Source organism: Anomaloglossus baeobatrachus, chromosome 9 (genome assembly GCF_048569485.1).
Source record: "Anomaloglossus baeobatrachus isolate aAnoBae1 chromosome 9, aAnoBae1.hap1, whole genome shotgun sequence".
Taxonomy (NCBI): Eukaryota; Metazoa; Chordata; class Amphibia; order Anura; family Aromobatidae; genus Anomaloglossus; species Anomaloglossus baeobatrachus.
Genome location: NC_134361.1, coordinates 212,425,001 through 212,687,261, shown reverse-complemented (window position 1 = coordinate 212,687,261; position 262,261 = coordinate 212,425,001). Strand labels below are relative to the sequence as shown.

Sequence of the window (262,261 nt, the reverse complement as noted above, 5' to 3'; positions counted from 1 at the left end):
TCCATCCCTACATCCCTTTATTTATCTATCCATCCATCCATCCATCCATCCATTCCTCCCTTTATCCCTCCATCCCTCCATCCATCCATCCATCTGTCCCTCCCTCCCTCTATACCTCCCTCCCTCCATCTATCCATCCCTCCATCCATCCATCCATCCATCCATCCCTCCATCATTCCTCCATCCCTTTATCCATCCCTCCACCCCTCCATTATCCATCCATCCATTCCTCCCTTTATCCCTCCATCCATCCATCCATCTGTCCCTCCCTCCCTCTATCCCTCCCTCCATCTATGCCTCCATCCATCCATCCCTCCATCATCCCTCCATTATCCATCCATCCCTCCACCCCTCCATTATCCATTCATCCATCCATCGTCTCATCCAGCCCCATCCCCTCACCACTTCACAGAGGGGTCCCCTGACCTGGCCCCATACTTTTTCTGGGTGTCATTATCGGGCCCCTTGATCCGCACCCTGCTGATGACTGGGCCCCAGAGGGCACAATCCTGGGATCTTGATGTGACACCCGCTCGATGTAATCACTTACAGACGAGTGCGATGATCACAAAGTCGCCCCCTCCTCCCCAGTAATGAGCGCTCGTCAGCCCACACCCGTCACCTCTCGTCTAAACTTCTTATGTCGTTTTTAACACTTTGATTTTCTTCCATTTACACCAAAAAGTAAAATTCTGTTTCCTTTTGTAGCTGCTACCTGTCACATAGCAGCGAGAACCATGTTCCCCTGTCTCCGAGATCACAGGGGCACAGGGGGGCTAGGAGTGTGGCTAATGAGGAGGAATTGGGGGAGGGCAGTCTGCGCTGCGGTGCCAACTCCCATGATGTTACGTGCCATCGTGTGTCACCGGGCACAGGGTTTACTGCCCTAATCCTGTATCTAAATACCCAAGACAAGGCCTATTGGAGCAGCCCCCCCCCTCCGAATGAGGAGTCTGGGCCCAGTTACAGGTGCCACGTACAGTGGCATATTGTGTGGAAAATTGGGCAATTCCCCTGGGCACCAAAATCTTTGGACCTATACATTTTTTGACAACACCGCAAACACTGTCAAGTTATCGGTGCCTTTTAAGAGCCACTTCTAGGAGGAGCAGAGCAAAAACTCTGAGCAAAACAGGCAACATGAGTTTGACATTGCCCGCTGTGCTCTGCATAGGTACAGACAGAATTACAAAGCTCTGCATAACAAAGTGAGCTTTTCCATATCTGTTACTGCCTATGCAGAGCGCAGCAGCTGATGAAAGTTATCTCTGCTGTTGCGCACTGCATAGGTAACAGAAATTACAAAGTTCTAATAATGTGAGTTTTTTTTTCTGCTGCTGCCTATGCAGAGCGCAGCAGCCAATGACTCTTATCTCCGCTGCTGCATTCTGCATAGGTAGCAATAGAAATGACAAAGTTCTAACAATGTGAGCTTTTTTTTCTGCTGCTGCCTATGCAGAGCACAGCAGCTGATGACACTTATCTCCACTGCTCTGCTTGGCATAGGTAGCAACAGAAATAACAAAGTTCTAACATTGTGAGCTCTTTTTTTTCTGTTGCTGACTATGCAGAGCACAGCAGCTGATGACACTTATCTCCATTGCTACTTTCTGCATAGGTAGCAACAGAAATGACAAAGCTCTAAGAATGTGAGCGTTTTTTTTTTTTTTCTTTTGCTGCCTTTGCAGAGCAAAGATGCCAATGACAAACGTATTTCCACTGCTGCACTCTGCATAGGCAACAACAGAAATTACAAAGCTCTAATGATGTGAGCACTGTCATCTCTGTGGCTGCACAGCAGCCAATAACAAACGAATCTCTACTGCTGCGCTCTGCATAGGCAGCAACCGAGATGACAGAAGATGAGCAGTTAACGAGTGAAGACAACACTGATTGTGCAGAGCAATATTGTCTTCATTCACCACTGAGAGCGGCTCTTACATTTTGATCCATCGCTAAGGCCTCATTCACACGGCAGTGATTTTCTCGTACGAGTTTATAACTTTTTGTTATTTTTTAAATTTTAGCAAAAAGTAGAAAAACCCCCCGAGGTCAAAGCTCAAAGTGTAACAGCAGCTGCAATAGTGGAGTGATGGAAGGGACGCGGGGGGCAGAAACTGTCCGGACGCGGGGGGCACAGAGTACCAGCATTGCTGCGGGCCATTGCCGCTGTGCACCCCTAGTGGACACCGCACCCCCCGACAAACTGCACCCCTGCTGGACGCCGCACCCCCCGACAAACTGCACCCCTGATGGATGCCGCACCCCCCGACAAACTGCTCCCATGGTGGACGTTACACCCCCGACACCCTGCACCCATGGGGAATACCGCACCCCCCTACAAACTGCACCCCTAGTGGATGCCACACCCCCCAACAACCTGCATTCATGGGGGATGCTGCACCCCCGACACCTTGCACCCATGGTGGACGCCGCATCCCCCGACACTCTGCACCTATGGTGGATGTCACACCCCCGACACCCTGCACCCATGGGGGATGCCGCACCCCCTGACGCTCTGCACCCATGGTGGACACCGCACCCCCGACACCCTGCACCCATGGGGGATGCCGCACCCCCGACACCCTGCACTGGGCCATGGGGGATGCCGCACCCCCCGACACTCTGCACCCATGGTGGACGTCACCCCCTCGACACCCTGCACCCATGGGGGATGCCGCACCCCCCGACGCTCTGCACCCATGGTGGACACCGCACCCCCGACACTGTGCACCCATGGGGAACGCCGCACCCCCGACACCCTGCACCCATGGGGGATGCCGCACCCCCCGACACCCTGCACCCATGGGGGATGCCGCACCCATGGGGGACGCCGCACCCTCCAACACCCTGCACCCATGGTGGACACTGCACCCCCGACACCCTGCACCCATGGTGGACACCGCACCCCCGACACCGTGCACCCATGGTAGATGCTACACGCCCCGACTCGACCATCCTCGGGACCCCATCCCTCTCAGTGCAGACAGTGTACATTGCAGCAGCAGGGAATGGGTAAACCTTTCAGATTTGTGCAGGGACCCCCCCCCCAGCTTCTCCCAGCAGATTGCAAGCGGTCAGCAGTCTGTGCCAGACCCCTCCAGCCTCCCCCTGAGATCCTGCGAGCGGCTGCAAGCTGTCACTTCAATGGCACAAGACTTAACACCTTTAAGACGGCTGAAAACATTGTCTCGGGTTTCACAATGCGGAGCGGCCCCAGTTTAGAGTTTCCTTCTGTGGGACTGTTCATCTGGAAAAATGGGAAAATGCCGGAATCCATAATTTCCCTCTCACGTCCTTGTCCAAATATGTCGCCATGACTGATCGCTCACCCAGCTTTCCCAGCCCCCGAAGAGTCATTGTGCCTGGGGCTACAGAAGGTGCGGAGGTAGCGGCCCACCCAGCCCTGGCTGTTGCGGCCCCCAGTCTGCAGCCTGGGGCTCTGTAGTAGAAAATTAGAGGATAATGTCTGATCAGTTGCTTTTTCCAGAAATAATATAATCTCCATTGATGAACTTTTTAACACATTTTGGGTTCAGTCTTTCCACAGTTTGTCGCTGAACGTAATGTTTCCCATCAGACCCAAATAATATAAACTTGCTTTCATCACTATAATGACCTGTGGACCCTTCTCCTCTGTCCACCCAACATACTCCTCACCAAAGGTGAGTCCAGCCTTGCGATTCTTTCTGCTAATGAGAGGTTTAGGCTTTCAGTCCAAATGCTTTTATATGTCGTGACACTGTACGACGAGACGGATCCTTATGTAGCACCCACGGGGCAAGGGGTTATCTTTACTTTTCGCCGGGCCTGGTGATGTCGGGTCTGGGGATATCACGGGTGGCTCTTGCCCGGTTTCGTGGCCCCGAGGTGTACAATAAAAAAGGGGAAAGATGATGACGGAGGAGATGATTTGTCTCGTGACACCGCCTGAGGTATGCGGCCAGAGGATTAGCCACCGCTGCTGTCGCTGTCCTCTGGGGTGGATGGTTGTAGCAGCTAAGATGTTCAGGTGGAGCGGGCCCCGGGAAGGATGATGAGGGGAGTAGTGACCGCTGTCGCCGAAGTGCGGGGCGCCGGCAAGGACAGGCGGACACAGTCTCAGTGGTGTCAAGGTTTCTTTACTCACAGTACCGGTCTCCGCCGTGCTGGGCCCCAGTCCATCCCGAGCAATTCGAGGTCACCACCAGTGTTCCCACTGTGAGTCCTTTCTGGTCAGGGTCCCTGCAATCCCGGTGAATGTGGAACGGGCTGCGGGTGTTTCCTGCACTCTCTGCAGAACCTGGAAGCCCTGGTGGCAGTGAGGAACCCGGGATGAGCTACCTGCTCCAATCTGGGTCCTATGGGGCTCCCAGAAGTGTGAAGGTAGAGAGAGAATTTATCTGGACTGAAGTCCCGACTGTGCTCCTCAAAACTGACTATGTGTAGAGATGCTCCTTCCTTTTCTCCAAGTAGTGCCGGGCCCCCAGGTGGTTGTCCTAGTGACCGGGAAAGTCCCAGGCCTCGTGATGGCCACCCCCCTGTCTACCCCAGGGCATATCCCCGGTGGGAAAGCACCTGTTTGTGGTTTGTGAATGTGAGAAACACCAGCAGTTAACCATTCCTTACCCCGGATGAGTACTGCACCTTAAATGAGATGCAGTACCCTGTGGCGACTGAAGCCTCAGGGGTGCCACAAGTACCCTGTTCAGTGCTGAACTGGCGTCAATTCCAGCTACAGTGTGAAACGATTACCCATGGAGAGTCTCCGCATTATCCTGTCCTCTATTGCATTTGTCTTTTGAGGGTGACCAACCTTCTTGGGGGACCTGAAAGAGTTTGTGATGCTGTAAAGATGCAATATTCTCAAAATTACAGACTTGGAACGATCAACTTCCCTTGCTATGGCTGATAGGGTCACCTCTTTGGCCTTCATCTGGACAACCTGCTGCCGGAGGGTTTCAGTCACTTTGGAACAGCAAGCTGGAAAGTTAGGAGCCAGTTACATCGGGTTTGTCAGATAATTAAGGAAATTAGCACCAGGTTCAGATTAACACCAATAATCTGCAGGGATCTGACAGTGTTCTCTAATTGTGGTCCGTGTTCTCTAATTGTGGTCCGTGTTCTCTAATTGTGGTCCGTGTTCTCTAATTGTGGTCTGTGTTCTCTAATTGTGGTCTGTGTTCTCTAATTGTGGTCTGTGTTCTCTAATTGTGGTCTGTGCTCTCTAATTGTGGTCTGTGTTCTCTAATTGTGGTCCGTGTTCTCTAATTGTGGTCCGTGTTCTCTAATTGTGGTCCGTGTTCTCTAATTGTGGTCCGTGTTCTCTAATTGTGGTCTGTGTTCTCTAATTGTGGTCTGTGTTCTCTAATTGTGGTCTGTGTTCTCTAATTGTGGTCTGTGTTCTCTAATTGTGGTCTGTGTTCTCTAATTGTGGTCCGTGTTCTCTAATTGTGGTCCGTGTTCTCTAATTGTGGTCCGTGTTCTCTAATTGTGGTCCGTGTTCTCTAATTGTGGTCCGTGTTCTCTAATTGTGGTCCGTGTTCTCTAATTGTGGTCCGTGTTCTCTAATTGTGGTCTGTGTTCTCTAATTGTGGTCCGTGTTCTCTAATTGTGGTCCGTGCTCTCTAATTGTGGTCCGTGTTCTCTAATTGTGATCCGTGTTCTCTAATTGTGGTCTGTGTTCTCTAATTGTGGTCTGTGTTCTCTAATTGTGATCCGTGTTCTCTAATTGTGGTCCGTGTTCTCTAATTGTGGTCCGTGTTCTCTAATTGTGGTCCGTGTTCTCTAATTGTGGTCCGTGTTCTCTAATTGTGGTCCGTGTTCTCTTACTGTGATCCGTGTTCTCTAACTGTGATCCGTGTTCTCTAACTGTGATCCGTGTTCTCTAACTGTGATCCGTGTTCTCTAAATGTGATCCGTGTTCTCTAATTAAATGTGATCCGTGTTCTCTAACTGTGATCCGTGTTCTCTAATTGTGATCCGTGTTCTCTAATTGTGATCCGTGTTCTCTAATTGTGATCCGTGTTCTCTAATTAAATGTGATCCGTGTTCTCTAATTAAATGTGATCCGTGTTCTCTAACTGTGATCCGTGTTCAATAATTGTGATCCGTGTTCTCTAATTAAATGTGATCCGTGTTCTCTAATTGTGATCTGTGTTCTCTAATTGTGATCCGTGTTCTCTAAATGTGATCCGTGTTCTCTAATTGTGATCCGTGTTCTCTAATTGTGATCCGTGTTCTCTAATTGTGGTCCGTGTTCTCTAATTGTGATCCGTGTTCTCTAATTGTGATCCGTGTTCTCTAAATGTGATCCGTGCTCTCTAATTGTGATCCGTGTTCTCTAAATGTGATCCGTGTTCAATAATTGTGATCCGTGTTCTCTAATTGTGATCCGTGTTCTCTAAATGTGATCCGTGTTCTCTAATTGTGATCTGTGTTCTTCATTTCTCTCATTTATATTTTTATTATTTGCTTTACAATAAATTCAATTTATGAAATAAGCGGAACATCCTGCGAGTTCCCTCCTGTGAGGAGATAATCACATAGGACGACACAACGAGCGCAACATTTAGGAGACTGTGTGTTCTCTAATTCTCATCTCCAGTGTATATAGTATATACCATCTCAGGGGCCCCAATGTAAAATCTCCAACTTGGCCCAGTCTACAATAGACTGGTCTTCTCCTATAACCTCAGGGACCCCCATAAGCTTTGGGGCCCGGGTTCAACTGCAGACCCTGTACATATCCATCGTTATGGTAAATCAGATCATTGCACTGAATATTTCAGGAGAGGAGTTTGCTAATATTGTGTCTATAGGATCCAGCAGCACACAGGGTTTCAGTACCTTGGAGAAGGTGTGAATGCTAGTAATGACCGACACTACCATGCTCGGGTGCTCGGTACTGGTAACTAGTGATGAGCGGGCACTGCCATGCTCGGGTGCTCAGTACTGGTAACTAGTGATGAGCGGGCACTGCCATGCTCGGGTGCTCAGTACTGGTAACTAGTGATGAGCGGGCACTGCCATGCTCGGGTGCTCAGTACTGGTAACTAGTGATGAGTGGGCACTACCATGCTCGGGTGCTCAGTACTGGTAACTAGTGATGAGCGGGCACTACCATGCTTGGGTGCTCTGTACTGGTAACTAGTGATGAGCGGGCACTACCATGCTCAGGTGCTCAGTACTGGTAACTAGTGATGAGTGGGCACTGCCATGCTCGGGTGCTCAGTACTGGTAACTAGTGATGAGCGGGCACTACCATGCTCAGGTGCTCAGTATTGGTAACTAGTGATGAGTGGGCACTACCATGCTCAGGTGCTCAGTACTGGTAACTAGTGATGAGCGGGCACTACCATGCTCGGGTGCTCTGTACTCGTAACTAGTGATGAGCGGGCACTACCATGCTCGGGTGCTCTGTACTCGTAACTAGTGATGAGCGGGCACTACCATGCTCGGGTGCTCAGTACTCGTAACTAGTGATGAGCGGACACTACCATGCTCGGGTGCTCAGTACTCGTAACTAGTGATGAGCGGGCACTACCATGCTCGGGTGCTCAGTACTGGTAACTAGTGATGAGCGGGCACTACCATGCTCGGGTGCTCTGTACTGGTTACAAGTGATGAGCGGGCACTACCATGCTCGGGTGCTCAGTACTCGTAACTAGTGATGAGCGGGCACTACCATGCTCGGGTGCTCAGTACTGGTAACTAGTGATTAGCGGGCACTACCATGTTCAGGTGCTCAGTACTGGTAACTAGTGATGAGCGGGCACTACCATGCTCAGGTGCTCAGTACTGGTAACTAGTGATGAGCGGGCACTACCATGCTCAGGTACTCAGTACTGGTAACTAGTGATGAGTGGACACTACCATGCTCGGGTGCTCAGTACTAGTAAGTAGTGATGAGCGGGCACTACCATGCTCAGGTACTCAGTACTCGTAACTAGTGATGAGTGGGCACTACCATGCTCAGGTGCTCAGTGGTCATAACTAGTGATGAGCGAGCACTACCATGCTCGGGTGCTCAGTACTGGTAACTAGTGATGAGCGGGCACTACCATGCTCGGGTGCTCAGTACTGGTAACTAGTGATGAGCGGGCACTACCATGCTCTGGTGCTCTGTACTGGTAACTAGTGATGAGTGGGCACTACCATGCTCAGGTGCTCAGTACTGGTAACTAGTGATGAGCGGGCACTACCATGCTCAGGTGCTCAGTACTGGTAACTAGTGATGAGTGGGCACTGCCATGCTCGGGTGCTCAGTACTGGTAACTAGTGATGAGTGGGCACTACCATGCTCAGGTGCTCAGTACTGGTAACTAGTGATGAGCGGGCACTACCATGCTCGGGTGTTCAGTACTGGTAACTAGTGATGAGCGGGCACTACCATGCTCAGGTGCTCAGTACTGGTAACTAGTGATGAGCGGGCACTACCATGCTCAGGTGTTCAGTACTGGTAACTAGTGATGAGCGGGCACTACCATGCTCAGGTGCTCAGTACTGGTAACTAGTGATGAGCGGGCACTACCATGCTCGGGTGCTCAGTACTGGTAACTAGTGATGAGCGGGCACTACCATGCTCAGGTGCTCAGTACTGGTAACTAGTGATGAGCGGGCACTACCATGCTCGGGTGCTCAGTACTGGTAACTAGTGATGAGCGGGCACTACCATGCTCAGGTGCTCTGTACTGGTAACTAGTGATGAGTGGGCACTACCATGCTCAGGTGCTCAGTACTGGTAACTAGTGATGAGCGGGCACTACCATGCTCAGGTGCTCAGTACTGGTAACTAGTGATGAGTGGGCACTGCCATGCTCGGGTGCTCAGTACTGGTAACTAGTGATGAGCGGGCACTACCATGCTCAGGTGCTCAGTACTGGTAACTAGTGATGAGCGGGCACTACCATGCTCGGGTGCTCAGTACTGGTAACTAGTGATGAGCGGGCACTACCATGCTCAGGTGCTCAGTACTGGTAACTAGTGATGAGCGGGCACTACCATGCTCAGGTGCTCAGTACTGGTAACTAGTGATGAGCGGGCACTACCATGCTCGTGTAACACCCTGGGATCGAGGGTTTTTTCACCTGACACTTCGCTGGGCCGGGGCTGCAGATCCTCTGCGTTGTCACGGTCTGGCCCGGTTTCCTGACCCCGAGACGTACAGGAGGGAGGGAAGGCGGTGGACGTGAGGAAGGATGGAGGATGGGGGTGGTAGTGACGGTGAGGAAAGTCTTTTTAGATTGTGACGCCACCTGTCGTCCGTGGCCAGAGATGGGCCGCTGCTGGGGGTGCTGCTCTCCGGGGGTGATGGTGAAGAGCACAGCCGGGATGGTGTCGCTCCCCACAGGCGGAGCGGGGTTACCCCGGGGAGGATGATGGAGGACGGATGGGGGTGGTAGTAGTCCCCGTTGGCACCGCAGTGCTGGGCGCCGGTAAAGGAGAGGCAGAGACAGGAGCTGCGGTTCCAGGTCTTTTACTCACTGGTTGTGCAGGCGCTGCCCCAGAGCACCGGTCTCCGCCACGATGTGCTCCAGCCAAACCCGAATCCGTGGAAGGTCCGGTCCGGTGTGTCACCTATGGGCCCTTCCTTCTTTGATGCGCTAAGTATTGGATTCCTGTGGCGTGAAGCCCTTGGGGATCCCGGTGTCAGTAAAGTGTCCCGTCCTTTATGATGATAGCGCGGTTCTGATGTGGGGCAGGTCCAAGACCTCAGCCCCGGAACCTATATGCTATTTGGCTCCATGAATGGTGGGCCAGGTCCGGTGACTTTTCTAGCCTGTTCCCGTGACCCTTGCAGAGTTGGTAGACACCTTGCAGTATGCCTGCCATAGGGTTCTGTATCCCGACAGCACGGGTCCTGTGGAAGCAGCCGCCTGCTTCTCCCCAGCGACCGTGTTGAAACGTCCTGGCCCACAGAGCTGCTCGCGGCACGTGCGCTCTGCGTCTGTAGCTGTTCTCTCTCTAAAGTTGTGTTGTGTGTTCTGAGCTGTTGCCCCCAGTCGCTGCCACCGGCTGGTTCGCTACTCTCACTAGGTCAACCTGCTCTTCCCACTGTGTGCTCTGACTCCCCCTGGTGGATGCTTCTCCCTGACCCTGAGTCCCCGGTTCCAGTAGATCAGGAGCCCGTAGTGCGGTGGCGTCCTGTAAACTCACCGCTGTAGTGACCCCCTACTGTGATCCCACCCTGGCCCAGTCCCCATTGGGGAGGGCAACCCACTGTAATCTGTATGTATGTGTTGGTGAAACCAGTGCCGACCTTCCTTGGACTCGGGATAAGTACTACACCCTAAAGGATGTGCAGTACCCTGTGGAGCCTAAAGCCTCAGGGGTGCCACACTCGGGTGCTCAGTACTCGTAACTAGTGATGAGCGGGCACTATCATGCTCGGGTGCTCAGTACTCGTAACTAGTGATGAGCGGGCACTACCATGCTCGGGTGCTCAGTACTCGTAACTAGTGATGAGCGGGCACTACCATGCTCGGGTGCTCAGTACTCGTAACTACTGATGAGCGGGCACTACCATGCTCGGGTGCTCAGTACTGGTAACTAGTGATGAGCGAGCACTACCATGCATGGGTGCTCAGTACTGGTAACTAGTGATGAGCGGGCACTACCATGCTCGGGTGCTCAGTACTGGTAACTAGTGATGAGCGGGCACTACCATGCTCGGGTGCTCAGTACTCGTAACTAGTGATGAGCGGGCACTACCATGCTCGGGTGCTCAGTACTGGTAACTAGTGATGAGCGAGCACTACCATGCTCGGGTGCTCAGTACTGGTAACTAGTGATGAGCGGGCACTACCATGTGTGGGTGCTCAGTACTGGTAACTAGTGATGAGCGGGCACTACCATGCTCGGGTGCTCGGTACTGGTAACTAGTGATGAGCGAGCACTACCATGCTCGGGTGCTCGGTACTGGTAACTAGTGATGAGTGAGCACTACCATGCGTGGGTGCTCGGTACTGGTAACTAGTGATGAGCGGGCACTACCATGCGTGGGTGCTCAGTACTGGTAACTAGTGATGAGCGGGCACTACCATGCTCGGGTGCTCGGTACTGGTAACTAGTGATGAGCGGGCACTACCATGCTCGGGTGTTCAGTACTGGTAACTAGTGATGAGCGAGCACTACCATGCTCGGGTGCTCAGTACTGGTAACTAGTGATGAGCGAGCACTACCATGCGTGGGTGCTCGGTACTGGTAACTAGTGATGAGTGGGCACTACCATGCTCGGGTGCTCAGTACTCGTAACTAGTGATGAGCGGGCACTACCATGCTCGTGTGGTCTGTACTCGTAACTAGTGATGAGCAGGCACTACTATGCTCGGGTGCTCGGTACTGGTAACTAGTGATGAGCGGGCACTACCATGTTCGGGTGCTCAGTACTGGTAACTAGTGATGAGCGGGCACTACTATGCTCAGGTGCTCTGTACTGGTAACTAGTGATGAGTGGGCACTACCATGCTCGGGTGCTCAGTACTGGTAACTAGTGATGAGCGAGCACTACCATGCGTGGGTGCTCGGTACTGGTAACTAGTGATGAGTGGGCACTACCATGCTCGGGTGCTCAGTACTGGTAACTAGTGATGAGCGGGCACTACCATGCATGGGTGCTCGGTACTGGTAACTAGTGATGAGCGGGCGCTACCATGCTCGGGTGCTCAGTACTGGTAACTAGTGATGAGCGGGCACTACCATGCATGGGTGCTCGGTACTGGTAACTAGTGATGAGCGAGCACTACCACCAATGACTGATGTATAGTTAATAGATGGATAAGAGAGATATATAGACAGAAAAACATATAATTGCATAAGCCCCTGACATGTAATAAAATTGCACCCCGTGGAGCTTATTGGACAACTTTTTATGGTTAAATAAATAAACATAAGTGGGGTCTGCCTTACTTTTGATAACCAGCCAAGGTAAAGCAGACAGCTGGGTGATGATATTATCAGGGTTGGAAGGTCCATGTTTATTTGGCCCTTCCCAGCCTAAAAATAGCAGCACGCAGCCACCCCAGAAGTGACTCATCCAGTAGCTGCTCCAATTATGGCCCTTTCCACCGTGATAATACCAGCTCTCAGCTGGTATTCTCACTATCCCTCCTCCAGCAGCTATCCCTACACTGAACACAGGTAACCGTTTTACTAGAGACATGAAATCAGAATAAACCTTTCCAGCTTTCAGTCAATTAGGAACCAAAATTATTTATATTTGCCAAATGCCAGAATAATGATATAGAGAATGTTTTCAGGCATTGTTCTTCCTTTCTGCACAGTGAGGTTCCCTCCATGTCATTAGTATTTGGTTGCATTGCCCTTACACTGTGTGATTTGGGGGAAACGTTTTGGATCCTTCTAGAAGCTTCTCACAATAGTTGGTGGAATTTGGGCCGGTTCCTCCTGACAAATCTGGTGCAGCTGAGCCATGTTTGGAGGTCACCGCTCGCACCGGCCTTTTCAGCTTTGCCCATACATTTCCAATAATATTGAGATCAGGGCTTTGTGATGGCCACTCCAAAACATTGACTTTGTTCTCCTTAAGCCACTGTGTAACCAGTTTGGCAGTAGTTTCAGGTCATTGTCCATTTGGAAGACCCATTCCCACCCAAGCTTTAAGTTCATTGCTGATGTCTTGAGATATTCTTCAGTGTTGCCACATCATCTTCTTTCCTCATGATAACCTCTATTTTGTGAAGTCACCAGTCCCTCCTGCAGCAAAACCCCCCCAACATGATGCTGCCCCCCGTGTGTCACAGTTGGGATGCTGTTCTTAGGCTTCAAAGCTTCTCTCTTTTTCCTCCAAACGTAACCAGTGTCATTATGGCCAAACAGTTGAATCTTTAGTTTCATCAGACCACAGGACATGTCTCCAAAAATTAAGCTCTTTGTTCCTGTGTGCATTTTCCTGTTTCTTTTGGAGTAATGGCTTCCTCCTGGCAGAGCGGTCTTTCAGCCCACGTTGATACAGTACTTGTGTCACTGTGGATAAAGACACAATCTTACCAGCTTCCGCCGGCATCTTCACAAGGTCTTTTGTTCTTGGGTTGATCTGCACATGTCTGACCAAAGCACGTTCATCTCTGGTGCACAGAACCCGTCTCCTTCCTGAGCGGTATGATGGCTGCACATTCCCAGCTTGTCTGTACTTGTGTAGAATTGTTTGTACAGATGAACGAGGCACCTTCCGATATCTGGAAATTGCCCCCAAGGATGAACCAGACTGTGCAAGTCCACGATTCTCTTCCTGAGATCTTGGCTGATTTCTTTTGACTTTCCCATGATGCTCCACAATGAAGCCGTGTGTCAGGTGTGCATTACAATACATCCACAGGTGTGTCTCTAACTCAGATGTTGCCAATAAACCTATCAGAAGCTTCCAAAGACATCACATCATCATATGGGCGGCCCCATATTGTTTAAAGGCACAGTACTCTTAGTGTATTTAATCTTCTGACTTTGCAGAAAGTAATAAAAATGCCTGAAAACATTCTCTCTCTCTCTCATTATTCTGGCATTTGGCAAATAGAAATAATTTTAGTTCCTAATTGACCAAAAACGGGAGAAAAACCTGCAGATGTGTCTGTATAGAGAGCGGAGGGAAAAACCTGCAGATGTGTCTGTATAGAGAGCGGAGGGAAAAACCTGCAGATGTCTTTATTTAGAGCGGAGGGAAAAACCTGCAGATGTGTCTGTATAGAAAGCAGATGGAAAAACCTGCAGCTGTGTCTTTATAGAGAGCAGAGGGAAAAACCTGCAGATGTGTCTTTATAGAGAGCGGAGGAAAAAAGCGGTAGATGTGTCTATATAGAGCGGAGGGAAAAACCTGCAGATGTGTCTTTTATATAGAGCGTACCCTTATGGAAGGGATTTGGATATCTGGCAGTTGACCTTTTTTTCCTCAGAAGCTTCTCCAGCAGGAGTCCTCAGCAGCACAGAGTATTTTAGAGAAGCATGTTTTTTAATATTGTTGGGCAGGTAAGGGACTTACAGTTTTATAGGGGAAGGGCAGGGTCCACAGCAGCACAGAGTATTTCAGGAGTATTTAGGTTCACTGTATATATGATGCTAATAGTAGGGATCTTCACCCTCCCCAGACCTGAGCCCCCAGTGTAGCGGCTGCAGTACCCTCAGTGGCCAGATGGCGGCAGTGCAGGCCGGTGTGGCCGCCTGGATATAACACTCCGCTTATATCACTCCTGCTGGCACTTATATAATTGGATTTGCTCATTGTTTGGCGCATCCGGCGGAGCTGTAATAAGCTGTATAGCGGCCGGTTATAAATCTCCGCCGTCTGCTGCTGTGCGGCATCTCATCCCCGATTGTCTCCGGAGGAGCTCTAATCTGTTATATTAATGGAATCTGTGGAGTTTATAATCTGTCATGTCACACTAGAAAAAGGGGGACTACAACGCCCATCATGCCCTGCAATTCTACACCTGATCATCATTCCGCAGCGCTGCATAGGGGCGGATATCAGTCACATATGTAATGTCTGGAGGTTATATCAGTACTGGAGCGTTATAAGAGGGGCTGATATCAAGCTGAGAGATTGTGCAGGATGAATAATCCAAATTACAAGGTGTAAGCAACTCGGTCTGCATACTCCACAGCTGCACTCACAATTCTGCCTCAAGCAGTGAGTGCAGCTCTGGAGTATAATACAGGAGGTGACTCAGGATCAGTAATGTATGTACACAGTGACTGCACCAGCAGAATAGTGAGTGCAGCTCTGGAGTATAATACAGGAGATAACTCAGGATCAGTAATGTATGTACACAGTGACTGCACCAGCAGAATAGTGAGTGCAGCTCTGGAGTATAATACAGGAGATAACTCAGGATCAGTAATGTATGTACACAGTGACTGCACCAGCAGAATAGTGAGTGCAGCTGTCTACATACATTACTGATCCTAAGTTACCTCCTGTATGTACACAGTGACTGCACCAGCAGAATAGTGAGTGCAGCTCTGGAGTATAATACAGGTGGTAACTCAGGATGAGTAATGTATTATACTCCAGAGCTGCCCTCACTATTCTGCTGGTGCAGTCATTGTGTACATACAGGAGATAACTCAGGATCAGTAATGTAATGTACACAGTGACTGCACCAGCAGAATAGTGAGTGCAGCTCTGGAGTATAATACAGGAGGTAACTCAGGATCAGTAATGTATGTACACAGTGACTGCACCAGCAGAATAGTGAGTGCAGCTCTAGGGTATAATACAGGAGGTAACTCGGGATCAGTACAGATGTGGTGGTCTGTGATAGTGGCTATATTGGGTGTCCCCAGCTTTTCTCCAGAGCTGTAGTTCACACATGGCTGGCTGTGACTTGTTTGTTGCCTTGGCTTCTTATCTTCAGGTTTCGTACTCCATTCTTGTCCCAGTTTCTCTGCTCTCGGTAAACTCTCCATGATTGAGCTTCCATGCGAGCGTCTCGTCTTTATATAGATGTCTTTGGATTGCTGGCTGCGGTCCCTGGCGTGCGGTGAGTGACTGCTCTGCGCCCCCTTACACTGCTGCCCGGGGCCCCTCAGGCAGGCGGCTCAGGAAAGCGCGGCACAATCAGCAGGTTTAGGAAATCACAAGTTCGGCGGATGAGCCGGGGCTGCGCCTCTGATTCTCTGGTACTCGCTGCTCCGCTTGTGGCAACAATACGGCGTTATTTTGATGTCGGCATCTTGTGTTTATTTCACACTTCACCGCCATAAATACTGTATAAGTGTGACGCCATGATAGCAGCTGGTGTACACATACCGCCCCAATATGAAAGGGTAGAAAGAGGAACATTTATTGTGGAGCGAGCTTTTATTTTACACTATCCTTATCCAGATTATACAGCTCTGGCAAAAATTAAGAGACCGCTGCACAAGGGTCAGTTTTTCCTCTTTCTATTTTTGAGTAAAATATAAAATTGTTCTTTTATTCTATAAACTACTGACAACGTCTCTGAATTTCCAAGCAATAAATTTTGTATTTATTTTACCTTCCAGAGGTTTTCAATGGGGTTCAGGTCTGGAGCTTGGGCTGGCCATGTCAGGGTTTTGATGTGGTGGTCCTTCATCCACACATTGATTGACCAAGCTTTGTAGCATGGCGCATTGTCCTGCTGGAAAAACCAGTCCTCAGAGTTGGGGAACTTTGCCTGAGCAGAAGGAAGCAACTGATTTTCCAGGATAACCTTGTATGCGGCTTGATTCATACGTCCTTTACAAAGTTTAATCTTCCAAATTCCAGCCTTGCTGAAGCATCTGCAGATCATCACCGATCCTCCACCAAATTTCACAGTGGGTGCAAGACACTGGCTTGTACTCCTCTCCAGGTCTCCATCCAACCATTAGATGACCAGGTGTTTGGTAAAGCTGAAAATTAGACTCACCAGAGAAGATTACCTTACTCTAGGAATTGGGCAGATTAAACTTTGTGAAGGACGTATGAATCAAGCCGCATACAAGGTTATCCTGGAAAAACAGTGGCTTCCTTCTGCTGAGGCAATGTTCTCCAACTCTGAGGACTATTGTTCCCAGCAGGACAATGCGCCATGCTACACAGCTATGTCAATCAATGTGTGGATGAAGGACCACCACATCAAAACCCTGTCATGACCAGCCCGATCTCCAGACCTGAACCCCATTGAAGAACCTGGAATGTAATCAAGAGGAAGATGGATAGTCACAATCCATCAAACAAAGAAGACCTGCTTATATTTTTACCCCAGGAGTGGCATAAGGTCACCCAAAAGCAGTGTGACAGACTGGTTGAAAGCAGCCAAGACGCATGAAAGCTTGGATTAATAATCATGGTTATTCCACAAAATATTGATTTCTGAATCTTCCTGAGATAAAACATTATTAGTATTGTTGTTTCTAAATGATTTTGAACTTGTTTTCTTTGCATTATTTGAGGGCTGAAAGCAATGTGCATTGTTCTGCTATTTTCACCACTTCTCATTTTCAGAAAAAAAATACAAAATGTATTGCTTGGAAATTCAGAGGCGTTGTCAGTAGATTATAGAATTAAAGAATAATTTACATTTTACTCAAAAAAATAAAGGGAAAAACCTGACAATTTGGAATTGGCCTCTTAATTTTTGCCAGAGCTGTATCTACCCCAACAGGAATATTCTTTTAGTGTAACTCATAAGTGTTCCCACATTATATGGTACCACTCACATTGACCCTACATTCCCCCACACACAGTATAATGTTCTCACAGTACATTCCCCCCCCCACACACAGTATGATGCCCCCACAGTACATTCCTCCCACACACACAGTATGATGCCCCCACAGTACATTCTCCCCACACACAGTATGATGTCCTCACAGTACATTCCCCCCCCACATACACAGTATGATGTCCTTACAAAACATTCCTCCCACACACAGTATGATGTCCCCACAGTACATTCCCCCCCACAAACACACAGTATGATGTCCTCACAGTACATTCCCCCAACACACACAGTATGATGTCCCCACGGTACATCCCCCCCCTACAGTATGATATCCCCACAGTACATCCCCCCCCTACAGTATGATATCCCCACAGTACATTCCCCCCACAAACACACAGTATGATGTCCTCACAGTACATTCCCCCAACACACACAGTATGATGTCCCCACGGTACATCCCCCCCCTACAGTATGATATCCCCACAGTACATCCCCCCCCTACAGTATGATATCCCCACAGTACATTCCCCCCACACACAAATTGATGTCTTCATAGTACATTCCCCACACACACACACACAGCATGATGTCCCCACAATACATTCCCCCCACACACAGTATATCCCCACACACGGTATGATGTCCTTACAAAACATTCCCCCCCCACACACAGTATGATGTCCCCACAGTACATTCCCCCCACACACAGTATGATGTCCCCACAGTACATTCCCCCCACAAACACACAGTATGATGTCCTCACAGTACATTCCCCCACACACACACACACAGTATGATGTCCTCACAGTACATTTCCCCCCACACACACAGTATGATGTCCTCACAGTACATTTCCCCCCACACACACAGTATGATGTCCTCACAGTACATTTCCCCCCACACACACAGTATGATGTCCCCACAGTACATTTCCCCCCCCACACACACAGTATGATGTCCCCACAGTACATTTCCCCCCACACACACACAGTATGATGTCCCCACAGTACATTTCCCCCCACACACACAGTATGATGTCCCCACAGTACATTTCCCCCCACACACAATCCCTATTGTTTGATTCCTCCTTGTCTCTGCCGACAGTCATGTGAGTTGATGTTCATTAAAGGTTAATTAGTCTGAACGAAAGTAAAAGATGGATCCCGGGTGGGTGTGTGTGTGTGTGTGTGTGTGTGTGTGTGTGTGTGTGTGTGTGTGTGTGTGTGTGTGTGTGTGTGTGTGTGTGTGTGTGTGTGTGTGTCCCCGTGTCCGTGTCCGTGTCCTTTTTATGGCTCCACTCTATCCCAAATCAATTCAGAAAGGTTTTTTTGGGCTCACCCCTTTATTATAGCCTCTTATCCAAAATTAATGTGCCCCCGTTTCCCTGTCTTCTTGGCACAAGGCAATAGCTAAACACCGCATTCAAGTTTTATGCAAAGAGGGAAAGATCCCGAGATCAGACGACCAATTCCAAGATCACCTCCAGATCAAGCGGATCATTGCAAAACATTTGTATCAGAGACTAAAATTAATTCCAGGAAACTAAATCCATGAGATTCGGGAGGATTTATTGCACATGAAGCGTCTGGGGTCTCAGCTAATGTTATAGATTCCCTGACCGTGGAGACCCTGACGAGCCACCGCATCCGACCGGTGGGCACTGAACGCCCGCTGCCGTGCCTCCTCACTGGGGAAGGTGTCAAGATGAGGAGGAACCTGGGAGGAAAAGCCGAAAATTAGCAAATCAGAGTCATATTATATTGTACAGAAGTGATAATATGCAGGATCTATATACTCTGCATTATTCTTTATACATAAATACACTGCACAGTACCACTTCTGTCCTGTATACAGGGTGTAACCCTCAGTATCTGTATTATTCTGTATATATAAAACTGCACATTACCACTTCTCCTGTCCTGTATACTGCGTTTAATCCTCAGTACCTGTATTATTTTGTATATATACACTGCACAGTCCCACTTCTCCTGTCCTGTATACTGGGTGTGATCCTCAGTATCTGTATTATTCTGCATATATACACTGCACAGTACCACTTCTCCTGTCCTGTATACTGGGTGTAATCCTCAGTATCTGTATTATACTGTATATATACACTGCACAGTACCAATTCTCCTGTCCTGTATACTGGGTGTAATCCTGTATATCTACAGAATAATACAGAGATACTGAGGATTACACCCCTTATACAGGACAGAACATGTGGTACTGTGCAGTGTACACTGTGCAGAATTATTAGGCAAATGAGTATTTTGATCACATGATACTTGTTATACATGTCGTCCTACTCCTCGCTGTATAGGCTGAGAGCCAACTACCAATGAAGTAAATCAGGTGATGTGCATCTCTGTAATGAGGAGGGTGCGGTGTAATGACACAACACCCTATATAAGGGGTGCTTAATTATTAGGCAACTTCCCTTCCTTTGGCAAAATGGGTCAGAAGAGAGATTTGACGGGCTCTGAAAAGTCCACAATTGTGCAATGTCTTGCAGAGGGATGCAGCAGTCTTGAAATTGCCAAACTTTTGAAGCGTGATCACCGAACAATCAAGCGTTTCATGGCAAATAGCCAACAGGGTCGCAAGAAGCGTGCTGGGCAAAAAAGGCGCAAAATAACTGCCCATGAATTGAGGAAAATCAAGCGTGAAGCTGCCAAGATGCCATTTGCCACCAGTTTGGCCATATCTCAGAGCTGCAACATTACTGGAGTATCAGAAAGCACAAGGTGTGCCATACTCAGGGACAGGCCAAGGTAAGGAAGGCTGAAAACCAACACCTCTGAACAAGAAACAGGATAAAACGTCAAGACTGGGTCAAGAAATATCTTAAGACTGATTTTTCTCAGGTTTTATGGACTGATGAAATGAGAGTGACTCTTGATGGGCAGATGGATGGGCCAGAGACTGGATCAGTAAAGGGCAGAGAGCTCCACTCCGACTCAGACGCCAGCAAGGTGGAGGTGGGGTACTGGTATGGGCTGGGATCAGCAAAGATCAACTTGTGGGACCTTTTCAGTTTGAGGATGGAGTGAAGCTCAACTCCCAGACCTACTGCAAGTTTCTGGAAGACAACTTCTTCAAGCAGTGATACAGGAAGAAGTCGGTATCGTTCAAGAAAAACATGATTTTCCTGCAGGACAATGCTCCATCACATGCATCCAACTACTCCACAGCGTGGCTGACCAGTAAATGATGAAAAAATAATGACATGGCCCCCTTGTTCACCTGATCTGAACCCCATAGAGAACCTGTGGTCCCTTATAAAATGTGAAATCTACAGGGAGGGAAAACAGTGCACCTCTGGGAGCAGTGGCTGGAGGCTGTGGTGGCTGCTGCACGCAATGTTGAGCGTAAACAGATCAAGCAATGACAGAATCTATGGATGGTCGGCTGCTGAGTGTCATCAGAAAGAAAGGGGGCTATACTGGTCACTAATTTTTTGGGGTTTTGTTTTTGCATATCAGAAATGTTTATTTCTAAATTTTGTGCAGTTATATTGGTTTACCTGGTGACAATAAACAAGTGAGATGGGAATAGATTTGGTATTTACTAAGTTGCCTAATAATTCTGCACAGTAATAGTTACCTGCACAGACAGATCCTCCTAAGATACCAAATCTAAAAACCCCTCCAACTGCCAAAAATATTAAGCTTTGATATTTGAGTCTTTTGGGCTGATTGAGAACATAGTTGTTGATCCATAATAAAAAAAATCCTCTAAAATACAACTTGCCTAATAATTCTGCACACAGTGTATATAGACAGAATAATACAGATACTGAGGATTACATCCAGTATACAGGACAGGAGAAGTGGTACTGTGCAGTGTATATATACAGAATAATACAGATACTGAGGATTACACCCAGTATACAGGACAAGAAGTGGTACCGTGCAGTGTATATATACAGAATAATACAGATACTGAGGATTACATCCAGTATATACAGGACAGGAGAAGTGGTACTGTGCAGTGTATATATACAGTTTAATACAGATACTGAGGATTACACCCAGTATACAGGACAGGAGAAGTGTTACTGTGCAGTGTATATATACAGAATAATACAGATACTGAGGATTACACCCAGTATACAGGACAGGAGAAGTGGTACTGTGCAGTGTATATATACAGAATTATACAGATACTGAGGATTACACCCAGTATACAGGACAAGAAGTGGTACTGTGCAGTGTATATATACAGTATAATACAGATACTGAGGATTACACCCAGTATATAGGACAGGAGAAGTGGTACTGTGCAGTGTATATATACAGAATAATACAGATACTGAGGATTACACCCAGTATACAGGACAGGAGAAGTGGTACTGTGCAGTGTATATATACAGAATAATACAGATACTGAGGATTACACCCAGTATACAGGACAGGAGAAGTGGCACTGTGCAGTGTATATATACAGAATAATACAGATACTGAGGATTACACCCAGTATACAGGACAGGAGAAGTGGTACTGTGCAGTGTATATATACAGAATAATACAGATACTGAGGATTATACCCAGTATACAGGACAGGAGAAGTGGTACTGTGCAGTGTATATATACAGAATAATACAGATACTGAGGATTACACCCAGTATACAGGACAGGAGAAGTGGTACTGTGCAGTGTATATATACAGTATAATACAGATACTGAGGATTACACCCAGTATGCAGGACAGGAGAAGTGGTACTGTGCAGTGTATATATACAGAATAATACAGATACTGAGGATTACACCCAGTATACAGGACAAGAAATGGTACTGTGCAGTGTATATATACAGTATAATACAGATACTGAGGATTACACCCAGTATGCAGGACAGGAGAAGTGGTACTGTGCAGTGTATATATACAGAATAATACAGATACTGAGGATTACACCCAGTATACAGGACAGGAGAAGTGGTACTGTGCAGTGTATATATACAGAATAATACAGATACTGAGGATTACACCCAGTATACAGGACAAGAAGTGGTACCGTGCAGTGTATATATACAGAATAATACAGATACTGAGGATTACATCCAGTATATACAGGACAGGAGAAGTGTTACTGTGCAGTGTATATATACAGAATAATACAGATACTGAGGATTACACCCAGTATACAGGACAGGAGAAGTGGTACTGTGCAGTGTATATGTGGCGCCCCTGAGGCTACCATCACTACAGAGGTACTGCACCTCAGTCAGAGGTGTGGTGCCCCATCCGGGGTAAGACAGAGGCCATCTATCGGTTCACACACTAAAAACCTGCAGACACCCAATTATTAGCTCCCACATTAGATCGGGGCCGGGGCAGGGGCCATTAATGCTGCGACCAGTATCTGGTTATGGCACTTAAGCCCCGTGCACTGTCTCTAGAACCATCCAGGGGGTGGAGCTTAGTGTCTGAGGTAAAATGGGCGGCGCTAAGCTTAAAAGTTGACTGTGGACAGAGTCAGTCAGTCAGAGGGAGGAGACCGACGAGGGGTGAGGGCCCCGGGGTTCTGTTCAACTCTGAGGAGATGGAAGAAAGTATCCCGGTGACTTAGGGGAGGGGTGTCAGACCCCCTATAATCACGTTTCACAGACAGTAGCTCGAAGTGGAGGGATTTGGTCGCAAACAGGGTCCCGGTCCCTAGGCTAGGACGATACTTCAGGACTTCCTAGTAACACCGGAGGCCGGGGTGGCTGTACGCACATTTGGGCCACAAGCAGCACACGAGTCCGCTGGGAGGGGCCACCAGGGAGCCAAACAGGCAGAAGTCCCTTTGAAGGTCCCTGGAAGGAGCCAGGCAGGCAGAAGTCCCATTGCTGGTCTGCGGTCCCTGGCTCAGGGCACTGTGTGTGGAGGCGCAGGACAGGAAGGAAAGAGTCAGCGCAGAGAGACGGCCGGGAAAGGCAAACAAAAATGTATACCGGTACTGGCCTCAGACTTATTCAGGATTGGCGGACGGCCATCACTGGGGATCCCAACATGCCATGGTGGACTAATATGGCTGATAACTGAGAATCGGTGCAGTGAGTAAAAAGACGGTTATTGCAAAGCCCCGGTGTCGTCTCCATTCCTCCTGCGTCACAGCCTGCCCTCATAGACCTTTCAAATCCCAACAGTTGCCCTGGGGTCCGCTCCACCTGTGGGGAGCAAGAACACCTCAGCTGCGCTATCACCACCTGCCCCGGGGAACACGCAGCGCAGCGGCAGCCCACATAGCCGCACAACCACAGGTAGCGTTAAAAAACTTTATTCCACTGCAAACAATCCTCATCACCCTTTATTAAAAAGACACCGCCAGGGTCACGGAGCCGGACCCCCGCTACCGCTGACGTCCCCGGACTAATCCGGCCCGGTTCCGAGTAATACAGATACTGAGGATTACACCCAGTATACAGAACAGGAGAAGTGGTACTGTGCAGTGTATATATACAGAATAATACAGATACTGAGGATCACACACAGTATACAGAACAGGAGAAGTGGTACTGTGAAGTATATATATATACAGAATAATACAGATACTGAGGATCACACTCCGTATACAGGACAGGAGAAGTGGTACTGTGCAGTGTATATACAGTAGACCAAAGGTTTGGACACACCTCATTCAAAGAGTTTTCTTTATTTTCATGACTCTGAAAATTGTAGATTCACATTGAAGGCATCAAAACTATGAAGTAACACATGTGGAATGAAATACTTAACCAAAAAAGTGTGAAACAACTGAAAATATGTCTTATATTCTAGGTTCTTCAAAGTAGCCACCTTTTGCTTTGATTACTGCTTTGCACACTCTTGGCCTTCTCTTGATGAGCTTCAAGAGGTAGTCACCGGAAATGGTTTTCCAACAGTCTTGAAGGAGTTCCCAGAGATGCTTAGCACTTGTTGGCCCTTTTGCCGTCACTCTGAGGTCCAGCTCACCCCAAACCATCTCGACTGGGTTCAGGTCTGGTGACTGTGGAGGCCAGGTCATCTGGCGTAGCACCCCATCACTCTCCGTCTTAGTTAAATAGCCCTTACACAGCCTGGAGGTGTGTTTGGGGTCATTGTCCTGTTGAAAAATAAATGATGGTCCAACTAAACGCAAACCGGATGGAATAGCACGCCGCTGCAAGATGCTGTGGTAGCCATGCTGGTTCAGTATGCCTTCAATTTTGAATAAATCCCCAACAGTGTCACCAGCAAAGCCCCCCCCACACCATCACACCTCCTCCACCATGCTTCACGGTGGGAACCAGCCATGTAGAGTCCATCCGTTTACCTTTTCTACAAAGACACGGTGGTTGGATCCAAAGATCTCAAATTTGGACTCCTCAGACCAAAGCACAGATTTCCCTGGTCTAATGTCCATTCCTTGTGTTCTTTAGCCCAAACAAGTCTCTTCTGCTTGTTCCTGTCCTTAGCAGCGGTTTCCTAGCAGCTATTTTACCATGAAGGCTGCTGCACAAAGTCTCCTCTTAACAGTTGTTCTAGAGCTGTGTCTGCTGCTAGAACTCTGTGTGGCACTGACCTGGTCTCTAATCTGCTTGCTGTTAACCTGAGATTTGAGGCTGGTGACTCCCATAAACCTATCCTCCGCAGCAGAGATGACTCTTGGTCTTCCTTTCCTGGGGCAGTCCTCATGTGAGCCAGTTTCTTTGTAGCGTTTGATGGTTTATGTCACTGCACTTGGGGACACTTTAAAAGTTTTCCCAATTTTTCGGAATGACTGACCTTCATTTCTTAAAGTAATGATGGCCACTTGTTTTTCTTTACTTAGAATTTGTATTATGGCAAGAAAAAAGCAGCTAACAGTCTATTCAGTAGGACTATGAGCTGTGTATCCACCAGACTTCTGCACAACACAACTGATGGTCCCAACCCCATTTATAAGGCAAGAAATCCCACTTATTAAACCTGACAGGGCGCACCTGTGAAGTGAAGACCATTTCCGGTGACCACCTCTTGAAGCTCATCAAGAGAATGTCAAGAGTGTGCAAAGCAGTAATCAAAGCAAAAGGGGGATACTGTGAAGAACCTAGAATATAAGACATATTTTCAGTTGTTTCACTTTTTTGTTAAGTATTTCATTCCACATGTGTTACTTCATAGTTTTGATGCCTTCAATGTGAATCTACAATTTTCAGTCATGAAAATAAAGAAAACTCTTTGAATGAGAAGGTGTGTCCAAACTTTTGGTCTGTACAGTATACAGAATAATACAGATACTGAGGATTACACCCAGTATACAGGACAGGAGAAGTGGTACTGGGCAGTGTACACCGAGTGCAGAATTATTAGGCAAGTTGTATTTTAGAGGATTTTTTTTTTATTATTGATCAACAGCTATGTTCTCAATCACCCAAAAGACTCATAAATATCAAAGCTTAATATTTTTGGCAGTTGGAGGGGTTTTTAGATTTGGTATCTTAGGAGGATCTGTTTGTGCAGGTAACTATTACTGTGCAGAATTATTAGGCAACTTAATAAAAACCAAATCTATTCCCATCTCACTTGTTTATTGTCACCAGGTAAACCAATATAACTGCACAAAATTTAGAAATAAACATTTCTGACATGCAAAAACAAAACCCCCAAAAAATGAGTACCCAATATCGCCCCCTTTCTTTCTGATGACACTCAGCAGCGACCATCCATAGATTCTGTCATTGCTTGATCTGTTTACGATCCACATTGCGTGCAGCAGCCACCACAGCCTCCAGACACTGCTCCCAGAGGTGGACTGTTTTCCCTCCCTGTAGATCTCACATTTTATGAGGGACCACAGGTTCTCTATGGGGTTCAGATCAGGTGAACAAGGGGGCTATGTCATTATTTTTTCATCTTTTAGACCTTTACTGGCCAGCCACGCTGTGGAGTAGTTGGATGCATGTGATGGAGCATTGTCCTGCATGAAAATCATGTGTTTCTTGAACGATAGCGACTTCTTCCTGTACCACAGCTTGAAGAAGTTGTCTTCCAGAAACTGGCAGTAGGTCTGGGAGTTGAGCTTCTCTCCATCCTCAACCTGAAAAGGTCCCACAAGTTGATCTTTGCTGATCCCAGCCCATACCAGTGCCCACCTCCACCTTGCTGGAGTCTGAGTCGGAGTGGAGCTCTCTGCCCTTTACTGATCCAGCCTCTGGCCCATCCATCTGCCCATCAAGAGTCACTCTCATTTCATCAGTCCATAAAACCTGAGAAAAATCAGTCTTAAGATATTTCTTGGCCCAGTCTTGAGGTTTTATCTTATGTTTCTTGGTCAGAGGTGGTGGTTTTCAGCCTTCCTTACCTTGGCCTGTCCCTGAGTATGGCGCACCTTGTGCTTTCTGATACTCCAGTAACGTTGCAGCTCTGAGATATGGCCACACTGGTGGCAAATGGCATCTTGGCAGCTTCAGGCTTGATTTTCCTCAATTCATGGGCGGTTATTTTGTGCCTTTTTTGCCCAGCACGCTTCTTGCGACCCTGTTGGCTATTTGCCATGAAACGCTTGATTGTTCAGTGATCACGCTTCAAAAGTTTGGCAATTTCAAGACAGCTGCATCCCTCTGCAAGACATCTCACAACATGGACTTTTCAGAGCCCGTCAAATCTCTCTTCTGACCCATTTTGCAAAAGGAAAGGAAGTTGCCTAATAATTAAGCACCCCTTATATCGGGTGTTGATGTCATTACACCGCACCCCTCCTCATTACAGAGACGCACATCACCTGAGTTACTTAAGTGGTAGTTGGCTCTCAGCCTATACAGCGAGGAGTAGGACGACATGTATAACAAGTATCATGTGATCACAATACTCATCTGCCTAATAATTCTGCACACAGTGTACACTGCACAGTACCACATGTTCTGTCCTGTATAAGGTGTGTAATCCTCAGTATCTCTGTATTATTCTGTAGATATACAGGATTACACCCAGTATACAGGACAGGAGAATTGGTACTGTGCAGTGTATATATACAGAATAATACAGATACTGAGGATTACACCCAGTATACAGGACAGGAGAAGTGGTACTGTGCAGTGTATATATACAGAATAATACAGCTATTGAGGATTACACCCCATATACAGGACAGGAGAAGTGGTACTGTGCAGTGTATATATACAGAATAATACAGATACTGAGGATTACACCCAGTATACAGGACAGGAGAAGTGGTACTGTGTATATATACAGAATAATACAGATACTGAGGATTACACCCAGTATACAGGACAGGAGAAGTGGTACTGTGCAGTGTATATATACAGAATAATACAGGTACTGATGATTACACCCAGTATACAGGACAGGAGGAGTGGTACTCTGCAGTGTATATATACAGAATAATATAGATACTGAGGATTACACCCAGTATATACAGGACAGGAGAAGTGGTACTGTGCAGTGTATATATACAGACTAATACAGATACTGAGGATTACACCCAGTATATACAGGACAGGAGAAGTGGTACTGTGCAGTGTATATATACAGACTAATACAGATACTGAGGATTACACCCAGTATACAGGACAGGAGAAGTGGTACCGTGCAGTGTATATATACAGTATAATACAGATACTGAGGATTACACCCAGTATACAGGACAGGAGAAGTGGTACTGTGCAGTGTATATATACAGAATAATACAGATACTGAGGATTACACCCAGTATACAGGACAGGAGAAGTGGTACTGTGCAGTGTATATATACAGTATAATACAGATACTGAGGATTACACCCAGTATACAGGACAGGAGAAGTGGTACTGTGCAGTGTATATATACAGACTAATACAGATACTGAGGATTACACCCAGTATATACAGGACAGGAGAAGTGGTACTGTGCAGTGTATATACAGAATAATACAGCTACTGAGGATTACACCCAGTATACAGGACAGGAGAAGTGGTACTGTGCAGTGTATATATACAGACTAATACAGATACTGAGGATTACACCCAGTATACAGGACAGGAGAAGTGGTACCGTGCAGTGTATATATACAGTATAATACAGATACTGAGGATTACACCCAGTATACAGGACAGGAGAAGTGGTACTGTGCAGTGTATATATACAGAATAATACAGATACTGAGGATTACACCCAGTATACAGGACAGGAGAAGTGGTACTGTGCAGTGTATATATACAGTATAATACAGATACTGAGGATTACACCCAGTATACAGGACAGGAGAAGTGGTACCGTGCAGTGTATATATACAGTATAATACAGATACTGAGGATTACACCCAGTATACAGGACAGGAGAAGTGGTACTGTGCAGTGTATATATACAGAATAATACAGATACTGAGGATTACACCCAGTATACAGGACAGGAGAAGTGGTACCGTGCAGTGTATATATACAGAATAATACAGATACTGAGGATTACACCCAGTATACAGGACAGGAGAAGTGGTACTGTGCAGTGTATATATACACAGAATAATACAGATACTGAGGATTACACCCAGTATACAGGACAGGAGAAGTGGTACTGTGCAGTGTATATATACAGAATAATACAGATACTGAGGATTACACCCAGTATACAGGACAGGAGAAGTGGTACTGTGCAGTGTATATATACAGTATAATACAGATACTGAGGATTACACCCAGTATACAGGACAGGAGAAGTGGTACCGTGCAGTGTATATATACAGAATAATACAGATACTGAGGATTACACCCAGTATACAGGACAGGAGAAGTGGTACTGTGCAGTGTATATATACACAGAATAATACAGATACTGAGGATTACACCCAGTATACAGGACAGGAGAAGTGGTACTGTGCAGTGTATATATACAGAATAATACAGATACTGAGGATTACACCCAGTATACAGGACAGGAGAAGTGGTACTGTGCAGTGTATATATACAGTATAATACAGATACTGAGGATTACACCCAGTATACAGGACAGGAGAAGTGGTACCGTGCAGTGTATATATACAGAATAATACAGATACTGAGGATTACACCCAGTATACAGGACAGGAGAAGTGGTACTGTGCAGTGTATATATACACAGAATTATTTCAGATACTGAGGATTACACCCAGTATACAGGACAGGAGAAGTGGTACTGTGCAGTGTATATATACAGAATAATACAGATACTGAGGATTACACCCAGTATACAGGACAGGAGAAGTGGTACTGTGCAGTGTATATATACAGAATAATACAGACACTGAGGATTACACCCAGTATACAGGACAGGAGAAGTGGTACTGTGCTGTGTATATATACAGAATAATATAGATACTGAGGATTACACCCAGTATACAGGACAGGAGAAGTGGTACCGTGCAGTGTATATATACAGAATAATACAGATACTGAGGATTACACCCAGTATACAGGACAGGAGAAGTGGTACTGTGCAGTGTATATATACACAGAATAATACAGATACTGAGGATTACACCCAGTATACAGGACAGGAGAAGTGGTACTGTGCAGTGTATATATACAGAATAATACAGATACTGAGGATTACACCCAGTATACAGGACAGGAGAAGTGGTACTGTGCAGTGTATATATACAGTATAATACAGATACTGAGGATTACACCCAGTATACAGGACAGGAGAAGTGGTACTGTGCAGTGTATATATACAGAATAATACAGACACTGAGGATTACACCCAGTATACAGGACAGGAGAAGTGGTACTGTGCTGTGTATATATACAGAATAATATAGATACTGAGGATTACACCCAGTATACAGGACAGGAGAAGTGGTACTGTGCAGTGTATATATACAGTATAATACAGATACTGAGGATTACACCCAGTATACAGGACAGGAGAAGTGGTACTGTACAGTGTATATATACAGAATATAATATATATATAGACACTGTGCACAGACCCTGTCCTTCCTATAGGACACAGAGGACTGTATAACTTTGGAGGCAGTGTTCCCTTTCCAGGGTGCACCCACCGCCCGGGACCCTCCTGACACCCGCCCCCCCCCCCCCCCCCCCCCACCCCGCTCGCACATTTAGATGCAAATGACTTGGTGAAGCCGTCACTGTGATGCTTGACAGCGAGTAATGAGAATTACTAAATGTTTTATGAGGTCAACATCCAGCAGCTGTCAGACAAGAAAGAACTTAGCAAAGGCAGGAAAACTTCCATCACCTCATTAAAGCCGACAGCTCCGGACCGCGCACATTCGCCATCAATACGCGGCCGTTTTGTGTCAGTAATTTGCGGTGAAGAAGAAGGAGGGAGAGGAAGAAAAAACCTAAAGTGCGGAGCCGCTGGGGCCTGGGGGAGCTGGGGAATAGGATGTGCTCTTGGTGCAGTTCTGCTCCTAATTGGAAGCAATGGGCATTATCAGCGGCGGATCCTCCCGGCTCCTGACAGCTCGCGCTGCCGGAATCATCGCCCACTTGTCAGTGTAAAAGGACCATTAAAAACAAACAATTTTGATTTAATTGGAGGCGTGCGCGGGGGGGCGCGGGTGAGGAGTCTCATCATCCTCCTCTGCTTCCTGCGTCTTGTGCCTTGATGGGTTCAGAAGTATCTGGAGGAAGACGGGAGCGGGAGGAATGTGTCAGCGGCTGCGGTGACAAGTCTGCCATCCGCGGGCGTCTACACCGGGCTCCGCTCTATCATCTCCGCGCCCATCACTGCTAGCTTGAGATGTGCTTGTTAATCTGTTCATCCAGAGCCGCCTGGTCCAGGAAGGCTTCACACCTGCATATAAGGGTTACAGGCTATGTCCAGAAATAGCGCCGCTCCTGTGTGTGGTCGTGGCTGGTATTGCATCTATACACGCCGGATAGGTGCAGGAGGCAGAATGCGGCCCCATCTCCACCTCCCGGTACTCCCACCGATGAGCATGACGCCTACTGCGACTAATAAGCTTTACAGTGGTTCAGGAACCAGGAGGCTCAGGATGAACAGATTGATGGTGGTCTTTAGGGTTATTTTTGCTGCCTCTGTGGCGGCCATCTGAGGGTCCCTGCACCGTATATACAGTCTACACCGCAGGCAGGGTATTGGGGGGCACGTTACTGGCACCACCTATAGGGGGGCGCCACTGCTATACAACTAGAAAGACGGCTGCACGCAGTCAGGATGATTTGGCAGCCGTATAACCATTGGGCGCTGTATCGCTGTACTATTATTAAGCAATATATGGGGGTACTAATATTACTGAGCACTATATGGCTGTATTAATGGCTGGTATATGGCAATACAGCCATATTGTACCCTGTAATATTAGTACCACCATATACCACTCGATAATACAAGCATATAGTGCCCGGTAATTTTAGTATTGCCCTATATGACCTGATAATACAGCCATATAGTGCCTATTAATATTTGTATTATCGGGTGGTATATGGCAGTACTAATATTACTGGACACTATATGACTGCACTAATTACTGGTCACTATATGGCTGTATTATTGGGTTGTATATGGCAGTACTAATATTACTGGGCACTATATGACTGCACTAATTACTGGTCACTATATGGCTGTATTATTCGGTTGTATATGGCAGTACTAATATTACTGGGCACTATATGGCTGTATAATGGGTGGTATATGGAAATACAGCCACATAGTGCCCAGTAATATTAGTGCAGCCATATACCACCCGATAGTACAAATATTATTGGGCACTATATGGCTGTATTATTGAGTGGTATATGGCAGTACTAATATTACTGGGCACTATATGACTGCAATAATATTACTAGGCACTATATGGCTGTATTATTGGGTTGTATATGGCAGTACTAATATTACTGGGCATTATATGGCTGTATAATGGGTGGTATATGGAAATACAGCCATATAGTGCCCAGTAATATTAGTACCACCATATTCCACTCGATAATACAAGCATATAGTGCCCGGTAATTTTAGTACTGCCATATATGACCTGATAATACAAATATTATTGGGCACTAAATGGCTGTATTATCGGGTGGTATATGGCAGTAGTAATGTTACTGGGCACTATATGACTGCACTAATATTACTGGGCACTATATGGCTGTATAATGGGTGGTATATGGAAATACAGCCATATAGTGCCCATTAATATTAGTGCAGCCATATACCACCTGATAGTACAAATATTATTGGGCACTATATGGCTGTATTATTGGGTGGTATATGGCAGTACTAATATTACTGGGCACTATATGGCTGTATAATGGATGATATATGGAAATACGGCCATATAGTGCCTAGTAATATTAGTACTTCTATATACCATCCAATAATACAGCCATATAGTGCCCAATAATATTTGTACTATTGGGTGGTATATGGCAATACTAATATTACTGGGCACTATGGGGCTGTATTATTGGATATTATATGGCGGTACTACTAATACTGGGCACTGTATGGCATCATCCCGCATGCCACAATGTGCAGTATAAATGTACACTGATCATTAGAGGCAGGGCTGTTTCCAGGTGCAGCACGATGCGGAGGGCACCGGGAGCGGATCAGCAGCTGCAGTGGGTTACACCGCCACAGTATACGGTGCCGCATTGTCGCTGGGTCTGGGCAGTTGTGGCTTACAGGACTTTCTCGCCAGGTTTCCTCCAGGAGCAGAATCTCATAGAGACGTCTGGAGGCAGCGAGCGGCGCAGAGGGACAGATAATCACCAGCTCCACATCGGCAGCGCCGTCCTCTCCACCCCCAGAGACCCCGACTCCAGGGAAAGGGGAGACTTAAAGGGCAACTCCACCCAAAACTGAGAGATCAGGTGACGTGTGTACCAGGATCTATGTGATAGTACCAGCGCCCTGAGCCAACGCCGCGCACTGTATGTAAAGGGGATCGTACATGGCGGTGGGTTGAGTGATCAGGGGGCAGATAGAGGGGCCCCTTCCCTGAGTTATGAGACCCCCAGATCCAGTATAAATCCCCCTCTACATTCAGTTGATTGCTGTCAGGGAATAAAAACTTTCCTAAACAAGTTTTCAGTCTTTGACTATAAAGACGATTGTCCCCATTCACTGACAGCAAGCGGAGATTGTGAGAAGCAGCCATCGGCACACAGACTCTGCGGCGGCTGCAGACCTTCTCGCCCTCCTCGGTGGTGTCCGTCTGTGCGCCCACCTGGCAGACACATACATCACAGTGATGCATAGATGTGGGGGTGGCAGGTGAGGATCACTGACATGGGCCCCCCCAGACTCCCGCAATCTGCTCGGCCCTGTCCGCCTCTGTGCGGAGCAGCAGCCTCAGCGGTGGCGGCGTCTCAGGGGCACATAAATGATCGCTGACATATGTTAATGGAGCGGATCAAGGTGGAAGAAGGTTCCCGGGAGCGGAGGCCTCCTTTATCATGACAGCCCCGTCCTGTCAGTGTCAGCCCTGGCAGGAAAACCTGGCGGGATAGATGACAGCTCGAGCTTCTGGGCAGCCGCTCGGAAGGCGTCGTGTCTGTCAGCTTGATCCTGGCCGCTACCGACAAGCAGATATCACTGATGGAGGACGAATGTGACTGACACGAGGGTGGGGAGGCCAAGAGCAGGGTGAGTAGCATGGGAGCGTGAGTGGGGTGAAGAGGCAGAGCGCGGGGGGGAAGGTGAGGTCGCGGAGAACGTGGGGGGGGGGAGTGAGGAGGCAGAGAGCGGGAGGGGTGAGGAGGCAGAGAGCGGGAGGGGTGAAGAGGCAGAGGGCGGGAGCAGGAGGGGGTAAAGAGGAGGCCGATCGCAGGGGGGGTGAGGAAGAGAAGAGCGAGGAGAAGAGCGGGGGGTGAGGAGGAGAAGAGCGGGGGTCGGTGAGGAGGAGAAGAGCGGGGTCGGTGAGGAGGAGAGGAGCGGGGGGTGGGGTGAGGAGGAGAGGAGCGGGGGGTGGGTGAGGAGGAGAAGAGCGGGGGGTGGGTGAGGAGGAGAAGAGCGGGGGGGTGGGTGAGGAGGAGAAGAGCGGGGGGTGGGTGAGGAGTGAGGAGGAGAAGAGAAGAGCGGGGGGTGGGTGAGGAGGAGAGGAGCGGGGGGTGGGTGAGGAGGAGAAGAGCGGGGGGTGGGTGAGGAGGAGAAGAGCGGGGGGTGGGTGAGGAGGAGAAGAGCGGGGGGGTGGGTGAGGAGGAGAAGAGCGGGGGGTGGGTGAGGAGTGAGGAGGAGAAGAGAAGAGCGGGGGGTGGGTGAGGAGGAGAAGAGCGGGGGGTGGGTGAGGAGGAGAAGAGCGGGGGGTGGGTGAGGAGTGAGGAGGAGAAGAGCGGGGGGTGGGTGAGGAGGAGAAGAGCGGGGGGTGGGTGAGGAGGAGAAGAGCGGGGGGGTGGGTGAGGAGGAGAAGAGCGGGGGTTGGGTGAGGAGGAGAAGAGCGGGGGTGGGTGAGGAGGTGAAGAGCGGGGGATGGGAGGTGAAGAGCGGGGGATGAGTGAGGAGGTGAAGAGCGGGGGGGGATGAGGAGGTGAAGAGCAGTGAAGGGTGAGGGGGAGAAGAGGCGGGGGTGGGTGAGGTGAGGAGGAGAAGAGCGGGGGTCGGTGAGGAGGTCAAGAGCGGGGGATGAGGAGGTGAAGAGCGCGGGGGATGAGGAGGTGAAGAGCGGGGGTGGGTGAGGGGGAGAAGAGCAGGGGTGGGTGAGGAGGAGAAGAACGGGGGGTGGGTGAGGAGGTGAAGAGCGGGGGGTGGGTGAGGAGGTGAAGAGCGGGGGATGAGGAGGTGAAGAGCGGGGGATGAGGAGGGGGTGAAGAGCGGGGGTGGGTGAGGAGGAGAAGAGCCGGGGTTGGGTGAGGAGGAGAAGAGCGGGGGCCGGTGAGGAGGAGAAGAGCGGGGGCCGGTGAGGAGGAGAAGAGCGGGGGTGTCTGTGAGGAGGAGAAGAGCGGGGGTCGGTGAGGAGGTGAAGAGCGGGGGTGGGTGAGGGGGAGAAGAGCGGGGGTGGGTGAGGGGGAGAAGAGCGGGGGTGGGTGAGGAGGAGAAGAGCGGGGGTGGGTGAGGAGGAGAAGAGCGGGGGTGGGGGTGGGTGAGGAGGAGAAGAGCGGGGGTGGGTGAGGAGGAGAAGAGCGGGGGTCGGTGAGGAGGAGAAGAGCGGGGGTCGGTGAGGAGGAGAAGAGCGGGGGGTGGTTCCCGACAAGAGCGGGGGGTGGTCGGGAGGACAAGAGCGGGGGGGTGGTCGGGAGGACAAGAGCGAGGGGTGGTCGGGAGGACAGGTGCGGGAGGTGGTCAGGAGGACAAGAGCGGGGGGTGGTCAGGAGGACAAGAGCGGGGGGTGGTCAGGAGGACAGGAGCGGGGGGGTGGTCAGGAGGACAAGAGCGGGGGGTGGTGCGGAGGACAAGAGCGGGGGGTGGTGCGGAGGACAAGAGCGGTGGGTGGTGCGGAGGACAAGAGCGGGGGGTGGTGAGGAGGACAAGAGCGGGGGGTGGTGAGGAGGACAAGAGCGGGGGGGTGGTGAGGAGGACAAGAGCGGGGGGTGAGGGGTGAGGAGGACAAGAGCGGGGGGTGAGGAGGACAAGAGCGGGGGGTGAGGAGGACAAGAGCGGGGGGTGAGGATGAGCAGGCAGAGAACAGGGGGAATAGGGGGGGGAGGGAGGCCAAGATCAGGGGGGGATGGGGGGATGAGGAGGCAGAGACCGGGTCAAGGAGGCCAAGCGCCAAGATTGGGGGGATGTGGATGCCGCGATCGAAGGTGAGGAGGCCGATCGCAAAAGGGGGATGAGGAGGCGAAGAGCAGGGGGGGGATGAGGAGGCGCAGAGCAGGGGGGGATGAGGAAGCGGAGAGCGGGGTGGAGGATAAGCGGACCGAGATTAGGGGTGAGGGGGAATGATAGGAGGGTGGGGGGGGAAGAGGAGATCGGGGGAGGAGGCAGAGATCGGTGGGGGGGGGGAGGAGGCCGAGCGCAGGGGGGGGGGGGGGTGAAGAGGCCGAGCACAGTACAATGTATCAGAGCAGGTTTCCAACCTCTACATGTCATCTAGTGATTTTCTCATTCAGTGACAGCATGCAGAGGTGATGAGGATCCGCACAGGGCTGACTGTTGAAGACCACAAAGTGCTACAAACCTTTTCAAAGCGCGGCAACTTCCAGAGAGGAGCGGGGTCCGCGGGGGGCCGGTACCTCCTGAGCATCGTGGTTCTCGTGTCCTGAACCTTTCGCTGCTGGATCTGAGGAAGAGAAGTCAGAGGTCACTCAGGAAAATCCAGGCACCAAGGCGACCCGCGACCTCAGAGCACAACTCCAACATCAGCCGGGCACCGACTGACTGCAGCGCCGCAGAGAGCAGATAAAGAGCAGAACCAAGTATAGAAGAGACATTACAGCATCTCCTGTATGTCACCAAGACCTGTACATCCAGAGTTATCCTCCAGAGCTGCGCTCACTATTCCCCTGCTGCAGTCTCTGACTACATGGGATCAGTACAGGATCAGTAATGTATGTACACAGTGACTGCACCAGCAGAATAGTGAGTGCCGCTCTGGAGTATAATACAGGAGGTAACTCAGGATCAGTAATGTATGTACACAGTGACTGCACCAGCAGAATAGTGAGTGCAGCTCTGGAGGATAATACAGGAGGTAACTCAGGATCAGTAATGTATGTACACAGGGACTGCACCAGCAGAATAGTGAGTGCAGCTCTGGAGGATAATACAGGAGGTAACTCAGGATCAGTAATGTATGTACACAGTGACTGCACCAGCAGAATAGTGAGTGCAGCTCTGGAGTATAATACAGGAGGTAACTCAGGATCAGTAATGTATGTACACAGGGACTGCACCAGCAGAATAGTGAGTGCAGCTCTGGAGGATAATACAGGAGGTAACTCAGGATCAGTAATGTATGTACACAGGGACTGCACCAGCAGAATAGTGAGTGCAGCTCTGGGGTATACGGTCAGTGCTCTTGGTGGATTGCTATGTCTGCTGCGTCCATTTTTCGGCTCTTCAGTGACTGTTGGTGTTGCTGTCTCCATATTCCCGGTCGGGGGTCTTGCATTAGAGGGTCTGCCCCCTTCCCCCGGTACCTGTCAGTATAAATCTTCTCCCATTCTCGGCTGTATATAATCTCCCGACAGGTCAGCAGTAAACTCTCTTCTAATTACGGGATCCGGAGCGTCCCTGCACTTAAGCCATAAAGCATCATATGCAGATGCCGTAAACTCCTCGGCGATCGCTTATTACCCATTAGTGGCCTCTTATTGCCGCCATTACCATATAAACCAGTCATTGGCCGCTCTTAAGGGCTATTTAAATATTACCAGACACCTCGGACCGGCATAAAACGTCTTTATCCCCCCTAACCGCTCCCCCGTTAATCCCGGTTAACACTTATTACGCCAATTTAGCTAAAATATATCTCTGAAAAGCTATTATGTAATCTGAGGCAGGGCGGGGGAGGGGAGGGGGAGTTTAAAGGGATTGTTCAGCTCATGGCCAGGGTCACACATTCTTCCCAAAAGGCAATGCGGCCCCCCCCCCCCCCCCCCGGACTGGAGGGGAGGAATGCTCTCTCGTCTAAGCCCTGGCCAAATACATTTACTTCTTCATGGGGTCGAGAAGAAATATAGAAAGCCCCTTTAACTGTCGATCAGACGTGTGAAGACGGCTTCTTGATATCTTAATTCTCGGCCGAGATATTTGCAGTTGAATATAGAGGCCGGGGCCTGAGGCTGCACTACCGAGACGCCCGAGGCTGCGCCGCCGAGACGCCCGAGGCTGCGCCGCCGAGACGCCCGAGGCTGCGCTACCGAGACGCCCGAGGCTGCCCTACCGAGACGCCCGAGGCTGCACTGCCGAGACGCACGAGGCTGCACAACTGAGGCCCCTGAGGCTGCACAACTGAGGCCCCTGAGGCTGCAATACTGAGGCACCTGAGGCTGCACTACTGAGGCACCTGAGGCTGCACTACCGAGGCACCTGAGGCTGCACTACCGAGGCACCTGAGGCTGCACTACCGAGGCACCTGAGGCTGCACTACCGAGGCACCTGAGGCTGCACTACCGAGGCACCTGAGGCTGCACTACCGAGGCACCTGAGGCTGCACTACCGAGGCACCTGAGGCTGCACTACCGAGGCACCTGAGGCTGCACTACCGAGGCACCTGAGGCTGCACTACCGAGGCACCTGAGGCTGCACTACCGAGGCACCTGAGGCTGCACTACCGAGACACCTGAGGCTGCACTACCGAGACACCTGAGGCTGCACTACCGAGACACCTGAGGCTGCACTACCGAGACACCTGAGGCTGCACTACCGAGACACCTGAGGCTGCACTACCGAGACACCTGAGGCTGCACTACCGAGGCACCTGAGGCTGCACTACCGAGACACCTGAGGCTGCACTACCGAGACACCTGAGGCTGCACTACCGAGACATGGTATAGATAACCGGGCTGCCCTGTCCTGGGGCTCGCAGTGAGGCCGGATACATCGGGAGGCTAGCAACGGCGGGGAGGCCGGTGACGCCAGACACATGGGCGGTGAGGAGACAGTTTTTGGATAGCTGCGTCTCAGTGGTGCAACCTCAGGCTTTAATCCTGACACTTAGATCTCTGCAAAGAAATAAGATGTTACAAAGCGGTTTTCACATTTGTAACGTTTATTACAGTGCGGTGCGGTGCTGCGCGGGTACATGCTGCGCTGAAACCTCCCCAGCGGCTCCTCCTGGGCCGGCACCCACCTTCTCTCTGGACAGGATGCGCAGGGCCTCACTCGCCTCTTGCTGTTGTTCCAGCCAAAGCCGCTGGTACTTGTGCTCCATCAGGTCATAGATCGGCGTGGACGGCCTGAAACACACAAGGATTTATTCATCATCCAACATTCATAGTCAGATCCAAGGAGCCTGTACAATGGAGGGAAGAGGGGGCAGACGAGAGGAAAGAGGGGGGCAGACGAGAGGAAAGAGGGGGGCAGACGAGAGGAAAGAGGGGGCAGACGAGAGGGGAAGAGGGGGCAGACGAGAGGAAAGAGGGGGAAGACGAGAGGAAAGAGGGGGAAGACGAGAGGAAAGAGGGGGCAGACGAGAGGAGAAGAGGGGGCAGACGAGAGGAAAGAGGGGGCAGACGAGGAAAGAGGGGGCAGACGAGAGGGGAAGAGGGGGCAGACGAGAGGGCAAGCGGGGGGCAGACGAGAGGAAAGGGGGGGCAGACGAGAGGGGAAGAGGGGGCAGACGAGAGGAAAGAGGGGGAAGACGAGAGGAAAGAGGGGGCAGACGAGAGGAGAAGAGGGGGCAGACGAGAGGAAAGAGGGGGCAGACGAGAGGAAAGAGGGGGGCAGACGAGAGGGGAAGAGGGGGCAGACGAGAGGGCAAGCGGGGGGCAGACGAGAGGAAAGGGGGGGCAGACGAGAGGGGAAGAGGGGGCAGACGAGAGGAAAGAGGGGGAAGACGAGAGGAAAGAGGGGGCAGACGAGAGGGAGAAGAGGGGGCAGACGAGAGGAAAGAGGGGGCAGACGAGAGGGGAAGAGGGGGCAGACGAGAGGAAAGAGGGGGCAGACGAGAGGGGAAGAGGGGGCAGACGAGAGGGGAAGAGGGGGCAGACGAGAGGAAAGAGGGGGCAGACGAGAGGAAAGAGGGGGCAGACGAGAGGGGAAGAGGGGGCAGACGAGAGGAAAGAGGGGGCAGACGAGAGGGGAAGAGGGGGCAGACGAGAGGAAAGAGGGGGCAGACGAGAGGAAAGGGGGGGCAGACGAGAGGAGAAGAGGGGGCAGACGAGAGGAAAGAGGGGGCAGACGAGAGGAAAGAGGGGGCAGACGAGAGGAAAGAGGGGGCAGACGAGAGGAAAGAGGGGGCAGACGAGAGGAAAGAGGGGGCAGACGAGAGGAAAGAGGGGGCAGACGAGAGGAAAGAGGGGGCAGACGAGAGGGAAAGAGGGGGCAGACGAGAGGAAAGAGGGGGCAGACGAGAGGGGAAGAGGGGGCAGACGAGAGGAAAGAGGGGGCAGACGAGAGGAAAGGGGGGGCAGACGAGAGGAGAAGAGGGGGCAGACGAGAGGAAAGAGGGGGCAGACGAGAGGAAAGAGGGGGCAGACGAGAGGGAAAGAGGGGGCAGACGAGAGGAAAGAGGGGGCAGACGAGAGGGGAAGAGGGGGCAGACGAGAGGAAAGAGGGGGCAGACGAGAGGAAAGGGGGGGCAGACGAGAGGAGAAGAGGGGGCAGACGAGAGGAAAGAGGGGACAGACGAGAGGAAAGAGGGGGGCAGACGAGAGGAGAAGAGGGGGCAGACGAGAGGAGAAGAGGGGGCAGACGAGAGGAAAGAGGGGGCAGACGAGAGGAAAGAGGGGGCAGACGAGAGGAAAGAGGGGGCAGACGAGAGGAAAGAGGGGGCAGACGAGAGGAAAGAGGGGACAGACGAGAGGAAAGAGGGGGCAGACGAGAGGGAAAGCGGGGGGCAGACGAGAGGGAAAGAGGGGGCAGACGAGAGGGAAAGAGGGGGGCAGACGAGAGGAAAGGGGGGGCAGACGAGAGGAAAGGGGGGGCAGACGAGAGGGGAAGAGGGGGGCAGACGAGAGGGGAAGAGGGGGGCAGACGAGAGGAAAGAGGGGGGCAGACGAGAGGAAAGAGGGGGACAGACGAGAGGAAAGAGGGGGCAGACGAGAGGTAAGAGGGGGCAGACGAGAGGAAAGAGGGGGCAGACGAGAGGAAAGAGGGGGCAGACGAGAGGAAAGAGGGGGGCAGACGAGAGGGAAAGAGGGGGCAGACGAGAGGGAAAGAGGGGGGGCAGACGAGAGGGAAAGAAGGGGGCAGACGAGAGGGAAAGAGGGGGGCAGACGAGAGGGAAAGAGGGGGCAGACGAGAGGGAAAGAGGGGGCAGACGAGAGGGAAAGAGGGGGCAGACGAGAGGGAAGAGGGGGCAGACGAGAGGGAAGAGGGGGCAGACGAGAGGGAAGAGGGGGGCAGACGAGAGGGAAGAGGGGGCAGACGAGAGGGAAAGAGGGGGGCAGACGAGAGGGAAAGAGGGGGCAGACGAGAGGGAAGAGGGGGCAGACGAGAGGGAAAGAGGGGGGCAGACGAGAGGGAAAGAGGGGGGCAGACGAGAGGGAAGAGGGGGCAGACGAGAGGGAAAGAGGGGGCAGACGAGAGGGAAGAGGGGGCAGACGAGAGGGAAAGAGGGGGGCAGACGAGAGGGAAAGAGGGGCAGACGAGAGGGAAGAGGGGGCAGACGAGAGGGAAGAGGGGGCAGACGAGAGGGAAGAGGGGGCAGACGAGAGGAGAAGAGGGGGCAGACGAGAGGAGAAGAGGGGGAAGACGAGAGGGAATGGGGGGGGGCAGACGAGGCATTACATTACTCCCTGCTGTCAGCCATTACTGGGGGAGAAGACTGTAGGACAGGTGAGTACAATCTATTACTCCCTGTTATCAGCCATTACTGGGGGAGAAGACTGTAGGACAGGAGTAAAATCACTCTCTGTTATTAGCCAGTGATAGCATGTAGCTATCATAAGCTGCAGCTCAGTTATATGTTGCGGCTCAGTGATACATTGCTCTCATGTTGCGGCTCAGTGATAAAGTTGCCCTCCCATTGTGGCTCAGTGACATGGTGCGGCTCAGTGATATGTCGCTCTTATGCTGCGGCTCAGTTATACGGTGCGGCTCAGAGACATGTTGCTCTCACATTGCGGCTCAGTGATACGGTGCGGCTCAGCGATACGGTGCTCTCATGTTGAGGCTCAGTGATACGGTGCTCTCACGTTGAGGCTCAGTGATACGGTGCTCTCACGTTGAGGCTCAGTGATACGGTGCTCTCACGTTGAGGCTCAGTGATACGGTGCTCTCACGTTGCGGCTCATTGATACGGTGCTCTCACGTTGAGGCTCAGTGATACGGTGCTCTCACGTTGAGGCTCAGTGATACGGTGCGGCTCAGTGATACGGTGCGACTCAGTGATACGGTGCTCTCACGTTGAGGCTCAGTGATACGTTGCTCTCACGTTGCGGCTCAGTGATACATTGCTCTCACGTTGAGGCTCAGTGATACGGTGCTCTCACGTTGAGGCTCAGTGATACAGTGTGGCTCAGTGATACGGTGCGCCTCAGTGATACGGTGCTCTCAAGTTGCGGCTCAGTGATACGGTGCTCTCACGTTGAGGCTCAGTGATACGGTGCTCTCACGTTGAGGCTCAGTGATACGGTGCTCTCACGTTGTGGCTCAGTGATATGTTGCTCTCACGTTGAGGCTCAATGATACGGTGCGGCTCAGTGATACGGTGCTCTCACGTTGAGGCTCAGTGATACGTTGCGGCTCAGTGATACGTTGCTCTCACGTTGAGGCTCAGTGATACGGTGCGGCTCAGTGATACGGTGCTCTCACGGTGCTGCTCAGTGATACGGTGCTCTCACGTTGAGGCTCAGTGATACGGTGCTCTCACGTTGAGGCTCAGTGATACGGTGCTCTCACGTTGAGGCTCAGTGGTACGGTGCAGCTCAGTGGTACGGTGCTCTCACGTTGCGGCTCAGTGATACGGTGCTCTCACGTTGAGGCTCAGTAATACGTTGCTCTCACGTTGCGGCTCAGTGATATGTTGCTCTCACGATGAGGCTCAGTGATACGATGCGGTTCAGTGATACAGTGCGGCTCAGTGATATGGTGCTCTCACGTTGAGGCTCAGTGATACGGTGCTCTCACGTTGAGGCTCAGTGATACGGTGCTCTCACGTTGAGGCTCAGTGATACGGTGCTCTCACGTTGAGGCTCAGTGATACGGTGCTCTCACGTTGAGGCTCAGTGATACGGTGCTCTCACGTTGAGGCTCAGTGATACGGTGCTCTCACGTTGCGGCTCAGTGACCTCTGCGGTTTGGTTCCGGTGCACTCTGGGGCAGTATTACACTGGTATAATGGCCGTCTCCTCTTCTGCCTTCCATCCTTCGTGGTGTTGGGGCTGCGGTTGGATGTAGCAGAGCTGCGCTCGTCACCCGCAGTGACTGTTATTAGGTAATTATTGCACTCTGCATGTACAGCAGTGAGATAATCTGCAGCCGTGTCGTCCTAATGATGCAGATAAGGGGGGGCCCCGGCTCCTGCACCACAGAGCCCCCCCACATCACCAGAGACCTGCCCGATGCCAGCGCTGCCTGCTAAGCTGCTGGTGACCAGCTGTCATGGTGGATCAGCTGCGGTCTTTGTGCTCGCTGGTGTTTAACCACAGTGGCTGCATTAATCATCCCTGAGCAGCGCTCCATAATCTGTAGAAGCAGATGACGGCCGTGTCCTGTGGAGGAAGGGACCGGCTGCAGTCAGGACTGGACCGCGTGCAGATGTTGGGGCCCGACACCGTCCTGTCTCACAGCCGCCCCCGAGGCTTCTCTACACCAATGTCCTAAGGGCGGATTCCCGCGTATCATCACCCCACACATCAACCACAAGGGTGAGACCCCGGAGACTAATGACCCCACACTGCAGAGCAGCGCGCAACAAGCAACCACGGGGCCCCACTCCACGAGCAACCACAGGCCCCACTCCACGAGCAACAAGTAACCACTGGCCCCACTCCACGAGCAACCACAGGCCTCACTCCACGAGCAACAAGTAACCACTGGCCCCACTCCACGAGCAACCACAGGCCTCACTCCACGAGCAACAAGCAACCACGGGGCCCCACTCCACGAGCAACCACAGACCTCACTCCACGAGCAACAAGTAACCACGGGGCCCCACTCCACGAGCAACAAGCAACCACGGGGCCCCACTCCACGAGCAACCACAGGCCTCACTCCACGAGCAACAAGTAACCACTGGCCCCACTCCACGAGCAACCACAGGGCCCCACTCCACAAGCAACAAGCAACCACGGGGCCCCACTCCACGAGCAACCACAGGCCTCACTCCACGAGCAACAAGCAACCACGGGGCCCCACTCCACGAGCAACCACAGGCCCCACTCCACGAGCAACAAGTAACCACAGGCCTCACTCCACGAGCAACAAGTAACCACAGGCCTCACTCCACGAGCAACAAGTAACCACAGGCCTCACTCCACGAGCAACAAGTAACCACAGGCCTCACTCCACGAGCAACCACAGGCCTCACTCCACGAGCAACAAGCAACCACGAGGCCCCACTCCACGAGCAACCACAGGCCTCACTCCACGAGCAACAAGTAACCACGGGGTCCCACTCCACGAGCAACAAGCAACCACAGGGCCCACTCCACAAGCAACCACAGGCCTCACTCCACGAGCAACAAGCAACCACAGGGTCCCACTCTACGAGCAGCAAGCAACCACAGGGCCCCACTCCACAAGCAACCACAGGCCCCACTCCACGAGCAACAAGCAACCACAGGGCCCACTCCACAAGCAACCACAGGCCTCACTCCACGAGCAACAAGCAACCACAGGGCCCCACTCCACGAGCTACAAGCAACCACGGGGCCCCACTCCACAAGCAACAAGCAACCACGGGGCCCCACTCCACAAGCAACAAGCAACCACGGGGCCCCACTCCACAAGCAACAAGCAACCACGGGGTCCCACTCCACAAGCAACAAGTAACCACGGGGTCCCACTCCACAAGCAACAAGTAACCACGGGGTCCCCACTCCACAAGCAACAAGTAACCACGGGGTCCCACTCCACAAGCAACCACGGGGCCCCACTCCACAAGCAACCACGGGGCCCCACTCCACAAGCAACCACGGGGCCCCACTCCACAAGCAACCACGGGGCCCCGCTCCACCCGGACCAGCCCATCAGTGAGCTCAGGACAAGAAACATGTATCACGTCTCATGACTGCGCAGTGATGATGCATACAGTAATCTCATGACACAGTGATGATGCACACGGTGATATCAAAGCACAAGGCTGAGGCACACAGTAATGTCTGGCACAGGTATGACTCACATGGTGATGCACGGTAATGTTATGATGCAGATATAATGTACACAGGGATGGTGCATGTGGCGCCCCTGAGGCTTCAGTCGCCACAGAGTATTGAAAACAAGAAAGCCTGCGGATACACCATCACATGTTTCTCAACGCTGGCAGGAAACTTGCCAGGTCTTTCACCGGAAAGGAACAACCACGGGAAGGGCAGTCTCCAGTCAAGGAGACCACCTATACCAAACATGGTATCCATCCACAGACAGCTGTTTCGGGGTATTTGCCCCTCATCAGTGTGGAGTAGATTCACTGCGTTGAGAAACACGTGATGGTGTCTCCGCGGTGTTGGATGTTGATCTCCCTAAGGTCAACCATCCTTGCCACAGAATATTGCACCTGTAGTTCTGAACCTGGATCCGGAGGAGGTCGGTACCGGTTTCACCACTTACTCAAATACGCACCAGGTTGCCCTCCACAATGGGGACCGGGCTAGGGTAGGGACTCAAGGTTGCCTTCAAACACGGTGGGGGGGGGCACCACGCATTAATGACAGGAACCTGGGGAGGGGCATCTACCTAGGGGAGAGTTGGGAGCCAAACACAACAGTTAGGAGTTCTCCGGCAGGAGCGGACGTGTCTTACCGGTGCTCTGGTAGGACAGAGTTGTTCTTGCGGTTGCCGAGGGGAGAGCTTCATTGCTCCCTCAGAACCGGCGCCACGCAGGGTGCAGGGCCCTAGGGAAGATCACACTCCAAGTTGGTTTTCCAGAATCTGCAGGGACGGGGAAGTTTCAAGCTTCCCTGGCCACAAAGACCCCGAAAGTACAGTGCCAGATAGGATCCGGGGCCTTGGACAGCACCAGGCCCCTTTGTGGAGCCGTGGTTCCTGCAAATAGTTACAACAGTACAACTCGAGACGGACTTGGGTCCCCAAGTAGTTTTAAGCCACGGGAATCCAACACATAAGGCGCTAGGAGGAAGGGGTCCACCGAACACCACACCGGACTGACCTCTGAAGGGATTCGGGTTCGCCGGAGCCCATCACAGCGGGTGACCAGTACTCCGGGCAAGCGGCATAAAAAGTTAGTAAAGACACCTGGAACCGCAACATTTGTCTAGGACTATTACCGGCACCGCCGCCCCGCGCCTCGGTGCTCGGGCTCCATCACTACTCCCCTTATCATCCCCCCCCCGGGGCCCGCTCCACCTTTGGGGAGCGACACCATCTCTGGCTGCTACCACCATCCGCCCTGGAGGACAGCAACCGCAGCGGCGGCTAATCCCTGGCCGCATACCACAGGTGTCTCGGTACAGGGATGATGCACACAGTGGCGTCTCGGTACAGGGATGATGCACACAGTGGCGTCTCGGTACAGGGATGATGCACACAGTGGTGTCTCGGTACAGGGATGATGCACACAGTGGCGTCTCGGTACAGGGATGATGCACACAGTGGCGTCTCGGTACAGGGATGATGCACACAGTGGCGTCTCGGTACAGGGATGATGCACACAGTGGCGTCTCGGTACAGGGATGATGCACACAGTGGTGTCTCGGTACAGGGATGATGCACACAGTGGTGTCTCGGTACCGGGATGATGCACACAGTGGCGTCTCGGTACCGGGATGATGCACACAGTGGTGTCTCGGTACAGGGATGATGCACACAGTGGCGTCTCGGTACAGGGATGATGCACACAGTGGTGTCTCGGTACAGGGATGATGCATACAGTGGCGTCTTGGTACAGGGATGATGCACACAGTGGTGTCTCGGTACCGGGATGATGCACACAGTGGCGTCTCGGTACCGGGATGATGCACACAGTGGTGTCTCGGTATCTGGATGATGCACACAGTGGTGTCTCGGTACAGGGATGATGCACACAGTGGCGTCTCGGTATCGGGATGATGCACACAGTGGCGTCTCGGTACCGGGATGATGCACACAGTGGCGTCTCGGTACAGGGATGAGGCACACAGTGGCGTCTCGGTACAGGGATGATGCACACAGTGGCGTCTCGGTACAGGGATGATGCACACAGTGGCGTCTCGGTATCGGGATGATGCACACAGTGGCGTCTCGGTACCGGGATGATGCACACAGTGGTGTCTCGGTACACGGATGAGGCACACAGTGGCGTCTCGGTACAGGGATGATGCACACAGTGGCGTCTCGGTACAGGGATGATGCACACAGTGGCGTCTCGGTACAGGGATGATGCACACAGTGGCGTCTCGGTACAGGGATGATGCACACAGTGGCGTCTCGGTACAGGGATGATGCACACAGTGGCGTCTCGGTACAGGGATGATGCACACAGTGGCGTCTCGGTACAGGGATGATGCACACAGTGGCGTCTCGGTACAGGGATGATGCACACAGTGGCGTCTCGGTACAGGGATGATGCACACAGTGGCGTCTCGGTACCGGGGTGATGCACACAGTGGCGTCTCGGTACAGGGATGATATCCATGGTGATGTTACGACAGTCTACAATGGGGTAGAGGTTGGTCAGACCCCACCAAGCCCTCAGCCGTCCGGTTGGGTTTGACACCTGGTGGGTTCCCTTTGGCCCCTAGACCACAAAAAGAGGTCTCCAATGATTCTCCTGGGACCACCAGGGCTGTAAGGATGTATATTGTGGTATTAATTGGCCCCCTATGTGATGGTATATGGGAGCATGACTATTATTTAGCATGGTCTGGCGGTATTACTGCACATCAGGCACGAGCACGGCTTTGTCCTTGTGCAGGTTTAACCCTGCATGTGCCAGGTATCCAGACACGGCAGATACATCGCTCCCCTCGGCGTCTGCGAGCCCCGGTGACCAGAAACACAAGAGCCGGCTCATCGGATCCCATCCATCTGGAGGACGCGGGGACGGGAGCGGCGGGCACTGGGGGGGCCGCCAGAAAGACGAAGACTCCTAATCCGAGGAAGCATTAAACTGACACCTTCCTTACGAGGGTTGTGCGCGCCGCGCCGGTGTGAAAGCTGACACTTCGGATTTGTGTGCTCGCTCGCCTTCCTTGCCAAATAAGGCTCCACCGAGGATAGAAGGGGCCGTTTATGGCAGGTCATCATCATATCCGCCAGCTCATTAAAACTTAGAGATAAAAAAAAAAAAAAAAAAAAAATACAAAAAAAAAAAAGAAAATAAGAAAAAGTTTGGCTCGGCGCGGAGTCATCAGAGGCTCGGGGGGAGGAGGGGAGATACAAGGCGCCTTGAAAGGTGTGTGAGCCGCGAGCCTTGGGTCTGACAAACCGCCGGCTCCTCGGCTCCCGTTCACTCTGGGCAAAAATAATTGGTCATCAGTGACTACTAATTCGGTTCAGTAGCCGGAGGCAAGTTTTTTCTTGCGAGGAAATCAATGACAGCGCTGAGGCCTTTCCAGCGCCATCCGGCTCCTGCGCGGCCCTGATTTAGCTCTGATAAGACGTCCGCGCCAGACAGCGGTTTTGTTAAAATACCATTACAATATCTATATATGCGCGGGGGAGGGGGCGGCAGATCGCCTGATTATCAGGACATGTGGGGGAGGGGGCGGCAGATCGCCTGATTATCATGACACGTGAGGGTTGGGGGGCGGCGGGATCATCTGATTATAAGTCCATGTGGTGGAGGGGGCAGCAGATCGCCTGATTATCAGGACACGTGGGGGAGGGGTGTGGCCAGATCGCCTGATTATCAGGACATGTGGGGGAGGGGGGTGGCGGCCAGATCGTCTGATTATCAGGACACGTGAGGGAGGGGTGTGGCCAGATCGCCTGATTATCAGGACACGTGAGGGAGGGGGGCGGCGGGATCATCTGATTATAAGTCCATGTGGGGGAGGGGGGCGGCAGATCGCCTGATTATCAGGACACGTGGGGGAGGGGTGTGGCGGCCAGATCACCTGATTATCAGGACATGTGGGGGAGGGGGCGGCAGATCGCCTGATTATCAGGACACGTGAGGGAGGGGGGCGGCGGGATCATCTGATTATAAGGCCATGTGGGGGAGGGGGCAGCAGATCGCCTGATTATCAGGACACGTGGGGGAGGGGTGTGGCAGGATCATCTGATTATCAGGACATGTGGGGGGGGGGGGGGGAGGGGGCGGCCGGATCGTCTGATTATCAGGACACGTGGGGGAGGGGTGTGGCAGGATCATCTGATTATCAGGACATGTGGGGGGGGGGGGGGGAGGGGGCGGCCGGATCGTCTGATTATCAGGACACGTGGGGGAGAAGAGTGGCCGGATTGCCTGATTATTAGGACACGTGGGGGTGGGGTCACCTGACAGACCCCACTAAGTGACATTATTTTTCACTTTTTCCCCCGTCTGATTTCAGAGGTCCATGTGACATCCCCCCCGGGGCAGATTCAAGATTTTTTTTTATTGCTATCTATATATGCGTAGTGCACCGTACAGTAAGCCCATAGTGCCACCAAAAGCACCGCATGGTGACCCCATGGGGCCGCCACGTGCACCGTACAGTAAGCCCATAGTGCCACCAAAAGCACCGTATGGTGACCCCATGGGGCCGCCACGTGCACCGTACAGTAAGCCCATAGTGCCACCAAAAGCACCGTATGGTGACCCCATGGGGCCGCCACGTGCACCGTACTGTGACCCCATAGTGTCACCACGTGCATGTACTGTAACCCCATAGTGCTGCCACGTACACCGTACTGTGACCTCATAGTGCCGCCACGTACACCTGTACTGTGACCCCATAGTGCTGCCACGTGCACCGTACTGTGACCCCATAGTGCCACCACGTGCACCGTACTGTGACCCCATAGTGCCGCCACGTGCACCGTACTGTGACCCCATAGTGCCGCCACGTGCACCGTACTGTGACCGCATAGTGCCGCCACGTACACTGGACCACACACACACAGACTTCTCTCATGGGGAGATCGTGGTCAGACCTGATGTATCGGATGGATAAAATGATGATATTTATTAGTGCAGCAAAAAATAAGATTGGGCATGCTGAATTCTCACATGCCCGATCCTTTACTATAAAAGGTATATCCGCCATCTTCCCCCTTAGACCGCTATCCCCATCATTATCACATGGGATAGGGCATTAGGAAGAGCTGCTGGCCAATCCAAAGTGATCAGCGCTGGACAACACCTTAAAAACCCCTGCCATATATATATATATAAAAAAAAAAAAAGCAGGCGGCACACTTTGGTAGTTTCCACCGATATATAACCGCCATAAGGTGCCCATAACCACTCAATTCTGGGTTAGGGTGGCCTCCCACGTTGCATATTTAGTATGGATATTTTGCAGTATTAAGCTTAACCCTTTGATGGACGTCACGGTCAGGGTGCGTGTGTATGGGGCTGTGTGATACAGCCGGCACCTGCCTGTAACAGCAGCGACCGGGGCGAGCTCAGATCGCTGCCGCTTAACCATTTAAAAGCCGCGGTGCTCTGCGGCCCGGAGTTGGCACTCACGTGTCAGCGGTGACCTATAGGGGGCAGTAAGTAATCTTCCTGCCCCCAAATAATTGGCACCTACAGGTAAGAACAGATCTGCGGACTCCACCATCGTTCCCCCTCCCATCACCCCTGAACAATGGAGACACCTGTCCCCGCTCCTGGCGCTCAGCGGGACGTCTGCGCTCCGGTTAATGCAGCTCAGGTAGAGGCGGAGGGAGCCACCTGTGCCGCCGCTCGGCCCGTCCCATAATTGTTCCCCCTTGGCCGAAGGATCTGTCGGCTGCAGCGATCCCCGAGCCGAGGAAGTGAGTGCAGCTGATCCGTATTCACCGCGGCGGCTCCGCTAATTAGTGAAGAGGCCACTGGGCTTTCAAGGGGACGAGCGTCGCTCTGAGGGTTTATTTTTTGTTAATTGTTCCTACATAAAGAAGCCTAATGACGGTGGAGGAGACGACTGAACTTCTGAGGCTGAATCTGTACAGAAAGGTCACCGGCAATTTACCCAGAGTTTCCCCACGCCGCCGCCAATTAGTGTTCTACCCAAATTAGTACAAGACGTGGCGGCTGCCGGAGGAGGGGAAGTGTGCGGATCCCAGGGGTGCGGGATAAGAGCCCAAAACACTGCGGTCACCAACAGATCACCCGTATATGTATGATCACACAGAAACCACGTGAGCGAGTGCAGCTCTGGAGGATAATACAGGAGGTGACTCAGGATCAGTAATGTATGTACACTGTGACTGCACCAGCAGAATAGTGAGTGCAGCTCTGGAGTATAATACAGGAGGTAACTCAGGATCAGTAATGTATGTACACAGTGACTGCACCAGCAGAATAGTGAGTGCCACTCTGGAGAATAATACAGGAGGTAACTCAGGATCAGTAATGTAATGTATGTACACAGTGACTGCACCAACAGAATAGTGAGTGCAGCTCTGGAGGATAATACAGGAGGTGACTCAGGATTAGTAATGTAATGTATACACACAGTGACTGCACCAGCAGAATAGTGAGTGCAGCTCTGGAGTATAATACAGGAGGTAACTCAGGATCAGTAATGTAATGTATGTACACAGTGACTGCACCAGCAGAATAGTGAGTGCAGCTCTGGAGTATAATACAGGAGGTAACTCAGGATCAGTAATGTAATGTATGTACACAGTGACTGCACCAACAGAATAGTGAGTGCAGCTCTGGAGGATAATACAGGAGGTGACTCAGGATTAGTAATGTAATGTATACACACAGTGACTGCACCAGCAGAATAGTGAGTGCAGCTCTGGAGTATAATACAGGAGGTAACTCAGGATCAGTAATGTAGGTACACAGTGACTGCACCAGCAGAATAGTGAGTGCAGCTCTGGAGTGTAATACAGGATCAGTAATGTATGTACACAGTGACTGCACCAGCAGAATAGTGAGTGCAGCTCTGGAGGATAATACAGGATGTAACTCAGGATCAGTAATGCAATGTATGTACACAGTGACTGCACCAGCAGAATAGTGAGTGTAGCTCTGGAGTATAATACAGGATCAGTAACGTAATGTATACAGTGACTGCACCAGCAGAATAGTGAGTGCAGCTCTGGAGTGTAATACAGGATCAGTAACGTAATGTATACAGTGACTGCTCCAGCAGAATAGTGAGTGCAGCTCTGGAGGATAATACAGGATCAGTAATGTAATGCATGTACACAGAAACTGCACCAGCAGAATAGTGAGTGCAGCTCTGGAGTTTGATGGTCAAGTAAACTGGAGAATAATCTTTTTTCTTCCTTTTTCTTTCAGATTCGGCTACATCAGGACAATAAGTGGTGTCGGGGTCCGGTTCGGGGTCTCCCACCATTAGCTTCTCAGTGATATAATTCGCAGTACCGGTGCATGAGGAGACTGGGAGTTGATCCTTTGGAAATGGAGACCTAAGAGGTGACGGATATCAGAAAAGCAGTGCGGCCTCCGCTGATCCCATCTGTGCACTTCCTGGAGAGGAAAACCTGGTGGAATATGAAGGGGATTGGAGCGCGATGCTCCTGATCAGGAATGCGATCATTTACCTGTGCAGCCCCCGTCACTGACTCTACCCTCCATCCCCCCACATGTAAGGATCGCTGGGATCACATCCGATTATGGCCACGTGTAACGCTCCCCTCATACGGCAGAGAGAGACTCAGTAGGTACGTGTGGTGAGCGCAGTGCCGGCTTCTCCAGTGTGGCACTCCACCTGCCGTATCCTCTTCCACCAACCACTTCTTCCATGCTCTGTATCCTTTTGCACCCGCCACATCCTCCACGCGCTGTATCCTTCTCTGCCAACCACATTCTCTACGCACCGTATCCTTCTCCACCCGCCATATCCTCCACACGCCGCATCCTTCTCCACCCGCCACATCCTCCACATGCCGCATCCTTCTCCGCCGGCCGCATCCTCCACCGCTGGCTGCATCCTCCTCCACTGACCACATCCTCCACGCACCGTATCCTTCTCAATCTGCCGCATCCTTCTTCGCCGGCCGCATTCTCCACCAGACAAATCCTCCACCCGCCACATCCTTCTCCACCAGCCACATCCTCCATGCACCGCATCCTTCCTCGCCGGCCGCATCCTCCACGTGCGCATCCTCCTCCACCGACCACATCCTCCACGCGCCATTACCTACGCCACCCGCCATTATCCTTCTCGGCCGGCCGCATCCTCCTCCACCGGCTGCATCCTCCACGCGCCGCATTATCCTCCGCCGGCCGCATCCTCCACGCGCCGTTTCCTCCTCCGCCGGCCGCATCCTCCACGCGCCAGACCTTGTAAGGATCAGCCTTTACAGCGAGAATTCCAGGAAGCTGATTGGAGCTTTCCCCCGGGGCCGGGGACGCTGGCACAGCCTCGTTAGTGCTGACCTTGGCATGGGCTCTGCTGGCTGATGGATAGGGTACCTGGCCGGACAAACCCCCGGGGACCCCCGCAATGTATCCATTATTGTCCCCTGACCCCTCCCTAGTAGTGACTGCCACAGGCATCAGGGAGAGTATAAATCTATGTCTGCCGGTGAGGAGGGGGCGGCGGATGAAAAATGTCCTTTATATGACTGGTACAAGGAAGCGGCTGCTGCAGAGAGAGGAGGACGGAGGGGGGCACCGCGAAAATGGAGTAACCCCTGCCTGCCCGGACCACGGATGGGCCACAAACCGGAGAATCCAGCAAGTGAGAAACCACCACATGACGGATGAGCCGGGACCGGCGCAAAACGGCAGCACCGCAATGGCGGATATGATGGCACGCGGCCCCAGACTGAAGACGAGGGGCGCTGCCAGAAGACGGGGGGCGATGCCAGAGGACGGGCAGAGGGACAATGTCAGAGGACGGGGGTGAAAGCATCGCAGCTATGATAGAAAGGAGTCAGGACACGCAGAGCATCACAGCTATGATAGAAAGAAGTCAGGACACGCAGAGCATCGCAGCTATGATAGAAAGGAGTCAGGACACGCAGAGCATCACAGCTATGATAGAAAGGAGTCAGGACACGCAGAGCATCGCAGCTATGATAGAAAGGAGTCAGGACACGCAGAGCATCACAGCTATGATAGAAAGGAGTCAGGACACGCAGAGCATCGCAGCTATGATAGAAAGGAGTCAGGACCCGCAGAGCATCACAGCTATGATAGAAAGGTGTCAGTACACGCAGAGCATCACAGCTATGATAGAAAGGAGTCAGGACACGCAGAGCATCGCAGCTATGATAGAAAGGTGTCAGTACACGCAGAGCATCACAGCTATGATAGAAAGGAGTCAGGACACGCAGAGCATCGCAGCTATGATAGAAAGGTGTCAGTACACGCAGAGCATCACAGCTATGATAGAAAGGAGTCAGGACACGCAGAGCATCGCAGCTATGATAGAAAGGAGTCAGGACACGCAGAGCATCACAGCTATGATAGAAAGGAGTCAGGACACGCAGAGCATCGCAGCTATGATAGAAAGGAGTCAGGACCCGCAGAGCATCACAGCTATGATAGAAAGGAGTCAGGACACGCAGAGCATCGCAGCTATGATAGAAAGGAGTCAGGACCCGCAGAGCATCACAGCTATGATAGAAAGGAGTCAGGACACGCAGAGCATCACAGCTATGATAGAAAGGAGTCAGGACCTGCAGAGCATCACAGCTATGATAGAAAGGAGTCAGGACACGCAGAGCATCGCAGCTATGATAGAAAGGAGTCAGGACCCGCAGAGCATCACAGCTATGATAGAAAGGAGTCAGGACCTGCAGAGCATCGCAGCTATGATAGAAAGGAGTCAGGACACGCAGAGCATCGCAGCTATGATAGAAAGGAGTCAGGACACGCAGAGCATCGCAGCTATGATAGAAAGGAGTCAGGACACGCAGAGCATCGCAGCTATGATAGAAAGGAGTCAGGACACGCAGAGCATCGCAGCTATGATAGAAAGGAGTCAGGACACGCAGAGCATCGCAGCTATGATAGAAAGGAGTCAGGACACGCAGAGCATCGCAGCTATGATAGAAAGGAGTCAGGACACGCATAGCATCGCAGCTATGATAGAAAGGAGTCAGGACACGCAGAGCATCGCAGCTATGATAGAAAGGAGTCAGGACACGCAGAGCATCGCAGCTATGATAGAAAGGAGTCAGGACACGCAGAGCATCGCAGCTATGATAGAAAGGAGTCAGGACACGCAGAGCATCGCAGCTATGATAGAAAGAAGTCAGGACACGCAGAGCATCGCAGCTATAATAGAAAGGAGTCAGGACACGCAGAGCATCACAGCTATGATAGAAAGGAGTCAGGACACGCAGAGCATCGCAGCTATGATAGAAAGGGGTCAGGACACGCAGAGCATCGCAGCTATGATAGAAAGGAGTCAGGACATGCAGAGCATCACAGCTATGATAGAAAGGAGTCAGGACACACAGAGCATCGCAGCTATGATAGAAAGGAGTCAGGACATGCAGAGCATCACAGCTATGATAGAAAGGAGTCAGGACACGCAGGGCATCGCAGCTATGATAGAAAGGAGTCAGGACACGCAGAGCATCGCAGCTATGATAGAAAGGAGTCAGGACACGCAGGGCATCGCAGCTATGATAGAAAGGGGTCAGGACACGCAGAGCATCGCAGCTATGATAGAAAGGAGTCAGGACATGCAGAGCATCACAGCTATGATAGAAAGGAGTCAGGACACACAGAGCATCGCAGCTATGATAGAAAGGAGTCAGGACATGCAGAGCATCACAGCTATGATAGAAAGGAGTCAGGACACACAGAGCATCGCAGCTATGATAGAAAGGAGTCAGGACATGCAGAGCATCGCAGCTATGATAGAAAGGAGTCAGGACACGCAGGGCATCGCAGCTATGATAGAAAGGAGTCAGGACACACAGAGCATCACAGCTATGATAGAAAGGAGTCAGGACCTGCAGAGCATCACAGCTATGATAGAAAGGAGTCAGGACACGCAGAGCATCACAGCTATGATAGAAAGGAGTCAGGACACACAGAGCATCGCAGCTATGATAGAAAGGAGTCAGGACATGCAGAGCATCGCAGCTATGATAGAAAGGAGTCAGGACCTGCAGAGCATCGCAGCTATGATAGAAAGGAGTCAGGACCTGCAGAGCATCGCAGCTATGATAGAAAGGAGTCAGGACACACAGAGCATCACAGCTATGATAGAAAGGAGTCAGGAGCTGCAGAGCATCGCAGCTATGATAGAAAGGAGTCAGGACACGCAGAGCAGTGCTGCTGTATCTCAGCCTGTGTGATACCATACACGGATTATACCGCGGGTGTATTGTGTATTCCGTGTGGATACTGGCAGCGGATTATCCGGATATGATTACAGTAATGTCTATCAGGTCTGATCCGCTGGAAATTATAATAACCACATAAATGAATATAAAGCTGGATAATTCGGGGACAGATCACCGGCCGTATCCACTGATTATCAGCCTCCCCTAATGATCAGACCCGCTGTACCACAGCCACCATTACAGGGGGCTCCAGAGCCTGAGGACGGGGGCTTCTATATCCAGGAACAGGATTTATACAAAAGGATCAGAGAACGTATCACCGACCCCAACCACTAATCTGCTCCAAGGACAGTGTATCTAATCCCAGATGTGATACTGACTGCTGAGCTGTGTATCTAATCCTATAATATGTGATACTGTCTGCTGAGCTGTGTATCTAATCCTATATGTGATACTGACTGCTGAGCTGTGTATCTAATCCTATAATATGTGAGCAAGGATGGTTGACCTTAGGGAGATCAACATCCACCACTGCGGAGACACCATCACGTGTTTCTCAACGCAGTGATTCTAGAGCAATGCCCCCTGGGAAATATTCAAAGCAAGAAGGCCTGCGGAGACACCATCACATGTTTCTCAACGCTGGCAGGAAACTAGCCAGGTCTTTCACCGGGAAGGAACAACCACATCATCCACACTGATGAGGGGCAAATACCCCGAAACGGCTGTCTGTGGATGGATACCATGTTTGGCATAGGTGGTCTCCTTGACTGGAGACTGCCCTTCCCGTGGTTGTTCCTTCCCGGTGAAAGACCTGGCTAGTTTCCTGCCAGCGTTGAGAAACATGTGATGGTGTCTCCGCAGGCCTTCTTGCTTTTAATCCTATAATATGTGATACTGTCTGCTGAGCTGTGTATCTAATCCTATAATATGTGATACTGTCTGCTGATCTGTGTATCTAATCCTCTCCTGTGTGATACTGTCTGCTGAGCTGGGTATCTAATCCTATCCTGTGTGATACTATCTGCTGAGCCGTGTATCTAATCCTATCCTGTGTGAAACTGTCTGCTGAGCCGTGTATCTAATCCTATCCTGTGTGATACTGTCTGTTGAGCCGTCTATCTAATCCTATCCTGTGTGATACTGTCTGTTGAGCTGGGTATCTAATCCTATCCTGTGTGATACTGTCTGCTGAGCTGTGTATCTAATCCTCTCCTGTGTGATACTGGCTGCTGAGCTGTGTATCTAATCCTATCCTGTGTGATACTGTCTGCTGAGCTGTGCATCTAATCCTCTCCTGTGTGATACTGTCTGCTGAGCTGTGTATCTAATCCTGTCCTGTGTGATACTGTCTGCTGAGCTGTGTATCTAATCCTATCCTGTGTGATACTGTCTGCTGAGCTGTGTATCTAATTCTCTCCTGTGTGATACTGTCTGCTGAGCTGTGTATCTAATTCTCTCCTGTGTGATACTGTCTGCTGAGCTGTGTATCTAATCCTATCTTGTGTGATACTGCCTGCTGAGCTGTGTATCTAATCCCATCCTATGTGATACCATTCATGAAGACGTCATACAGTACAAGGTAAGAATAGATGGCGCACGCTGCGGGATACATCTCTCGGCTCGGATACGTCCGTCACTCAGGATCCTGCGTCTCGCCGTTTCTTTGCAGGATTGACGGCTTCAGATATTTCTGACATGTGAGCACGCAGAATCCTGAGTGACAGCTCCGCAGGATCGTTAACGCTTCCACCTGCACTGACAACAGATTGACGAGACTCTAAAATAAGTGCAGTCACCAAAAGGAGCCTCTGTACGGAAGAGAACTACAAATCCCAGCACTCCGCCATCATGTGCCTCCTCTACATCTCATCCTCTGGCAGAGGAGCGGTACGAGCGGCGTCACTAAGAAAACGGGTCTAGAGAACAATCACCCCCGATGCTCAGAAGACCCCAATACAGGACGTGACGCACAGACGGGGGGCCGGTGCACTGCTCACAGCTGGGGGGGGGGGGGGTGTTACAGTGAAGCAGAAGCACAAATCTCTCCAGTCCTGCAGCCACCACTAGGGGGGGCTCACACACCATGGGTTTACCCCGCGACACCTTCCTACTCCTCTACTGCGAGCGCCCCCTGGTGGTCACATCTTATGAAAGTGATCAAAGAAGGATTTGGGAAACAATGTAGAGAAAAAAATCTCACAAGACGCAAAACCCGGAGGGACGAGAAAGTCAGCATTCCTCCATGTACAAACAATATGGCCGCAGACGAGGCAGATATTGCCAAAAAGTAGTGTTTAATTACGAGCCTGAACCTCGTGGGCGGGATCAGTGGGGGAAAGCTTATGCCACACCCCCAAGCACACACTCCATCTGAGCACACGCCCCCGAGCACACACCCCATCCCCGAGCACACCCCCCCGAGTACACACCCTATCCCCCGAGCACACGCCCCATTCCCTAGCACATGCAGCCAAGCACACACCCCATCTGAGCACATGCCCCTGAGCACACACCCCATCCCCCGAGCACACGCAGCCAAGTACACCCTCCATCTGAGCACACGCCCCCGAGCACATACACCCCATCCCCCGAGCACACGCCCCCATCCCCCGAGCACACGCCCCCATCCCCCGAGCACACGCCCCCAAGCACACACCCCATCCCCGAGCACACGCCCCCAAGCACACACCCCATCCCCGAGCACACGCCCCATACCAGAGCACACACCCCATCCCCGAGCACACGCCCCATACCAGAGCACACACTCCATCCCCGAGTACACGCCCCATACCAGAGCACACGCCCCCAAGCACACATCCCATCCCCGAGCACACGCCCCATACCAGAGCACACGCCCCATACCAGAGCACACACCCCATCCCCGAGCACACGCCCCATACCAGAGCACACACCCCATCCCCGAGCACACGCCCCATCCCCGAGCACACGCCCCATCCCCGAGCACACGCCCCATCCCCGAGCACACGCCCCATCCCAGAGCACACGCTCCATACCAGAGCACACGCCCCATACCAGAGCACACGCCCCATACCAGAGCACACGCCCCATACCAGAGCACACGCCCCATACCAGAGCACACGCCCCATACCAGAGCACACGCCCCATACCAGAGCACACGCCCCATACCAGAGCACACGCCCCATCCCCGAGCACACACCCCATACCCGAGCACACGCCCCATCCCCGAGCACACGCCCCATCCCCGAGCACACGCCCCATCCCCGAGCACACGCCCCATAGTAGAGCACACGCCCCATACCAGAGCACACGCCCCATACCAGAGCACACGCCCCATACCAGAGCACACGCCCCATACCAGAGCACACGCCCCATACCAGAGCACACGCCCCATACCAGAGCACACGCCCCCAAGCACACATCCCATCCCCGAGCACACGCCCCATACCCGAGCACACACCCCTGAGCACATGTCCCCAAGCACAGATCCTTGCGCACACGCTCCTGAGCCCACGCTCCATCCCCGAGTACACTCCCCAAGCACACAGCTTGAGCACATGTCCCATCCCCGAGCCCACGCCCCATCACCTAACACACGCCCCTGAGCACACGCTCCATCCCCGAGCACACGTCTCATCTGCTAGCACACACCCATGAGCACACGCCCCATCTCCTAGCACACGCCCCAGAGCTTTTTCAGTCTGCCCATTTTCGGCGAGCCCTGGTTACTCCTCTTCCGTTGCAATTTGGGTGTCAAGAATCAGGGTCGTGCCATCCTCTGCATAAAAAAAAATAATAGGTGGAAAGGGGGAAACAACCCGCGGCCTGTCTATTCTGCACTGCTTGACTCTACACTGTGCCCCCCATGCATCTTGCCCCGGTTCAACCCCCAGCTGTGGGGACCTCTCTGGGAGGGTAAAGGAACGCCGTCCTCTTATCCTCTCCTACACCACTGATGTTCCTGTGCTGGATGGCCGCCGGGCGCTGACCACTTCTCCTCTGCAGCTGCCGCCGCCGCCGTCTCCCTCCACAATTTAACCTCCATTTGCGGAGGAATAAAGCAGGATTGATGCTGATTGGCGGCCGCTCGGGGGACACTTTGGACCCATAAAAGGCCTCTTTGCGGGCACTTTGCAGCGCGGCGCTGTCACGCGGCGGCGGCTCCCGCCTGATCATGATAAAGCTTTATGGCCGCGCCGTTTGCAGCTAAGTGCCGAGTAATGGAACAGATTCATTTGACTGCAATTAATGTTAATGCCGGCGATGAAAATCGTCATTAAATACCATTTTAAAATCCATTCAATTTGCATGTGCGGAGCCCCATTCCCTCCACACGAGCGGCTCCCTCTGTCCAGACACTTAACCCTGTGCTCAGCTGAAGAGTGCTAACACGGGGTTAATAAATATGGCTACTAGTGTCCAGAAACAGCGCCACCCCCAGGCACAGGTTGCGTCTGGTACTGCAGCACAGCTCAGTGACCGCAGCGATGGCGCTGGACGTGTTTTCCTGATCCTGCGAGGGCGTCTGGACAGTTATTAGATGGTTTCTGAAAGCCAGAACACGACTGCAGCACTTTGCTGCCCCCCCATGGATCTAATGACCTGGTCCAGATCACCATAGGCTTAGATGTTGATTACGGATCAGTCCATTACAACCGCAGGGGTGTGCAGCCTTATTATGGACGTGGCTTGGTGGGAGATGTTTTTGGGTCACCTGTCCTTCCGATCTGCCTAGTAATGCGCTCAGTGGTGCCGCAGGGCCGCGTTGTTCCCGCACGCGCTCCATCCTGACCGCTTGTTAAATTGTTACTATGGTCCATTTACGCCGCTAAGTGTCGTCTCCGGCGCCTTCTTCCCCCGCAGGAATTACAGCCCTCCTTCATGGGCTCTTATCTAAAGTGCAGGACAACAGCTAAAATAGTGTTTGGGGGGGGGGGATCAGACAGGGTTATCGCTGGGAGGCTAGAACCAGATTTGGGGGGGGATCTGTGGGAGGGGAGCACTTTGCTGGATTGGACCCCGGTAACTGCGGTTTTACACTGAAGCTTTTAAAATCCGGATCGGCGGGAGACGAGAGGCGCCACGTCTGCCCCCATAATAAGGAGTGACCGGGCGCTGGACGCAGTCTCCGATGAAGACCGCCGGAGTCACAAACTACAGAAACCTGCTCGCTTTCCACAGTGCACGATAAAAGTAAAGAGGAGCACTGGCCCTTTAAATACTAGCAGATATCAGCCATCACTGGGGTAGGCACCCAGCTTTCCGCAAGCCCTGAATGTACAGTTACCGATACAATATGGCGGCATTTCCCAGCCAGGCTGACGCTCACCTTGTGCTGATGCCGTAGGTGGTGTCCGGGGGGAGGCGCAGGCTGCGCGGCTTCACTCGCCCTTCATTGATGGGGCGCCAGATGTTGTGCGTGCTGCGGAAGGCCTGGTGTTCAGCCGCCGTCACCAGCCCGGACTTCACCGCCTCCCGGTTCAGGGCGATGAAGTTACTCTCCAGCTTCCTCTGATGAGCCCTCGCCTCCACCGACCGCCACTGCCCGATGGCTGATCATAGAGAACACATGAGTGGCGGCATTAATGGTGTATATGTGATTTGTGGCGGCATGACTCGTCTATTCTATGGGACATGTGGCGGCATTACTCGTCTATTCTATGGGATATGTTGCAGCATTACTCGTCTATTCTATGGGACATGTGGCGGCATGACTCGTCTATTCTATGGGACATGTGGCGGCATGACTCGTCTATTCTATGGGACATGTGGCGGCATGACTCGTCTATTCTATGGGACATGTGGCGGCATGACTCGTCTATTCTATGGGACATGTGGCGGCATGACTCGTCTATTCTATGGGACATGTGGCGGCATTACTCGTCTATTCTATGGGATATGTGGCGGCATTACTCGTCTATTCTATGGGACATGTGGCGGCATTACTCGTCTATTCTATGGGACATGTGGCGGCATTACTCGTCTATTCTATGGGACATGTGTCGGCATTATTCGTCTATTCTATGGGATATGTGGCGGCATTACTTCTCTATTCTATGAGATATGTGGCGGCATTACTCGTCTATTCTATGGGATATGTGGCAGCATTACTCGTCTATTCTATGGGATATATGGCGGCATTACTCGTCTATTCTATGGGATATGTGGCGGCATTACTTCTCTATTCTATGAGATATGTGGCAGCATTACTCGTCTATTATATGAGATATGTGGCGGCATTACTCGTCTATTCTATGGGATATATGGCGGCATTACTCGTCTATTCTATGGGATATGTGGTGGCATTACTCGTCTATTCTATGGGACATGTGACGGCATTACTCATCTATTCTATGGGATATGTGGCGGTATTACTCGTCTATTCTATGGGACATGTGTCGGCATTATTCGTCTATTCTATGAAATATGTGGCGGCATTACTTCTCTATTCTATGAGATATGTGGCGGCATTACTCGTCTATTATATGAGATATGTGGCGGCATTACTCGTCTATTCTATGGGATATATGGCGGCATTACTCGTCTATTCTATGGGATATGTGGTGGCATTACTCGTCTATTCTATGGGACATGTGACGGCATTACTCATCTATTCTATGGGATATGTGGCGGTATTACTCGTCTATTCTATGGGATATGTGGTGGCATTACTCGTCTATTCTATGGGATATATGGCGGCATTACTCGTCTATTCTATGGGATATATGGCGGCATTACTCGTCTATTCTATGGGATATGTGGTGGCATTACTCGTCTATTCTATGGGATATGTGGTGGCATTACTCGTCTATTCTATGGGATATGTGGTGGCATTACTCGTCTATTCTATGGGATATGTGGTGGCATTACTCGTCTATTCTATGGGATATGTGGCGGCATTACTCATCTATTGGCATTAATTGTGTATTATAAGTTATATGTGGTGGAATTAATCATCTATTGTAAGGGATATGTGGCGGCATTAATGATGTATTATATGTGATACGTGGCAACATTAATTGTGCATTACATGTGACAAGGGGCGGCAGTGTTTATTTTAGATGATATGTGTATTAATGGTGTATAATATATGATATATGGCGCCATTGCTATTACTCAAGTATTATATGTGGAAGCATTACGTGTGTTATATGAGACCTGTGGCGGCATTAATTGTATTCTATATAAATCATACTATGTTACATATGACATAATACAGTGTCTGATTCCTGAGCGCCCCGCACCATCCTCAGCGCCGGATTACAGAAAACCCCATGATGTATAAGGCGCCAAATCACAGCTTTAAAGAACCTGATCTAATAGTGAGATAAATTAGGAAACAGAACGTCTCCGCGTCACTGTAAGATGTGATGTGTCTTATCTACCGGGATCCCCAAAGTGACCGGTACGGAGCCGGCACCCACCGTCCGCCACGCCACCCTCCCGCAGGTAACTGTTCTGGCCATAGGTGAAGTCTGCTCCCGGCAGAGAGTAACATCTTCTCTTCACTTTTCCCAGTTCTGCCTAAAAAGACAAAAATTAGGAAAAATACGTAAAGAAAAGAGAAAAAAAAAAAGAAGACAATTCATAAATCAGACACCAACAGAAACGTTTCCAAGAAAGTCCCAGATCGGAATAAAAAAAATAAATACATTCACATTCATTTGCCAAGTTTATTTTTATTCTGAATGTTCCTCCATTATCTGGGTTTAAGTTACAGGACAGAAATTATAGATAAAGACGTCAAAGAAAGCGGGGGAAGGGACCGACAACTAACACGGACTACCGACCAAAGGACATGAAAAAGGGGCGAACGAGGCTGAAATATGCAACAATACTACTATAATACCGCCCCTATGTACAGGAATATAACTAATATAATACCGCCCCTATGTACAAGAATATAACTACTATAATACTGCCCCTATATACAAGAATATAACTACTATAATACTGCTCCCTATGTACAAGAATATAACTACTATAATACTGCCCCTATGTACAAGAATATAACTACTATAATACTGCCCCTATGTACAAGACTATAACTACTATAATACCGCCCCTATGTACAAGACTATAACTACTATAATACCGCCCCTATGTACAAGAATATAACTACTATAATACTGCCCCTATGTACAAGAATATAACTACTATAATACTGCCCCTATGTACAAGACTATAACTACTATAATACCGCCCCTATGTACAGGAATATAACTGCTATAATACCGCCCCTATGTACAAGAATATAACTACTATAATACTGCCCCTATGTACAGGAATATAACTACTATAATACTGCCCCTATGTACAAGAATATAACTACTATAATACTGCCCCTATGTACAAGAATATAACTACTATAATACTGCTCCTATGTACAAGAATATAACTACTATAATACTGCCCCTATGTACAAGAATATAACTACTATAATACTGCCCCTATGTACAAGAATATAACTACTATAATACTGCCCATATGTACAAGAATATAACTACTATAATACCGCCCCTATGTACAGGAATATAACTACTATAATACTGCCCCCTATATACAAGAATATAACTACTATAATACTGCCCCTATGTACAAGAATATAACTACTATAATACTGCCCCTATGTACAAGAATATAACTACTATAATACTGCCCCTATGTACAAGAATATAACTACTATAATACTGCCCCCTATGTACAAGAATATAACTACTATAATACTGCCCCCTATGTACAAGAATATAACTACTATAATACTGCCCCTATGTACAAGAATATAACTGCTATAATACTGCCCCTATGTACAAGAATATAACTACTATAATACTGCTCCTATGTACAGGAATATAACTACTATACTACTGCCCCCTATATACAAGAATATAACTACTATAATACTGCCCCTATGTACAAGAATGTAACTACTATAATACTGCCCCTATGTACAGGAATATAACTACTATAATACTGCCCCCTATGTACAAGAATATAACTACTATAATACTGCCCCTATGTACAAGAATATAACTGCTATAATACTGCCCCTATGTACAAGAATATAACTACTATAATACTGCCCCCTATATACAAGAATATAACTACTATAATACTGCCCCTATGTACAAGAATATAACTACTATAATACTGCCCCCTATATACAAAAATATAACTACTATAATACTGCCCCCTATGTACAAGAATATAACTACTATAATACTGCCTCCTATTTACAAGACTATAACTGCTATAATACCGCCCCTATGTATAAGAATATAACTACTATAATACTGCCCCTATGTACAGGAATATAACTACTATAATACTGCTCCTATGTACAAGAATATAACTACTATAATACTGCCCCTATGTACAGGAATATAACTACTATAATACTGCCTCCTATGTACAAGACTATAACTGCTATAATACCGCCCCTATGTATAAGAATATAACTACTATAATACTGCCCCTATGTACAGGAATATAACTAATACTGCCCCCTATGTACAAGAATATAACTACTATAATACTGCTCCTATATACAGGAATATAACTACTATAATACTGCCCCTATGTACAAGAATATAACTACTATAATACTGCTCCTATATACAAGAATATAACTACTATAATACTGCCCCCATGTACAGGAATATAACTACTATAATACTGTTCCCTATGTACAAGACTATAACTACTATAATACTGCCCCCATGTACAGGAATATAACTACTATAATACTGCTTCTATTTACAGGAATATAACTACTATAATACTGCCCCCTATGTACAGGAATACATCCGCTATTTTGCTGCTCACTGCGGTACAGACCTGTCTGTGTATTGTCGGGCATTACAGTTCCTCTGGGGAGCGGTTGCCGGTGATTAGTTACCTGTGGATATTGATGATCGTGAGGTATAATGGTCTTATTTTCTCGTTATTTGGCAGTAATAGAAATTACCCAGAGTCCTCAGAGACAGAAATCTGTAATTAAATTTGCCTTTTCTGATAGATTTCCCTGGAGTCTGATGCAGTTTCCTCTCCCATAGAATATGAATATATGATAAGATGGCGTCATCCGCTGTGTGCACAGGTACACACGAGAGGAAGCTGCAGTATAGTCTATCTGTATATCCCCACCCACAGTGCTATGTGCTACACCAGCGGCCCAGACATTAGGAAACTACAAGTCCCAGGATGCATTGATAATAGCTAATAAGCTACACCCAGTTGAGGAGTGACCACTGAGCTTAAAGTGTTACAGAGTGTCACCAGCAGGTTGTACAGAGACACAGAGAGACTGGGAGAGCCACAGAAAGGCAGAGAAGTGGCCACTGAGCTTAGAGCGTCAGAGTGTCACCAGCAGGTTGTACAGAGATACATTGAGACTAAAAAAACAAAAAAAATATCACAAAAAGGCAGAGAAGTGGCCCTTAGCTTAGAGCATCACAGAGGGTCACCAGCAGGTTGCACAGAGAAACAAAGACTGGAAGAATCACAGAAAGGCAGAGAAGGGGTCACCGAGCTTAAAGTGTCACCAGTAGGTTGTACTGGTATATAGTATCTCTACACAGAGAGACTAAAAACAAAATAAAAATAAAATATAATTTTATATATATATATATATATATATATATATATATATATATATATATATATATATATATATATCACAGAGAGGCAGAGAAGTGTCCCTTAGCTTAGAGCATCACAGAGTGTCAACAGCAGGTTGTACAGAGATACAGAGAGACTAGAGTCACAGAAAGGCGGAGAAGTGGCCACTGAGCTTACAGTGTTACGGAGTGTCACCTGCAGGTTGTACAGAGACACGGAGAGACTGGGAGAGTCACAAAAAGGCAGAGAAGTGGCCACTGAGCTTAGAGCGTCACAGTGTGTCACCAGCAGGTTGTACAGAGACACAGAGAGACTGGGAGAGTCACAAAAAGGCAGAGAAGAGGTCACGGAGCTTAGAGCATCACAGAGTGTCACCAGCAGGTTGTACAGAGACACAGAGAGACTAAAAAAAAAATATCACAGAAAGGCAGAGAAGTGGCCCTTAGCTTAGAGCATCACAGAGTGTCAACAGCAGGTTGTACAGAGATACAGAGAGACTAAAAGAATCACAGAAAGGCAGAGAAGTGGCCACCAAGCTTATAGTGTCTCCAGTAGGTTGTACAGAGATACAGAGAGACTAGAGTCACAGAAAGGCAGAGAAGTGGCCACTGAGTTGAGAGGGTCACAGAGTGTCACCAGCATGCTGTACAGAGACACAGAGAGACTGGAAGAGTCACAGAGAGGCAGAGAAGTGGCCACTGAGCTTAAAGAGTCACAGAGCATCACCAGCCGGTTGTACAGAGATACAGAGAGACTGGAAAAGACTAAGATGAGGATATCCCCATTTTACGCTTTCCTGATAAAAGAACGGTACAATATGATAAATCAAAGTAAAAGCTTTGGAAAAGAAAAAGTATTTTAAAAAAAAAAAAAAAGAAGACAGACAAATTTTTGTTTCCTCCCACGTAATAAAAAACTAAAATTCACTTCTCAAAAAACAAAAAAATAGGTATAAAAATGTAAATAAAAGAGTATAAACTTCCTAAAGAAGAAGCAACAAGCGAAGCCCCACAAGTTACAAAGTGATGAAAAGTGAGTGACCAGGCGCCCGATACAGGCGGCTTCCTCTTCTCTTGCACTTTCGGAGTTTTCCGTCGGTAATTGTGCGGCTGACGCACAATGAGATGAAATGATTTGGACACAAAAGACGCCCAGATTGAGACCGTGTCCAAAACATCTGGGAGGGGGGCATGAAACACGACTGGAGCGACCGCAGAACAATGGCTGCTCGGTGGAGGACAGAGATGAGAGCGTTCCTGTCCCGGCATTTAACACTCTACATTATGTTTTTTTTTAATCTCTAAATCAAACGCAGAGGGTAAGGAGGACGAACAATGATCCGGCTCAGCTCGTTATCTAGTCCTGATGAAGTGCCTTTGTGTGAGGAGGAGATTTGGGGAGGATTAGCAGCAGATCAGTTGGTTGTGGTGTTTGCCGATCATCTCCACGGTGAGGTCTTCGGGGGATCGGCATTGTCCCTCCACCGTACGGGACCCCTCCTCTACGTCGCCGCCCTTTCATGTCCATGGATTGCAGGCTTCGGTGGCCAAATTGCTGGAGATTTGTGGGGCGGAGGATCCAGAGATGAATTAATAATGGATTGTGGTGGGGGAGTAATGAGGGAACCTCCGCAGACTTCCATGTCAACCTTTGATGTTCTCCACCACTCAGTGAGGCTGGCACAAATCTGCAGCCGCCAATCCCCCCGACTCCGGCCCATCCATGGTCGGATGATTCCCTCTGGTCCGATTCATAATGCATACCGTGTCCTGAGATTTCACTCAAAATTCCACCAAGGAGACCATTTATGAGAAGCCACACAACCCCCTCTAAAGAGGTCTCTGCCAAGTGACACGAGACCACCACCCGCCATATACCCATCTAATCCGGCATTGCTTCTGGCGGGAGACATGGTGCCTCACAGGAGCACAACTCCTCATGACTCCATGAGTTCTGGTCTTCATTGGGTTCAATAAGCCTTTGGAAAAAATGGGCGAGAACCGATCTGGTCCCTCGGGGGTTGGCCTTTCTAGGGTCATGAACCGTCCCCAGAGATTCTTCCTGGACTGGACAATTGGCATTTTTGGGCTTTACTTATAGTAAACAAAAAAAAAATAATTGCCCCCGTCCCCCCTTGTGGGTCTTGCCGTATTGTAGATAGTCGGGGGCCCTGGATGGTGTGATCCCCACCAGCTAGAATCCACCGGCCGCCGTCTCTTCCACAGTCTATGGCTTCATTAAACCTCGTTAAAATGTCATCCGCGCACCTCGTGCCTCAGCCTCTAATTAACACCAGCTCCTACTACCTTTCCTGGCCCGTCCCCATCTTCTCCCGCCGCCTTCTGGAAAATTACATCCCTTTTTTTATGACCCTGCTATGTAAATAAATGGCGGCCTACTTATAGCTGTTGTTTATGGCGCCTGTACGGGAAATACAGCGGAGATTCCTTACACTCATTTTTATGCAAATCAGGCGGGAGGATTACGAGCGGCCTGGGACCGCGGGGTTTTATTTAATCATCGCGCATCGGAGCCGCCGACCGTAAAACGCAAAGATTTACTGTAGTCATCGCCCAAATAAAACTTTTAATCTTTCCATCAAATTTGTCCAAGGCTACTTTCACACATCAGTTTTTTGCCATCAGGTTCAATCCGGAAAAAAACGGGTAAAACGGATCCGGTACCGCATCCGTTTTTTCCCCATAGACTTGCATTGGTACCGGATTGTACCGGATGGCTTTGCGTTGCATCCGTTTTTTTCCGGATGCGGCAAAATTAGTTAAAGCGGCGGCCGGAGGCAACGTAGCTTGCAACGTTTTTTTGTCCGGCAAAAAAAACGCATCGCGCCGGATCCGGCGCGATACGGCGTGTTTTACAATAGAAGCCTATGGACGCCGGATCCGGCGTAATGCGGTAAAAAACGGATGCGGCCGCCGGATCCGTTTTTCTAAACTGAGCATGCTCCAATGTAATTAACAAAACGGATCCAGCCAAAAAACGGACGAAAAGGATGCAAAAACGGATGCAAACCGTATCCACCGGATCCGTTTTTTAACGGATCCGGCATAACGGATCCGTTAAAAAACGGATCCGGTGGATACGGTTTTCACTTTTTTTTCAGGATCCGTTGGATCAGGAAAAAAAAGGACTGTGCCTGAATACAGAAAACTGATGTGTGAAAGTAGCCTTATACTAAAAAAAAGGTCACCGCCACCAAAATAGAAAAAATATAAAAAAAAACAACAGTAAAGTGGAGTTGCAAAAAAAAAAAAAAGCCGCTGCCACCAAAAGAGAAAAAAATAATCAGTAAGGAGTTGGAAAAAAAATTAAGTAAAAAATAAAATTCTAAAAAGGTTGCTGCCACTGAAAGAGAAAAATAAATAAGTGATGAGTTAAGAAAAAAAAATTATATATTTATTAATAATAATAATAATAATAAATAATATAATAAATACTACTATAAAGGTCGCTGCCACCGAAAAGGTAACAAAAATTCTCCCCCCCGAAAAAGCAATAAAGAGGAGCTCTAAAAATAAAAAAGAAAAAAAAAAACAAATAAAAAAATGAAAATGCTAAGAAAGAAAAAAAAAAAGAATTTCTAAAATAAATCAGTTAAGAGTTGAAAAAAAAAATAAATAAAAAAAAAGGAAAAAGAAAAAAAGAAAAATCAGGAAAAATCAGTGAAGAGATCCAAAATTAAAAAAAGGAAGGAGGAGTTGCAATTAACAAAAAAAATAAAAAAATAAAATAAAAATATTCTAAAGGGGTTGCTACCAAAAAAAAAAAAAAAAGAAAACCAATATGGCTGCCATAAACAAATCCCAAAGGGTTTGCTGAACTTTTCCCCGAATTTTCTCAGGTTTTTTGGGGCCAATTTTGGGGTGAAGGCCATAAACTAAGTAATGGGGGATAATATATAATGGGTGAAAAAGTAACAGTTGCAGCCCGACCCGGTTTCCAGGGCGCAGTGGTGGGCTCGGACCCGGCGCCCCCTCTCCTGCGGTGGCGGGGATTCATTTGCATTCACATGATCTCCCGGCGTACGAGGAGATGAGATTTATTTCCCACTTAGTCTGAAGTTTGATTACTCTGAGAAAACAATAAGAAACAGACAGGGACGGCACAGGGGGGCAGCAAGGCTTGGGGGGTGTGCGTCACCAATCCACTGCCGGTGGAGCGACGAATACCGCATATCTGCCCATGTTTCTGCTTCCCCATTACGCCCTCTTTCTAGTCATCCTGATTGGTCAGTAATAAGCACATGACCTAATTAAAAGGGGCTGCTTAGTGTGACAGGTGACCTATAAAACAGAAATCTATGACCGCTGGGGTCAGGGTGCCCGGTTTAGTTTGGGAACTGTGCTCATGAGACATTATTTCTCATTTCACATGACAGTGCGCCGCCATTTTTATTATTTCATCCCCATTCGATCCTCTAAGGAGGGTATAAAAACAACATCCTGGAAAAAGCTTGATCCTGATTGGTTATTGGTTACTACACCTCCCCTTATTGGGCCAAATAGGCATTATGCACAGTAAGCAGGAGCGGTGCTTGTTTCAATTAACTTTATTGACAAAATGATGAAAACATTGGATCCCTCTGACAGTGCCCACATCCGGGTACGGATTAGATATGTAAGCCGGGGTTTGTGCCCCCAGTCAGGGGACGTTCTGGGCGCATGGAGAGCGGTACTTTTATTATTTCAAGCTCTCACAACGTCGAATTTTTATTAATAACCGGGGAGATTAAATTAATTTTTTTGCGGGATTCATTAGCTGTGGTTATGAGGATCAGTGCGTGCCGGGCCGGAGAGGACGCTCACTGCTCGTACCTGCAGACATCGCCTCCGTGTATCTGCTCTTGGGAAAGATGGATGATCACCGTGCGATTGTGCTGGTCACAAGAAAGCTGGGTGTGATTTGTGCCGGTCCCTAGAAAGCTGGGTGTGATTTGTGCTGCTCCCAGGAAAGCTGGGTGTGATTTGTGCTGCTCCCAGAAAGCTGGGTATGATTTGTGCTGGTCCCCAGAAAGCTGGGTGTGATTTGTGCTGCTCCCAGGAAAGCTGGGTATGATTTGTGCTGGTCCCAGAAAGCTGGGTATGATTTGTGCTGGTCCCCAGAAAGCTGGGTGTGATTTGTGCTGCTCCCAGGAAAGCTGGGTGTGATTTGTGCTGCTCCCAGGAAATCTGGTTATGATTTGTGCTGGTCCCAGAAAGCTGGGTATGATTTGTGCTGGTCCCCAGAAAGCTGGGTGTGATTTGTGCCGCTCCCAGGAAAGCTGGGTGTGATTTGTGCCGCTCCCAGGAAAGCTGGGTGTGATTTGTGCCGCTCCCAGGAAAGCTGGGTGTGATTTGTGCCTCTCCCAGGAAAGCTGGGTGTGATTTGTGCTGCACCCAGAAAGCTGGGTATGATTTGTGCTGGTCCCCAGAAAGCTGGGTGTGATTTGTGCCGCTCCCAGGAAAGCTGGGTGTGATTTGTGCCTCTCCCAGGAAAGCTGGGTGTGATTTGTGCTGGTCCCAGAAAGCTGGGTATGATTTGTGCTGCTCCCAGAAAGCTGGGTATGATTTGTGCTGGTCCCCAGAAAGCTGGGTGTGATTTGTGCCGCTCCCAGGAAAGCTGGGTGTGATTTGTGCCTCTCCCAGGAAAGCTGGGTGTGATTTGTGCTGGTCCCAGAAAGCTGGGTATGATTTGTGCTGGTCCCCAGAAAGCTGGGTGTGATTTGTGCCGCTCCCAGGAAAGCTGGGTGTGATTTGTGCCTCTCCCAGGAAAGCTGGGTGTGATTTGTGCCGCTCCCAGGAAAGCTGGGTATGATTTGTGCCGCTCCCAGGAAAGCTGGGTGTGATTTGTGCCGCTCCCAGGAAAGCTGGGTGTGATTTGTACTGCTCCCATGAAAGCTGGGTGTGATTTGTACTGCTCCCATGAAAGCTGGGTGTGATTTGTACTGCTCCCATGAAAGCTGGGTGTGATTTGTACTGCTCCCAGGAAAGCTGGGTGTGATTTGTACTGCTCCCAGGAAAGCTGGGTGTGATTTGTACTGCTCCCAGGAAAGCTGGGTGTGATTTGTACCGCTCCCAGGAAAGCTGGGTGTGACTTGTGCCGCTCCCAGGAAAGCTGGGTGTGACTTGTGCCGCTCCCAGGAAAGCTGGGTGCGATCTGTGCTGCTCCCAGGAAAGCTGGGTGTGACTTGTGCTGCTCCCAGGAAAGCTGGGTGTGATTTGTGCTGCTCCCAGGAAAGCTGGGTGTGACTTGTGCCGGTCCCAGGAAAGCTGGGTGCGATCTTTGCTGCTCCCAGGAAAGCTGGGTGCGATTTGTGGAGCAGACGAGACCCCATGACGGGCAGATTACAGAGTGATCAGGCAGACCGCAGCCTCCCCTCCGGCCGGTGCACACAGGTGACAATTAGCCACCTGTCCGGCCGCCCCTTCCCCACATCCTCAGATCCGCTCTCAATTATGGCTGGTTTCCTTTTTGCACGGAGACGGATGCAGATCCGATAAATCGCGGGTCTCGGGGGAGCGCGGCCGCACCTCTGCCGGTCCCCGAAGAAATCAGCTCTAATCCTTTACTAAGAAGCTTTAAATAATTTGGAGCTGCCATATTGGCTGATTAAACCGCAGACGGAAAACCAAGCGCCGCCAGGAAAAAAAAGCGAAACGTTACGCTACGTCCCAGCGGCGATGGGTGACCCTATAATGGCGCCTGGAAGTGCTGCAGAAGGTGGCGCCAATATACCACCTCCGGGGTGTTTAGGTGGGGGCGCCGCCTTCACAGTGTGCAGACGAACCTTTCAGGAGCCTGAGAAAGTGGGGTGACAACAGCCAGGAAAGCGGCAATGGTGGCCATACTGATGTCTGATACCCTGCCCACGGTTTGGCGGTTTTATTTTCCTAATGGTTCCGGATGTGGGCGCTCAGGTATAAAATCGCAGGTTTGTGGAGCGTCGTCCACCGCGGCCGATCATTGTATTGTGAGGGTCTGGTCACCGCACGGGGCCATTGTGTCCCCGGGACAATAGCGCCTCATTAACCTTCTGTCCTCGGCTACGCCCGCTCCCCATTCAGCCGCCGCCGTTCTGTCACTGTCAGTTGTCGGGGCGGGTCCTGCGGTTTTACAAGCTTGTTCCGTCCTGCCCTTTGACACTTCTGGGCGGGGGGGGGGGGGTAACATTATCCAGGATGGCTCCGCAGTTTGGAAACAATTCATAATGTTTAGGCCACTTACATGTTGTCACATCTGTGCCGCCGCCACCGCCCTTCCCCCCCTACCCTCCCCCGAGGGGCCGCCGACGTCTGACGCCATCATTAACTCCACGCATACGATGATGGCTGATCGAAGGATGAAGGACTGCAAGTAGAACGGAACCCAATATGGCCGCTCCAAAATCCGCCTAATGATGCAAAAATAGGCAGAAGAGCTGACAACTCTACCGACAACCGCAGTTTTTGCAGAAAAAAACTCCCCAAAACATAGAAGACTTGTCGTCGTTGCATCTTTTTATTTTGCCCACCATCGTTTTGCCTAAACACCCCGGGACTGAAGACGCCTCCGGTCGGATTGCCGCGGTCCCCGCCCGCCTCAGACGGTAAAGCGCTGTAATTTCCGCCGGCGCGTCTATTTATTTAAATGCTATCTGGCATTATGAAGCGATAATCCTCGTGCACAGGAGATAATTTATGAGGCATTTAAATTAAGAGGAGCAGCTAATTGGGAGCATGTGTCTCGGTAAGCCCTGCGAACGCGCCACCCCTGCAAATGAGGGAAGCGCGGCGCCGGCGGAGGAGGTGGTGGAGGAGCAGGAGGCAGCAGCGGAGGAGCAAGAGGTGGTGGAGGAGCAGGAGGCAGCGGCGGAGGAGCAGGAGGTGGTGGAGGAGCAGGAGGCAGCGGCGGAGGAGCAGGAGGCAGCGGCGGAGGAGCAGGAGGTGGTGGAGGAGCAGGAGGTGGTGGAGGAGCAGGAGGCAGCGGCAGAGGAGCAGGAGGCAGCGGCGGAGGAGCAGGAGGTGGTGGAGGAGCAGGAGGCAGCAGCGGAAGAGCTGGAGGCAGCAGCGGAAGAGCTGGAGGCAGCAGCGGAGGAGCTGGAGGTGGTGGAGGAGCAGGAGGCAGCGGCGGAGGAGCAGGAGGCAGCAGCGGAGGAGCAGGAGGCAGCAGCGGAGGAGCAAGAAGTGGCGGAGGAATAAGAGGCAGCGGCGGCGGAGCAGGAGGTGGTGGGGAGCAAGGGGCAGTAGCGGTGGAGCTGGAGGCATCAGCGGAGGAGCAGGAGGCGGTGGAAGAGCAGGAGGCAGCAGCGGAAGAGCTGGAGGCATCAGCGGAGGAGCAGGAGGTGGTGGAGGAGCAGGAGGCAGCAGCGGAAGAGCAGGAGGCAGCGGCGGAGGAGCAGGAGGTGGTGGAAGAGCAAGAGGCAGCAGCGGAAGAGCAAGAGGCAGCAGCGGAAGAGCAAGAGGCAGCAGCGGAAGAGCAATAGGCAGCAGCGGAAGAGCAAGAGGCAGCAGCGGATGAGCAAGAGGCAGCAGCGGAGGAGCAAGAGGCAGCAGCGGAGGAGCAAGAGGCAGCAGCGGAGGAGCAAGAGGCAGCAGCGGAGGAGCAAGAGGCAGCAGCGGAGGAGCAAGAGGCAGCAGTGGAGGACCAGGAGGTGGTGGAAGAGCAGGAGGCAGCAGTGGAGGAGCAGGAGGTGGTGGAGCAGGGGGCATCAGCGGAGGAGCAGGAGGCATCAGCGGAGGAGCAGGAGGCAGCAGCGGAGAAGTAGGAGGTGGACGTGGAGGAGCAGGAGGCATCGGCGAAGGAGCAAGAAGTGGCGGAGGAGCTGGAGGCATCAGTAGAGTGGCAGGAGGTGGCGGAAGAGCAAGAGGTGGTGGAGAGGCAGGAGGCATCAGCGAAGGAGCAGGAGGCAGTAGGGAGGCAGAAGGCAGCGGCGGAGGGGCAGGAGGCAGTGGGGCAGTGGCGGAGGAGTAGGGGCAGTGGCAGAGGGGCAGGGGCGGAGGAGCAAAGGGCAGCGGTGGATGGGTAGGGACGGAAGAGTAGGTGCAGCGGCGGAGGGGCAGGGGACAGCGGCGGAGGGGCAGGAGGAGCGAGGGCGGCGGCGGAGGAGCAACGGCGGCGGGGCAGGAGGCTGCGGCGGAGGGGCAGGAGGAGTGAGGGCGGTGGCGGAGGAGCAGCGGCGGCGGGGCAGGAGACTGCGGCGGAGGGGCAGGAAGAGCGAGGGCGGCGGCTGAGGAGCAGCGGCGGCGGGGCAGGAGGCTGCGGCGGAGGGGCAGGAGGAGTGAGGGCGGTGGCGGAGGAGCAGCGGCGGCGGGGCAGGAGACTGCGGCGGAGGGGCAGGAAGAGCAAGGGCGGCGGCTGAGGAGCAGCGGCGGCGGGGCGGGAGGCTGCGGCGGAGGGGCAGGAGGAGTGAGGGCGGTGGCGGAGGAGCAGCGGCGGCGGGGCAGGAGGCTGCGGCGGAGGGGCAGGAGGAGCGAGGGCAGCGGCGGAGGAGCAGCGGCGGCGGCGGGGCAGGAGGCTGCGGCGGAGGGGCAGGAGGCTGCGGCGGAGGGGCAGGAGGCTGCGGCGGAGGGGCAGGAGGAGCAGGGGCAGCGGCGGAGGAGCAGCGGCAGCGGGGCAGGGGGCAGCGGCGGAGGGGCAGGAGGCTGCGACGGAGGGGCAGCGGTGTTTTTGCTTTTCTTGTTGTTTTATCTTCAATAATAAAACAGATCTTTCTGTAACCGCTGTGCGTCCCCCCGGCGCGGCATTTGATGTGACACCAGGACGGTGCGTGAATCCTGATGCCGCCATGAGCCGCGCACGTTACCAGACGACGTTTTTCCAGCTGTAAACTTTACTGGGTTTGAAAATGCGATTGTAAGACGCTCAGGTCTCCAGTGGCCGCTACAAAGGAAGGAGCGCGACAGCTCTTACTGCGCCCTGCAAGGCGGGGGAGGGACGACCTGAATGTAGGGGATCTGCAGTCATCCAGCTTTTCCAGAGTCCTGATGGGAACTTAAAGGAGGAGAGGAGCTGTGAATACCACACCCCCAAAAAAGAACCCAATCACTAAACCCCATCCAAAACATGCCCCTTCTGCCCTCGTGGTCGCCCACCCATTGGTTTGGGATCTCAATAACCCATTCATTTGAGGGGTATTTCATATCCTCTTTAAGTCCCCCCCCACCAGTGATTCTACCACATAACAGTCCTTTTTTATAGTCAAAGGGGAGGAGCCTAACTTCTTCACTATCTGATGACTTAAAGGGGCTGCAGAGAAGATTTCCAGGATCCCTTCCTGCTGACTGTTTCCCTTTAAGAAGCAGGCGGTGAGACTCCCTCCGTCTTGACTGTCGTTCGCCTTTATTGCGGTGCAGGTTCCAGTTACATATTTATACGGTACGAGGCGCGGCCCTTCCCTGTATTCGCCTTTGATATCTGGCGGTGTAATTGCAGATAAACGCACATGAATATTCTCTGTCATTTCCTTTTGTTCCTTTCTTCTCTGATTTATACGAACCGGCGGTGAACACAAGAAGGATCAAACGGGGGAGACGGGGCCGGGGGCTGGCTGTCAGTGAATGGAGGCAGAGGGGCCGGCTGTCAGTGAATTGAGGCAGACGGGGCTGGCTGTCAGTGAACGGGGGCAGACGGGGCCGCGGGGCTGGCTGTCAGTGAATGGAGGCAGAGAGGCCGGGGGGCTGGCTGTCAGTGAATTGAGGCAGACGGGGCCGGGGGCTGGCTGTCAGTGAATGGAGGCAGACGGGGCAGGGGGGCTGGCTGTCAGTGAATGGGGGGCTGGCTGTCAGTGAGTGGGGGGCTGGCCGTCAGAGAGTGGGGGGCTGGCCGGGGGGCTGGCCGTCAGAGAGTGGGGGGCTGGCCTTCAGCGAGTGGGGGGCTGGCCTTCAGCGAGTGGGGGGCCAGACAGGGCCAGGAGGCTGGCTGTCAGTGAATGGAGGCAGACGGGGACAGGAGGCTGGCTGTCAGTGAATGGAGGCAGACGGGGACAGGAGGCTGGCTGTCAGTGAGTGGGGGGCTGGCCTGCTGTCAGTGAGTGGGGCCAGGAGACTGGCTGTCCGTGAGTGGGGGGATGGTTGTCTTTCGGTGGGGGGGTCTGGCCGTCATTCAGTGGGGGGGGGCTGGCCGTCATTCATCAGTGGGGGGGGGGGGGCTGGCCGACGGTGAGTGAGGGGGCTGGCCGTCGGTGAGTGAGGGGGCTGGCTGTCAGTGAGTGAGGGGGCTGGCCGTCAGTGAGTGAGGGGGCTGGCCGTCAGTGAATGGGGGTATTCCGGTTTGCATCCTGTCACAGCTGAGTTTTTGTTACAGTGTAATCAGCGACAATACCGACCTCTCAGCGGTCATTAGAATTTGATTGAGGGTCGATCTCCCCAAATGTAAAATCTATTGCAGCCCCCAACTGCCACTGGAGTCACGTGGCCCCGCAGACTCCTCGGCTCGGGTGCAGCCGCCATTTTTGCAGCCCCTTCCTTATCTCAGATTTCTGTAAAGCCATGATCTCTGACCTGTGCTCCTCCAGCCGCTGTATAACTACAACTCCCAGCATGCCCTGGAGTCTTCATAATCATAAAAAAGTCTGATTGTTTGCAGCCCACTTCTCGCCATTTTCTCCATTATAATGGTTGCGGGTCCCGGCGTGCTCGTCTCTCCGGATTTCTGCAGGAGCACGTGTGTTTCCGCATTGCTTTACCTGGCAGCGCAGATCCGTGGTGAGGTTCCCTGGGCAGCTGACACGGCGGTTATTAGCGGGGGCTCCGGGCCGAGCGCTGCAGCATCAGGAGTAAGATCTGCGATGAGGAATCTCCGGAGAACCTCGCGGGTCAAGAGCTCGTGCAGACCTTATCGCGGGGCGGCTGCTCCGGGAAAAAGTGGAGGAAAATTAATGTAGGCGGCTGCCATAGTGCCTGCACCCTCGCCCTCCACCATTACCGAGACAGTGGCCGACGTGCAGACCCTCCAATCACTCCCGACCCCACAGCTGACAATTTAATCTCCCCATCCAATGCAGATCCTCCAATCACTCCGGACCCCAGAGCTGACAATCTAATCCCCTGATCCTCCAATCACTCCTGACCCCAAGAGCTGACAATCTAATCTCCCGATCCGCCAATCACTCCTGACCCCAAGAGCTGACAATCTAATCTCCCCATCCAATGCAGATCCTCCAATCACTCCCGACCCCAGAGCTGACAATCTAATCTCCCCATCCAATGCAGACCCTCCAATCACTCCCGACCCCAGAGCTGACAATCTAATCTCCCCATCCAAATGCAGATCCTCCAATCACTCTCGACCCCAGAGCTGACAATCTAATCCCCCGATCCGCCAATCACTCCCGACCCCAGAGCTGACAATCTAATCTCCCCATCCAATGCAGACCCTCCAATCACTCCCGACCCCAGAGCTGACAATCTAATCTATCCATCCAATGCAGATCCTCCAATCACTCCAGACCCCAAGAGCTGACAATCTAATCTCCCCATCCAATGCAGATCCTCCAATCACTCCAGACCCCAGAGCTGACAATCTAATCTATCTATCCAATGCAGATCCTCCAATCACTCCAGACCCCAGAGCTGACAATCTAATCTATCCATCCAATGCAGATCCTCCAATCACTCCCGACCCCAGAGCTGACAATCTAATCTCCCAAACCTGCAATCACTCCTGACCCCAAGAGCTAACAATCTTATCTCCCCATCCAATACAATCCTTCCAATCACTCCTGAACCCCTAGAGCTAGCAATCGAATCTCTCCCATCCAATACAGTCCTTCCAATCACTCTTGACCCTCAAGAGCTGACAATCTAATCTCCCCATCCAATGCAGATCCTCCAATCGCTCCTGACCCCAGCCCCTGCCTGTAGATCATTGCTGCTCCAGTCATTCACATACAACAAAGTGGGCTCCACACTGCAGTACCAGACACGACCAGTGCACAGGAGTGGCGCTGTGGACCTGTTTTTGGAAGCAGCCTTGTTTTTATCACCGTGGGGTCGCCGACGCGGATCCTGGCGGATTTAGGAGGCCGTATAATACAGAACGGCTGACAGTCTGGCTGCATTTTCCTTGGCCTTGCAGGAGGAAAGTGGTGAAATATTACAGAGGAGGACGATGAAGGAGTCCCCGGAGCGCTGCTCTTGGTGGCACGTGCGCGGAGACATAAAAAAACCCAACAAACACAACATTATCCGTAACCTGTCGCCACCGCAGCCGCCAGCGGCCCGGAGATTTCTTCTCTGCTGGGACCGTTCCTTACAATAGATTCCTCCCGGCTCTAAGCACCGAGGATCCGGCAGCGGCATTACCGTGATTTATACCGCACATTTCTGGTGAGGACCCAATACATCAACGCGGGGAGAGAAGCAGCTGCAGCGGGCGAGACAAAAACCTGCACATGATAAAGTGTCAGCGCCGGCGAGGAGAAAAAAAAAAGGACAAAATTAATACCGCCAGCGCGTCGTACAACCCTGAAAAACACCGCCAAACCCTGCATAGAATCCAAAAAATAAAAAAATAAAAATATCCGAATATATAATTTGTATTTTTCTTTTTAAAGGTTTAATTATATATTTAAATAAGGCTATTTATTTTATTTTTCCATTATTTCGTATTTCATATTTAATTATTTTCATTATTATTTCATTTTTATATTCTATTTTACTTTTGATTACTTTTTTTTGTAAAGGTTTATTTATATATTTAACTAATAAATATATAAATATAAATTATATATATAAATATATATATATTATATATATATATATATATATATATATATATATATATATATATATATACACACACACATACATACATATATACGTACATACATACACACAAATATATAAATATGTATATATAAAATTTATTACATTATTATTATATATTTATTTTTTCAGCTTTTGTTTTTTTTCTATAAAAGGTTATTTTATGTATTTATTATATTTAAACACATTTTTATATTTTTTTTTCTTCTATTTTATATTTGGGCCTTATTCACACGGAGGGGTTTTTGCTGCACTTTTTTCTCCATGCAACAAAAAATAAAAAAAAAAAATCAAATGTCTAAAGTGAGTTAATTTTTTATGCTTTGTGTCAATTCTTTATGCGTTTATGTTTTTTTTTTTAACTATTCAATTGAAGGCATGAAAAATGCATTAAAATTGAGAGCGTTTTCCATGATAAACCGAAAAGCACAGTGTGAACGGACTCTTACATCAGATTCCATTCATTACTATGTTTCAGCATTTAAGAAGTCTGAAGACGCAACGAAGACGAGTCCCAAGTAAAAAAGAGCAGAGTGGTCCCACCAGACCAGTTTGTGAGGGTCTCCGGCCTTGTAAGACTTCTCTGAGGATCGTGGATGTAATGGTGCCACCTTAGAGGGGCTGTCCATTCCTCCAAGACTCTAAAATCAGATCTCAATTAACCTGTAGGTGGAAAAAAAAAATGTATGTGGATGACACGCAGGGAGGTGCGGCCTGTAAAAAGGGTTGTGGCCAATTAGATCTCCACGATCAAGCTCCTCCTCCAAAGTTGCACATTACTGTTTGTATCGTTCCCCGCTAACGGCTTATAAGTAGTGTTGTGTCCAGGAGACCCTTTTGCAGATCATGGACATCCCCTTTAAGAATTTTATATGCTTCCTGACCCGTCGAGGTACATAAGGCGTGAAGGAGTATATATAGAGGATCAGGCGCACAATATGGTCGCAGTCCTGAGGACGGAGATGATAGAGCTACGCGGGAATAAATAAATACAAAATAAAAGAAAAATAATAAAAAAAAATTATATTATATTATATTAATATATATATTTTTCACAACTATAAATATGTATAATGATATATATAATATATAAATATAAAATAAATTAAAAATAAATTAAAAATATCTAGAATATAAATAATAAAAAAATATATATAATAAATTATAAACATGTATAATGAGATATATATATACATACATATATATATATATATATATATTGTATATAATTACACATATTTATATATATATAATATTATATATATTTTCATATTTTTTTATATTTAAATATATATAAAATATATATTTCCATTTTTTTTATATTTAAATATATATATATATCTTTAAATATAAAAAAAAATATGAAAAATCTTAATTACTTACCGGTAATGGGATTTTCAGAAGCCCATGACAGCACAACCTATCTCTCAGGTGGTGCAGTCGTGGGCGAAAGGGAAAATATATAATATATATATATATATATATATATATATATATATATATATATATATCTCTCTCATCAGAACAAAAATTGTAAGCGAAAAATATGAGCGATGAGGTGGCGGAAAGCGGCCATTTAACAGCGACCGCTAACGGCGTTAATAATGCTTCGGGTCAGAGTTGTTAGCATGGTGTGGCGGTTTTTCTCTTTGGCCCCCCTCGCTCTCGGAAGGGCCCGTACTCAGCGTTCCAGAAATACATCCGATTCCCCAGGTGGCCTCATTTGTTATCTCGCCGCTTCTTAAATGCCAGAACAATAAAGCAAAGTCTATTGTTAGCTCCGGAGCGCCGGTGATTTGCATCTGGTCATGGGTTACTGTTCGGCTGCCGCCTTCATTTAGGCTGAGCAAGCGGGATCGTCTGATAATAAAAAAAAAGAAATAAATAAGTAAAAAAAATCTGGAAAAAAAAAATTCCAACCTCCCATGGGTAATTGGGGAGAAGAGACCCCACCTCTCGCTTCCCGGCACGGTGGGTTATTCCTACCCAAACTCATAAAACAGCTGCACTCGGCTAAATTGGTCTCTGGAATAATCCCCCATAATTTATTACACCTCTTAATTCACATAAACTTACACCTATATTATTTGCTTCATTTCTACGGCGGAGGAGGCTGTGCTCGGCGAGGCCGGCGCCCGATAACCTACTTACCACCACTATAATTTATCACTGCACTGGATCCAAAAGCAGGACGACAAGAGGCCCCGAAAAATGGAGGAAGCCGACATCCCGGGCCGATAATAATTAAAAAAAATAATAATAATAATATTTATAATTATATATATATATTATAAATAAATATTATTATTATTTTTTTTTTACATACACATTATATATATATTATATATATATATATATATATATATATATATATAAAATAAAAAATAATACAAATAAAATACATAATTCATTAATTCATAAAAAAGAACCTCTACAATAATAAAATACTTAAAAAAACTAAAATAATAAATAATATCTATAATAAAAAAAGATAAAAGAAACTAAAAATAAAATATATATTATATATCTATCTCTCTAAAAAAGAAAGTAAAAAATTCTATAATGTAAAAAATAAAATTAATCAAGATGAAGAAATCTAACTTTTATAATAAAAATAGAAAAAAAAAAATAAAACTATGTAATACTACTACAACTAAATAGTAATATAAAAAATATAATAACCATAAAAAAAATAAACCTAAAAGTAAAATCTATAATAAAAAAAATATAAAATATAAAAAAATATATACTAAATGAAACTAATAAAAAAACTGAAAAAAATATTTAAAAAAAAAATACAATATCCATGCATGTGCAATAAAATAAAAAAATGCTGTAATTGTATTGTGCAGGTATCTGCCCCAAACCTTGCAGCAGTAATCTGCTTTCATAATTTCCATTTGCATAAATGCATTTTTAAGTGTGTCTACAAAGAGTTGTTTTTGCATGTTTTTATATTTCCAGGGTCCCATATAAGAACCTATACGAAAAAACCCTGCATAAAAAAAAAAAGTAATTAAAATGCACAGTTGGAGGGGGTGGGGGGGGGCAAAAGTTTTCATTAAATTGCAAAACTGTTAAGCACAGCAGATTTTTCGCACAAATGGAAAAAAAAACCTGTAAAAAAAAAAAAATTAAATCCCAAAATGCAGAGGTTACACTATGTGAGACCCTAACATAAAAGGTTACACAAAATATACCAGATTCTACTCATAACCACACCTAAAAGACAATAAAAATAAATAAATAAATAAATCGGTATAATAATAATAAAATAAAAAAAAAATTGAAAGTACTTAAATAATAAATAAAATAACCAAAAATTAAAGAAAGTTGGAAATGAAAGTCCAAAAATAATCAATAAATCTGTAACAGCAGTAAGGTATTGCAAAAAATCCCTTGAACTAATAAAACTGCAAAAAAGTTAAACAGTAAAAAGATAATTAAAAAACAAAAAATAAAAAAAATAGTACAAAGTATCACCAAACCCCCCCCCAAAAAAAAACACATTAAGAAAACATCAGTAAATGGGTGAGTCGCTCTCTGTTGGCCATTTTTGGGAAAGCTGAGTGACAATATGGCAGCCACTACCCTGCCATATTGGGGAGGGGGGGGGGGGGTGTAGGGAAAGTGCCAGAATGACACAACCAGTCTGCAATTCAGGGGTCCAGGAAAGACGTACCCCCAGAACTGCAAAGAACCATTGGAAGAGCAGTGAAAGTGAAGCAGAAGGTGACAAATTTGGGGCAGCAGCGCGACTCTGGGGGCTTCAGCTTATTTTGGGGTAACCGCTCACCGGATTTCACAGTCTGTGACTCATTTGCAGGAATTGCTGGAAGGACACATCACACTCACAGGTAATTAAGCTTTCTGGTATTTTGAAGGACATTAATTTTCATTACTTCTCCAAAAAAAAAAAAAAAAAATCCTAAAACTGATCCAGTGTTATTAATAATCTGCCTAATCCGCAGCCCAGTCCAGAACGAAGGTCCCAGCAGCAAAATACAACCGTAATTACAGGGACTGGAGATGATTAGAAAAGCAGAGAAGACCGAGAAAGTCATCATTACAGAGAACATGAACCTCCGCGAAAAGAGAATATAAAGGGGCAGTATTATAGCATTTATATTCTTGTACATAGGGAGCAGTATTATAGTAGCTATATTCTTGTACATAGGAGGCAGTATTATAGTAGTTATATTCTTGTATATAGGGGGCAGTATTATAGTAGTTATATTCTTGTACATAGGGGCAGTATTATAGCAGTTATATTCTTGTACATAGGGGCAATATTATAGTAGTTATATTCTTGTACATAGGGAGCAGTATTATAGTAGTTATATTCTTGTACATAGGAGGCAGTATTATAGCAGTTATATTCTTGTACATAGGGGGCAGTATTATAGTAGTTATATTCTTGTACATAGGGAGCAGTATTATAGTAGTTATATTCTTGTACATAGGGAGCAGTATTATAGCAGTTATATTCTTGTACATAGGGGCAGTATTATAGTAGTTATATTCTTGCACATAGGGGCAGTATTATAGTAGTTATATTCTTGTACATAGGGGCAGTATTATAGTAGTTATATTCTTGTACATAGGGGGCAGTATTATAGTAGTCATATTCTTGTACATAGGGGGCAGTATTATAGTAGTTATATTCTTGTATATACGGGGCAGTATAATAGTAGTTATATTCTTGTACATAGGGGGCAGTATTGTAGTAGTTATATTCTTGTACATAGGGGCAGTATTATAGTAGTTATATTCTTGTACATAGGGGGCAGTATTATAGTAGTTATATTCTTGTACATAGGAGCAGTATTATAGTAGTTATATTCTTGTACATATGAGCAGTATTATAGTAGTCATATTCTTGTACATATGAGCAGTATTATAGTAGTCATATTCTTGTACATATGAGCAGTATTATAGTAGTCATATTCTTGTACATAGGGGGCAGTATTATAGTAGTTATATTCTTGTACATAGGGGGCAGTATTATAGTAGTTATATTCTTGTACATAGGGGGCAGTATTATAGTAGTTATATTCTTGTACATAGGGGGCAGTATTATAGTAGTTATATTCTTGTACATAGAGGGCAGTATTATAGTAGTTATATTGTTGTACATAGTGGGCAGTATTATAGTAGTTATATTCTTGTACATAGGAGCAGTATTATAGTAGTTATATTCTCGTACATAGGGGCAGTATTATAGTAGTTATATTCTTGTACATAGGGGGTAGTATTATAGTAGTCATATTCTTGTACATAGGGAGCAGTATTATAGTAGTTATATTCTTGTACATAGAGGCAGTATTATAGTAGTTATATTCTTGTACATAGGGGCAGTATTATAGTAGTTATATTCTTGTACATAGGGGCAGCATTATAGTAGTTATATTCTTGTACATAGGGGCAGTATTATAGTAGTTATATTCTTGTACATAGGGGCAGTATTATAGTAGTTATATTCTTGTACATAGGGGCAGTATTATAGTAGTTATATTCTTGTACATAGAGGCAGTATTATAGTAGTTATATTCTTGTACATAGGGGGTAGTATTATAGTAGTTATATTCTTGTACATAGAGGCAGTATTATAGTAGTTATATTCTTGTACATAGAGGGCAGTATTATAGTAGTTCTATTCTTGTACATGGGGCGGTATTATAGTAGTTATATTCTTGTACATGGGGCGGTATTCCATTTTGGCTATCTGATTTCTGGTTGCTCTGTAGCGCACACTGCTGCCGCATGCTGGGAGTTGTAGTGCCTCAGCAGCTGGAGCAGTGCAGGTTGCAGACGCTGGCTGTAGTCTCCTGTTACGTGGACAGTAGAAGAGTAATGATACTTCGCTCTCTCCGCGCTGCTATTAAGTACCAAAAACAAGGTCAGTCCACAGTTATTAATGCAGGTGACCTAATTTCGGTGCATTTCAGTCTCGAGCCGATTGCCGTAAACTAATTACCGTTCTCCCATTAATGCAGACTTACAAGATTGCGGCAAAACTTCAACAAAAAGAGGAAAAAAAAAAAAAAGAAAGTAAAGCTCATTGCTCATATTGAGGGGTCATATGTGGAGTAAAAGCTGCACCATGTGACTGCGGTGACGGCGCGGCTTATTTATGGTGGTCCTGACATCCCGGGGGCTCGGCCGTGACAACTTTCAGGATAAATATCGACTTTTAATAGGCGGCCATCACCTGAGATCGACGGCGGTGACATCACCCAAACGCCGATGATCTATGCCGGAAAGGGACGCGCCGGAGAAAAAAAGTGACATCAAGACAAAACTATTCACGAAAAATGAGCCGTAACTGTAACTCAAATCCTTGTTTCGGGTCCTGCCCCCGGCCCCCCGCACACGACGAGAGACAGATGTGTCAATGGTAAAAAGCACAAGTTTGTTGTCCTGGTGCAGTACCGCTTCTCACCACTATGCCAATTGCAAACATATCCCATTGACTGCTATACAACAGCGCCCCCACCTGTAAAAGTTATTATTTCTGACTTTTGGTAAAAGGATCTAAATCCCAAATATCAGGTATAATCATTGCATCTTTCTAAATTCGGAGGCAAGAAAAGCCCCTTTAAGTGTCCGGCGCCCCCCCTGTACAACGATCGGAGGGGATGAAAAGACGCCATTAAAAAGGACAAGTGGAGAAGATATAAAAGGGATAAACAGCAACAATGTAACGGCCCCTCCTGTCTCATTAGTGGCCGGGGGCGGGGGGCTCGCTTTAATTACTGGACTTGTCAGGCTTTATTTAGGACAATGGTCCCTCCGGCTTAGGACTACAATGGCCGATGCCGCTCATGTACCGCCACGTTTCCACCGCCCCGAATCCATTGTCTCCTTCCATTCAGGCCTAATTGAAGCAGAACATTGGGCTGCGCGGGGCACAATGGCGCGGCCGCGCAGCGGCTTTATTTGGCTCTTTAGGTTTTCGATTCACATTTGTGCTACTTTTGACAAAGAGAGCGAGAAAGTGATCGGAATCCGGCTCCGCAATAAGGGACTCAACGCGCCGGAAAATATATGGATTCAAAAGCTTCCGAGCGTGGAAAATACACTTAGGCTTGTGCGGTGGAGCGCCGGTACAGGCCACACGGCGGAGGACACATTGTCTGCTTCAGTGGAGTAAGAACATTAAAAAAATTAAAGGGGAACTCCACCTTAAAGGGGTTGTCCTACCCGTATGGGCCCTATTCATAAAGTCACTACTGTATAACCCAAGCTCCTCCAGCCCTGACCTCAGCACATCTACTGTATAACCCGAGCCCCTCCAGCCCTGACCTCAGCACATCTACTGTATAACCCGAGCCCCTCCAGCCCTGACCTCGGCCTGTCTACTGTATAACCCGAGCTCCTCCAGCCCTGACCTCGGCCTGTCTACTGTATAACCTGAGCCCCTCCAGCCCTGACCTCGGCACGTCTACTGTATAACCTGAGCCCCTCCAGCCCTGACCTCGGCCTGTCTACTGTATAACCCGAGCTCCTCCAGCCCTGACCTCGGCCTGTCTACTGTATAACCCGAGCCCCTCCAGCCCTGACCTCGGCACGTCTACTGTATAACCTGAGCCCCTCCAGCCCTGACCTCGGCCTGTCTACTGTATAACCCGAGCTCCTCCAACCCTGACCTCGGCCTGTCTACTGTATAACCCGAGCTCCTCCAGCCCTGACCTCGGCACGTCTATTGTATAACCCGAGCTCCTCCAGCCCTGACCTCGGCCCGTCTACTGTATAACCCGAGCTCCTCCAACCCTGACCTCGGCCTGTCTACTGTATAACCCGAGCTCCTCCAGCCCTGACCTCGGCCTGTCTACTGTATAACCCGAGCTCCTCCAGCCCTGACCTCGGCCTGTCTACTGTATAACCCGAGCTCCTCCAGCCCTGACCTCGGCCTGTCTACTGTATAACCCGAGCTCCTCCAGCCCTGACCTCGGCCTGTCTACTGTATAACCCGAGCTCCTCCAGCCCTGACCTCGGCCTGTCTACTGTATAACCCGAGCTCCTCCAACCCTGACCTCGGCCCGTCTACTGTATAACCCGAGCTCCTCCAGCCCTGACCACAGCACATCTACTGTATAACCTGAGCTCCTCCAGCCCTGACCTCGGCACGTCTACGGTATAACTCAAGCTCCTCCAGCCCTGACCTCAGCACATCTACTGTATAACCTGAGCTCCTCCAGCCCTGACCGCGGCACGTCTACGGTATAACCCAAGCTCCTCCAGCCCTGACCTCAGCACATCTACTGTATAACCTGAGCTCCTCCAGCCCTGACCTCGGCCCATCTACTGTATAACCTGAGCTCCTCCAGCCCTGACCGCGGCACGTCTACGGTATAACCCAAGCTCCTCCAGCCCTGACCTCAGCACATCTACTGTATAACCTGAGCTCCTCCAGCCCTGACCTCGGCCCATCTACTGTATAACCCGAGCTCCTCCAACCCTGACCTCGGCCTGTCTACTGTATAACCCGAGCTCCTCCAACCCTGACCTCGGCCTGTCTACTGTATAACCCGAACTCCTCCAGCCCTGACCTCGGCCTGTCTACTGTATAACCCGAGCTCCTCCAGCCCTGACCTCGGCCTGTCTACTGTATAACCCGAGCTCCTCCAGCCCTGACCTCGGCCTGTCTACTGTATAACCCGAGCTCCTCCAGCCCTGACCTCGGCCCGTCTACTGTATAACCCGAGCTCCTCCAGCCCTGACCTCAGCACATCTACTGTATAACCTGAGCTCCTCCAGCCCTGACCTCGGCACGTCTACGGTATAACCCAAGCTCCTCCAGCCCTGACCTCAGCACATCTACTGTATAACCTGAGCTCCTCCAGCCCTGACCTCGGCCCGTCTACTGTATAACCCGAGATCCTCCAGCCCTAACCTCGGCCCATCTACTGTATAACCCGAGCTCCTCCAGCCCTGACCTCACCACGTCTACTGTATAACCCGAGCTCCTCCAGCCCTGACCTCGGCACGTCTACTGTATAACCCGAGCTCCTCCAGCCATGACCTCGGCACGTCTACTGTATAACCCGAGCTCCTCCAGCCCTGACCGCGGCACGTCTACTGTATAACCCGAGCTCCTCCAGCCCTGACCTGACCTCAGCACGTCTACTGTATAACCCGAGCTCCTCCAGCCCTGACCTCGGCCCATCTACTGTATAACCCGAGCTCCTCCAGCCCTGACCTCACCACGTCTACTGTATAACCCGAGCTCCTCCAGCCCTGACCGCGGCACGTCTACTGTATAACCCGAGCTCCTCCAGCCCTGACCTCGGCCTGTCTACTGTGTAACCCGAGCTCCTCCAGCCCTGACCTCGGCCTGTCTACTGTATAACCCGAGCTCCTCCAGCCCTGACCTGACCTCAGCACGTCTACTGTATAACCCGAGCTCCTCCAGCCCTGACCTCGGCCCATCTACTGTATAACCCGAGCTCCTCCAGCCCTGACCTCACCACGTCTACTGTATAACCCGAGCTCCTCCAGCCCTGACCTCACCACGTCTACTGTATAACCCGAGCTCCTCCAGCCCTGACCGCTGCACGTCTACTGTATAACCCGAGCTCCTCCAGCCCTGACCTCGGCCTGTCTACTGTGTAACCCGAGCTCCTCCAGCCCTGACCTCGGCCTATCTACTGTATAACCCGAGCTCCTCCAGCCCTGACCTGACCTCAGCACGTCTACTGTATAACCCGAGCTCCTCCAGCCCTAACCTCGGCCCATCTACTGTATAACCCGAGCTCCTCCAGCCCTGACCTCACCACGTCTACTGTATAACCCGAGCTCCTCCAGCCCTGACCTCGGCACGTCTACTGTATAACCCGAGCTCCTCCAGCCCTGACCGCGGCACGTCTACTGTATAACCCGAGCTCCTCCAGCCCTGACCTCGGCCTGTCTACTGTGTAACCCGAGCTCCTCCAGCCCTGACCTCGGCCTGTCTACTGTATAACCCGAGCTCCTCCAGCCCTGACCTGACCTCAGCACGTCTACTGTCTAACCCGAGCTCCTCCAGCCCTGACCTCGGCCCGTATACTGTATAACCCAAGCTCCTCCAGCCGTGACCTCGGCCCGTATACTGTATAACCCGAGCTCCTCCAGCCCTGACCTCGGCCCGTATACTGTATAACCCGAGCTCCTCCAGCCCTGACCACAGCCCGTCTACTGTATAACCCGAGCTCCTCCAGCCCTGACCTCGGCCCGTATACTGTATAACCCAAGCTCCTCCAGCCGTGACCTCGGCCCGTATACTGTATAACCCGAGCTCCTCCAGCCCTGACCTCGGCACGTCTACTGTATAACCCGAGCTCCTCCAGCCCTGACCTCACCACGTCTACTGTCTAACCCCAGCTCCTCCAGCCCTGACCACGGCATGTCCACTGTATAACCTGAGCTCCTCCAGCCCTAACCTCGGCACGTCTACTGTATAACCCGAGCTCCTCCAGCCCTGACCTTGGCCTGTCTACTGTATAACCTGAGCTCCTCCAGCCCTGACCACGGCATGTCCACTGAATAACCCGAGCTCCTCCAGCCCTGACCTTGGCCTGTCTACTGTATAACCCGAGCTCCTCCAGCCCTGACCTCGGACGTCAACTGTATAATCCGAAGTCTTCCAGCCCTGACCTCAGCCCGTCTACTGTATAACCCGAGCTCTTCCAGCCCTGACCTCGGCACGTCTACTGTATAACCCGAGCTCTTCCAGCCCTGACCACAGCCCATCTACTGTATAACCCGAGCTCTTCCAGCCCTGACCACAGCCCGTCTACTGTATAACCCGAGCTCCTCCAGCCCTGACCTCGGCCTGTCTACTGTATAAGCCGAGCTCCTCCAGCCCTGACCTCGGCCCGTCTACTGTATAACCTGAGGTCCACCAGCCCTGACCTCGGCCTGTCTACTATATAACCCGAGCTCCTCCAGCCCTGACCTCGGCCCGTCTACTGTATAAGCCGAGCTCCTCCAGCTCTGACCTCGGCCCGTTAACTGTATAACCCGACCTCCTCCAGCCCTGACCTCGGCCTGTCTACTGTATAACCCGAGCTCCTCCAGCCCTGACCTCGGCCTGTCTACTGTATAACCTGAGCTCCTCCACCCCTGACCTTGGCCCGTCTACTGTATAACCCGAGCTCCTCCAGCCCTGACCTCGGCCCGTTTACAGTATAACCCGAGCTCCTCCAGCCCTGACCTCGGCCCGTCTACAGTATAACCCGAGCTCCTCCAGCCCTGACCTTGGCCTGTCTACTGTATAACCCGAGCTCCTCCAGCCCTGACCTCGGCCCGTCTACTGTATAACCCGAGCTCCTCCAGCCCTGACCTCGGCACGTCTACTGTATAACCCGAGCTCCTCCAGCCCTGACCTCGGCACGTCTACTGTATAACCTGAGCTCCTCCAACCCTAACCTCGGCCTGTCTACTGTATAACCCGAGCTCCTCCAGCCCTGACCTTGGCCTGTCTACTGTATAACCCGAGCTCCTCCAGCCCTGACCTCAGCACGTCTACTGTATAACCCGAGCTCCTCCAGCCCTAACCTCGGCACGTCTACTGTATAACCCGAGCTCTTCCAGCCCTGACCTCAGCACGTCTACTGTATAACCCGAGCTCTTCCAGCCCTGACCACAGCCCGTCTACTGTATAACCCGAGCTCTTCCAGCCCTGACCACAGCCCGTCTACTGTATAACCCGAGCTCCTCCAGCCCTGACCTCGGCCTGTCTATTGTATAAGCCGAGCTCCTCCAGCCCTGACCGCGGCACGTCTACTGTATAAGCCGAGCTCCTCCAGCCCTGACCTCGGCCCGTCTACTGTATAACCCGACCTCCTCCAGCCCTGACCTCGGCCTGTCTACTGTATAACCCGAGCTCCTTCAGCCCTGACCTTGGCCCGTCTACTGTATAACCCAAGCTCCTCCAGCCCTGACCTCGGCCCGTCTACTGTATAACCCGAGCTCCTCCAGCCCTGACCTCGGCACGTCTACTGTATAACCCGAGCTTCTCCAGCCCTGACCTCACCACGTCTACTGTATAACCCGAGCTCCTCCAGCCCTGACCTCACCACGTCTACTGTATAACCCGAGCTCCTCCAGCCCTGACCTCGGGACGTCTACTGTCTAACCCCAGCTCCTCCAGCCCTGACCACGGCATGTCCACTGTATAACCCGAGCTCCTCCAGCCCTAACCTCGGCACGTCTACTGTATAAGCCGAGCTCCTCCAGCCCTGACCTCGGCCCGTCTACTGTATAACCCGACCTCCTCCAGCCCTGACCTCGGCCTGTCTACTGTGTAACCCGAGCTCCTCCAGCCCTGACCTCGGCCTGTCTACTGTATAACCCGAGCTCCTCCAGCCCTGACCTTGGCCCGTGTACTGTATAACCCAAGCTCCTCCAGCCGTGACCTCGGCCCGTATACTGTATAACCCGAGCTCCTCCAGCCCTGACCTCGGCACGTCTACTGTATAACCCGAGCTCCTCCAGCCCTGACCTCACCACGTCTACTGTCTAACCCCAGCTCCTCCAGCCCTGACCACGGCATGTCCACTGTATAACCTGAGCTCCTCCAGCCCTAACCTCGGCACGTCTACTGTATAACCCGAGCTCCTCCAGCCCTGACCTTGGCCTGTCTACTGTATAACCTGAGCTCCTCCAGCCCTGACCACGGCATGTCCACTGAATAACCCGAGCTCCTCCAGCCCTGACCTTGGCCTGTCTACTGTATAACCCGAGCTCCTCCAGCCCTGACCTCGGCACGTCTACTGTATAACCCGAGCTCCTCCAGCCCTGACCACGGCATGTCCACTGAATAACCCGAGCTCCTCCAGCCCTGACCTCGGCACGTCTACTGTATAACCTGAGCTCCTCCAGCCCTGACCACGGCATGTCCACTGAATAACCCGAGCTCCTCCAGCCCTGACCTTGGCCTGTCTACTGTATAACCCGAGCTCCTCCAGCCCTGACCTCGGCATGTCCACTGAATAACCCGAGCTCCTCCAGCCCTGACCTTGGCCTGTCTACTGTATAACCTGAGCTCCTCCAGCCCTGACCACGGCATGTCCACTGAATAACCCGAGCTCCTCCAGCCCTGACCTTGGCCTGTCTACTGAATAACCCGAGCTCCTCCAGCCCTGACCTTGGCCTGTCTACTGAATAACCCGAGCTCCTCCAGCCCTGACCTCGGCACGTCTACTGTATAACCCGAGCTCCTCCAGCCCTGACCACGGCATGTCCACTGAATAACCCGAGCTCCTCCAGCCCTGACCTCGGCACGTCTACTGTATAACCTGAGCTCCTCCAGCCCTGACCACGGCATGTCCACTGAATAACCCGAGCTCCTCCAGCCCTGACCTTGGCCTGTCTACTGTATAACCCGAGCTCCTCCAGCCCTGACCTCGGCATGTCCACTGAATAACCCGAGCTCCTCCAGCCCTGACCTTGGCCTGTCTACTGTATAACCTGAGCTCCTCCAGCCCTGACCACGGCATGTCCACTGAATAACCCGAGCTCCTCCAGCCCTGACCTTGGCCTGTCTACTGAATAACCCGAGCTCCTCCAGCCCTGACCTTGGCCTGTCTACTGAATAACCCGAGCTCCTCCAGCCCTGACCTTGGCCTGTCTACTGTATAACCCGAGCTCTTCCAGCCCTGACCTCAGCCCGTCTACATATAACCCGAGCTCTTCCAGCCCTGACCTCGGCACGTCTACTGTATAACCCGAGCTCTTCCAGCCCAGACCACAGCCCGTCTACTGTATAACCCGAGCTCCTCCAGCCCTGACCTCGGCCTGTCTACTGTATAACCCGAGCTCCTCCAGCCCTGACCTCGGCCCGTCTATTGTATAACCTGAGGTCCTCCAGCCCTGACCTCGGCCTGTCTACTATATAACCCGAGCTCCTCCAGCCCTGACCTCGGCCCGTCTACTGTATAAGCCGAGCTCCTCCAGCTCTGACCTCGGCCCGTTTACTGTATAACCCGACCTCCTCCAGCCCTGACCTCGGCCTGTCTACTGTATAACCCGAGCTCCTCCAGCCCTGACCTCGGCCTGTCTACTGTATAACCTGAGCTCCTCCACCCCTGACCTTGGCCCGTCTACTGTATAACCCGAGCTCCTCCAGCCCTGACCTCGGCCCCGTCTACAGTATAACCCGAGCTCCTCCAGCCCTGACCTCGGCCCGTCTACTGTATAACCCGAGCTCCTCCAGCCCTCACCATGGCCCGTCTACTGTATAACCCGAGCTCCTTCAGCCCTGACCTCGGCCTGTCTACTGTATAACCCAAGCTCCTCCAGCCCTGACCTCAGCCCGTCTATTGTATGACCTGAGCTCCTCCAGCCCTGACCTCAGCCCGTCTATTGTATGACCTGAGCTCCTCCAGCCCTGACCTCGGCCCGTCTATTGTATAACCGGAGCTCCTTCAGCCCTGACCTCGGCCTGTCTACTGTATAACCCGAGCTTCTCCATCCCTGTCCTCGATCCATTTACCACTGTATAATCCGAGCTTTACTGGTCCAGACTTACAGTGCTCCAATCTCTCTGTAAAAAAAAAAAACAAAAAAAACCCAACTCACAAAACTGACTTTCTGGAGCCACCACTAGAGGGAGGTCCCAAGGTAGCAGTATACAGTGAGCGCCGTCTAGTGGTGGCCGCAGTAGGCAGAATACAGACTGCTGTAGACGTGGCTTACCTTCCTCAGATAATTTACAAGGGCAATGGGAAAAGATTTCATGCCCCGGCTTGTTATTACAACAATGTTATCGTTGGTAAAAGGTGGAAAAAGTCCAAAAATGGAAGCATAAGAATTTCTATAGATGCAGTGACCTACGCTAAACAAGAGTCAGAACGCTTCCACCCCTGCCCTATATGACAATGCTGCCATTGAAACCCCCGAGATAGCCTGGCCTTTCCTTATGATTACCTTACAATATGGCCGCCCACCGCGTGTATGTGACAGGTACGTCTTCGGAGCGGCTGCGGCAGCGGGGCAATATAATATCAGCAAAGCTCAGACGTCTTGTCATCTGATTATTCCGCCGCATCTTGTTAGGAATAAAAAAAATAAAAATTGTCTTTTTTTGCCCATTTCTCAAATCCGAGATGTAAATTTGACATCCCAAAAACAAAGCAGCAAATGACTCGGGTGACAAATCGCGGGCGGCGTCTGCGTCTTGATTATGTCTCCACTTTTCTTGGGTTCCCATGTGAAAATAATAGATTTTTCTCCCTCCCGTCTCCAGATGCAAACAAGCCTGTCCCCACAAATGACGGCTGCTCGTTGCGAGGAGGAATGGTTTCATCTCCCCGTCCCGATACTTTATGAGGGATTGTCCTCGACAAATGAGCGCTGCCTCCCCGTATCATCTCCCTCCATTCTCCTGACAACCCCTGAGATAATTTTCAGGACTCGCATGTTAAACAGAGCGGATGAGAGCGCGAGACTGACAAAAAAAAAAAGAAAAAGAAAAAAAAACAGTAATAAATGTGCCGGGTTTTGTTCTCATTTTCTTCAGAAAACAGGAAAAATCCATCAGTCGGCTCCTTCCATCGCGGATCTTTTCCTCGGAGGCTCTTTATGGAACCCGGTGTCCTACACCGAGAGCCGGACCGGTGACCACGTGACACGTAAAAACCCAACAAATACTGAACGTTTGCACGTGGCCTAAAAGGACATTATCCGGGGTCTGAAAGAACATACGGTGCCAACATGGTAAGGAAAAAAACCCTAATAATTAGTTTATAGTCACCTTCCGATCCCATACCGCTCCTCTGTGTCCCCCGCCGGTCTCTTCCAGCATGGCTGACATGTGACTGCTGTAGCCAATCAGTGGCCTGTAATGTACTGACTGTGAGACGAGACCGGCAGGGGTCACAGCCAACAGGAATAGGGTGAAACACAGGATTGGAGCGCACATGCGGGCTCTTATATTTTAAGCATACTGGGGCCATATCTAAAGTCCAAGAAAAGGAAGATCTGGTTTAGGAACCCCCATCATATACCGTGTTCAAAACATTCAGAGAGAAAGGGCTTTGGCCAGAATAGGGACGGATACAGATTATCTGTCACTTTGGAGGACCGGTACTACACAGGTTGTCCTCCAGGAATAATAGAGTTGGTGAGAACTGATCCTATAATCCTACAGACCAAATATTCAGATGGTCTCACAGTCCTTAATGGGGACTTGTTACTTTGACCCTAAATGAATGCTCATGACCTTGATATTTGGCTTTGATTATGGACCTTTGTGCCTGACGTGTCACTTCTCTCCACCAGAGGTGGTGCCGGATCTTTGACCTGGGAGTCCGACCTATGGATCCGATTATACACCTATGAGCCCAATCGTTGGCTCATCTCTGAAGCCTGAGCCTTCGCCGTCGTCCCTCCCGACGCCTGAGCCTACGCCGCCGTCCCTCCCGACGCCTGAGCCTACGCCGCCGTCCCTCCCGACGCCTGAGCCTTAGCCGCCGTCCCTCCCGACGCCTGAGCCTACGCCGCCGTCCCTCCCGACGCCTGAGCCTACGCCGCCGTCCCTCCCGACGCCTGAGCCTACGCCGCCGTCCCTCCCGACGCCTGAGCCTACGCCGCCGTCCCTCCCGACGCCTGAGCCTACGTCGCCGTCCCTCCCGACGCCTGAGCCTACGTCGCCGTCCCTCCCGATGCCTGAGCCTACGTCGCTGTCTCTCCCGACGCCTGAGCCTACGTCGCTGTCCCTCCCGACGCCTGAGCCTACGTCGCCGTCCCTCCCGACGCCTGAGCCTACGTCGCCGTCCCTCCCGACGCCTGAGCCTTCACGTCAGTCCCCTTCTGAAGTATGACCCTCTTTCCTCAGACCCTTCTCATCGGCACGTTGGGCAGAACTTTGGTTTTTCCTCCAAATGTCCCACCACCAGCTTTAACTTTCCTCTATATGACCCACTGGAGGACCATAACCTACCAAATCCCTGCATCTTACATACGACCTCCTGGGCATGTTTGACTCAACCCCTTGTGCTAGCCTCGGAGGAGGAACCCCAAATCAGTTACCCTTTGACCTGACCCATCACCGACCAGTCCACTGTGGTGTCAACAGAAATTGGGCCACCAATATACCTGGTGGATTTATGGAGATCCTGCAGATTTATGATCTAATTCCTTCATGATCTATGACACTAAAATGGGAGATTGAATCGGTCATAAAAATGGAATAAAAATTGGGAAAATCGTCAGATGAAAATCTAGATCCCTGATGTGAAATTAATTTTTGGTTTTGAGACAGAACCAAAAACTCTCATATCAAGTGACCCCGAAATCTCTCTCTGGGGAAAGAAGGATCCTCACGGCTTCTCCCAAGGATAAATGATGGTGCTGATCCCTCTTCTCCAGTTATTGGTGGAAATGGGAAGAAAAACATTTTCCAACATCCGTCCTATGGCTACGTCCGCCTTGGGCCAGGGGACTGGGGGAAGCTACGGCCGCCCTTGGGCCGGGGGACTGGGGGAAGCTACGGCCGCCCTTGGGCCGGGGGACTGGGGGGAAGCTACGGCCGCCCTTGGGCCGGGGGACTGGGGGAAGCTACGGCCGCCCTTGGGCCAGGGGACTGGGGGAAGCTACGGCCGCCCTTGGGCCGGGGGACTGGGGGAAGCTTACGGCCGCCCTTGGGCTGGGGGGGGGGGGGCTACGGCCGCCCTTGGGCTGGGGGGGGAGGCTACGGCCGACCTTGGGCTGGGGGGGGAGGCTGCGGCCGACCTTGGGCTGGGGGGGAGGCTACAGCCGCCCTTGGGCTGGGGGGGGGGGGGGAGGCTACGGCCGCCCTTGGGCTGGGGGGGAGGCTACGGCCGCCCTTGGGCTGGGGGGGAGGGCTACGGCCGCCCTTGGGCTGGGGGGGAGGCTACGGCCGCCCTTGGGCTGGGGGGGAGGCTACGGCCGCCCTTGGGCTGGGGGGGGGGGGAGGCTACGGCCGCCCTTGGGCTGGGGGGGGGGAGGCTACGGCCGCCCTTGGGCTGGGGGGGGGGGAGGCTACGGCCGCCCTTGGGCTGGGGGGGGGGGAGGCTACGGCCGCCCTTGGGCTGGGGGGGGGGGAGGCTACGGCCGCCCTTGGGCTGGGGGGGGGGAGGCTACGGCCGCCCTTGGGCTGGGGGGTGGGAGGCTACGGCCGCCCTTGGGCTGGGGGGGGGAGGCTAACGGACGCCCTTGGGCTGGGGGGGGGGGGAGGGGCTACGGACGCCCTTGGGCTGGGGGGGGGGGAGGCTACGGACGCCCTTGGGCTGGGGGGGAGGCTACGGACGCCCTTGGGCTGGGGGGGGGAAGGCTACGGCCGCCCTTGGGCTGGGGGGGGGGAAGGCTACGGCCGCCCTTGGGCTGGGGGGGGGGGAGGCTACGGCCGCTCTTGGGCTGGGGGGGAGGCTACGGCCGCCCTTGGGCTGGGTGGAGGCTACGGATGCCCTTGGGCTGGGGGGGGGAGGCTACGGCCGTCCTTGGGCTGGGGGGGGGGGAGGCTACGGCCGCCCTTGGGCTGGGGGGGGAGGCTACGGACGCCCTTGGGCTGGGGGGGGGAGGCTACGGACGCCCTTGGGCTGGGGGGGGAGGCTACGGACGCCCTTGGGCTGGGGGGGGGGGAGGCTACGGACGCCCTTGGGCTGGGGGGGGAGGCTACGGCCGCCCTTGGGCTGGGGGGGGGGAGGCTACGGCCGCCCTTGGGCTGGGGGGGGGAGGCTACGGCCGCCCTTGGGCTGGGGGGGGGAGGCTACGGCCGCCCTTGGGCTGGGGGGGGGAGGCTACGGCCGCCCTTGGGCTGGGGGGGGGGGGAGGCTACGGCCGCCCTTGGGCTGGGGGGGGGGAGGCTACGGCCGCTCTTGGGCTGGGGGGGGGGGAGGCTACGGCCGCCCTTGGGCTGGGGGGGGGGAGGCTACGGCCGCCCTTGGGCTGGGGGGGGGGGGGAGGCTACGGCCGCCCTTGGGCTGGGGGGGGGGGGGGAGGCTACGGCCGCCCTTGGGCTGGGGGGGGGGGAGGCTACGGCCGCCCCTTGGGCTGGGGGGGGGGGGGGAGGCTACGGCCGCCCTTGGGCTGGGGGGGGGGGAGGCTACGGCCGCCCTTGGGCTGGGGGGGGGAGGCTACGGCCGCTCTTGGGCTGGGGGGGGGGGAGGCCCACGGCCGCCCTTGGACTGGGGGGGGGGGGGGAGGCTACGGCCGTCCTTGGACTGGGGGGGGGAGGCTACGGCCGTCCTTGGGCTGGGGGGGGGGAGGCTACGGCCGCCCTTGGGCTGGGGGGGGGGAGGCTACGGCCGCCCTTGGGCTGGGGGGGAGGCTACGGCCGCGCTTGGGCTGAAGGGGGGGGGAGGCTACGGCCGCCCTTGGGCTGGGGGGGGAGGCTACGTCCGCCCTTGGGCTGGGGGGGGGAGGCTACGTCCGCCCTTGGGCTGGGGGGGGGGGGGAGGCTACGGCCGCCCTTGGGCTGGGGGGGGGGAGGCTACGGCCGCCCTTGGGCTGGGGGGGGGGAGGCTACGGCCGCCCTTGGGCTGGGGGGGGAGGCTACGGCCGCCCTTGGGCTGGGGGGGGGAGGCTACGGCCGCCCTTGGGCTGGGAGGGGGGGGGAGGCTACGGGCCGCCCTTGGGCTGGGAGGGGGGGGGAGGCTACGGCCGCCCTTGGGCTGGGAGGGGGGGGAGGCTACGGCCGCCCTTGGGCTGGGGGGGGGGGAGGCTACGGCCGCCCTTGGGCTGGGGGGGGGGGGGGGGGAGGCTACAGCCGCCCTTGGGCTGGGGGGGGGGGAGGCTACGGCTGGCTTTGGGCTGGGGTTAGATGGCAATTCCGGTCATGTGTCCAGAGATTACTCTATGCAGCTGCCACATCGCAGCCCGGTGCTGATATATGGGGTCACCCTGGGACCCCCGGGGTGCCGCAACAAGCAAGTAAAAAAAAAATAAAAAATAAATATAGAAATCCATTTCCCTCGTATAAGTGTAAGTGAAGGCCTACGGGGATCTCGGTGATCAGAGCGCTCCTGGAATAAATTCCGCGGTAATTTCCCCTCCGATTAGACGGAGACTCTTCTAATCCTCGTCATTTGTAAGGATAAAGTGAGATTTGTCAATGGAGTGTGATGTAAAATTCGGGGCTTTAAAGAGCCGCTTTGAAGAACGCTTTGCCGGGAATTTTGCATCCGTCTGCGAAACGATAATGTCAACAAAGACGCGCGGCCGTGACACAGATCTCAGAGCGCCGCGCCGCCTCTTTTGATGTTGACGGAGAATTGACGAGTAAAATGGAAGCTGTGATATTCCGACTAATGTCGTGTTTCGTGGGATCGTTTAGATGTTCGTCGTCAGGTGCGCGAGGTAAACTGACAGGGAGGCTTACAGAGGAATTCCTGGAGGCCCCGCGCATGCGGCACGGCTCAGAGAGAACATACATATCCCTGCAAAGGGTCAGGCTATGCAGCCCTCATGTACTGGGCTCATCCTGATCTGTCTGGTGCATGAGGAGAATGAAGAGTCAGCGTAGCTGAGCAACCAATGAGGCGGTACACGGGATACAGCACAGCTAAGCAGCCAAAGAGGCGGTACACGGGATACAACGCAGCTAACGAGGCGGTACACGGGATAGAGCGCAGCTAACGAGGCAGTACACGGGATACAGCGCAGCTAACGAGGCAGTACACAGGATACAGCGCAGCTAAGCAGCCAAAGAGGCGGTACACGGGATACAACGCAGCTTAACGAGGCGGTACACGGATAGAGCGCAGCTAACGAGGCAGTACACAGGATACAGCGCAGCTAAGCAGCCAAAGAGGTGGTGCACGGGACACAACGCAGCTAACGAGGCGGCACACGGGATACAGCGCAGCTGAGCTTCCAACATGGCGGTACACGGGATACAGTGCTGCTGAGCAGCCAAAGAAGCGGTACATGGGATACAGTGCAGCTAAACAGTTTAAAGTGGCGGGGACACGGGATACAGTGCAGCTAAGCAATCAACATGGCGGTACACGGGATACAGTGCTGCTGAGCAGCCAAAGAAGCGGTACATGGGATACAGTGCAGCTAAACAGCCAAAGTGGCGGGACACGGGATACAGTGCAGCTAAGCAATCAACATGGCGGTACACGGGACAGCAAAGCTGAGCTTCCAACATGGCGGTACAAAGGATACAATGCAGCTGAGCAGCCAAAGTGGTGGTACACAGGATACAGCATAGCTAACGTGGCGGTACACGGGATCCATCGCAGCCAACGTGGCGGAATACAGCGAAGCTGAGCAGCCAACAAGGCGGTACACAAGATACAGCATAGCTAAGCAGCTTACGCAGCAGTACATGAGATACAGGGCAGCTAAGCAGCCAATGTGGTGGTATATAGGATTCTGTGTAGCCTGCGGGGAGATGGCGGCACAGGGCCTGCGGGGGAGATGGCGGCACAGGGCCTGCGGGGGAGATGGCGGCACAGGGCCTGCGGGGGAGATGGCGGCACAGGGCCTGCGGGGGAGATGGCGGCACAGGGCCTGCGGGGGAGATGGCGGCACAGGGCCTGCGGGGGAGATGGCGGCACAGGGCCTGCGGGGGAGATGGCGGCACAGGGCCTGCGGGGAGAGGGCGGCACAGGGCCTGCGGGGAGAGGGCGGCACAGGGCCTGCGGGGAGAGGGCGGCACAGGGCCTGCGGGGAGAGGGCGGCACAGGGCCTGCGGGGAGAGGGCGGCACAGGGCCTGCGGGGGAGAGGGCGGCACAGGGCCTGCGGGGGAGAGGGCGGCACAGGGCCTGCGGGGAGAGGGCGGCACAGGGCCTGCGGGGAGAGGGCGGCACAGGGCCTGCGGGGAGAGGGCGGCACAGGGCCTGCGGGGAGAGGGCGGCACAGGGCCTGTGTAGGGCACACCAGACCGTGTTTATGAATGTTATGTCATGGCCTGTCTTTTATCTGAAGATTTCCAGGTTCACATTTGCTGATTCCCCTATTAATGTGCATTTCCAGCGCCGCTCTTGCCACTTTCTGCCTTATTTTTGCAGAGCGCGCCGCACACCGCGCTGCGCTGACAGCACATTCACTTATCTGTTTTGCTGCACCAAAGCGAGATCATTTTGCTTTTCACCTTAGAGTACAAAACCAATATTAGTCATAATTATTAAGTATATTTTTCTCTTAGGAAACGCAGATTACAGCAAATCTCCCTGACATTTAGCTGCGGAGCGATCTCCGTGCCGGAGACAGATCGGCCCACAACGCTTCAGCTGGAATTTTTCGCACAGGCAGCTTTTTTTTTTGCAGTTAGATAACTAAATAACCGGTCGTCATTAGTGACAGTTAATACCGACTAATTGCCAGAAACAGGAAAAAAAGGGGCAGCGCTGATTACCGTCACTGTCAGGAGAGAAATTAACGGAAAATGATGCAGAGACAGGTGAGAAAAAAACGAGGAATATCACAAACCTGCCGCGGAAAAATGGGGAGTAATGGCGGAAACACCGACAATGGACCAACAGGAGCGCGAGGTTTAGAGGGCGGGAGGGGGCTATATATATGTATATATATATATATATATTATATATATATTATAAATAGATATATATACACATATACACGCACAATAGCACACGTAAATATATATTATATATAAATGGGACTATAAATAATAATAAAAAAAAAATGTTGGATAGAATATTAAAAATGCAGTCACATGGGCAGAAGTCACATGATCTCTGCAGGAAAGTAAACATAAGCCTGTGGATAGTATTCGGGCTATATTATCAGGGAATATTATTATTATTAATAATAATAATAATAATAATAATAATAATGTTCCCTGATAATATAGCCCCAATGCTATCCACGGGCTTCTGTTTACTTTCCTGCAGAGATCATGTGACTTCTGCCCATGTGACTGCCACAGCCAATCATTGGCTTCAGTAGCTTTCTGCCATCTATCCCTACTGAGCCCACTGATTGGCTGCAGTGGTCATTGGCTGCAAAGAAATAGGAAGCATCTGAGAATATATTCGGCAAATAATGGTGGTGGTACTACTACTACCACTACTACTACCCCTACTACTACCACCCCTACCACTACCACTACTACCCATACTACTACCCCTACTACTACCCCTACTACTACCACCACTACTACCACCACTACTACCACCACTACTACCACCACTACTACCACCACTACCACTACTACATTTATGCTCAAATTTGTGGTAAAAAAAATGAAATAAAATAAAGAAAAATGTTGAATACAATAATTACAAAAAAAAAAAAAGCAAAGGGCATTATATATTTATGAACAAGAAGAAAAATAAAATATAAAAAAAAGCTTAAAAATATAAACGGTTAAAAATAAAAAAGCAAAAACAACTTCTAAATGTTCTGTGAACATGTAAAATAAAAGCAAAAGTTAAAACAAAAAAAATATTTAAAATACAATTAAAAAAATACAAAAAAAATGTTGAATACAATAATTACAATAAAAAGCAAAAATAAAAAACAAACTACTAAATGGTTTGAAAATGTAAAATAAAATAAAAATAAAAAACTAAATAAAAATAAAGAAAAAAATGTTGAACACAATTACAAAAATAAATAAAATAAAAATAAGCAAAGGGCTTTATAGTATTATAAACAAGAGGAAAAATAAAATATAAAAAAAAGCTTAAAAATATAAACTGCAAAAACAACTTCTAAATGTTCTGGGAAGATGGAGAAGAAAAGCAAAAATAAAAAAGTAAAAATAAAAATAATAAAATAATAATAAATATAAAAAAAGAAAATAAAAATAGTTAATTTAAAAACGAAAATAAAAAAATATAAATATAAAATAAATAATATATAAAAAATATAATAATAATACAAAATAAATAAAAATATGTCTGTATGTACAGTATATGGAACATTGAAGGAAAACTTGCCGGCTGTTGGATTAGCAGATAGACAAAAAAACCTCTATTAAAAACAGCAATTACAAGAAAGGACAAGAGGGGGGGTGGAGGCATAAAGGAGGCAGTGAAACAAGCATAAAACCCAGATTGAACTTGTAAGCCCTGGTGGGCTGCCGGACGCTTTGTTCTGCTGGGGAGAATTAACCTCGGATTGTGCACCGGGTCCCCTGATTGATTATCATAGATATTTAAATACTGTAATCTCATTTTCAGCATGAGGGGAACGAGAACGTCAAAAAGAAGAAGAAAAAAAAGATTGGAAGGAAATAAAGAGGGGGGCTGGAATAGATTATCTGGCGGCGGCGTCTCACAGACTCGATCTCACATCCTTCCACATCACTGGAAAAGTTGATGAAGTTTAAATGAAGCAGAATTGTGATGGGGCGGTGAGTGCAGCGCCGGCTGCCGGGGGCTCGGCCCAGACTCTACAAAGTCATGGAGAAAAACCTAAATGGTGTAATCTTCAATCACATCTCACCGCGGCGCTGACAAGGGGAAGGTAATGAGATAGACGGGATCATCCCTGTTGGTTAAGGGAATTAATCCCTCTTGTTGCTCTGTGATATCGGCTTTTGGGAGCTTCTGCAGGAAATCCTCCCCCCGTCCAACCTATCTAAATGCTAACTAACTGTGAGTGCGGCCGGGCGCTGCGCCCTTCATGTGGTGCACGCAGCGGCGGAGAGGGGGCGGCCGGGGGGGGGTATTGGCTGGAGTGGACCAAGGGTGAAGAGGCGATTTCAGCATAGAGGACCTTTCACCGCGGAGAAGTGTGCTGGAGGCACGGCCATGGGGTATGGAATGGCTCCTCACCTACCCCAAATAACCACCACTACACCCAAGGGGGCACAATACAAGGGGGGTGGAGGAGTTTAGTAGTCATGGCCTATACTCAATATCAGACTGGTGAAGGTCCGACAGCCCCCAACAATCAGCTCTTGATGTGCCCACTGGGCAGCACTGGGTCCGTACAGGGTGTAGTAGCCATTCTCGGGTACTACTAAAGCGGAGCTGCAGTACCCGGGTACACCGGGGGATACACCAGCCCTGCAGTACCTGGGTACATCGCATCAGGGGAATACACCAGCCCTGCAGTACCCGGGTACACCGGAGGATACACCAGCCCTGCAGTACCCGGGTACACCGGGGGATACAGCAGCCTTGCAGTACCCGGACACTGGGGGATACACCAGCCTTTGAAGTACCTGGGTACACTGGGGGATACACCAGCCCTGCAGTACCCGGGTACACCGCCACATCCGTATTAGTGGTCCTTGACCACTGGTACCACAGATCAGAAGCAGCGCTGGTGATGCCGGCAGTTGGGCGCTTCGACCTCCAGCGCCCCGGATTATCGGCGTGGCGCTGAACCAGGGTCTTGAGAATCTTTCCCCTCCCACTCCTCTAAACTGCTTATAATTAGGGTACAGGGGGTGCAACCCCATCAATCTGATATGGATGATCTACCCTCAGCTCCTTAAAGGGGTGATCTTGGCAAAAATTAAAAAGTTACCCAGAACCTTGTTTCTGTAAACAAATAAATTAAAAGGGGTTTTCCACTGAAAAATACCCTCCCCATAAGCACATCAGACACTGGCCCTCCCCGGGTGCGGTGCAGTCTTCCTACTGCAGCGGGAAAGTGTTTGATACTATTTTACAGCGTTTGGGGGTCTACTTCCCCAAAAGTAGAAACCCCCTTTAATACCGATCACAGGCTGCTCAGATTTCTGCAGCGGCACTGGATGTGGAGACGCCACCGTTCCATTGGCTGCAGCAGTCAGCTGACTTGAGCAGAGTGTCGTCATTGGATGCGTTTCTGCTTAAAGTCACCTGACTGCTGCAGCCAATGGAATCGTGACGTTTCCATACCCAGCGGCGGGGCAGACCATGGAGCACTAGGAACAGGTGGAGGCCGGTGGGGGAGTAATCATTTGCTTTCTTTTTTATTGCTTGCAGGTCCTGGGAACATTCATCTTGAAAGACAGCCGTCCACACTGGGGGTCGCATTCTCAGGATTTCCAGGGGTCTCGATGGTGAGACCCCCAGTGATATGTGACGGGTGGCATCAGGCGGACAAATCTCAGTCTACGGAGGAGATAACTGGACGAGGGTCTTGTAATCCTACACACCCCGCGCAGCCCCCACCATGCACCGCTGCAGATGGTCCTGTGCTCCATATGAGCAGGTGCACGCTTCCCTGCAGCCACTGCGCGGACTCCATGGACCACGAGGGACACGTCCTTTCGGCCAAGGTGGTCCTGCCCTAATCTCCTAACAGGCACATGGCTTTAGAACATATTATACGAAAAATAGAGGTCAACCAAGAAGCTGAATGCGAGGAGAGAGGGGGAAGGGGGGGGGTGTCACATGACTCCTCCAAAGCTACATGAGAAACCGAAAGAGTCAAGTGGGCGGGGCTTCTTCTGGACTCGTAAGTGCAGGACTATGAGCTCGGTGCCGCGCTGCGGGGCTCCCGATCGTCAGACGCTTTCCTCGCCGACTCCGAACAGAATCATCCGCAGGGAAATTATTTATGATTAAAAAAAAGTCTTATATTATCTCCTACTGAGAAGGCGAAGAGCGAAAACATGGAGGGAAGGAGCGACAAAGCGGAGCGCCCGGGCCCATAATTATCACACGGAGTGACCCAAAAACACGCATTAATCACATCAATTATTAACAGGCTTCAAATCCGAAAAATGTAAAACCCACAGACTACAAACGACTCGTACAACTCACCCTCCCTCCAAGAGAACGCCGCAAGCCTATGTTATAGCAGATGTATATTACAGAGAGGGGACCCGGGTTATACCAGACCAAAAGTTTGGACACACCTTCTCATTCATGGAGTTTTCTTTATTTTCAGGACTCTGAAAATTGTAGATTCACGTTGAAGGCATCAAAACTATGAATTACCACATGTGGAATGAAATACTTAATAAAGAAGTGTGAAACAACTGAAAATCTGTCTTATATTCTAGGTTCTTCACAGTAGCCACCATTTGCTTTGATTACTGCTTTGCACACTCTTGGCATTCTCTTGATGAGCTTCAAGAGGTAGTCACCGGAAATGGTTTTCCAACAGTCTTGAAGGAGTTCCCAGAGATGCTTAGCACTTGTTGGCCCTTTTGCCTTCACTCTGCGGTCCAGCTTACCCCAAACCATCTCGATTGGGTTCAGGTCTGGTGACTGTGGAGGTCAGGTCATCTGGCGTAGCACCCATCACTCTCCTTCTTGGTCAAATAGCCCTTACACAGCCTGGAGGTGTGTTTGGGGTCATTGTCCTGTTGAAAAATAAATGATGGTCCAACTAAACGCAAACCGGATGGAATAGCACGCCGCTGCAAGATGCTGTGGTAGCCATGCTGGTTCAGTATGCCTTCAATATTGAATAAATCCCCAACAGTGTCACTAGCAAAGCCCCCCCACACCATCACACTTCCTCCACCATGCTTCACGGTGGGAACCAGCCATGTAGAGTCCATCCATTCACCTTTTCTACAAAGACACGGTGGTTGGATCCAAAGATCTCAAATTTGGACTCATCAGACCAAAGCACAGATTTCCACTGGTCTAATGTCCATTCCTTGTGTTCTTTACCCAAACAAGTCTCTTCTGCTTGTTCCTGTCCTTAGCAGGGGTTTCCTAGCAGCTATTTTTCCATGAAGGCCGCTGCACAAAGTCTCCTCTTAACAGTTGTTCTAGAGATGAGAAGGTGTGTCCAAACTTTTGGTCTGTACTGTATGTGTGTGTAATAATTAATATATATATATATATATATATATATATATATATATATATATATATATATATATATATATATATATATATATATATATATATATTCTCACTATATACATACAGGAGATGCCCAGGTTATACCAGCTGTACATATATAATTATATACAGGGGATGCCCGGGTTATACCGGCTGTACATATATAATTATATACAGGAGATGCCCAGGTTATACCGGCTGTACATATATAATTATATGCAGGAGATGCCCAGGTTATACCAGCTGTACATATATAATTATATACAGGAGATGCCCAGGTTATACCGGCTGTACATATATAATTACGTATATACAGGAGATGCCCAGGTTATACCGGCTGTACATATATAATTACGTATATACAGGAGATGTCCAGGTTATACCGGCTGTACATATATAATTATATACAGGAGATGCCCAGGTTATACCGGCTGTACATATATAATTATATACAGGAGATGCCCAGGTTATACCGGCTGTACATATATAATTATATACAGGAGATGCCCGGGTTATACCAGCTGTACATATATAATTATATACAGGAGATGCCCAGGTTATACCGGCTGTACATATATAATTATATACAGGAGATGCCCGGGTTATACCGGCTGTACATATATAATTATATACAGGAGATGCCCGGGTTATACCGGCTGTACATATATAATTATATACAGGAGATGCCCGGGTTATACCGGCTGTACATATATAATTATATACAGGAGATACCCAGGTTATACCGGCTGTACATATATAATTATATACAGGAGATGCCCGGGTTATACCGGCTGTACATATATAATTATATACAGGAGATACCCAGGTTATACCGGCTGTACATATATAATTATATACAGGAGATGCCCGGGTTATACCGGCTGTACATATATAATTATATACAGGAGATACCCAGGTTATACCAGCTGTACATATATAATTATATACAGGAGATACCCAGGTTATACCGGCTGTACATATATAATTATATACAGGAGATGCCCGGGTTATACCGGCTGTACATATATAATTATATACAGGAGATACCCAGGTTATACCGGCTGTACATATATAATTATATACAGGAGATACCCAGGTTATACCGGCTGTACATATATAATTATATACAGGAGATGCCTGGGTTATACCGGCTGTACATATATAATTATATACAGGAGATGTCCGGGTTATACCGGCTGTACATATATAATTATATACAGGAGATGCCCGGGTTATACCAGCTGTACATATATAATTATATACAGGAGATGCCCGGGTTATACCGGCTGTACATATATAATTTTATACAGGAGATGCCTGGGTTTTACCGGCTGTACATACATTATACATAGAGAATGCCCAGGTTATACCAGCACGTCTGATTTCTCTATACTGTGCTATGTCGGTGAATCGCTCTGTCTTTCCTCTGCTCTCATAAACAAAGTAATCCACTGCTTCCACCAAGTGGCCATCTCATGTAACCACAGGGCAGCAAACTGATGACATTTACAATACACAATATAAAGCCAGGATGACATATGATTAGTGCAGCCTGTGCGGCCGTAGAGGGGCCCCGGGGGTGAAGGGCCCCTTACCACCTCCAGAGCCAGAGGAATTCTGCAGGTATGATGAGCTCTAGGGCTGTAAAGGGCCCGGGTCTTGCCCTCGAAAAGGGGGCTCTTCTGTGCCTGCCAGTGTATGGGACATATGTGATCACTGACAGCTAGCAGAGATTGTGAAGATGACGACAGGTGACAACTGCTTGCAGTATTGTATCTGGGGAGCTTGTGTCCGGTAACCATGCGGCCGGCACTCCCTAACACTGCGGTGAGCACACACTGTCCGCCATTAATTGCTGTCAGTCACTTTCTTCAGAACCTGTTGCTACTTGTCAATGAGCGATCACTGACTAATCCTCCGTCCACTCCCCATCAGTGCTGTATTATTGCTGTGTGCACGTTACCAAGTCCTGTGCCGTGTGTCAACATGGAAAATAATAGAACTCCCGGAGGCAGCGACGCTGGGCGACAAAGCGGAGCGGCAGAGTGCTATGACTACACGGGGCGGCATACACCCATGTGTGCACTACACCAGGGAAAGCATCAGTCCCGCGACTCAATCACTGACACTGAGGCTATGTATCCACGGGACTGTGTGTCTGCGGATTTTTCTGCATCAAAATCCGCAGCTTTCCCGCAAAATCCGCACCTTTTCATAGGTGCGGATTTACCGCGGATTTACCGCGGAATTGCCGCGGATTTTTTCCCCCCGTTTTATAGCCAAAATCCGGACGAAAATCCGCAACAATAATTGACATGTTGCAGATTTTTCCGGACGAAAATCTGCACGATTTCCGCTGTGGAAAAATCCGCAGCGTGGACACAGCATTTCCCAAATGCCATAGAAATGGCTGGGGAGTAGCTGTGCTGCAGATTTTCAGGAAATCCGCGGCTTTTCCACGAGAAATCCGCGGCAAAATCCGCGCATTTTCCGCAGCGTGGGCACATAGCCTGAGTGTGTCCTGCGGCCCCTATAAACCCCCCTGGTATTTAACCTCCTTTCACCCCAAGCCCCCAGTGTCTAACGTCCGGCCCCACCGCCCCCCCGGTGTATAACCTCCGGCCCCTCACCCCCAGTGTATAACCTCCGGCCCCTCACCCCCAGTGTATAACCTCCGGCCCCTCACCCCCAGTGTATAACCTCCGGCCCCTCACCCCCAGTGTATAACCTCCGGCCCCTCACCCCCAGTGTATAACCTCCGGCCCCTCACCCCCAGTGTATAACCTCCGGCCCCTCACCCCCAGTGTATAACCTCCGGCCCCTCACCCCCAGTGTATAACCTCCGGCCCCTCACCCCCAGTGTATAACCTCCGGCCCCTCACCCCCAGTGTATAACCTCCGGCCCCTCACCCCCAGTGTATAACCTCCGGCCCCTCACCCCCAGTGTATAACCTCCGGCCCCTCACCCCCAGTGTATAACCTCCGGCCCTTCACCCCCAGTGTATAACCTCCGGCCCCTCACCCCCAGTGTATAACCTCCGGCCCCTCACCCCCAGTGTATAACCTCCGGCCCCTCACCCCCAGTGTATAACCTCCGGCCCCTCACCCCCAGTGTATAACCTCCGGCCCCTCACCCCCAGTGTATAACCTCCGGCCCCTCACCCCCAGTGTATAACCTCCGGCCCCTCACCCCCAGTGTATAACCTCCGGCCCCTCACCCCCAGTGTATAACCTCAGGCCCCTCACCCCCAGTGTATAACCTCAGGCCCCTCACCCCCAGTGTATAACCTCCGGCCCCTCACCCCCAGTGTATAACCTCCGGCCCCTCACCCCCAGTATATAACCTCCGGCCCTTCACCCCCAGTGTATAACCTCCGGCCCCTCACCCCCAGTGTATAACCTCCGGCCCCATTACCCCCAGTGTATAACCTCCGGCCCCATTACCCCCCCGGTGTATAACCTCCGGCCCCATTACCCCCCCGGTGTATAACCTCCGGCCCCATTACCCCCCCGGTGTATAACCTCCGGCCCCATTACCCCCGGTGTATAACACTGTGCCTGCTGGGAGCTTCATGGTCGACAGCCGTACATCACCAAGCACAATTCCGTGCATCAGCTGGACCAATTTAGGCACCGGCCTTTTCTGTTCCCCATGACTAAGCCCAGTGCACGAGATCCATACAGACATACAGGGGGGGAGAACATGACGGACCCCAGCCCCATCCTATAATGGAGACTGTGAGCCCGGCCCCCCATCACCAGTGTCTGATCTCATACTCTTCTGGATGAAGGGGGATAGCGCTGGAGGATTTGTGTAGACTCCTATAAATGATGTATAACATCTGCTTTTATATGTTCGTGTGCACACACTGCGATTTCTGGTGCAATTGTTACAAATTTGCATTTGTATCCTTGCCATAAAAGCCTATAAAAATCCTGAACTTTTGTTGCTGATTTTTTTGCAGATTTGGTTGCAGAAAAAAAAAAAATCTGCAGCGTCAATTCTTTCAGCGTTTTGCAGCATTTTGCAGCCCTTCACCACCAATTAATTATAAAAAAAACGCATGGAAAAAATGCACCAAAAATGCACCTTGTTTTTGGTGCGTTTTTCTGCCAGAAGATGCAGAAAATTTCTGCTCCAAATACTCAGCATGTGCACATAGCCTAAGAGCGGCCCGAACGAGGGGGCACGTGAGGGGCTCACCAACAACCAGGTGAGCTCATCCCCAGCACTAATGTATATATAGGCCAGATACGGGAAAAACACTGTGCTGTGCTGCCCCCTGGTGCACGTCACCTAAACTACACCACGTAACATCTGCCTGAAAATGTCCAGACAATAAAACGATAGGTTCCCCCCCCCCAGGACTTTTTTCAACTTTAATGTCACCCAGAATCTGTACAAAGCCATTGAGAAACACAAAAAAAAAAAAAAAAAATGTGGTTGCATAAGTGTTCACACCCTCCTAGAACTGGGGATGTGGTTGTGTTAGAATCGGCAGTCGCCATTTACAGTGATTCTGAATAACCCCCAGAGAAAGTGGAGGATTTTCCTGACATTTTCTGGTCAATAAACAGCTGACAACAAAGCAAAGGGATCTCATTGTGGAAAGTTGTCAGTAAGGAGAAGGGGACAAAAACATTTCCCAGGCAATAGATCTACCCTGGACCCTGTGAGGACGTCATCCAGAAGGGGTTAACATTTGTCAGGACAGTGATATTAATGAGAACTGGATGCCCCTCAATACTGAGGAAAAGACAAGGAAATGGGAGGCGACTGGAACATTAAAGGAGCTGCAGGAATTTCTGGCCCATCCTGGTCGTGTCCTGCATGTGACAACAAATCCTTCCGGCTGAAAAGCTGAAGATGAGGAGAAATTTCACCTTTCAGTAGAATGAGTTAAAAAAAAAAAATATATATATTTCAATTCCATGAGAAATTCACAGGAAATGTCACTGATTAGTGTAGGGTGTGCAGATTTATGCAACCACAATATTTAACTTCTTTATTTTTAGATTTTCACTTGAAAATATTTCAGTTTGTATTGGCCTAGGCTACACGGCGAGAAAAACGGAGCGAGTGGTATGCGATAAATAAATCGCATTCCACTCGGACCAATATTACCCTATGTGCCCGCTCCCATGAGCGATTACTTTCTCAGCCCTAATCGGACCGAGAAAACGGTCACAGCATGCTGCGGGGGGGGGGGGGAATGCGAGCCCGCTTCTCTCACACCCATACAAGTGTATGGGGCGAGAGAAACATTGCACTGCACTCGCATTACACCGGCGTACCGCGAGTGCAGGGCGAGAATCGCAATTGCCCGTGTGGCCCCGTGTGGATTTGTACAGATTATGGGAGAAAGTAAAGAGGGAAAAAATTCTGGAATGATCCTCCGGGTAGGATTATTTAAACAACACAAAACTGGGATTGGAACAGAGGTGTGTAGACTTTTATATTCATTGTTTTGCCCCCTCATCTTTCCGTCCTTGTATTTTGCCCTCTCATCCTTCCGTCCCCCTGCGTTTCGCCCTCTCATCCTTCCGCCTTCCTGCGTTTCGCCCTCTCATCCTTCCGTCCCCCTGCGTTTCGCCCTCTCATCCTTCCGTCCCCTGCGTTTCGCCCTCTCATCCTTCCGTCCCCCTGCGTTTCGCCCTCTCATCCTTCCGTTCCCCTGCGTTTCGCCCTCTCATCCTTCCGTTCCCCTGCGTTTCGCCCTCTCATCCTTCCGTCCCCCTGCGTTTCGCCCTCTCATCCTTCCGTCCCCCTGCGTTTCGCCCTCTCATCCTTCCGTCCCCCTGCGTTTCGCCCTCTCATCCTTCCGTCCCCCTGCGTTTCGCCCTCTCATCCTTCCGTCCCCCTGCGTTTCGCCCTCTCATCCTTCCGTCCCCCTGCGTTTCGCCCTCTCATCCTTCCGTCCCCCTGCGTTTCGCCCTCTCATCCTTCCGTCCCCCTGCGTTTCGCCCTCTCATCCTTCCGTTCCCCTGCATTTTGCTCTATCATCCTTCCGTTCCCCTGCGTTTTGCTCTCTCATCCTTCCGTCCCCCTGCGTTTTGCTCTCTCATCCTTCCGTCCCCCTGCGTTTCGCCCTCTCATCCTTCCGTCCCCCTGCGTTTCGCCCTCTCATCCTTCCGTCCCCCTGCGTTTCGCCCTCTCATCCTTCCGTCCCCCTGCGTTTCACCCTCTCACCCTTCCGTCCCCCTGCGTTTCACCCTCTCACCCTTCCGTCCCCCTGCGTTTCGCTCTCTCATCCTTCCGTCCTCTGTGTTTCGCCCTCTCATCCTTCCGTCCCCCTGCGTTTCGCCCTCTCATCTTTCCGTCCCCCTGCGTTTCGCCCTCTCATCTTTCCGTCCCCCTGCGTTTCGCCCTCTCATCCTTCCGTCCCCGTGTTTCGCTCTCTCATCCTTCCGTCCCCCTGTGTTTCGCTCTCTCATCCTACCCCCTGTGTTTCACCCTCTCATCCTTCCGTACCCCCATATTTCGCCCTCTCATCCTTCCGTCCCCCTGCGTTTCGCCCTCTCATCCTTCCGTCCCCGTGTTTCGACCTCTCATCCTTCCGTCCCCCCCGTATTTCGCCCTCTCATCCTTCCATCCCCCCCGTATTTCGCCCCCTCATCCTTCCGTCGCCCTATATTTCACCCCCTCATCCTTCCGTACCCCCATATTTCGCCCCCTCATCCTTCCATCCTCCCGTGTTTCGCCCTCTCATCCTTCCGTCCCCCTGTGTTTCGCCCTCTCATCCTTCCGCCCCCCCGTGTTTCGCCCTCTCATCCTTCCGTCCCCCCCGTGTTTCGCCCTCTCACCCTTCCATGCCCCCGTGTTTCGCCCTCTCACCCTTCCATGCCCCCGTGTTTCGCCCTCTCATCCTTCCGTCCCCCCGTGCTTCGCCCTCTCATCCTTCCGTCCTTCCGTGCTTCGCCCTCTCATCCTTCCGTCCCCCCGTGCTTCGCCCTCTCATCCTTCCGTTCCCCTCGTGTTTTGCCCTCTCATCCTTCCGTCCCCCTGTGCTTTGCCCCCTCATCCTTCCGTCTCCCTGTGCTTTGCCCCCTCATCCTTCCTTCCCCCTGTGCTTTGCCCCCTCATCCTTCCGTCCCCGTGCTTTGCCCCCTCATCCTTCTGTCCCCGTGCTTTGCCCCCTCATCCTTCCGTCCGCCTGTGCTTTGCCCTCTCATCCTTCCGTCCCCTTGTGCTTTACCCTCTCATCCTTCCGTCCCCCTGTGCTTTGCCCTCTCATCCTTCCGTCCCCCTGTGCTTTGCCCTCTCATCCTTCCGTCCCCCTGTGCTTTGCCCTCTCATCCTGCCGTCCCCCTGTGCTTTGCCCTCTCATCCTTCCGTCCCCCTGTGCTTTGCCCTCTCATCCTTCCGTCCCCCTGTGCTTTGCCCTCTCATCCTTCCGTCCCCCTGTGCTTTGCCCTCTCATCCTTCCGTCCCCCTGTGCTTTGCCCTCTCATCCTTCCGTCCCCCTGTGCTTTGCCCTCTCATCCTTCCGTCCCCCTGTGCTTTGCCCTCTCATCCTTCCGTCCCCCTGTGTTTTGCCCTCTCAGCCTTCCGTCCCCCTGTGTTTTGCCCTCTCAGCCTTCCGTCCCCCTGTGTTTCGCCCTCTCATTCTTCTGTACCCCCGTATTTCGCCCCCTCATCCTTCCGTCCTCCCGTGTTTCACCCTCACATCCCCCCCATGTTTCGCTCCTTCTGTCCCCCTCATGTTTCGCCCTCTCACCCCCCTCATGTTTCGCCCTCTCACCCTCCTCATGTTTCGCCCTCTCACCCCCCTCATGTTTCGCCCTCTCACCCCATGTTTCGCCCCTTCTGTCCCCCCATGTTTTGTCCTCTCACCCCCTCATGTTTCGCCCCCTCTGTCCCCCCATGTTTCGCCCCCACTCCTGTCAATGGCGTCTGTCAGATTTTTCGTCTTGGGTCGGACGAGTATTCTCTATTATATCAGCAGGGACCGGTCATGTCTCCGGGAAATCCCCGCTGTACGGTGTGAATGGCCGGTAGCCGGCGCCTCACCCGCTGCAGCAGCTGGTTGCTGGCCATGGACTCCCTCAGCGCTCCGCACCGCGGCTCCTCCATCCTGCCCGGCGGCCCCCGCTCCGCACACTGCACCTGCCCCGGCACAACTGTCCACACCCACCCGGGACCGAACCATTACAGCTCCCGGGGGTGGAGCGTCATACACCTGACACTATATGCCGCCCTTCACACCACGCCTCCCCCAGAGCGGACTCCACAGACACCGCATGACGTCACATACTCAATTCAGGAGTTATATCTCTAGCAGGGAGGAAATAAAACAGTATACCCCTCTTTTTCAGGTTGGTTCATTCCATTGTCATGGCGACAGCACAGTAACAGGAAGCGCCTGAGAATGGCCTCAATGATGAATCTGCGGCAGCGTGAAGTAACCGCCATCCCCCTGCGCGCAGTGCACACTGGGGAGGATTTATCGCAGATTGTAAAGTTATAAGGTTAATTGTAAGGAAAATCCCCGCAGCCGACAGTGTACGACCGTCACCATGGTAACGGCGCCTGAACCCTGACACAGTGATGTCACTTCCGCTTGTGGTGTGAAACGTTAGCCTAGACCCTAGAATATATGGGCTCGTTTCAGGTTAGTGGGCGTGACCAGTCTGGCTGGTGGGCGTAGCGATGTTTCATCCCGCCTACTATAATTATGCAGGCTCTTGTGGTCCCGCCCCCTCCCCGCTTCTATTATAATCGCCCACGTGGACTTAGAAAACATCGGGCTGCATTGTGAACACGCCTCTATCACGTGACAAATTACGTCATACCTGGAAGGAGCCCGTACATTCTAGCATCTACCGTAAAGTAAACACGTGTCCTGGGCGGAAGCAGAAGGTAAAAGTCTGATGTGTCGGGTCTGCCAGGAGCAATGGGGGTGAATCATGGATTCTCTGAGGAGAGAAGAAGAGAGGACAGAGGGGAGGAAACAGGAGAGGAGAGAGAGGACAGGACAGAGGAGGAGGAAACAAGAGAGGGGAAGACATAGGAGGAGAGAGGACATTACAGAGGAGAGGACAGAGGTGGAGGAGAGAGGACATTGCAGAGGAGAGAGGACATTACAGAGGAGAGGAGGGAGAGGACATTACAGAGGAGAGAAGAAGAGAGGACAGAGGGGAGGAAACAGGAGAGAGAGAGAGGACAGAGGAGGCGGAAACAGAAGAGGAGAGAGAGGACAGGACAGAGGAGGCGGAAACAGGAGAGGGGAAGACAGAGGAGGAGAGAGGACATTACAGAGGGGAAGACAGAGGAGGAGAGAGGACATTACAGAGGGGAAGACAGGAGGAGAGAGGACATTACAGAGGGGAAGACAGGAGGAGAGAGGACATTACAGAGGAGAGGACAGGAGGAGAGAGGACATTACAGAGGAGAGGACAGGAGGAGGGAGGACATTAAAGAGGAGAGGACAGAGGTGGAGGAGAGAGGACATTGCAGAGGAGAGGAGGGAGAGGACATTACAGAGGAGAGGAGGAGAGAGGACATTACAGAGGAGAGAGGACATTACAGAGGAGAGAGGACATTACAGAGGAGAGAGGACATTACAGAGGAGAGGAGGAGAGAGGACATTACAGAGGAGAGGAGGAGAGAGGACATTACAGAGGAGAGGAGGAGAGAGGACATTACAGAGGAGAGGAGGAGAGAGGACATTACAGAGGAGAGGAGGAGAGAGGACATTACAGAGGAGAGGAGGAGAGAGGACATTACAGAGGAGAGGAGGAGAGAGGACATTACAGAGGAGAGGAGGAGAGAGGACATTACAGAGGAGAGAGGACATTACAGAGGAGAGGAGGAGAGAGGACATTACAGAGAAGAGGAGGAGGACATTACAGAGGAGAGAAGACATTACAGAGGAGAGGAGGAGAGAGGACATTACAGAGGAGAGAGGACATTACAGAGGAGAGAGGACATTACAGAGGAGAGGAGGAGAGAGGACATTACAGAGGAGAGGAGGAGAGAGGACATTACAGAGGAGAGAGGACATTACAGAGGAGAGGAGGAGAGAGGACATTACAGAGGAGAGGAGGAGGACATTACAGAGGAGAGAGGACATTACAGAGGAGAGGAGGAGAGAGGACATTACAGAGGAGAGAGGACATTACAGAGGAGAGGAGGAGAGAGGACATTACAGAGGAGAGGAGGAGAGAGGACATTACAGAGGAGAGAGGACATTACAGAGGAGAGAGGACATTACAGAGGAGAGGAGGAGAGAGGACATTACAGAGGAGAGGAGGAGAGAGGACATTACAGAGGGGAGGACAGATGAGGAGGAGGAGAGAGGACATTACAGAGGGGAGGCTGGGACAGATGAGGAGAGAGGACATTACATAGGGGAGGACAGAGGAGGAGAGAGGACATTACAGCGGGGAGGAGGAGGAGGAGAAGAGAGGACATTACAGAGGGGAGGACAGAGGAGGAGGAGAGAGGACATTACAGAGGAGGAGGAGAGAGGACATTACAGAAGGGAGGACAGAGGACATTACAGAAGGGAGGACAGAGGAGGAGAGAGGACATTACAGAAAAAAAAATCCGGGTCCATCGTAATCCAATAAAGGGGTCCCACGACGATCCATACCATAGTCACTGTCCCAGTCAATGAAGAACATAACATTCCCCATTGGCTGGGAGAGCCGTGCAGTGACCTGAGCTAACATCAATAGGACAGCCCAGGTCACTGCAGGGCATGACGAGTGCTGCTGTCAGGAGGTTAGATAGGTGCATTACCTGCGGTGATAGAAGCCGCTGCACTCCTGACATCAGCGCTGGTCAATGACTTCTATGCCGCCGCAGTTTTTAGTGTTTTTTTTTATTTATAGTACAGTAAAGCTCGGATTCTGCTCTCAGTATCTGCAGTTTTTCTCTTGCGCTCCACATAGAAACCGCTAGAGAAAAATAAGCACCAAATCCGCAGATTTCAGCGGCATTTTTCCATGTAATCACATCCACTTTGCTTGGACAGTTCAACAGAGCAGAATTTCTGTGCAGAAAAGCAGCAGAAAATCCCGGCATTGATGCTACATGTGAACACGGACTAAATGGCCAAGCAAAGTGGCTATGATTTCATGAATGCTCCTCTCTCGGGGCTTCTGCTGAACTGTGCGGTTTTGGTGTTTTTTTTGTTTTTTTTTTCTTTCTTTGTGGAGCCTGGAAAAAAATGCAAGCGAAAAAATTCAATTTTATTTTTAAATGCAGAATCAAAGCTTTTCTGTAGTATTAAAACCCCATGTTCACATCTGCACCAAACATGGATCAAAACAATAAGAATCAGAATTTTTCCTTCACCTACATAGAGATGCAGTATATATCTATCTATAGCTCTATGTAGCTCAGTAATTTACTTTTGGTTTCTCTGCCTGCAATACAGGTCAAGATTACCAAATCCTCCTCTGCCTTTCAGCACAGGCAGTGGCTCAATGGTACAGCTTCTGCCTATGGACATAAAGTTCATGAGTTCTAGCCCCATCTGGTAAACCAGACAGATGAGAATTTCATTTCTGCGTTAATTTATTCACTGCAGGGGAGGAGCCGGGACAAGAGCTGTGATCTGCGGGACTGCGGGAGGGAGCCTTCAAATCGGGACAGTCCCGCAGAATCAGGGACGGTTGGGAGGTATGGTTATTGTGCCTAGACTCTGCACGTGAACTGTCCCGTACGAATGGCTACACTGATCTGACCTCTAAATAATCCATCTAGACCACATGCCTAAATATTGTCAGCCCCCCACATTTTGGGACTATCAGACCCAAAACAAGGCCCCTTAAACAAAACAAACCTCAGTGCACCCTCTTAAATTGAGACAAAATATAAGACCCCTTAATAATTCTGATCGGAGTAGACCCCTAACTTACTAGGAAACGAGAGAAAATGTGGCACCAAGGAAAATATTATGGCTTACTGGGGTGGCAGTGGTGGAACCAGGTCACAGGACGGGGTGTCTCGACAACGGGTGCCGTTAATCTGACTGCGGACACCGTTGAATTCCCCGGATATGGCTTACCGGGGCTGCACTGGTCATAGGAGGCAGGGTCACAGGACTGGCTCGGCAATATCGCAACGGGCGCCATTGATCTGTGGACGAGCCTGCTGCAGGGGTATCACAGGACGGGGTGTCTCGGTGGCGGGTGCGTGGAGTTGACTGCTGGCTCCATGACGCGATGGACTTGAAGCAAGTGGCCGCGGAGGCGGCGCGTGTGCAGATAGGACTCTGCGGCCATTTTCTTGAAGTCCATCGCGTCAACCACGGTTGATTCAGTGGAACCAGCAGTAAGCTCAATGCACCCCGTCCTGTAACACCCCTACAGGCCGTCTGCAGGTCACTGTCGCCCGCTGCCACACCCCTGAGCCCATCCTGTGACCCTGCCTCCTATGACCTCGCTCAACCACCGACGCCATATCAGTTTTGTACGACGGATCCCCATTTTACCCCCAAAAAATGTGCGTCTTACAATCCGGAAAATACGGTATATGTAGCCCCTAGACCACCAGGACTAATTTGCTACCTCTCCTCTCTCCCTGACGCTTTTTCAGGTTTGGTTCTATGAACATCAGGACGCAACGCAATGTTTCCCTTGATGTGAAGTGGAGCCCATGACCGAGGAGGGTAAGTAACACCGGTGCGGTAGAATAAATGACGCCACTTTGTGAGGTCACGGATTACTTGGGAGCCTAGTCCATGGGACTTTGACTCAGTCTTACTTTTGGGTAGGACTGGCCCCCCCCCTTTGGTTGTCACCCATATTTTCCAGGATCAGATACGACTACGGAAGTGTACTCGCTCACATATGTCCCTGTGCGTATATTGCAGATGAGTCTTGTTTCTCTTCCTCCAGAACATCACTCCTCATCTCTATGAGCCTGGGGAAGAAGCCTAAGCACCGGGCCGGGACCTCGCTCTCGGACGTTTCCACTCATGACTTCTCCGGTCCTCAGAGCCGGGGTGTAACTGAGGATGAATTAAAAAAGAAGAAAAGGAAATTGTCCGATCTCAACGTCATGTCCATGAGCAGCAGCGACGCAGAAGTGACACCGAAGAGGGCGAAGTACGAGCCGCATGGTGACACCGAACCTGTCCAACCCGTCCCTAAGAGAAAAAAGAAGGGTAAGAAATCTGATGGACTGGACCAGCCTTTGGGAAAACTGGGTCAGAACCAGCGTGGCTTCTGTCTGTGTCCCAAGCGCCATAACACCCGTGCTAGTGCCTAATGGGGAGACTCGCCACCGTCCGTTCTGAGAAGTTTGCATATTTTAGCACCAGAATTGACATAAAAATGGAAAAATTTCCAAATCTACTCATTTTGTTTTCTCAGGAAACAGTCACATTGAAGAACAGACAGACCAAGAAATTTCTAGGAAGAAGAAGAAGAAGCAAAAGGAAGACGCCCATCGGGAAGCCGAAGACACGAGAGCGGATGAAAGAAGTAAAAAATCTCATAAGGCCAAAGAGTCCAAGATCTGCTGTAGAGATGAAGGAGCAGCAGATAGTAAAATCGCTGATCTAGACGGTAGATCAAGGATGAAAAAGAAGAAAGAGAAGAAAGATCGTCCATTAGAGGATAGTTTAGTGGAGGAATCGTTGACTGTCAACAAGAAAAAGAGGACAAAGCGGAAACATGGCGGCGAGGAGACCACAGAGAACGTGAACCAAAGTGAAGACTGGGCTGAAGATGGTTCTGTGGAGGAATCGCTAATATCTGAGACCAAACATTCAAGCAAGAAGAAGAAGAAGAAAAAGCGGAAGGACGATGGAGGTCTTCAGGAAGGTGGATTCACAAAGGAACCTTTCATGCAACGGAAGTATCCAAGTGGTTCCGAGACCTTCGATCAAGTAGAAGATCTAGACCAAGAAGAAAAACCGGTCAAGAAGAAAAAGAGGAAGGTTGATCATAATCACCGTGAGGCTGATGATATCACAGTGGATGCCTCGTCCTCCTTTGCTGGCCTTCGCAGAGAGGAACCTTTGTGTAGTGAAATTATTGATCTAGAAGATAGGTCAAGTCGGAAGAAAAAGAAGAAATCTAAGGATCGTGGGAATCATTCTATTGAAAGTTTAGGGGAGGAATTGATGAATACCGACACTACAGATCCAAAGAAGAAGACGAAGTGGAAGGATGGTGGATATGAAAACCAAAGGCAACATGAGCAAGAAGGGGAAAGTGTGGACCAGGCTGGAGGACATCATAAGAAAGAGAAGACGCAGAAGAAAGCTCATGAGGAACATCTCTTACACGATAGATCAATGGCAGACTCGTCTACGTCTGACACTCAACATACAAAGAAGAAGACAAAGCGAAAAGATGGTGGAGATGGAAGTCATAGTCAAGATGAGCAACAAGGAGAAGGTGTGGACCAGGCTGAAGAACATAGAACAAAAAAGAAGAAGCGGAAGAAAGATCTTGAGGAATCAGTGGAGGACTCGTCCACTGATGCTCAACATTCAAAGAAGAAGACAAAGAAAAAAGATGGTGGAGATGGAAGCCAAAGACAACATGAGCAAGCAGGAGAAGGTGTGGACCAGGCTGAAGAACATAGAAAGAAAAAGAAGAAGCAGAAAAAAGATCTTGAGGAACGGGAAGGTGTGGACCAGGCTGAAGAACATAGAAAGAAAAAGAAGAAGCAGAAGAAAGATCTTGAGGAACAGGAAGGTGTGGACCAGGCTGAAGAACATAGAAAGAAAAAGAAGAAGCAGAAGAAAGACCTTGAGGAACGGGAAGGTGTGGACCAGGCTGAAGGACATGGAAAGAAGAAGCAGAAGAAAGATCTTGAGGAACAGGAAGGTGTGGACCAGGCTGAAGGACATGGAAATAAAAACAAGAAGCAGAAGAAAGACCTTGAGGAACGGGAAGTTATGGACCAGGCTGAAGGACATGGAAAGAAAAAGAAGAAGCAGAAGAAAGATCTTGAGGAACAGGAAGGTGTGGACCAGGCTGAAGGACATGGAAAGAAAAAGAACAAGCAGAAGAAAGATTGCAGGGAGCCTCACCAGGAGACTGCCCTGGCAGCAGATGATGTGTCCTCCTTTCTTGGGCTCCACCATGAGGAACCTATATGTGGTGAGCTCACTGATACAGAAGGGACGAGTGAGAAGAAAAAAAAGAAATCTAAGAAGCATCACAGGGGTCATCTGTTGGAAGACTGTTCAGTGGAGGAATCGTGGACTCTCGGTGTCCAACATACAAGTGAGAAGAAGGCAAACCTGAAGGATGGTGGACACAAAACCCACAGGCACCATGGATTCTCTAAAGATCTTGGCACGAGAAGTAAGCAGCAAGACAGTTCTGAGAAAAAAGAGCAACTGGGTGAAACTGAAGACATAACCGAGAAACCTGTGAAGAAGAAGAAAAAGAAGAAACACAAGGGTGAACGTTACCAAGAGGCTGATGACCCGGCAGCGGATGAAGCGTCCTCCATAATTGGCCTACGCGGAGAAGAACCTGCTCGTAGCGAGGATACGTCAGCGCCGATAAAAAAGAAGAAATCTAATAATCCTGATAGAAGACGTCTTTTGGAAAATGGCTTAGTAGAAGAAGACACAGAACAAAGTCACAGACATCCGTCTTCAGCCTCCACAGACGCCGAGCAGCATCCGGCCACACGAGACGAGCGCCGGACCACCCAAGACGTAGGGGAGACAAGGTAAGTGAAAAATCATCCTGACCTGGCGGTACTGGAGATTAGCTCTAGACAGCAGCTGGCGTAAACAAGCAGTGCTGCAGTATAAAGCATGGGCAGCATCAGAGAGAGGAGGCAAAAGCACACCATAATTTCCTATGACCATTTTCACAGGCCGCCCACTTTACGAGCAAAGAGAATAAAAAACGGAAGTAGAAGCAAAGAAGACATACTCACTGGCATCCGGCCACAAGATATCGCCATGATTCAGGAGTACCTGCCGAGATTAAAGGATGCCAATATAATAAGACTGATTTGCTGCCACGAGCTAGAGCGATTCAAAGCTGCGAGAAAAGAAGGTAGGTGGGATTATTACCGTCGATGCTGCAAAAACATGGCGTCCGGGTCATCACCCACGACCATCAGCACTAAGGGGTTAATTAAAATAGAAAATCCCGCATTGGTCCATTGATTATATTGGTCGTCTTGCATCTACTCTGCGGACTGTCGGCGCTGCTAAATGGAAAACCCCTTCAAATAATCACCGCTGACCTCTACTTACATTACATAAATGCCGCCATATGCGTTTCTTTTTATTTTTTATTTATTTTGTAGGAATCACGTTTCGCAGTGGGCAGTTTACTGTCGATGAAGACGAGCAGATCAGGAGGAACGTGCAAGACTTTATTTCAACTTTCGGAATAGAATCTGGAGAGATGCTTTTCCATCCATACTTGTATCCAGAAATGAAAAAGACAGTGCAAAGACTGAAGAAAAGATTCCGATTCCGAACAAGACTTGGTAAAGTAGACCAATATAACTACTATAATACTGCTCCTATATACAAGAATATAACTGCTATAATACTGCCCCTATATACAAGAATATAACTGCTATAATACTGCCCCTATGTACAAGAATATAACTACTATAATACTGCTCCTATATACAAGAATATAACTACTATAATACTGCTCCTATATACAAGAATATAACTGCTATAATACTGCTCCTATGTACAAGAATATAACTACTATAATACTGCCCCTATGTACAAGAATATAACTACTATAATACTGCTCCTATATACAAGAATATAACTACTATAATACTGCTCCTATATACAAGAATATAACTACTATAATACTGCCCCTATGTACAAGAATATAACTACTATAATACTGCCCCCTATATACAAGAATATAACTACTATAATACTGCCCCCTATATACAAGAATATAACTACTATAATACTGCCCCCTATATACAAGAATATAACTACTATAATACTGCCCCCTATGTAGAAGAATATAACTACTATAATACTGCTCCTATATACAAGAATATAACTACTATAATACTGCTCCTATGTACAAGAATATAACTACTATAATACTGCCCCCTATGTACAAGAATATAACTACTATAATACTGCTCCTATATACAAGAATATAACTACTATAATACTGCACCTATGTACAAGAATATAACTACTATAATACTGCCCCCTATGTACAAGAATATAACTACTATAATACTGCTCCTATATACAAGAATATAACTACTATAATACTGCACCTATGTACAAGAATATAACTACTATAATACTGCCCCTATATACAAGAATATAACTACTATAATACTGCCCCTATATACAAGAATATAACTACTATAATACTGCCCCCTATGTACAAGAATATAACTACTATAATACTGCCCCTATGTACAAGAATATAACTACTATAATACTGCTCCTATGTACAAGAATATAACTACTATAATACTGCCCCCCTATGTACAAGAATATAACTACTATAATACTGCCCCTATGTACAAGAATATAACTACTATAATACTGCTCCTATGTACAAGAATATAACTACTATAATACTGCCCCTATGTACAAGAATATAACTACTATAATACTGCTCCTATGTACAAGAATATAACTACTATAATACTGCCCCTATATACAAGAATATATCTACTATAATACTGCCCCCTATATACAAGAATATAAGTACTATAATACTGCCCCCTATATACAAGAATATAACTACTATAATACTGCCCCCTATGTACAAGAATATAACTACTATAATACTGCTCCTATGTACAAGAATATAACTACTATAATACTGCTCCTATGTACAAGAATATAACTACTATAATACTGCCCCCTATGTACAAGAATATAACTACTATAATACTGCTCCTATGTACAAGAATATATCTACTATAATACTGCCCCCTATGTACAAGAATATAACTACTATAATACTGCTCCCTATGTACAAGAATATAACTACTATAATACTGCTCCTATGTACAAGAATATAACTACTATAATACTGCCCCTATGTACAAGAATATAACTACTATAATACTGCTCCTATGTACAAGAATATAACTACTATAATACTGCCCCTATGTACAAGAATATAACTACTATAATACTGCTCCTATGTACAAGAATATAACTACTATAATACTGCCCCTATATACAAGAATATATCTACTATAATACTGCCCCCTATATACAAGAATATAAGTACTATAATACTGCCCCCTATATACAAGAATATAACTACTATAATACTGCCCCCTATGTACAAGAATATAACTACTATAATACTGCTCCTATGTACAAGAATATAACTACTATAATACTGCCCCCTATATACAAGAATATAACTACTATAATACTGCCCCCTATATACAAGAATATAACTACTATAATACTGCCCCTATGTACAAGAATATAACTGCTATAATACTGCTCCCTATGTACAAGAATTTAACTACTATAATACTGCCCCCTATATACAAGAATATAACTACTATAATACTGCCCCTATATACAAGAATATAACTACTATAATACTGCCCCTATGTACAAGAATATAACTACTATAATACTGCCCCCTATGTACAAGAATATAACTACAGTCCCTGACAGAAGTTCTGTCGCTTATCCATGTTATGTAAATAAAAGCTTATAATCTGACTTTAAATTCACCCATTGGTTTTATAAATTACTCTTTTGAAAGCTAAAACCCTCCCAAATTTGGTTTAGGTTATGAAAATAAAGTTGCTGCAAAGCTGAAATATTGATCATTTAATGAACACAGAAAGGTCATATTTTGGCAAGACAAAAGTTTTGTCGCCTTGTCATATAATGCACCAAATGCTAGTTTACATCCTCACCTGTGCTTACTAAATGATCGGTTAATTAGTGGGTGTGTATAAAAAGAAACCCAGAACTACAGACCTTCACTTGAACTGCAACTTGACCTCTGACAACATGCCAAAAATCCACCCTGTGACCAAAGCCTTTGAATATCAAGAGGCTGAAGGGCAGATCCACTGCAGAGGTGGCTGGCACCTTTAATGTGTCTCAGCATCAAGTACAAAGAATTAAAAAAAGATTTGAAGAGACTGGAAATGTTTTTGACAAGCTCAGGTCCGGCAGACTCCGCAAGACAACTGCTCAGGAGGAACGTTTTTTGGCTAGAAAATCCAAAGCGAGACCCTCTTCCACTGCAGCAGAGCTCCAAAAGGCCTGGTCACCTCAAGTCCCTGTGTCAACTAGAACAGTTTGTAGGATTCCGAATCAGTGCCCAGAAGCCAGCACTAAACAAAAGGCAATTAAAAAACCGTGTGGCATTTGCCAAGTCCCACAGCCTGCTAAACAGATGGACGCTGGAAAAGTGGCAGAAGGTGGATTTCTCTTATGAATCTTCAGTTGAATTACACCACAGCCACCGCAAATACTGCAGGAGACCTACTGGAGCCCGTATGGATCCAGAAAACAGTTAAGTTTGGTGGTGGAAAGATCATGGTCTGGGGTTACATTCAGTGTGGGGGTGTGCGAAACATCTGCAAGGTGGAAGGCAATATCAATAGCCTAAAATATCAAGAAGTATTAGCTACCATTTACATTCCCAATCATAAAAGGGGTCAAATTCTGCAGCAGGATGGTGCTGCATCTCCTACATCCATCTCTACAACAAAGTTCCTCCTGGCAAAGAAGATCAAGGTGCTCAAGGACCGGCCAGCCCAGTCACCAGACATGAACATCATTGAGCATGTTTGGGGTAGGATGAAAGAGGAAGCTTGGAAGACAAAACCAAAGAGTCTAGATGAACTCTGGGAGGCATGTAAGATGCATTCTGTGCTATTCCTGATGACTTCATCAATAAATTGTATGAATCGTTGTTGAACCGCATGGATGAGGCCTTCAAGCTCATGGAAGTCACACAAAATATTAAATATGGCTCTAATAGCACCACAACTTCATTCACCAATATTATGCAACATATCTTTGTATTAGAAGTTAATTATTTGTTTGACTTTCACATTACTTTCTGTGGTCGACAAAACTTTTGTCTTGCCAAAATCTGACCTTTCTGTGTTCATTAAATGATCAATATTTCAGCTTTGCAGCAACTTTATTTTCATAACCTAAACCAAATTTGGGAGGGTTTCAGCTTTCAAAAGAGTAATTTATAAAACCAATGGATGAATTTAAAGTCAGGTTATAAGCTTTTATTTACATAACATGGATAAGCCACAGAACTTCTGTCAGGGAGTGTATAATACTGCCCCCTATGTACAAGAATATAACTACTATAATACTGCCCCTATGTACAAGAATATAACTACTATAAAACTGCACCTATGTACAGGAATATTAACTGCTCTAATACTCTGTTGCTTGTTTTATTGCATAGTTGAAGGATTGCATCGGTTCACATTTCATGTCTATATTCGAGCAGTGAAGTTATTTGTGCCTCAAACAATAAGAGGACGGTAAGTTTCCAGTTATGATGTTTTTTCGTCATGTTTTTCTCTCTGCTGACTGCGGTACATAGGAGCATTGGCTTTTGGCTGCGGCTTGCCATGTGGCTGACACCAATGATGGTAACCAAGTCTGTTCCTCCCTTCAGATAAGCCATTTCCAGTTCAGCTCAGTGTCAGTAGGAGGCAGGCACAGGTCTTGTGTACCGTGATCTATCAGCTCAGTGTCAGTAGGAGGCAGGCACAGGTCTGGTATACCGTGATCTATCAGCTCAGTGTCAGTAGGAGGCAGGCACAGGTCTGGTGTACCGTGATCTATCAGCTCAGTGTCAGTAGGAGGCAGGCACAGGTCTGGTATACTGTGATCTATCAGCTCAGTGTCAGTAGGAGGCAGGCACAGGTCTGGTGTACCGTGATCTATCAGCTCAGTGTCAGTAGGAGGCAGGCACAGGTCTGGTATACCGTGATCTATCAGCTAAGTGTCAGTAGGAGGCAGGCACAGGTCTGGTGTACCGTGATCTATCAGCTCAGTGTCAGTAGGAGGCAGGCACAGGTCTGGTATACCGTGATCTATCAGCTCAGTGTCAGGAGGCAGGCACAGGTCTGGTGTAACCGTGATCTATCAGCTCAGTGTCAGTAGGAGGCAGGCACAGGTCTGGTGTACCGTGATCTATCAGCTCAGTGTCAGTAGGAGGCAGGCACAGGTCTGGTATACCGTAATCTATCAGCTCAGTGTCAGTAGGAGGCAGGCACAGGTCTGGTGTACCGTGATCTATCAGCTCAGTGTCAGTAGGAGGCAGGCACAGGTCTGGTATACCGTGATCTATCAGCTCAGTGTCAGTAGGAGGCAGGCACAGGTCTGGTATACCGTGATCTATCAGCTCAGTGTCAGTAGGAGGCAGGCACAGGTCTGGTATACCGTGATCTATCAGCTCAGTGTCAGTAGGAGGCAGGCACAGGTCTGGTATACCGTGATCTATCAGCTCAGTGTCAGTAGGAGGCAGGCACAGGTCTGGTATACCGTAATCTATCAGCTCAGTGTCAGTAGGAGGCAGGCACAGGTCTGGTATACCGTGATCTATGAGCTCAGTGTCAGTAGGAGGCAGGCACAGGTCTGGTGTACCGTGATCTATCAGCTCAGTGTCAGTAGGAGGCAGGCACAGGTCTGGTGTACCGTGATCTATCAGCTAAGTGTCAGTAGGAGGCAGGCACAGGTCTGGTGTACCGTGATCTATCAGCTCAGTGTCAGTAGGAGGCAGGCACAGGTCTGGTGTACCGTGATCTATCAGCTAAGTATCAGTAGGAGGCAGGCACAGGTCTGGTGTACCGTGATCTATCAGCTCAGTGTCAGTAGGAGGCAGGCACAGGTCTGGTATACCGTAATCTATCAGCTCAGTGTCAGTAGGAGGCAGGCACAGGTCTGGTATACCGTGATCTATTTTTACTTTTCATTTAGTACTTTTGTCCTTTATTTTGGGTTAGGAATCGGAGCAGGAAAGGTCACTTGGCCTCCCCCACTATTTTCCCTTCTCAGCTGACCTCTCTAACTGGGCCTCCTCAAGGTTAATACACCTATTCACCACCTTTCCTAGTCCAACACTTTTCCTCTAGTAGATGGAGTGTCCCTCAAGGACCTTCTGGACAGACGCCCTCAGTCCCTAACAGTTTCCGCCTTTGAGGCGGTTGTATCATTCCATGGCGTCCTTTCTGAAGCCCCAGAACTCTGATTCCTCAAACAAGGCCGGTAAGAAGACCAGTTCTACCTCTTTGGAGATCACAAGTTGTTTAGACCAGGTGTCCGGCAACATTGTACCCACCTGTTAAGTTCTTTGGCTGAAAGCTTTGAGCGTCGTCACAGAATCCAAAAATTTCCAAGCAGGGTTGCCCTTCATATGATCTCATTTATTGGCACCAGACTGGATGGAATCTCTAAAGTGTTGGAGGACAAGACCACCTTGTTTCCCTAATTAAGACCTAAACACTGCAGCCAAGTCTCAAGATGCTCCAGTTTTGGTCCTTTCGTTAGTTTTTTTTTTTCCAACTGTCAGGAGAAGGTGCCTCAAGTAAAGAGGGAAAACCTTCTTGAAGCCACCTCCATTCTGGAGTTAACCTGACCAGACCACCAAGTCCAGTTCCAACAATTCAGCTTCTGCTTGACAGGGTCCCCTCACCCAAGTCCCACTTTTGGGTGAGTGGTCATTTACTTTTCTTCCAGGACATATGGCTCCTCACTTTATAAAGGTTAGAATTTGCCACAATTTCCTGAGAATGCTTCCTCTGGTCAAGTTCTCCTCATTCCTTCTCTCCGGCTTCCGGCTACCAGCAGGCATTTTTTTTTATCTCCTTGGAGGGATTATCCCAATTCCTTCTCGTTAAAGAGCCAAAAGGAAATGTGGCCAGACTCCTAGAAATCACATAGCAGCAGCATGCGCTAAGACCTGAATACTCAGGTGGTGGCAGCCACTCGAGCCGGCCTTAGTGTATGTTGTTAGTCCACTCTAGTTTAATGTGGTCAACCACAAGGTGCTAGCCACAGAGAAAGGAAGATGCAGAGCCCGGCACCGAAGCCAGGACAGGTTAACAGTTGTTTATTTTTCATTTTGCTGTTCACAATGACCATTTCCAATCCATTGCTGTCCTCTTCTGGCTGGGCGCAGCTCCCCACGTATTCATGAAAGTAAAGTCCAAAGTCATGGTGAATCTTAGTATAATAAGATCGTGGCGATTCGTTATCTGGATGATACTGTTATTAAGGTCCCATTTGGTGCAAGATGTTAGGCCCGCCTGGTGAAGTGGATTCTCAAAGACACTGGTCAGGGTGAACACACGGACCTAGGCTGGAAGGCACATGGAACAGCGAGGACTTGGACACAGTGAAAGCCTCAAAACCTTAGGTTAGACAATGAGGGAAATGGCAAGTCCAAAGCGAAACACAGTGGGGTAAGGAGGAACCACAAAAGTTTGACAAAGATGAATGTACAATATGAACAGTGTCAAATAACAAATCGTGATTATCACGGGGTCCTTTTCCCATATCACACAATCAACATAGCGAGAGATGGATGAACAATCCAAAGAACATTTATTCCAAGCAAAATCAGTCAGTCCATAAAATAATCCACCACACAGAGGGTAAAGTAGTCCAGAAACACGGATATAGTCCAGTAAGCGATAAATGTTCAGGTTTCTCAGCTTCTCCCACAGAGGATGAATCTTCCTGCCTCTCTCTTGAAGTTCTCAGACAGACTGAATAATCCCCCAGGTAAACGGGGAGGTTGGGTGGATCTCAGGCCCCCCTCCCCCAGATCTAGGGACAGAAGCCCGCCAGGGGGTGATTAACCTGCAGACAGGACAATGTACACAATGAATGGAGCAAGGCTCCTAAAATACGAACCTACACAAAATGATACACAACCCACAATATCACACCATCACAGTGATGTTGACTGCAACCAATGTATTAACCGGGAGTTGGCAAGTGAGGCATTAACCAGCAGTTCTGAGGGTATTCTTGAGGCACAGGAGTTTTACAAAGATGAATCAACAACGTGAAAGGATGATGGAGAACGAGTCTCAATACTAATGCACAGGCGTGTGTCCAGCTGGGCCTTAAGAGTCCTATGGAGGTTGTAATTAAGATGCGCTGAGCAACTTGTAAAACTCAATTTGGAACACAGTAAAGGATGGCCATCATAATGGAAGGGAGCGGAGCTCGCCCTAGTCAAAACAGGTGCAGAACACGAAAACCTGGAATGTCCTGACATCAACATTGATATTCTAATCCTGGGACTTCTTCTCAGTACATTTCGATACTGGGGATTTTGTTCGACAATGTTTTGGCCAAGATACCTCTTCTGGAGGACAAGAAGACTACTCTTAGTTCTGGAATTCGGACCCTAAAATGTCCAGTTCCAGTGTGCCTACGCTTCTGTGTGAGAAGCTTGGGAACTATGGTGGCTGCCGTAGAAGCCATCCTCTATGCTCTGTTTTTTATTTAGGACCTTTCAGCTTGCACTCCTCTCCAGGTGGGACAAGTCTTCCCTACCTCTGTATTGTCCCATCGTCCTGCATCTCCGAGCCCAACAATATGTCCTTTAGTGGCTCTCCTCTACCCTGATCGTTTTTTTCGCTCTTTCCTTCTTTCACAGTAACCGATAAGTCGTGATCACCAGTCTCTTGGGTTGAGGAAGGGTCCTGGGATGGAGGGACCGGCAGGAAGCCCTCCTACCCATAAACATTCTGGAAATTGGGTTCATTCAGTTATCTCTCCTTCACTGACAAGAGGATCTAAAGAACCCTCTAAGTCTAGAACCGCACCAAAGCCGTGCAACGTTCAGCAAGTTGCCATGGCAGACGTCACCTAGATCCTGCTTTCCACCTATGTCCGAAGGGTCCTGCAATCTCGGAGCTTCACATACATGGGGTAGACAATTGGGCCTCAGACTACCTCAGCCCTGCCAGGAGCATGGTCTTTCTTATCTCTAGATCTTCCTCACTCCAGACATCGATCTGAAGGCATCCACAACCAATCACTAAGTGCCGCAATTCATGTCCAAGTCCTACACGATCCTCTAGTATTAGCCTCCGATGTTTTGGTGGCTCTATGATCTCCCTTAGCGCCTCCTTCCGTTTTTTTTCCACCTTTTCCATTGTAATCCAGGTCCTCAATAAGATGAAGGCAGAAGGAGGAGTTCTAGTCATTGATTGGCTCAAGAAGTCGTCAAGATGTTACTAGGCCGTCCATACCTGCCTTCCCATGGTTCCCTTTTTCCTTCCTAAATTTATGGTGTTAGAGATGGGAGATTCTACCGACTCAGGTAGACCTGATACTTTTTATTATCAGCACCGGGCACCGTGTCCTGGAAACACTCAACGGAAAGACACAGAGCCAGGTCTTACCGTAACCATGATCAGAAAACAAGGGAATCAACAGTAATCGTAAAGGTCAAAAGGAGTAAAAGGAAATATCTGTTATTTCTGAGAAAAATTCGGAAAACAGACATTTCCATGAATTCGGTTTTTCCTCTGTATTTGTCTATGGCCCCTATATCCTGCCAATGGAACATCGGTCAAGGAGCTGTGCGAGAATAAAACATGATAACTTTTTAGAAAACAGACACAGATGACAAGACGGTGGAAACTAACAAAATGGGGTCTTTAACAACTCCCCTCTTTTTATCATTGCAAATCAAAAAAGGGTCCGTGGAGCCTCTGTTAGGAGTCTCGACACAGAAAGAATATCCAGATATCCCTCCGGGAAGGACCTAGCCAAGGAGTGGCTCTTTTTAGGAGACCACCATTTTAAGTGGCCCTTTTAGTCGATATCCCACATCTTGATGAGTTTAAAGATATGACAAGGGAAATACCAAGGCCAGGTATCCATCCACAGACCGCTGTTTCGGGGTATTGCCCCTCATCAGTGTGGAGTAGGATTCTGCCTAGGTGGGAGCAATGGCTAATAGACCAACAAGACCCTTGTCATATTTTTAAACTCGTCAAGAGTTGGATATCGACTAAAAGGGCCACTTAATATGATGGTTATGGTAGTCTCCTAAAAAGAGCCACTTGGCTAGGTCCTTCCCGGAGGGGATATCTGGCTGGTTTCCGTGTCGAGGCTCCTAACAGAGGCTCACGGACCCTTTTTGATTTGCATACTTCCTAGGGGGCAGTGCACCTTGGATTTCACTGTGTTGAGTGCCTCCTCTGGCTGCCGGCAGTGTTTTCTCTGGCTGGTCCCCCGAGATTAGTGATTGTTTTTGTCTTGCTGGTCTACTAGGTATTGCTCCCACCTGGCCAGAATCCTACTCCACACCAATGAGGGGTAATACCCCAAAACAGCTGTCTGTGGATGGATACCTGGCCTGGTCAGGCCTGTCCCATTTTCGGAGTACCACCCACAAAAAACTGCATTCTAGGCTGTCGAACGCCTTGGCGGCATCTAAGGACAGATTTGCTCTTTCCCCCCGGACTCTCAGCACTATGTTGCAGTCCTAAATATAGTTCTCATAAGGTTCAGGGATTGTAGCTCTACTTGGAATGAAAACCGGTTTGGTCACTATGCACAATGGATGAGACAACTCGGGACATTCTGTTGGTGAGTTCCTTGGCCAGCAACTTAACGTCTGCTGGTAGAAGGGAATCGGACGGTATGATTCTGGGGTTTCGGGATTCTTCCCCGGTTTCAGAATTAGGACTTTAGTGCTTCTTTCATAGAGGGTGGAAGAACCCTCTGCCTCTTCAAATACTTTAAGCAATTGGGTAGTAACAGAGGAGCATAAGTTACAAAAAAACCCAAAACTCTAGCCCGAAACCCATGCAGGCAAGGGGAGGCCTACAGTTCATCTCTTCAAGGGTGTAGGCCAAAAACCAATAACCCTCTGCCTGGAATCCTAAATAGAACATAGAACAATACTTGTACCAGCATAGCATAGCCTTTCCCTTAACTTTTACTGAGGTCTGTGTGGTGTGTTGGACTTGGTATAGTCCCTCAAATCTAGGATCCAAACTGTCCCTCACGTGTTTCCGGACTGTCACCCAGTCCCCAGGCTTTAAAGAGTGTGTGCCCTCCAATGAGCAGGGATCTACAATGGACCTGAAAACTCGTTTATGAATTTGATGCAATATACTTTGTAACGCTCCTACATATGCTGTCATGTCGGAGTGTAACGCCTGCAATGGTTGACGAAAATATAATCCTGTTTTTGGTGGTCCCCCAAATAATATCTCATAGGGGCTTAATCCAGTCTTTTGCTTGGGGTGACCCCTACAGAATACAGTGCTATCGGAAGACATTCAGTCCATGGCTTTTCCTGTTTCTTCCATGGCTTTTGGAATTCTTACTTTCAGAGTCCCGTTAAATCTTTCAACCTTTCCGCTGCTTGTGGACGATAAGGATCATGGAAGGCCTGCTCTATCCTAGAGCTTGTAAAGTGTCCTCCTCTGTCGCTCTCTATTACCTCTGGTACTCCATATCTGCACACCACCTCAGAGAGTACTTTCTTAGAGACCGTAACGGGCATTTGCTTTGGCTGTAGGCCACGCTTCTGGCCAACAAGAGAACGTCTATGCAGACCATCACATACTCATAGGTGCCTACCTTTGGAAGCTGAATAGTCTATTTGCAGTCGCTGGAATGGATACAATGGCCTTGGTGTACATTTCATCGGTACTTTCACCGTTTTCCCCGCATTGTGACACGCACAAAATCTGCAGGCCTAGATCTCTACTCGGAGGGGAAGCAAGGCAGCTGATTTAGCCGCCACGTCCGCTCGGTTTGTCCCCTTCAGCTTCCTTGGTGCACTCTTTAGTGTGAGCTTGCACCTTTATCACAGCAACTTTTTTAGGTAACTCTAGTGCTCTAAAGAGTTGAGCCACTAAGTCTGGGCTTACCCGAGACACCCACAAACTGTCTGCTTTTTCCATATAGGGCCATAGTCGTGGCAAAATCCAAATGCGTAACGGCTGTCTGAAAAATGTTAACCGATAAGCCTGCTATGATCCAAGCTTCCGCTAAAGCCCCTCAGCTTCCTGGGCAGACATCTCTGACGGCATTTGAGGTTGTGGTCCCGATGCCCTTCGTCTTTTCGATCAAGCCGTGCAGATTATGATCAAGGCAAGGTAGCCAGCTTCTAATCATATCCATCACATTTGGAAAGCCTAATTCTGATGGGTCAAATCCAACACCGGATCACTGTCATTTTTTGTTTTTCTCCACTATTCTTCCTTGAGTCAGGATTAGAGTCTGAAGAGCCCAGTTTTGGCATTGTGCTCATCCTCTTTCAGAACGTAAGCCTCAGATGACAGGTTTAAGTGGAGCTTTCCTCCAAGGAGTCGCTCATTGGTACCTCAGTGGAGACCTTGAAGGTTGGTTCGTTTTATGGCTCCACTTCACCGGTGTCCGGAAAGTGGTCTCTTCATGTAGGTTGTCCTGGAAAGTGGTTCTCTCAACAGTGTCCTGGACAAGGGGTCCTCTATGTGACAGACGCCTATCAAGTGTCTCTTCAGAGTGGTCTGGCCACTTGTGCCCTCGTTTCGTTCCCAGCGTGGTCTCTTTAAACATGAACATAAGCACTTGTCCTCCCTTCCTTTCACATCCCAGAGAGAAGTCACTTCACACATTGAATGCCTATTAGGGCCGTCTGCATTTTCTTATCCAGCATAAGTCGGGCCAACCTCCAAGGTGAGAGCAACAGAGTAAAGATTTTTAAGGTACTTACCCAAAAATCTTTCTCTTGGCCTCCACTGTGGCTCACTAATTTTGGTTTTCCTGTTGCTTCTCTACCTGGTCTTACTTTGATGCGACCTTGCATCCATCATTAGTATCAGCAGCCACCACCCATGGTTTCTTGTGTCCCCCAAGAAAAGGATTTTATGGTGAGTACCAAAAATGCTCTTTTTAGCTTCATATATTTTTATTAGGATGAGGTCCTCTAAGGGGAGTAAAAAGTAAACTTCTCCTTCTTTAATAATCTAAAAAATCAAAAAGCATATTTGCCAACTTTACATTCGTAAGAGTCCGATCTGTCCAAAAAATTGTACAGTGCAGAGAAGAAATTGAAAACTAAAATTGCGCTTCTCTAAAAATATGCAATGAAGGTTTCGTATGTGCCCAAAATGGTATCATTTTTTTTTTTGTTCTTGTTCCTTTCCGTCTTGTTTTTTAGGTTTTCAAGTGAGGAGGAGATGCAGCTGAAGATGTATTGCGAGGAGTTCGGGAAGGATTGGCAGAAGATTGCGTGTGCAATGAAACCGGGAATATTCCTCGATTCGTATGAAGGTCACCCAGTTCCGCGGTGAGAGGCGTCGTTATCACGCAATAGTTTCCATCTTGATACAATTTCTGTGCATAATCAGCAGATTTCTGCGCATGCTGCTTCCCTGCAAACTCTCAGGAGCTCAGCATCGTCTCCGGCGGGGTCCCCGTGTGTATACCGCTCTGTATCGCTTGCAGACAGACACGTCGCATTGATGCAATATATATATTTGCATAATGCACTGCTACAGATACATAAATATATATATATTCTATGATATAGAGGGGAATCGTGGTGACTGGAGCGCAGAAGAAACAAACCGTCTGATCGCAGCTGTGAAGGATTTTGTTGTCTCCACTCTGTGCAATGAGAACAATGGTGAAGAGCCGGTGACTGTACCGAAAAGAAAGCTGTACACCGGGATACCATGGTTCAAGGTAGAAGAGAGGGTCGAGACGAGAGTATGGACGACGTGCAGAACCAGATGGTGATTATATACATTTTTCTGTTTACAGAGTTTTATTGCTGTAATGATGTATTATATTCTTTTGTCTTTCATGCTGTGAAATGAGATGATACAGTGGGTACGGAAAGTATTCACACCCCTTTAAATTTTTCACTCTGTTTCATTGCAGCCAGTTGGTCATTTTTTTCTCATAAATGTACACTCTGCACCCCATCCCCCATCTTGACCAAAACCCCCCCAGAAATATAGGCATTTTTTGCAAAGTTTTTAAACAAGAAAAACTGAAATATTCCATGGTCATAAGTATTCAACCCCTTTGCTCAGACACTCATGTAAGTCCTATGCTGGCCATTTCCTTGTGATCCTCCTTGAGATGGTTCTCCTCCTTCATTGGAGTCCAGCTGTGTGTAATTAAACTGATAGGACGTGATTTGGAAAGGCGCACACCTGTCTATATAAGACCTCACACTGCATGTCACACCCAAATGAGGATCATGAGGTCAAAGGAACTGCTCAAGGAGCTCAGAGACAGAATTGTGGCAAGGCACAGATCTGGCTAAGGTTACAAAAGAATTTCTGCAGTACTGAAGGTTCCTAAGAGCACAGGCCTCCATAATTCTTACATGGAAGAAGTTTGGGACCAGCAGAACTCTTCCTAGACCTGGCCGTCCAGCCAAACTGAGCAATCGTGGGAGAAGAGCCTTGGTGAGAGGTAAAGACGAACCCCAAGATCATTGTGTGCTGAGCTCATTTCTGTTTTATTCCTGTCAAGATGCGGGATGGGGAGCAGAGTGTACATTCATGAGAAAAAATACCAAATGGCTGCAATGAATCAAAGAGTGAGAAATTTAGAGGGGGTCTGAATACTTCTCCGTACCCACTGTATATTCTCCATAACTACTATAATACTGCCTCCTATGTAAAAGAATATAACTACTATAATACTGTCCCCTATATACAGGAATATAACTACTATAATACTGTCCCTATGTACAAGAATATAACTACTATAATACTGTCCCTATGTACAAGAATATAACTACTATAATACTGTCCCCTATATACAGGAATATAACTACTATAATACTGTCCCTATGTACAAGAATATAACTACTATAATACTGCCTCCTATGTACAAGAATATAACTACTATAATACTGCTCCCTATGTACAAGAATATATAACTACTATAATACTGTCCCCTATATACAGGAATATAACTACTATAATACTGTCCCTATGTACAAGAATATAACTACTATAATACTGTCCCTATGTACAAAGAATATAACTACTATAATACTGTCCCCTATATACAGGAATATAACTACTATAATACTGTCCCTATGTACAAGAATATAACTACTATAATACTGCCTCCTATGTACAAGAATATAACTACTATAATACTACCCCTATGTACAAGAATATAACTACTATAATACTGCTCCTATGTACAAGAATATAACTACTATAATACTGTCCCTATGTACAAGAATATAACTACTATAATACTGCCCCTATGTACAAGAATATAACTACTATAATACTGCCCCTATGTACAAGAATATAACTACTATAATACTGCTCCTATGTACAAGAATATAACTACTATAATACTGCTCCTATGTACAAGAATATAACTACTATAATACTGCTCCTATGTACAAGAATATAACTACTATAATACTGCTCCTATGTACAAAGAATATTAACTACTATAATACTGCCCCTATATACAAGAATATAACTGCTATAATACTGCCCCCTATATACAAGAATATAACTGCTATAATACTGCCCCTATATACAAGAATATAACTACTATAATACTGCCCCCTATGTACAAGAATATAACTACTATAATACTGCCCCCATGTACAAGAATATAACTACTATAATACTGCTCCTATGTACAATAATATAACTACTATAATACTGCCCCCTATGTACAAGAATATAACTACTATAATACTGCCCCCTATATGCAGGAATATAACTACTATAATACTGTCCCTATGTACAAGAATATAACTGCTATAATACTGTCCCTATGTACAAGAATATAACTACTATAATACTGTCCCCTATATACAGGAATATAACTCCTATAATACTGTCCCTATGTACAAGGAATATAACTACTATAATACTGCCTCCTATGTACAAGAATATAACTACTATAATACTGCTCCCTATGTACAAGAATATAACTACTATAATACTACCCCTATGTACAAGAATATAACTACTATAATACTGCTCCTATGTACAAGAATATAACTACTATAATACTGCCCCTATGTACAAGAATATAACTACTATAATACTGCTCCTATGTACAAGAATATAACTACTATAATACTGTCCCTATGTACAAGAATATAACTACTATAATACTGCCCCTATGTACAAGAATATAACTACTATAATACTGCCCCTATGTACAAGAATATAACTACTATAATACTGCTCCTATGTACAAGAATATAACTACTATAATACTGCTCCTATGTACAAGAATATAACTACTATAATACTGCTCCTATGTACAAGAATATAACTACTATAATACTGCTCCTATGTACAAGAATATAACTACTATAATACTGCCCCTATATACAAGAATATAACTGCTATAATACTGCCCCTATATACAAGAATATAACTGCTATAATACTGCCCCTATATACAAGAATATAACTACTATAATACTGCCCCCTATGTACAAGAATATAACTACTATAATACTGCCCCCATGTACAAGAATATAACTACTATAATACTGCTCCTATGTACAATAATATAACTACTATAATACTGCCCCCTATGTACAAGAATATAACTACTATAATACTGCCCCCTATATGCAGGAATATAACTACTATAATACTGTCCCTATGTACAAGAATATAACTGCTATAATACTGTCCCTATGTACAAGAATATAACTACTATAATACTGCCCCCTATGTACAAGAATATAACTACTATAATACTGCCCCCTATGTACAAGAATATAACTACTATAATACTGTCCCTATATACAAGAATATAACTACTATAATACTGTCCCTATATACAAGAATATAACTACTATAATACTGTCCCTATATACAAGAATATAACTACTATAATACTGCCCCCTATATACAGGAATATAACTACTATAATACTGCCCCCTATATACAGGAATATAACTACTATAATACTGCCCCTATGTACAAGAATATAACTACTATAATACTGCCCCTATGTACAAGAATATAACTACTATAATACTGCCCCTATATACAGGAATATAACTACTATAATACTGCCCCTATATACAGGAATATAACTACTATAATACTGCCCCCTATGTACAAGAATATAACTACTATAATACTGCCCCTATATACAGGAATATAACTACTATAATACTGTCCCTATATACAGGAATGAAGGGAATTTTGTTTACTTACCGTAAATTCCTTTTCTTCTAGCTCCAATTGGGAGACCCAGACAGTGGGTGTATAGCTACTGCCTCTGGAGGCCGCACAAAGAACTACACTTAAAAGTGTAAGGCCCCTCCCCTTCTGGCTATACACCCTCCCGTAGGAGTACGGGTTCCTCAGTTTTAGTACCAAAGCAAGAAGGAGGAAAGCCAATAACAGTTTCAAAAACAAATTCAATCCGATAACAAGATCGGAGAACTTAAGAAACAACATGAACAACATGTGCACCCGAAAAACGAAACCCTAAGAACAAATAGGGCGGGTGCTGGGTCTCCCAATTGGAGCTAGAAGAAAAGGAATTTACGGTAAGTAAACAAAATTCCCTTCTTCTTTTTCGCTCCTAATTGGGAGACCCAGACAGTGGGACGTCCAAAAGCAGTCCCTGGGTGGGTAAAAAGATACCACATGAACGGGCTGTCAGACAGCCTCTTCCTACAGGTGGGCCACCGCCGCCTGAAGGACCTGTCTACCTAGGCTGGCATCTGCCGAAGCGTAGGTATGCACTTGATAGTGTTTGGTAAACGTGTGCAGACTCGACCAGGTAGCCGCCTGGCACACTTGCTGAGCCGTAGCCTGATGCCGCAATGCCCAGGACGCACCCACGGCTCTGGTAGAATGGGCCTTCAGTCCAGATGGAATCGGAAGCCCAGCAGAACGGTATGTGTGAAGAATTGGTTCCTTGATCCACCGCGCCAGGGTGGATTTGGAAGCTTGCGATCCCTTATGCTGACCAGCGACTAGGACAAAGAGCGCATCAGAACGGCGTAGAGGCGCCGTGCGAGCAATATAAATCCTGAGTGCTCTCACCAGGTCCAACAGATGTAAACCCTTTTCAAATTGGTGAACTGGATGCGGACACAAAGATGGCAAAGTGATATCCTGATTGAGATGAAAGGAAGAAACCACCTTGGGAGAAAACTCTGGAATTGGACGCAGTACTACCTTGTCTTGGTGAAACACCAGGAAGGGAGATTTGCAAGATAACGCCGCTAGCTCGGACACTCTTCGAAGAGACGTGACCGCTACAAGAAAAACTACCTTTTGTGAAAGCCGAGAAAGGGGAACCTCTTTCAAAGGCTCGAAAGGCGGCTTCTGGAGAGCAAGGAGAACCTTGTTCAGATCCCAGGGTTCCAATGGCCGTCTGTAAGGAGGAACGATATGACAAACTCCTTGGAGAAACGTGCGTACTTTAGAAAGCCGTGCCAAGCGCTTCTGAAAGAATACGGATAGTGCGGAGACTTGACCCTTAAGCGAGCTAAGGGACAAACCTTTTTCCAGCCCAGACTGCAGGAATGAAAGAAAAATTGGCAATGCAAATGGCCAGGGAGAAAACCCTTGAGCCAAGCACCACGCTAAGAATATCTTCCACGTCCTGTGATAGATCTTAGCTGAGGATGGTTTTCTAGCTTGTCTCATTGTGGCAACAACTCCCTGAGATAAACCTGAGGCCGCTAGGATCCAGGACTCAATGGCCACACAGTCAGGTTCAGGGCCGCAGAATTCAGATGGAAAAACGGCCCTTGAGACAGCAAATCTGGACGGTTTGGTAGTGTCCACGGTTGGCCTACCGTGAGATGCCACAGATCCGGGTACCACGACCTTCTTGGCCAATCTGGAGCGACGAGTATGGCTCGATGGCAGTCGGACTTGATTTTCCGGAGAACTCTGGGTAACAATGCTAGAGGTGGGAACACATAGGGGAGTCGGAATTGCGACCAATCCTGAACCAAGGCGTCTGCCGCCAGCGCTCGGTGATCGTGAGACCGTGCCATGAAAACTGGGACCTTGTTGTTGTGCCGTGACGCCATCAGATCGACGTCCGGCGTCCCCCAGCGGCAACAGATCTGTTGAAACACGTCCGGGTGAAGGGACCATTCTCCTGCGTCCATGCCCTGGCGACTGAGAAAGTCTGCTTCCCAGTTTTCCACGCCTGGGATGTGAACTGCGGATATGGTGGACGCTCTGCTTTCCACCCACGTCAAAATCCGCTGGACTTCTTGAAAAGCTTGGCGACTGCGTGTTCCCCCTTGGTGGTTGATGTACGCCACCGCCGTTGAATTGTCCGACTGAATCCGAATCTGCTTGCCTTCCAGCCATTGTTGGAAGGCTCGCAGGGCAAGATAGATTGCTCTGATTTCCAGAACATTGATCTGCAGGGTGGACTCTTCCTGAGTCCACGTCCCCTGAGCCCTGTGGTGGAGAAACACCGCTCCCCACCCTGAAAGGCTCGCATCTGTCGTGACCACTGCCCAGGACGGGGGAAGGAACGACTTTCCCTGTGACAATGAGTTGGGGAGAAGCCACCAACGTAGAGAGTCCTTGGCAGTCTGAGAGAGGGAGACAGTCCTGTCGAGGGACGTCGATTTCCCATCCCATTGGCGCAGAATGTCCCATTGGAGAGGGCGCAGATGAAACTGCGCGAACGGGACTGCCTCCATTGCTGCTACCATCTTTCCTAGGAAATGCATGAGGCGCCTCAGTGAGTGCGACTGGCTCTGAAGGAGAGATTGCACTCCAGTCTGTAGCGAGCACTGCTTGTCCAGTGGAAGCCTCACTATCGCTGATAGAGTATGAAACTCCATGCCAAGATAAGTCAGAGATTGGGTCGGGGTTAGATGAGACTTTGGAAAGTTGATAATCCACCCGAAAGTCTGGAGAGTGTCTAGCGCCACCTTCAGACTGTGTTGGCATGCCTCTTGAGAGGGTGCCTTTATAAGCAGGTCGTCTAGATACGGGATGACCGAGTGACCCTGCGAGTGCAGAACAGCTACTACTGCTGCCATGACTTTGGTGAAGACCCGGGGGGCTGTTGCCAGACCGAAAGGTAACGCTACGAACTGTAGGTGCTCGTCGTGTATGACGAAGCGTAGGAAACGCTGATGCTCTGGTGCAATCGGCACGTGGAGATACGCATCTTTGATATCTATTGATGCTAGAAAATCTCCTTGAGACATTGAGGCTATGACGGAGCGTAGGGATTCCATCCGGAACCTCCTGACTTTTACGTGTCTGTTGAGCAACTTTAGATCCAGGACGGGTCGATACGATCCGTCCTTTTTTGGGACCACAAACAGATTGGAGTAAAAACCGTGACCTTGTTCCTGAAGAGGGACGGAGGTCACCACTCCTTCCGCCTTTAGAGCGGCCACCGCCTGCAACAGAGCATCGGCTCGGTCTGGTGGTGGAGAAGTTCTGAAGAAACGAGTTGGCGGACGAGAAATGAACTCTATCCTGTACCCGTGAGACAGAATATCTCTCACCCAACGGTCTTTGACGCTTGCCAGCCAAATGTCGCCAAAGTGGGACAGCCTCCCACCGACCGCGGGGTGTGGGAATCGGAGACCGCAAGTCAGGAGGACGCCGTCTTGGCAACGGTTCCTCCGGCTGGTCTTTTTGGGCGTGACTGAGACCTCCAAGAATCTGAGCGTCTCTGGTCCTTTTGAGTCTTTTTTGACGAGGCGAATTGGGACCTGCCCGGTCCTCGAAAGGACCGATAACCAGACTGACCCCTCCTCTGTTGGGGTTTGTTTTGTCTGTGTTGCGGTAAGGAAGAGTCCTTACCCTTGGAGTGTTTGATGATTTCATCCAAACGCTCTCCAAACAATCGGTCACGAGAAAAAGGCAAATTGGTTAAGCACTTCTTGGAATGAGAATCTGCTTTCCAATGTCTCAACCACAGGGCCCTACGCAAAACAACGGAGTTGGCTGACGCCACTGCCGTGCGGCTTGTAGCGTCAAGAACAGCATTAATCGCGTACGACGCGAATGCCGCCATTTGCGAGGTCAATGGTGCTACCTGCGGGGCAAATGCACGTGTGACTGAGTCGACTCGCGCAAGCCCGGCCGTGATAGCTTGGAGTGCCCATACGGCCGCAAAAGAAGGCGCTAATGACGCTCCAATCGCTTCATAGATGGATTTCAGCCAGAGCTCCATCTGCCTGTCAGTGGCATCTTTAAGTGCCGCTCCATCTTCAACTGCAACCAAGGATCTAGCTGCAAGCCTGGAAATTGGAGGATCCACTTTTGGACACTGGGTCCAACCCTTGACCACTTCAGTGGGAAAAGGGTAGCGTGTATCTTTAAGCCGTTTAGGAAAACGCCTTTCAGGATAAGCGTGGGGTTTCTGGATTGCGTCTCTGAAGTCAGCGTGGTCCAGAAAAGTGCTTAATGTACGCTTAGGGTATCTGAAATGGATTCTCGTCGTGTCTGCGAAGCTGACTCCTCTGCAAGAGGAGCTGGTGGGGAAATATTTAACATCTTATTGATGTTAAATATAAGATCATTAACTATGGCGTCGCCATCTGGTGCATCTAGATTGAGAGCGGTCCCAGGATCAGAATCCTGATCAGTTAACGTCCGCCTCATCACCCATAGATTCATCTCGCTGGGATCCTGACCATTGAGATGAATGTGAAGGCCCGTCATAGCGAGCCCGCTTAGGCTGCCCGGGGCCATCGTCCGAGTCAGAGTCTTCACCCTGAGGTGTAGATGCCCGTCCCGGAGCTTGGAGGTAATTGAGCTGAGGGGGACCAGGGGGCAATGATTGCACAGTGTCCGTGGCCTGAAGTACAGGCCTAGCTCGCAATGTGTCAAGAATTTGTGACATAGTGAGAGACATTCTGTCAGCAAAAGCTGCCAAACTCAGTTCCTGTCACCTGACAGCATTCACAGGTGGTACACCCTGGGTCACGTCCAGCAGAGGTCCCGACTGTGCAAGCGCCGCCGGGGCCGAGCACTGCACACAATGGGGGTCTGTGGAGCCTGCCGGTAGAAAAGTCCCACATGCGGTGCAGGAAGCATATAATGTCTGTGCTTTGGCACCCTTGCGTTTTACGGACGACATGCTGCTGGCTCTCTGCAATGTGAGAGAGTCTATAGCCAAAGGGCGACCAGCGCTATGTAATACCAAGTATTTGTAGTAACAAAATACTAAGACTACTACTGGCACAAGAGGGGGTGAGCCCTGAGGGCTGCTTACCGCCCGCTGAATAGCGGGTAAGAGGCGCAAAATTCCTTGTCTGGGTCTCCCCGGCTCCCCTCTGCAGCCCAGCGTGTTCAGCAGGAATGGCTGCCGGCGTCTGTGGAGAGGGGTCGGTCCGTGGGAGTTACCAAACAAAAGTGCGGGAACAGTGTCCCCTCTGTGCCGACTGTGAGGGCTGGAATATGTAAAAACGACTCCAGCCCTCAGCGCTGATGCCTTGGCCAGCGTCCCGCCCCTCTCCTGACTGGCAGGTCTGGGGGCGGGAACGAACGGAAGCAGGCCGCAAAAGCCGGGGACTCGAGTTATCAGCGCGGCCGCCGTAAAAGCGCGGGCCGCGCCGAAGTCCCCGGCGCACCACAAGTGCCAGCCGCGCCGCTGTCCCAGCGGCCGGCGCGACCGATTCCTAGAAGTGGCCCGCGTCCCGCCCCTCTCCTGACTGGCAGGTCTGGGGGCGGGAACGAACGGAAGCAGGCCGCAAAAGCCGGGGACTCTAGTTATCAGCGCGGCCGCCGTAAAAGCGCAGGCCGCGCTGAAGTCCCCGGCGCACTACAAGTGCCAGCCGCGCCGCAGTCCCAGCGGCCGGCGCGACCGATTCCAATACGTGTGCCTGCTTCAGCGAAGCTGAATGAGGCCATGGCACAAGCGCCGCAGCGCTGATGTCCCCCGGCGCACTGCAACACCCAGCATGCTGCGGTGTGAGCGCCAAATACACGGGGACACAGAGTACCTTGAGGAAGCAGGGCCATGTCCCTGATGTACTCCGCTCCATCCAGCATCTTCTCCAGGGGCTGTAGATGGAGCACGGTCTCAGTGCCTGGAGACCGGTAAATCCCACTTCACCCAGAGCCCTGTAAAAAGGGATGGGGAAGGAATCAGCATGTGGGCTCCTGCCGCCGTACCCGCAATGGGTACCTCAACCTTACAAACACCTCCGACATACAGTGGGGTGAGAAGGGAGCATGCTGGGAGTCTGTATAGACCCTCTTTTCTTCCATCCGACATAGTCAGCAGCTGCTGCTGACTAAAAACAATGGAGCAATGCGTGCGTGTCTGACCTCCTGCGCACAAAGCTAAAACTGAGGAACCCGTACTCCTACGGGAGGGTGTATAGCCAGAAGGGGAGGGGCCTTACACTTTTAAGTGTAGTTCTTTGTGCGGCTTCCAGAGGCAGTAGCTATACACCCACTGTCTGGGTCTCCCAATTAGGAGCGAAAAAGAAATACCTGCTCGCTGTGTGTAATATTGCAGGAGAACCCTCTGCTGCTTTGTCACTGTTTTCTCCTCGCAGATATAAGCTGTAGATATCTCATATTTGCGGTATTTTCTTGCCCTCTTGTCGGTTTCTTATTTCTTCTGTATTCTAGGTTTCACCTGATTATGATGCGAATGAACAATTACGTTCATCCTTTTGGAGCGACGCTGAGGATAAAAGCCTTCATAAAGACGATCCTGTGGTGCGGCTGCTCGTCCCTCATTTATCTCGTTACATTTTCATCTGAAAGAAAATGTTCAGAACGACCCATAACTGAACATTGGAGGCCGCGCCTCACTGCCCCGTGTCCCTCCACAATCAGACCCGATCCCATTTTCACATAACCTATGATATATCCTCCCTGAACGCAGAGAAGCCACATCACGTGGCCGGCAGCTCCATAGACCCATTACTCAGACAGTAGATTCTATGGACCCACTGCTCGTCCCGTAAAGAACTTATTGTCTCACCGCACTTACAGTAAAGTACCCCCGCTGTCATCTGTGATCCCCACTCCCACCTCCACCCCAGTGCTGACCTTCTGGTACCCCACTGCTATCTGTGACACCCCCAGTACTGACCCCACTGGTACCTTACTATCATCTGTGACCTCCCCACCCCCAGTACTGACCCCTCTGGTACACTGCTATCATCTGTGACCCCCAACCCCAGTACTGACCCCTCTGGTACCTTACTATCATCTGTGACCCCCAACCCCAGTACTGACCCCTCTGGTACATTACTGTCATCTGTGACCCCTAACCCCAGTACTGACCCCTCTGGTACATTGCTATCATCTGTGACAACCCCCCCCCCTTCCCCCAACCCCAGTACTGACCCCTCTGGTGCCTTACTATCATCTGTGACCCCCAACCCCAGTACTGACCCCTCTGGTACATTACTATCATCTGTGACCCCTAACCCCAGTACTGACCCCTCTGGTACCTTACTATCATCTGTGACTCCCAACCCCAGTACTGACCCCTCTGGTACATTGCTATCATCTGTGACCCCCCCCCCCCCAACCCCAGTACTGACCCCTCTGGTACATTACTGTCATCTGTGACCCCTAACCCCAGTACTGACCCCTCTGGTACATTACTGTCATCTGTGACCCCTAACCCCAGTACTGACCCCTCTGGTACATTGCTATCATCTGTGACCCCCCCCCCCCCCCACCCCAGTACTGACCCCTCTGATACATTACTGTCACCTGTGACCTTCCAACTCCAGTGCTGACCCCTATGGTACTTTACTGTTAACCCCCCCCCCCGTGGTACTCTACTGCGATCTATGACCCCCACAGTGCTGAGCCCTCTAGTACCCCTTGTTCATCTGTGACCCCCCCCCCCCCCCACTGCAGTACATTCACAGCCTTTCCCCAGCTCCAGTCCATATATATATCTCACATTTACGCCCTCGCCCCCCTTCATCTATATACAGTGTGTCCACCCATATCCTGTCCACCGCCATTAACTTGAGAACGGCGGCAGCTATAGGCATAGAAGTGGTGTCTAGGTATAGTAAAGTAGCCATGCGCTACTCAATGAAACCTACTATAGCGCCACCTGGTGGAAAACAACGGAGTGAGCATTTTTATCGAAAATGGAACGAGATAGAGAAAAAAAGTGAATTACAAAGTTTTGGGCATCATCAATTCAATACGAATCGACACCTTGCATACAGAAATGCTATGATTAGAATGTGTAAATCTCACAAGGCTGCGGACGTGAAGCGACACCTCATGGAGACCTTCCTACAAGTCATTGGGTATGGTGGCTGTGTGGAGTGGCCTCCGCTCACCTGACCTGACCCCATTGGACTTCTTTCTGTGAGGTCACATCAAACAGCCGGTGTATGCGACCCCTCCACCAACACTGCAGGACCTACGACCACGTATCACAGATGCTTGTGCAGACCTGTCACCTACCACATTGCACAGCGTGCAGCAAGATACAGTATGCTGTGCAGAGTCCAGATGTGCATTGCAGCTGACGGGGGACACCAAGAGCATCAACGTTACATGAGCACCATATGCGTGACCAGCATTCAATGTTTTGGGGGGGGTCATGGATTTCATATCATAGCCTTTCTGTATGCAAGGTGTCGATTCGTATTGAATTGATGATGCCCTACAACTTTGTAGTTCACTTTTTTTTCTCTATCTCGTTCCGTTTTCGAGATAAAAATGCTAACTCCATTGTTTTCCACCAGGTGGTGCTATAGGTGATTTCATTGTGTAGCACAGGGCTACTTTACTATACCTAGACACCACTTCTATGTCTATAGCTGCCGCCGTTCTCAAGTTAATGGCGGTGGACAGGATGTATATAGGTGCGGCGTATACAGGATATGGGGGGGGGACACTGTATATAATGTGTGTGTATATATGTGTGCATGTCTTTGACCCGCGGACGTCTCCAATATCGTGGATATAGATGTAACCTCTCGTCTCGCCCCATTTTCAGGCTTCATGACCAGAAGGTGAGGGATTACGGCGACATAAAGTGGGGTGACCTGTGCGACCACATTGGGTAAGAACCATCGCTTTTCGGCACTTGACGCCTCCACATTTCCTTACAGCATATTGTGATTTGTGGCTGGTGGACGGCGCCGTCCTCCCCTTTATAGCTTCAGGTAATCGGGGGGATTATTTGGAGACAGGAAGCTTTGATTTTCGGGGATATTTTGCCTGCCATTATATTCATCTGAGTTTTTGGGACTCACACCCCCCCCGTGACCTGTTTGATTTTTCAGAAACGTTCCGATCCACTACATGCAAAGACAGTTTCACGTCCTGAAGCAAAGAGTCGACGGCTGGAAGAACATGCGGCTGTACGGTACGGGATTTAAAGGGGTCATCCAGCCCGAGCTCGTATTGTCAGTGTGGGGTAGATCCCACCAATATGGGGGGATTGTGCTCCTTTAATCTGTCTCCTGTATTAAGACCTGTCATGTTTCTCCCATTATAGAAATTGTGAGCCACCTGTACCACACCACGCTGCCCAATCTGGTGCAGACAGCGTCCGCCACGGATGGCGACATAGAGGTAAGCAGTGGTACCTGGCCGCCTATGGCAATGTCCATGTCCTTGCCTGTAAAGGTCACCTATGGCAATGTCCATGTCCTTGCCTGTAAAGCTCATCTATGGCAATATCCATGTCCTTGCCTGTAAAGCTCACACTATTTCTCTATCGTTTCATTGGGGGACACAGGACCATGGGTTATGCTGCTGTCACTAGGAGGCTGACACTAAGTAAACATAAAAAAGTTAGCTCCTCCCTAGCAGCATACACCCCGAGCCGGAGGCGGGCTCAGATCAGTTTTTAGCTTAGTGTCGTAGGAGGCTGATGTGGGCCGTCTCGGCCCCCCTCAGCCATGTATGTTTTTGCGCTTTTTTATTTTATTTCGGCGCCGCTCATCGCTCTCATACCTGTCGTCTTCTTCTCTGCAGGTATTCGCTTCACTCATTCTCCGCAGCCCCGTGGGTACCGCTCCCCAGGGTCGCAGGGGCTTGAGACTTCGGGGCCCTCTCCCCCGCCCGTCCCCGTGGTACCACTCCCGGGGGTGCGCGTGTGGGCAGGTTGTTTTGTGGGCACCCCTGATTCGCCCTGAGGTATCACCCCAAAGGGCGTACAGGGGAATACAGCAGGGATGGAACCTCAGCAGCGTTTGTGATAGATGGGGCCCTGTCACGCTGCCTTCTCCTGATAGGGGGCTGTCTACCCCCATCATGATGCCTACTACCCTGCCTTCAGCACGCTCTCCCCCGGAGCCTTCCTGGACGAGCAGCGCTGTTCACAGGCAGGGCCAGGGAGCTCTGCCTGCACCGCATCCATCGCTGAGCCGGCGCCGCCGATTGCAGGTAGGATCCGACTTCCCTGCTCTTTCCCCCGGCCCCCTCCATAAATTTAGTCCCCGGCTTCGGCCTAGTCGCTCCTGCGTCCTAGCCACGCCCCCGCTGCATCGCTATTGGCCGCCGGTCGTCTCCCTCTGTACCTCCCACTGCTCTGCCTCCTGGCAGATGGTGGGGGCTGTGAATCCTCCAGACTTTTCGCGCCGGAATCCTGCTCCTCCCCCAGCCTCCTCCAGCGTCCCCTCTCCATTTTAGCCTGCCTCTGGTCCCCTGAGGCTGCAGCACGCCGGCGTTCTGAGTTTTCTGGCCAGCTCATTCCTGGACTCCACTTCTGGACTGGTGGGCAGCACGCAGGACCTGGGTAAGCTCTGCTCCTAAGGAGTAGCCCTCACTAGGTAGCATTCTCTGAGTTTAGGGACGAGTTAACCCTCTCCTGTCTCCTTCCTAGCAGCCACCAGGGAGAGTACCTGTGTGCACCATGCCTAAGGCTAAGCCCACCCAATCCAAGCAGGCCCCCTTTGCACTATTTTTTGCATGCTCCTCCTGCAGCTCCAAATTTTCCCAGGGTCAGGACGCCCCACTATGCTCCGTCTGTTCTACAGACGCGCAGCCTCCGCAGGACTCCGCGGCCGACGCTTCTGATACCGTAGACGCCACAGCGCCATATGCTGCAGGGCCCTGCGTCCCGCCCCCCCCCCGACTGGCTAGCGTCCCTGTCCCAGTCCGTAGATTCCCTCTCTGAGGCTTCTCGGACCATCGCGCAAGCTCTACGCCTGCTGCCGACGCTCGCCCAGATTCCCGCAGACCCGGCGCAATTGCCCCCGGAGCAGGTGAGCCCCGTTGCAGGGTCCTCCTCTGCTGCTCAGAAACGGACCCGCCGGGTCTCGTCCTCAGACTCTTCCCAGGTTTCACCTTCATCCCCAGGTCCAGACCGTCAGTCCTCCAGGGAGGCTTCTGACTGCTCCGAGGATGATTCCGATGCGGTACCCCTACAGGACTCAGAGCAGGCGGCCGATATTCGGCACATGGTAAATAGCCTGATAGAAGCAGTAAACCAGACCTTGAAGGTACAGGTGGACCCAGTCTCCTCCCAGAGCACCCAGGTCTCCTTTAAGCGGGTGAAGCGGGCCCAGAACACATTCAGCGGACATCCAGAATTCGCTGAGTTACTGCGCAGCCACAGGCAACAGCCGGACAGGGTATTTACCAGCGGTAAGTCCATCGATTTGCATTATCCCTTTCCTGAGGGTCTTCGAAAGGATTGGGCAGGTTCCCCTGTGGTTGACCCCCCAGTCTCCCGCCTGTCTTCTCACACAGTCCTTCCACTCACTAACGGTACGTCTCTCAAAGATCCTACGGACCGTACTATTGACAGGTTGGCCCGTTCCGCCTTCGAGGCAGCGGGCTCATCCCTCTCTCCGGCCTTCGCCTCGGTTTGGGTGGCGAAGGCCCTGATGTCCTGGGCGGACACGCTACGCGGCGGTCTCCGCGCCATTCCTGCCAATCCGGACCTGGTTCCCATCGCCTCGCAGATTTCCCTCGCGGGTGAGTACTTGCTCAATGCAGCCCTGGCGTCTGCAAGTTGCGCGACCCAGGCCGCCAGCAACAATGTGGCCATCCGTCGAGCCCTTTGGCTCCGCTCCTGGAACGCGGATGCGGCCTCTAAGAAGTCACTAACTTCCCTGCCCTTCCTAGGGGAGCGTCTCTTCGGAGATAGGCTGGACCAGCTGATCTCCGATGCAACGGGAGGAAAGAGTACATCTCTCCCCCAATTGCGCCCCAAGCGCTTCCAGAATCGGCGCTCCACCGCTCGTTTCCGGTCCTTTCGCAGCTTCAGCTCCAATCCCCAGCCGCGGAAAAGCCGCTCTCCTCCGAGAGACAGGAAGACCCCGTCATTCAAGACCAATCCCGCCTGGCGTTCACGCCCCCGCCAGTCCACGAGATCCTCTTCTGGTTACCGCCGTCGTTCCTCCAAGTGACTCGCGGTCGGCGCGCAACAGCGCCAGACTTGTGGGAGGGCGCCTGTCTCGTTTTCAGCATGTGTGGATCCCCCTGACCGCCGATGCCTGGGTCAGAGAGATCATCACATCAGGCTACAAAATAGAATTCGAGGCAAAGCCACCGAGACGTTTTTTCCTATCTCGCCCTCCCGAGTCTACCGCGCGGGCTCGCGCGTTCTTTCACTCCATAGACTCCCTCCTCCGAACGGGAGTCGTGGTACCAGTCCCTCCCGCAGAGCGTTTCAAGGGGTTCTATTCCAACCTTTTCGTGGTCCCCAAAAAGGACGGCTCTGTCCGTCCCGTCCTCGACCTAAAGCTTCTGAACAGGTCGGTGAGACCTCGGCCGTTTCGAATGGAGTCACTCCGGTCCGTCATCGCGTCCATGGAGGTAGGCGAATTCCTGGCATCGCTGGATATTCAAGACGCCTATCTTCACGTCCCGATAGCCACCTCTCACCAACAGTTCCTCCGTTTTGCGATAGCGGAAGATCACTTCCAGTTCACAGCTCTTCCCTTCGGCCTCGCATCCGCACCCAGGGTCTTTACGAAGATCATGGCTGCTGCCATGTCCGTCCTGCATGCCAGGGGTGTCATGGTCATCCCGTACTTGGACGATATGTTGATAAAGGGCTCTTCTTTCGAGGACTGTCATCTTGGGGTTCAGGTCACGATCGACACCCTTTCACGGTTAGGGTGGCTGATAAATCGGAAGAAGTCCTCTCTGATCCCGGCCCGTCGGATCACCTTTTTAGGCATGGTATTCGATACCATCCAAGGGCGAGTTTTCCTCACACAGGAGAAGATCTCCTCCCTACAACGAGGACTCCGCGCTCTTCGGCGTCAGCGCCAAGTGTCCATCAGGTTCGGCATGCGAGTCCTCGGTCGTATGGTGGCGGCGATGGAAGCGGTACCCTTTGCACAGTTCCATCTCCGGCCACTCCAGCTGGCCTTGCTGAAGAAGTGGGACAGATCTCCCTTTTCTCTGGACCGCAGGTTTCATCTTTCGCCGGAGACCCGCAACTCCCTCCGTTGGTGGCTCAATCAGCGCAACCTCGCATCAGGGAGGTCTTTCCTCCCGCTCCACTGGAAGATAGTGACCACCGACGCCAGTCTCCAGGGCTGGGGAGCAGTGTTTCGACATCACACAGCGCAGGGCCGATGGTCACCGAGAGAGAGTTGTCTCCAGATCAACATTTTGGAGATAAGAGCCATCCGGCTAGCCTTGCAGCAGTTTCGGCACCTAGTACAGGGTTGCCCGGTCAGGATCCAGTCGGACAATGCGACGGCGGTGGCGTACATCAACCACCAAGGCGGCACAAGAAGTGTCGGGGCGATGCGAGAAGTCAAGAAGATATTGCACTGGGCCGAGTGTCATCACTCCCTGATCTCAGCGGTACACATCCCAGGCGTGGACAATTGGGCGGCGGACTTCCTCAGCAGGGAAGGCCTCGCCTCCGGAGAATGGTCCCTCAACCGGGAAGTCTTCAACCAGATCTGCGACAGATGGGGAGTTCCGGACGTGGACCTAATGGCCTCCCGGTTCAACCGTCAAGTTCCGCACTTTGTAGCGCGGTGCCGCGACCGCTTGGCTTTAGGAGTCGACGCCCTCACCCTGTCATGGAGCCAGTTCAGTCTCCCGTACATCTTCCCTCCGCTCCCTCTAATTCCGAGGGTCCTCAAGAAGATCAAGGCGGAAGGGATACCGGTCATCCTAGTGGCTCCGGACTGGCCCAGGCGAGCATGGTTCGCGGAACTAACTCAGCTCCTCGCAGACGCTCCGTGGCGCCTTCCAGACCGTCCAGATCTCCTGCAGCAGGGGCCTCTCTTCCATCAGAACTCACAGGTCCTAAATTTGACGGCCTGGCCATTGAATCCTGGGTTCTAGCTAAGGCTGGTTTTTCCTCAAGAGTGATTCAGACAATGATTAGGGCCAGGAAGCCATCTTCATCAAAGATTTACCACCGCACGTGGAAGGTTTTCTTCAGGTGGTGTGAAGAGCAGAATATTTCTTCTCCTCTCGCCTTCTCCCTTCCTTCCCTGTTGGCATTCTTGCAGTCAGGCCTAGATGCGGGTCTCTCGCTCGCAACACTAAAGGGCCAGATATCGGCGTTATCAATCCTGTTTCAGAAGCCACTGGCCGCTCGTTCACAGGTTAAGACCTTCATCCAGGGAGTAGCCCACCTGGCACCGCCGTACCGTCGGCCTCTAGAACCGTGGGACCTTAATCTAGTCCTAGGGTCACTTCAGGGCTCCCCATTCGAGCCCTTGCGAGAATCTTCCCTGTCTCACCTGTCTTGGAAGGTGGTGTTTCTTGTTGCCATCACTTCTATTCGCAGGACGTCAGAGCTGGCAGCTCTCTCTTGTCGTTCCCCCTTTTTGATTTTTCACCAGGACAAAGCGGTTCTCCGGCCAGATCCCGCTTTTCTCCCAAAGGTGGTCTCCCCGTTCCATCTTAACGAGGAAATCATCCTTCCATCCTTCTGTCCTGGCCCCTCTCACAGCTTGGAGAGGTCCTTGCACACCCTGGACCTAGTGCGTGCACTTAGAATTTATGTCTCCAGGACCGCGCCGTTCCGTAAGTCAGATGGTCTGTTTGTTCTCCCTTCTGGTCCCAAGAAGGGTGAATCGGCATCCAAGGCCACAATGCCAGATGGATCCGTTCCGCCATATCAGAGGCCTACCGGATTCGGGACAAGTCTCCGCCGCGGGGGGTAAAGGCGCACTCTACCCGCGCAGTGGGCGCCTCTTGGGCGATTAGGCATCAGGCGTCGGCCGACCAGGTCTGCAAGGCCGCCACCTGGTCTAGCCTGCACACCTTTACTAGGTTCTACCACGTTCACACCCAAGCATCGGCAGATGCTATTTTTGGGAGAAAGGTCTTGCAGGCAGCAGTTGCGCACCTGTAATAGGGTGGCAGCATTCAATTATAGTGCAAGCCCGCCGAGGGAGGTTGTTGTTGTCTGCCTCTGCGGGTTTTTCGGTATTCCCACCCAGGGACTGCTTTTGGACGTCCCATGGTCCTGTGTCCCCCAATGAAACGATAGAGAAAGTAGGATTTTTGTGTACTCACCGTAAAATCTCTTTCTCTGAGTCTTCATTGGGGGACACAGCACCCACCCTGCTTGGTTTTTTGGTTGATTCAATTGCATTTGCCTGCTATTTTTTCAGTGGTCTTATGTTCATAGACCTCTTGTTTGCACGGCTGCATTGTTTTAGTTACAACTTGTGTTTATGTATGGTGATTCTGGTACTCCTCCTACTGCTTGTGCACCAACTGATCTGAGCCCGCCTCCGGCTCGGGGTGTATGCTGCTAGGGAGGAGCTAACTTTTTTATGTTTACTTAGTGTCAGCCTCCTAGTGACAGCAGCATAACCCATGGTCCTGTGTCCCCCAATGAAGACTCAGAGAAAGAGATTTTACGGTGAGTACACAAAAATCCTACTTTTTTTCACTTTCCTCTTCACAGCCAGAAACTAAAGACGAGTTCTTGATCAGCGAAATATTTGGGGAATATCATGATTATGAGTTAAGATGTGAAGACTGAAAAGAGACAGGAGGCCTGGAATGATTTAGCCAGGGGCTACGCGTGACATCACAGCTAATGATTTTAACCAGTGTTGTGTATTTTGGACGTGATCCATTTTTTGGGGGGTTTTTTTTTACTTGACTTTTTGCGGTTTTGATGAATAAGAAACGTTGAAGCCGTAATGTACAGAAAACAAAAAACACCCAAACAGTAAATAACAAAAAAGCGCAAACAGTCATCAGTATTAGAATCAGAAAAAAAGGCACAAAGACAACAATGAATTGGGTTCTGTGGGGTCGGAGACATTTTCTGCTCCTTGGTGGCGATTTCTTGAAGACTTCTCAGGTTGCCTGTGACGAGGCCTCTGTTCTTGTTTGAGGCTGAAGGCTTAAATTTTATATCCATTTGTAAATTTATTTATATACTGTTTTATAGATGATATTTTTCGTTGTTTGGTTGTTTGTTTGGTTTTTACGAACCACACAAAAGCAGACGGCAGCAATTTTATTTGAGATTCCTGTAGTGATGTGAGGTGTAAAGTGTCCCGCAAATCCTTCCCGAATCCAAAGCAGGTCTGAGGAAGGCAATATTCCTGGTATCGGGGATTCAAAGGGGTCACCAAAAAATGGGATATGTTCACCCTACCACCTGTTTCATATTATGTACAGATCTATTTTATTAACGCCTTCACAACATCCACTGTCAATCAGTGACGGCTGCTGCTGTGCACATACATTACCGATCTTGAGTTACTTCCTGTATTATACTCCAGAGCTGCATTCACTATTGCTGCTGTAGTCAGGATCAGTACTGTATGTACACACTGAGTTACCTCCTGTATTATACTCCAGAGCCGTGCTCACTATTCTGCTGGTGCAGTCACTGTGTACATACATTACTGATCCTGAGTTACCTCCTGTATTATACTCCAGAGCTGCGCTCATTATTCTGCTGGTGCAGTCACTGTGTACATACATTACTGATCCTGCGTTACCTCCTGTATTATACTCCAGAGCTGCATTCACTATTGCTGCTGTAGTCAGGATCAGTACTGTATGTACACACTGAGTTACCTCCTGTATTATACTCCAGAGCCGTGCTCACTATTCTGCTGGTGCAGTCACTGTGTACATACATTACTGATCCTGAGTTACCTCCTGTATTATACTCCAGAGCTGCAATCACTGTGTACATACATTCACACAATGAGCATGGCACACGCGTTCAGACCAACAGAGGTCTGACGAACAACGAAAAAACACCACAGACAAGGAAGGGGTAATAATAACACCAGTGGGCCTTGCCCTAGTGAGTGGGTATATGGTCACCTCCTAACCTCACCTCAACTGTCCCTGCTCTCCTAACCAGCCCTTATACAGTCTCTGCAACTGTCACCGAGCAGCACCCTGGGTCCCTGTGAATACCCTATAGATGCCCTGACTAGTGAGAGGCAGGTGAGGTTTACTAGACCTACCACTGCACTAAAGAGACAAAAGGGTAAGTAGACAAATAGTGGATAAATACCAACATGGAGAAGCTACAACTTCAGGAGAAGCCACAGCAGCTCTTTCCACCAAGGCGGCTTTTCTACAAATGGTTTGTATAGTCAGCAAAGCTTGCTGGCTACTTAAGCACAAGCTGGTGTGTCTACAAAGCAGCTACAGCTGACCTCAACTGCAGGAGAGCTGCAAACAGGCAAAGGAAACAAAGAAGGGAATTTTGTTTACTTACCGTAAATTCCTTTTCTTCTAGCTCCAATTGGGAGACCCAGACAATTGGGTGTATAGCTTCTGCCTCCGGAGGCCACACAAAGTATTACACTTAAAAGTGTAAAGCCCCTCCCCTTCTGCCTATACACCCCCCTGATCAGAGCACCAGGATAAGAAGATCCTCCACGTCCTGTGGTAGATCTTGGCGGACGTTGGTTTCCTGGCCTGTCTCATAGTGGCAATGACCTCTTGAGATAATCCTGAAGACGCTAGGATCCAGGACTCAATGGCCACACAGTCAGGCTCAGGGCCGCAGAATTCAGATGGAAAAACGGTCCTTGAGACAGCAAGTCTGGTCGGTCTGGTAGTGCCCACGGTTGGCCGACCGTGAGATGCCACAGATCCGGGTACCACGACCTCCTCGGCCAGTCTGGAGCGACGAGGATGGTGCGGCGGCAGTCGGACCTGATCTTGCGTAACACTCTGGGCAGCAGTGCCAGAGGAGGAAACACATAAGGGAGCCGGAACTGCGACCAATCCTGAACTATGCTTGCCTTCCAGCCACGGCTGGAACGCCTTTAGGGCAAGATACACTGCCCTTATCTCCAGAACATTGATCTGAAGGGAGGACTCTGTCGGAGTCCAGGTTCCCTGAGCCCTGTGGTGGAGAAAGACCGCTCCCCACCCTGACAGACTCGCGTCCGTCGTGACCACAGCCCATGATGGGGGAAGGAAGGATTTCCCCTTCGACAGAGAAGTGGGAAGAAGCCACCACTGAAGAGAAGCTTTGGCTGCCCGAGAAAGGGAGACGTTCCTGTCGAGGGACGTCGACTTCCTGTCCCATTTGCGGAGAATGTCCCATTGTAGTGGACGCAGATGAAACTGCGCAAAAGGGACTGCCTCCATTGCTGCTACCATCTTCCCTAGGAAGTGCATGAGGCGCCGCAAGGGGTGCGACTGGCCTTGAAGGAGAGATTGCACCCCTGTCTGTAGTGAACGCTGTTTGTCCAGCGGAAGCTTCACTATCGCTGGCAGAGTATGAAACTCCATGCCAAGATATGTCAGTGATTGGGCCGGTGTCAGATTTGACTTTGGAAAATTGATGATCCACCCGAAACTCTGGAGAGTCTCTATAGCAATGTTCAGGCTGTGTTGGCATGCCACTCGAGAGGGTGCCTTGACCAGCAGATCGTCTAAGTAAGGGATCACCGAGTGTCCCTGAGAGTGCAGGACTGCTACCACTGCTGCCATGACCTTGGTGAAGACCCGTGGGGCTGTCGCCAAGCCGAAAGGCAGTGCCACGAACTGCAGGTGTTCGTCCCCTATGGCGAAACGCAGGAAGCGCTGATGCTCTGCAGCAATCGGTACGTGGAGATAAGCATCTTTGATGTTGATTGATGCTAGGAAATCTCCTTGGGACATTGAGGCGATGACGGAGCGGAGCGATTCCATCCGGAACCGCCTGGTTTTTACATGTTTGTTGAGCAGTTTTAGGTCCAGAACAGGACGGAAGGATCCGTCCTTTTTCGGCACCACGAACAAGTTGGAGTAAAAACAGTGACCCTGTTGCTGAAAAGGAACCGGGACCACCACTCCTTCTGCCTTCAGAGTGCTCACCGCCTGCAGAAGAGCATCGGCTCGCTCGGGGGGCGGAGATGTTCTGAAGAATCGAGTCGGAGGACGAGAGTTGAACTCTATCCTGTAACCGTGAGACAGAATGTCTCTCACCCAACGGTCTTTTACCTGTGGCAGCCAGGCGTCGCAAAAGCGGGAGAGCCTGCCACCGACCGAGGATGCGGTGTGAGGAGGCCGAAAGTCATGAGGAGGCCGCTTTGGGAGCGGTTCCTCCGGCGGTCTTTTTAGGACGTGACTTAGACCGCCATGAATCGGAGTTCCTCTGATCCTTCTGAGGCCTTTTGGACGAGGTGAATTGAGACCTGCCCGCGCCCCGAAAGGACCGAAACCTCGATTTTTAATGATTTCATCCAATCGCTCACCAAACAGACGGTCGCCAGAAAATGGCAAACCGGTTAAGAACTTTTTGGAAGCAGAGTCTACCTTCCATTCACGTAGCCACATGGCCCTGCGAACTGCCACTGAATTGGCGGATGCTACCGCCGTACGGCTCGCAGAGTCCAGGACAGCATTAATGGCGTAGGACGCAAACGCCGACGCCTGAGAGGTTAAGGACACCACTTGCGGAGCAGACGTACGTGTGACTGCATTAATCTGCGCCTGACAAGCTGAGATAGCTTGGAGTGCCCATACAGCTGCGAATGCTGGAGCAAAAGACGCGCCGATAGCTTCATAGATGGATTTCAACCAGAGCTCCATCTGTCTGTCAGTGGCATCTTTGAGTGAAGCCCCATCTTCCACTGCAACTATGGATCTAGCCGCCAGTCTGGAGACTGGAGGATCCACCTTGGGACACTGAGCCCAGCCCTTGACAACGTCAGGGGGGAAGGGATAACGTGTATCCTTAAGGCGCTTGGAAAAACGCTTATCTGGACAAGCTCGGTGTTTCTGGACTGCCTCTCTGAAGTCAGAGTGGTCCAGAAACGTACTCCATGTACGCTTGGGAAACCTGAAACGGAATTTCTCCTGCTGAGAAGCTGACTCCTCAATTGTAGGAGCTGGGGGAGAGATATCCAACACCTGATTGATGGTCGCTATAAGGTCATTTACTATGGCGTCACCTTCAGGTGTATCTAGGTTGAGAGCAGCCTCAGGATCAGAATCCTGATCTGCCACCTCCGCTTCATCATCCAGAGAGTCCACCTGCTGAGACCCCGAACAGTGTGATGAAGTTGAGGGAATTCCCCAGCGACCCCGCTTAAGCGGCCTGGGACTGCGGTCCGTGTCAGAGACCTCACCCTGGGAACTATGGGTCACCCCAGGAGCACTTTGCTGCTCCAACTGAGGGGGGCCTGGGGTCAATGATTCAACAGTGCCCGTGGCCTGAGTCACCGGTCTGGACTGTAAGGCTTCTAGCATCTTAGCAGACCATTTATCCATACTCTCAGACAGTTTGTCAGCAAACACTGCAAACTCCGTCCCTGTCACCTGGACAGTGGTAGCAGGTGGTTCCACCTGGGCCACCAGTAGCAGAGGCTCCGGCTGAGTAAGTGCCACAGGGGCCGAGCATTGCACACAATGAGGATCGGTGGAACCTGCCGGTAGTATAGCCGCACATGAGGTACAGGTTGCAAAGTAAGCCTGTGCTTTGGCACCCTTTCTTTTTGCGGACGACATGCTGTTGTCTCCTCTGAGTACAATCCAGGATGGTATATAGCCAAAAATCAACAGTGCGAAAGTACAGAGTAAATATATAGCATATATATATATATATATATATATATATATATATATATATATATATATATATATATATATATATATATATATATATATATATATATATATATATATATATATGTACACTCCGGCACTCAGTGGGGCCAGCACCTCAGGTGCTGCTTACCGACCGCTCAAAGCGGTTGTGTGATCACCAGCTTCCCTGCCTGGGCCTTCCAGAGCCGTTGTCTCTCCTCTCCAGCGTCAGAAGTGCTGACAGGAATGGCTGCCGGCGTTCTGTGGGGAGGAGGGGGCCGTGGGCGTGCCCTAGAAAGTGCGGGAATCTGATGCCCCACTGTGCTGAGTGAGGGTGGAGGAGGATACAAAGTATGCTCCAGCCCTCAGCGCTGACGTCCTGTGCAGCGTCCCGCCCTTCCCCTGACTGGCAGGCCTGGGGGCGGGGATATGCGATACTAGGCCGCAAAAGCCGGGGACTAAAGTTATAAGCGCGGCCGGCAAATAAGCGCGGCCGGCGCGGTAGTCCCCGGCGCACTAACACACCCAGCAGTGCTGCAGTGTGTATGGCACAAGCGCTCCATGCGCGGTCCCCCAGGGGGACACAGAGTACCTCACAGTAGCAGGGCCTTGTCCCTGACGATACCCGGCTCCTGTCCAGCAGATTCCCCAGGGGCTGCGGAGGGAGCACGGTCCCAGTGCCTGGAGACCGATTAGGATCCCACTTCACCCAGAGCCCATTAAGGGATGGGGAAGGAAAACAGCATGTGGCTCCTGCCTATGTACCCGCAATGGGTACCTCAACCTTAACAGCACCGCCTACCAGAGTGGGGTGAGAAGGGAGCATGCTGGGGGCCCTGTTATGGGCCCTCTTTTCTTCCATCCGATATAATCAGCAGCTGCTGCTGACTAAGCTGTGGAGCTATGCGTGCATGTCTGCCTCCTTCGCACAAAGCATAAAAACTGAGGAGCCCGTGAGGCACGGGGGTGTATAGGCAGAAGGGGAGGGGCTTTACACTTTTAAGTGTAATACTTTGTGTGGCCTCCGGAGGCAGAAGCTATACACCCAATTGTCTGGGTCTCCCAGACAATTGTCTGGGTCTCCCAATGGAGCGACAAAGAAATTACATTTAAAGAAAGCGCCTTAGAGATAAGGGGCGCCAGACCTCAAGCAGCCACTAGTCTCCAAAAACAGGGAGACAATCATGACAGTACCTCCTTCATGAGAGGCCTCTGGACTGTCATGACCAGTCACATTGTCCACCTCCAATGTGAACAGGTCCTTCCAGTTACCAGTAGGACGCAACACACATGTCCGGAGCAAGGACCTGTGGCCTACGTCATGGGTTTTAAATGCTGGGGGAAGCTTCAGCTGTACGGCCATAGGGTTAAGAATGTCAGTCACCCTAACGGAACTGACAAACCTTGAGTCTAAAGCCCCAGACACACAGTTCCACTTGCTGCTCTTGGTGGACACCCACACGCAGTCATTCTTACACAGGTCTGGACCTGGCCAACAGGGTCTTAGAGGGTCTGCAACAGCGGTGGAAATGCCACAGCCTGAGCCATAACCACACAGGAAGAAAGGTATGGTTAACTACAATGTCACACAACACGCATGTTCAGACCAACCAAGATCTGACACACAACGAAAAAACACACCTAAACAACACCACAGACAGGAGGGGGACACAACACCGGTAGGCCCTGGCACGTGTGTGTCTGAGAGGGTAGATGGTCACCTCCTAACCTCACTTGAGCTGTCCCTAGTCTCCTAACCAGTCCCTATAGTGTCTCTGCAGCACCCTGGGTCCCTGCAAACACTCCATAGATGCCCTGACTAGTGAGAGGCAGGTGAGGTTTACTAGACCCACCACTGCATTACAGAGACAAAAAAACGGGATAAACAACCAAAATGGAGAGGCTACAAACTTCAGGAGACTCCACAGCAGCTCCTTCCACCAAGGCAGCTTTTCTACAAAATGATTTGTATAGTCAGCAAAGCTTGCTGGGAGACCTGACTACTTAAACACAAGTGGGTGTGACTACCGAGCAGGTGCAGCTGACCCCAACTGCAGGAGATCTGCCATTAACTTTTTCAGTGGTAAAGGAAACAAAATTACATAATTACATAATTACATTTAAATGCAGGGCCTTAGAGATAACTGAAGCTTCTTATCAAGCTGCCACTAGTCTCCAACAACAAGGAGACGATCATGACACATATATTGCATTACTGATAGATATATATATAGATAATTTAATTTATTTATTTATATTACACACACACACACACACACACTGCAGGGTGTATCGAGGCTGTGTTCCGCACTGTAACATTACACAGATACATCAGATTCCACATCGCCAGCTCTTTTCTCCAGTAATACATATTCTGTGGCAGGGCAGGTGTACGGCTCAGGTGTACAGCACAGCCCCTGCGCACGTTTCTGTGGAGCTATATATATATATATATATTAATGCTTGGCCTCATGCACCATGTAACACAGCTACAACATCAAACACGATCTGTGCAGAGAAGATAACAGGCCGCCCCTGCAGCCCACCGGACCACAGCAGCACAGGTGCGCTGCAGACACCACCAGACAACATTGGCACAGGTACATTCCAACTACCGCCAGACAGAGGCACAGGTGCACTCCAGCCACCACCACACAAAGGCAGAGGTATGCTCCTCCTGGCTCTAGAAACCACCGGACAGCAGAGGCACAAGTGTGCTCCAGCCACCGCCGCACAGCAGAGGCACAGGTGCGCTCCCCCTGGCTCCAGACATCACCGCACAGGTGCACTACAGACACTGCCGGACAGTGGCACAGGTGCACTACAAACACAGTAGACCACTGGACAGAGGCACACCGCCAGACAACAGCAGCACAGGTACACTCCAGCCACCACCAGACAACAGCGGCACAGGTACACTCCAGCCACCACCAGACAACAGCAGCACAGGTACACTCCAGCCACCAGCGGCACAGGTGCACTCCAACTACCGCCAGACAGAGGCACAGGTGTGCTTCAGAAACAACCAGATAGCAGAGGCACAGGTGCGCTCCAGCCACCGCCGCACAGCAGAGGCACAGGTGCGCTCCAGCCACCGCCACACAACAGAGGCACCGCCGCGCAGCAGAGGCACAGGTGCGCTCCAGCCACCGCCACATAGCAGAGGCACAGGTGCGCTCCCCAGGAGCTAAATAGATGCAGATAGAAGGAAACTGAGGGGCGGAGGGTTCAGGCAATAAATATTTTAAATTCAGTTTATTGGCACTTGGCGTTTCAGGGACGGTCGCTCCCGTTCCTAAAGTGCAGGCATGGATTGACAGATGCTGCCATGACCCGCGTGCACGGAGCACCCACATTTACATATGGATCAAAGAATTTTCTACAAAAAAGTCAAAACTAAACTTTGGATTCAGTTTTGGGGCGCCAGCCTCCCTCCGATCCGCGCGTACTCCCTTCTGGTACCTCATACATGCTGGATGGCAAGGAGGGACCAGCCCACCATCTCAGTTGCGCCCGTCCGTGCCGGAATTTTTGCCTTTTCCACTTTAGTGGCGTCACGTTGCGCCGCTCCTCGTCGTCGGGTGCAGGTAAAGGCTAGAAATCATTGGCTGAAAACACGAAGAGGGGTTTGATCTGTTTATAAAAAAAATAAGCGCTCCCCAAACAATTTTTTTGTCCAAACATCCCCCCAGAGTCTGTGAGCGAGAACTCGGGGGGGTGGTCACTCTGGCATAGAAAGGGTTAATCTGAAATCTCAGAACTGTACAAAACAAAGAAACTTAAAAAGGAACAATCTGTGTGTACACGACCCCCCCTCGTCACTACCTCTGGTTACAGGGGCTCCACTCACATCTGCAGCGAGAGATTATCGGGGGCGATGCCATTGTGGCTGCACGATGAGCCGACACACTGTAACAAAGCCCAGCTGTGGAAGGTATAGTGTTAGAAATTTCTGCCTCTGTCCACGTCCTGTAGAAACCAAACATCCGGCCGACACCGCGCAGAATATTCCCATCTACTGACAGCAAGCTGTCGGCGCAGAATATTTTCATCTACTGACAGCAAGCAGACATGTTGAGAAACGAGTGCTTTACTGTACAGCGATACATCCCATTAACTAACGCTGCTCTGGGACTGTAAAGTGCCACCGAATGCAGAATACTGCGCACCAGCGCCTGGTGCAGAAGAGCGAGTCCGGTCCACATGGTAAACTCCGCAGCCGCTAGGAGACTTTCCTCTTCTTGGCGTCCTGGTTACGGTCGAAACGCGCGTTGATATCGTGATAGTCCTGGTCTCTGGAGTAGCTGTGTGCTCCGCTGTGGGCGCTCGGGGGCGGCCGGTCTCTATAGGCGGGATGTGCTGGCCGCTTGAGTCCAGCTCCGGAGGATGAGAAGTGGGTCTGGGGGCGGCTGTGTGGATATGCTGTACCTGAAGAACTGACATCTCTGGACTCTCCTTCCCGCCGTCGCGCTAGTCGGGGATCCTCCAACTTCCCTCTTCTAAAAGAAGGTGTGACCTGAGCCACTGCGCGGTTCTGCAACGGTCTAATGTCCACGGCTGGATGTGCCACGAGCCGCTTCTGGGGGATTGGGACCACCGGTTTTGGAGGTAGGATGTGCTCTCTGGATGGAGAGTCTACGGGAGGCATTTGGGAGGGACTGCCGGACCGTTCCACTGATGATAACCCGCTCACCTGGGCGGCGCAGGTTCTGGGTACCACGAGCTTTAGTTTCAAAATCCGGTTAACATCTTTTTGGTAGAACTCCTCCTTCGTCCTGAAGAGCGCCCCTCGCCTCTTGGCGTCCTGAATCAAGTGGTTCCAATCGTTGTTCTCCTGCAAGACGACATGAGCAGCCGTCAAACCGCAGAACGATACACGCATAGACCTGTCAATCATAACGAGCAGGGCGGGGACATCTCTGCCAGCTCAGCACCTACAGCGGGTACGGAAAGTATTCACACCCTTTACATTTTTCCCTCTTTGTTTCATTGCAGCCATTTGGTATTTTTTTCTCATTAATGTACACTCTGCGCCCCATCCCCCATCTTTATAGAAAAAAAACAACAACCCAGAAATGTAGAAATTTTTGCAAGTTTATTAAACTTGAAAAAGAGAAATCTCACATGGTTATAAGTATTCAGCCCCTTTGCTCAGTATATCACATGGTCATAAGTATTTAGCACCTTTGCTCAGTATATCACATGGTCATAAGTATTCAGCCCCTTTGCCCAGTATTCAGTAGAGGCACCCTCCCTTTTGAGCTAGTACAGCCATGAGTCTTCTTGGGATCCTGGATTTGGGGATCCTCGGCCATTCTTCCTTGCAGATCCTCTCCAGTTCCGTCAGGTTGGATGGTGAACGTTGGTGGACGCCATTTTCAAGTCTCTCCAGAGATGCTCAATTGGGCTTAGGTAAGGGCTCTGGCTGGGCAAGTCACGAATGGTCACAGTTGTTCTGAAGCCGCCCCTTTGTTATTTTAGCTGTGTTCTTAGGGTCATTGTCTTGTTGGAAGGTGAACCTTCGGCCAAGTCTGAGGTCCAGAGAGCTCTGGGAGAGGTTTTCTTCCAGGATATCTCTGTACTTGGCCGCATTCATCTTTCCTTCAATTGCAGCTAGTCGTCCTGTCCCTGCCCCCGTAGCATGATGCTGCTACCACCATGCTTCACTGTGGGGATTGTACTGGGCAGGTGATGAGCAGTGCCTAGTTTTCTCCACACATACCGCTTAGAACTTTCTAGTGATAATTCTATCTTCGTCTCATCAGACCAGAGAATCTTATTTCTCATCATCTGGGAGTCCTTCATGTGTTGTTTTTTTTTTTTTGCAATCTCTATGCGGCTTTCATATGTCTTGCACTGAGGAGAGGCTTCCATCGGTCCACTCTGCCATACAGACTCGACTGGTGGAGGGCTGCAGCGATAGGTGACTTTGTGTAACTTTCTCCCATCTCCCTACTGCATCTCTGGAGCTCAGCCGCAGTGATCTTGGGGATCTTCTTTACCTCTCTCACCAAGGCTCTTCTTCCACGATTGCTCAGTTTGGCTGGACGGCCAGGTCTAGGAAGAGTTCTGGTGGCCCCAAACTTCTTCCATGTAAGGATTATGGAGGCCACTGTGCTCTTAGGAACCTTCAGCACTGCAGAAATTCTTTGGTAACCTTGGCCAGATCTGTGCCTTGCCACAATTCTGTCTCTGAGCTCACATGGGACTCACATATGAGTGTCTGAGCAAAGGGGCTGAATACTTATGACCATGGGATATTTCAGTTTTTCCTGTTTAATAAATTTGCAAAAATGTCTACATTTCTGTTTTCTGACAAGATGGGGGATGGGGGCAGAGTGCACATTAATGAGAAAAAAAAAAATGAACTTTTTCTGCATTTACCAAATGGCTGTAATAAAAGAAAGTGAAAAATTTAAAGGGGTCTGAATACTTTCCATACCCACTGTAACTAGGTGCTCTATTGCTCTCAGTTACCATCCTCCTATGGGATGAGTGATGGGACATACTGAAACCTCCCAGATATCACTCACCATTAGGGTCCGTAGGTTCCCCAGGATGAAGAGACTAAACCGAGCCCTCGTGATGGTCACGTTTAGCCTTTGCCGACTGGCCAGGAAGCTAAACGCAAGGCAAGAAGTCAGTGCATGAATGGTAAAACCACAGAACACCCTCAAAATAAGCCCATGGGGTCTGTACAGGGGGGTTCACAGCACTCACCCGATACCCCCTTGGCCGTAGTTTGCCCGCACACACGTCACGATTATACAGTCCTTCTGCCGCCCCTGGAATCCATCAACCGTATCCACTTCACTGGGCCTGGAAATCACATGAGGGGATGAAACGTGCGTTGAGCGGGGTGGGCTCCGACATCATTGGGGGGGGGGTTCCCTCCCTGCCTCCAATAAATACAGGTTACTCCTCACCTGGAATCTTTCCCAAATTCCTTCTGGAGCTGGTTGATGAGCAGCATCTTCTGGGCGCGGTACGGGGTGATGATCCCGATATTGCGGAAGGAAAACTCCCTCTTGCTCTTGATCAGCTTCACCAGCGCCACCACCATCTTGATCTCTTGTGGGTTGGCGAACGACCTGCAGAAGAAAACCCCCGCCAATGTCAGACGAGGAATTTAGTATGTGATCCATCTTGACCAATCAGAACCCTCCTGGTTCTGCAGGGTCTACAATCCCCCCCCCTCATACTAACGTTATATGAATGCACTATGTTTTTGAGTGTTTGTTACAGTGTATCAGTAACACGACCCCCCTGTACTATCTGTGTATCAGTCTGGGGGTCCCGGCTGTTCGGGCATTACTGCACCGGATGGCGTTCACCGTGTAATTCTGCCCTTACTCCTTCTCCTTCATTTCGTAGCCGTCTGCCACATCGAACACCATGTACGGCTGGAAGGGCCAATCGGAAGAACAGCGCACCTCCTCCGTTGCTCTGCAGAAACATCAGATATGGCGATCACGCGGTGGAAATCCGGCTTATTAGTAAAACTTATCAACTTTCTTCTGTTTCAGAAAGTTCATCCATTTTATTAATAACCCGACGTTGCGATGGGGGGGGTGCACTCACCGGTCCGTCTTCAGCGCGCGCTTGTAGAAATAACAGGATGGGAAGAGGCAGATGTCCGGGTGCATCCGGTACTGCACCGTCAGCTGCAGGACGAGGCCGCCGTGGCCCGAGCTCTCCAGCTGCCGACAGAGCCGCGCCATCAGGGACTGGCCGTAGCCCAAATCCTCGGCTTTCTGACAGGAATGGAGGAAATGAAATAGAAAAATGGAAGGAAAAAAAAAAAAAAAAAAAAAAAAGTCTCCTCCAGTCACATCTAAAGCTGCATCCAGAAATCTGCTGGTCTCCCATTACGAGGGAGCACTGCGTTGTGTGAGGTTAATAACTCCCATAGGGCGTTAGGGCACAGGTCTGATTTTTGATGCAGCTCTGTATGTGACTAGAGATGTAAAATACCGTATTTTTCGGTTTATAAGACGCACTCCAAATTTAGAGGAGGAAAATAGGAAAAAAATACATTTTTAAGTGTTGAAATGAGGGTATGTCTTATAATCCTAGTGTGTCTTATATTAGCTCACCAGGGAAATACGGTGGTGGAGCACCTCAGGAAGGTCTCCGGAGGCAGGGCGATGCTGCGGGCTCGGAGGAGGGGGTGTTGTGGCTCAGGAGGGTCTCTGGAGGCAGGGTTGGCGTGGCTCGGGAGGCTCTCCAGAGGCAGAGCGATGCTGTGGGCTCAGAGGAGGGGGATGCGCGGCTCAGGAGGGTCGGCAATACTGTGGGCTCGGGGGTGTCACAGTGGCAGTAGGCAGCACTGATCTGCCGGCGGGCTGCAAGGGTGTCACTGCAGTGTAGCGACTCGAGGGTCACAGGACGGGCTCTCGGTGCCAGGTGCCATTGACCTGACTGCGGGCTCCATTGAATCGCCTGCTGTTGATGCGATGGACTTTAAGAAAATGGCCGCAGAGGCGGCGCGCACAGATTGACGAAATGGACTTCAAGAAAATGGCCATGGAGTCCTATCTGCGCACGGCCATTTTCTCCAAGTCAATCTCATCAATCCGCGCACACACAGTGTCCACAGCCATTTTCTTGAAGTCCATTGCGTCAACTGCAGGTGATTCAATGGAGCCCGCAGTCAGGTCAATGGCACCTGCCGCCGAGACACCCAGTCCTGTGACCCTCCTGAACTGCTCCTCCGAGCCCTCAGCATCGCCGACCCTGCTCCACCACCACTGCCCCAGTAAGCCATATCTGGATTGTAAGATGCACCCACATTTTACCCCCAGTTTTGGGGGAAATAACGTGCGTCTTAAAATCCGTAAGATACGGTAAGTTGGAAAATCTCAAAAAGCAAAGTCTGGATAATTTAAACATTGCGTGCAGAGAATTCGGCCGTAGTTTATTCCTACCGTGGAGATGACGGTGGACGGGAGCTGCTCGGGGTCTCCTACCAAAACCAGCTTTGTACATCGGTGGAGCAGGGGGATGAGCGTCTCCACCTCGCACGACTGTCCGGCCTGAGGGAAGAGGAGGATGAGGGTGATTAGCCTGGGTGTTACCTGCACACGTCACCTGTTACCACCCACCCCCGGGTGACTGACCTCGTCCACAATGACGCAGCTGAAGGGCTCCTGTCCCAGCTGCCTGAAGGCCGACTCCAGCAGCAGCCCCCCGCTGGTGCTCAGCGTGCAGCAGATGACGTGCGACTCCAGGATGATGTTCCTCTGCAGCTCCTGTGGTCTCCGCCGCAGCTTTTAATAAAGAGGATCATCGCTCTCACAATGCACAGGGTACAGTACAGTTACAGCCGTCAGTCGGGGGGGGGGGGGGGGGGGTACCCCCGTCTTACCTCTCTCAGTGCATTAGCCAAAAGCTGACGCTCCCTTGCCAGATTGTTAATTCTTTGATCGAGCTCTTCACACTGCAAAGAAGGGAATTTTGTTACTTACCGTAAATTCCTTTTCTTCTAGCTCTTATTGGGAGACCCAGACGATTGGGGTATAGCTACTGCCTCCGGAGGCCACACAAAGCACTACACTAAAAAGTGCAAGGCCCCTCCCCTTCTGGCTATACCCCCCCGTGGTGTCACGGGTTCTCCAGTTTTCCAAAGCAAGAAGGAGGAAAGCCAATAACTGGTTTAAACAAATTAACTCCGAGTAACATCGGAGAACTGAAAAACCGTTCAACATGAACAACATGTGTACCCGCAAACAACAAAAAAATCCCGAAGGACAACAGGGCGGGTGCTGGGTCTCCCAATAAGAGCTAGAAGAAAAGGAATTTACGGTAAGTAACAAAATTCCCTTCTTCTTCAGCGCTCTATTGGGAGACCCAGACGATTGGGACGTCCAAAAGCTGTCCCTGGGTGGGTAAATAAATACCTCATGTTAGAGCTGCAAAACAGCCCTCCCCTACGGGGAAATCACTGCCGCCTGCAGGACTCTTCTACCTAAGCTGGCATCCGCCGAAGCATAGGTATGCACCTGAGAATGTTTGGTGAAAGTGTGCAGACTCAACCAGGTAGCTGCCTGGCACACCTGTTGAGCCGAAGCCTGGTGTCGTAGTGCCCAGGACGCACCCACGGCTCTGGTTGAATGGGCTTTCAGCCCTGAAAGAACCGGAAGCCCTGCAGAACGGTAGGTTTCCAGAATTGGTTCTTTGATCCATCGAGCCAGGGTGGCTTTAGAAGCCTGCAACCTCTTGCGCGTACCAGCGACAAGGGCATCGGAACGGCGTATGGGCGCCGTGCGGGAAATGTAGATTCTGAGTGCTCTCACCAGATCTAGCAAACGTAAATCATTCTCATACCGGTGAACCGGATGAGTGCAAAAGGACGGTAAGGAGATATCCTGATTAAGATGAAACGAGGATACGACCTTAGGGAGAAACTCCGGAATGGGGCGCAGCACTACCTTGTCCTGGTGAAACACCAGGAAGGGAGCCTTGGATGACAGAGCTGCCAGCTCAGACACTCGCCGAAGCGATGTGATCGCAACGAGAAACGCCACCCTCTGTGACAGGCGAGAAAAGGAAACTTCCTTCAGAGGCTCGAAAGGCGGCTACTGGAGAGCAACTAGAACCCTGTTCAGATCCCATGGATCTAACGGCCGCTTGTACGGGGGTACGATATGACAAACCCCCTGCGGGAACGTGCGCACCTTAGAAAGACGTGCTATACGCTTCTGAAAAAACACGGATAGTGCTGAGACTTGCCCTTTGAGGGAGTTGAGCGACAAGCCCTTTTCTAACTCCTATTGTAGGAAGGAAAGAAAAGTAGGCAATGCAAATGGCCAGGGAGACACTCCCTGAGTAGAGCACCAGATTAAGAAAATCTTCCACGTTCTGTGGTAGATCTTAGCAGACGTGGGCTTCCTAGCCTGTCTCATGGTGGCAACGACCCCTTGGGATAATCCTGAAGACGCTAGGATCCAGGACACAAAGGCCACACAGTCAGGTTCAGGGCCGCAGAATTCCGATGGAGAAAACGGCCCTTGGGACAATAAGTCTGGTCGGTCTGGTAGTGACCACAGTCGGCCGACCGTGAGATGCCACAGATCCGGGTACCACGATCTCCTCGGCCAGTCTGGTGCGACGAGTATGACGCGGCCGCAATCGGATCTGATTTTTGCGCAGTACTCTGGGCAAGAGTGCCAGAGGTGGAAACACATATGTGAGCCGGAACTGCGACCAATCTTGCACTAAGGCGTCTGCCGCCAGAGCTCTGTGATCGCGCGATCGTGCCATAAATGCCGGGACCTTGTTGGTGTGCCGAGACGCCATTAGGTCGACGTCCGGCATTCCCCAGCGGCGACAGATTTCCTGAAACACGTCCGGGTGAAGTGACCATTCCCCCGCGTCCATACCCTGGCGACTGAGGAAGTCTGCTTCCCAGTTTTCTACGCCCGGGATGTGAACTGCGGATATGGTGGATGCTGTGTCCTCCACCCACATGAGGATTCGCCGGACTTCCTGGAAGGCTTGCTGACTGCGCGTCCCTTCTTGGTGGTTGATGTATGCCACCGCTGTGGAGATGTCCGACTGGATCCGGATCTGCTCTCTTTCTAGCCACTTCTGGAAAGCTAATAGGGTAAGATACCCTGCCCCGATTTCCAGAACATCGATCTGAAAGGTGGACTCCTGCTGAGTCCACGTCCCCTGAGCCATGTGGCGGAGACAAACTGCTCCCCACCCTGACAGACTCGTATCTGTCGTGACCACTGCCCAGGATGGGGGCTATGATAAGCCACTATTGCAGAGAGTCCTCGGCCGTCAGGGAAAGGGAGACTTCCCTGTCCAGGGAGGTTGACTGCCCGTCCCATTGGCGGAGAATGTCCCATTGCCGTTGGCGCAGATGAAACTGCGCAAAGAGAACTGCCTCGATGGCTGCCACCATCTTCCTTAGGAAGTGCATGAGGCGCCTTAAGGGGTGCGACTGGCCTTGAAGGAGAGACTGCACCTCTGTCTGCAGTGAACGCTGCTTGTTCAGCGGAAGCTTCACTATTGCTGAGAGAGTATGAAACTCCATGCCGAGATACGTTAGTGATTGAGTCGGAGACAGATTTGACCTTGCCAAATTGATGATCCACCCGAAAGTCTGGAGAGTCTCCAGCGTAGCATTCAGGCTGTGCTGACATGCCTCGAGGGAGGGTGCTTTGACGAGTAGATCGTCCAAGTACGGGATCACCGGGTGTCCCTGAGAGTGCAAGACTGCTACCACTGCTGCCATGACCTTGGTGAACACCCGTGGGGCTGTCGCCAGACTGAATGGCAGAGCTACGAACTGAAGATGTTCGTCTCCTATCACAAAACGTAGAAAACGTTGGTGCTCCGTAGCAATTGGCACGTGGAGATAGGCATCTTTGATGTCTGTTGAGGCAAGGAAGTCTCCTCGAGACATTGAGGTAATGACGGATCGGAGGGATTCCATCCGGAACCGCCTGGCGTTCGCATGCTCGTTGAGCAGTTTTAGGAAAGAGACCAGGACGGAAGGAACCGTCCTTTTTTGGAGCCACAAAGAGATTGGAGTACAAACCCTCGCCCTCGTTCCTGAGGGGGGACAGGGATCACCACTCCTTCTGCTCTTAGAGCGTCCACCGCCTGCAGCAGGGCATCTGCTCGGTGGGGGGTGGGGCCGTTCTGAAGAATGGAGTCGGAGGACGAGAACAGAACACTGTCCTGTGCACGTGAGCACAATGTCCGTCACCCACCGGTCTGTGACCTGTGGCAGCTAAATGTCGCCAAAGGCGGGGGAGTCTGCCATCAACCGCGGATGCGGAGCGAGAGAGAGAGAGCTGAGAGTCCTGAGGAGACCGCCTTGGTAGCGGTTCCTCCGACTGCCTTCCTTGGGCGTGATTGAGCCCGGCCGGAATCTGAGCCCGTCTGAGGTTTTGTAGTCCTTTTGCACGAGGACAATTGGGACCTGCCGGAGCTTGGGAAGGACCGAAACCTCGACTGTACTTTTAGGACAGTATTAACAGGGTAAATCGCAGTGCAGACATTGCGGGGTTACGGACGCCTCTGCGGTACAGATGTCCCTGTGCTCAAGGCCAGCTGCGCAAGAACAGCTGAAAAGGTTAGGTTGCCTATACGGCTGTGGATGCCGGACCAACCGACACGCCGATAGCTTCCTAGACAGATTTCAACCAGAGTCCATCTGTCTGTGAATGGCATCTTTAAGTGAAGCCCCATCTCCAGTGCAACTATGGCTCTAGATGCAAGCCTGGAGATTGGAGAATCCACCTTTGGACCCTGGGTCCAGCGCTGACCACGTCAGGGGAAAAGGGATAACGTGTATCCTAAAAACGTTTGGAGAAGACGCTTATCTGGTAAGCGTGGTGTTCCTGGACTGCTTCTCTGAAGTCAGCGTGGCCAGAAAAATACTCAATATCTGTGTGAGATACTGCAAAGGGACTTCTCCTGTTCATCTCCTATCTCCACTGAGGGAGCTGAGGGAGAAAGATCCAACCTTCCATTGATGGACGGTATAGGATCATTCCGTATGGCGTTACCACCCGGTGTATCCGGATTGAGAGCGATGTCAGTATCAAAGCCCTGAAGAGCTGCCTTTTGGTCAAGTAGATTGCCCATGGCCTGTCTGGACTGCAAGTCTCTATATTATGACTACTCCGTCCCTGTCCATGGACAGGGTTGACAGGTGGTTTCTTTGGCCACAACTAGTAGAGACCCCGGCAGACGAAGTGCTAGAGACCCCGGCAGACGACGTGCTACAGGGGAGCATGCACACAATGGGACGGTGTCATGAACAGCATCCCATGTAGTAAAAACAGCACTGAAAATCTGTGTTGCTTTTTTGCCGCTGCCGACTAGCTATCTAGAAGTATATAGCCAAGATTGGTGACCGTACAGTGCAAGTATAGCATACAGGCATAAAGTACAAATGACCACTGCAGCACAAGCAATACAAGCAGCATAGAAGCCTGTGCCCTGGCACCCCTGCTCTTCTGCTGCTGTATACTAGTCATCTAGGGGAATATAGCCCAGAAGAGTGACCCTACAGTGCAATGTATAGCATACAAGCACAAGTACAAATGCACACTGCAGCCCATGCAATACAAGCAGCATAGAAGCCTGTGCCCTGGCACCCCAGCTTTTCTGCTGCTGTAGACTAGTCATCTAGGGGAATATGACCCAGAAGAGTGACCATACAGTGCAATGTATAGCATACAAGCACAAGTACAAATGCACACTGCAGCCCATGCAATACAAGCAGCATAGAAAAAAACCTGTGCCCCAGCACCCTTGGTTTTCTGCTGCTGTAGTCTAGCCATTCCAGGAGAATATAGCTAAGACTAGCGACTGTACAGTGCAATGTATAGCATATAAGCATAAACACAAATGAACACCTCAGTCGTGCAATACAAGCAGCCTAGAAAGCCTGTGCCTTAGCACACCTGCTTTCCTGCTGCTGATGTGTCGCTCCCCAAGCGGGCATATAGCGACCTATGCAGTTAAAAACAACACATGTACACACTGCAGTTATATTGTGGTCAGCACTATGTGTGCCGCTTACCGCCCGCCTATAAGCGGGTGTATGATCGCCACCGTCCTGCCTTGGTGCCGAAAGTCCGAGCTCGGACTGCAGTAATGGCTGCCGGCGTCTTCCCCAGCTCATGTGAGGAGGGGCGGGCCGTGGGCGTGCCCCCAAGGCAGAGCGGGAATCCGGCGTCCGACAGTGTGCAGTGAGAGGGCTGGAGCATGTAAAAAGGCTCCAGCCCTCGGCGCTGCTGATTGCTCAGCGCCTGTCCCCTTCCCTGAGTGACAGGGAGGGGGCGGGAACGAAGTGGCACTAGGCCGCAGAAGCCGGGGACTGGATTTATAAGCGCCGCCGCCGTAAAAGCGCGGTCGGCGCCCAGTCCCCGGCGAACTACAAGTCCCAGCCGCGCCGCCGCTCCCGGAGCGTCCGGCGCGGTAGTTCCCAAAACACAAAGTCACTCAGCAAAGCTGCAGTGACTGTAACCCATTACTGTCCCCGGCGCACTAGCACACCCAGCAAGTCTGGAGTGTGCTGTGCCTGTGTGTACGGGGACACAGAGTACCTGTAATGGTGCAGGGCCATGTCCCTGAACGGTACTCCAGCTCCGTATCCAGCAGGTTCAAATGGGTCTGTGGATGGAGCCCGGCGTCAGAGCTTTGAGGCCGGCAGGATCCCACTTCCTCAGAGCCCCTCAGGGGGATGTGGAAGGAAAGCAGCATGTGGGCTCCAGCCTCCGTACCAGCAATAGGTACCTCAACCTTACAACACCATCAACGGGTGAGAAGGGAGCATGCTGGGGGCCCTATATGGGCCCTCTTTTCTTCCATCCGAAATAGTCAGCAGCTACTGCTGACTAAAATCTGTGGAGCTATGCATGGATGTCTGACCTCCTTCGCACAAAGCTTGAAAACTGGAGAACCCGTGACACCACGGGGGGGTATAGCCAGAAGGGGAGGGGCCTTGCACTTTTTAGTGTAGTGCTTTGTGTGGCCTCCGGAGGCAGTAGCTATACCCCAATCGTCTGGGTCTCCCAATAGAGCGCTGAAGAAATTAGAGAAAAAAAAAAAAAAAAAAAAAAAAAAAAGGTAAAATACACCCCAAAATAATAATCAATGAAAACATCAGCTCGAAGCAAAAAAATACTAAACAAAACAAAAAAAACCCAAGTCCTCAGCTCCAGATCACATTACATCATATGATAAAATGGACGGTGTCATTCAAAAGTACTAGTCCTGCAAACAACAAGACCTCACACGGCTAGACCGGAAAAAAAAAAAAAAAAAGTTATGGCTCTTAGAATAAAAGGAGGAAGAAACGAAAGAGCAAAAACGGAAAATTGCCCGGACCTAAAGGGCGTGATAAGAGGCGTTGGACTATTAACTAGGTCTGCAGGCCCCGTGCTCAGCGAGTGACGCCAGGGGCAGCTTCTCCCCCTCACTCCATATTTACAGTCACACTTGGTTGGATGGCACCAAAGCAAACACGGCCCATCAAAGCCACCGCCAGCTCCACAGGGCACGCCACGCCGAGCTCACCGTTTGCTTGTTGCAGCGCTCCATCGCCCTCTGTCGGGAAAGCTGATCCAGCTGCTTGTCCAAGGCTTCCTTCTGCCGGAGAATGCCGCGATCCTGGTTAGCTCTGCCTGAAAAAGGCAAAATTAATCAATCATCCGATCAATCCATTATCCAATCATCCAACCACCACCAATCCAAAATCATCCAATCTTCCCAAAATCAATCTTCCAACCAGTCCGCCCGTCTATCCATCCAATCGTCCGTCCAATCGTCCATCCACCCCGTCCAATCGTCCATCCGCCCCCTCCATCCGCCCCGTCCATCCACCCCGTCCAATCGTCCATCCGCCCCGTCCAATCGTCCATCCGCCCCGTCCAATCGTCCATCCGCCCCGTCCAATCGTCCATCCGCCCCGTCCATCCAATCGTCCATCCGCCCCGTCCATCCAATTGTCCATCCGCCCCGTCCATCCAATTGTCCATCCAATTGTCCATCCGCCCCGTCCATCCATACAATCGTCCATCCATCCAATCATCCATCAGGCCTAAATCAGAGCCAACATGCAGCATGGACCATCCACCAGGGTATGCAGTACGGGGGCCACACTCACTGATTCTATGGTTGACCTGACAATCCAGGCTGAACTTGACGACATCGGAGTCGATGGACTTCTCCGCTCCCAGTCGCACCAGGTTTATGTCACCGCAGTTTCCTATCATGTAATAAGTCCACATTAAAGCAAGTTCACATTATTGATCTCTGCAGTGTCTTAGAAGGCTGCTCATACCGCCTGTTCAGCCCAGACTGGCATGTGACCGCTGCAGGCAGTCACTAGAACCATCAGTCACATGCTTCTCCAGCTGTAACAGGACTGACAGACTGGTGCTCACCTTCCCGTTCAGGTGGACACCACCGTCCTATAATTGTCTAAACCGAAAAGGAAGCAGAGACTGGCGGAGCAGCCTTGGAGAAAGATTGGTGTGGACGACCCCTTTAAGCAGTCATTCTCCTCCTTACCTAGCGTATTCTTCTTGTCGTGACACTTCTCCTTGAACTCCAGGATGATCTTCTTCATCAGGTCGTCCAGCGCTGCGTTGGACGGGGCACAGACGAGGACTCGGTTGCGCTTATTTTTGGCATTGAGGTTCTGATCCGGAATGCTGCTGTTCTTCTTCTGCGGAGAACAAATTGGGTTTACGAAGCATGAAAAGAAGGGAATTTTGTTACTTACCGTAAATTCCTTTTCTTCTAGCTCCTATTGGGAGACCCAGACGATTGGGTGTATAGCTACTGCCTCCGGAGGCCACACAAAGCACTACACTAAAAAGTGTAAGGCCCCTCCCCTTCTGGCTATACACCCCCAGTGGGATCACTGGCTCACCAGTTTTAGTGCAAAAGCAAGAAAGAGGAAAGCCAAGAACTGGTTTAAACAAATTCACTCCGAAGTAACGTCGGAGAACTGAAAACCATTCAACATGAACAACATGTGTACCCGAAAAACAACCAAAAATCCCGAAGGACAACAGGGCGGGTGCTGGGTCTCCCAATAGGAGCTAGAAGAAAAGGAATTTACGGTAAGTAACAAAATTCCCTTCTTCTTCGGTGCTCCATTGGGAGACCCAGACGATTGGGACGTCCAAAAGCTGTCCCTGGGTGGGTAAACAATACCTCATGTAAGAGCTGCGAAGACAGCCCTCCCCTACGGGGAGGCAACTGCCGCCTGCAGGACTTTTCTACCTAGGCTGGCGTCCGCCGAAGCATAGGTATGCACCTGATAATGCTTGGTGAAAGTGTGCAGACTCGACCAGGTAGCTGCCTGGCACACCTGTTGAGCCGTAGCCTGGTGTCGTAATGCCCAGGACGCACCCACGGCTCTGGTAGAATGGGCCTTCAGCCCTGATGGAACCGGAAGCGCAGCAGAACGGTAGGCTTCAAGAATTGGTTCCTTGATCCATCGAGCCAGGGTGGCCTTAGAAGCCTGCGACCCTTTGCGCTTACCAGCGACAAGGACAAAGAGTGCATCCGAACGGCGCAGGGGCGCCGTGCGGGAAATGTAGATTCTGAGTGCTCTCACCAGATCTAACAAATGTAAATCCTTCTCATACCGATGAACTGCATGAGGACAAAAAGAAGGCAAAGAGATATCCTGATTAAGATGAAAAGAGGATACCACCTTCGGGAGAAACTCCTGAATGGGGCGCAGCACTACCTTGTCCTGGTGGAAGACCAGGAAAGGAGCCTTGGATGACAGCGCTGCTAGCTCAGACACTCTCCGAAGAGATGTGATCGCTACCAGAAAAGCCACTTTCTGTGAGAGTCTAGAAAGTGAAACCTCCCTCAGAGGCTCGAAGGGCGGCTTCTGGAGGGCAACTAGTACCCTGTTCAGATCCCATGGATCTAACGGCCGCTTGTACGGGGGTACGATATGACAAACCCCCTGCAGGAACGTGCGCACCTTAGGAAGTCGTGCTAGACGCTTCTGAAAAAAGACGGATAGCGCCGAGACTTGCCCTTTAAGGGAACCGAGCGACAAACCTTTTTCTAACCCAGATTGCAGGAAAGAAAGAAAGGTAGGCAAAGCAAATGGCCAGGGAGACACTCCCTGAGCAGAGCACCAGGATAAGAATATCTTCCACGTTCTGTGGTAGATCTTAGCGGACGTGGGCTTCCTAGCCTGTCTCATGGTGGCAACGACCCCTTGGGATAATCCTGAAGACGCTAGGATCCAGGACTCAATGGCCACACAGTCAGGTTCAGGGCCGCAGAATTCCGATGGAAAAACGGCCCTTGGGACAGTAAGTCTGGTCGGTCTGGTAGTGCCCACGGTTGGCCGACCGTGAGATGCCACAGATCCGGATACCACGCCCTCCTTGGCCAGTCTGGGGCGACGAGTATGACGCGGCTGCAGTCGGATCTGATCTTGCGTAGCACTCTGGGCAAGAGTGCCAGAGGTGGAAACACATAAGGGAGCCGGAACTGCGACCAATCTTGCACTAAGGCGTCTGCCGCCAGAGCTCTGTGATCGCGAGACCGTGTCATGAAGGTTGGGACCTTGTTGTTGTGCCGGGACGCCATTAGGTCGACGTCCGGCACCCCCCAGCGGCGACAGATTTCCTGAAACACGTCCGGGTGAAGGGACCATTCCCCTGCGTCCATGCCCTGGCGACTGAGGAAGTCTGCTTCCCAGTTTTCTACGCCGGGGATGTGAACTGCGGATATGGTGGAGGCCGTGGCTTCCACCCACATCAGAATCCGCCGGACTTCCTGGAAGGCTTGCCGACTGCGTGTCCCCCCTTGGTGGTTGATGTATGCCACCGCTGTGGAGTTGTCCGACTGAATTCGGATCTGCCTCCCTTCCAGCCACTGCTGGAAGGCTAGTAGGGCAAGATACACTGCCCTGATCTCCAGAACATTGATCTGAAGGCTGGACTCCTGCTGAGTCCACGTACCCTGAGCCCTGTGGTGGAGAAAAACTGCTCCCCACCCTGACAGGCTCGCGTCTGTCGTGACCACCGCCCAGGACGGTGGTAGGAAGGATCTTCCCTGTGATAATGAGTTGGGAAGAAGCCACCACTGCAGAGAGTCTTTGGCCGTCTGGGAAAGGGAGACTTTCCTGTCTAGGGATGTTGACTTCCCGTCCCATTGGCGGAGAATGTCCCATTGAAGTGGGCGCAGATGAAACTGCGCAAACGGAACCGCCTCCATTGCCGCCACCATCTTCCCGAGGAAGTGCATGAGGCGTCTTAAGGAGTGCGACTGACCTTGAAGGAGAGTCTGCACCCCAGTCTGTAGTGACCGCTGCTTGTCCAGCGGAAGCTTCACTATCGCTGAGAGAGTATGAAACTCCATGCCAAGATACGTTAGTGATTGTGTCGGTGACAGATTTGACTTTGAGAAGTTGATGATCCACCCGAACGTCTGGAGAGTCTCCAGCGCAACATTCAGGCTGAGTTGGCATGCCTCTTGAGAGGGTGCCTTGACAAGTAGATCGTCCAAGTAAGGGATCACAGAGTGTCCCTGAAAGTGCAAGACTGCTACCACTGCCGCCATGACCTTGGTGAACACCCGTGGGGCTGTCGCCAGACCAAATGGCAGAGCTACGAACTGAAGATGGTCGTCTCCTATCACGAAGCGCAGAAAGCGTTGGTGCTCTGTAGCAATCGGCACGTGGAGATAAGCATCTTTGATGTCTATTGATGCTAGGAAATCTCCTTGAGACATTGAGGCAACGACTGAGCGGAGGGATTCCATCCGGAACCGCCTGGCGTTCACATGCTTGTTGAGCAGTTTTAGGTCCAGAACAGGACGGAATGAGCCGTCCTTTTTTGGCACCACAAAGAGATTGGAGTAAAAACCTTGTCCTTGTTCCCGAAGAGGAACAGGAACCACCACTCCTTCTGCTCTTAGAGAATTCACCGCCTGCAGAAGGGCATCTGCTCGGTCGGGATGTGGGGACGTTCTGAAGAACCGAGGCGGAGGACGAGAACTGAACTCTATCCTGTACCCGTGAGACAAAATGTCTGTTACCCACCGGTCTTTGACCTGTGGCAGCCAAATGTCGCAAAAACGGGAGAGCCTGCCACCGACCGAGGATGCGGAGGGAGGCGGCCGAAAGTCATGAGGCAGCCGGCTTGGAAGCGGTACCTCCGGTTGCTTTCTTGGGGCGTGAGTGAGCCCGCCAGGAATCAGAGCTCCTTTGCTCTGAGTCCCTTTGGACGAGGAGAATTGGGGCTTGCCCGAGCCTCGAAAGGACCGAAACTTTGACTGCCACTTCCTCTGTTGAGGTTTGCTTGATCTGGGCTGGGGTAAGGAAGAGTCCTTACCCTTGGACTGTTTAATGATTTCTGCCAATTGCTCGCCAAACAGTCTGTCTCCAGATAATGGCAAGCTGGTTAAACATTTTTTAGAAGCAGAATCTGCTTTCCATTCTTTTAACCACAAGGCTCTGCGCAAAACTACAGAGTTGGCGGATGCCATTGAGGTACGGCTCGTAGAGTCCAGTACCGCATTGATAGCGTAAGTCGCAAACGCAGTCATTTGCGTAGTTAAGGACGCCACTTGCGGCACTGCTGGACGTATGAGAGAGTCCACCTGCGCCAAACCAGCTGAAATAGCTTGGAGCGCCCACACGGCCGCGAATGCTGGAGCAAAAGACGCGCCAATAGCTTCATAGACAGATTTCAACCAAAGGTCCATCTGTCTGTCATTGGCATCTTTAAGTGAAGCCCCATCCTCCACTGCAACAATGGATCTAGCTGCAAGCCTGGATATTGGAGGGTCCACTTTTGGACACTGGGTCCAGCGTTTGACCACGTCAGGGGGAAAGGGATAACGTGTATCCTTAAGACGTTTGGAAAAACGCTTGTCCGGATAAGCATTGTGTTTCTGGATTGATTCTCTGAAATCAGAGTGGTCCAGAAAAGTACTTGATTTACGCTTGGGATACAGGAAATGGAATTTCTCCTGCTGTGCAGCTGCCTCCTCTGCTGAAGGGGCTGGGGGAGAAATATCCAACAGCCTATTGATGGCCGCTACGAGGTCATTTACCATGGCGTCACCATCTGGCGTATCCAAATTGAGTGCGGTGTCAGGACTAGACTCCTGATCACCCACCTCTGTCTCATCATATAGAGACTCTTCTCGCTGAGACCCTGACCCGCGTGATGACGTGGAGGGTCTCTCCCAGCGAGCTCGCTTAGGCGGCATGGGACTGTCATCGGAGTCCGAGCCCCCAGCCTGTGATGCCTGGGACCCCCTTGAAGTACGGATTAGTTCCAACTGAGGGGGACCGGGGAGCATAGACACAGCAGTGTGCATGGTCTGCGCAACTGGCCTGGACTGCAAGGTCTCCAGGATTTTTGTCATAGTCACAGACATTTTATCAGCAAAGACTGCAAATTCTGTCCCCGTCACCGGGGCAGGGTTCACAGGCGACTCTGCCTGGGCTACCACCACCATAGGCTCTGGCTGACGAAGTGCCACTGGGACTGAACATTGCACACAATGAGAGTCGTTGGAGCCTGCCGGTAGATTAGCCCCACATGCTGTACAAGCAGTGTATACAGCCCGTGCCTTGGCACCCTTGCGTTTTGTGGATGACATGTTGTTGTCTCCTCAGAGCAATATAGGGTATACAGCCAAGAAGCGACCGTCCAGTGTAGTATATATATATATATATATATCTGGTACAGTAAAAAGTACACCAATATAACACTGTGGCACAAGTGGGGCCAGCACTAATGTACTGCTTACCGCCCGCTAAACGCGGGTGTGTGGTCGCCAGAAATCCCTAGTCTGAGTCTCCCAGAGCCTGTGTCCTTCCTCCAGCCAGACTGCATGCAGGAATGGCTGCCGGCGTCCTGTGGAGGGGGGGGCGGGCCCTGGGCGTATACAGACAAAGAGCGGGAAGCCTGCGTCCCACTGTGCCTAGTGAGAGGGCTGGAGCATGTAAATAAGGCTCCAGCCCTCGGCGCTGACGATTGTACAGCGTCTCTCCCTTACCCTGATTGACAGGGAGGGGGCGGGAACGAAGCGGAGCTAGGCCGCAAAAGCCGGGGACTAGAGTTAGAAACGCCGCCGCCGTAAAAGCGCGGTCGGCGCGTCCCCGGCGCACTACAAGTCTCAGCTGCGCCGCCGCTCCAGGGGCGGTCGGCGCGGCAGTCCCCCAACACAACAAAATCCCCCAGTAATCTGTAGGGACTATAACCCCAGCGCGCAGCGCTTCAGTCCCCGGCGCACTAGCACACCCAGCAAGCCTGGAGTGTGCGTGCCTGCCATACGGGGACACAGAGTACCTTAATGTTGCAGGGCCTTGTCCCTGAACGGTACCTCGCTCGTCATCCAGCAGGTTCTATGGGTCTGTGGATGGAGCCCGGCCTCAGGGCTTGGTGGCCGGAAAGATCCCACTTCCTCAGAGCCCCTCAGGGGGATGGGGAAGGAAAACAGCATGTGGGCTCCAGCCTCCGTACCAGCAATAGGTACCTCAACCTTACAAACCGCAAGTGGGGTGAGAAGGGAGCATGCTGGGGGCCCTATATGGGCCCTCTTTTCTTCCATCCGATATAGTCAGCAGCTACTGCTGACTAAACAGTGGAGCTATGCGTGGATGTCTGACCTCCTTCGCACAAAGCAGAAAACTGGTGAGCCAGTGATCCCACTGGGGGTGTATAGCCAGAAGGGGAGGGGCCTTACACTTTTTAGTGTAGTGCTTTGTGTGGCCTCCGGAGGCAGTAGCTATACACCCAATTGTCTGGGTCTCCCAATGGAGCGCCGAAGAAAAGGGTCCCATGACCACGATATTCCTTGAGGTGGACAGTCACCCTCGGCTCTGGAGGACTAGGCGGTTATCAGAATGGCAGCAATGTAATACCAGGCTTCTCCTGAAGTGGCACTGTGCAGTTATCCTCAGAGTCCACAAATAATTAACCGCCACCAACGAGACCACATTTAGGGAAGCCGGGTTATTCGCTTATGCATAACGTACCTCCATGAGAATCCGGTACAGAAGACCGACGATGGTCTTAGATTTTCCTGTTCCCGGGGGGCCGTGTATCAGGCACATCTTGGGCAGTCGGGGGTGTTGGGTCACCATGGTGTGCGCCCGCTCGATGGCCAGTCTCTGGTCGCTGTTATATTCCTTCAAGTTGAGAATCTAAGAAAAGAAAAGAAGAAGACATATTGTAAAATGAGAATCCCCAAAATGTAGACCCTAAAACCAGGAGGTGGCAACCTGCCCTCCGCAGAAGGCGGCAGCCTGCCCAATCGTCCATACACATCACTTACGGGGCTGGTACAGTTATGGTCAGCGCTGTCTTTTGGTAAGAAGTCTGACCCGTTGGGATGGATGATGGGTCGGAAAAGCGGGTTCCTCTGTAGCTGGAGGAGCGCTTTAAATTGCCGCAGGGTCGTTATGAAGCTTCCGATTATGACGCATTGAACCTGTTGGTCGCGGAACGGCGACAGGTTCCCGTACGTGTGGATGCACAAGTCACAAAGAGTGTACTGCTCCTTCTCAACTAAAAAGATAAGGAAAGGGATCAAATCAGACACTTACCGGATATCTAATATTAATAAAGAGTCAGAATGGGGGGGCGCTATTTCATTGGTGGCTATGTAAAAAAACTTTCATTATCTTTAGTGGTGAACGTTGGTATTGCACCCAAAATATCAAGTCCAGCGTTAGCGGACAATTCTAGCGGAAGATCTACCACATAATTAAAGGAGAAAGGCTGGAGCGATCCCGTCCTCCCGACCCCCTACTCACAGCTCTCTGCATTTTGAGAGCGGGTAAATCGGAAGACGTGTCCAAAATGGTGAACCAGTGACGCGGAGGACTCCCTTTCCTCTGGGGAATGGCCGTCTGGTGCGAGCAGAAAAACCAAGTCGTCCTCTTTTGGGTGTTGTTGAAAGTTTAAGTCTTTATCCCGTATCCAGGCTGGTAAAACGGACAAAGTATGAAAACCAAATGTGAAATGTTAAAGGGCTGTCCAGCCAGAGAAACAGCGCCTCACTTATCTATAGGTGGTGTCTGGTATTGCAGCTTATCAGTATCAAAATGGAGCTGCAATACCACGCACGACCTTTGGACACGAGTGGCGCTGTTTCTGGGAAATGGACTTTTACTAAGCTCAAAATGAAAAGCCGACAACATTTTTTTACCTCGAAATTCTCCGCGGTTGACCTGGCTGTCGAGGCAGAAGTTCTGCAGTTGGAGTTTATATGGATGGGAGCTTTGAGGCCTCCGTTTTCCGATCCATTCTTGTGCTAGCTATTAACATACAGGACATTAGGAAAATCAAAACGGGACTACATTAAAAAAAAAACAAAAAAAGAAGGGAATTTTGTTACTTACCGTAAATTCCTTTTCTTCTAGCTCTTATTGGGAGACCCAGACGATTGGGGTATAGCTACTGCCCTCTGGAGGCCACACAAAGCACTACATCAAAAGTGCAAGGCCCCTCCCCCTCTGGCTATACCCCCCCCGTGGTATCACGGGTTCTCCAGTTTTAGTGCCAAAGCAAGAAGGAGGAAGCCAATAACTGGTTTAAACAAATTAACTCCGAATAACATCGGAGAACTGAAAACCGTTCAACATGAACAACATGTGTACCCGCAAACAACAAAAAAACATCCCGAAGGACAACAGGGCGGGTGCTGGGTCTCCCAATAAGAGCTAGAAGAAAAGGAATTTACGGTAAGTAACAAAATTCCCTTCTTCTTCAGCGCTCTATTGGGAGACCCAGACGATTGGGACGTCCAAAAGCTGTCCCTGGGTGGGTAAAGAAATACCTCATGTTAGAGCTGCAAAACAGCCCTCCCCTACGGGGGTGTCACTGCCGCCTGCAGGACTCTTCTACCTAAGCTGGCATCCGCCGAAGCATAGGTATGCACCTGATAATGCTTGGTGAAAGTGTGCAGACTGGACCAGGTAGCTGCCTGGCACACCTGTTGAGCCGAAGCCTGGTGACGAAATGCCCAGGACGCACCCACGGCTCTGGTTGAGTGGGCTTTTAGCCCTGAAGGAACCGGAAGCCCCGCAGAACGGTAGGCCTCTAGAATTGGTTCTTTGATCCATCGAGCCAGGGTGGCTTTAGAAGCCTGCAACCCCTTGCGCGGACCAGCGACAAGGACAAAAAGTGCATCGGCACGGCGCATGGGCGCCGTGCGGGAAATGTAGATTCTGAGTGCTCTCACCAGATCTAGCAAACGTAAGTCCTTTTCATACCGGTGAACCGGGTGAGGACAAAAAGAAGGCAAGGATATATCCTGATTAAGATGAAAAGAGGATACGACCTTAGGGAGAAACTCCGGAATAGGGCGCAGCACTACCTTGTCCTGGTGGAACACCAGGAAGGGAGCCTTGGATGACAGAGCTGCCAGCTCAGACACTCGCCGAAGCGATGTGATCGCAACAAGAAACGCCACTTTCTGTGACAGCCGAGAAAAGGAAACTTCCTTCAGAGGCTCGAAGGGCGGCTTCTGGAGAGCAACTAGTACCCTGTTCAGATCCCATGGATCTAACGGCCGCTTGTACGGGGGCACAATATGACAGACCCCCTGCAGGAACGTGCGCACCTTAGAAAGACGTGCTAGACGCTTCTGAAAAAACACGGATAGTGCCGAAACTTGCCCTTTAAGGGAGCTGAGCGACAAGCCCTTTTCTAACCCCGATTGCAGGAAGGAAAGAAACTTGGGCAATGCAAATGGCCAGGGAGACACTCCCTGAGCAGAGCACCAGGATAAGAAAATCTTCCACGTTCTGTGGTAGATCTTAGCCGAATTCGACTTTCTAGCTTGTCTCATTGTGGCAACGACTCCTTGAGATAATCCTGCAGATGCTAGGATCCAGGACTCAATGGCCACACAGTCAGGTTCAGGGCCGCAGAATTCTGATGGAAAAACGGCCCTTGGGACAGTAAGTCTGGTCGGTCTGGCAGTGACCACGGTCGACCGATCGTGAGATGCCACAGATCCGGATACCACGACCTCCTCGGCCAGTCTGGAGCGACGAGTATGATGCGGCTGCACTCGGATCTGATCTTGCGTAGCACTCTGGGCAAGAGCGCCAGAGGCGGAAACACGTATGGGAGCTGAAACTGCGACCAATCTTGAACCAAGGCGTCTGCCGCCAGAGCTCTTTGATCGCGCGACCTCGCCATGAATGCCGGGACCTTGTTGTTGTGCCGGGATGCCATTAGGTCGACGTCCGGCACTCCCCAGCGGCGACAGATTTCCTGAAACACGTCCGGGTGAAGGGACCATTCCCCTGCGTCCATGCCCTGGCGACTGAGGAAGTCTGCTTCCCAGTTTTCTACGCCTGGGATGTGAACCGCGGATATGGTGGATGCTCTGTCCTCCACCCACATTAGAATGCGCCGGACTTCTTGGAAGGCTTGCCGACTGCGCGTCCCTCCTTGGTGGTTGATGTATGCCACCGCTGTGGAGTTGTCCGATTGGATTCGGATCTGCTTTCCTTCCAGCCACTGTTGGAAGGCCAGTAGAGCAAGATACACTGCCCTGATCTCCAGAACATTGATCTGAAGGGTGGACTCCTGCGGAGTCCACGTCCCCTGAGCCCTGTGGTGGAGAAATACTGCTCCCCACCCTGACAGACTCGCATCTGTCGTGACTACTGCCCAGGATGGGGGCAGGAAGGATCTTCCCTGAGACAATGAGGTGGGAAGGAGCCACCATTGTAGGGAGTCCTTGGCCGTCTGGGAAAGCGAGACTTTCCTGTCCAGGGACGTTGACTTCCCGTCCCATTGGCGGAGAATGTCCCATTGAAGTGGGCGCAGATGAAACTGCGCAAAGGGAACTGCTTCCATGGCTGCCACCATCTTCCCTAGGAAATGCATGAGGCGCCGCAAGGGATGCAACTGGCCCTGCAGGAGAGATTGCACCCCTGTCTGTAGTGACCGCTGCTTGTTCAGCGGAAGCTTCACTATCGCTGCTAGAGTATGAAACTCCATGCCAAGATACGTTAGTGATTGAGTCGGTGATAGGATCGACTTTGGAAAGTTGATGATCCATCCGAAAGACTGTAGGGTCTCCAGCGTAGCATTCAGGCTGTGCTGACATGCCTCTTGAGAGGGAGCTTTGACCAATAAATCGTCTAGGTAAGGGATCACCGAGTGTCCCTGAGAGTGCAAGACTGCTACCACCGCCGCCATGACCTTGGTGAAGACCCGTGGGGCTGTCGCCAGACCAAATGGCAGAGCTACGAACTGAAAATGGTCGTCTCCTATCACAAAACGTAGAAAACGTTGATGTTCTATAGCAATTGGCACGTGGAGATAAGCATCTTTGATGTCTATTGAGGCAAGGAAGTCTCCTCTGGACATTGAGGCAATGACAGAACGCAGGGTTTCCATCCGGAACTTCCTGGCGTGCACATGTTTGTTGAGCCGTTTTAGGTCCAGAACAGGACGGAACGAGCCGTCCTTTTTTGGAACCACAAAGAGATTGGAGTAAAACCCTTGCCCTTGTTCCTGAGGAGGGACTGGGATCACCACTCCTTCCGCTCTTAGGGAGTCCACCGCCTGCAGCAGAGCATCTGCTCGGTCTGGATGTGGGGAGGTTCTGAAGACCCGAGCTGGAGGACGAGAATTGAACTCGATTCTGTACCCGCGAGACAAAATGTCCGTCACCCACCGGTCTTTGACCTGTGACATCCAAATGCCGGAAAAGCGGGAGAGCCTGCCCCCGACCGGCGATGCGGAGGGAGGGGGCTGGAAGTCATGAGGTAGCCGCTTTGGAAGCGGTACCTCCATTTACTTTCTTGGGGCGCGTGTGAGCCCGCCACGAATCTGAGTTTCTTTGCGTCCTCTGAGTCCCTTTGGACGAGGTAAATGGTGTCTTGCCCGAACCTCGAAAGGACTGAAACCTCTGCTGCCACTTTTTCTGCTGAGGTTTGGTTGTTCTGGGTTGTGGTAAAGAGGAGTCTTTACCCTTGGACTGCTTAATGATATCAGCCAATGGCTCGCCAAACAGTCTATCTCTAGATAAAGGCAAACTGGTTAAACATTTTTTGGAACCAGCATCTGCTTTCCAGTCCTTTAACCACAAGGCTCTGCGCAAAACTACCGAATTGGCGGACGCCATTGAGGTGCGACTGGTAGATTCTAGGACCGCATTGATAGCGTAAGACGCAAACGCCGACATCTGCGTGGTAAGGTGCGCCACTTGCGGCACTGCTGGATGTATGATAGCATCCACTTTTGCTAAGCCAGCTGAAATAGCCTGGAGTGCCCATACGGCTGCGAATGCCGGAGCAAACGACGCGCCGATAGCTTCATAGACAGATTTTAACCAAAGGTCCATCTGTCTGTCATTGGCATCTTTAAGTGAAGCGCCATCCTCCACTGCAACTATGGACCTAGCTGCGAGTTTGGAAATCGGGGGGTCTACCTTTGGACACTGTGTCCAGCGCTTGACCACCTCAGGGGGGAAAGGGAAACGCGTATCTTTAGATCGTTTAGAGAAACGCCTTTCTGGGTGAGCGTCGTGCTTCTGGATTGATTCTCTGAAGTCAGCGTGATCCAACAAAGCACTCAATTTACGCTTGGGATAAAGGAAACGAAACTTCTCCTGCTCCGCAGCCGCCTCTTCTGCTGAAGGGGCTGGGGGAGAAATATCCAACAGCCTATTGATGGCTGAGATAAGGTCGTTTACCATGGCATCCCCATCAGGGGTATCCAGGTTGAGAGGGGTTCCAGGAATGGATTCCTGATCACTCTCATCAGACACATCACAGGGAGACTGATTGCGCTGAGACCCTGAGCAGTATGATGACGTCGAGGGTCTTTCCCAGCGAGCTCGCTTAGGGTGGCTGGGGCTATCATCTGAGTCATAATCCTCGGCCTGTGAAGCCGGGGACCCCCCTGTGGGCTGGATTAATTCCAAGTGAGGGGGACCTGAGGACAGAGGCCTCGCCGTGCCCAAAGACTGAGCCCCATGCATAGATTGCAAGGTTTCAAGGATTTTTGCCATAGACACAGACATATTATCAGCAAAAACTGCAAAGTCTGTCCCTGTCACCGGGGCAGAACTTACAAGCGTCTCAGCCTGGGTCACTACCTCTCCTGACTCCGGCTGGCGAAGCAGCACCGGGTCGGAGCATTGCACACAATGGGGGTCATCGGAGCCTGCTGGTAGATTAGCCCCACATGCAGCACACGCAGTATACACACCCCTAGCCTTGGCAGCCTTGCGTTTTGAGGATGGCATGTTGCTGCTTCCACAGAGGGATCTGGGATATGCAGCCAGAAGCGACCTCACAGTGCAAGAAATACAATATCTCTATATCCTACACAGTACACCGATACACCGTGAGGCACTAGAGGGACCAGCACAGAAAAATCGCTTACCGCCCGCTTAAAAAGCGGGTGTGTGGTCGCCAGATAGCCCCTAGTCCAGGTCTCCCAGAGCCTTGCGTCCTTCCTCCAGCCAGACTGCATGTAATGGCTGCCGGCGTCCTGAGAGAGAAGGGGGGCGGGCCCTGGGCGTTCCTGGCTAAGAGCGGGAAGCCTGCTTCCCTCTGTGCCTAGTGTGAGGGCTGGAGCATGTAAATCAGGCTCCAGCCCTCGTCGCTGCTAGCGAACAGCGTCTCTCCCCTACCCTGAATGACAGGGTGGGGGCGGGAACGAAACGGAGCTGCCGGCGTCCTAGGCCCAAAAAGCCGGGGACTCAATTTATAACCGCCGCCGCCGTAAAAGCGCGGACGGCGGATCCCCGGCGCACCACAAGTCACAGCAGCGCCGCCCGGTCCAGAGGGGGTCGGCGCTGCGTTCCCATACACAAAAAATCCCCCAGTAATCTGTAGGGACACTAACTCCAACGTTGCGGTCCCCGGCGCACTACAACACCCAGCCAGCCCGGAGTGTGTCTGTGCCTGCCGGGGACACAGAGTACCTGTATGATGCAGGGCCTGTCCCTGATCGTACTCCTGCTCCGTCTCCATCAGGTTCTAATGGGTCTGTGGATGGAGCCCGGCGTCAGAGCTGAGAGGCCGTCAGGATCCCACTTCCACAGAGCCCTACCAGGGGATGTGGAAGGAAAACAGCATGTCAGGCTCCAGCCCTGTACCAGCAATAGGTACCTCAACCTTACAACACCATCCAGGGGTGAGAAGGGAGCATGCTGGGGACACTATATGTGTCCTCTTTTCTTCCATCCGAAATAGTCAGCAGCTACTGCTGACTAAAATCTGTGGAGCTATGCATGGAATGTCTGACCTCCTTCGCACACAAAGCTAAAACTGGAGAACCCGTGATACCACGGGGGGGGGTATAGCCAGAGGGGGAGGGGCCTTGCACTTTTGATGTAGTGCTTTGTGTGGCCTCCAGAGGGCAGTAGCTATACCCCAATCGTCTGGGTCTCCCAATAGAGCGCTGAAGAAAACAAACCTATCAACGCCCGATGCAAACCTTGGGAAACCACCATGGAGAACCAACGCCCGGCGCAAACCTTGGGCAACCAACGGCCAACGCAAACCTTGGGCAACCAACGCAAACCTTGGATAACCACCATGGGGAACCAACGCATGGCGCAAACCTTGGGCAACCATCATGGGGAACCAACGCCCGATGCAAACCTTGGGAAACCACCATGGAGAACCAACGCCCGGCGCAAACCTTGGGCAACCAACGGCCAACGCAAACCTTGGGCAACCAACGCAAACCTTGGATAACCACCATGGGGAACCAACGCATGGCGCAAACCTTGGGCAACCATCATGGGGAACCAACGCCCGGCGCAAACCTTGGGGAACCACCATGGAGAACCAAACACAAACCTTGGGCAACCAAACCTCCGGCGCAAACCTTGGAAAACCATCATAGAGAACCAACGCTCAACGCAAACCTTGGGCAACCAACGCTCAACGCAAACCTTGGGCAACCAACGCAAACCTTGGTTAACCACCATGGGGAACCAACGCATGGCGCAAATCTTGGGCAACCAACGCAAGCCTTGGGGAACTACCATGGGGAACCAACACCCGACACAAACCTTGGGCAACCAACGCAAACCTTGGGGAACCATCGCATGGTGGAAATCTTGGGCAACCAATGCAAACCTTGGGCAACCGACGCCCGGCGCAAACCTTGGGGAACCAACATGGGGAACCACCATGTGGAACCAACGCCAGACACAAACCTTGGGCAACCAAACACCCGGCGCAAACCTTGGGGAACCACCATGGAGATCCAACGCCCGACGCAAACCTTGGGCAACCAACACAAACCTTGGGGAACCACCATGGGGCACCTACGCCCGACAAACCTTGGGCAACCACCATGGGGAACCAACGCATGGCGCAAATCTTGGGCAACCAACGCAAACCTTGGGTAACCACCATGTGGAACCAACGCCCGGCGCAAACCTTGGGGAACCAACGCCAGACGTAAACCGTGGGCAACCACCATGGGCAACCAACACCCAGCGCAAACCTTGAGCAACCTACGCAAACGTTGGATAACTACCATGGGGAGCCAACACCCGGCGCAAACCTTGGGGAACCTACGCCCGATGCAAGCCTTGGGGACCCAACACTCAAGGCAAACTTTTCGCATAAACACACTGCGCAACTTTTGGGAACAAAAAAATATTCTTACCGATTCAAAGGCGTTCTGGAGCATCAGGGGAAAGAAAACCTTAAAATACTCGTCATAAGAGGAGAACATCAGCGGCACCTTCATCAGCGGTAATGTGCAGAGATTACTGGGGGCTCCGAAATGCTGGAAGTTATCAAACATGTCATATTTCCAGCGCAGGACCTCCTTCATGAGCCATGCCTGGTCCATTGGTGGCAAGCGTCCAGTAAACTTGTCTGTGGTTGTGGCGGGTGGTAGCGGCAGTGGGACATTATTTTGATTAGTTAGTGGCTGTAAAATGCTGCTCGTCAACACGGAGACCGGATACTTCCTCTGTGGCAGCACTATTTTGGGTAGAGGGGGTTTTAGAAGTTGATTTCTAGACTTTGGAAGCATTGGATACTTTGGGATATTTTCCAGGTCCTTGGTGAGGCTGGCCGTTCGGGAAGCAGTCTCGGTGCTGAAAACTTTGGTTGTAGCCACTTTTGTAGGTTTTTGGAGAGATGGCGGCAATCCGGGTCTAACAAACAGGTGATCATCAGTTTTCTCAGTTGGTAGGTGCACAGGACAATGACGACCCGGACCCGGCACAGACTCTGTGCAACCCATAAACTTGCAATTGTAAATTTCTTTAGCCTCCTCTTCGGGTGCAGGTTCTTCTTCCACACCAGACGGGCCAGACCAGGTGTCTTGGATGATGTCAGACTCCACCTGGGAGCACAGGTCCATATCGAGTGGATCAGTTTGGGTTAAGAATAAGTTGTCATCATCTTCGTAATCACTCAGTTCGGTCTCTGTACCCCCCGGACCATGCGGCGGTTGAGCCATCGTGCTCTTCGGACCATCAGAATCCTCTTCCCTGGTTGTTTCAGGGTCGGTAGATGTTGGTGGTGACATCTTCGGAGAATCCATTTTCTTTAAGATATCTAATCTTTCATTTTTATCAAGCCTGCTGTGTACAGAGGAGCCATCATCCTTAGTCGTTCTAATTGACTTTCCGGAGCTTTCTGAAGGTCGGGAGGCGTTCTCCGCGTTGTTACTTGACCTCCTCTTGTCAACATCCTTCGGTCTTGACTGACGGTAAAATTGACGTTCTTGACAAGCCAACATCTTTTTGTTTCCCTTCACCAGAATGGTTTGTGGAGAGATGAGCTTTGCCTTCTGCTTCTTGGTTTCCACAAACCCGGCTGACTTTCCGTAGTTGCGCAGCTCGGTTAAGCTATCGAGAGACCGTTGGGACAAGTCAAAAGCTTTGCGAGGACCCTTCTTCAGGCCTAGTTTTTCGGCAGGGGAACTCGGCTCGGGACACGTGCGTACTTTCTTCGGTGGGATCACAGCGAGTGAGGTTTTGCCCTCCATCCCGGTCTTTTGAGGTTGTCTTTGTGCCTTCAGCGGACTTTTGCCCTTTGTCGTTTTGGTATTCTGCTTTCTGGAAGCCTCCACTTTCACCTTCGCCTCCTTCGAGCTTTCTTTAGCCATCTTGGATGGTTTTCGTTTGGAATTAAATTTAGAATTTTTAGTATCAGTTTCTGATGAACTTTTCCCATAAAACTCAACGGTGCTCATCTTCTCGCGTGGAGATCTATCGCGGCTGCATTCACCGCCCGTTGGAGAATTCGAGGCTTTTACGGACTCTTCGAATTGTTTCTCGGCATCTTCCGCGGCTCTTTCGATGTCGTCATCGCAGATATAATCAGTGTCGTACCCCCACTGATCAAAGTTACTACTCCAATCACAATCTCCCTCGGGGCTTTGTTTGGTTTTCTCGGATTTATTGGGTTTCTCCTCTTCCAGTTGCGAGTCTCCCCACGCCGAATAGATGTCGTCGTCCGTCTCAAACTCGAAGCACTGGGAGTTGTACTCGTCACAGTTGTCCGGCTCTTGTTTTATTTGTGCATCTTTTGGTTGCATAGATTTAGCTGAAGATGAAGATGTCGCATCTTCCCGTTTCTCCGTTTTTATAAACCTAATAAAGTCTTTTGGCTCCTCGTCTGAAGAGTCGGAGATTGTTATGATCGGATCGGAGGACAACTCCGTTTTCGAGTTGTCGGAAGTCAAAAACCTTCTGGCTCCCTTCACTTTCCTCTCTATGGAGCCGAAGTCTTGAGATGGGGCCACCTCTTGAGCGGCCGTTCGATCGGGATCCCCATAGTCTTCAGAATCCGTCTTTTTTTCTGTTTTTAGCAGCAACTTTTTTTTAACTTCGGATAATGGAAGGTCGTCGTCGGTTTCGCTCTCCATCAAGCAGTCGTTACAGGCATCGCTGGGCTCCCTCTTAATTGGCCTGACCTGCTGATCGCTACCCAACGACAGTCTCTTAAGCTGATCACTAACCGGAAGATTGTCAGCAGCGGTGCTTTTAACCCTTTCGCACAAGGACTTCTTGACTTGTGTCAGTGGTATGTCGTCGTCGTCAGTGTCTTCGCTGCCGTCGCTTCTGTTACCACAAGGTTTCGCCTTGTCCCACAGGTCTCGCTCCTTCTTTATGCGCACGTAGCACGGTTTTATAGAATTCAGCGTATCGCTGCTGCGGACGACGTTGTCTTCAGACGCCAAAGCTTCGCTCTTATCCTTCTTACTTGAAGTCTTTGCCATGACTTCGCTCAGTTTTGACTTCCACCCAGTCGGTTTTTGCAACTCCAGACTTTCTTGGGCGGACGTTTCATCTACCTGTTCCTTTTTGATTGAGGTCTTTAAGGCAGACTTATGCATGGAAGAGCTGAGCTCGGATTCTTTGGTTTGGACATCTTGGGGTTCCTTTTTAATTGGGAAAGGACACCACCCAGCCGAAAACTTGCGTTGGATGTCGGGAGAGGTGACGCTGCCGCATCCGGACTCTGAAGACCTGCTCGGAGCAATATCTGGAGACCTGACACTTCGCCCATACCACTCATCGTCCTCCTCCATCCTTTCGGTCTTAATGAAAGGAACGGACATTTTGCTTATGGTCGTTGGCTCCATAACGGAATTAGGAATGGTGGCCGTCCGGTCCTTAATGCTCTTAATAACTTGTGTAAGGCAACTTTGGAGACCGTGAACCTCGGATTTGCTAAAGTCGAGGTTCCACAGAAGGTTTCCCCTGATGACGAGATTGAGTTTATCTAGATATTGCTTACAGCTCGAGTTCGGCCCCAGCTGGTAGCCCTCGCGCAGAAGGCTTCGGATCAGCTGGACACAAGCGGACTGCACTGAGGAAGGTGCCTGAGAGTTTGGTGAAGATGACAAGGGCGAGGTAGAGTTAATTTTGGGGTTTTGCCGAGCCACTGTGTCCTTGATCGGAATCATGGAGCCCTTGACCAGAGCCTCGACCCACTTGTGGGAACTCACCCAGAGCAAGTGGAGGCACTTTTTGCTTCTATGTAGTTCAATAATAGAAACCAAGACCCTGATGAAAAGTTCGGTGACCTTGTCGCACTGACTGCTCCTTTGATTGAGGACGTCCTTTATTTCGGAGTACAGGTGGTGAATCACCTCCATGATGTATGCGACCCCCAGGTCTTTAAGGTCCATCACTGATTGCACGTAGGGTATGAACCACAGGAAGGTGCTATTGTGGACCCGCATATCCTGACCAATGTCCGACTGCAGAATATTAGCCAAGCTTTGCATGTCTTCATACATGTTCGGGCAGTAGTCGGGGCAAATTGCACTTTTCCATCCAGTGTCCTGCAAACAAAGATGGACATATCGTGAAAACATGGCAGAAGAAAAAAATAAAAAAAACCTGTCCACACCAAATACCTCCCCTATTTGTACTGTGGGGTCTGAAATAAAAACGGACAGATCTCTGCAAAAAGCTGGTGCAATCCTGACATATCTACACCTACATCTAGAGCCGCATGTGGCCCCATGTGTGAGAACGGGGAAGACCGGGAGGAAGGTTTAACCAGTTAGAAACAAACGAGGGGAGCAGCGAGGAAACAACCAACGAGCAAAGAACGAGGGGGGGGGGGGGGGGGGAAGACCGTGAGCATAGAACCAACGAGGGGGGACAGTGAGCAAAGAACCAAGGGGGGGACAGCGAGGAAACAACCAACGAGGGGGGGGGGGGGGCAGCGAGGAAACGAGCGAGGAACCAACGAGGGGGGACAGACAGCGAGGAACCAACGAGGGGGGACAGACAGCGAGGAACCAACAGCGAGGAACCAACGAGGGGGGACAGACAGCGAGGAAACAACCAATGAGGGGGGGCAGCGAGGAAAGAAAGAACGAGGAAAGAAAGAACACTTTGATGGAAAATTTCCTGGCTAGATTTGTGCTGAATCAGATGCACATTTACATACAGTTCTCATATGCTCCATCTACGGGTTCATGCACTTTACACGTGTATACAGAGGCTAAAATAAGTATTGAACACGTCACCAATTCGCTAACCAAAAAGATTTCTAAAGCTGTCTGCTTCTGATATGAATTTCTCACCAGATGTCAGTAACAACCCATCCAACCCCAAACAGGCAAAGAAAATCAGACCATAGAAGTCCATAAATTATGTGTAATGAGAAATGACAAATGGAAAAGTATTGAACACGAAGAAACAAGTGTAAAAAGCCCCAGAAAGTCCGGACACTGGCTAAAATCTATCAGTAATTAGAAAGCAATCCTGCCACTGAGTGAATAATAATATCAGCTGGTTCACCTGATGGCTGATAAAAAGGAATCTCATTACCAAGGAGCCACACAAGAAACATCTCATGATAGGCAAAACCAGCGAGCTGTCTCAAGACCTTTATTGTTGTAAAACACGCTTACATAAGAATTTTTAAACTACTGAAGTCTGACTGTTGGGGCAATAATCCAGAAGTGGAAAAAACATAATATCACCATAAACTGGCCACAACCATGTGATCCCTATATGCACGCTCACCACAATGCTGAACAATAAGCAGCTTCAGGAGAGTTTAAAGTTTAACAACATTTAGAGAAGTTTGTGAAATACTGGAGAATACAATCTGGTCAGATGAGACCAAACCTGAATTCGTTGGAGGCCATAATACACAAGATGTTTGGAGGCCAAAAAGGTAAAATCCCCCCAAAGACACCAACAATGAAGTGTGCAGGTGGGAACATCATGCTGTGTGTCTGGTATTCGGCAGAAGGGACTAGAGAACTTCATATAAAAGAAGGAAGGATGAATGGGCAAATGTACAGAGACATTCCTGATAAAGATGAAACGAGGACGGACATTTCAGCAGACAACGATCCCAAACACAAAGCCAAGGAAACTCTCAACTGGTGTCAGAGAAAGAAAATAAATCTGCTTGAATGGCCGAGCCGATCACCGGAGATGAATCCAATAGACAATGTCTGTAAGGAACTAAAGCTCAGAGATTATAGAAGGAGCCAGAACCTGAGTGTTTGTGTGGAAAAATGGGCCAAAATCCACCTGAGCAATGCAGGCGACTAGTGTCTCCATACAGGAGGCGACTAAAAGCTTCATCACCACCAAAAGGTGAATGTGCCAAGTATTAAATCAGATTCAGTAACATGTTCAATAATTTTCTGTCTCATTTCTCATTATTCCACATACGTTTAATTTATGAACATCTACAGTCATGGCCAAAAGTTTTGAGAATGCTACAAATATTAAATTTTTACAAAGTCTACTGCTTAAGTTTTTCTAATGGCAATTTGCATATACTCCAGAATGTCATAAAGAGTGATCAGCTTAACAGCAATTACTTGCAAAGTCAATATTGGCTAAGAAAATGAACTTTAACCCCCAAAGCACATTTCAACATCATTGCATTCCTGCCTTAAAAGGAGCAGCTAACATTGTTTTAGTGATTGTCCCATTAACACAGGTGTGGGTGTTGATGAGGACAGGGCTGGCGATCAATCAGTCATGATTAAGAGAGAATGACACCACTGGACACTTTAAAAAGGAGGCTGGTGCTTGGTATCATTGTTTCTTTAGAGATAACCATGGTTAACAAGAGAAACACGTGCAGCCATCATTGCTCTGCACAAAAATGGCCTAACAGGGAAGAGTATTGCAGCTACAAAGATTGCACCTCAGTCAACAATCTATCGCATCAAGAAGTTCAAGGAGAGAGCTTCCATTGTTGCCAAAAAGGCTCCAGGGCGCCCAAGAAGGACCAGCAAACGCCAGGACCGTATCTTAAAACAGTTTCAGCTGCGGGATGGGACTACCAGCAGTGGCGAGCTAGCTCAGCAATGGCAGCAGGCTGGTGTGAGGGCTTCTGCACGCACTGTGAGGCGGAGACTGCTTGAGCAAGGCCTGGTTTCAAGGAGGGCAGCAAAAAAGCCACTTCTCTCCAGAAAAAACATCAGGGACCGACTGATATTCTGCAGAAGGTACAGGGAGTGGACTGCTGAGGACTGGGGGAAAGTCATTTTCTCAGATGAATCCCCTTTTCGATTGTTTGGGACATCTGGAAAACAGCTTATTAGGAGAAGAAGAGGTGAGCGCTGCCACCAGTCTTGTCTCATGCCAACTGTTAAGCATCCTGAAACCATTCATGTGTGGGGTTGCTTCTCAGCCAAGGGAATCACACCACTCACAGTCTTGCCTAAAAACACAGCCACGAATAAAGAATGGTACCAGAATGTGCTCCAAGAGCAACTTCTCCCAACTGTCCAAGAGCAGTTTGGCACCCAACAATGCCTTTTCCAGCATGATGGAGCACCTTGCCATAAAGCAAAGGTGATCACTAAATGGCTCATGGAACAAAACATCCATGGCCTGGAAACTCCCCAGATCTTAATCCCATTGAGAACTTGTGGGCAATCATCAAGAGACGGGTGGACAAACAAAAACCAACAAATTCTGGCAAAATGCAAGCATTGCTTATGCAAGAATGGACAGCGATCAGTCAGGATTTGCTCCAGAAGTTGATTGAGAGCATGCCAGGGAGAATTGCAGAGGTCCTGAAGAAGAAGGGTCAACACTGCAAATATTCACTTGCTGCATTAACTCATTCTGTCAATAGAACCTTTTGGTCTCATAATATGATTGCAATTATATTTCTGTATGTGATGTAAACATCAGACAAAATTAAAAGCCAGAGGGCAACAGATCATGTGAAGAAATAATTTTGGTGTCATTCTCAAAACGTTTGGCCATGACTGTATGCTTTCCCTTCGAATTCACAGCAGCGTCGCTGGGTTACTGCGGACCCTCAATCCCAGGGACCCTGATCTGCATCCGGGGCAGCACAGTGGAACACATCTAGTGTCAGTCGGCTCATGTGAATGAAGCTCGTGTCAAGAAGAGCTTTTCTCCTACTTTGTATTTTCCTGGTTTTGTTTTTTGGAGCCATTTTTACCTTTTTTGGTTTTTCAGTGTTGAAGTTATAGACCATCTGACTACAGGAGACCAAGTCATCGTCATCAGAGTCGGGTTCATACTTTGTCGGCCTTTAGGAGAAAAACACAGGAAATCTCGTATAAACGCACAGATATATACACCGACAGGAGATCACTGTATACAGGAGATCAGCAGAAAACGATCCCCGCTGATCAACAGAACCATGGAAGAGCTGCCGTGTCCCAGAAGTTTCGGCTCTGACCTTTGACAACTTTTCCGTATGTTCTCGATCTCGTCATTGTAGCTCGGGCTGGCGATGATGGTCTGAAAAGCTTGGATCGGATCGATCAGTTGTCCCCAGACCTTGGATCCCAGGCGATCAAGGATCATCATGAAGCAGTGGAGCGCCGGCCAAAAGGGATTCCTGCTTTCATCTGAAAAAAAAAAAAGCAAAACTGGTGGAAATGATAAATCTATATAAAAGAAGTCACCCCCCCCCCTTAATCCCGACTCTGCACTTGTGGTGCTGCGTACCCTCCATGTGCTTCTCCATGACATGAAGGATGGACTGCATGAAGTCGTTCTGCTTGTCCGGTCCGAGCAGCAGAGAGTCCATGGCCTGTTCCTCCAGGACTGTCAGCAACATGCAGACCCCTGCAATAACCAAACACGGCGAGGAAGGGGTAGGGGGGGGGGAGGGTCATAAACCTTCGATGGGAACCTGAGTGGGCAGCAGAGATTGGGAGGAGCACGCTCACCTAGCCAATAGTTCTTGTAATTGGAGGTGTCGTACAGGTGAGCCGGCAGGAGGATCAGCCGCCCCTCTTCTAGCTCCGTGAAGCTGTAAATGTCTGGATTTTCAAACAGCCCGAGCTCAATGACCTTAAACAAGCAGGTGAACACGGCCTGAAGGTCGTAGTAGTCGTCCCGATCCACCTTCCCCTGAGCCCTGGCTGTCTGAATCGCCCAGCGCCGGATCTGATAGGGGAAAGGAAGGGAGAAGATGGAAAAACGGAAACAGGGAGGTAACTAAAGAGGTTTCCAAGAAAATTCAGGTCAGGTTACATCTACAGTGTAAGGTGGTGGAAATGTATCCTCAGCTCTAGTGAAAGGAAGGACGCGGAACCGGAGGAGGGGGGGGGGGGAGAAAGTGAGGAGGACGGGGGTGTGATACAAATGAGACAAGTATGAGTGTGTGACTGGGATAAGACTGATATCCAGTCTTCAAAATAGGCGATTATGGAGGTCATGCTGTCCATGTGTTACAATCTTAGAGCGTTATGCCATGATCATGAATGAGGAGTTAACTTTGTAAAACACCATACCGGAGAACTTTGAAATGTTAGACTGTAATCAATAGCAAACAAACCTTGGGTTGTTATGTTGTAATTAGTAACAACCTTGATGCACTGTGCGGTGATCATAAAACTTTAACTTTGTAAAAAAAACAACATACTGCGCAGCTGCAAGAAACTGATGATGTGGCTAAAACATACTGCGCAGCTGTGATTGAGGAGGATGTGGGAGCTGTGTATAAAAAGGGGGGCCCTGCTTAGCGAGTTAGGGACATTCTAGAAGGTACAGTGGACGCACCACTTCTGTGATAAGACCAGAGTATTTTCCTTCTCGCTGACACTGAGGTCCCTCCAGTCGAGAAGTGATGTTACAATACTTAGGTAATGTATTGATGCTTAATTTCTCTATATACTATGATTTACATTGATTGTATGATTTACATTAATTGAATCAATAGAACAGGGTAATATTGTTTCTGTCATTCCATAATTGAACATTATCCTGATGCAATCAATAAATTGTTACATTATTGTTTTACCATAAAACTGTATTCAGTGTACCTAATTTGTATATTAGTGAGCGCTACGTAAGTAAGGGCGTATCCGCCCTGTCACTTTGATGTGGTAAAACAGGGGGACCGGTGGAGAAAAAGAGAGGAAGGACGGGGGACCGGAGGAGAAAAAGAAAAAAAGGAAGGACGGGGGACCAGAGGAGCAAAAGAAAAAAGGAAGGACGGGGGACCGGAGGAGAAAAAGAAAAAAGGAAGGACGGGGGACCGGAGGAGAAAAAGAAAAAAGGAAGGACGGGGGACCGGAGGAGAAAAAGAAAAAAGGAAGGACGGGGGACCGGAGGAGAAAAAGAAAAAAGGAAGGACAGGGGACCGGAGGAGAAAAAGAAAAAGGAAGGACGGGGGACCGGAGGAGAAAAAGAAAAAAAGGAAGGACGGGGGACCGGAGGAGAAAAAGAAAAAAGGAAGGACGGGGGACCGGAGGAGAAAAAGAAAAAGGAAGGACGGGGGACCGGAGGAGAAAGAGGTCAGAGGGAAAAGGGAGACGCAAAAATTGAAGATGGACGGGCGAAAAAAAAAAAAAAAAAAAAAAAAAAAGAAGAGGAAGGATGTAGAAGACAAAAAGGGAATGAGGATATATAACAAACTCACACTCTCATTGGGATGTACGAGGAGGAGATAGATTCCCGGCAGTTTCTCGTACACCTGGAAGAGGTTGTTCACCTGCTCCATCTTGCACAAAGCATCAACGCAGAGTTCACCTGATTAATGAAAAGGATACAAGTAAAATATATCTTTGTACCGTGTTAGCCAGTAGAGATAAAAAAAATTGTTTAAAAGAACTGAGAGTCCTCAGTGGTTGATACCTTTTAATGGCTAACTGAAAAGATGGTAATAATTGCAAGCTTTCGAGACTACTCAGGTCTCTTCATCAGGCATGGTATAACACAAAATCTGAAGAGTCACATATTTATACACAACAGGACATTGAAAAGTGCAGTAAAAAAAAAAACCAAAAAAAAACAAGTTATATAAAACAGAACTATCACTATGGCAGGGGGGCAAACTGTTGTGGCCATAAATTTTGCTGCAGCAAAATTTATGGCCACAACAGTTTGCCCCCCTGCCATAGTGATAGTTCTGTTTTATATAACTTGTTTTTTTTTTGTTTTTTTTTTTACTGCACTTTTCAATGTCCTGTTGTGTATAAATATGTGACTCTTCAGATTTTGTGTTATACCATGCCTGATGAAGAGACCTGAGTAGTCTCGAAAGCTTGCAATTATTACCATCTTTTCAGTTAGCCATTAAAAGGTATCAACCACTGAGGACTCTCAGTTCTTTTAAACAATTTTTTTTAATGAAAAGGAGACGTATGACGGGGGTCGCGTCACCTCTTATGCAGATCAGACCACGTTTCGAATGTCAGTCATGTATGACCCTAATAAGTATCACTGTGCCAGGAAGGCTGGCATGTAATGCCACGGGCCATTACTCCACTGCTCCAATCACACAACACTGCAGGATAGAACCCAACATATTCCTATACTAGTGAACTCATCAGACCCGTCCATGACGTACAGCGAGGGCGGGACGACTCCCTGACTGACTGGGTCCTAAATGAGCAGCATTGATAGTGATGTCCATATACTCAGGACACATGGAAAGGAGTTGTCTGATGGATTTTACCCTTGTATGTCCCATAATAGCGCCACAACCGCTCTTTTATGCAGCAATGATTTGAGAACGATCATTAAATGAACCAACCTGGAAAAAAGAGAATTTTGTTTACTTACCGTAAATTCTTTTTCTTATAGTTCCGACATGGGAGACCCAAACCATGGGTGTATAGCTACTGCCTCCGGAGGACACACAAAGTACTACACTAAAAGTGTAGCTCCTCCCTCCGAGCATATACACTCCCCGGATGACAAATCCAACCAGTTTAGTGCCAAAGCTGAAGGAGGACATCCACCCATAAGTAGAGATAGAGTAAAACCCGGAATAACCGGAACTTCTGTCTACAACAACAGCCGGTGAAAACACACGGAACAAGAAAGCTGCCAACAGGCAACAGGGAGGGTGCTGGGTCTCCCATGTCGGAACTATAAGAAAAAGAATTTACGGTAAGTAAACAAAATTCTCTTTTTCTTTATCGTTCCTTATGGGAGACCCAAACCATGGGACGTCTCAAAGCAGTCCATGGGTGGGAAATAAACAGAAACTGAGAAGTAGGCGAAACCTAACTTCACAAATGGGCGACAGCCGTCCGAAGGATGCGTCTGCCCAAGCTCGCATCTGCCGAAGCATGAGCATGCACTTGGTAGTGCTTCGAAAGGGTGTGCAGACTAGACCAAGTGGCAGCCTGACAGACCTGCTGAGCCGTAGCCCACAGCTCTGGTCGAGTGCGCCTTAATCCCCGGCGGGGGAGGCATCTGAGAACATTGGTAGGCATCGGATATGGCCGACCTATCCAATGAGCTAGGGTCGGTTTAGAAGCCGAGAGACCCTTGCGCTGACGTGTGGTCAGCACACAAAGAGAGGTGCACCGCCTAAGAAACAGCGGTGCGTGACACGTAGATCCGGAGCGTCCGCACCAAATCTAAAGCATGCAACGATTTCTCAAAGCGATGCACAGGGGCCGAACAAAGGGAAGACAATGAAATGTCCTGGTTAAGGTGGAAAGGAGACACCACCTTAGGGAGAAGGCCCGGAGTTGGACGGAGAACCACCTTGTCTTGGTGAAAAAAACCAAAAAGGGTGACTCCGAAGAGAGCACAGTCAAATAAGAGACTCTCCTGAAAGAAATTATGGCCACCAGAAAGACCACTTTCTGTGAAAGACTAAACAACGAAACCTCCCTAAGAGGCTCAAAGGGGGGTTTCTGTAAGGCCATGAGGACCAGAGTAAGGTCTCAGGGATCCAGAGACCGCCGGTAAGGCGGAATGATGTGAGATGCGCCCTGCATGAAGGTGCGCACCTGGGCCAGTCGGGCGATATGCCGCTGGAACAACGCTGACAGAGCCGAGACCTGTCCCTTGAGGGAATGAGGGACAGACCTAGCTGCAGGCCGGACTGTAGAAAGGACAGGATGGTCGGCAAGGAAAAAAAAACGGCCAAGGAGCATGGCCGGAAGAACGACACCAGAACAGGAAAATTCTCCAAGTCCTGAGGTAAATCCTGGCCGAGGAAGACTTCCGAGCCTGAGTCATAGTGAAGATGACCTCGGAAGGAATGCCTGAAGCCGTAAGGATTCAGGGCTCAAGAGCCACGCCGTCAATCTGAGAGCCGCAGAATTGTTGTGGAAAACGGACCCTCTGAGAGAACGTCTGGCCGGTCCGGGAGATGCCACAGCACCTCTACGAACAGACGGAGCAGGTTTGGGAACCAAGCTCGCCTGGGCCTGGGGCGATGAGTACGACCCGACGGCCCTCCATTTTGATCTTGCGCAGGACTCTGGGCAAGAGAGCTAGAGGGGGAAACACGTAGGCCAGACGGAACTGGGACCAATCTGGAACCAGCGCGTCCGCTGCCAAGGCCTGAGGATCTTGGGAGCGAGCCACGTAAACCGGGACCTTGTTGTTGTGCCGGGATGCCATTAGATCCACTTCCGGAGTGCCCCGCCTGCTAAATTGACCGGAACACTGCCGGATGCAGGGCTCACCCGCCGCTGTCCACGGTTTGACGGCTGAGATAATCTGCCTCCCAGTTTTCTGCGCCTGGGATGTGGACTGCGGATATGGTGGACTCTGAGTCCTCCGTCCACTGAAGGATATGTTGAACTTCCAACATTGCTAGGCGGCTGCGAGTCCAAGGACTACAGCCCTGATTTCTAGCACATTGATCGAGAGGGCTGATTCGGACGGAGTCCAAGTGCCCTGTGCTCGGTGGTGGAGAAACACTGCTCCCCAGCCGGATAGACCGGCATCCGTGGTGAGAATCACCCATGACGGGGCCAGAAAGGAGCGTCCCTGGTACAGAGAGAGGGGCCGAAGCCACCACTTAAAGAGAGCTCCTGGTCCGTGGCGACAGAGCCACCAGCCCGTGCAAGGAAGAAGTCCCTTGTCCCAACAGCGGAAAATGTCCAGCTGCAGGGGACGCAGATGGAACTGGCAAGGGGAACCGCTTCTATTGACGCCACCATCTGACCCAGCACCTGCATGAGGTGCCTGATGGAATGACGGCGGAGCCTCAGCAGAGAGCGCACCGCCAGATGGAGGGACTGCTGTTTGACTAAGGGTAGCTTCACAAGTGCCAGCAGAGTCTCGAATTGCATCCCTAGGTACGCAAGTTCCTGGGTCGGGGTCAGAGTGGACTTGCAAGCGTGGCGAGAGTGAGCGAGACACTCCGCTGACAGTCTGCACTGGATGAAGCCCTGACTAGAAGGGCGTCCAGGTAAGGAATCACTACCAACCCCTGGAGGAGCAGAACCGCAACTGGTGAATACACGAGGGGCCGTGGCTAACCCAAGGGGAGGGCCACGATTGGAAATGTTCCTCTCCGATTACAAAACGTAGCCAACGCTGGTGTGAAACTGCGAATGGCACATGCAGAGAGACATCTCTGATGTCGATGGATGCTAAGAAATCTCCTTGGGTCATTGACTGATCGCAGAGATTTCATGCAAAATTGCCGCACCTGAACATGCTTGTTGAGAAGCTTGAGATCCAGGTCGGAAAGCACCGTCCTTTTCGGGGACTAGGAAGAGATTTGAGTAGAAATCTCAGAACCGTTCCCAGTCGGGAACTGGTACAATTACTCCATTGGCCTGCAAGAATGCCACGGCCTGTGAGAAGGCGGCGGCCTTGGAGCAGGGGGGAGTTGTCAGAAAAAAATCTGTTTGGCGGCTGGATAGAATTCTGTTCTGTAGCCGTGGGAGAGGGTAACCCACACCCACTGATCGAAGACGTGTTGCAACCACACGTCGCCCAAGAGGGAGAGCCTGCCACCGACCAAGGACGTTACTGGCGCGGCCAGATAATCAAGAGGAGGCTGCCTTGGTGGCAGCAGCTCCTGCCGACTTAGGACGCGGCTTCATGCGCCAGTTATTTTATGGACCTTGGCTGAGTTAGTGGACGAGGCCGAGGGCTTAGAGGACGACCAGTTAGAGGAAACGAAAGGAACGAAACCTCGACTGGTTCCTGCCCTGGAAGGTTTCCTGGGTTGTGGCATGGAAGTACTCTTCCTGCCAAAAGCTTCCTTAATAATTTCATCCAGTTGTTCACCGAATAGACTGGTCCCAGCAAAAGGGAGTCCAGCAAGGAACTTCTTAAGAAGCATCTGCCTTCCACTCTCGAAGCCACAGGAACCTGCGGATAGCGAGGGAAGTAGCCGAGGCCACCGCAGTGCGGTGACAGTCTCCAGCTATAGGATGAAAAGACTGAAGCCTGGAAGTTAAGGCAACCAATTCGGGCATAAAGGCCCTGGTGAGGGAATGCATCTCCTCCCGAGAAGCAGAGATGGCTTTGAGAGCCCGCACTGCTGCAAAAGATGGGGAGAACGAGGCCCCTGCCGCCTCATATATAGATTTGGCCAGAAGGACAACCTGGCGGACAGTGAGATCCTCAGAGAGGTGCCGTCAGCCACTGATACAACTGTCCGGGCTGAAAGTCTAGACCCCGGAGGGTCCACCCTTGGTGAGTGAGCCCACTCCTTGACCACCATTGGTGGAAGGGGGAAACAGTCATCAGAACCACGCTCTGGGAAGCGTCTGTCAGGACAGGCTCTGGGCTTGGTCACAGTGACCTGAATGCTGGAGTGGATAAGGAACACACTCCTTGTTCTCTTAGGCAAGGTATACTGATGCTTTTCTGCCAAAGAGGGGTGCTCCCCTGATACAGGCGGATTGAGGTCCAGCACAAATATAATGGACGCAATCAAATCATTAGCATCTGCGTCACTTTCGGACAGATCAATAGGGTACATGGAGAGCGTCCGAGCCCCCAGTAAGTCAGAAGTACGCTTAAGAAAGCGTTTGTCAGGACAGGCCCTGGGTTTAGTCACAGTGGCCTGAAAGCTGGAGTGGTTAAAAAAAAAAAAAAAAAAAAAAAAAAAAAAAAAAAAAAAAAAAAAAAAGGTACTCCTTGCTCTCTTAGGTGAGATAAACTGGTGTTTTTCTACCAAAGAGGCCTGTTCTTCTGATACTGGAGAGTTAAGGTCCAGAACGGAGATAATGGACGCTATCAAATCGCTAACATCTGCATCACCATCGGTATCAATGGGGTACATAGACGAAGCGTCTGAGCCCACAGTAAGGGCATCCTCCTCGCCTTGTGACTCGGCCCGTGAGGCAGAGCCGTGGGACGAGGAAGGAGAGGAGTCCCTGCGTCTCCGTTTAGGAGGACGGGGTCTGGGATTAGATGAAACAGACTCTGTGAGCTCTGCAGAGCGAGCTGGAGCAGCAGAGGCACCCTGAGAAGGGGGCTGATGCATGCTTAGCAGCGTCCGAGACAACTGTCCAATGGAGACTGCAAAGGACTGGGAAATAGCATTGGAAAAAGATGCTACCCAAGCCGGGGGTTCAGCCTGGGGAGACTCCAGGCTGAGGCACCACCACATTAGAACAGGCATTACAGTGTGGGTCTGTGCTCGGTTCAGGCAATATGAGCTTGCATGCAGTGCATATAGCGTACAGCCTTGGAGCCTTGCTCCTAGTGTGAGACATGCTGCTGAGGAGGAGGTTCTATAATAAAGAATTAACTCCTTCAGAATGCCCTGAGAGTGTATAAAAGTGCACAACCAGAGGTTGTGACTTACCATACCGCTATTATGTGTGCCCTCCGGATTCCAAGCCTGGACCCCCAGCCAGATATTCACTCCTTCTGCAGTTAGCAGCCAGTGCCGACCAGCGTACTAAGAACGCTGAGAAAATGGCGCCAGAGTGAGGGGGGGGCGGGGGTTAAGCCAGGAGCGGGAATCGGAGGGCTAAGGAGATGTACAGGGGAGGGAATCATCTCCTCAAAGAGGAGTGTTCTCCCCTGTGCAGAGCGGCCGGCGGGCGGCGCTGCAGTGTCCCCCTGCATGACTGACATGCAGGGGAACGAAACGAAACTAGGCCGCGGCTGAAGCCGGGGCCTAGAGTTATGCATGCGGCCGACAATCAGGCATCATCGGCGCGGTTCTCAGTAAAAACCGTGGAACCGGTCGGAAACACAGTAAAAAGCAGCATTATTAAAGTAAATCACTGTCCCCCCCAATAAAAGTGCCCCACATTGCAGAAAGACCCTCTGAATAACGTCTCTATAGTTAGCTTTGAGACGCAGGGCCCAGTCCCTGGTGGGGTGGGGGTTCAGTGCTCCGTCCAGCAGGGTCCTGCAAAAGGGCTGCGGATGGAGGCCGGTCTCCTGCAAGGCAGTGAGAACCGTGTTGGCTCTAACTTCAAGCCAGAGCCCCTAAGGGATGGTGAAGGAGCGCGGCATGAAGGGCTCCTGCCCTGAAGTCAACCTTAACAGCACCGCCGCACAGGGGGGTGAGAAGGGACATGCCGGGAGTCCAGTGGACCCGCTTTTCTTCTAAATCTTTAGAAAAAAAGAAAAATCAAAAGAGGATGCATGTGTGTGTGTGACCTCCTGAACACAAAGCATGAAACTGGATGGATTTGTCATCCGGGGAGTGTATATAGCCCGGAGGGAAGAGCTACACTTTTAGTGTAGTACTTTGTGTGTCCTCCGGAGGCAGTAGCTATACACCCATGGTTTGGGTCTCCCATAAGGAACGATAAAGAAATCCAACTCTACAGGGTTTATTCAGTGCAAACAAGAAAAAAAAAAATAAATAAATAAAAACAGGCGCACCATGGTTCTAGTCCAGAAATATTTTCTACTTCTTGGAGGTCATTAAACGACCACTCGTCACTCCTTCCTTTCACTCCTTTCTTCCTGGTCACTTTCTTGCTTCCCATTCTTCCAGAGGATTTTGCTTTTTTTTTTTTTTTTTTCTTCCCACCATTCTTTTTAAAAATTGCAACAAATGCTAAATATCGAGTTATAGCCTCCTGACCCCTCCTCGGATTGAATCCCGGTAAATTGCCACCAAATTCTTAAATGTGTGCAGCTCAAAAACAAGAGAACGTTAAGGCTAAAATACCCGTGTGGTCACTCAACAGCCCGGACGTTAACGACATCCCTCGAAGACTTTGCTCCTGCACTTTACGACCACAAACCAAAAGTTCTGAATATTCAGTCCAAAGTTTCTCATTTTGTTAAAGTTTTCTTCTCCCGCAATCAATGACCTCCAGTAACCCCAAAGTCAACATCTGGCACCGCATTCCTTCACTTACAAAAACCAAGGAATCCATAACTTCTCACCTTTAGCGAATCCGAAATCCATCGTGACATTAGAATTAGATCAACCCAATTCTCCGGCACTTGACATAAACGCCGAGTACTCGCTAAGATGACCGAAAATTGCTCCTTTTTAGGAACCAGCTGTAGGACTTCTGGGACCAAAGTAACTGGTGGCGAGAATGTCCATAGACTTTAATAGGAAGCATCAGCCGTAGGACTTCTAGGATTAAAGTAACTGGGGAGAAAAGTCCATAGATCTCAATAGGAAGCAATCCAAATAATCAAAAGCCAGCTGCTAATTTCTGGGCATGTTGGCTTCACGAGTAAGAATGGCTAATCAATGCATCTTCTCTGAATCAGGCCACCAAACTCAGCATTGAAGGAAACTTTCAATACAATCATTGTCTAAAACCGTCCATAATATTCTTTGTACAAAGCACAACTAAACCGCACTTGGCGTATTTACGAGCATCTATATACTGTATTATATTTCCCCCAAAAATTGAGATGAAAGCGAGGGGTGCGTCTTAAAATCTGAATGTAGCTTACCAGGGGTGTAGGGGAAAGGAGTAGCAGGAGTTAGGGGCAATGCTGCGGCGGCTGTTCAGTCTATGGCGGTGTAGGATCTGCAGCGTCTGGCGGTGCGGGCTTCAAATAACGGCGCCCGGAGCGTGTGCAGATGGAGCTCTCAACTCAGTCTCATCTGTGCACGTGCCGCCTCCGGACTATTGATCTCCCAGCAGGGGACTTAAGGAAAATGGTGCCCGGAGGTGGTGCATGCGCAGATGAGATCTCAGCGTGTCATTGAGCCAAGAGCTCGATCTGTGCACATGACGGCTGCCGGCACCATTATTTGAAGTCCTCACCGCCCGCATTCGCCGCAGACCCTGCACAACCGCCAACAGTTTCTGGGACAGCATCAGGGACACCCGCCTGCTGCACCATCTGCAGCATCACCATGCCCCACCACCGCCCCCGCCTCCTGTGACCACGCTCCACCACCGCCCCCGCCTCCTGTGACCACGCTCCACCACCGCCCCCTGTGATCTTGCTCCACCACCGCCCCCTGTGACCCTGCTCCACCACCGCCCCCGCCTCCTGTGACCCTGCTCCACCACCGCCCCCTGTGGCCCTGCTCCACCACGGCCCCCGCCCCCTGTGACCCTGCTCCACCACCGCCCCCGCCCCCTGTGACCCTGCTCCACCACCGCCCCCTGTGGCCCTGCTCCACCACGGCCCCCGCCCCCTGTGACCCTGCTCCACCACCGCCCCCTGTGGCCCTGCTCCACCACCGCCCCCTGTGACCCTGCTCCACCACCACCCCCGCCTCCTGTGACCCTGCTCCACCACCACCCCAGCCTCCTGTGACCACGCTCCACCACCACCCGCCGCCTCCTGTGACCACGCTCCACCACCACCCGCCGCCTCCTGTGACCACGCTCCACCACCACCCCCCGCCTCCTGTGACCACGCTCCACCACCACCCCCCACCTCCTGTGACCACGCTCCACCACCGCTGCCAGATTATAAGACAGACCCCATTTATTTTCTTTCACTTCCCCCCCCCCCTCTAAACTTGGGGTACGTGTTATAAACCAAAATACAGTAAATCCATGGAGCCTCTCTAGGAGAAGGTCCTGATGAAACATCGCCTGCCCATGTGCTTTATTAGGATGCAGCCATCAGACAGGAGGTCGCCCACTTAGGACCGCCCATTCTTATGAGCCAGAGGGTGTAATACACTGACAAAAATTCATCAGGAAAAAGCACCATCGCAGGCAAAATCAGCCACCTGCTGGGTACTTCAGAACCACACGGTCAACGCCCTTAATTACATCTGGACCAGAATAGTCGTGCTGCATGCACAATTCTCTCTCTCAATGACGGGTCTCATGTATTGTAAAGCCAGCGTCCATCTATAACAATGCAATGTTTTCTCACACAAATGTAAAAACCCCACATGCACACGGAGGCTGCGTCACCACTTAGATGTGTTCTTTCACGCCCCATTTTTCCCTGAGGAAGCGGTCATTAGAGCAGAAACACGCGTTGGGGGGGGGGGGGGTCTAGGTTCCTCCTTAGGTTGGTTATTTTGCTGCACTCCTAGGTCTTGCTCAAGGACCGTCATTTCTTACATCTACATCTGGTCTGTATTGATTTAATCTCACTGCTTTGCAGCGGTTCTGTGCATTTAATCTTCTATGCCTACTCTGATTATGGTATTCGCTGTTTCAGTGTTTCCTCAGCGCAAGTTACAGTATATGCAGCTATAACTGCTGTGTTACATCTCTGTTCATTTACAGGCATTTTTGTATGGTGCTGTGCTTGTTATATCAGTATGCTCCTTTATGGAGTTGGGGGCTTTCCTATGAGCAATACTCACCTCTAAGGCTATGTTCACATTTCCGTTGTTTATGATCAGTCACAATCCGCCGCTCTGATAAACAACGCAATCCGTTTGGCGGATTCCGTTGTTTCCCATAGACTTATATGAGCGGCGGATTGTGACTGATGCTCTTGCGTTGCATTCTCCACCCGACTGATCAGCCGTGGAACGACTGACCGTCAGGCGGCAGGAACGCAGAGAGTAACGTTTTATGAGCAGCGGAATCCTTAGGATTTTGCGGCTCATGCTCTCTCTCGGCGGCCGAGCGATCAGCCCATCACCCGGGGGCCGCGAGCGATCAGCCCATCACCCGGGGGCCGCGAGCGATCAGCCAATCACCCGGGGGCCGCGAGCAATCAGCCAATCACCCGGGGGCCGCGAGCAATCAGCCAATCACCCGGGGGCCGCGAGCAATCAGCCAATCACCCGGGGGCCGCGAGCAATCAGCCAATCACCCGGGGGCCGCGAGCAATCAGCCAATCACCCGGGGGCCGCGAGCAATCAGCCAATCACCCGGGGGCCGCGAGCAATCAGCCAATCACCCGGGGGCCGCGAGCAATCAGCCAATCACCCGGGGGCCGCGAGCAATCAGCCAATCACCCGGGGGCCGCGAGCAATCAGCCAATCACCCGGGGGCCGCGAGCGATCAGCCAATCACCCGGGGGCCGCGAGCGATCAGCCAATCACCCGGGGGCCGCGAGCGATCAGCCAATCACCCGGGGGCCGCGAGCGATCAGCCAATCACCCGGGGGCCGCGAGCGATCAGCCAATCACCCGGGGGCCGCGAGCGATCAGCCAATCACCCGGGGGCCGCGAGCGATCAGCCAATCACCCGGGGGCCGCGAGCAATCAGCCAATCACCCGGGGGCCGCGAGCAATCAGCCAATCACCCGGGGGCCGCGAGCAATCAGCCAATCACCCGGGGGCCGCGAGCAATCAGCCAATCACCCGGGGGCCGCGAGCAATCAGCCAATCACCCGGGGGCCGCGAGCGATCAGCCAATCACCCGGGGGCCGCGAGCGATCAGCCAATCACCCGGGGGCCGCGAGCGATCAGCCAATCACCCGGGGGCCGCGAGCGATCAGCCAATCACCCGGGGGCCGCGAGCGATCAGCCAATCACCCGGGGGCCGCGAGCGATCAGCCCATCACCCGGGGGCCGCGAGCGATCAGCCCATCACCCGGGGGCCGCGAGTGATCAGCCCATCACCCGGGGGCCGCGAGTGATCAGCCAATCACCCGGGGGCCGCGAGCGATCAGCCAACCAACCGGGGGCCGCGAGCGATCAGCCAATTACCCGGGGGCTGGTTGCTGTGAGCGATCAGCTGATCGCTCTCATTAGCCGGCCGCCGGGAGATCATCTGTTCGCTCTCAAAAGCCAGCGGCCGGCTATTGTGAACGATCAGCTGATCGTTCTCTTTAACATTTTACAACGGAGTCCGACAAGGAATTCTTATTCTTGTCATCCGTTCTACAACGCATCAGTCACAAGCGTCAAGCAACACATGTGACTGATGCAAAACAACTGAAATGTGAACCTAGCCTTAGGAGGACCTCTGGGGTTTATTTTGCTTATTATATGCAGACTCCAGTATGTCCACTCTGAGTGTTTTTAATTTTGTATGTTGGTGTTTTTTTGTCAATAAATTATATTTTTTCATTTCACTAAAAGAGCATTTGGTGATCCCATTTGTTACACACCCTCTCTTTTTTCTTGTTTTGAGTTGTATTACAGGTGTGTACTTTTGGCTAGATCCCGTCTATTTAGTCGTGGTGCCCGCATCCCCCTCTTTTTCCGGAGGCTGCATTAGATGCAATGGGAAAGGAAGAAAAAAAAAAAAAAAAACAAAACTAAAGACAATCCAAAACCGTACACAAGGTTCTGAAGACACGGGAACAAAAATGGCACACGGTTCCGAAATCAAGAACAGAAGATTTTCCACATGCGGCACCAAACAAAAAGAGTCGGAGCTCAAAGAACAAAAGCAAACAATGACTCCTGCCGAGACACAAGGTACGACGCCACGCACACGGCACAATGTCAGGAGGCAAACAACAATCCAGCAGAAAAGGTGACAACAAAATGCAACCGGAAGTGGGGAGAAGATACTGAAAACTGACGAGGAATCCACAAGCTCAGACATTTCTGCGTAAAAATCACTTGGAAAAGTCAAGAATCGAATGACTGAGTCGTCGGTAAGTTCTGTGCAGTCAGATCCTCGGGGTAAACGACTCCTCGGAGGGCAATTTCCTTCTGATGATAATGACGGGGCCCTGGGGGCCGCACTGAGGGTCCGGGGATAAAATCGGGCACAGGGTAAGTAACGTGCATGGAGTCTGTATCCTGACTCCCCGCGGGTCAGTTCCACGCTCACGTCAGTGATGGGGTTTGGTATGAAACTGGCATTTACATTGTGAACAGGACTCCAGCAGTGACTTCTGGACTGCGCTGCAGAGTATGTTAGCACTATATCGAAGTGGAGGAACAAAAAAAAAAAATAAATAAATAAAACTGCAAACTTTCTTCTCACATGGTCTTTTTTTGGGAAGTTTTAACAGTAAATCCTCAGGAAACCACATTTTGCTGTTCGGAGACGTCAGTAAGTTGTAGACTCCGAGGATCTCAAAGAAATTTGGGTCCGGATGGAGATTAAAAAAAAAAAAAAAATCCAAGACAGCTGGAATTATGGTAAAAAGAGGGGTGTTTTTGTTACCAATCTCAAAAGATTATTTAGGGTCGGCGTTTCCTCATCTTCCGCACTGATCCGTTCTTTTGGGCTTCATTAGACGGGTGAGGTGGACGGAGCTCCCGCCACGGCGACACATGTACGTCCAGGCCGGAGCTCCAGCCACGGTGACACATGTACGTCCAGGCCGGAGCTCCAGCCACGGTGACACATGTACGTCCAGGCCGGAGCTCCAGCCACGGTGACACCTGTACGTCCAGGCCGGAGCTCCAGCCACGGTGACACCTGTACGTCCAGGCCGGAGCTCCAGCCACGGTGACACCTGTACGTCCAGGCCGGAGCTCCAGCCACGGTGACACCTGTACGTCCAGGCCGGAGCTCCAGCCACGGTGACACATGTACGTCCAGGCCGGAGCTCCAGCCACGGTGACACATGTACGTCCAGGCCGGAGCTCCAGCCACGGTGACACATGTACGTCCAGGCCGGAGCTCCAGCCACGGTGACACATGTACGTCCAGGCCGGAGCTCCAGCCACGGTGACACATGTACGTCCAGGCCGGAGCTCCAGCCACGGTGACACATGTACGTCCAGGCCGGAGCTCCAGCCACGGTGACACATGTACGTCCAGGCCGGAGCTCCAGCCACGGTGACACATGTACGTCCAGGCCGGAGCTCCAGCCACGGTGACACATGTACGTCCAGGCCGGAGCTCCAGCCACGGTGACACATGTACGTCCAGGCCGAAGCTCCAGCCACGGTGACACATGTACGTCCAGGCCGGAGCTCCAGCCACGGTGACACATGTACGTCCAGGCCGGAGCTCCAGCCACGGTGACACATGTACGTCCAGGCCGGAGCTCCCGCCACGGTGACACATCTACATCCAGGCCCGGTAACACATCTACGTCCAGGCCGGAGCTCCCGCCACGGTCACACATCTACATCCAGGCCCGGTAACACATCTACGTCCAGGCCGGAGCTCCCGCCACGGTCACACATCTACATCCAGGCCCGGTAACACATCTACGTCCAGGCCGGAGCTCTCGCCACGGTCACACATTTACGTCCAGGCCCGGTGACACACCTACGTCCAGGCCGGAGCTCCCGCCACAGTGACACACCTACGTCCGGGTCGGCTCACGGATCCTCGCCTGGTACTTACTAACGCGCTCGTCCAGCAGCAGGTACGGAAACTTGAGTATTTCCAGCAGCGGGACGCGCACGCAGCTGTCGAAGTTGGGGCCGGTGTAGCCGAACAGCTGCTTCTCTCCATCTTCTTCCACCAGGAACAGCTCGTCATCCCCGTCTATCTCCTCCCGCATGGACTTCTCCAGCTGAGCGGTGAGCCGCGACGTCTCCATCTGCCATAAAGCCTGAGGGGGGAGGGGGAAGGAATGAGAATCTACAAGAGAAGAAATGGTTACAATATACTGAAGGTCGGCCTCCACCTTGTGCAGCTGCTTCGGCGCCTCTTCCCGGACACGGTGATACTCCAGCACACACTCCATGCAGTAGGAGAGGTCATCGTTGGCTCCGCTGAGTTCATCGCTCCGCAGTTCCCGGGAGGCGTAGCTCTTCAGGAGCTCTGTGGCTACAGGACCCCCCGGAGTGCACCAGCCGCACGTGCTCATTATCCTGCGGAGCAGAGAATACGGACAATAACAAGGCAAAAACGGCGGCGCGGCACTCTGCGCATCCAAAAGCCCGGGGGACCAGTGCAAACCAGTACGACCAGTCCACATCGCAAGTGAGCGCCGTGCCCCGCATCAGTCAGGTGCCGCTTCACAACGGGAGCAATATACACAAAGGGGGGGGATGTGAACCACAGAGACACCGCTGCGGGGAGCACCGGACAGAACCATCGTCATGACGATGTAGACAAGGAGGCGACCCCCTCACCCCCCTCTCCTCCTGCCCCCCTCCTCTCACCCCCTCACCCTCCTCCAGCCCCCTTCCTCTCACCCCCTCACCCTCCTCCAGCCCCCTTCCTCTCACCCCCTCACCCTCCTCCAGCCCCCTCACCCTCCTCCTGCCTCCCTCTCCTTACCCCCTCTCCTCCTGCCCCCCTCCTCTTACCTCCTCTCACCCTCCTCTCCTCCAGCCCCCTCACCCTCCTCTCACCCCTCTCCTCCAGCCCCCTCACCCTCCTCTCACCCCTCTCCTCCAGCCCCCTCACCCTCCTCTCACCCCTCTCCTCCAGCCCCCTCACCCCTCTCCTCCAGCCCCCTCACCCCTCTCCTCCAGCCCCCTCACCCCTCTCCTCCAGCCCCCTCACCCTCCTCTCCCTCCAGCCCCCTCACCCTCCTCTCCCTCCAGCCCCCTCACCCTCCTCTCCCTCCAGCCCCCTCACCCTCCTCTCACCCCTCTCCTCCAGCCCCCTCAGCCTCCTCTCACCCCTCTCCTCCAGCCCCCTCAGCCTCCTCTCACCCCTCTCCTCCAGCCCCCTCAGCCTCCTCTCACCCCTCTCCTCCAGCCCCCTCAGCCTCCTCTCACCCCTCTCCTCCAGCCCCCTCACCCTCCTCTCACCCCTCTCCTCCAGCCCCCTCACCCTCCTCTCACCCCTCTCCTCCAGCCCCCTCACCCTCCTCTCACCCCTCTCCTCCAGCCCCCTCACCCTCCTCTCACCCCTCTCCTCCAGCCCCCTCACCCTCCTCTCACCCCTCTCCTCCAGCCCCCTCACCCTCCTCTCACCCCTCTCCTCCAGCCCCCTCAGCCTCCTCTCACCCCTCTCCTCCAGCCCCCTCACCCTCCTCTCACCCCTCTCCTCCAGCCCCCTCACCCTCCTCTCACCCCTCTCCTCCAGCCCCCTCACCCTCCTCTCACCCCTCTCCTCCAGCCCCCTCACCCTCCTCTCACCCCTCTCCTCCAGCCCCCTCAGCCTCCTCTCACCCCTCTCCTCCTGCCCGCGGTGTCAGCCCTCCTCCGCCATGGCCACAGCTCGGCCTCCGTCCTCCTCTCACACCCCGACTTCTTGTTCCGGCTGATGCCGCCAACTGCTCCTCCCCGCCCAGGAAATGACGTTCTATCGCCTGCTTCTATTTACGTCGTCCGTGGAGACCCCGCCCACAAAATGGCGGCTGATGCTGATTGACTCCGACCGCCCGGAGTCCCGCTGCAAAACGTCCACTCCTCACACACTGTAGCTGCTGCAGAACCTCCTCACACACTGTAGCTGCTGCAGAACCTCTTCACACACTGTAGCTGCTGCAGAACCTCTTCACACACTGTAGCTGCTGCAGAACCTCTTCACACATTGTGGATGCTGCAGAACCTCCTCACACATTGTGGATGCTGCAGAACCTCCTCACACATTGTGGATGCTGCAGAACCTCCTCACACTCCGCAGCTGCTGCAGAACCTCCTCACTCACCATGGCTGCTGCAGAATCTCTTCACACATCATGGCTGCTACAGAACCTCCTCACACACCGTGACTGCTGCAGAACCTCCTCACACACCGTGACTGCTGCAGAACCTCCTCATACACCGCGGCTGCTGCAGAACCTCCTCACACACCCTGACTGCTGCAGAACCTCCTCATACACCGCGGCTGCTGCAGAACCTCCTCACACACCGTGACTGCTGCAGAACCTCCTCATACACCGTGGCTGCTGCAGAACCTCCTCACACACCGTGGCTGCTGTAGAACCTCCTCATACACTGCGGCTGCTGCAGAACCTCCTCATACACCGCGGCTGCTGCAGAACCTCCTCATACACCGTGACTGCTGCAGAACCTCCTCACACACCGTGACTGCTGCAGAACCTCCTCATACACCGCGGCTGCTGCAGAACCTCCTCACACACCGCGGCTGCTGCAGAACCTCCTCATACACCGTGACTGCTGCAGAACCTCCTCACACACCGTGGCTGCTGCAGAACCTCCTCACACACCGTGACTGCTGCAGAACCTCCTCATACACCGCGGCTGCTGCAGAACCTCCTCATACACCGCGGCTGCTGCAGAACCTCCTCATACACCGCGGCTGCTGCAGAACCTCCTCATACACCGCGGCTGCTGCAGAACCTCCTCACACACCGCGGCTGCTGCAGAACCTCCTCACACACCGTGACTGCTGCAGAACCTCCTCATACACCGCGGCTGCTGCAGGCCCTCCTCACACAACATGACTGCTGCAGAACCTCCTCACACAACAAAACTGCTGTAGTACCTCCTCACACACCGCGGCTGCTGCAGGACCTCCTCACACACCGCGGCTGCTGCTGGACCTCCTCACACACCGCAGCTGCTGTAGAACCTCCTCACTCACCATGGCTGCTGCAGAATCTCTTCACACATCATGGCTGCTGCAGAACCTCCTCATACACCGAAGCTGCTGCAGAACCTCCTCACACACCGTGACTGCTGCAGAATCTCTTCACACATCATGGCTGCTGCAGAACCTCCTCACACACCGTGACTGCTGCAGAACCTCCTCACACACCGTGACTGCTGCAGAACCTCCTCACACACCGTGACTGCTGTAGAACCTCCTCACACACAGTGGCTGCTGTAGAACCTCCTCACACACCGCGGCTGCTGCAGAACCTCCTCACACACTGTGACTGCTGCAGAACCTCCTCACACACTGTGACTGCTGCAGAACCTCCTCACACACCGCGGCTGCTGCAGAACCTCCTCACACACCGTGACTGCTGCAGAACCTCCTCATACACCGCGGCTGCTGCAGAACCTCCTCACACACCGCGGCTGCTGCAGAACCTCCTCACACACCGTGACTGCTACAGAACCTCCTCATACACCGCGGCTGCTGCAGAACCTCCTCACACACCGTGACTGCTGCAGAACCTCCTCATACACCGTGGCTGCTGCAGAACCTCCTCACACACCGTGGCTGCTGTAGAACCTCCTCATACACTGCGGCTGCTGCAGAACCTCCTCATACACCGCGGCTGCTGCAGAACCTCCTCATACACCGTGACTGCTGCAGAACCTCCTCACACACCGTGACTGCTGCAGAACCTCCTCATACACCGCGGCTGCTGCAGAACCTCCTCACACACCGCGGCTGCTGCAGAACCTCCTCATACACCGTGACTGCTGCAGAACCTCCTCACACACCGTGGCTGCTGCAGAACCTCCTCACACACCGTGACTGCTGCAGAACCTCCTCATACACCGCGGCTGCTGCAGAACCTCCTCATACACCGCGGCTGCTGCAGAACCTCCTCATACACCGCGGCTGCTGCAGAACCTCCTCATACACCGCGGCTGCTGCAGAACCTCCTCACACACCGCGGCTGCTGCAGAACCTCCTCACACACCGTGACTGCTGCAGAACCTCCTCATACACCGCGGCTGCTGCAGGCCCTCCTCACACAACATGACTGCTGCAGAACCTCCTCACACAACAAAACTGCTGTAGTACCTCCTCACACACCGCGGCTGCTGCAGGACCTCCTCACACACCGCGGCTGCTGCTGGACCTCCTCACACACCGCAGCTGCTGTAGAACCTCCTCACTCACCATGGCTGCTGCAGAATCTCTTCACACATCATGGCTGCTGCAGAACCTCCTCATACACCGAAGCTGCTGCAGAACCTCCTCACACACCGTGACTGCTGCAGAATCTCTTCACACATCATGGCTGCTGCAGAACCTCCTCACACACCGTGACTGCTGCAGAACCTCCTCACACACCGTGACTGCTGCAGAACCTCCTCACACACCGTGACTGCTGTAGAACCTCCTCACACACAGTGGCTGCTGTAGAACCTCCTCACACACCGTGACTGCTGCAGAATCTCTTCACACATCATGGCTGCTGCAGAACCTCCTCACACACCGTGACTGCTGCAGAACCTCCTCACACACCGTGACTGCTGCAGAACCTCCTCACACACCGTGACTGCTGTAGAACCTCCTCACACACAGTGGCTGCTGTAGAACCTCCTCACACACCGCGGCTGCTGCAGAACCTCCTCACACACTGTGACTGCTGCAGAACCTCCTCACACACTGTGACTGCTGCAGAACCTCCTCACACACCGCGGCTGCTGCAGAACCTCCTCACACACCGTGACTGCTGCAGAACCTCCTCATACACCGCGGCTGCTGCAGAACCTCCTCACACACCGCGGCTGCTGCAGAACCTCCTCACACACCGTGACTGCTGCAGAACCTCCTCATACACCGCGGCTGCTGCAGAACCTCCTCACACACCGTGACTGCTGCAGAACCTCCTCATACACCGTGGCTGCTGCAGAACCTCCTCACACACCGTGGCTGCTGTAGAACCTCCTCATACACTGCGGCTGCTGCAGAACCTCCTCATAGACCGCGGCTGCTGCAGAACCTCCTCATACACCGTGACTGCTGCAGAACCTCCTCACACACCGTGACTGCTGCAGAACCTCCTCATACACCGCGGCTGCTGCAGAACCTCCTCACACACCGCGGCTGCTGCAGAACCTCCTCATACACCGTGACTGCTGCAGAACCTCCTCACACACCGTGGCTGCTGCAGAACCTCCTCACACACCGTGACTGCTGCAGAACCTCCTCATACACCGCGGCTGCTGCAGAACCTCCTCATACACCGCGGCTGCTGCAGAACCTCCTCATACACCGCGGCTGCTGCAGAACCTCCTCATACACCGCGGCTGCTGCAGAACCTCCTCACACACCGCGGCTGCTGCAGAACCTCCTCACACACCGTGACTGCTGCAGAACCTCCTCATACACCGCGGCTGCTGCAGGCCCTCCTCACACAACATGACTGCTGCAGAACCTCCTCACACAACAAAACTGCTGTAGTACCTCCTCACACACCGCGGCTGCTGCAGGACCTCCTCACACACCGCGGCTGCTGCTGGACCTCCTCACACACCGCAGCTGCTGTAGAACCTCCTCACTCACCATGGCTGCTGCAGAATCTCTTCACACATCATGGCTGCTGCAGAACCTCCTCATACACCGAAGCTGCTGCAGAACCTCCTCACACACCGTGACTGCTGCAGAATCTCTTCACACATCATGGCTGCTGCAGAACCTCCTCACACACCGTGACTGCTGCAGAACCTCCTCACACACCGTGACTGCTGCAGAACCTCCTCACACACCGTGACTGCTGTAGAACCTCCTCACACACAGTGGCTGCTGTAGAACCTCCTCACACACCGCGGCTGCTGCAGAACCTCCTCACACACTGTGACTGCTGCAGAACCTCCTCACACACTGTGACTGCTGCAGAACCTCCTCACACACCGCGGCTGCTGCAGAACCTCCTCACACACCGTGACTGCTGCAGAACCTCCTCATACACCGCGGCTGCTGTAGAACCTCCTTACACATCGTGGCTGCTGCAGGACCTCCTCACACAACATGACTGCTGCAGAACCTCCTCACACAACATGACTGCTGCAGAACCTCCTCACACACCGTGGCTGCTGCAGGACCTCCTCACACACCGCGGCTGCTGCTGGACCTCCTCACACACCGCGGCTGCTGCTGGACCTCCTCACACACCGCAGCTGCTGCAGAACCTCCTCACGCACCGCGGCTGCTGCAGACTCTCCTCACACATTGTGGATGCTGTAGAACCTCCTCACACTCCGCAGCTGCTGCAGAACCTCCTCACACACCGTGACTGCTGCAGAACCTCCTCATACACCGCGGCTGCTGCAGGCCCTCCTCACATAACATGACTGCTGCAGAACCTCCTCACACACTGTGGCTGCTGCAGGCCCTCCTCACACAACAAAACTGCTGTAGTACCTCCTCACACACCGCGGCTGCTGCAGGACCTCCTCACACACCGCGGCTGCTGCTGGACCTCCTCACACACCGCAGCTGCTGCAGAACCTCCTCACGCACCGCGGCTGCTGCAGAATCTCCTCACACATTGTGGATGCTGCAGAACCTCCTCACACTCCGCAGCTGCTGCAGAACCTCCTCACTCACCATGGCTGCTGCAGAATCTCTTCACACATCATGGCTGCTGCAGAAACTCCTCATACACCGAAGCTGCTGCAGAACCTCCTCAAACACCGCAGCTGCTGTAGAACCTCCACACACTGTGGCTGCTGCAGAACCTCCTCACACACCGTGGCTGCTGTAGAACCTCCTCACACACCGTGACTGCTGCAGAACCTCCTCACACACCGCAGCTGCTGCAGAACCTCCTCACACACCGTGACTGCTGCAGAACCTCCTCATATACCGCGGCTGCTGCAGGCCCTCCTCACACAACATGGCTGCTGCAGAACCTCCTCACACACCGTGGCTGCTGCAGAACCTCCTCATACACCGTGGCTGCTGCAGAACCTCCTCACACACCGTGACTGCTGCAGAATCTCTTCACACATCATGGCTGCTGCAGAACCTCCTCACACACTGTGGCTGCTGCAGAACCTCCTCACACACCGTGGCTGCTGTAGAACCTCCTCACACACCGTGACTGCTGCAGAACCTCCTCACACACCGCGGCTGCTGCAGAACCTCCTCACACACCGTGACTGCTGCAGAACCTCCTCATACACCGCGGCTGCTGCAAGCCCTCCTCACACAACATGACTGCTGCAGAACCTCCTCACACAACAAAACTGCTGCGGAACCTCCTCATACACCGCGGCTGCTGCAGAACCTCCTCACACACCGTGGCTGCTGCAGGCCCTCCTCACACACCGCAGCTGCTGCAGAACCTCCTCACGCACCGCGGCTGCTGCAGAATCTCCTCACACATTGTGGATGCTGCAGAACCTCCTCACACTCCGCAGCTGCTGCAGAACCTCCTCACTCACCATGGCTTCTGCAGAATCTCTTCACACATCATGGCTGCTGCAGAAACTCCTCATACACCGCAGCTGCTGTAGAACCTCCACACACTGTGGCTGCTGCAGAACCTCCTCACACACCGTGGCTGCTGTAGAACCTCCTCACACACCGTGACTGCTGCAGAACCTCCTCACACACCGCGGCTGCTGCAGAACCTCCTCACACACCGTGACTGCTGCAGAACCTCCTCATATACCGCGGCTGCTGCAGGCCCTCCTCACACAACATGGCTGCTGCAGAACCTCCTCACACACCGTGGCTGCTGCAGAACCTCCTCATACACCGTGGCTGCTGCAGAACCTCCTCACACACCGTGACTGCTGCAGAATCTCTTCACACATCATGGCTGCTGCAGAACCTCCTCACACACTGTGGCTGCTGCAGAACCTCCTCACACACCGTGGCTGCTGTAGAACCTCCTCACACACCGTGACTGCTGCAGAACCTCCTCACACACCGCGGCTGCTGCAGAACCTCCTCACACACCGTGACTGCTGCAGAACCTCCTCATACACCGCGGCTGCTGCAAGCCCTCCTCACACAACATGACTGCTGCAGAACCTCCTCACACAACAAAACTGCTGCGGAACCTCCTCATACACCGCGGCTGCTGCAGAACCTCCTCACACACCGTGGCTGCTGCAGGCCCTCCTCACACAACAAAACTGCTGTAGTACCTCCTCACACACCGCGGCTGCTGCTGGACCTCCTCACACACCACAGCTGCTGCAGAACCTCCTCACACATCGTGGCTGCTGCAGAACCTTCTTGCACACTGTGGCTGCTGCAGAACCTCATAATACACTGACATTCTGTCAATACAGCGGCATGTAAAAGTCTGAGCACCGTTGGTCAAAATTACTGTTATTGTGAACAGTTAGGAAAGTTGAAGATGAAACATTCTCTAAAAGGCAGAAAGTTACAGATGACGCATTTCCTTTGCATTTTAGGCAAAAAATAAAATATTTTATAATTTACATTTTAAAAATTGCAAAAAGTAAAAGGGTTTGATGCAAAAGTTTGTGCACCCTTGGAGATTTGTGTGCTCAGACCTTAATTAGCATGTCTGGGTTTATGTTCTCTATCATCAGGTGATGCAAATTTCACAACTTTATATACACACTCCTCTAACCTTGTGCCAAACAGCCTACATGGGTTCTCCTAAGCAGCTGCCTAGCACTCTGAAAATGGTGGAGGCTCAGAAAGCAGGAGACACTATAAGAAGATAGCAAAGCGTCTTCAAGTTGCGTTTTCCTCAGTTCGAAATGTAATTAAGAAATGGCCGTTACCAGAAACAGTGGAGGTCCAGATAAGGTCTGGAAGACCAAGCAACATTTCTGTGAGAGCTAGAGACGAAAATCAGAGCACCTGCATGACTGCAAAAGACCTTCAGGAAGTTTTAGCAGACTCTAGAGTTGTGGAGCATTGTTCAACTGTTCAGAGACTCCTGCACAAATATGGCCTTCATGGAAGAGTGATCAGAAGAAAACTTCTCCTGCGTCCTCACCATAAAATTCAGAGCCAGGAGTCTACGAAAGAACATCTAACCAAGCCTGATGCATTCTGGAAACATGTCCTGTGGACCGATGAGGTTAGAATAGAACTCTGTGGCCACAATAATCAAAGGTATGTGTGGAGAAAAAAGGGCACAGAATTTCAAGAATAGAACATCCGACAACCATTAAGCATGGGGGTGGATCAATCATGTTTTGGGGTTGTGTTGTAGCCAATGGCACTGGGAACATTTTCATGGTGTTAGGGCCAGGTGGACGGGCAGACCCAGGAGGTGGATCCACTGGGCTGAACACCTCACCGAAGGCAAGGTGTCCGGTAGCCGGAGCACTACAGGTAGCAGGACAGTCCGTTCAAAGGGGTGGAGTGTAGAAGTCCCTGGGACCACGGAGTCACTGAAGGTAATCCGGGTGACGGAGCTCAGGTTCGGAGGCCGAGATGTTGTCAGGCAGAGTCCGGAACCGACGGAGCAAGAAGACGGGTCACCACAGGGATCAGAGATGGTATGTACTGACGGGATGGCGGACAGTCACCGTTCGGGGTTCGGGAATCGTCAGGACCGGATGGCGAGGCAGGAGCGGCTCTAGGAGAGAGATAGGTAAGTATACCAGAAGACACAAGGAGACCTGACTCCTAGCTTAGCAAGACACGAAGAACAGGCCCCGCCCACTTGGAAAGGATCCCCCTATATACCCAGTACCTGATCCTTCAATATCCTGTTGGAGGACACTGGCCCTTTAAGAAAGGGTCAATGACCGCGCGCGCGCCCTAATGCGCATGCGCGAGGCCCGGGTGCCAGAAGCCAGGGCAGGGAGCGGTGAACAGGAGGCAGGAGAGCCGGGCTGGAGCAAAGCTGCCGACGGGCGCCGGGAGCGGGGACCAGGCCGCCTGGGGACCGCAGGTGATGGGGCCTGGAGGCTGTGGAGCTGGGGACGCCTGACAGAGGAGCCGGGGAGCGAGGCAGGGGAGCCGGAGAGCGTGACAGGGGACCCGGGGAGCGTGACACATGGGTAGAGAGAAGAATGGATTCAATGAAAACTCAAGAAATTTTTTATATAAACATAACACCATCTGTAAAAAAGCTGACAAAGAAAAGAAGAGGAAAGAGGAGAAAAGAGGATGACTGCTAAAAATGGATAATGACCGCAAACACTCAAAATTCACAATAGACGACCTCAAAAGGCGCAAACTGAAGGTTTTACAGTGGGCCTGACAGTCCCCTGATCTGTAAATCATTGAAAATCTGTGGCGACATTTCAAAAGAGCAGAGCATGCAAGACGAGCCAGGAATCTCACAGAACTGGAAGACGAGCCAGCAATCTCCTAGAACTGGAAGACGAGCCAGGAATCTCATAGAACTAGAAGATGAGCCAGGAATCTCGTAGAACTTGAAGACGAGCAAGGAATCTCATAGAACTGGAACATGAGCCAGGAATCTCATAGAACTGGAAGATGAACCAGGAATCTCATAGAACTGGAAGATGAGCAAGGAATTTCGTAGACCTGGAAGATGAGCCAGGAATCTCGGAGAACTGGCAAATGAGCCTGGAATCTCACAGAACTGGAAGATGAGCCAGTAATCTCACAGAACTGGAAGATGAGCCAGGAATCTCAAAGAACTGGAAGATGAGCCAGGAATCTCAAAGAACTGGAAGATGAGCCAGGAATCTCAAAGAACTGGAAGATGAGCCAGGAATCTCAAAGAACTGGAAGATGAGCCAGGAATCTCACAGAACTGGAAAATGAGCCAGAAATCTCAAAGAACTGGAAGATGAGCAAGGAATCTCACAGAACTGGAAGATGAGCCAGGAATCTCATAGAACTAGAAGATGAGCCAGGAATCTCATAGAACTGGAAGATGAGCCAGGAATCTCACAGAACTGGAAGATGTTTCCAAGAAAGAGCAGTGCGTGCAAGACGAGCCAGGAATCTCACAGACAAGGAAGAGCAGTGCAAGCAAGGTGAGCCAGGAATCTCAAAGAACTGGAAGATGAGCCAGGAATCTCAAAGAACTGGAAGATGAGCCAGGAATCTCACAGAACTGGAAAATGAGCCAGAAATCTCAAAGAACTGGAAGATGAGCAAGGAATCTCACAGAACTGGAAGATGAGCCAGGAATCTCATAGAACTAGAAGATGAGCCAGGAATCTCATAGAACTGGAAGATGAGCCAGGAATCTCACAGAACTGGAAGATGTTTCCAAGAAAGAGCAGTGCGTGCAAGACGAGCCAGGAATCTCACAGACAAGGAAGAGCAGTGCAAGCAAGGTGAGCCAGGAATCTCACAGAACTGGAAGATGTCTTCAAGGAAGAGCAGAGCATACAAGATGAGGCAGGAATCTCACAGAACTGGAATACATATCCAAGGAACAGCAGTGTCTGCAAGACGAGCCAGGAATCTCACAGAACAGGAAGACGTATCCAAGGAAGAGCAGTGCATGCAAGATGAGTCAGGAATCTCATAGAACTGGAAGACGTCTCCAAGGAACAGCAGTGCCTGCAAGACGAGCCAGGAATCTCACAGAACTAGAAGATGTCTCCAAGGAAGAGCAGTGCATGCCCTAGATCTCCTCATCTCTGTCTATCACCTACTCGTCCTCTCCACAGTTCTGCACCCCCCTACATCTCCTCTCTCACCTCTGTCTATCACCTACCCATGCTCTCCGTTCCGCTAATGACTTCAGACTAAAGGCTGCTTTACACGGTACGACCGATTGTGCGATTTCACAATCGATCGTACCCGCCCCCGGCCTTTTTGCGTCACGGGCAAATCGCTGCCCGTGTCGCACAAAGTTAGTTACCCCCGTCACACATACTTACCTCTCGTGCGACCTCGCTGTGGGCGGCGAACGTCCACTTCCTGGAGTGGGAGGGACGTTCGGCGTCACAGCGACGTCACACGGCCGCCGGCCAATAGAAGCGGAGGGGCGGATATGAGCGGGACGTAAACATCCCGCCCACCTCCTTCCTTCCACATAGAGCCGGCGGCGGCCGCGGGAGGCAGGTGAGCTGCTCATCGTTCCCGTGGTGTCACACGGAGCGGCGTGTGCTACCACGGAAACGATGGTCAACTAAATCAAACGATATTATGGAACCTAGTGAGCAGTACACGACTCACGATTTGTGAGCGATACTGCGTCGCTAGGAGGTGTCACACAGGCCGGCATCGCCAGCGATGCCGGATGTGCGTCACAAAAACCGTGACCCCGACGATCTATCGCACGATAGATTGTCTGGTGTAAAGCAGCCTTAACATCCTTTATAATCCAAACCATCTTCGGGACTTCTCTCATGCTGCACCAGTTTTCTGGAATGCACTATCCCACACATTTTGATAAATTGCCAATATCCACAGTCTCAAGCGTCTCCTAAAAACATTTTTCTTTACAGTGGCCTATCGCCTATCTCCTGTTCGCTCTTCCACGCACTCAGTAGCTCTTTGTACCTGCGCTTGTACACACCGGTGACCGGTCCATGCAGCGATATGTGAATCCCCCATTTATTATATTGATGGCTGGACCGCACACAGGCACTTTATATTTACGTTTCGTGCCCCCCTATTTCCTCGCAGATTGCAGCGTGTGAGCCGGACCCTCACTGCTCTGTATCAGGTGACTTGTGTCCCTCTGTAATGTCTGATATTGTCTGTACATGTCCCCTCTGAATTGTACAGCGCTGCGGAATATGTTGGCGATATAGAAATAAAAAAATATTATTATTATAATACAGAGTGCAGCTGCTGCAGAACATCTTCACACATCTCAGCTACTGCATAACCTCATAATACACACCTCAGCTGCTGCAGAACCTCACCATATAGCGGGGAGGTCTCCCGCTGCCACAGTCACCACCACATTTACCTCTTGCTTCAGGACACAAGAAAGTAGAACAATAACAGGAAGAGACAAGAAACCGCATGTCTGCGCCAAGAACTCCGGGCGTCACCAGTATACAGAACTGAGCCGTATACCGGAGCCAAAGCCACAGCGCCCTGCAGAGACACGAGGGTGCGGGCATTCACAGGTCCGAGAGGGCGAGACACCTAATAGCAGGCCAGTGATTGGGGTGTTATGGCTCATATGTGTGTTTATATACTGACTGCACCAGCAGAATAGTGAGTGCAGCTCTGGAGTATAATACAGGAGGTAAACCAGGATCAGTAATGTATGTACACAGTGACTGCACCAGCAGAATAGTGAGTGCAGCTCTGAAGTATAATACAGGAGGTAACTCAGGATCAGTAATGTATGTACACAGTGACTGCACCAGCAGAATAGTGAGTGCAGCTCTGGAGTATAATACAGGAGGTAACTCAGGATCAGTAATATATGTACACAGTGACTACACCAGCAGAATAGTGAGTGCAGCTCTGGAGTATAATACAGGAGGTAACTCAGGATCAGTAATGTATGTACACAGTCACTGCACCAGCAGAATAGTGAGTGCAGCTCTGAAGTATAATACAGGAGGTAACTCAGGATCAGTAATGTATGTACACAGTGACTGCACCAGCAGAATAGTGAGTGCAGCTCTGGAGTATAATACAGGAGGTAACTCAGGATCAGTAATATATGTACACAGTGACTACACCAGCAGAATAGTGAGTGCAGCTCTGGAGTATAATACAGGAGGTAACTCAGGATCAGTAATGTATGTACACAGTCACTGCACCAGCAGAATAGTGAGTGCAGCTCTGAAGTATAATACAGGAGGTAACTCAGGATCAGTAATGTATGTACACAGTCACTGCACCAGCAGAATAGTGAGTGCAGCTCTGAAGTATAATACAGGAGGTAACTCAGGATCAGTAATGTAATGTATGTACACAGTGACTGCACCAGAAGAATAGTGAGTGCAGCTCTGAAGTATAATACAGGAGGTAACTCAGGATCAGTAATGTATGTACACAGTCACTGCACCAGCAGAATAGTGAGTGCAGCTCTGGAGTATAATACAGGAGGTAACTCAGGATCAGTAATGTAATGTATGTACACAGTGACTGCACCAGCAGAATAGTGAGTGCAGCTCTGGAGTATAATACAGGAGGTAACTCAGGATCAGTAATGTATGTACACAGTGACTGCACCAGCAGAATAGTGAGTGCAGCTCTGGAGTATAATACAGGAGGTAACTCAGGATCAGTAATGTATGTACACAGTCACTGCACCAGCAGAATAGTGAGTGCAGCTCTGAAGTATAATACAGGAGGTAACTCAGGATCAGTAATGTATGTACACAGTGACTGCACCATCAGAATAGTGAGTGCAGCTCTGGAGTATAATACAGGAGGTAACTCAGGATCAGTAATGTATGTACACAGTGACTGCACCAGCAGAATAGTGAGTGCAGCTCTGGGGTATAATACAGGAGGTAGCCCAGGATCAGTAATGTAATGTATGTACACAGTGACTGCACCAGCAGAATAGTGAGTGCAGCTCTGGAGTATAATACAGGAGGTAACTCAGGATCAGTAATGTATGTACACAGTCACTGCACCAGCAGAATAGTGAGTGCAGCTCTGGAGTATAATACAGGAGGTAACTCAGGATCAGTAATGTAATGTATGTACACAGTGACTGCACCAGCAGAATAGTGAGTGCAGCTCTGGAGTATAATACATGAGGTCAATCATGGAGGCATAGTTACCCCAAGCAGGAGGACTACATGACACGAGACAACTGCTACTGCAGAATCGTTGGCTAATACACATTTAATACTAGTGAAATGATAGAGTAATGCAAATAAAACACCAGCAATGATCACAGTAAAAAATGTCTGCGATGGTGCAGGGAACAGCGTCCACCACTGGAGGGCAGCAGAGCCACACACGGGGTTTTGCAGTGGGCGACCAGTTTTTCCGTGGAGCGTCAGACATTTTTATAGTTTCAGCTTTTTTTATTTTTATTATACTTATAAAAATATTAATAATAATAATAATAATAACATTTATTCATTTATATGGCGCTATTAATTCCACAGTGCTTTACATACATTGGCAACACTGTCCCCATTGGGGCTCACAATCTAAATTCCCTATCAGTATGTCTTTGGACTTCACTCTTATATGTGGGGATTCGACCCACTGAGACCCCCACTAATCATAACATATAGGCTCTGAAGTTCCCCATTACGATGGAGCGCTGCACCGCCACATCCAAACAAGACATCCAAACAAGATACTGAGGGTCTGTCACGGGTGTATCACAGACCCTCTGGCAATATAAGGTCACGGCGTTTGGCTGTGCAGAATGCTCCCTGACTTTACATTGTTCCTGCTGTCAGTATTCATTGGTATAGGCAGCTTTCCTGCTGGGTTTTCATCTCTTCCCCTTTAGGACCCAGCAGAGTTCTTCTTCCATCCAGTTGCTGATTATTAGTATTCCCTTAGTACTTATATACCCCTTCCTTCCTTGGACTGATGCTGTTGATATTATTCGGTTAATTATAGCTCTGTTTGCAAGCAGGTGGCTTGTACTCCTCTGTGGTATCGTTGCTGAAACTCTGCTGAGCTTCTGGCTGAGTATCATGCCATTGGTGCTCTATGCCCGGGAACGCCGACATCACCCTCCCTGCTCACAGTTGCAGTCCCCATGCCTTCATCCTGGTCCCACAGCCTCCTGGTCTCCCCCGCAGTCCCCTGTACTGAAGCGTCGATGGCCTGCCCTAGCCATCTCCCCCATGCTTTCTGCTTTGACATCTGGGTCCCAAGGTCCACACATGCACACTAGGGCGTGGTCGCACTCCTTTCCCTTTTCTTAAAGGACAAGTACCACCCGAACCGAATGTTCTTCCTATGACCCCTGCAGGTACTGGGTACTTTAGGCACCTTCCCCCATTGGGAGGTGCCTATTCAACGTGTCCCAGTAGCCTAGTCTGCCCATGCTAGTTGTCAGGTCCCCCGTGCTACTCCACATTCCATATTACTGGGTCTCTACTTCCGCCTAGTAGTGCTGGTTATCCCGCTTTTGTCCATTTGTCTATCCCCCCGTTCCTGTACACACCTACCGCCTGCCTGTTACCACCAGTACCAGCCACACCAGACTCTGCTTCATCTGTCCTGGTTCCAGGTCTACATCCTGTGGCGCCAGTTATTGAGGTATCGGGATCCCCCGATGCTGCCTCTGAGCGGACTCTTACCAGCGCGTGTACCTGCTGCCACCTCCAGTGTTAGTAGTGAAGGCTTTGTGGCCGCCCAGGTCCACTACACTGGGTCAGTGAACGGTACCTTGGTCCAGTGGACCCACTGCCAACCTGTCCGGTAACTTAGGTTTGAGCTTCCTCTCTTACCATCCTAGACCACACACATTACACGGGATTACATTCTTGTGGCACACGAGGGGTTACTTTCAGTTCAGGGGGTGACGGTTATTCAGAATCATTCTGGAGCTGGGCTCGGAGGTGGACGGTCGCATTTCTGCTGCTGTTTCTGGTCCTTGTTGGTGTGCAAGTTTTCCCTGGTGTTGGAACTTTCCCTTTTACCTTTCTCAGTACCTGGTCATCCCCGAGTGTTTACCCTTCTGTGTGTTGGAGTATGTGAGGGGTTATTACCCCTCTCTGTTGTTTGTGTACGTGGGGTTTTTGGCGATAACTGTCCAAACTTGTCCCCTTGGGTGGTGGGTGTGGAGAGGACATTACCATCAGGGCCAGGACAGGAGATAGGGAGAGGTCGGGGGCTCAGACGTAATTCTGGGTTGAGGGCAAGCCCAGGGTACCTCCCTAGCTTTAGGGTAAGCGGAAAGGGCCCCCCAACCACTCACGAAAGTCGAGACAGAATAACCAGCCCTACCTTTTTCCGTCAGTGCCAGTATGACACAGGCTGTAGCTCTTGCCCATCTCATGTAGATCCTCTCGAAGGAGGTTAAAGGGAACCTGTCAGGTCCAATATACACCCAGAACTGCTCGTGGTTCTGCATATTGCACCTGACAGGTTTCCTTTGAGGGTCTGCGTGCGGAGATGATGCAGGAACTGCAGCGGGTTGTGGGCCTGTTGGTGGCGGCCCAAACTCAACTTGATCCTAAGATGGACCTCCCTGACAGGTTTTCGGGGGGTTGGATAGGTTCAGAGTGTTTGAGGGAGCCTGCCATCTTTATTGTAGGCTCCATCCCCAGTCGTCGGGGACTGAGGTCCAGCAAGTGGGGGTCGTTATCTCTTTGTTGCTGGGCGATCCTCAATCCTGGGCCTTCTCTCTACCGGCCAATTCTCACGCTATGTGTGGATCGGTAGATGAGTTCTTCACAGCTTTGGCCCTGGTCTACGGTGAGCCTGATGGCGTCTCTCTGGCAGAATCCCAGATCCGCAACCTCCAGCAGGGGGCGCGCCTGGCGTAGGAGTACTGTTCTGAATTTCAGAGATGGGCCACGGACACCCTATGGAACAATCCGGCTCTCAGGAGTCAGTTCATACAGGGGTAGTCTGCTCGGCTCAGGGACGCCCTTCTGCAGTACTCCGCACCCACATCGCTGGAGGCCGCCATGTCCCTTGCCATCAGGGTGGCCTCAGAGAGAGATCCACCAAGACCAAGGTCCCAATATCCATTACGGAAGTGGAGGTCCCACAGGATGTTGAGGATGAGCCCGTGCAGGTTGGGGGGCTCTCCACTCGCGCTCAGCTGGCATCTGTTCACCGTGAGCCGGGGTGTAATAATCATCCAGGTCCAGACTTGTTTTTGAGTGACTATGGGTTTCCACTAATAACATCAAATGGAGGGGTCCGGGTTGTGGTTACCTCAGCCCGTATTGGGTTGCGGACAGTAGTGATCTTACGGCCGTGCAGCTAGAGTTACCCCCAGCACTCAATGCCCATAACGTGGTACACAGGTCGGCGCTCAAGAGATGCGTTTTCTCTTGTATACCTGCGTTAGTTTTATGTTGATGTCTGGACCTGTTCACCTTATTGTTGGTGGTTTGTCCAGTCTTTGTGGTGTTTTTTCCTTTGTGGTTTGCGTTGTTATGTGGTCTTGAGAGTCCTGAGGCCTCTCCTTAAAGGGGAGGTACTGTCACGGTCTTCTCTTGCTGAGTTTTGTGACAGGCTCAGGTTTGGCTTCCTTTCTGACCAGTCTAGACCACACACACTCTACGGGATTTGTTTCTTGTGGCACACGAGGGGTTACTTTCAGTTTTGTTGCAGACCCCACTAAGTAGCTCAGCTGTTCCTGCTGATGGCCACTTCTAGCCTGGATAAAAACCCTCTGTTTCCAGCAGGGATTGCCAGTTATTCAGGATCATTCTGGAGCTGGGCTCGGAGGTGGACGGTCACAATTCTGCTGCTGTTTCTGGTGCATGTTGGTGTGGACGTTTTCGCTGGTGTCGGAACTTCCCTTTACCCCTCTCGGTACCTGATCACCCCCGAGTGTTTCCCCTGTTGTTTGTTAGAGTATGTGAGGTGTTATTACCCCCGTGTCTGTTGTTTTGTGTAAGTGAGGTTTTTTGGGAGTCTCCGTCTCAGCCTGTCCCCTTGGGTCTACCAAGGAGAAGACATTACCATCAGGGCCAGGACAGGAGATAGGGAGAGGTTGGGGGCTCAGACATCGCTACCTTCAAGCGTAATTCTGGGTTGAGGGCAATCCCAAGGTACCTCCCTAGCTTGAGGGTAAGCGGCAGGGGCCCCCCAACCACTCACGAAAGTCGTGACAGGATTGTGATCTCTCTATTACAGGGGGATCCGCAATCATGGGCTTTCTCATTGCCACAGGGCTCCGGTTGTCTCTGGTCGGTGGATGAATTTTTTGAGGCCTTGGGTCTCATCTCTGATGATCCTGTCCGACTCTCCTTGGCTGAGTCTAGGCTGCGTCGCCTCCGGGAGGAAGATCAGTCAGCGGAGATTTACTGTTCAGAATTTCATAGATGGACAAACGACACTAAATGGAAGGACCCAGATCTCAGAAGACAATTCTGTCAGGGACTATCAGAGAAACTGAAAGATTTCTTAATGATTTATGACACTCCTGAATCCTTGGAAACCGCCATGTCCTTGGCTGTACATGTGGACAGACACCTCCGAGACAGACTGGTTAGACCATTCTCCGTGGAGACCCTTTCTCGGGGCAGTACCCCATTGTTGGGGCGATGATCTGGGGGTGAACCATCACTTATGGGTTTGGAGGAGCCCATGCAGCTACTACTACTACTTTGAATGTCCCCAATAAAATCTGCAAAAAGAAGGGGGTTTGTTGGTTTTTGTGGTATACAGGGTCATTTTATTGGAGTCTGTCCCTCAATTCCTAAGCAAAAAGGATCATCTGGTACTCGGCTGACCCTTGGTGGTGTGGGGGTGGACAATCAGGGGGTGTATTTGTCTTCCACATGTAATTCTCACTTTGTCCTGACAGCGGAGGTGGTGCTAGAGAGTAGGACTGAGAGTTTCAGTGTTTGTAGATAGTGGAGCAGTAGTCAGCATGGTGGATGCTCTGTAAGGACTCATGGGCTTACCTGCAATATGTTACCTAACCCCATCTCCATCTATGTCATCGACATAGCACCCCTGTTTAGGGATGCCTGACACAGATGGGACATGGTATAAAACTGAGAGTAGGACCTGCATTATGAAGTAAGTTCCTGCTATGTCCTGGAGGGTCTTCCCACTCCCATTGTACTGGGTCTACCCTGGTTAGTGAAGCATAATCCGGTAGTGGATTAGCAATCCAGGGAAATTGTGGCATGGGGAAACTACTGTATTGATAACGGTTTGATCACTTCTCTCACTACGGAGGCCTTACCTGCATTTTTGTCTGGGTTTGAGGATGTATTTTCGGAGAGGGGGTGTCAGGATTTGCCTCCCCATCGTCTGTATGAATGAGCCATTAATCTGCTTCCTGGAGCAAAACTACCCAAATCCAGACTGTGTAATCTTTCCGGCCCAGAGAGACAAGCCATGAAAGATTACATTGCTGAGAGTCTGGAGAAGAGACATATCAGACCCTCCTCTTCTCCCGTGGCAGCAGGGTTCTTCTTCATTAAAAAGAAAGATGGAGGTCTGCGCCCTTGTTTGGATTTTGGGGAATTGAATCAGATTACTGTCCGAGTCCAAGAGGTTCAATGTTTGGGTTACCTGTTGTCGTCTTTGGGTTTTCAGGTGGATCCTGAGAAGGTCCGTGCCATACTGGACTGGATCATCTAGAAAACCTGAAAGCTTTATAGCACTTTCTAGGATTTACCAACTTTTTTCGGAAATTTATTCAGAATTATTCGGGAATGGGGAAGCCTCTCACATGACAAAGAAAGGCTCAGATTTCTCTAAATGGTTGGATTCGGTCTAGACGCTTCTTCCTCTTTAAAAAGATGTTTTTCCACAGCACCTATTCTCAGTTAGCCAGATGTTTCGCTGCTTTTTATCGTGGAGGTGGATGCATCTGAGGTGGGGGTTGGGGCTGTGTTGTCACAAGGTCTGTCTCCTGGTAAAGGGCGTCCTTGTCCTTTCTTTTCCAATAAATTGTCCTCAGCCGAGAGAAACTATGATGTTGGAAACAGGAAGTTAGCAATTAAGTTAGCTTTTAAGGAATGGCGCCATTGGCTGGAGGGTGCAGTTCATCCCATTACGGCAATCACAGACCATAAAAACCTTTCATATCTCGAGTCTGACAAACGTCTCAATCCTAGCCAGGCTAGATGGCCTTTTATTACCAGGTTTAATTTTACTATTACTTACCATCCAGGGATTAAGTACATCAAAGCTTCCCTGGTGGTAATGATCATGTGAACCCAGTTCCCATTTTGCAGAAGGGAGTGGTCATTTCGGCCTTGTGCCCAGACCTGGAGGGGGAGGTCTTGGAGGCTCAGGGGGACACCCCGCCCTCTTGCCCTTCAGGGAAATAGTTAGTTCCACGAAATTTGCACCGCAAACTAATTAGGGAACATCACAATTCTGTACTTGCGGGTCATCCAGGTAGTACAGCAACCTTGGACCTCCGGTCTTGTCGTTTTGGGGAGCAAGGTTGCATCAGGATTTGTTTGACTATGTGTCTGCTTGTAGTATTTGCACACGCTCCAAGGTAACACATACCCGTCTATCGGTATATCTCCTGCCATTGGCTATCCTGAATAGACAATGCACGCATTTATCCATGGAGTTCATTACTGACTTACCTTCATCGGGACAGACTGTGATTTTGGTGGTTGTGGATAGGTTCAGTAAGATGACGCATTTTGTCACATTACCGCCATTTCCGAATGCCAAGACTTTAGCTCAGGTGTTCATCAATGATATTGTGAAGCTTCACTGGGTTCCTTCAGATGTGGTCTCAGATCCAGGAACCCAATTTGTTTCCAAATTTTGGAAAGCATTTTGTCCCTGACTGTGGGTGCAGTTGTCTTTCGCTTCTGCCTTCCATCCTCAGTCGAATGGGCAGACTGAGCGCATAAGTCAAAATTTGGAAACTTACCTTAGATGGTTTGGTTTCCAGAACCAGGAGTATTGGGCATCTTATTTACCATTGACCGGATTTGCTTTAAATAATCATCACGAGTCTACCGGCAAGTCACCGTTCTTCGGTGCATACGGTTTTCATCCACAATTTGGTACCTTTAGTGGTAGAGGGGCTTCGGGAGTTCCAGAGGAGCATGTTGCCTCATTGCTCTCTTTAATATGACAAGGGGTTCAGAGTAATCTGAAGCTCATAGGAGACAGATACAAACATATGGCTCACAAAAAAACACTTGCCAGGTCCGGACCTGAGTGTGAATGACTATGTGTGGTTGTCTACCAGGAACATAAAGTTGATAATCCCTTCCTGGAAGCTGGGGCACATTTTTATTGGTCCCTGTAAGATAACCGCCATCATTAACCTTATAGCATTTCGTCTGGAGTCACCTCAGGCTCTTAAAATCCACAATGTGTTCCACAGAGCACTGCTCAAAACATTAGAGCCATCGCCCTTGCTGCCGGTCCCAACCATGGTTGATGGTAATTTAAAGTTTCAAAGAGCTAAAATTGTTGATTCTCGTTTTCTTTGCTGTTCCCTTCAATTCTTGGTGCACTGGAGGGGTTACGGACCAGAGGAGAGGATGTAGGTCCCAGCATCAGATGTGAATGCCACAAGATTGGTTCTTTCATTTCATGCTGCCCATCCAAGTAGGCCAGGTCCTGAGACCTCTCATACAGTGCCTACAAGTAGTATTCAACCCCCTGCAGATTTAGCAGGTTTACACATTCGGAATTAACTTGGCATTGTGACATTTGGACTGTAGATCAGCCTGGAAGTGTGAAATGCAGCAAAAAAGAATGTTATTTCTTTTTTTTTTTTTTAAATTGTGAAACGTTTATTCAGAGGGTCATTTATTATTCAACCCCTCAAACCACCAGAATTCTGTTTGGTTCCCCTAAAGTATGAAGAAGTATTTCAGGCACAAAGAACAATGAGCTTCACATGTTTGGATTAATTATCTCTTTTTCCAGCCTTTTCTGACTAATTAAGACCCTCCCCAAACTTGTGAACAGCACTCATACTTGGTCAACATGGGAAAGACAAAGGAGCATTCCAAGGCCATCAGAGACAAGATCGTGGAGGGTCACAAGGCTGGCAAGGGGTGCAAAACCCTTTCCAAGGAGTTGAGCCTACCTGTCTCCACTGTTGGGAGCATCATCCGGAAGTGGAAGGCTTATGGAACTACTGTTAGCCTTCCACGGCCTGGACAGCCTTTGAAAGTTTCCACCCGTGCCGAGGCTAGGCTTGTCCGAAGAGTCAAGGCTAACCCAAGGACAACAAGGAAGGAGCTCCGGGAAGATCTCATGGCAGTGGGGACATTGGTTTCAGTCAATATCATAAGTAACGTACTCCCCCGCAATGGTCTCCATTCCAGACGAGCCCATAAGGTACCTTTACTTTCAAAGCGTCATGTCAAGGCTCGTCTACAGTTTGCTCATGATCACTTGGAGGACTCTGAGACAGACTGGATCAAGGTTCTCTGGTCTGATGAGACCAAGATCGAGATCTTTGGTGCCAACCACACACGTGACGTTTGGAGACTGGATGGCACTGCATACGACCAATTTATATGAATCAGCTCACCGTGTAAGGCTCAATCCCGATTCCGTCCTGGAGCACGGACAGGCACTGCCACAGCCCAATGAAATGCAGAAAAAAGAGAATGTCCAGCTCTTCAGGCAAAGAATCACGTCTTTATTTCATCATGCAGACACAGAGAATGACATGACCAGCACTACGCGTTTCAGGTGAAAACACTCACCCTTAATCATGATCAAAGGTGAGTGTTTTCACCTGAAACGCGTAGTGCTGGTCATGTCATTCTCTGTGTCTGCATGATGAAATAAAGACGTGATTCTTTGCCTGAAGAGCTGGACATTCTCTTTTTTCTGCACTGCATACGACCCCAAGAATACCATCCCTACAGTCAAGCATGGTGGTGGCAGCATCATGCTGTGGGGCAGTTTCTCAGCCAAGGGGCCTGGCCATCTTGTCCGCATCCATGGGAAGATGGATAGCATGGCCTACCTGGAGATTTTGGCCAAGAACCTCCGCTCCTCCATCAAGGATCTTAAGATGGGTCGTCATTTCATCTTCCAACAAGACAACGACCCAAAGCACACAGCCAAGAAAACCAAGGCCTGGTTCAAGAGGGAAAAAATCAAGGTGTTGCAGTGGCCTAGTCAGTCTCCTGACCTTAACCCAATTGAAAACTTGTGGAAGAAGCTCAAGATTAAAGTCCACATGAGACACCCAAAGAACCTAGATAACTTGGAGAAGATCTGCATGGAGGAGTGGGCCAAGATAACTCCAGAGACCTGTGCCGGCCTGATCAGGTCTTATAAAAGACGATTATTAGCTGTAATTGCAAACAAGGGTTATTCCACAAAATATTAAACCTAGGGGTTGAATAATAATTGACCCACACTTTTATGTTGAAAATTTATTAAAATTTAACTGAGCAACAAAACTTGTTGGTTTGTAAGATTTATGCATCTGTTAATAAATCCTGCTCTTGTTTGAAGTTTGCAGGCTCTAACTTATTTGCATCTTATCAAACCTGCTAAATCTGCAGGGGGTTGAATACTACTTGTAGGCACTGTAGAAGGGGGCGGTTGTTATGATTCAGGGACCGAGGAGGAACAAAAACTGCAGAATCCTAAATGGTAACAGAGTGGCTGGAACCTTAATGGACTGCAGACCTAATCCTGACACACAATTTGAAGTAGCCATGGGGCGTGCCTACGATGACCTGGTCGCCTCGACACAGCCGGAAAGCTAAATATACTCACAGATAGAAATATAAGAAAGCTAATCTGCCTCGGAGCAGTCCCCAAAGATAGAGATAGCCCCCACATGTAAAGGCTACGGTGATATAGAAAAATACAATACAAAGACAGAAAGGACAGATTTCAGCAAAGATGAGGCCCAAACTATCTTTATAGGAAAGGATAGAAAGGAGCACTGTCTGCAACCGTAAAAACCCTAATAAATACCAGCACTACTGATATGGAAAAATCCTGATGTCACACAACCTCTCCCCCACTATATCAGCACTCTGATGTTACTGGAATCCAAAAACACTAATACAGATGAGGGACTGAATTAATACCAGGCATGACAAACACAATACCTTGCAGAATCATGGAGCTAAGTATACAGACACTCCCAGCAGGGAATGATCCCATTCCACCAAGAACTCCACACAAACAAAATAGGAATCAGGCATTAGTATCAAAGCAGAAAAAAACAACAAGAAAGTGGAAAACAAACAGCAGAGGTACAAAGACCACTTATCTGAGAGAAGTTCTGGTAGTGAGCAGAGCTGGATACAGAATGTCCTTAACACACAGACAACTGAGCACCGGCAAGTAACAAGAGAAAACTACTCAGTTATATAGTCCCAATCTGACCTTGACTGCCAGTCCTCCACATTTGTGTGGATTTCATTCCACAAATCAACTGCACCGCCAGCACTGACCACAAGAGGGAGCCCCAAACTGGAAAACATATTCACAACAGGGAGTATTGTCACAGGTGACAGACAGTCATGTGGTTTCTGCCAATAGAAGATCACAGCATTTGGCTGCACAAAATGCTCCCTGACTTTCTATTGTTCCTGCTGTTAGAATTCATTGGTATAGGTAGTTTTCCTGCTCTTCCCCTTTAGGACTCAGCGGAGCTCACCTCCCATCCAGCTGCTGACTATCATATTCCCTTTGTGCTTAAATACTCCCTTCTTTCCTGGACTGATGCTGGTGATATTTTTCAGTTCATTCTAACTCTGGTTGCAAGCAGGTGGCTTGTACTCCTCTGTGGTATCATTGCTAAAGCTTTGCTGAACTTATACGCGAGTCATCTGTGGATAAGTAGTTCATGCTTTTTTTTCCCCCGTGTGTCCTCCTTGTGTCTTCTTTAGCATTTAGTGGGGTTGACTAAGTGCTCATCCCACCCGATCCCTTTTTAGGGTCCAGCACTAGGGATACCTAGGGTCAGGTATCTGGCTCAGAGCTTAGGTTCAAAACCTATCTAGGGTGATGAGGGACCCCAGGAACCAGCGTTAGGCTTGGTCAGGGGTCACCATCTCCCCTTTCCTTATCTTGGTACTTCCCCATACCTAGCGCTGAGGGTCCCAGCCGTCAGACCCCGGCAAATCGAGGTCTTACCTTTCCTGGTGATAATTTCCAAATTTGGTTCTAAACCTTTTAAGAAACAGACAGAATTGAATGGACTCGGCATTTTCCAGGACACGGTGTAACGGTATGACACAAGAGACGACACACACAGGGGCGGTGTTAATACACAATTTCTTTACTTTGGATATTTCTCGCCACGTCCGGGGCTCGGGATAAATCCTTCTCGTCTTTTCTGTGTTTTTTTTATTTTATTTTTTTTAATATAACATTTAAATTGAAACAAAAATAATTCTCTACAAAAAAAAAAAAAAAAATTCCATATACAATATATGAATAGAATTTCTCTGGCTCCACCCTGCGATATCATTATATATATATATGTATTATCTGCTCCCGACCGTCCCAGTCCCTTCTGTTCTCCTGCCCTTCCCATGGAGCTTCCCAAGACTCCTCCCCTGAGGTTCCTCCCATCTGAGACTCCTCCCCTGAGGTTTCTCCCACCTAAGGCTCCTCCCTTGAGGTTCCTCCCACCTGGAAAAATTTCCGCTCGCGGTTTGTCACAGTGAAGGTGATCGCTCCATATACACTAGGACGATGGATAATGAGATTTTACTGAAAATTCAAAAATAAAATATCTAGATATCTCCGGGGAGGGGGCGGATAGGATTAGAAATTTGCTCCCACCCTCCCGAAAAAAAAAAGCCAAGGGGGGAGTAGGGCGTAACACAGGCAGCAAATGGTTAACAAAGAAAACGTCAAACAGTCGGAGCCAAATGGGTTTGATTTGGATGCTCCCCCCTCCCCCCTAATTCCCTGGTGGCGGCGAGCAAGGTCAGCCCTCCGGATCTAGGTCTGTCTTGTTTTTGGCACAAGGTCCATATCTGCTTAGTGAGAAGTTATATATCAGCGGTCTATGTCTCCGCCCCTTTTTTACGGTAAAAGGGGGAGGTGCTTAATGTGACGTCCATCTTGAACGGCCGGGCACCGGCTCAGTGCCGGCTCCCAAGGATCTAAAGTGTGGGTAGATATTGCCACCAAGTCTACAGAAGCCTGAATATAATTCTTCCACCTGAGGCCACGGTGGGGTCATCTCCACCATGGATGCGAGAACATGGGCTTCTCCTGCCAAAGTCCCATGTGATACGCGACAGTAAGGCACTGCAGAAGTGGAGTTACCGTCCCCCGAGGGGAGTGCATGACGTGAAGACGCCTCCTGCAGTGTGTGCGCCCACAAGAAGAACCGCGCTGCGGGGTCACTAAATGCCTTCCATGCTCAGGAGGATCGTACAGACGAGAAGCAGAGAGGAAACCATCAGCGTGCCGGAGGCGGAGTCACAGTTCCTGTGGGTGGAGTCACATTTGGCATCTTGACACAGGGCTCCTTTAAAGCCACTGGGGCAGATGCATCGCTGTCCCTGGTAACACGTCCCACCGTTCTGGCAAATCAGCAACTCCTCATCACACACGTTAGCTGAAATATAAAACAGATTAGAAATTATCTATCTGCAGCCACCACTAGGGGGAGCTCCCTGTATACAGAGATACATGATAAGGTCCTGTCTGCAGCCACCACTAGGGGGAGCTCCCTGTATACAGAGATACATAAGATCCTGTCTGCAGCCACCACTAGGGGGAGCTCCCTGTATACAGAGATACATAAGATCCTGTCTGCAGCCACCACTAGAGGGAGCTCCCTGTATACAGAGATACATGATAAGATCCTGTCTGCAGCCACCACTAGGGGGAGCTCCCTGTATACAGAGATACATAAGATCCTGTCTGCAGCCACCACTAGAGGGAGCTCCCTGTATACAGAGATACATGATAAGACCCTGTCTGCAGCCACCACTAGGAGGAGCTCCCTGTATACAGAGATACATGATAAGATCCTGTCTGCAGTCACCACTAGGGGGAGCTCCCTGTATACAGAGATACATGATAAGATCCTGTCTGCAGCCACCACTAGGGGGAGCTCCCTGTATACAGAGATACATGATAAGATCCTGTCTGCAGCCACCACTAGGGGGAGCTCCCTGTATACAGAGATACATGATAAGACCCTGTCTGCAGTCACCACTAGGGGGAGCTCCCTGTATACAGAGATACATGATAAGATCCTGTCTGCAGACACCACTAGGGGGAGCTCCCTGTATACAGAGATACATGATAAGATCCTGTCTGCAGCCACCACTAGAGGGAGCTCCCTGTATAGAGATACATGATAAGATCCTGTCTGCAGTCACCACTAGGGGGAGCTCCCTGTATACAGAGATACATGATAAGATCCTGTCTGCAGCCACCTCTAGGGGGAGCTCCCTGTATACAGAGATACATAAGATCCTGTCTGCAGCCACCACTAGGGGGAGCTCCCTGTATACAGAGATACATGATAAGCTCCTGTCTGCAGCCACCACTAGGGGGAGCTCCCTGTATACAGAGATACATAAGATCCTGTCTGCAGCCACCACTAGGGGGAGCTCCCTGTGTACAGAGTTACATGATAAGATCCTGTCTGCAGCCACCACTAGGGGGAGCTCCCTGTATACAGAGATACATAAGATCCTGTCTGCAGCCACCTCTAGGGGGAGCTCCCTGTATACAGAGATACATAAGATCCTGTCTGCAGCCACCACTAGGGGGAGCTCCCTGTATACAGGGATACATAAGATCCTGTCTGCAGCCACCACTAGGGGGAGCTCCCTGTATACAGAGATACATGATAAGCTCCTGTCTGCAGCCACCACTAGGGGGAGCTCCCTGTATACAGAGATACATAAGATCCTGTCTGCAGCCACCACTAGGGGGAGCTCCCTGTGTACAGAGTTACATGATAAGATCCTGTCTGCAGCCACCACTAGGGGGAGCTCCCTGTATACAGAGATACATAAGATCCTGTCTGCAGCCACCACTAGGGGGAGCTCCCTGTATACAGAGATACATAAGATCCTGTCTGCAGCCACCACTAGGGGGAGCTCCCTGTATACAGAGATACATGATAAGCTCCTGTCTGCAGCCACCACTAGGGGGAGCTCCCTGTATACAGAGATACATAAGATCCTGTCTGCAGCCACCACTAGGGGGAGCTCCCTGTGTACAGAGTTACATGATAAGATCCTGTCTGCAGCCACCACTAGGGGGAGCTCCCTGTATACAGAGATACATAAGATCCTGTCTGCAGCCACCACTAGGGGGAGCTCCCTGTATACAGAGATACATAAGATCCTGTCTGCAGCCACCACTAGGGGGAGCTCCCTGTATACAGAGATACATAAGATCCTGTCTGCAGCCACCACTAGGGGGAGCTCCCTGTATAATTTTAATTTGGGTCAAAAGATGCAAATCTTAATACATCAGAACAAAGGGCAACGCATGGATTTCATGTATCATAGTCACATTCTGTGGGGATCGGATCTACACAGCACCAGATCAGCTCGTCCTCCTGGTCTGCGGGATTTTTTACAGTCATGAATGACGATTATTCACCCACGCAAAATCATCAGACAGTGATGAGTCCACACAATGCAACTTACGTTGGCAACCCTGTCTCCAGTGGAAGCCCAGTAGGCACTCGTCACATTTTGTTCCGGTGGCTCCCGGCCGACAAACACAATCACCAGTTTCATTGCAGCGTTCATGTTCAGAGCCGTGCTGGTTACAGTTACATTCTACAGAAAGCATGGAAAACGCACAACAATGAGAGGCAGTATTATAGCAGTTATATTCTTGTACATAGGTGGCAGTATTATAGTAGTTATATTCTTGTATATAGGGGGCAGTATTATAGCAGTTATATTCTTGTACATAGGTGGCAGTATTATAGTAGTTATATTCTTGTATATAGGGGGCAGTATTATAGTAGTTATATTCTTGTACATAGGGGCAGTATTATAGTAGTTATATTCTTGTACATAGGGGCAGTATTATAGTAGTTATATTCTTGTATATAGGAACAGTATTATAGTAGTTATATTCTTGTACATAGGTGGCAGTATTATAGTAGTTATATTCTTGTATATAGGGGGCAGTATTATAGTAGTTATATTCTTGTACATAGGGGCAGTATTATAGTAGTTATATTCTTGTACATAGGGGCAGTATTACAGTAGTTATATTCTTGTATATAGGGGGGCAGTATTATAGTAGTTATGTTCCTGTACATAGGGGCAGTATTATAGTAGTTATATTCTTGTATATAGGGGTCAGTATTATAGTAGTTATATTCTTGTATATAGGGGGCAGTATTATAGTAGTTATATTCTTGTACATAGGAGCAGTATTATAGCAGTTATATTCTTGTACATAGGGGCAGTATTATAGTAGTTATATTCTTGTACATAGGGGGCAGTATTATAGTAGTTATATTCTTGTATATAGGGGGCAATATTATAGTAGTTATATTCTTGTACATAGGGGGCAGTATTATAGTAGTTATAGTCTTGTACATAGGGGGCAGTATTATAGTAGTTATATTCTTGTATATAGGGGGCAGTATTATAGTAGTTATGTTCCTGTACATAGGGGCAGTATTATAGTAGTTATATTCTTCTATATAGGGGGCGGTATTATAGTAGTTATATTCTTGTACATAGGGGTGGTATTATAGTAGTTATATTCTTGTACATAGGGGCAGTATTATAGTAGTTATATTGTTGTATATAGGGGGCGGTGTTATAGTAGTTATATTCTTATACATAGGGGGCGGTATTATAGTAGCTACTCCTGTGGGATGAACAGGACAAGGATTCTGTGCTATTCTATGTGAATGAATGGGATTCTTGTGACTGTTTTGTGTATTTGTGGTTGTTGCTGATTCTTCTCTTTTAGTGATGGGGGATCCCCCCGATGGTCGGGATCGGGAGTCTCGCCCAATCATTTTGTAAAGATCGGGATTGAGATAACACAATCTTGCGTCCAATCACCGATCTCGGGCTTTACCGTTATGGGATGGGGCTGGGGGGGCTGTAAAATAAATAAATATAGTTAATTATACACATTGTCATTATACTTTCAGGTCCGGCGACGCGTCCTACAGACTCTGTCTCCCGGTAACCAGCACTGACTAAAGGACCTTCCGTGACATCATGGCCATGTGACCAGTCAGGTGTTAATGGTGTATTACTTCATTGGTTACAGACTGGTCAGATGACTATGACATCATCAAAGGTTCTGTCCTGTTAAATGAACTGTGATTGTCACTGTGCGAGTGTCGCGTCGCATCACGGCCGCACATTCCTGACAGGAGCCGGTCTGCTGCATATATTTCCATGCAGCAGAGGCATTCCTGTCCTGGGAGCGTCAGGCTTTGCGGGTGATGCCAATGCGAGACGCAAGTGCAATCATACCCTCACTGTCAGCCTGCTTCTTGCTCTGTACAGACATGGCCACCATGAATTTCTAGTAAACAGTAAAAAAAAAAAAGCACAGGCAGAGCAATGTCAACTCTGCTTCATCACTCTGTAAAGACAAGTGGCTCTACAGAGAGAGGAGCAGAGAGAGCATTGTCAGCTCTGCTACATCGCTCTGTACAGAGCGAGAAGCATGCTGACAGTGAGGGGATGATTCTACCTTCCTGATTCCAGGATCTTCCATGACGTCATAGTCATGTGACCAGTCTGTAAGCCAATGTCTGTACAACATTCACACCAGACTGGTCACATGGCTATGACGTCATGCAAGGTCCTTTAGGCAGTGGTGCTTACCGGGGACACAGCAATGATCGTGGCCAGGAGATAGCGGGTCTGCAGGATGCGTCGCGGGACCTGTAAGTATTATCATGACAATGTTTTTTAATAATGTGCGTTTTTTTTTGTTTTTTTTTTTACAGACCCTGGACCCGATATGTAACACGAGCTTCCCAGGAAATCCCGTGATCGGGATCGTGTACACGATCACTATGTGATCAGGATCGGTACAATCTCCAATCTTTACAGTGCGGGATCGCCCATCACTATCCTCTTCTTGTTCCGAGCTTCTGTTTTGCTTTGTGACCTTTGTTGAGGGGTAGGATGTCGCTACCTTGTGGTGTGTTACAGGTGCTGCAGGCTGCAGATGACAGAGTGGAGCTGCACTTTATTACAGGTAATTGGATTCATCTCGGATGATTTGCAGCCACTTCTGCTGTTAGGAGTTTGTTAAGAGTCAGGATAATCTATAGCGGGAATATTGTGATCCACCCGAGTGCTCCGCTCAGACGCTCCGCTCAGACGCTGCTCGGTGTAATCTTATTACCGCGGCCTCTCGGGCCATTACTCGGCTGCTCTTCTCTGCAGTCTCCTCTTGGTCTCTAACGTCTTTATACAAAAATGAGTGAATTATTCTCTTCTGCTGCTGAAGGGACATTAATTGTAAGTGACAGGACGGAGAACACGGAGAGACTCAGGGGGGAGCACCAGACTGGGGAGGGGGGGAGCACCAGACAGGGGAAGAGGTAGCACCGGATTGGGGAAGGGGGGGGAGCACCAGACAGGGGAAGGGGGGGGAAGGCACCAGACTGGGGAAGGGGGGGAGCACCAGACAGGGGAAGGGGGGAGGAAGGCACCAGTCTGGGGAGGGGGGGAAGCACCGGGCTGGGGAAGGGGGGGGCACCAGACTGGGGAGAGGGGGAGCACCAGACAGGGGAAGAGGTAGCACCGGATTGGGGAAGGGGAGGAGCACCAGACAGGGGAAGGGGGGGGGGGGGCACCAGACTGGGGAGGGGGGGGAAGCACCGGGCTGGGGAAGGGGGGGAGCACCAGTATGGGGAGGGGGGGGGGGACACACTGGACTGGGGAGGGGGGGAGCACCAGACAGGGGAAGGGGTAGTACCAAACTGGGGAAGGGGAAGTACCGGACTGGGGAAGGGGGAGTACCAGACTGGGGAAGGGGGAGCAATCAGACTGGGGAAGGGGGGGAGCACCGGACTGGGGAAGGGGGAGCACCAGACTGGGGAAGGGGGGGGGGGAAGAACCAGACTGGAGAAGGGGGAGAAGCAGACTGGCGAAAGGGGGAGCACCGGACTGGGGAAGGGGGAGAAGCAGACTGGGGAAGGGGGGAGCACCGGACTGGGGAAGGGGGGGAGCACCAGAGTGAGGAAGGAGGGAGCACCGGATTGGTGAGGGGGAAGAACCAGACTGGGGAAGGGGGAGCACTGGATTGGGGAGGGGAGGAGCACCAGACTGGGGAAGGGAAGGGGGGGGCACCAGACTGGGGAAGGGGGGGGGGAGCACCAGACTGGGGAGGGGGGGAGCACCAGACAGGGGAAGGGGTAGCACCGGACTGGGGAAGGGGGGGGGGAAGGAACCAGACTGGGGAGGGGGGGAAGCACCGAGCTGGGGAAGGGGGGGAGCACCAGACTGGGGAGGGGGGGAGCACCAGACAGGGGAAGGGGTAGCACCGGACTGGGGAGGGGGGGGAGCACCAGACAGGGGAAGGGGGGGAAGGCACGAGACTGGGGAAGGGGGGGAGCACCAGACAGGGGAAGGGGGGGGAGGCACCAGACTGGGGAGGGGGGGAAGCACCGGGCTGGGGAAGGGGGGGCACCAGACTGGGGAGAGGGGGAGCACCAGACTGGGGAGAGGGGGGAGCACCAGATAGGGGAAGAGGTAGCACCGGACTGGGGAGGGGGGGGGGAGCACCAGACAGGGGAAGAGGTAGCACCGGATTGGGGAAGGTGAGGAGCACCAGACAGGGGAAGGGGGGGGGCACCAGACTGGGGAGGGGGGGAAGCACCGGGCTGGGGAAGGGGGGGAGCACCAGACAGGGGAAGGGGTAGCACCAAACTGGGGAAGGGGAAGTGCCAGACTGGGGCAGGGGGAGTACCAGACTGGGGCAGGGGGAGTACCAGACTGGGGAAGGGGGGAGTAACCACACTGGGGAAGGGGGAGTTCCAGACTGGGGCAGGGGGAGCACCGGATTGTGGAGGGGGGGGAGCACCAGACAGGGGAAGAGGTAGCACCGGACTGGGGAGGGGGGGAGCACCAGACAGGGGAAGAGGTAGCACCGGATTGGGGAAGGGGGGGAGCACCAGACAGGGGAAGGGGGGGAAGGCACCAGACTGGGGAAGGGGGGGAGCACCAGACAGGGGAAGGGGGGGGGGAGGCACCAGACTGGGGAGGGGGGGAAGCACCGGGCTGGGGAAGGGGGGGGAGCACCAGACTGGGGAAGGGGGGAGCACCAGACTGAGGAAGGGGGAGCACCAGACTGAGGAAGGGGGGAGCACCAGACTGGGGACGGGGGGGAGCACCGGACCACCTGATGTCTCCTCCTGACTCATCTTCTACTGATCCACAAAGGGGACTGGAGGATCTTTCAGGACAAAACGTAATATGGCGGAATGGAAACATCACAAGATAGCAAAGTCCCCCATCCTCAGTCCTACAAGATCACCAAATCACAGATAGATACAAAGCAGGGTGATCTGGGGTCCATATAGGGGTCCAGTCTGGCGTCTGCACAAAGCCTCTGTATAGGGGGGTGGAAATGGCCAGGGAGTCACTGATCAGGCAAAAGTATTAATGGATTTAGATACATTGGTGGACTATACCGGGGTCTGTATAATGGCGGGGGGGGGGGGGGGGGGGGTTGTCTGGATTGGGGCTGATGTCTTTATTTATGGGGTCTGGCCTGGGGTTGATGTCTTTATTTATGGGGTCTGGCCTGGGGTTGATGTCTTTATTTAGGGGTCTGGCCTGGTGTTGATTGTATCACATACAGATGATCACAGCAGATGACGGTGGCACCGGCACCATCATGATGGTGACATATTTTACAGTCGCAGGTCACTCACGTATGCAGACGTTCTCGTCCTCCAGCTCGGCAGACACGTTGCGGTAGAAGCCGAGACGGCAATGCTGGCAGTGCTGACCCCGAGTGTTGTGTTTGCAGCTGACACAAGTGACCACATTCAGGAAGTCGATGAAGCTGCATCTGCTGGAATGGCCGTAACATTCACAGTCTAGGGAAGGAGGAAAAAACAATGAGAACCGACGAATAAGAAGCCGACTCCTCAGCAACCATGGATGTCCAGCACCTAATCCACAACAACCATGGATGTCCAGCACCTAATCCACAGCAACCATGGATGTCCAGCATCTAATCCACAGCAACCATGGATGTCCAGCACCTAATCCACAGCAACCATGGATGTACAGCACCTAGTCCACAGCAACCATAGATGTACAGCACCTAATCCACAGCAACCATGGATGTCCAGCATCTAATATACAGCAACCATGGATGTCCAGCACCTAATCCACAGCAACCATGGATGTACAGCACCTAGTCCACAGCAACCATAGATGTACAGCACCTAATCCACAGCAACCATGGATGTCCAGCATCTAATCCACAGCAACCATGGATGTCCAGCACCTAATCCACAGCAACCATGGATGTCCAGCACCTAATCCACAGCAACCGTGGATGTCCAGCACCTAATCCACAGCAACCATGGATGTCCAGCATCTAATACACAGCAACCATGGATGTACAGCACCTAATCCACAGCAACCATGGATGTACAGCACCTAGTCCACAGCAACCATGGATGTACAGCACCTAATCCACAGCAACCATGGATGTACAGCACCTAATCCACAGCAACCATGGATGTCCAGCACCTAATCCACAGCAACCATGGATGTCCAGCACCTAATCCACAGCAACCATGGATGTCCAGCACCTAATCCACAGCAACCATGGATGTCCAGCATCTAATACACAGCAAACATGGATGTCCAGCACCTAATCCACTACATTGGTCATCTCGGCCTGAGGCGGAGAGACACCGGGACCTCACGACTGAGTCTCCACTACTGACAGCGCTAATTCTATAAAGACAGATGAATGTCTGAAACGAGCAAATATAATCTCTATGGACGGCTTAATGCTCTGCAGATCATGGCTGCCTCCTGGAGGACCATCCCATGGGCCACCAAGCCAATCCAATGTGCTTCTAGCCGGATTTAGAGTTGCCCTTTAAATTCTTAATCTTGCCCCTTTCACCGGGTCACTGCAGCCCCCAGTCAATCATAATTCCCCGAGCTCATGGATGTTTCAATTACACCTCGCTCCATGCAGAGAGAATGACGCCGGATCCACGACCTTGCCGGGGGCTACGGATGGCGTTACCAGACTCAATCAAAGGATCCGCATGTAAGTGTCAATCTCCCCGCAGCTCGGCCTCCGGGCAGGAGCCAAGGGCAGCGACTGCTTCCCAAGGAGAAATCTGAGCAAAATCTCGGACATCCCAAAGTCATGAGGAGTCGACATGAATATCGGAGCAGGGGGTCCGTTACGTGCGTGGGGGGGAGGGGGGGATGATGATGGGTCATGCGGTGGTGAGAGGGGTGAAGGCATCGAAAGTCTCAATCACATTCATGCCGCCATTCATAGGAATACATCCCATAATAACCATCATACATCATAAAGGGGGTCTTCAAATATCTCAGCATTGGTTACCAACCTGCACCGAGACCCCAAATGATCAACCGTGGCCACCAAAGTGGCTACTCCATGTCCACGTCCCCCTCAACAGCCATACCCCGCCACAGACGCGCACGGTGCCATCTACAAGACCTCCCCAACAGGTAAATAAACAAGTCCCGGCAGGACAGACGAACCTTCCCCGGCACTGGTACTTTCCGGAGTCTTCATAGTATCGGTGACATAGGCCGGAGTGGGGTCAGGCAGAAAGAAAACCTTGGAGGATTCTTGAGTTTGGAGAAATCAGATAGGATTATTGCGGCTATGCTAATGAATAGGAGCACGCGGTCTACACCGTGCACGGCACCACAGGCGTCTAGGCTACCACACGTCTACGGGGTCCTGCGGGGTCACGGTACCTGTCCGAGGGTCTTCCCTGGTGGGCGGCGGTGGCTCCCTGAGGATCGGTGGGTTAGCTGTGTGTTATAAATGTGAAGGGTGTAAGACACAAGGAGGAACGGCAAGGAGCAGCTGCAGGTGATCTACAAGCAGTGCATCGCCCCCTGCTGGATCACTGCATACAGTGCATCGCCCCCTGCTGGATCACTGCATACAGTGCATCGCCCCCTGCTGGATCACTGCATATAGTGCATCGCCCCCTGCTGGATCACTGCATATAGTGTATCGCCCCCTGCTGGATCACTGCATACAGTGCATCGCCCCCTGCTGGATCACTGCATATAGTGCATCGCCCCCTGCTGGATCACTGCATATAGTGTATCGCCCCCTGCTGGATCACTGCATACAGTGCATCGCCCCCTGCTGGATCACTACATACAGTGCATCGCCCCCTGCTGGATCACTGCATACAGTGCATCGCCCCCTGCTGGATCACTGCATACAGTGCATCGCCCCCTGCTGGATCACTGCATACAGTGCATCGCCCCCTGCTGGATCACTGCATACAGTACATCGCCCCCTGCTGGATCACTGCATACAGTGCATCGCCCCCTGCTGGATCACTGCATATAGTGCATTGCCCCCTGCTGGATCACTGCATATAGTGCATCGCCCCCTGCTGGATCACTGCATATAGTGCATCGCCACTTGCTTGATTACTGCATAAAGTGCATCACCCCCTGCTGGATCACTGCATACAGTGCATCGCCCCCTGCTGGATCACTGCATATAGTGCATCGCCCCCTGCTGGATCACTGCATATAGTGCATCGCCCCCTGCTGGATCACTGCATATAGCGCATCGCCCCCTGCTGGATCACTGCAAATAGTGCATCGCCCCCTGCTGGATCACTGCATATAGTGCATCGCCCCCTGCTGGATCACTGCATATAGTGTATCGCCCCCTGCTGGATCACTGCATATAGTGTATCCCCCTTACTGGATCACTGCATACAGTGCATCGCCCCCTGCTGGGTCACTGCATATAGTGTATCGCCCCCTGCTGGATCACTGCATATAGTGCATCGCCCCCTGCTGGATCACTGCATATAGTGCATCGCCCCCTGCTGGATCACTGCATATATTGCATCGCCCCCTGCTGGATCACTGCATATAGTGCATCGCCCCCTGCTGGATCACTGCATATAGTGCATCGCCACCTGCTTGATTACTACATAAAGTGCATCGCCCCCTACTGGATCACTGCATACAGTGCATCGCCCCCTGCTGGATCACTGCATATAGTGCATTGCCCCCTGCTGGATCACTGCATATAGTGCATCGCCCCCTGCTGGATCACTGCATATAGTGCATCGCCCCCTGCTGGATCACTGCATATAGTGCATCGCCCCTTGCTGGATCACTGCATATAGTGCATCGCCCCCTGCTGGATCACTGCATATAGTGCATCGCCACCTGCTTGATTACTGCATAAAGTGCATCACCCCCTGCTGGATCACTGCATACAGTGCATCGCCCCCTGCTGGATCACTGCATATAGTGCATCGCCCCCTGCTGGATCACTGCATATAGTGCATCGCCCCCTGCTGGATCACTGCAAATAGTGCATCGCCCCCTGCTGGATCACTGCATATAGTGCATCGCCCCCTGCTGGATCACTGCATATAGTGTATCGCCCCCTGCTGGATCACTGCATATAGTGCATCGCCCCCTGCTGGATCACTGCAAATAGTGCATCGCCCCCTGCTGGATCACTGCAAATAGTGCATCGCCCCCTGCTGGATCACTACATATAGTGCAACACCCCCTGCTGGATCACTGCATACAGTGCATCGCCCCCTGCTGGATCACTGCATACAGTGCATCGCCCCCTGCTGGATCACTGCATACAGTGCATCGCCCCCTGCTGGATCACTACATATCGTGCATCGCCCCCTACTGGATCACTGCATACAGTGCATCGCCCCCTGCTGGATCACTGCATACAGTGCATCGCCCCCTGCTGGATCACTGCATATAGTGCATCACCCCCTGCTGGATCACTGCATACAGTGCATCGCCCCCTGCTGGATCACTGCATACAGTGCATCGCCCCCTGCTGGATCACTACATATCGTGCATCGCCCCCTACTGGATCACTGCATACAGTGCATCGCCCCCTGCTGGATCACTACATATCGTGCATCGCCCCCTACTGGATCACTGCATACAGTGCATCGCCCCCTGCTGGATCACTGCATACAGTGCATCGCCCCCTACTGGATCACTGCATACAGTGCATCGCCCCCTGCTGGATCACTGCATATAGTGTATCGCCCCCTGCTGGATCACTGTATATAGTGCATCGCCCCCTGCTGGATCACTGCATATAGTGTATCGCCCCCTGCTGGATCACTGCATATAGTGTATCGCCCCCTGCTGGATCACTGCATATAGTGCATCGCCCCCCTGCTGGATCACTGTATATAGTGCATCGCCCCCTGCTGGATCACTGCATATAGTGTATCGCCCCCTGCTGGATCACTGCATATAGTGTATCGCCCCCTACTGGATCACTGCATACAGTGCATCGCCCCCTGCTGGATCACTGCATACAGTGCATCGCCCCCTGCTGGATCACTGCATATAGTGCATCGCCCCCTGCTGGATCACTGCATATAGTGCATCGCCCCCTGCTGGATCACTGCATATATTGCATCGCCCCCTGCTGGATCACTGCATATAGTGCATCGCCCCCTGCTGGATCACTGCATATAGTGCATCGCCACCTGCTTGATTACTACATAAAGTGCATCGCCCCCTGCTGGATCACTGCATATAGTGCATCGCTCCCTGCTGGATCACTGCATATAGTGCATCGCCCCCTGCTGGATCACTGCATATAGTGCATTGCCCCCTGCTGGATCACTGCATATAGTGCATCGCCCCCTGCTGGATCACTGCATATAGTGCATCGCCACTTGCTTGATTACTGCATAAAGTGCATCACCCCCTGCTGGATCACTGCATACAGTGCATCGCCCCCTGCTGGATCACTGCATATAGTGCATTGCCCCCTGCTGGATCACTGCATATAGTGCATCGCCCCCTGCTGGATCACTGCATATAGTGCATCGCCCCCTGCTGGATCACTGCATATAGTGCATCGCCCCTGCTGGATCACTGCAAATAGTGCATCGCCCCCTGCTGGATCACTGCATATAGTGCATCGCCCCCTGCTGGATCACTGCATATAGTGTATCCCCCCTACTGGATCACTGCATACAGTGCATCGCCCCCTGCTGGGTCACTGCATATAGTGTATCGCCCCCTGCTGGATCACTGCATATAGTGCATCACCCCCTGCTGGATCACTGCATATAGTGCATCGCCCCCTGCTGGATCACTGCATATATTGCATCGCCCCCTGCTGGATCACTGCATATAGTGCATCGCCCCCTGCTGGATCACTGCATATAGTGCATCGCCACCTGCTTGATTACTACATAAAGTGCATCGCCCCCTACTGGATCACTGCATACAGTGCATCACCCCCTGCTGGATCACTGCATATAGTGCATTGCCCCCTGCTGGATCACTGCATATAGTGCATCGCCCCCTGCTGGATCACTGCATATAGTGCATCGCCCCCTGCTGGATCACTGCATATAGTGCATCGCCCCCTGCTGGATCACTGCATATAGTGCATCGCCCCCTGCTGGATCACTGCATATAGTGCATCACCCCCTGCTGGATCACTGCATACAGTGCATCGCCCCCTGCTGGATCACTGCATATAGTGCATCGCCCCCTGCTGGATCACTGCATATAGTGCATCGCCCCCTGCTGGATCACTGCAAATAGTGCATCGCCCCCTGCTGGATCACTGCATATAGTGCATCGCCCCCTGCTGGATCACTGCATATAGTGTATCGCCCCCTGCTGGATCACTGCATATAGTGCATCGCCCCCTGCTGGATCACTGCAAATAGTGCATCGCCCCCTGCTGGATCACTGCAAATAGTGCATCGCCCCCTGCTGGATCACTGCATATAGTGCAACACCCCCTGCTGGATCACTGCATACAGTGCATCGCCCCCTACTGGATCACTGCATACAGTGCATCGCCCCCTGCTGGATCACTGCATATAGTGTATCGCCCCCTGCTGGATCACTGCATATAGTCTATCGCCCCCTGCTGGATCACTGCATACAGTGCATCGCCCCCTGCTGGATCACTGCATATAGTGCATCGCCCCCTGCTGGATCACTACATATCGTGCATCGCTCCCTGCTGGATCACTGCATAAAGTGCATCACCCCCTGCTGCATTACTGCATATAGTGCATCGCCCCCTGCTGGATTACTGCATATAGTGCATCGCCCCCTGCTGGATCACTGCATATAGTGCATCGCCCCTTGCTGGATCACTGCATATAGTGCATCGCCCCCTGCTGGATCACTGCATATAGTGCATCCCCCCTGCTGGATCACTGCATATAGTGCATCGCCCCCTGCTGGATCACTGCATATAGTGCATCGCCCCCTACTGGATCACTGCATATAGTGCATCGCCCCCTGTTGGATCACTGTATATTGCCATAGACACAGGGTTTACAAATAGTAACATTTTGTTATGCTACAATGTTTCAAATACATTTTTGATACAATTTATATTGGTGCAAGATCTTTTCTGCCCCTTCCGGCTCCTCTAACCGGATCCCTGCGACCGTCATCTGCTGGGAGTAATAGTCTTATGTGTGACATGACATAGAAGGCCAAGCTGCGGGGGGGCAACTAATTAACATAAAAAAGGGACCGAGCGTGATCCAGTGGTCCGACAGCCGAGGGGTCGAGAGTTCTGAATATCATGGCAGCAGCGGCAGGACCCCGAGCTGCTAAATACCATCAAACAGCTGGCAGTGGCTCAGGGCGATAGTCTTAGGACCGTGTTACCATGGCGACAGCACAGCGCCCCCCAAATACTGTCTAGTGCAGTGTTTGATCAGTTGTGATGAGAGAGAATGAGACATGGGCAGAGAATCGGATCCTGAATGAATGATAATTACATCCGGCGTCAAATCATTTTACTGATACCAAAATAATCATTTTCCTCCGATGCAATAAATTAATAATCGCTCATAAAGTGCAGAACCGAGAACCATCACTGGTGCAGGGCAAAAAGAGGAAAACGGCCGCGACCAGAGATGGCAAATCATTCACCTATCCATATACTGTGGAAAAAATGACTCCCCGAATATCACTACCCACCTCAAGACAGAGCAACAAACCCTGATAACTTCTGTCTGCAGCTACCACTAGGGGGAGCTCCCTGTATACAGAGATACATGATAAGATCTTGTCTGCAGCCACCACTAGGGGGAGCTCCCTGTATACAGAGATACATGATAAGATCCTGTCTGCAGTCACCACTAGGGGGAGATCCCTGTATACAGAGATACAGGATAAGATCCTGTCTGCAGCCACCACTAGGGGGAGCTCCCTGTATACAGAGAGACATGATAAGATCCTGTCTGCAGCCACCACTAGGGGGAGCTCCCTGTATACAGAGATACATGATAAGATCCTGTCTGCAGTCACCACTAGGGGGAGATCCCTGTATACAGAGATACAGGATAAGATCCTGTCTGCAGCCACCACTAGAGGGAGCTCCCTGTATACAGAGATACATGATAAGATCCTGTCTGCAGCCACCACTAGAGGGAGCTCCCTGTATACAGAGATACATGATAAGATCCTGTCTGCAGCCACCACTAGGGGGAGCTCCCTGTATACAGAGATACATGATAAGATCCTGTCTGCAGCCACCACTAGGGGGAGCTCCCTGTATACAGAGATACATGATAAGATCCTGTCTGCAGCCACCACTAGGGGGAGCTCCCTGTATACAGAGATACATGATAAGATCCTGTCTGCATCCACCACTAGGGGGAGCTCCCTGTATACAGAGATACATGATAAGATCCTGTCTGCAGCTACCACTAGGGGGAGCTCCCTGTATACAGAGATACATGATAAGATCCTGTCTGCAGCTACCACTAGGGGGAGCTCCCTGTATACAGAGATACATGATAAGATCCTGTCTGCAGCCGCCACTAGGGGGAGCTCCCTGTATACAGAGATACATGATAAGATCCTGTCTGCAGTCACCACTAGGGGAAGCTCCCTGTATACAGAGATACATGATAAGATCCTGTCTGCAGCCGCCACTAGGGGGAGCTCCCTGTATACAGAGATACATGATAAGATCCTGTCTGCAGTCACCACTAGGGGGAGCTCCCTGTATACAGAGATACATGATAAGATCCTGTCTGTAGCCACCACTAGGGGGAGCTCCCTGTATACAGAGATACATGATAAGATCCTGTCTGCAGCCACCACTAGGGGGAGCTCCCTGTATACAGAGATACATGATAAGATCCTGTCTACAGACACCACTAGGGGGAGCTCCCTGTATACAGAGATACATGATAGGATCCTGTCTGCAGCCACCACTAGGGGGAGCTCCCTGTATACAGAGATACATGATAAGATCCTGTCTGCAGCCACCACTAGGGGGAGCTCCCTGTATACAGAGATACATGATAAGATCCTGTCTGCAGTCACCACTAGGGGGAGCTCCCTGTATACAGAGATACATGATAAGATCCTGTCTGCAGCCACCACTAGGGGGAGCTCCCTGTATATAGAGATACATGATAAGATCCTGTCTGCAGCCACCACTAGGGGGAGCTCCCTGTATACAGAGATACATGATAAGATCCTGTCTGCAGCCACCACTAGGGGGAGCTCCCTGTATACAGAGATACATGATAAGATCCTGTCTGCAGTTTCCTTATGCCCCGTCTGTGCCGCCTCTTGTCTGCGGTGACATTTCAGCTTTTCCTTTCTTCCAGGATTTACTCCAAACTTTTGATTAAATATAAACTTTAAGTCTTGAGAACTTTATTTAACCTCTCCCTTGCCAGGCGATGTCATGGCAGCACCAGTTTCCTGGGTAACATCTAATTGGCAATTGTTACAGAATAGCAAAGTTCCAAGTGATACAATGTATCCACGCGTCTGAGCTGACACAGGGGTCATCGGAGGGGGGGGGGCGATTGTGTATTAGCCGTGGACGTACCTCGTATTCTCTCTGGAAGTTCCTGACGCTGAAGCTTAGGTTCTAGCAATGGAGGAGCAGGTGAGATCCAGGGCGCTTCAAACAAACAGATACAGAATGAGATCTATAGATCTATAGGGTACAAGAATAGGGAGCAGCGATGTGTCCTAGAGCGGCAGAGCAAAGTAAGGGCAGCAAATGACAAAATTACAGGAGAGGGTATATGGTAGGGGCGCCATCTTCTCTTGTAAGGAACTGAACATATTAACGGGTCAGGAATGTAGAAAGAAAGCCGCATCATCAATATTAGGATTCCAAATTATTGATTTATATACTTATCGGATCTCTAAATACCTGCTCACTACATACAGTAATATGGCCACCACTAGAAGAAGCTCACTACATACAGATTTATACAGCCACCACTAGAGGGAGCTCACTACATACAGTAATATGGCCACCACTAGAAGAAGCTCACTACATACAGATTTATACAGCCACCACTAGAGGGAGCTCACTACATACAGATTTATACAGCCACCACTAGAGGGAGCTCACTACATACAGATTTATACAGCCACCACTAGAAGAAGCTCACTACATACAGATTTATACAGCCACCACTAGAGGGAGCTCACTACATACAGATTTATACAGTCACCACTAGAGGGAGCTCATTACATACAGATTTATACAGTCACCACTAGAGGAGCTCACTACATACAGATTTATACAGCCACCACTAGAGGGAGCTCACTACATACAGATTTATACAGTCACCACTAGAGGGAGCTCACTACATACAAATCTATACAGACACTACTAGAGGGACCTCACTACATACAGATTTATACAGTCACCACTAGAGGGAGCTCACTACATACAGATCTATACAGCCACCACTAGAGGGAGCTCACTACATACAGATTTATACAGCCACCACTAGAGGGAGCTCACTACATACAGATTTATACAGCCACCACTAGAGGGAGCTCACTACA

The 262,261-nt window shown here is 50.7% G+C and overlaps 4 protein-coding genes across 5 annotated transcripts in view; 1 reads left to right on the top strand and 3 right to left on the bottom strand.

Annotated features, from left to right (window-relative positions):
- Window positions 1-18,716: 18,716 nt before the first annotated feature.
- On the bottom strand, window positions 18,717-116,263 carry CFAP77 (cilia and flagella associated protein 77). 2 transcript variants are annotated; one of them, XM_075322919.1, is made up of 6 exons: window positions 116,142-116,263; window positions 63,533-63,632; window positions 61,438-61,660; window positions 38,791-38,896; window positions 36,175-36,276; window positions 18,717-18,881 (listed from the first exon to the last, which is right to left on the bottom strand). In XM_075322919.1, exons 1-6 carry the CDS (start codon window positions 116,202-116,204, stop codon window positions 18,759-18,761), a joined length of 717 nt encoding a protein of 238 aa, XP_075179034.1. In that variant the 5' UTR covers window positions 116,205-116,263; the 3' UTR covers window positions 18,717-18,758. The 2 variants fall into 2 exon arrangements, with proteins under 2 accessions (XP_075179034.1, XP_075179035.1); XM_075322920.1 differs by lacking the exons at window positions 61,438-61,660; window positions 63,533-63,632; window positions 116,142-116,263 and adding an exon at window positions 53,018-53,392.
- Window positions 116,264-116,908: 645 nt separating this feature from the next.
- Window positions 116,909-215,638, top strand: TTF1 (transcription termination factor 1). The gene is given in 15 exon segments (XM_075324390.1): window positions 116,909-116,990; window positions 120,678-120,750; window positions 120,980-121,248; window positions 121,457-123,782; window positions 123,933-124,117; window positions 124,374-124,559; window positions 128,492-128,570; window positions 137,222-137,303; window positions 137,305-137,350; window positions 137,594-137,798; window positions 147,620-147,709; window positions 149,976-150,041; window positions 150,265-150,347; window positions 150,480-150,556; window positions 215,523-215,638. Coding segments are annotated over 13 exon segments (3,693 nt in total). The 5' UTR covers window positions 116,909-116,990; window positions 120,678-120,750; window positions 120,980-120,998; the 3' UTR covers window positions 215,541-215,638.
- On the bottom strand, window positions 165,169-219,475 carry SETX (senataxin). Its single transcript, XM_075324389.1, has 25 exons — window positions 219,366-219,475; window positions 217,925-218,111; window positions 217,639-217,849; window positions 203,769-203,878; window positions 202,072-202,291; window positions 201,848-201,967; window positions 201,576-201,747; window positions 201,333-201,423; window positions 194,068-197,712; window positions 186,614-186,722; window positions 186,219-186,389; window positions 185,738-185,970; window positions 185,439-185,606; window positions 178,973-179,129; window positions 178,566-178,667; window positions 177,977-178,083; window positions 171,297-171,368; window positions 171,049-171,198; window positions 170,857-170,964; window positions 169,511-169,683; window positions 169,283-169,375; window positions 168,856-169,020; window positions 168,650-168,748; window positions 168,463-168,550; window positions 165,169-166,763 (listed from the first exon to the last, which is right to left on the bottom strand). Exons 2-25 carry the CDS (start codon window positions 218,105-218,107, stop codon window positions 166,152-166,154), a joined length of 7,359 nt encoding a protein of 2,452 aa, XP_075180504.1. The 5' UTR covers window positions 218,108-218,111; window positions 219,366-219,475; the 3' UTR covers window positions 165,169-166,151.
- A 24,017-nt stretch (window positions 219,476-243,492) lies between these two features.
- The window catches only part of NTNG2 (netrin G2), an 80,241-nt gene continuing 61,472 nt past the window's right edge, over window positions 243,493-262,261 (bottom strand). The window contains exons 6-8 of the mRNA XM_075324388.1: window positions 252,103-252,270; window positions 246,869-247,003; window positions 243,493-244,809 (exon numbers count right to left, since the gene is read on the bottom strand). Coding sequence (XP_075180503.1) covers window positions 244,595-244,809; window positions 246,869-247,003; window positions 252,103-252,270 — 518 coding nt within the window. The 3' untranslated portion in view covers window positions 243,493-244,594. The remainder of the gene's footprint in view (window positions 244,810-246,868; window positions 247,004-252,102; window positions 252,271-262,261) is intronic.

What these genes read in the sequence shown, in the direction of transcription:
- CFAP77 (XM_075322919.1), bottom strand. Translation starts at nt 116,204, where the DNA reads ATGGAGGAGCCGCGGTGCGGAGCGCTGAGGGAGTCCATGGCCAGCAAC. An exon ending in GCAACCAGCTGCTGCAGCGG is followed by an intron (nt 63,633 to 116,141) that starts GTGAGGCGCCGG and finishes TTGTCTTTTTAG; the next exon opens with GCAGAACTGGGAAAAGTGAA. An exon ending in ACCTACGGCATCAGCACAAG is followed by an intron (nt 38,897 to 61,437) that starts GTGAGCGTCAGC and finishes TGTGTGTTTCAG; the next exon opens with GCCGTCCACGCCGATCTATG.
- SETX (XM_075324389.1), bottom strand. Translation starts at nt 218,107, where the DNA reads ATGAGCACGTGCGGCTGGTGCACTCCGGGGGGTCCTGTAGCCACAGAG. An exon ending in CTCTCAAAATGCAGAGAGCT is followed by an intron (nt 185,971 to 186,218) that starts GTGAGTAGGGGG and finishes TTATCTTTTTAG; the next exon opens with TTGAGAAGGAGCAGTACACT. An exon ending in ACCATAACTGTACCAGCCCC is followed by an intron (nt 185,607 to 185,737) that starts GTAAGTGATGTG and finishes TTCTTTTCTTAG; the next exon opens with ATTCTCAACTTGAAGGAATA.